Genomic DNA, 283,505 nt, shown 5'->3' on the forward strand with positions numbered 1-283,505 from the left:
GCCGGGAAACATCCCTAGGATCAGCAACCTGGATGTGGGGCAGGAAAACATCCCTGGGGTTTGGGACCTGGATATGAGGCAGGGAAACTACCCTGGGAACGGCAACCTGGATATGGGGCAGGAAAACATCCCTGGGATCAGCAATGAGGGATATGGGGCAGGACCTGGGTATGGGGCAGGACCTGGATATGGGGTAGGGAAACATCCCTGGGATCAGCCATGGGATATGGGGCAGGACCTGGGTATGGGGCAGGGAAACATCCCTGAGATTGGGGACCTGGATATGGGGCAGGAAAACACCCCTGGGATCAGGGACTGGGATATGGGGCAGGACCTGGATATGGAGCAGGGAAACATCCCCTGGGAACAGCAACCTGGATATGGGGCAGAAAAACATCTCTGGGATCATCAGTGGGGGATATGGGGCAGGACCTGGATATGAGGCAGGGAATCATCCCTGAGACTGGGGACCTGGATGTGGGGCAGGGAAACATCCCTGGGATCAACCACGGGGATATGGGGCAGGAAAACATCCCTGGGATCAGGAACAGGGAGCTGGATATGGGCAGGAGCTGGGAATGACCGTGGGCTGTGGAATCAGTGGGATCAGTGGGATCAGAGGGACCATTGGGATCATTGGGATCAATGGGATCAGTGGGATCAGTGGGACCAGGAACAGGGAGCTGGATATGGGCAGGAGCTGGGAATGGCCCTGGGCTGTGGGATCAGTGGGATCATTGGGATCATTGGGATCATTGGGATCAGTGGGATCAGTGGGATCAGTGGGATCAGCCACAGGGAGCTGGATATGGGCAGGAGCTGGGAATGGCCCTGGGCTGCCATAAACATCCCCAGGATCAGGGATTGGGAATGGGATCTGGCCTGGGCTGGGCACGTTCCCTGTGGGATTTGCTGGAATGTGGCTCCACTGGGAGCGAGGGGTTTGGGAGCTGGGATTGGCTGGGTTAGGGGTTATTGACCCAAAATATTTACCTACAACAATATTGAGAAAATACCTAAAATAACACCCACAATAATACCTAAATAAAGTATCTAAATAACATTTCTAGATAAAGCACCTAAGTAACACATCTAAAATAATACCTAAATAAAATACCAAAATAACATTCTTAGATAAAGCACCTAAGTAGCACATCTAAAATAATACCTGGATAAATTACCTAAAGTAACATGTAAATAAAGTACCTAAAATAATACCCAAATGAAATACATAAATAAAATACATAAATAACATACCTAAAATAACATTTAAATAAGTACCAAAAAAAACCCCTAAAACCTCCCTAAAATAATACCTAAATAAAATACTTAAAATAATACCTAAATAAAAACCTAAATAAAATCCCTGAATAAAAGCTAGGGCTGTTTTATGTAGAAAATACCTCCACAAAACAGCCAAAAAACACCCAAAATAGGTTTTTGCTCCTCCTCCACCCCCGAGGAACTGTGATCCCAAAAAGGGGCTGCAGGCATTCCCAAAGGCTGTCCCTGATCCCCACAAAACTTTGGGATTAATTCAGTTCAGGTGCCTGAGCCAGAGGGAAAAGGCTTTTCCCAGGGGTAGGGATTCCCACTGGGAGGGGAATGGGGATGGGAATGGGAATGGGGATGGGGATGGGAATGGGAATGGGGATGGGAATGGGGATGGGGATGGGAATGGGAATGGGAATGGGAATGGGGATGGGAATGGGAATGGGAATGGGGATGGGGATGGGAATGGGAATGGGGATGGGAATGGGAATGGGAATGGGAATGGGAATGGGAATGGGAATGGGGATGGGGATGGGAATGGGCATGGGAATGGGGATGGGAATGGGAATGGGAATGGGGATGGGGATGGGGATGGGGGTGGGAATGGGAATGGGAATGGGGATGGGGATGGGGATGGGGATGGGAATGGGGATGGGGATGGGAATGGGGATGGGAATGGGGATGGGAATGGGAATGGGAATGGGAATGGGGATGGGGATGGGGATGGGAATGGGGATGGGGATGGGAATGGGAATGGGGATGGGGATGGGAATGGGGATGGGGATGGGAATGGGGATGGGGATGGGGATGGGGATGGGAATGGGAATGGGGATGGGAATGGGGATGGGCATGGGGGTGGGAATGGGAATGGGGATGGGGATGGGAATGGGGATGGGGATGGGAATGGGGATGGGGGTGGGAATGGGAATGGGGATGGGAATGGGGATGGGGATGGGGGTGGGAATGGGAATGGGGATGGGGATGGGGATGGGGATGGGAATGGGAATGGGAATGGGAATGGGGATGGGGATGGGGATGGGAATGGGAATGGGAATGGGAATGGGGATGGGGATGGGGATGGGAATGGGGATGGGAATGGGAATGGGGATGGGAATGGGAATGGGAATGGATCCTTTCCAGCCCAGCATATTCCATGGTTTATAATCCTCCATTTCCATAATTCCATAATCCTATAATTCCATGATTCCATAACCCTTCAATTCCATGATTCCATAATCCTACAATCCTGTGATTCTGTAATTTTATAGTGCTGTGATTCTATAAACCCACAATTCCATAATTCCCTGATCCTATATTTCTGTGATTCTATTATCCTATAGTTCTGTGATTCCATAATCCTACAATTCCATGAGTCCATAACCCTGCAGTTCCATGATTCCATAGTCCTACAGTTCCATGATTCTATAGCCCTGCAATTCCATGATTCCATAATCCTACAATCCCCTATAATCCTATAGTTCTGTGATTCTATTTACCCACAATTCCATGATTCCATAATCCTACAATTCTGTGATTCCATAACCCTACAATCCCGTTATTCTGTAATTCTATCGTTCTATGATTCTATAAACCCACAATTCCATTATTCTATAAATTTATCGTTCTGTGATTCCATAATCCTACAATTTCATGATTCCCTAATCCTATATTTCTGTGATTCTATAATGCTATAGCTCTATGATTCTATTTACCCACAATTCCATGATTCCATAACCCCACAATTCCATGATTCCATAATCAGTGATTCTATAATCCTAGAGTTTTGTGATTCTATAAATCCAGAATTCCACAATTCCCTGATCCTACAATTCTGTGAGGCTATAATCCTATAGTTCTATGATTCTATAAACCCACAATTCCATAATCCTGTGTCTCTGTGATTCTATAATCCTACAATGCCATGATTCCATTACCCTGCAATGCCATGATTCCATAATCCTACAATTTCATGATTCCCTAATCCTATATTTCTGTGATTCTATAATGCTACAGCTCTATGATTCTATTTACCCACAATTCCATGATTCCATGATCCTACAGTTCCGTGATTCCATAATCCTGCAATTCCATGATTCTATAAACCCACAATTCCATGATTCCATAATCCTACAATCCCATGATTCTGTAATTCTATAGTTCTATGATTCCATAAACCCACAATTCCATGATTCCATAATCCTATATTTCTGTGATTCCATAATCCTACAATTCCATGATTTCCTGATCCTACAGTCCCGTGATTCCATAATCCTACGATTCCATGATTCTATAAACCCACAATTCCACGATTCCATAATCCTACATTTCTGGGATTCCATAGTCCTACAATTCCATGATTCTATAAACCCACAATTCCACGATTCCATAATCCTACATTTCTGGGATTCCATAGTCCTACAATTCCATGATTCCCTAATCCCACAATGAAAGGAACAGGAATCCCTCCTTGGGATGGGCACCTGCACTTCCCAAAAAACCCAGGTGCTGATGCCAAGCGGGAATTCCGGAGCCACTTCCCAAATTTTGGGGAGCAGGAGCTGAGGATGGGGAGGAGGCAGTGCTGGGCTCCTCTTTCGACAGGAATTCCAGGGAATTCTGCTTCCAGGGGCCTGGATCACCTTTTAGGATGGATTTTCTGCACCCATAAAAATCAGGATCCCAAACCTGCCCCAAAACCTTCCAGGATTCCAAAACCCACCCCAAAACCTTCCAGGATTCCCAAATCTGCCCCAAAACCTTCCAGGATTCCCAAACCCACCCCAAAACCTTCCCAGAGTCCCAAACCCACCCCCAAATTTTCCTGGATTCCCAAACCTACCCCAAAACCTTCCCAGAGTCCCAAACCTGCCCCAAACTTTTCCTGGATTCCCAAACCCACCCCAAAACCTTCCCAGAGTCCCAAACCTGCCCCAAACTTTTCCTGGATTCCCAAACCCACCCTAAAACCTTCCCGGAGCACCCGCAGCTGGCAGGGCCAGGGTTAACTGCTCCCCTTTCCCCCAAATCTTTGGGATTTTGGGATTGGTCAGGATTTGGGGACATGGACAAGGTTCAGGCCCTTAAAGGAGCATGAAATTCCAGCTGCAAAACTCCCTGGGGAATCCCCAGTGCTGGAAAAGGTGCTGGAAAAAAGGGAGAGGTGGAAACGAGTCCAAGTCCCTTCCCCTAAACCATTTCATTTGTACAACAGGAACCTCTCAAAAAAGGTTCAATTGCTTTGTTTTGAATAAAAAGGGAGGAACAATTTTAATTCTCTGTAGTCTGAGCTTCAAGGAATGTTCTGAATCAAAAATGTTTTGTTTCCTTTCCAGGTTGTTCTTCCCGTTCCTTGGGAAAGGAATGAGGTGGGAAGAGCCTCGGCATGGAAATGGGATTTGTCTGTTCCTCAAATCCCCTCTGAGAGCGGAACTGTGGAAGTGCAGGATGAAATCACAGAATCGTGGAACTGAAGGATCAGAGAACCATGGAATTGTGGGATTATGGAATCATGGAATTGAAGGATTATGGAATCATAGAATCATGGAATTGAAGGATCAGAGAGCCATGGAATTGAAGGATTATGGAATCATAGAATCATGGAATTGAAGGATCAGAGAACCATGGAATTGTGGGATTATGGAATCATGGAATCATGGAACTGCAGGATCATGGAATCACGGAACTGCAGGATTATGGAATCACGGAATTGCAGGATTATGGAATCATAGAATCATGGAATTGAAGGAACAGAGAGCCATGGAATTGTGGGATTGTGGAATCATGGAATCATGGAATTGAAGGATTATGGAATCATGGAATTGCAGGACTATGGAATCACAGAATCATGGAATTATGGGATTATGGAATCATGGAATTGAAGGATTATGGAATCATAGAATCATGGAATTGAAGGATCAGAGAGCCATGGAATTGTGGGATTATGGAATCAGAGAATCATGGAACTGCAGGATTATGGAATAATGGAATTGCAGGATTATGGAATCACAGAATCATGGAACTGCAGGATTATGGAATCATGGAACTGCAGGATTATGGAATCATAGAATCATGGAATTGAAGGATCAGAGAGCCATGGAATTATGGGATTATGGAATCATGGAATTGAAGGATTATGGAATCATAGAATCATGGAATTGAAGGATCAGAGAGCCAAGGAATTGTGGGATTATACAATCACAGAATCGTGGAATTTCAGGACTATGGAATCATGGAATTGCAGGATTATGGAATCATAGAATCATGGAATTGTGGGATTATAAAATCACAGAATCATGGAATTTCAGGACTATGGAATAATGGAATTGCAGGACTATGGAATTGTAGGATTATGGAATCATGGAATCATGGAATTGCAGGATCAGAGGGCTGTGGAACTCTGGGATTATAAAATCACAGAATCGTGTAATTGCAGGACTATAGAATCATGGAATCATGGAATTGAAGGATTATAGAATATGTGGATATGTTGGATTATATAATTGTGGAACCATGGAACTGTAGGATTATGGAACCATGGAATTGTATGATTATAGAATCATGGAATTGTAGGATTAGAGGATCAGGGAATCATGGAACTGTAGGATCAGAGAATCAGGGAATTGCAAGATTATAGAATCACAGAATTATAGGATTACAGAATCATGGAATTGCAGGATTAGACAATCATGGGACTGTAGGACTACAGAACCATGGAATTGTAGGATTCTAGAATTATGGAATCATGGAAATGTAGGATCAAAGAACCATGGATTTGCAGGATTATAAAATCACAGAATCATGGATTTGCAGGATTCTAGATTTGTGGAATTGTAGGATTATACAATTCTGGAACCACAGAACTGTAGGATTATGGAACCATGGAATTGTATGATTATGGACTCATGGAATTATGGAACTGTACAATTATAGAATCATGGAATAGCAGGATTATACAACCATGAAATCATGGAACTGTAGGATCAGGGAATCAGGGAATTGTCGGATTATAGAATCACAGAATTATAGGATTACAGAATGATGGAATTGCAGGGTGGGACAACCATGGGACTGTAGGACTACAGAGCCATGGAATTGTAGGATTCTAATAATGGAACCATGGAAATGTAGGATCAGAGAACCATGGATTTGCAGGATTATAAAATCACAGAATCATGGAATTGTAGGATTCTAGATTTGTGGAATTGTAGGATTATGGAATAATCTAATTATAGGATTATAGAATCAGGGACTCACGTAATTGTAGGATGATGGAGTCATGCAAGCGCAGGATTAAAGAGTAACAGAGTTATAGGATTGTAGGATCATGGAATTGTAGGATCAGAGGATCATGGCATTGTCGGATTATAGAATCACAGAATCATGAAATAATGGAATTGTCAGATTATAGGATCATGGAAGTGTAAAATCAGAGAACTGAGGATTTGCATGATTATAAAATCACAGAATCATGGAAAAATGGAGTTGTAAGATCAGGGAATCATGGAATTGCAGGATTAGGGAATCACAGAAATATAGGATTATAGAACCATGGAATTGTGGGGTTATGGAATCATAGAACTATAGGATTACAGAATCATGGGATCGTAGGATTATGGAATCATGGAATTGCAGAATTATAAATCACGGAATTGTAGGATTATAAATCATGGAATTGTAGGATTATAAATCATAGAATCATGGAATTGTAGGATTATAAATAATAGAATAATGGAATATATGGGGCTGGAAGGGATCCATCAGGATCATCGAGTCCAAGGGTAACTGTGAGGATATCCAGGAAAATAATGGAAATATTCAATTCTTTTTGGTTGTGAAGTTGCAAAGGGAAGTGTGAGCTGCTCCTCTGGGGGTTTCTGCCCTGCAGAGGGCAGAGCCAGGATGTCATTATTGATATTTGGGGATTTTCCCGTGCTTGGGGTCTCTGCAGGCTTGGAATACCCCTGGCCTGGGCAGCAAATAATGGGATTCCAGGGGAATATCGGAATTCCAGGGGAATATTGGGATTCCAGGGGAATATCGGAATTCCAGGGGAATATCCAGTGGGGGGGTCAGAGGAGGCTGCGAGGGCACAGAGATCCTGGGGGCCAGAGGGGAGAGCTGCGAGTCCCAGATAATAAAAACAAACAAATGTATAAATAAATAACAAAATAAAATCAAAATATGAACAAAATGATGAAAACAGTGAAACATGAAAAATATAAACAGTTAATAAATGTAATAAATGAAAATAACAGAGAAAAATAATAGAGAAAAATAAAAATAATAGAGAAAACTAAAAATAATAAAGGAATAAATAATAAATTATAAAGGGATAAATAAAAAGAATAAATAAAAATTTTAAAATTAATTAAAAAATAATTTTAAAATGGCAGAAAATGAGCAGATTTTACCCCCCCAAGACACAGGGACAGCCCTGCCTTGGCCTCGGGTCCCTCGCAGGAGCCGGGCTGTGACTGCCGCCTGTGCCAGGGCCAGCAGAGCTGTCACCAGGGCTGGGAGATGATTTAGAGGCGCCTTATCAGCGCCTTATCAGCCCTTATCAGCGCCTTATCAGCGCCTTATCAGCCCTTATCAGCGCCTTATCAGCGCCTTATCAGCGCCTTATCAGCCCTTATCAGCGCCTTATCAGCGCCTTATCAGCTCCTTATCAGCTCCTTATCAGCTCCTTATCAGCGCCTTATCAGCGCCTTATCAGCCCTTATCAGCGCCTTATCAGCGCATTGACGCCTCTGACAGCCCCGAGCCGCAGCCGCTGTCGGCCTGGCCGGGGCGGCTCCCCCGGTGCTCCCCCAGCCCCGGCGGCCTCAGAGGGCACCGGAGCCGCCCTGGCCCGGCCGGGGGTGCCCGGGGCGGGCACGGAGCGCCGGGAGCGCGGGGCCGGAGCGAAGGCTCCGGGAAGGGCCGGGATGGGGCTGGGAGCCGGGACCGGGCAGTGGGGAGGGTCTGAAAACGGGGATGGGGCCGGGAATAACGGGGCCGTGTTTGTAATGGCACCGTGGTTACAGTGTCACCGCGTTCTTAATGTCACCGTGTTCTTAATGTCGCCCCGTTTTGGTGTCACCGTGGTTACAGTGTCACCGTGTTTTTAATGTTGCCCCATTTTAGGGTCATGTGTTTATAGTGTCACTCCATTTTAGTGTCACCGTGATTTTAATGTCACCATGTTTTGGTGTCACCGTGTTAATAGAGTCACGTGTTCTTAATGCCACCCTGCTTTTGTGTCACCATAGTAATAATGTCACTGTGTTTGTAATGTGGGCCCATTTTAGTGTCACCAGGTTTACAGTGCCACCGTGATTTTAATGTCACCCCATTTTAGTGTCACCTTGTTTTTAATGTCACTGTGTTTATAGTGTCACCATGATTTTAATGTCACCCTGTTTTGGTGTCACTGTGGTTTTGGTGTCACCATGTTTATCATGTCACCATGATTTTAATGTCATTGTGTTTTGGTGTCACCATGTTTATAGGGTCACTGTGTTTTACATACCCATGTTTATAGTGCCATAACATATTTATAGTGTCACATATTTATAGTGACACCCCGTTTTATTGTCACCCTGTTTTGGTGTCACCATGTTTATAGTGTCACCCGTTTGGGTGTCACTGTGGTAATGGTGTCACCATGATTTTGATGTCACCATGTTTTGGTGTCACCATGGTTACAGTGTCACTGTGATTTTGATGTCACCCTGTTTTAGTGTCACCCAGTTTAGTGTGTCACCATGTTTATAGGGTCACCATGTTTATAGTGTCACCGTGCTTTTAATGTCACCCCCTTTAGTGTCAGCATGTTTATAGTGTCATCCTGTTTTGGTGTCACTGTGGTTATGGTGTCACCATAATTTTAATATCACCATGTTTTTGTGTCACCATGTTTATAGTGTCACCGTGATTTTGATGTCACCCTGTTTTAGTGTCAGCCCTTTTTAGTGTCACTGTGTTTATAGTGTCACTATGATTTTAATGTCACCCCGTTTTAGTCTCACCCTGTTTTGGTGTCACCATTTTTAGAGTGTCACCGTGTTTATAGTGTCACCTTGTTTTGGTGTCACTATGGTTATGGTGCCACCATGATTTTAATGTCACCATGTTTTTGTGTTACTGTGTTTATAGTGTCACCGTGATTTTGATGTCACCCTGTTTTGGTGTCACCCTCTTTAGTGTCATGATGTTTATAGGGTCACTGTGTTTTCCATAACCGTGTTTATATGGTCACCATTTTTTAATGTCACCACATTTTGGTGTCACCACGTTTTTAATGTCACTGTGTTTATAGTGTCACCATGATTTTAATGTCATCTTGTTTTGGTGTCACCATATTTATATTGTCACTGTGATTTTAATGTCACCCCGCTTTAGTGTCACCATGTTTATAGTGTCACCCTGTTTTGGTGTCACTGTGGTTATGGTGTCACCATGTCTTTGTGTTACCATGTTTATAGTTTCACTGTGATTTTGATGTCACCCTGTTTTAGAGTCACTGTGTTAATAGGGTCACGTGTTCTTAATGCCCCCCTGTTTTTGTGTCACCATGGTTATAATGTCACCATGTTTGTAATGTGGCCCCATTTTAGTGTCACCAGGTTTACAGTGTCACCATGATTTTAATGTCACCCCATTTTAGTATCACCGTGTTTTTAATGTCACTGTGTTTATAGTGTCACCGTGCTTTTAATGTCACCCCATTTTAGTGTCACCCTGTTTTGGTGTCACCGTGTTTATAGGGTCACTGTGTTTACAGGGTCAACGTGTTTTACATAACTGTGTTTATAGTGTCACAGTGTTTATAGTGTCACCATGTTTATGGTGTCACCGTGCTTTTGATGTCACCCTGCTTTAGTGTCACCATGTTTATAGTGTCACTGTGGTTATGGTGCCACCATGATTTTAATGTCACCATGTTTTTGTGTCGCCATGTTTATAGTGTCACCATGATTTTGATGTCGCCCTGTTTTGGTGTCACCCCGTTTTAGTGTCACCATGTTTATAGGGTCAACGTGTTTTACATGACCATGTTTATAGCGTCACCATATTTGTAATGTGGCACCATTTTAGTGTCACCATTTTTATAGTGTCACCATGTTTTTAATGTCACCCCATTTTAGTGTCACCCTGTTTTGGTGTCACCATCTTTATAGTGTCACTGTGTTTATAGTGTCACTGTGTTTTTAATGTCCCCCCATTTTAGTCTCACCATGTTTGGGGTTCCTGGACAAACGGGGTCCCCTCCCTGCCACCCTGGGTGTGACCCTGTGGTGCTGAGGGCTCTGAGCTGCTCTCAGTAGCAGCTCCCAATTTTCTCCCCTGGAAAAATCCAGCAGGTCCTGGTGGGATACAGCTCCTGAAAGGTGCCTGTGCTCAGGTGGGGTTGGGTTCTTGCTCCAGGCAGCACCGGCAGAACCAGAGGAAACAGTCACAACCACCAAGGGAAATATAGGTTGGATATTAGGAAAAAGTTTTTTATGGAAAGGGTGATAAAGTTCTGGAATGGCCACCTGGGGAGGTGGTGGAGTCCCCATCCCTGGGTGTGTTTAACAAAGCCTGGATGTGGCACTGGGTGCCAGGGTTTAGTTGAGGTGTTGGGAGCTGGGTTGAACTCGATGATCTTTCTTCCAACCTGGTCATTCTGTGATTCTGTGAAATTGGGAATTCTGTGAATTCTGTGTGATTCTGTGTGATTCTGTGAATTTTGTGATTCTGTGATTCTGCAAATTTTGTGAATTCTCTGTGATTCTGTGAATTCTGTGAATTCTGGGTCTGGGTGGGAAGGGGCTCCTGGCAGATCCCACATGCCATTCCCACAGGACATGGGGAGGGATCCGGGCTGAGGTTGGTGATGGTTCCTACATGGGGCTGAGCCTCTCTGGCCATAAATTCCACAATTTCAGGGTTTAGGGCAGCACGGTGCCCTCGGTGCCAGAACTGCAGTTTCCAACTCATTCCTGACAGGTTTTCCAGGGATTCCCATCAAGTTCCCCCAAACCTCCAGCCCAGGGGTTCCCCAGCCCTGCCAGGCTCCCCCCAGCCCCATCCAGGGTGGGCAGCCCTTGGCTCAGGGGCTCCCCAGTTTCCCATTTTCCTCAGAACTGTGGCTTATCCCAGCACTGGGAGCAGCTGGGGGTGCAGGGGTCTCAGAGAGGGGCTGGATAAGGAGATGCAGGTGGGGGACTGCAATCCCAAAGCCCTCGGGTGTCCCTTGAGCTGGGGGCAGACCCCAGGCTGGCAGGTCCGGCCCTTTCTGCTCCCCAAACTCAAACCCAGGCAGTGTCCATCCCACAGTTGATGTTTCCCATCCCACAGTTGGTGTTTCCCATCCCACACTTGATATTTCCAATCCCACATTTGATGTTTCTCACCCCACATTTGATGTTTCCCATCCCACAGTTGGTGTTTCTCACCCTGCACTTGGTGTTTCCAATCCCACACTTGGTACTTCCCACTTCACAATTGGTGTTTCCCACTCCACAATTGGTGTTTCCCATCCCACATCTGGTGTTTCCAATTCCACATTTGATGGTTCCCATCACACAGTTGATGTTTCCCACCCCACAATTGGTGTTTCCCATCCTGCATTTGGTGTTTCCCATCCCACATCTGGTGTTTCCAATCCCACTTTTGATGTTTCCCATCCCACAGTTGGTGTTTCCCATCCCACAGTTGATGTTTCCAATTCCACATTTGGTGTTTCCCATCCCGTATTTGATGTTTCCCACCCCACAGTTGGCATTTCCCATGCCACAGTTGGTGTTTCCCTTCCCACATCTGGTATTTCCAATCCCACACTTGATATTTCCCAACCCAGTTGATGTTCCCCACCCCACAGTTGATGTTCCCACCCCACATTTGATGTTCCCCACTCCACAATTGATGTTTCCCATCCCAGGGTGACCCTTCCGAGGTGGGACAGCCCCAAATGCCCCCAGGGCCGCTCGTGTCCGCTGCACCTGCAGCGCCCGGCTGGAGATCAGCTCCTGTTCCTGGGATCCAGAGCCTCTCAGGGCTCGCTCCTGACCCCAGGGCTTTGTTCCCAAGGTCTGTTCCCAGCCCTGTACCCCCTCTGCACTTTGGGAATATTTTTCTGCTTTTTGCCCTCGGTGTTTACCAGGAGCCAGGTGCCTGCGGTGCTCGGAATCGATGGATAAAGGCTCGGCTGTGCTGAGGGCAGGCCGGGGAATCATCCCCACCCCACGCGGAGCCACGGTGCAATTCAAGGTTTTATTTATTTGCCCGGCTTCTCCACCTTGCTGGGAACCAGAGCCGGGTTTTGCCAGGTTTTAGAGGGAAAACAGCTGGAATTTGCCTTCTTTATGCGTTAGATATCCCCGAGGCTCTCCCCCCTCTCTCTGCTATGCAAACAAGCCAAAGCCACTTGGACTCAAGTTTTTTTTTCTTTTTTTTTCCTTTTTTTTTCTTTTTTTTTAATGTATAACAGTTATGCCTGAGTTACAGAAAGACACCTACAGGCAGCAGGTAGTTAAAGCAAAACCAGTTTCTCTTCCTACTAAATCTACTCCATATAGCTGAATAAATTATGGTGCGGTTCCGTATTTACACACCCGGCGCGCGCCCACGCGCCCACGGCCCGGAGCGGGTGGGATGAGGAGAACACAGAAGCGAGGATCCCGCAGGGATGGGGACAGGGGACACCCCACAGCCTGGGGGGACACGCGGGCACCGGCAAGGGCGGGTTAGAAGCGTTAAATACACAAAGGAGCCAAAGGAGCCAAAGGAGCCAAAGGAGCCGATCTGCCACGCTGGCCAGGCCCGGTCCGGCCGTGCTGGGGCAGGACAGGGATGGTGGGGCCAAAGGAGCCCCTCGGGGTCATTGCTGTGCCCCAGGGGGGAGCAGGGGTCACCGGCAGCCCTGGGAGAGCGGTGGAGCTGGGAGAGCATCCCTGGGTGTGGCCAGCTCTGGCTGTGGCCACCTCTGCTGCGTCCATCTCTGGAATGTGTCCATCCTTGATGTGTTCATCTCTGGAATGTGTCCACCTCTGGCTTGTGTCCATCTCTGCTGTGTCCATCCTTGATGAGTCCATCTCTGCTGTGGCCATCGCTGGAGTGTGTCCATCTCTGGAATGTCTCAATCTTTGGCCGTGTCAATCTCTGGCCATGTCCATCTCTAACGTGTCCATCTCTGGCCATGTCCCTTGGTCACTGTCGCTCTGGTTTTTGGGTGAATTTTGGTCCCCCAGAGTCAGCAGCAGCTGAGGATCCACTTGGTCGCTGCTGGATGGCCCCAGGTGGCCACAGCCAGGTTCCTTCTGTCCAGCTCTCCAGGCTTGGTCCCTGTTGGTGGCCACAGGTGGCCGCAGCCAGGTTTCTGTTGTCCGGCTCTGTCCAGCTCTCCAGGTTTGGTCCCCATTGGTGGCCCCAGGTAACTACAGCCAGGTTCCTGCTGTCCAGCTCTCCAGTCTCAGTCCCTGTTGGTGGCTGCAGGTGGCCACAGCCAGGTTTCTGTTGTCTCGCTCTCCAGGCTTGGTCCCTGTTGGTGGCCGCAGCTGGCCACAGCCAGGTTCCTGCTGTTCAGCTCTCCAGGCTTGGTCCCTGTTGGTGGCCCCAGGTAACTACAGCCAGGTTCCTGCTGTCCAGTTCTCCAGTCTCAGTCCCTGTTGGTGGCCCCAGGTGGCCCCAGGTGGCCCGAGCCAGGTTCCTGCTGTCCCACTGTTCACTGTCCTGTCCCAGCTCCAGGCCCTCCCCTGCCGTGTCCCCTCCCCGTCCCTCCCACCCCCCGAGTTTGTCTCTCATCAGCAGAGCTGAGGTTGGCAATCCATGAAACAAAACTGAACCAACAGAACAAAACCAAAAGTTACTTTTGACTTTCATACATGAACAAAAGGAAGAAACAAAACAAAACAAAAAGAAAAAAAAAAAAAACAACCCCAAGCCCGAAATCAACCCCATCCCACCCCGAAGATTCTGGAATGTCTTTTGAAAACACACAATAGGCAAATTTCTACAGTTCATCCCCCCATCCCCTTTTTTCCTTATTTTTAATTTTTTTTACATTTTTCTTTTTTTTCTGTCTTTTTTTTTTTAACTAGCACGGCACTCACTGTGGGATTTTTTTTTTTCTTAGTATATAAAAAAAAAGGTCAACTTTCTATAAACATACAGCACATGACCAAATTTCCCAACTAAATGTACAAAGTGCGACCACGAGGGGAAGGTCAGAGAAGAGCTATTTCGTTCCTCTAGGAATTCTATTTACAGCAGTGCCCAGCTGCCCACGCACGTTCTGGGGAAGGGGATTGGCAGGGAGGTTTCTGCGGTGCTCCCTCTTTTGAATTTCGGGGTTTTTTTGGGGTCCTGCCCTCGGATGAGGTGGCCAGGCCCGGCTGTCCATGGGTGAGGAGACAGAGGAGGGAAGAGCAGGAGCAGCAGCCAAGGGATTCCCTGGAATGGTGGAGCCTTTCCTTGCGGCTGGGCAGGCAGCGAGGAGGGCGCTGGGCCGGGAATTCCAGCGACACGGGGGAGGGATTGGCACAGGATGGAATTGGGATTGGCACAGGATGGAATTGGGATTGGTACGGCATGGAATTCCAGTGGCACACAGCAGAGATCGGCACAGGATGGAATTCCAGCAGCAAGGAGCAGGGATTAGCAAGGGATGGAATTCCATCACTGAGGAAGAGGGATAGGCATGGGATGGAATTGGGATCAGCATGGGATGGAATTGGGATTGGCACAGGATGGAATTGCAGCAGCAAGGATGAGGGATCGGCACAGGATGGAATTGGGATCAGCATGGGATGGAATTCCAGCAGTGAGGAGGAGGGATTGGGATGGAATGGAATTGGGATTGGCACAGGACAGAATTCCAGCGGCAAAGAAGAGGGATTGGCATGGAATGGAATTGGGATTGGCACGGGATAGAATTCCAGTGCCAAAGAGGAGGAGGGATCGGCACAGGATAGAATTGGGATCAGCACAGGATAGAATTCCAGCGGCAAAGAGGAGGGGGCAGGTGGGAAGGTGCTCCCAGCTGAGGATGGTCAGAAATGTTGTTAAATATCAGGAAATCTCCTGTTTTAGCACTTGCTGTGAGTGGTGCCGAGAGAAATTCCAGCAGGTGCTTCCATCGCTGCCTGGAGTCGCCCCGATCCCTTCGGGGCTCCTGCTGGGAATGACATTTCAGCCAGGCCTGGAATTCCACAGGGGTTTTGCTTCCTCCAGAGCTCTGAAGTGCAAACACCACCAACAGCAGAGGCTTTGCTGCTCCCCGAGATCTCCGGAGCAGAGCAGGGAGAGGCCTTGGGGTCACCCGAGCAGTCCAGGGTGCGGGGGCTCCTCTGTCCCCTCTGGGAATCGTGTCCCCTCCGTGTCCCTTCGGCCTCGCTGGCTGCCCCAGGAGAGGAGGTGGGAATGGAATTGCTCCCAAACTCTGTGATCCAGGGAATGTTTGGGCTCCGTGTGTGACACGAGGATTTCTGAAGCAGTGAGCCTCTGGGTTCAGGAGTCACCTGGGCGCAGCTCCTGCATGAGAGAGGTGCAGGAAAATCCCTCTGGGAATGTGGAGCCAGCTCTGCCGGAGGCGGGAAGCAAAGCTGATGGGAGCCATGTGTGGCTGCGCTGGGACGCTGGAATCCAGGACAGGAGAGCTGGTCCAGATGGCTGCAGGGACAGTGGGACAGTGGCCTGGTGGCTTGTGGTGAATGGGGAGGGGGCCAGGCAGGGAGAGCCCAGGGAGATGTTCCAGCTGCCAGAACATTCCAGCTGCTTCAGGAAGGCCGGGAGAGGGGAGAACCAGGGAAGCCTCCTACAGCAACGTGGAGTGGCCACGGGGCCCCTCAGTGCACAAAGGCAGAAAATTGCTGTGAAAGCAGAGATCTGAGGGGTTCAGGGCATCACAAACCCCGACAGCCCACAGGGGACACCAAACTCTGCCTGGGAGGGACACAATTCTGCCCGTAGGGGACACCAGCTCTCACCATAGGGGACACAACTCTGCCCATGGGGGATGCAAATTCTGCCTGTGGGGGACACTGAACTCTGCCCATGGGGACACCAAACTCTGCCTGTGGGGTCACAACTCTGCTCGTGGGGGACACCAAACTCTGCCCATGGGGACACCAAACTCTGCCTGTGGGGTCACAACTCTGCTCATGGGGGACACCAAACTCTGCCCGTGGCCACCACACCTCTCACACCTCAGCTCCCTCATCCCGGGCCAGCTGTCCTGACCCTCTCCAGGCCAAATCTCCTGACCCTGCATGGGGAGGTGAGGGGTGACCTCTGCCTCACTGGGAATGCTCAGGGATCCCCAAGGGGCTCACCCCAGCCAAAAGGGAAATGTGGCACCCACAGGAGGGCAGCTCAGACAGGAGGAGACACAAAGGCAGGAGAGGAGAAAAGTGGGGGGAGAAATCCAAGGAACAGGATCTGGCTTAGAGTGGGGGAGAGTGAGAAAGGGGCTCCAGCAGCAGAAGAAGGGACTGTGGGACTGGGCTGGGGATGGATGGATGGATGGATGGATGGATGATGGATGGATGATGGATGGATGGATGGATGGATGGATGGATGGATGGATGGTGGATGGAGGGATGGATGGATGGATGGATGGATGATGGATGGATGGAGGGATGGATGGATGGATGATGGATGGATGGAGGGATGGATGGTGGATGGAGGGATGGATGGATGGATGGATGGTGGATGGATGGATGATGGATGGATGGATGGATGGATGGATGGATGGATGATGGATGGATGATGGATGGATGGATGGATGGATGGATGGATGATGGATGGATGGAGGGATGGATGGTGGATGGAGGGATGGATGGATGGATGGATGGTGGATGGATGGATGATGGATGGATGGATGGATGGATGGATGGATGATGGATGATGGATGGATGGATGGAGGGATGGATGGATGGATGGATGGATGGTGGATGGATGGATGATGGATGGATGGATGGATGGATGGATGGATGATGGATGATGGATGGATGGATGGATGGATGGATGGTGGATGGATGGATGATGGATGGATGGATGGATGGATGGATGGATGATGGATGATGGATGGATGGATGGATGGATGGTGGATGGATGGATGGATGGATGGATGGATGGATGATGGATGGATGGATGGATGGATGGATGGATGGATGGATGATGGATGATGGATGGATGGATGGAGGGATGGATGGAGCAAAACTTTCTCCCGGCAATGCCTCAGGAAGACGAATCCCATCCCTGCAGTGTGGAGGGGGCAGCTGGGAGCCCCTTCCTGTCCTGGCTGCTGCAGAAACCCCTCAGCTCCTCTGTCCTGGCTCCACATCCTGGGCAGGGCAGCACCTCCAGGCCCAGCTCCGTTCCCTTCCAGGCCACTCCCATGGCAGAACCCGGCTCTGCTCAGCGCGTTCCTGGCCCTGCCCTCTCGTCTTTGCTCCTGTGGCCAGCTCAGGGCCAGCAGGGACACCAGGAGCCCTGCCCCGTGTCCCCAGGGTGTGTTGGCAGCCCATCCTCGTGCCAGGCCAGCGCTGTCCCCGCTGTCACTGCTCTGCTGCTGTGGCCTGGTGGTGGCACTCGGCTCTGGATTGTCCCTCAGAGGAGCAGTGAGTGTCACCTGTGCCCTTCCTCTCCACTCCTCCTGCAGCCGTTTCTGTTTTCCAAAGGTCCCAGGCTGCCTGGAATTCCACCCCAGCCCTGCTCAGCAGTGATCTGGGAAGCCACCGGTGAGAACGGAGGGTAGGCTGGGCTGGGGAAATTTGCTGTCCCTTGAATAAATGTTTTTCTGCTTTCATTTGTCTTTGCAGTTTGTTTGTTTGTTTGTTTGTTTGTTTGTTTTTTAAACAAGTCCTTATTTTTTGGTCCATAGGTCTTCCGTGGTCCCAATTTACATCACCCTTAATGCTCAGCTGGGTTATTCCTTCCTATACAACATTCACCAAATTTACAGCAATGGAAAGAAAAGGAACCAAAATGAAAGTTTTTCTTTTCCTTTACAAAGAAAAAAAACCCCAAAGCGCTCATTTGGCTTCGACTATGCCAGCTACCTAGGGAATGGAAAGTCCTGGAGTGTGGGAATGTCGTGGCCAGGGGCTTTGGAGGGAGGGCTGGATTGAGGCTGATAAATGCACCCAGCCCGTGGTCTCTGGCCACAGGAGGAGTCAGGCCCAGAGGCTGGACCTGCCTCTGGAATGTTCCGGAGGAGCTGGATCCTGGGAGAGCTCCCCCTGTTTCCCATCTCCTCGGCAGCTGGGGTGGAACGGGCAGGGAGGATCCCTGGGGCAGCCGGCGTCTCCAGAGGTGCCTGGCCTGGGGCTCTCCAGGGCTCCCTGGCCTGGGGCTCTCAGTAGGCCTGGCCCGTCTCCACCGGCAGCAGCCCCAGCACGGCCGAGTGCTCGCCCAGCTTCATGCGGCGCTGCGTGGACAGGCTGACGTTCTTGGCCAGGTAATCCACGGCGGCTGCGGGGGAAAGGGACAGTGAGGACACGGGGGACACGCAGTGAGCCGGCTTTCAGCCCTGCAGGGCAGCACCAGGGACCTCCTGATCTTCTGGGAAGGGCTCAGAGCTGGGATGGGGCTGTCACAAAGAGCAGGGACCTCCTGCTCTCCCAGGAAGGGTCAGAACTGGGCTGGGGCTGTCACACAGAGCAGGGACCTCCTGCTCTCCCAGGAAGGGCTCAGAACTAGGATGGAGTGTCACAAACACCAGGGACTTCCTGCACTTCTGGGAAGGGCTCAGAGCTGGGATGGGGCTGTCAGGAGGAGGACAGGTCCTGCAGGGCAGCAGGGACAGCCCAGCACTGTCACACACACCAGGGACCTCCTGCTCTCCTGGGAAGGGTCAGAGCTGGGATGGGGCTGCCAGGAGCAGCAGGGCAGCAGGGACAGCCCAGCACTGTCACACACACCAGGGACCTCCTGCTCTCCCGGCAAGGGTTCAGAGCCAAGCTGCAACTGCCAGGAGCTGCTGTGGGGCTCAGCACAGCCGAGGGGAGGCCCTCGACTCTCTCCACAAACACCTGAAAGGAGCGAAAATTCCGCATGGGAAAGGGGCGTTCTGAAGGAGCTGCCCGGAGGTTTGGGATAAACCTTCCAGGCTGCCGCTCCGGGTGATGCTGCTGGATGCGATTCCAGAGGTTTCGCTGGAGGCTGCCCAGCCCTGGGCTCGCACCTGCCTCGCCCGCTGCTGCGAGCCCTGCCCGCCTCCCTCCATCCCACCGAAACCTCTTCCCTCGCTTCCATCTGGGAAGGGAGAGCAGCCCCGGCCCCGAGGGGACGGCAGGTCCCGACTGGCCCGGGGTGAGGGGACAGGGCTGGCACAGGACGGTGACACTGCTCATTAGCCGGGCTTCAGTCAAAGTCCCCCTCCGCGCCTCTAATGGCCCCAATTAGATTAATCAGGAGCTGGCAGGAGCTGCCCGATCGCTGCCAATGAGTAAACAAATCTCAGCCATCAACGTCCTGTCAGCGGCGGGCCCCAGAGGAGCCCCTTCCACGCACCAATCCTGATTAGACTTGGCAGATCCATTAGAATTCCCTTCACGCTCCCGCGTTCCATCACCGGCATCATTAACGCGGCCCCGGCCTCTGGGAGCGGCGGATCCGCCGGCCCCGCTCCCCTCCGGGAGGGATGGAGCGGTTCTGGAGCGGGACAGACCCGGGATAACCCAGTGGGAGTAATCCCGGGATAACCCAGTGGGAGCGGGACAGACCGGGGATAACCCAGCGGGAGTAATCCCGGGATAACACAGCGGGAGCGGGACAGACCCGAGATAACCCACCGGGAGCGGGAGAGACCCGGGATAATCCACCGGGAGCGATCCGGGATAACCCAGCGGGAGCGGGAGGGATCCGGGATAACCCAGCAGGAGCGATCCCGGGATAACCCACCGGGAGGGATCCGGGATAACCCAGCGGGAGAGATCCGGGATAACCCAGCGGGAGCGGGAGCGATCGGGGATAACCCAGCGGGAGAGATCCCGGGATAACCCAGCGGGAGGGATCCCGGGATAACCCAGCGGGACCGATCCGGGATAACCCAGCGGGAGCAATCCGGGATAACCCAGCGGGAGAGACCCGGGATAACCCAGCGGGAGAGACCCGGGATAACCCAGCGGGAGCGATCCCGGGATAACCCAGCGGGAGTGATCCGGGATAACCCAGCGGGAGCGATCCCGGGATAACCCAGCGGGACCGATCCGGGATAACCCAGCGGGAGCGGGACCGATCCGGGATAACCCAGCGGGACCGATCCGGGATAACCCAGCGGGAGCGGGACCGATCCGGGATAACCCAGCGGGACCGATCCGGGATAACCCAGCAGGAGTGATCCCGGGATAACCCACCGGGACCGATCCGGGATAACCCAGCGGGAGCAGCAGCACACCCGGGGGTTTGGGTGCGCCCCCTCCGCCTTCCACGGGCTCCCTCCCCCAGCTCCCATCCAGAGCTTTCGCGGATGTTTCAGGGGTTTCGCCGCTCCGGTGTGCGGTGGTGGCTCTGTCCCCGGTGTCACCCGCGCTGGGTGGCCCTGGGGGAAGGAGGGGGGCGAGCAGGTGGAGCCCACAAAATCCTGGAATGGTCAGGGAGGCTGGAAAAGCCCCCTGAGATCATCGAGTCCAGACCTCAGCCCAGCACTGCCCGTCCCCAAACGCCGTCTCCGGGCACTGGATCCATTTTTGGGGACAATCCCACGGACGGCATCTCCCTGGGCAGCCCATGCCGTGCCTGAGCCCCTTTCCGTGCAGGAATTTCCCCCAAAATCCAACCTGAGCCTCCCTCGGTGCTGTTTGAGGCCATTTCCTTTTGTCCAGCCCCGTCCCCTGCGAGCCGAGCCCGACAGGCTGGGAATTGGATGGCGATCCCAATCTCCCAAAAAACCCCAAACATTCCTTGCTGCGCCGGTGGGAAGAACCCAGAGGCACCAGGGGATGCCAGGTCAGAAATCAGGGATGGGGTTTGTTGGTTTAACGGGGCAGAAGCCAAAATAAACCCAGAAATTTATGGAAGGTGATTGTTTGTTTAAGTGAGAGGGAGAGTGAGGCTGGGTTTGTTTGTGTAAAACTGGGAATAAGGAGAAGTGGGAGGAGAGGGATTCTCCAATTCCCAAATCCTGGAGTTATCCTGTCACACAGAGCCTGCTCCAAGCCCATAACCCCCATTCCTATAATATAATTTATATTAATTGATATAATTTATATAATCTATATTATATAATATATATCCTATAATAATTTTATATAATATGTAATATATAGTATAGAATAGATAATAGATAATATACAATATACAATATATAATATATAATATATCATTTATAATTGATATTTATAATTTATAATTTATAATATATAGTATACATAACATCAATAATTTAATATAATATATTATATATTGTATTTTATATATACTATTATACTATACCATTTATATTAATTATATACAATTAATTACATAATATTATATACGCCATGACATTATATATAATCCAAATTATATTTTGTGATATGCAATTAATATATTTTAGCACCTAAAAATAGTTTTTGATGCTCTTGTGCCGCACCAGAGAAGGAAGGAGCACCTGATCTGAATAAATGACCCCGCGGGGTCACCTCACGCCGACGGGCGTTAAAACAGAATTTGAAGGGAAGTGAAGAACCTAAAAAAGGAGGAGGAATCGGAATTATCTGCAAAGCACAAGAGGCACCGGGAAAGGGAGGAAAAAATGTTATTCCAAGGTCAACTGCACGTGAGGGGCTGCTCCGGGCAGCGCTAATTACCGAGAGCTCGTCACCAACAGGGGTGACAGAAACGGGCACGGGGGGCCGGGGAACGACACAAACCGTGCGAGCAAAAATTCCTGCAGCGAAGCCACACAAACCCTCCTTTCTCCTTCCCCCTCTCGGCCGAACGCAGCTCGCCCCCTTATTTTATTTTTTACACACACGGGTGTGACTAACGCCTCGCCCAAGGGAATCTTTATTGGAAATACATGGTATCGGAATTTGTTTAAGATTTTTATCAATAGCACGTGTGTCCAGCCCCGCATCCAGAAGCGAGGGGAAGGTCGAGGGGTCACAGATCAAACTCCCGACAAACAAAAAGAGGAGGGGCGGGGGGGCCGCTATTGATCCCGTCTGCCGCCACAGCCGGTTCTCATTGAGGCCGCGCGTTAAGGACATTAAAGGGCTGTGACAGAGCGGGGCCGGAGCCGCGGCCGAGGGAGGAAAGGTCACCGAGGACACGCTGCGGGCAGCCCGCAGGAAGAGGATGCACCTTTAACCCTCGCGGCTCAGCGGCGCTGCCAGCGCCCCGCGGCCGCCACAACGCGGCAGGTGACAACGGCCCGGCCGCGGGGCTGTGCCTGTCACCCTGCCGGGGTGTGCCTGTCACCCTGCCGGGGTGTCCCTGTCACCTTGTGCCTGTCACCCTGCCGGGCTGTGCCTGTCACCCTGCCGGGGTGTCCCTGTCACCTTGTGCCCGTCACCCTGCCGGGGTGTGCCTGTCACCCGGATGGGCTGTGCCCGTCACCCTGCCGGGGTGTGCCTGTCACCCTGCCGGGGTGTCCCTGTCACCTTGTGCCTGTCACCCTGCCGGGCTGTGCCTGTCACCCTGCCGGGCTGTGCCTGTCACCTTGTGCCTGTCACCCTTCCGGGGTGTGCCTGTCACCGTGTGCCTGTCACCCGGCTGGGGTGTCCCTGTCACCTTGTGCCTGTCACCCGGCTGGGGTGTGCCTGTCACCCTGCCGGGCTGTGCCTGTCACCGTGTGCCTGTCACCCTTCCGGGGTGTGCCTGTCACCGTGTGCCTGTCACCCGGCTGGGCTGTGCCTGTCACCCTGCTGGGCTGTGCCTGTCACCGTGTGCCCGTCACCCTGCCGGGGTGTGCCCGTCACCCTGCCGGGCTGTGCCTGTCACCTTGTGCCTGTCACCCTGCCGGGGTGTGCCTGTCACCCTGCTGGGGTGTGCCTGTCACCTTGTGCCCATCACCCTGCCGGGGTGTGCCTGTCACCGTGTGCCTGTCACCCTGCCGGGGTGTGCCTGTCACCCTGCTGGGGTGTCCCTGTCACCTTGTGCCCGTCACCCTGCCAGGGTGTCCCTGTCACCTTGTGCCTGTCACCCTGCTGGGCTGTGCCTGTCACCCTGCTCAAGTGTGCCTGTCACCGTGTGCCCGTCACCTGGATGGGCTGTGCCCGTCACAGTGTGCCTGTCACCCTGCCGGGGTGTGCCCGTCACCCTCCGGGCTGTGCCTGTCACCGTGTGCTTGTCACCCTGCTGGGGTGTGCCCATCACCTTGTGCCCGTCACCCTGCCAGGGTGTGCCCGTCACCCTGCTGGGCTGTGCCTGTCACCCGGCTGGGCTGTGCCCGTCACCCGGCTGGGCTGTGCCCGTCACCCTGCCGGGGTGTGCCTGTCACCTCCTGCCAGACTGTCCTTGTCACCAAGTCAGGCTGTGCCTGTCACCCAGATGGGCTGTGCCTGTCACCCTGCCGGGGTGTGCCTGTCACCTGGCTAAGCAGTCCCTGCCACCCAACCAGGCTGTTCTTGTCACCCGGTCAGGCTGTCCCTGTCACCCTGCTGGGGTGTCCCTTTCACCTGGCTGGGGTGTCCCTGTCACCCAGCCAGACTGTGCCTGTCACCTCTTGCCAGGCTGTCCCTGTCACCCAAAAGGGACAACACCCCCCCCGACCAGGCTGTTCCTGTCACCCAGCTAGGACAGCAGCCTCTGACTGGGGTGTCCCTGTCACCTCCAGCCAGGCTGTCCCTGTCACCCAGTGGGGACAGCACCACCGTGACCAGGCTGTTCCTGTCACTCCTGACTGGGCTGTTCCTGTCACCCAGCCAGAGCAGCATCCCCTGGCCAGGCTGTTTCTGTCACCCAGCAGGGACAACACCCAGGCCACGCTGTGCCTGTCCCAGGGCAGCTCAGGGTTCCCAGCCCAGCTGTCCCACGGCCCCAGCCCTGGTGACAAACGCGTTCTGCAGGAAGAGCTCCCAGCCCCGGCCTGGGGAGGGCAGGGCAGGCTCAGCTCAGCTCAGCTCGGCTTTACAAAGCCCAGCTTTCCCCCGGCTGAGCAGGATGAGCCAGTCCCGGTGGTTTTGGGGAAGGAGAAGGCACTGGGAGCTGCCCTTTACTGACAGAAAACTTCACCTACAACATTTCCCTGCAGCTTTTGATTCACCCGCGAGGGGAGGAGCGACCCACGAGCAGATTTCACTTCCAGCAGGACAAACTTCCAGGGGTCTCTCACCCAAAAATGCAGAACTTGGGTGCGTAAATTCCAACCCCCAGTCCCTCCCCAGCTCCTGCCCTTCCCGGGAAGGGGGAATTGCTCCCAGCACTTACTCTGCCCGTACTGGCCGTACTGGTAGCCGGCCACGGGGTCCACGCTGTAGCTGGTGGTGCTGTAGGTGGGGGGACAGTAGGACTGCGAGGTCGGGAGGCTCTCCACGGACTTGATGGAGTCGCTGCGCTGGCTGCAGCTGGCCGAGATGGAGTTGGTGCTGTCCAGGCCGCCGTGGAGGGGAGAGATGGAGAAATCGGCCTGGGGCTGAGGCGGGACCCCGCTGGGGTTGCTCAGGATGCTCATCACCTGCAGAGACACCGAGGCACCGTCAGGGGCTGGCCGGAAGGGAAACGGCCCCAAAACCGGCCCCAAAAACAGCCCCAAAAACGGCCCCGAAAACGGCCCCAGAAACGGCCCCGAAAGCAGCCCTGAAAGCGGCCCTGAAAGCGGTCCCAAAAACGGCCCTAAAAGCAGCCCTAAAAGCAGCCCTGAAAGCGGCCCCGAAAGCGGCCCCGCAAATGGCCCCGAAAATAGCCCCAAAAACGGCCCCAAAAACGGCCCTGAAAGCCCCAAAAGTGGCCCCAAAAACGGCCCTAAAAGCAGCCCTGAAAGCGTCCCCGAAAGCGGCCCCGAAACCGGCCTCGCAAATGGCCCCAAAACGGCCCCAAAAACGGCCCCGAAAGCCCCAAAAGCAGCCACAAAAACGGCCCCAAAAGCGGCCCCGAAAAAAGCCCCAAAAGCGGCCCCAAAAACGGCTGCAAAAGCACCCCAAAACCAGCCCCCAAAACGGCCCCCAAAGCGGCGCTTTGGGACAGTGCCCACACGGGAGAGCCGAGCTCTGCTCCCCCAAACCCCGCCGGGGCTCCCCTTGGAGCCCTGCACGGGGAGAATGCAACAATTCCACTCAGCCCACTCGGGTTTTTGGGGATATTTTGCTGCCCTGCCAGGGATGAGCAGAGGGGTCACGGAAAACCAGGAGAAAAATCCCGATTTTCCCAAAGGGACGGTGAGGAAAAAAATCTTCCCGTTGTTGGGAAGTCAGGTTTGCAAAGGTCCCCGAGCAAAGCAGGTCAAACCCTCGCTGCCTTTGATGCAGCTCCAGGGGCTGAAACGTCCGAGGTCTCTTTGGCCCCAAAAGTTAAAGGGTAACAGGTCCTGGTCCGGCTCCTTTCAGTGTTCCAGTGGAAAATGTAATTGAATTTGCACACAAAAAATCTTCCTGCTTTGAGACCCGAACCAGATGAACTAATTGGGTTTTTGTTGGTGTTTTTTTCTTTCTTTTTTTCTTTTTTCTTTTTCTTTTTTTTTTTTTTTTTTTGCAGCAAAAATGCCAGATTTGTTCCCGGGGCTGAGCTGGGGGTGATGCTCTGCCCTTCACACGGGGACCCCGCTCCCGCCAGGGATCAGCACAATTTCCCCGGGGTAATTCCGAGTTAAGGGTGGAAAGGGCTGGCAGGGGAAGGGCCGGGGGTTCCTGAAGCCTCTCTCGGTCGTGTCGGGGGGAGCGGGGACAGGGGACGGTCACCTCGGGGGGCCCGCCCGGCGCTCAGATGCCGAGCGGCTCCAAATCTCCGAATTTAGCATAACCTTATTGACATCAATTAAAGTGGCAAATTGGAAATATTTGGAGCCTGGCAAGTGGTAAAATGAGCCCTTTATCCGCCAGCAGCGGCCTGGTGAGCTTTTGTGCCGGGGCTGCATTCTCGGCGAGGACACTGGGGGGGTTTATGGGGCCGAGGTTCCCCTTCCTGCTCACCCCGACACCTTCCCGGCCCCTCCTCCGTGCCCCAGCGGGCTCCGGGGTGAATGCCCAGCCACGAGCTGGCCTCTGCTTTCTAAAGCATCTCCTCCTCCCCCCGGAAGGGCTCGGGAGCGCTGCAAAGACGCTTTGCCTGCATGGAAAATCCCCTCCCGGCTCCGCTCCGCCAGGAGAATTTGTCCGGGAGGGGAACTGGGCAGCGGGGGGTGGAGGGGGTTGGGTAAAACCCTGGAAAATCCATCTAACCCCGAGCGCGGGGCTGGGCTGGCCCTGGGGCTGGGGCACGGAGTGAGCTTTGAGAGAGGGAAGGGCTCCTTCCCCCCATCCCTGGCTCATTCCCCCCATCCATGGCCCATTCCCCCCATCCCTGGCTCCTTCCCCCCACTCCGGGCTCCTTCCCCCCCGTCCCAGGCTCATTCCCCCATCCCTGGTTCCTTCCCCCCCGTCCCAGGCTCCTTCCCCCCATCCCTGGCTCATTCCCCCCGGTCCGGGCTCATTCCCCCCGGTCTGGGCTCATTCCCCCCATCCTGGGCTCGTTCCCCCCATCCATGGCCCATTGCCCCCCATCCATGGCTCATTTCCCCCATTCTGGGCTCCTTCCCCCCATCCCTGGCTCATTCCCCCAGGTCCAGGCTCGTTCCCCCATCCATGGCCCATTCCCCCCATCCCTGGCTCATTTCCCCCCGTCCCAGGCTCATTTCCCCCCATCCTGGGCTCATTCCCCTCCATCCTGGGTTCATTCCCCCCATCTCTGGCTCATTTCCCCCATTCCGGGCTCCTTCCCCCCCATCCCAGACTCGTCATCCCCCATCCATTGCTCATTTCCCCCCATCCTGGGCTCGTTCCCCCCATCTCTGGTTCATTTCCCCCATCCCTGACTCATTCCACCCCCATCCCTGGCTCTTTCCCACCATCCCTGCTCCTTCCTCCCATTCCCTGACTCATTCCCCCCCATCCATGCTCTTTCCTCCCATCTCTGGCTCCTTCCCCCCGAAGTCTTGGCTTGTTCCCTCCCATCCCTGCCTCATTCTCCCCATCCCGGGCTCGTTCCCCCCATCCCAGGCTCGTTCCCCCCATCCCTGCCTCGTTCCCCCCATCCCTGCCTCACTGACCCCTCCTCCTCCTCCTCCAGCCTTTCCGCCCTGCACCGAGCTCAGACTTCTCTGCTGCTCCCCCAAAGTTAAGCCCGGCTCAGCTGCCCCCACACCGAGCTTAGCAGAGCCTGGATTATTGGCTCTCCAGAGCCTCGTGGCAGGGATTAAACCCCGAGGTGCTTCCATGGGAATGTTCAGCCCTAAAAACGCCCCCGTGAGGCTCCCACGGGACTGGGGATGAAGGGAGGAAAGCGCATTTAACACTCAGGAGAGTGGCTTAATCCAGGACTGGGGTGCTGAGCAGTCCTGGGGGTGCAACACGGACCCCCAGGCTCTGCAGAGTGGGGAAATCCCAGAAGGGCAGCCTGGGGGCTCTCCCAGCTGCAGAGTTAATTGTGGGCTCCCCCTAAAGCCCAGAACCTGGGTTCAGCCCCAATCTCCTCTGGGCTGGAGGAGCTGGGGCTGTGTCCTGAGGGACACCCAGGGCCCTCACACAGAGCCCCGGGCACGCCTGGAGTGAATTCACCAGCAGAACCGGCTTTGGTTTAAAACAACAAAGGCACAGAAAACACGGACGTGGGGGCTGTGAGTTATTTCTGGAAGCTCTGCCCTCTCTCCTCGCCCTCGCTGAGCTGTCCAGGCCTGGCAGTGCTGCCTGGCCCCGCAGGTGCAGAGAGGATTTCAGGAATGGCCCAGGGAGCTGCGGGGTTTGCGCTGCTCTGCTCCCTCCCTCCCGGCCCCGCCGTACCCCAGCTGCTCCTGATTACCCCGAGAAAAGGACCCGAGGCTCCCCAAGGCGGGGAGAGCCACATTAACACTTCCTTTTAGGAAAAAAAGGGGGATGTAAAGCAAGGCTGGCAAATGAAACCCAGATTCACACTCCAAATTCAGGCAGCGGGGCAGATGGCTTCCACAAATCCCACGGAAAAAAGGGAATTGGGTTCAATTGGTGGGAATCAGGAGCGGTGCCTGAGCTCAGCTCTGCCCCCGGGGCCTCTCCGGGCCGGCCTTGGCTCCAGCAGCCCCGGCCCTGGGAGATCCCAGTCCCTGCTTCCCCTCTGGGATCCCTGCAGGGACACTGCCCCACCGAGGGACGGCTCAGGGGGACAAATTTCCTTCTGGGAATCCATCAGGACGCTGGGATTCCCCTCAGCCCCCTTCCAGTTCCTGCTCTCCCTCTGGGATCCCTGCAGGGACATTGCCCTGCCGAGGGACGGCTCAGGGGCTGAATTTCCCCCTGGGAATCCACCAGAGCACCGGGATTCTCTCCCATCCCTGTGAGTTCCCAATTCCTGCTCCCCCTCTGGAGCCTCTGCAGGGACACTGCCCTGCTGAGGGACAGCTCAGAGGGACAAATTTCCTTCTGGGATCCATCAGGACACCGGGATTCGCTCCCAGCCCCGCTGAATTCCCAATTCCTGCTCCTCCTCGGGAACCCTGCAGAGGGCCAGGAAGGGCTGAATTCCCTCTGGAATTCCACAGGGGAACATTGGGACACTGGGATCCCCTCCCAGCCCTGCGGAGCTCCCGGTCCCTGCTCCCCCTGGGGAACCCTGCAGGTTCCCCTGCTGAGGGACAGCTTAGGGGGCCGAATTTCCCCCTGGGGATCCACCAGGACACTGGGATTCCCTCCCAGCCCTGCCAGGATGGGGAATGGAGGCCTCTGGGGCAGGGGATTCATCCCAGCTGGATGTTCCTGTAGGTTTCAGGTGGCCGAGGGGACCCTGACAGCTCAGCTGAGCCCCAAAACTCTCCAGTCCCTCTCCAAGAATGCTGACCATGGGAAGCCCCTGCCATTCCTGGACAGGCTGAGGGGCATTGGGGACTGAGAATTCCCTTCCCAGACAGGCTGAGGGGGATCTGGAGCCGAGAATCCCCTTCCTGGACAGGCTGAGGGGGATTTGGGGCTGGGAAGCCCCTTCCTGGACAAGCTGAGAAGAATTTGGGGCCGAGAAGCCCCTGCCCTTCCAGGACAGGCTGAGGGGGATTTGGGACTGAGAATTCCCTTCCCAGACAGGCTGAGGGGGATTTGGGACTGAGAATTCCCTTCCCAGACAGGCTGAGGGGGATCTGGAGCCGAGAATCCCCTTCCTGGACAGGCTGAGGGGGATTTGGGGCTGGGAAGCCCCTTCCTGGACAAGCTGAGAAGAATTTGGGGCCGAGAAGGCCCTGCCCTTCCAGGACAGGCTGAGAGGGATTTGAGGCTGAGGATTCCCTTCCCACACAAGCTGAGGGGAATTTGGGGCTGAGAATTCCCTTCCCAGACAGGCTGAGGGGGATCTGGAGCCGAGAATCCCCTTCCTGGACAGGCTGAGGGGGATTTGGGGCTGAGAATTCCCTTCCCAGACAGGCTGAGAGGGATTTGGGGCCGGGAAGCCCCTGCCCTTCCCAGAGAGGCTGAGGGGGTTTTGGGGCTGAGCTCCCTGAGCTCTGCACAAGTTCAGATTTGACTTTCTCAGCCCAGGACATGAAGGGGTTTGGGATATCAAGAGGGAACCAGAGGTTCCTGTTCCCTCCTTCCACCCAGAGGGCAAACCCTGCAGAGCCCTCCTGTGCCCGTGTCCCCAGCCTTCTCCTTCCAGCTGCAGAAACTCATTTTCCAGGCCACTTTTGAACTCTGGATCCCCTCCTCAAGAATGCAAAGTCCTTCTCCCTTCCCTCTCTGACCTTGCTGCCTTCTAATTTATGACTTCTTGGTGCATTATCATCCTTGACTAAAAATCAATGCCCGCTCCACATCTGCCGGGGTTTATCTGCAGGGGGATCTGCTCGCTGTCCATCAGTGGGACTGACAGCAGGACTGGCCCTCTCCCTCCCTGCCATCCTCATCCTCTCCCTTCCCCTGGCCCAAATCCACCCTTGGGCTCGCATTTAGGGCTGAGTCTTGCCTGGGGCCTCATCCCTGCCTTTCCTGGGGTAGGGATGAGCAGGGAGAGATCCTGGGGTGTGGGGTTGGTGCACAAAGACCCTCCTGGATGAAAGCAGCAGCTCCCCCCTCACCTCCTGCTGCTGCTCCCTCCCTCCCCACCCTCCTCAGCAGCTCCCCCCGCTCCCCCCGGGACGTTTCATCGCTCTCTCCCCTGCTATAAAAGGAGGGGAGTTAAAAAAATGTAATTAATTCCCTCCATTTCTGAGCTGGCCCTCGGGGCCTGTGGCCGCGGAAGCTGCAGCGGGGGAAATGTGCACCCTTTATGATAAAGGAGCGGCTCTGGGGAGGGAAGCGCAATTAGGACCTTCCAGCTGGGCAATCAGGAGCTGCTTTTGGGGCGCAGGGGCCGGAGGGGACCCGGGTGATGGGGACAGATAACACAGGGACAAGGGCAGGGCAGCAGCCGGGTCTGGTGCCAGGCCTGGCCCTGGCAGAGCTGGGGCTGCCCCGTGGTGGCTGCTGAGAGCCATGGGACAGTGCCAGAGTGACCACGGCTCCTGCCCTAAAACAGCCCAGAGTGACCATGGCTCCTTTACTGTGGGACAGCCCCAGAGTGACCACGGCTCCTGCCCTAAAACAGCCCAGAGTGACCATGGCTCCTTTACTGTGGGATATCCTGGAGTGACCACAGCTCCTGCCCTAAAACAGCCCAGAGTGACCATGGCTCCTTCACTGTGGGACAGCCCCAGAGTGACCACGGCTCCTGCCCTAAAACATCCCCAGAGTGACCACAGCTCCTGCCCTGTGGGACAGCCCCAGAGTGACCACAGCTCCTGTCCTAAAACATCCTCAGAGTGACCACAGCTCCTGCCCTAAAACAGCCCCAGAGTGACCACAGCTCCTGCCCTGTGGGACAGCCCCAGAGTGACCACAGCTCCTTCCCTACAACATCCCTGTAGTAACCATGGCTCCTGCCCTAAAACAGCTCTGGAGTGACCACGGCTCCTCCCTATGGGATATCCTGGAGTGACCACAGCTCCTGCCCTAAAACATCCCCAGAGTGACCACAGTTCCTGCCCTACAAGGTCCCCAGAGTGACCACAGTTCCTGCCCTACAGGACAGCCCCAGAGTGACCACAGGTCCTTCCCTGTGGGTCATCCCTGGAATGACCACAGCTCCTGCCTTAAAACATCCCAGAGTGACCATGGCTCTTTCCCTGTGCGACATCCTCAGAGTGACCACAGCTCCTGCCCTAAAACAGCCCTGGAGTGACCACAGCTCCTTCCCTATGGAATATCCTGGAGTGACAACAGTTCCTGCCCCAAAACATCCCAGAGTGACCACAGCTCCTGCCCTAAAACAGCTCCAGAGTGACCACAGCTCCTGCCCTGTGGGACATCCCAGAGTGACCACAGCTCCTGCCCTAAGACAGCCCTGGAGTGACCACAGCTCCTGCCCTGTCCCTGAAGCTCCCCAGGATCCCCAGGTGACCCCTGGATACTGCGGGGACACATCCAGGGACACATCCAGGGACACACCTGGGGACATCCATGGACACACCCGGGGACATCCAGGAACACCCTGGGAAGGGCTCCTTGCACTGTGATTCCTGGGGCTGTGGTGCTGCTCTCCTGGGAACGGGAACAAACGGGGACAAATGGGGACAACCCTCCCTGGCTGGCAACGAATGGGATCTGTTGGACTTTTTGGGGCCACACCAGGCAAGAAGCCCCAGGAAATTCCCTGCAGGGCAGGCAGAAATCTCCTCAGCTTCCAGCTCCTGGGCTGTTCCCACCTCCCTTCCCCGGGCACAGCAAACCCTCCTGCTGGGAAACCCGCTGGATCCCTGGGATTTAGGGAGGACAAAGCTCTCCCAGCTCCTCCTGGGGTCACCTCCACCCCTGGCTTCTCCAGCTCCTCTCCAGGTCGTGCCCTGCCCTCCCAGGCAGTTTTGGGGGCACCCAGCTCCATCCTGCCCATCTTTCCCTCTCACCCTGCTCGTGGCAGAAGGAAAAACCCTTCCCCACATTAAAGCTTTTTGATCTCTGTGGATTCATTTCCACTTGGCGGGAAGAGGAAGAGTCGATTATTCCACACATACATTAAATGGGAACAAAATGAAGAGGGGACTGTAGGACGGCTGAAAGCCGAAGAAAGAGTTAGGAGGAGATAAATACACTTTCCCCAAAGATCTCCACTTGAAAGGAGGATAAATATATGCAAATATGCCCCTAGGTAGGACTAAAATGGCTTGTGTAGCAATCGCTAACACTGCACTCACAAAACCAAGCAATTAATTTCGAATATTTTCTAAATCACCGCAGCCAGCTGAGCTGGATCCCAGCATTCCAGACCGAGCACCCCCTAAATTTGCTTTGCAGATCCAGAGGGTGCTTCACCCTTCCTGCACCTGGAAAATCCCTGATCCTGTCACTGCAGCTCCGTGCGTGCAGCAGCACTGCCAGGCAGGGTTTGGAGCAAACTGGAGCCTGTGATGGGGTTTGGGTGCTCTGAGGTGCTCTGGGGTTTGGGTGCTCCTGAGGACCCTGCAGGTGTTTCCCAAGCCCAGCGATTCCCTCCAGGGTGACCCCGCTGACCTCGAGCTCAGCCCTGCCTCTCTCGGGTGTGATCAAAGCCTCCACTTGGATTTTGGGGGATTCAAGGTTGGCAAACCCAGGGCTGATCCCCGGCCTCGCCCCCTTGGGTGTTCATCCCCCTTCCAGGAGCGAGGGGAGCAGTGGAGGAGCCCCCACAACCCCACGGCTCCTCCTGATATGGGCCGGCTCCAGAGCTGCTGCTGGGGAGCTGCAAAATCCCAATTTCCAACCCCAAACCTCGGCTGGAAAAGGTGTGGAGAGCTGGGAACGGAACACGACGAGCCTGGATCCCACATTCCCTGCGCCCCTGGGACACCAGAGCAGCCCCAAACAGCAACCAAGCAACCTCCAGAGCCCCGAGGGACACCGTGGCACCGCGGGGACGGCTCGGGGACACAGCAGGTGACATGGAGATGAGCGCCCTACAATGGCCCTGCTCGCCGGATGGATGGGAAGCGCCACACGCCGACGATGGAGAGGTGCCGGGGGTGGGATGGAGCCGCGGATGCAATGGAGCTGCGGGGGCTGCGAGGGACAAGGAGGAGGAGGAGGAGGAGGAGCGGGGGTGGGAGGTTGTTACCTGATTGTTCAGGGCTATGGTGAGGTTCCAGCGGGAGCACTGCATCTTGTTTTGGGCACCCTGCTTCTGTAGGGATGTACAAATCACAGACAAGGTCTGAGGAAAGGCGCTGAGCTACGCGCAAAGGGCTCGGCCCGAGGGGAGAGGGGCGGTGGCTGCTCTGGGGGGAGCGGCGGGGATCCCACGAGGGAATCGGGGGAATCGGGAGCACTGCGGGGTCAAACATCTGCTGAGGGCTCCGAGAAATCCCACGGGAGACGCGGGACAGGGAGGGGAAGAGCGAGAATTGAGTTAAAAGCTGCTTGGTGTGGGGACATGACACAGTCCCTGCCTTGGGACACCAAACTCTGCTCTGGGACACTGAAATCTGTCTTGAGACACTGCAATCTGTCTTGGGACACCGAAATCTGCTCGCAAACATGAGCCACGGTCCCTGTCCTTAGGACACCAAACTCTGCTTGGGACACCAAAATCTGCTTGGAAGTATGAGCCATTATCCCTGGCTTTGGGACACCAAACTTCTCACAAACATGAGCCACAGTACTTGGCTTTGGGACACCAAACTCTGCCTTGGGACACCAAACTCTGCTCCAAAACACGAGCCACAGTCCCCGGCCTGGGACACCAGACTCAGCTCTAGGACACCAAATTCTGCTCTGGGACACCAAACTCTGCTCCAAAACGTGAGCTGTGGTCCCTGGCTTTGGGACACCAAACTCTGATTTGGGACACCAAACTCTGCTCTGAGACACAAAATTCTACTCCAAAACACGAGCAATTGTCCCCATCCTTGGGACACCAAACTGTGCTTTGGGACACCAATCTCTGCTCACAAACGTGAGCCATGGTCCCTGGCTTTGGGACACCCAACTCTGCTTTAAGACACGAGCCATTGTCTCTGGCCTGGGACACCAAACTCTGCTCTGGGACACCAATCTCTGCTCCAAAACACCAGCCACTGTCCCTGTCCTTGGGACACCAATCTCTGCTCACAAACACGAGCCACAGTCCCTGGCCTGGGACACCAAACTCTGTGGCAGGAGCTCTCTCTGGCCATAGAAACACAACTTTCCCAGGCATCGTCCTGGGAAAGGCTGTGAGAAGATCAGAGAAAAGAATTATAAATAAATCTTATCTTAACCTACTGCACCTGGTGTTGTGAACATGCGGAATGGGTTATGGAGATTTGTTTACCAAAGGGTGGTTTCTTAATTAGCCAGTGGTGATGCTGTTTTAATTAAAGGATCAATTAGGTCCACCTGCAGCAAATTAGGGTATAAAAAGCAATGGGTTTGTTAATAAAGTGAAATTAGCCTTCTGCAAATGTCTTGAGTCTATGTCACTTGTCACCTGGTCTGGACCCCATTACAATGATAAAACTCTGCTTGGGGACACCAAAATCTGCTCACAAACACAAGCCAAGGTCCCTGGCTCTGGGACACCAAACTCTGCTCCAAAAGACGAGCCATTGTCCCCATCCTTGGCACACCAAACTCTGCTTTGGGACACCAAATTCTGCTCTGGGACACCAATCTTTGCTCCTAAGTATGAGCCATGGTCCCTGGCTTTGGGACAGCAGTCTCTGCTCTGGGACACCAAACTCTGCTCTGGGATGCCAAAGTCTGCTCCAAAAGACAAGCCACTGTCTCCATTCTTGGGACACCAATCTCTGCTCTGGGACACCAAACTCTGCTCCAAAACATGAGCCATGGTCCCTGGGTTGGGACCCAAACTCAGCTCTGGGACACCAAAATCTGCTCTGAAACACAAAACTCTGCTCAAAAACATGATCCATGCTCCCTGACTTGGGACACCAGACTCAGCTTTGGGACACCAAACTCTGCTAAACATGAGCCGTGGTCCTTGGCTTTGGGACACCAGACTCAGCTTTTGGACACCAAACTCTGCTAAACATGAGCCGTGGTCCTTGGCTTTGGGACACCAGACTCGGCTTTGGGACACCAGACTCAGCTTTGGGACACCAAACTCTGCTCTGGGACACCAAACTCTGCTGTTCCCCAGAGAAAAGCAGGAAGCAAAGGCTTGGCCAGGCTGGGTCACCAGGGAGGAAACACAAAGGAGTTTTGTGGCCTGGGGGCTGGGGGAGGCCAGCGGGGTCCCAGGTTCTGGACATTGATTTCACCGACCGGGAAACACCGGGAGAGGCTCGAACCAAGAGGAGAAGGAGCCTGTCCACACCCTGAACTCCCACAGGGCTCCGATTTCCAGGGGCAGCTCCCCTCGGGGAAGGAGCAGTTTGTGCTTTACACCCATCAGCGCCGTGCTTTGTCTCGTCAGCATCAGCATTTTTCCTGATTTCATCGGGATCCTGAGACATTTGATAGAGAAAACCCAGGATGGAGCCCGGGCTGCCCCGATGTGCTGCTCATGATAGTGTAGGGATAAAATGTTTCTAAAATCATGGTATATTCAGGGGAGCTAGAAAGAAAGTTGGGCTTAGTAGGCCCTGGGAAATGTTAGGCCTTGTGATAGCTGGATCATGTGAAATTTTACCTGTGTAACCAGCGTATGATAAATGATATAATTGTTAGATGTGATGATTGTTTAGTAATTAGATGTAATTATTGTTTAATTGTAAAAAGAATCATGAAGAGAAACTATGAGAAAACTATGCTCAAGGGTTTTAGGGGGATCACAGAAACCCATGCTTGGATGAAATCAATGTATACAATAGAACGATGTAAGTTTAATCATTAAAATGTAGGTAAATAACAATATAATATAAAACATGTTCATCCTGAACCCATGGAGGGTCAGGTTTGGGTCTGTGTGCCCCTGACACCCAGAGCTCTTCAATAAAATCACCTGCATAGAATCATTCCATAATTATGTGTTCCTGAACGCTAACAAGCAAACGGAGCTGCCCCGGCCTCCTGATTTTTGAGTCACCACGAGCAAACTCCATCCTGGTGCTGCTCCCACCCTCCCCGTGTTTAACCTCACATTTCTCTGTGGATATTTCAGAAGGGAGAAATTTTCTGGGTGGGAAAATCCCCCTGGTGGAATGGGAAGCGTTTCTGGGACACTTCACCCCGAGTATCCGGGGCAGGAACACAAATCCTTGCTCGGGGAGTTTTGGGACAAAGTCACCCGGGAGAGAAAGCAGGAAGACAGAACCATGGAAAACTGGAATTCCCAAATGCTTCCAGACCAATGGAAGGACTCGGGGTAGATTCGGGATTGGGAGTGGGTCAGGTTTGTGGCTTTTGTTCTGCATTTTTGGGTAAGCTCAGACCCGCTGGGGGAAGGAGGAGCCCTGGGGGCTTGGTGAGGGGTACAAAGGGCAAAGAAAGGAACAAACACACCCAAGGTTCCCAGTAAAACGGCCCAAAACCTGCAGCACCGAGGGGTCTCAGCAAATTCCAGCTGCTTTAGGAACTTCACTTATTCCTCTGACAAAGCCAGAACCAAACAAATCCACAGCAAGGTCTCCTCTTCACCTCCTCCCTTGTCCCTCCTCTCCCTCACTCCATTCCCAATCCCAATCCCAGCAGTGCAGCCCCTGGGACCCCTGATGGAGCTTCCAAAGGAGATTTCCTGGGATGCTCTGGGCCCGGGGAGTGCGGGGGAGCCTCTGCCAGCGTCAAAGGAGCTGCACCACAAAGAATCCCCGGCGGGGCTCCCGGCCCCGGGCGAGGCTGCTCCGTGTGCTGATAGCCCCATAAGCTCATTGATAGCCCCGTGGGCTTATTAATAGTCCCAGCCCTGCCCCAGCCCTGTTCCGGGCTCCTCGCACTGATAGTGATGCCTCAGGATTTTAGTTTTTCTATTTTCCATGTATTTGTGACCCTGCAGTTCTTTAGTGTGTAACTCCAAACCCCACAGGCAGTGCCAGCTGCTGTTCTCCCGTTTGGGGCAGACACAACAATTCCTCTCCAGGCCTGGCAGTCAAGGACACCTCACTGCCTCGGGCCCCCAGAGATTCAACAAAAGGGAGCTGGGGGAGCAAACTTGGGGTGAATGGCTTCATTAGCTGAAGCTGGAATTGGAGGATGAACCCCCAACATGCAAATGAACCAAACTTACAGAAGTGTGACCCGTGGCCTCACAAAACTCACAAAACCCGTGACCCATGGTCCATTTTTGGGTGCAACCCCTGGGGGGGCTTCATCTGCCCGAGATGTACCTGAGGGCCCCTCAGTAAATACAAACGCTTTTTATTCCTTTAATTTTATTCCCTTCATTCTATTCCCTTCATTTTGTCTGGCTCTGTTTTTAGGTAGCCCCAAAAGGCATCAATAGCCCCAGCCGTGCCCGGGGCTCCTCTCTGCCCGCCCCGCTCTCTCTGATCTATCGAGGGCTGTAATCAGTTAAGCCCGGCTTAAGCGCGGTGTAAGAGACCCCGCTCGGCCCGGCCGTGCCCGGGGGGCTCGCAGAGGTCACGGCGGTGAAACGGCGCTGCTGGGCCCGGCAAGTGCAGCGGGGACCGAGCACCGAGCAGCCCGAGGAAGGGGAAAATCAGCGGCGCCGCGCTCCCTGCTCGCTCCCTCTCCCCGTTCCCGGCGGGTTTTAGGGGAGGTTTCCCTTCCCAGCCCGCCCCAAAGCCTGAGCGGGATCCCGGGAGGTCCCGGCAGAGCCTCGGCTCCGGGGGGGTTTTCTGGGGCTGCCACGGGAGGTGGATTATTAAAGTCAGGGTCTCTTTTTCCTTCACCCAAAGGAGAATCCCAGCTCCCGAATCCAAGGAAACGCCGCTCCCGGCCCTGCACGTGCTCTCCCTCCCGAGCCCTCTCGGCTGCTGGGCCTTCAGGAGCCGCTGAAACACCACCGAACATGAGCCTCCAAAGCCTCCCAGAAAAGCGGGAATCGGAGATGAAGGAGCTGCATCCAGCGCGGGATCGTTAAAATCCCTTCCAAAAATCCTGCAGGCACAAGCCCCGAGGAATACCCAGAATTTGTGGGGTTTTCTCCTTCCAAGAGCAGCCCTGACACATCCCGGCCTGGTGACCCGCTCCTAAATTCTCCTTGAAAGATCCCAAACCCCTTCCCGGCTGCCGAAGGATCCCAAATCCCCTCTCAGCTGCTGAAGAATCCCAAATCCCCTCTCGGCTGCAGATGGATCCCAAATCCCCTCTCAGCTGTTGAAGGATCCCAAATCCCCTCTCAGCTGCCGAAGGATCCCAAATCCCCTCTCAGCTGCCGAAGGATCCCAAATCCCCTCCGGGCTGCCGAAGGGTCCATCCCTGGTGGATGCAGCGGGGAGGGAAGCAGGATCGGCACTGAAATCCAGGCTAAAGGAGCGCCGATATTTCAGCTCCAACACCTCTCCTGCCCCCTGGCCGGGCTTTTCCCTTCCCTCCAGGAAGGGCCATTCCTCGGATGCTGCAGGGAACAGGAGCCCTTTGTGTGCCCCTTTTGCCGCTGCTCCCGCCCTGCCGGGTCCCAGCAGCCCCGATTCCATCCTGAGAGAGCCCGAGGGAATCTCTGGGCAGCAGCGGCACCGCCCGAGGCCATTTCTGAAATCCCAGAGCTCATTCCTGCCCCCCAGACGGGAGAAACCCGGCAGCATTCGCTGCCCTCACCCCAAATTCCACCTGGCCCCAATCCCAAACTCCGGGCTCCGAACGCCCCCGGCTGAGCGGGCACTGCCCCACAGGAATCGCCGATTTTGGGGATAAAACCCGGCAGGGTTGATTAGAACCGGCGCGGGCACACAAAGAGCAGGACAGAATCTCCCCCCGCAGCGCTGAGAAAGGCCCGGGGGAGGAGGTTTGGATCCCCCAGCTCTCCCAACGCCGCTCGGGTGGAGTTTTCCTGCCCAGCCCGAGGTGCTGACTCCAGCAGGGGATGGGATTAATCCCTCCCGGGTGTCTCGGCTCTGCCGTACCCGGGCTGGCCGCGCAAACCCCGCACAATTCCCGCTGATTTTTTATTTGTGTGCTCATCACAAACGGGGGAAGCCTCGGAACAGCGAGGGAGAAAAGCAGAAGCTCCTGGGTTAACGCCTCACTCGCCGCCCTTCCCGCTCCTTTGCGGGCACAATTTGAGTTTCTGGCCACCTCTGAAGGTGCTCCGAATTAAAATATCTTTTAGAATGACAAAGCAAAGCCACCACGGAGCGATCTGGATCATCAGAGCAAAAAAACGCCTCTTTTTAAACCGTTTTGTTTTTGTTTTTTTTTCCCTCACGGACGCCATGGATGGCCTGGAACCAGGAGATGTTTTTGAAGGGAAGATGCCCTGATGGAAGGCGGCTGGCTGCTGTGCCAGGGCTCTGCCTCACTGAAATCCAACCTTTTCCAAGGAAAACAGCCCCGCATCCACCGCGCGGGACCCGCAGCGCATCCCTCGCCCTCCCGCACCAAGGCGAGAACTTCATTCCTTAACCCCACAACTCCCGGCCGAGCCACGAGGTTTTTAATGAGAATATCTCGGTCCAAAACCTGCAAAAAGCGGCAAATCCTCGCTCTGTGCCCGTCCTGGCTGCGGTGCCAGGGGCAGGAGCGCGGCTGCCACTCGAGCGCAGTTTTGGAGCATCTCCTGCCGCAGAAGTTTAAAAGCACACAAGGCTCCGCTGATCCCGAGATAACCGCTGGAAAAGGGATTAGAGATACTTAGCGGAGGAGAGGGAAGACTCAGGAAGGGCTGATCATTTCCAAGATATGACTATTTAAAGATAATGATTGCATAAATTTAATTAATGCATTTTCATGCCGCAAATGGCCGTTTTGTAATTAATGTATCTGGCCTCGCTAAGCATGGGAGATCACATCTCCCGCCCCCTCCCCTCGCGAGCCCCCCTCCGCCTCCCGTTTAATGAAAGACAGAGAGCAGATGACAGAAACAATTTGTCAGCCCGCGCGGGTGTCAGATGCCTAATTGGTTGCGCTGAGTTAGTGGGAAGTGAAGGGGGAGAGGGTCGGGCCTGGGGGGGCTCTTTTCCCTCTTTCTGCCCAGCTCCGGGCCGGGTGTCCGCGCCGGGGGCGGGGGGAGCGAGGGGCGAGAGTGTTTGGTGTTAATTGATGGCGATTAGGACGCAGATTGGCTGTGGCAGGCGCTGGGCAGTGACAAGCGGGGGACACAGCGCACAGCTGGCACATGTCACCGCTGCCGGCAGCAGGACAGCGCTCCTGGCCCGCCCGCCCGCTCCCGCCTCGCTCCCGTCTCGATCCCATCCCGATCCTATTTCGCTTCATCCCGATCCCATCCCGATCCCAGATCCCATCCTGCTCCTATCTCTATCCTATCCGGATCCCATCTCGCTCCCATCTCGATCCTATTTCGCTTCATCCCGATCCCATCCCGATCCCAAATCCCATCCTGCTCCTATCTCTATCCTATCCCGCTCCCATCCCGATCCTATCTCGCTCCCATCCCGCTCCCATCCCGATCCTATCTCGATCTCATCCAGATCCTGTTCTGCTCCCATCCCAATCCCGATCCCATCCCTCTCTATCCCGCTCCCATCCCGTTTTCATCCTGATCCTATCTCGATCCTGTCCCGATCCCATCCCGAACCCTTCCCACTCCCATCCCGCTTTCATCCCGACCCTATCCCAATCCCACCCCTCTCTATCTCACTCCCATCCCGCTCCTGTCCCGCTCCCATCCCTCTCTATCCCAGTCCCATTCCGCTCCCATCCCGATCCTATCCCAATCCCACCCCTCTCTATCTCACTCCCATCCCGATCCCATCCCTCTCTATCCTGCTCCAATCCCGATCCCGCTCCCATCCCGCTCCCATCCCAATCCCACCCCTCTCTATCCCGCTCCCATCCCAATCCCACCCCTCTCTATCCCGCTCCCATCCCAATCCCGCTCCCAGCTCTGCTCCCACCCTCCGGCTCAGCGAGGAACCGGGACCTCGGCACGGGGTTTGGGGCTCTGGGGAAAAGCTGAACCCCCCAAAACCAGAGCCCAGCCCGGGTTTTATCCTCCCTGAGCCCTGCCAGGGAAAATCTCCGTGTCCCGTCCCTGCCTCCCTGCGAGCCGGTTTTAAAGCCGAGATTAAGGCAGGGCGGAGTTAATGCACGGCCCAGCTGCTGCCGGGGCTTTGCGGGTGCCTTTGCACAAGGTTTGGGACTGCGGGGAAGAGCTGAACCCCAAAAAGCAGAGCCCAGCTCGGGCTTTAGCTGCCCCGAGCCCTGCCAGCCTTTGCACCTGAGAGATCCTGGGAAAATCTGCGTGTCCCGTCCCCGCCTCGCTAGGAGCCGGTTTTAAAGCCGAGATTAAGGCAGAGCGGAGTTAATGTATGGACCAGCTGCTGCCGGGGCTTTGCGGGTGCCCGCGGGTCAGCGGCAGTAAAGCCTCGCCTGATTAATTCTGCCCTGGTCATTATGCGGAGGAGAAAAACCTCCTGTCCTCACAAAAACCGGGAATCTGGAGCTTCCGGGGGGGGAGCGACCCCGCACCCCGACAGGACACAGCGCACACGGCCCGAAGTCCCGCCAGGAGCAGGAATCGGCCTCGTTTCTGGAATGTTCTGCCGCTTTCCGGGGCTCTGAGCTGATCACAGCGCTCAGCAGCGGCAGCAGCAGCAGCAGGCGCGGCAGGGCTCAGCTCGGCCCTGCCCCCGGGAAAAACAGCCCAAAAAAGGCCGAAACTCGAGTCCAAAAAAGGCCGAAACTCGAGTCCAAAAAAGGCCAAAACTCGAGCCCAAAAAAGGCCAAAACTCAAACCCAGGAAGGCCAAAACTCGAGCCCAATAAAAGATAAAACTCGAGCCCAAGAAAGGCTAAAACTTGAGCCCAAGGAAGGCCAAGACCTGAACCCAAGAAAGGCTAAAATTCAAGCCAAATAAAAGCTAAATCTCGAGTAAAAAAAAAAACATAAAGCTTGAGTCCAAGAAAGGCAAAAGCTTGAGCCCAATAAAAGCTAAAACCTGAGACCAAGAAAGGCTGAAATGCCAGCCCAAGAAAGGCCAAAACTCGGGCCTTAAAAAGGTAAAACTCGGGCACAGGAAAGACCAAAACTCGAGCCCAAAAATGTAAAAACTCCAACCCAAAAACGTAAACCTCAAGCCCGAGAAAGACCAAAACTCAAACACAGGAAAAGCCAAAACTCGAGCCCAAAAATGTAAAAACCTCCAGCCCAAAAAACGTAAACCTCAAGCCCGAGAAAGACCAAAACTCGAGCCCAAAAAGGGTAGAATTTGAGCCCAAGAAAGGCTAAAACTCGGGGGTTTATTGGGGAGCAGGAATTTGAGCATCCCAAATGCCGGCAGGCTCGTTCCAGCCAGCCTTGGGATAAGCCAAGCCTAGCAAAGAGAGCTTCAGACCACGGGGTGGTTCGGGGTCTCCCTCGGCCCATCCCTGGGCGGTGTAAGGGAGGCTGATAAGGTTTGATAAGGTTTGACAAGGTTCGATAAGGTTTGATAAGGTTTTATCAGCTTTGTTTCAGTGCCACGCTCAGGAATGGGGTGGGGAGGAGGAGCTGAGAACAGAAAATGTGGGATTTCCACGCTGGGCCCTGATTTAAACCCACAAAAAGAGAAGCTCTGGCTTGAAATCCCAGCTCCTCCTGGAAAAGGTTGACAAAGGGTCAGCAGGTGAGGGATGAACGCTGTGGGAAGGATAAACAGCATTTTCATCCAGAGGAAAAAGCCTTTCCATCGGCATCCATGGAGGGAGGGATTCATGCAGACACAAACATGGAGGCAGAAGCCAAAATGAGGCGAAACGCCGCGATTTGGGGCAAAGCACGGGGAAATTAATGAATTAACGACGTACTCAGGATCATTTCTGTCCTTTTGTTTACAGAGAGGGAAAACCAAACTCTCCAGGCTGCGCTGAAGGAAACGACCCCGTTTAGGTGTCGCCATCAGCCCCGACCCTCCCGGTGATCCCTTTTCCTTTGGGATGGGGTTCACACAGCAGGACCCCTCTGCCGCTGCTTGTTTGTGTCACCTGCACACAAAGAAGAACAAACCCCCCCAAATCCCGAATATTCCACACCTGGAGCGTGCCCGTCTCCCCTGAGCCCGGCCCTGGCTGTGCCCTTCCCCAGGAAGCAAATCCAGAAGAGAAGAGGGAGAAAGCCCTGGATTCCTGAACCTTTCCCTGCAAAGCCAAGTCTGCTCCAACCCTAAGAATGACAGAAAAAGGGGCGGAAAGTTCTGTGGGTGAAACGGAGGGATCGTTAAAATCCCTCCCAAAAACCCTGCAGGCACAAGCCCCGAGGAATACCCAGAATTTGTGGGGTTTTCTCCTTCCAAGAGCAGCCCTGACACACCCTGGCCTGGTCACCCACTCCTAAATTCTCCCTGAAGGATCCCAAATCCCCTCCGGGCTGCTGAAGGATCCCAAACCCCCTCTGGGCTGCTGAAGGATCCCAAATCCCCTCTCAGCTTCCAAAGGATCCCAAATCCCCTACGGGCAGAGAGGACAAGCCGGGCCGGGCCGGGCTGGGCTGTGCCTGTCACGTCCCCCCCGCCCCGTGGCAAAGCAGCCCCGCTGCACAACCGGGATTTATTAAATGACATCAACAACTGCCTCATTAAATCAGGGCTCCGAAGTCTTAATTTAAAGTGTCACCCACAATCAGGTGGTTCGGGCAGGCAGAGAAGGGGAAAAACGGGACTCAGAAAGTCAGAACCAGAGCCCAGTTTGGGGGTGGGAGGTGATTTTTGTGTTCCTCGGGCCAGAGGTTGGGAAAATCTTTGGATTTTTGTGATTTTTGTGGGCCAGAGGTTGGGAAAATCTTTGGATTTTTGTGATTTTTGTGGGCCAGAGGTTGGGAAAATCTTTGGATTTTTTTTGGGCCAGGGGTTGGGAAAATCTTTGGATTTTTGTGATTTTTTGTGTGGCAGAGGTTGGGAAAATCCTCGTTCTGCGTTTGCTTTCGCAGGGTCCCCGCCGTGAACGCTCGAGCACCTTTGGGGTGTTTGAGATGCAGCGAAGGTTGAGGCCGAGATTGCCTCGCAATTGAAAACGCGGCCAGCGGTAAATTCGGTTTGTTCGCACCGGGAACGCTTCGGCTGCCGGGCAGGGGCGGGAGCCGCTCCCCGAGCCCCGGCCAAAATTAAATTTCAAAGTTTAATGAGTTGCGAAGGGCGCGGGATTAAAGCAGCGCGGTGCCCGCAGCGGAGCGGGGCCGGGAGGAGGGAGCGGGAGAGAAGAGGCAGCGGAAAAATCCCACCCAGCCCCGAACGTCAGGGAACAGAGCGAGTGAAAAATGTCAGGGCAAATTGCTCTTGACAGTGTTAATATCTGCACCTCATAGCAATAATTACATGTAAATAAATAGTGAAATAGCTCTCAGCTGGAGGCTGCGCTCCGCGCGCAGATGCCACTCACAGCCAGCTGGGGACCTTTCGCTCCTCCGCGGCCGCGTCCCCCCTCCCTCCTTCCCTCCCTCCTTCCCTCCCTCTCCGGTTTCAGCCGTGCCAGAGCCGCCACAGCGAGCGCTGCCGGCCGCAGCTCTGAGCTCAGCCCGCTCCCAGCGCTCCTTCCCTCCCCAAATCCCGGGAAAACGACGCCGCTCCAGCCCCTGGGATCGGCAGCGAAAAGCGGCTTTGAAACCCCGGGCGTGGCGTGGGGGAAACGCGGGGATGGGATTGGGATGGGATGGGATAGGATGGGATGGGATGGGATGGGGATGGGGATGGGATGGGAATAGGGATGGGGAAGGGATGGGATAGAGATGGGGATGGGGATGGGGTGGGATGGGATGGGGATGGGATGGAGATGGGGATGGGATGGGATGGGGATGGGGATGGGGATGGGATGGGATGAGATGGGGATGGGATGGAGATGGGGATGGGATGGGATGGGGATGGGATGGGATGGGATGGGATGGGATGGGATGGGATGGGATGGGATGGGATGGGATGGGGATGGGGATGGGGATGGGATGGGGATGGGATGGGGATGGGGATGGGATGGGGATGGGATGGGATGGGATGGGATGGGATGGGATGGGATGGGATGGGATGGGGATGGGGATGAGGAAGGGATGGGGATGGGATGGGGATGGGGATGGGGATGGGATGGGGATGGGATGGGGATGGGATGGGGATGGGATGGGATGGGACAGGGATGGGGATGGGGATGGGGATGGGATGGGGATGGTGATGGGAAGGAGTGGGGATAGGGATGGGGAGGGGGATGAGGATGACATGGCCATCCCTTCCCTCTCTGCAGGCTCCCAGGAGTGCCAGGAGGGCCGGGGCCATGCCAGCGCTGGGATTGCCCTGCTCTGGTCACCGAGCCCGGCTCTGGCTGTGAAGGACACTGGGGAATGTTGGGGTCAGCAGCGGGATCAGAGGGATCAGAGGGATCAGTGGGATCAGCAGGGTCAGAGGGAAGAGGCCTCATTTCCCTGGGAGATCCATCCCAGGGGCACCCCTGGGGATTTACTGCCCATCCTTGTGCACCCCAAAATCACCTCCACAACCCCCATCCTGCCGAGGGGTCACTGCAGAACCGCCCGGCCACGAGGGGACAGAGCCACAGCCCCGTCACCACCGGGGGCAGCCGGCCCCATTCCAGCCCCATGGCAGGCTGGAAAAACCAGGAATGACAGGGAAGGGGATTTAGGGTGGCTGCTCACTGTCCCTGCCAGGAGGAACCCGGGATGGGGGAAAGGTGACACCGGGAGCAACCAGAGCGGTGCCACCACAGCCTGAGGAGTCCCTGCCAGGACAGAGATACCCGGGACCACGGGGGGAACGGGAGTGGGATGAGAGATTGGAAAAGTGGAATGGAACAGGAGATGGGATAAAGGCTTGGAAGAGCAGGGTGGAACAGGTGATGGGATAAGAGGTTGAACAGGAGATGGGATAAGATCTTGGAGGGGCAGGATGGAAGAGGAGATGGGATGAGAGATTGGAAAAGTGGAATGGAATGGAACGGAATGGGAGATGAAATAAAGACTTGGAAGAATGGAATGGAACAGGAGATGGGATAAGAGATTGGAAAAGTGGGATGGGATGGGATGGGATGGAATGGGAGATGGGATAAGAGGTTGGAAGAGGAGATGGGACAAGGGCTTCGAAGAGGAGATGAGATTACAGCTTGGAAGAGCAGGATGGAACAGGAGATGGGATGAGAGCTTGGAAAAGTGGGATGGAATGGGAGATGGGATAAAGGCTTCGAAGAATGGAATGGGAGATGGGATAAGAACTTGGAACAGGAGATGGGATAAGAGATTGGAAAAGTGGGATGGAAGAGGAGATGGAATAAGAGGTTGGAATGGGAGATGGGATAAGAGCTTGGAAGAACAGGATGGAACAGGAGATGGGATGAGAGCTTGGAAGAGCAGCCCAGGCAGGATGAGCAGGTCAAGCTCCTTTGTTCCAGGACATCCCCTGAGCTGGACAGAGCGAGGCCAGGGCCTGGCTCCTGATCCTTGTGAGGGACAGTCCCTGTCACTGTCCCCTGGCAGCTCTGAGGGGAGAATTCCCATTATTCCCATGGGTTTGGGTAGCACGGCCCAAGGCCTGAGGGGGCAGAGGAGGAGGGAGTGCCCCAAACAAACGGCTGCAGAAACCTGGGACTGCAGAGCTCCTGCAGAGAAGGGGCCTGGGGCCAGCACAGGCCCTTGGCAAAGCCTCAGGGCTCCAGCCTGACATTTAAATGGGATAAAATCCCTGTGCCCCCATTCCTGGCCTGGGAATCACCACCTTCCCCCATGGCACTGTGAGGAGAAACATCCCAGGGGAGGAGATCCTTGGGTGGGACAGGGAAAGCTTTGGGGAAAGGCAAGATTTCATTCCAGACCCGTTCTGCTCCTTTTGGACAAAATCTCCCTCTGCACCTTCCTCAATCGCAGCCCTACAGCCCAGCTCTGACTGGGAATTGTGGGGCTCTCACTGGGAGCTGTGGGGCTCTGCTGACCCTCCTTAAAGGGGTTATTCCTAAATACATCCAGCTGTTATTCCCAAATAAACCCAAAGGTGTTCTCCACCACCAAACCCCTGCTCAGCAGCCAAACCCAAGACCCCAAACCCTGAGAGGAGGAAGAGGCTCCTGCTGCACCTTATCCCAAACTGAGAGGAGGAAGAGGCTCCTCCACCCTCATCCCAAACCCCAAGAGAAGGCAGAAGCTCCTCCACACCTCATCCCAAAGCCTGAGAGGAGGGAGAGGCTCCTCCACAGCACATCCCAAACCCCAAAAGAGGGAGAGGCTCCTGCACACCTCATCCCAAACCCTGAGAGGAGGGAGAGGCACCCCACATCCCAAACCCCAAAAGAGGGAGAGGCTCCTGCTGTACCACAAATCCAAACCCCCAACAAAGGAGAGGCTCCTGCACAGCACATCCCAAACCCTGAGAGGAGGGAGAGGCTCCTCCACACCACATCCCAAACCCCAAAAGAGGGAGAGGCTCCTGCACAGCACATCCCAAACTGTGAGCAGGGAGAGGCTCCTGCTGCACCTCATCCAAAACCCCAAAAGAGGGAGAGGCTCCTCCACAGCACAAACCCAAACCCTGAGAGGAGGGAGAGGCTCTTCCACCCTCATCCCAAATCCCAAGAGAAGGCAGAAGCTCCTCCACACCTCATCCCAAACCCTGAGAGGAGGGAGAGGCACCCCACATCCCAAACCCCAACAAGAGGAAGAGGCTCCTGCTGTACCACAAATCCAAACCCCAGAAAAAGGAGAGGCTCCTGCACAGCACATCCCAAACCCTGAGAGGAGGGAGAGGCTCCTGCACAGCACAAACCCAAAGCCTGAGAGGAGGGAGAGGCTCCAGCACCTCATCCCAAACCCCCAACAAAGGAGAGGCTCCCGCACAGCACATCCCAAACCCCAAAAGAGGGAGAAGCTCCTGCTCCACCTTATCCCAAACTCTGAGAGCAGGGAGAGGCTCCTGCACATCTCATCCCAAACCCCAAAAGAGGGAGAGGCTCCTCCACATCTCATCCCAAACCCCAAAAGAGGGAGAGGCCCCTCCACACCTCATCCCAAACCCCAAAAGAGGGAGAGGCTCCTGCACAGCACAAACCCAAAGCCTGGGAGCAGGGAGAGGCCCCTCCACACCTCACCCCCGTGCAAGGCAGGAGAGCTCGGGGGCCTCTCCTTTGGGGTAATGAAATTCCCCACACTGCACCGAGCCACAAACACAGCTCCATTCTTTGGAAAACAAATATGTTCTTTAGAGCTTCCTGCTTGTCAAACACCTTTTTGTTTAGCTCAACAACTAATCCACTTATCAGAGGATAAAGCTGCCAGTGAATCACCAGGATGATAAAAGCATGCACAAAATTAGCAAAAATTTGCCTATGGCTCCTGCACATTTAACAAACAGCAGCCAAGAGAAAAAATTATTCTTTTTTTTTTCTTTTTTCTTTTTTTTTTTTTAATAACTGAGATCCCCAGGAGAGATTCTGTCAGATAGCAGCTTTTTATTTTGCTCACAGTTTTTTTCCTCTCTCTCTCTCTCTCTTCCCACATAACCCAAGCACTGAGGCTGGGAGATGCTGGGAGCTGATATGAGATCCACGGAAATTGGCACTGTTTGAATAAGCAGGAGATGCAGCCGGGAGAAATTTTAATAAGTTGATTTTTTTTTCTTTTTTTTTTCTTTTTTTTTTTTTTTTTACATAAATGTTCAGGCATTGGCTGCTTCCCTCCAACCTCGGTGCTGCTGTGCTGCTCAGGAGGCTGCAGCACCTCGGAGGAGCCTGGGTTTGTCCTTCCCTGCTCCTCAGGGTGCCCTTTGGGGTTTTAATCTCCACATTCCTGCAGGGGGGATCCACCCTGATAACGGGATGGGGAAAATCCCCCGGGGTTTGTCAGGGTTGGAGCTGGGAGTGACCTGAGCAGGAAATCTCCTTCCCTGCCTCTCCTGAGCCCTGGAACCACCCCCAGCTCCCTGGGGCCACTGGGATTTACCTCCCCTCTGAGACCCCTCAGCACCCAAGGGTCACTGGGATTTACCTCTGAGACCCCCAGCACCCATGGGTCACTGGGATTTACCTCCCCTCTGAGACCCCTCAGCACCCATGGGTCACTGGGATTTACCTCTGAGACCCCTCAGCACCCATGGGTCACTGGGATTTACCTCCCCTCTGAGACCCCTCAGCACCCATGGGTCACTGGGATTTATCTCCTCTGAGACCCCTCAGCACCCATGGGTCACTGGGATTTACCTCTGAGACCCCTCAGCACCCATGGGTCACTGGGATTTATCTCCTCTGAGACCCCTCAGCACCCATGGGTCACTGGGATTTACCTCTGAGACCCCTCTGAGACCCCTCAGCACCCATGGGTCACTGGGATTTACCTCTGAGACCCCTCAGCACCCATGGGTCACTGGGATTCTCCTCCCCTCTGAACCCCCTCATCTTCCATGGGTAACTGGAATTTTCTTCCCTTTGAAGCCCCCCCAGTTCTCATGGGTAACTGGGATTTTCCTCCCCTCTGGAACATGCTCAGCTCTCATGGGATAATTGGGATTTACCTCTCCTCAAACACTCCTCCTCTCCCATGGGTAACTGGGATTTACCTCCCCTGGAACCCCACCAGCACCCTGGGGTAACTGGGATTTGCCTCCCCTTTGGGACGCCCCCGTTCCCATGGATAACTGGGATTTATCTCCCCTCAAACCCCCCCAGCATCCTGGGGTAACTGGGATTTTCCCTCCCTCTGGAATATCCTCATCTCCCATGGGTAACCGGGATTTTTGTCCCCTCAAATCCCCACTCAGCTCTCATGGGGTAACTGAGATTTACCTCCCTCCGAACCCCCTCATTTCCCATGGGTAACTGGGATTTACCTCCCTTTGAACGCCTTCAGCACCCATGGGTAACTGGGATTTATCTCCCCTCTGAACCCCCTCATCTCCCATGGGAAACTGGGATTTACCTCCCTTTGAACCCCACCAGTTCTCATGGGTAACTGGGATTTTCCTTCCCTCTGAGACCCCTCATCTCCCATGGGTAACTGGGATTTACGTCCCTTTGAACCCCCTCAGCACCCTGGGGTAACTGGGATTTACCCTCCTCTGCACCCCCCCAGTTCTCTGGGGTAACTGGGATTTATCTCCCCTCAAATCCCCCCAATTATCATGGGTAACTGGGATTTACCACCCTTCTGGAACACTCTCAGCTCTCTGGGGTAACTGGGATTTACCTCCCTTCAAACCCCCTCAACTCCCTGGGGTAACTGGAATTTTCTTCCCTTTGAACCCCCCCAGTTTTCATGGGTAACTGGGATTTTCCTCCCCTCTGGAACATCCTCAGCTCTCTGGTGTAACTGGAATTTCTCTCCCCTCAAACCCTCCCAGCTCCATAAACCTTGGGAATTTCCCCATCATGGATGTGCAGAGAGGTTCTGGGGTGAAACCAGCAGGTTTTGGGCACTGTTCTGGACCAGAGTGGGGATTTCTGGCATTTCTGGACACCCAGAGTGTGAAAAGGGGGTGAGAGAGAGGCACAGAGCTCCCGAGGCTCAGGCTCCACAGATGTGCCCAAGAAAGAGAAAAACCCCAAATCTCCCCATGGGCCAGGGCAGCACCAGAGGGATTCGGTGTTCCTGGGCTCTGACTCGTTCTCTGGGGGTCTCTGGGGTTGTCTGGGGGTCTCTGGGGGTGTCTGGGGGTGTCTGGGGTTTCTGGGGGTCTCAGGGGCTCTATGGAGGTCTCAGGTGGCCTCTGGGTTTTCTGGGGCTCTCTGAGGGTCTCAGGAGCTCTTAGAGATTCTCAGGGGCTCTCTGGGGATCTCTGAGGATCTCCGGGGATCTCTGGGGGTCTCTGGGGGTCTCAGGAGCTCTCTTGGTGACTCAGGGGGTCTCTGGGGGTCTCAGGAGCTCTCTGGGGGACTCATGGGCTTTCAGGGGGTCTCTGGGGGTCTCAGGACCTCTCTCGGAGACTCTGGGGGTCTCAGGGTTCTCAGGGGTCTCAGAGGCTCTCATGGGGTCTCTGGGATCTCTGGGGGTCTCAGGAGCTCTCTTGGTGACTCAGGGGGTCTCTGGGGCTCTCTGGGGGGAGAACCGGGAGAACTGGGAGAACTGAGAGAGCTGGGAAAAATGGGACCACTGGGAAAACTGGGAGAACTGGGAGAACTGGAGAACTGAGAAAACAGGAAAAACTGGGAGAACTGGGAAAACTGGGAACTGCTGGCCGTGCCTCCCACCCAAACAGCCTCACTGGGCCGTGCTGGAGGTGAAATCCCAGAGGGGCAGAACCCCCCCACCCTCCCCTGCCACATTCCCAGAGCTTCCCCCCGAATTTTGGCTGGGTTGGGGCGGGGCCGAGAGCCCGGGCGCTTTTAGGGGAGCTGGGAATTCATCAAGAGGCGCCCACCTGTCAGGCTGGTATCTGGAACTAAACGGAAACACTCGCTGGGACATGACCTCCCTGCCCCGGCGGGCCCGGGGAAAAACCTCGGCCAGCCCCGGGATGGGACGGAACGGAACGGGATGGAATGGAACGGGATGGAATGGAACGGGATGGAATGGAATGGGATGGGATGGAATGGAATGGAATGGGACGGGATGGAATGGAACGGGATGGAACAGAATGGGATGGAACGGAATGGAATGGAATGGAATGGAATGGAATGGAATGGAATGGGATGGGATGGGATGGGATGGGATGGGATGGGATGGGATGGGATGGAACGGAATGGGATGGAACGGAATGGAATGGAATGGAATGGAATGGAATGGAATGGGATGGAACAGGGTGGAATGGGATGGGATGGAATGGAAATGGGATGGAACGGAATGGGATGGAATGGAATGGAATGGGATGGGATGGAATGGAACAGAATGGGATGGGATGGAATGGAACAGGGTGGAATGGGATGGGATGGAATGGAATGGAATGGAATGGAATGGAATGGAAATGGGATGGAATGGAATGGGATGGAATGGAATGGAATGGAATGGAAATGGGATGGAATGGAATGGAATGGGATGGAATGGAATGGAATGGGATGGAACGGTATGGAATGGGACGGAACGGAACCGGACGGGACGGAATGGAATGGGATGGGGTGGGATGGAATGGAATGGGATGGAATGGAATGGAATGGAATGGGATGGAATGGAATGGGATGGAACAGGGTGGAATGGGATGGGATGGGATGGGATGGGATGGGATGGGATGGGATGGGATGGGACGGGATGGAATGGGATGGAACGGGATGGAATGGGATGGAACAGGATGGAACAGGACGGAATGGAATGGAATGGAATGGAATGCAATAGAACGGGATGGAATGGAATGGGATGGAATGGGATGGAATGGAAGGGGATGGAATAGGATGGAATGGAATGCAATAGAACGGGATGGAATGGAATGGGATGGAATGGAAGGGGATGGAATGGGATGGAATGGGATGGAATGGGATGGAATGGGATGGGATGGGATGGAATGGAGCCAGGAGCTGTGGTTAGGAGGGACTGGGAATGCTGGAAGGGCTGGGAGAGCAGCAGGGACCCCAGCGGGGATGGGCTGGGGACAGCAGGGCTGGAGCTGCCTGGGCTGGGGGCAAGGAACAGCCCTGGGGGCAAAACCAGAGGAGATTTCACAGAATTCACAGAATTCACTGAATCCACAGAATCACAGAATCCCAGAATTCACAGAATTCACAGAATCCCAGAATTCACAGAATCCCAGAATCCACAGAATTCACTGAATCCACAGAATTCACAGAATTCACTGAATCCACAGAATTCACTGAGCCAACCCCACCCAGCAGCTCCCCTGTGTGGGCTTTGGGGTGTGTTTGACCCCTCCCCAGCAGGCCAGCCCAGCCCTCAAGGGTAATTCAGCCTTTCCAACCCCAATTCATCCTTTCCAACCCCAATTCAGCCTTTCCAACCCCAATTCATCCTTTCCAACCAAAATTCATCCTTTCCAACCCCAATTCATCCTTTCCAACCCCAATTCATCCTTTCCAACCCAAATTCACCCTTTCCAACCTCAATTCAGCCTTTCCAGCCCCAATTCAGCCTTTCCAACCCCAATTCAGACTTTCCAGCCCCAGTTCAGCCTTTCCAGCCCCAATTCAGCCTTTCCAGCCCCAATTCAGCCTTTCCTGTGGGGTTTGGCTGCTGAGGGACGGGTTTGGTGTTGCAGAACACCTTGGGATTTTTTTGGGAATTACCCTTTTGCCAGCACAACTGTGATGCTTCCAAAAGCATCCGTTCCACACCTTCTTCCTCCTCCTCCTCACCCAAAATAAATCCCCTCCTTCAGAGCTCGCTCCAGCACTGGAGTTACACAGAGCCTGGGAAAACCCCAAATTTTGGGCTTCGGTTCCACCAACAGCCCCCGGATGTGCACGGAGGGACTGGGGTTACACCAGAGACGTGCCCCGGCTGGGACAGACCCTAAAATCCCCTGCCCGAAGATGCCACTGCAGAGATGGGCGCAGGAACGCGGTGGGAAGGGGTGATGGGCATTCCCGGGAGCTGAGGGTGAGGAATTCCTTTGTGCTCTGAGCTTTAAGGAGCCGGCGATGGAGCAGGAACCAAGAAAACCTTTCCTGCAGCTCGTCCCTGCTCCTTCTCCTTCCTTGCCCCAAGCAGCGCCGAGGAAAAGCCCCGGGGGGAGCCCGGAGCCTCCGGGGCGCATCCCCCGGGCAAAACCCCGCGGATTCCGGCCCCGGGAGCCGCGGATCCTGCGGGAGCGGCGCCTTTGGGGAGTCCCTGGAGCAGGGAAGGTCAGGAGACAGCGCCCCAAGGGTGCGGGGATGGCTGGGACACGGCCAAGCCGGATGCTCTGGGAATTCCTGCTCCAGCCGGCACCTGGGAACTGCTCTGGATCCACTCCGGGATGGGGGAAATTCCTGCAGGGCAGGAGGAGCCGCGTCCCTGGGCCCCGCGGGGCCACCCCCGCACTGCTGAGCCGCTCCCACCCCGCTGTGGGGTTTTTATGGTTCCCCATCCCTCTCCAGGGGCAATTCCCCCTATCCCGGGCACTGCTCCCGCACTGCTGAGCCTCTCCCACCCCGCTGCCGCTTTTAGGGTTCCCCACCCCATTCCGGAGCTGTTCCCCACTGTCCCCGGCATCTACTGAACCCCTCCCACCTCGCTGCGGGTTTTTAGGGTTCCCCATCCCCGTCCCAAAGAGGTTCCCCGCTGTCCCTGGCATCTGCTGACCTGCTCCCACCCCGCTGTCGATTTTTAGGGTTCCCCATCCCCATCCAGGAACAGTTCCCCCTATTCCCAGCATCTCTCCCGCACTGCTGAGCCGCTCCCATCCTGCCGCGGGGTTTTAGGGTTCCCCACCCCTCTCCAGGAGCGATTCCCCACTATCCCCGGCATCTGCTGAGCTGCTCGCACCCCACTGCCGGTTTTTATGGTTCCTCATCCCTCTCCAGGAGCAATTCCCCCTATCCCCGGCATCTCTCCCGCACTGCTGAGCCTCTCCCACCCCGCTGCCGCTTTTAGGGTTCCCCATCCTCATTCCGGAGCTGTTCCCCACTGTCCCCGGCATCTACTGAACCCCTCCCACCTCGCTGCGGGTTTTTAGGGTTCCCCATCCCCGTCCCAAAGAGGTTCCCCGCTGTCCCTGGCATCTGCTGACCTGCTCCCACGCCGCTGCCGAGTTTTAAGGTTCCCCGAGTTTTAGGGTTCCCCATCCCCATCCAGGAACAGTTCCCCCTATTCCCAGCATCTCTCCCGCACTGCTGAGCCGCTCCAATCCCGCCGCGGGGTTTTAGGGTTCCCCACCCCTCTCCAGGAGCGATTCCCCACTATCCCCGGCATCTACTGAGCTGCTCCCACCCCACTGCCGGTTTTTATTGTTCCTCATCCCTCTCCAGGGGCAATTCCCCCTATCCCGGGCACTGCTCCCGCACTGCTGAGCCGCTCCCACCCCACTGCCGCTTTTAGGGTTCCCCATCCTCATTCCGGAGCTGTTCCCCCTATCCCCGGCATCTATTGAACCCCTCCCACCCCGCTGCGGGTTTTTAGGGTTCCCCATCCCCGTCCCAAAGAGGTTCCCCCTATCCTCGGCATCTGTTCAGCTGCTCCCACCCCGCTGCGGGGTTTTAGGGTTCCCCGTCCCAGAGCAGTTCCCCCATCCCCGGCATCCCTCCCCCGGCAGCGCCGCTGCGGCTCCTGCCCCCTGTGCCAGGCGGGAGCGGCCGAACCCGGGCTCGGTTTGGGCTCGGGAAGGGCCCCCGTGGCTCCCAAATCGGGCTCGGGGCTGAGCTGCGCTCTCGGATCGCTCATGAAGCGCTGCCAGCACCTGCAGGCCCGGCCCAGGGCAGCCGGGGACGCCCTTTGGGACCCTCCTGGCACGGGCAGCGTCCCCAGCAGGCTCAGAGCCCTCCCCAGCCCCGTCCCCAGCAGGCTCAGAGCCCTCCCCAGCCCCGTCCCCAGCAGGCTCAGAGCCCTCCCCAGCCCCGTCCCCAGCAGGCTCAGAGCCCTCCCCAGCCTCCCCGGCACTCCCAGCTCTGTCCCCAGTACTCCCCAGCTCTCTCAGCTCTGTCCCCCGCATTCTCAGTCCTGTCCCCAGCATTCCCCAGCATTCCCAGACTCATCCCCAGCACTCCCAGTTCTGTCCCCAGCACTCCCCAACATTCCCAGTCTCATCCCCAGCATTCCCAGTCTCATTCCCAGCACTCCCAGCCCTGTCCCCAGTGCTCCCAGACTTGTCCCCAGCACTGTCAGCTCTGTCCCCAGCACTGTCAGCTCTGTCCCCAGCGCTGCCCAGCTCTCCCAGCTCTGTCCCCGCATTCTCAGCCCTGTCCCCAGCACTCCCAGCCCTGTCCCCAGCACTCCCAACTCTGTCCCCAGCGCTCCCAGCCCTGTCCCCAGCACTCCCAGCTCTGTCCCCACCGCTCCCCAGCATTCCCAGTCTCATCCCCAGCATTCCCAGTCTCATCCCCAGCACTCCCAGCCCTGTCCCCAGCACTCCCAGCTCTGTCCCCAGCACTGTCAGCTCTGTCCCCACCGCTCCGCGGCACTCCCAGCCCTGTCCCCACCGCTCCCCAGCTCTCCCAGCTCTGTCCCCGCATTCTCAGCCCTGTCCCCAGCTCTCCCAGCTCTGTCCCCAGCACTCCCCAACATTCCCAGTCTCATCCCCAGCATTCCCAGTCTCATCCCCAGCACTCCCAGCCCTGTCCCCAGCACTCCCAGCTCTGTCCCCAGCGCTCCCCAGCTCTCCCAGCTTTGTCCCCCGCATTCTCAGTCCTGTCCCCAGCTCTCCCCGGCATTCCCAGCCCCCTCCCCAGCGCTCCCGGCTGTTTCTCCCCTCAGCAGGAAGGCGCAGCAGCAGCAGCAGCCCCACACAATGCTCCTCTCCTCCTCCCTCCCCCACAGGCAGCCCCCAAAGATTTCTTGCTTCTCCCTTCTCCTTCATTCTTTTTGCTTTCTTTTCTTTTCTTCTCTTTTTTTTTTTTCCTTTTTTTTTCCTTTTCTTTTCTTTTTTTTTTTTTTTTTTAAGCAAAAATGTTATTTTGTGCCTCCTGAGCCTTTGCCGGCTGGGCTCGGCGTCTGTATCAGCTGGAGGAGCTTATGAGCTTCGTCTCCTCGGATTTAGACTGAAATTTTGATTTTCTGCCGCGCTCAGATAATGTGGAAATCCTGTTCCCCGATATTTGCTGTTTATCAGCGCGGTGCAGCGCGGTTCTGGGGGGAAGGGACCCTCGCCCCCCGCCGCCCCCCGGCCCCGCCGCTAATGGAGTTTCACTCCGGAGCGAAGCCGCCACAAAAGGCTCATTACGGGAGCCAGGGGCAGGGGAACCGCCCGGCCGAGGGGTTCTGGGGGGCTGGGAGGGGCTCGGGGCCCGCGGCCCCGGGTTTGGGGGGGCCCAGGGACGGCTCGGAGCTGCCCGGGATGGTGGGAGGGGAGAGAGAGGGGTCCGTGCCCACGAGAGGGGTCCGTGCCCACGGAAAGGGGACCTACCTATGGAAAGGGATCCATGCCCATGGAAAGGAGTCCCTGTCCCCGAGAGGGGTCCGTGCCCACGAGAGGGGTCCGTGCCCATGGAAAGGGGTCCCTGCCCCCGAGAGGGTTCTGTGCTCAAGAGAGGGGTCCGTGCCCAGAGAAAGGGATCCGTGCTCATAGAAAGTGATCCGTGCCCATGGAAAGGGATCCGTGCCCATGGAAAGGGGTCCGTGCCCATGGAAAGGGGTCCCTGCCCACGGAAAGGGATCCGTGCCCATAGAAAGGGATCCGTGCCCATGGAAAGGGATCCGTGCCCATAGAAAGGGATCCGTGCCCATGGAAAGGGATCCGTGCCCACGGAAAGGGATCCGTGCCCATGGAAAGGGGTCCGTGCCCATGGAAAGGGATCCGTGCCCATAGAAAGGGATCCGTGCCCATGGAAAGGGGTCCGTGCCCATAGAAAGGGATCCGTGCCCACGGGAGGGGTCCCTGCCCACGGAAAGGGATCCGTGCCCATAGAAAGGGATCCGTGCCCATGGAAAGGGGTCCGTGCCCATAGAAAGGGATCCGTGCCCACGGGAGGGGTCCCTGCCCACGGAAAGGGATCCGTGCCCATAGAAAGTGATCCGTGCCCATGGAAAGGGATCCGTGCCCATGGAAAGGGGTCCGTGCTCACGAGAGGGGTCCCTGCCCACGGAAAGGGGTCCGTGCCCACGGGAGGGGCTGGGACGATGAGAACTCCAAGGTCCCTTCCAGCCCAACGCTTCCATGATTCCCCAGTCCCTGTCCCCACACCCCGAGCGTGGCTCTGTCCCGTGTCCTGCCAGGGACCTCCGAGGCCGGGTTGGGTCACCCGAGGTCCCCTGCAGGGCTGGGATGGAGCAGTTTGGGATTCGGGATCCACCCTGAATGCATCCATCGGGATCCACCCTGAATGCATCCATTCGGGATCCACCCTGCACTCCCGCAGCTCCTCACGGCTGCAGTGGCCCTGTCCCCCCGTGTCCCCGTGCTCCGCGGTCTGAGCCACCTCCCTGTCCCCTCCGTGCGCTGTTTGTCCCGGAGGGATCCCTGCCTTTGGGATCCCCATCCCATTCCCTGTTCCCACACGCCCCGCACCCTCCAGTGTCGCACACCCGCCCCTGCCAGCGCCCCGGAGCCACCTGGCCAAGGCAGGGGGGACATTCCCTGCGTGACACGAGCCCGGCAAAGCGAAATTAAAGAATCCTAAAGAAAATTCCGGGGCTCAGCAGCGGGGGAGCAGCTCCGAGCGCCGCTTAAGTGGCCAGCGGTGGGTAAAGCCCGGCTCCTAATGAGGCCGCCTCCCTCTCCTGAAAGGGCTGCTCATTGTCACACCATGGCTCGCGGTGTCCCCCGCAGCCCCTCGCGGGGACAGCTGGCTCGGAATAATGTCCTGGGATCGCTCAGCGACACGGGCGGCACTGGGGGAAGGAGGGAAGGAAAAACGGGGGAAAAGAAGGGGTTTTAGGGAAAAAAAGAAATAAAAGAAAATTAAAAACAAGGAGTGGGAAAGGAGACAGGAAGCGCGATAAAGCTGGGCTCTGTGCTCGGCTCCTCTCCGCTGCTCCTCTGGTTTAAAGTGACTCCGCTTCTTATGGAAACGGAGAGGCGGTATTAGAAGAGGAGAAAAAAAAAAAAAAAAAAAACACCAAGACACAGAGAGCTTCCTTATCTCATGGAGACAGTTGTCAGGAATCACTTTGACTGAGTCGTTTTGTCTCCATGCTTTTTTTCGCTGTCAAGCAGGCCTCAGGACATGGATCAAAGGAGAGGCGCCGAGCGCTCGCTGAAACTTCTGATCCCTTCTCGGAACAGACGCGCGAGTGGCAGAGCAGACAGAGCAGGCAGAGCAGAGCCAGCTCCCCGGCACATCAATGGGGACACAGGAGAGGAGAGGAGAGGAGAGGGAGCGCGGGGACAGCGAGAGCTGCGAGAGCCGAGCCGAGGCTGCCGGGGGCTCCCGGGGCCGCTGCGGAGCGCGGGGGAGGCTGGGCAGCCTCGCTGTGTCCCCGTGGCAGCGTCCCCCGTTTGTGTCCCCGTGGGGAGCGTCCCCTCGCTGTGTCCCCGTGGGAGCGTCCCCCGTTTGTGTCCCCATGGGGAGTGTCCCCTCGCTGTGTCCCCATGGGCAGCGTCCCCCGTTTGTGTCCCCATGGGCAGCGTCCCCTCCCTGTGTCCCCATGGGGAGTGTCCCCCGTTTGTGTCCCCGTGGGGAGTGTCCCCCGTTTGTGTCCCCATGGGCAGCGTCCCCCGTCTGTGTCCCCGTGGGAGTGTCCCCCGTTTGTGTCCCCATGGGGAGTGTCCCCTCGCTGTGTCCCCGTGGGAGTGTCCCCCGTTTGTGTCCCCATGGGCAGTGTCCCCTCGCTGTGTCCCCATGGGGAGTGTCCCCCGTTTGCGTCTCCATCGGGAGTGTCCCCCGTTTGTGTCCCCATGGGCAGTGTCCCCCTTGTGTCCCCATTGCGAGTGTCCCTTTTCTGTGTCCACATGGGGGACACAGAAAAGGGACACTCTCAATGGGAGCATCCCCCCTCTGTGTCCCCATCGGGAGTGTCCCCTCGCTGTGTCTCCATGGGGAGTGTCCCCTCTCTGTGTCCCCATCGGGAGCGTCCCCTCTGTGTCCCCATAGGCAGCATCCCCTCCCTGTGTCCCCCATTGCGAGTGTCCCTTCTCTGTGTCCTCATTGCGAGCGTCCCCTCCCTGTGTCCCCCATCGGGAGTGTGTCCCCTCTGTGTCCCCATAGGCAGCATCCCCTCCCTGTGTCCCCCATCAGGAGTGTGCCCCCTCTGTGTCCCCATAGGCAGCGTCCCCTTGCTATGTCCCCATCAAGAGTATCCCCCTTTTGTGTCCCCACGGGCAGTGTCCCCTCTCTGTGTCCCCATCACGACTGTCCCCTCTCTGTGTCCCCGCCGGGAGTGTCCCCCCTGTGTCCCCATGGGCAGTGTCCCCCCCGTGTCCCTCCGAGGGTCAGCTGGAGGGGCGGGGGTGGCTCCGCAGGGCCAGGCAGCGCCCCAGGGCTGTCCCAGCGGGGCAGGAGCGCGGGGAGAGCTGCGGGGACAGCGCGGTGTCACCTCAGCGCTGGCCTGGGCCCTGAATTCCCTCCCCACACTAATCGGTTTGGCCTTTCCCCTCAATCCCGTGAACCGCTCCTTGTGATTTCCCAAAACAGCCCTTCCATCTCTGCATTCCCTCCTTCCCTCTCCCAAATTCCCCGGGATTTCCCAAAACAGCCCCTCCATCTCTGTATTCCCTCCTTCCCTCTCCCAAATTCCCCGGGATTTCCCAAAACAGCCCCTCCATCTCTGCATTCCCTCTTTCCTCTCAATCCTAAAAACCATTGATTTTCCTGTGATTTTCCTTATGACTCCTCAAAACAATCCCTCCATCTCTGCATTCCCTCTTTCCTCAAAACCCCACAGCCGGGATAATTTCCCAAATTCCCTGTAATGTCCCAGAACAACCCCTCCATTCCCTCTTTTCCCCCGACCTCACCGCCAGCCCCGTGATTCCCCTGGATGTGCCTGCCCGGGCTCCCAGCCCCGCGGGGCTCACGATCGCCTTTCATGTGCTCATTCCCTGAAATCAGATCCCCCTCCTCTCCAAACCGCGTGGGTTTAAGGGCAGCCCGGAGCTGAGAGCGGCGAGCCGGGACCCCGCGCACCTTTGATCCGCTCGCCCCCAGCCCCGCCCGGGTTTGTGATCCCCAGCCCTGCCCGGGTTTGTGATCTCCAGCTCATCTCCCGGGATTGGTGATCCCCAGCCCCAGCTCCCGGGGTTTGTGATCCCCATCCCCAGGGTTTCTGATCTCCAGCTCTGAGATTTGTGATTCCCATCCCCCGAGGTTTGTGATCCCCATCTCCTGGAATTGGTGATCCCTATTTCCCGGGGTTTGTGATCTCCATCTCCCGAGTTTTGTGATCCCCATCCCCCGGGGTTTGTGATCCCCATGTCCCAGGGTTTGTGATCCACAGCCCCGGGGTTTGTGATCTCCAACTCTGAGATTTGTGATCTCCATCTCCCGAGGTTTGTGATCCCCATCCCCGGGGTTTGTGATCCCCAACCCCGGGTTTGTGATCTCCCATCTCCCGGGGTTTGTGATCCCCATTTCCCGGGGTTTGTGATCCCATTCCCGGGGTTTGTGATCCCCATTTCCCGGGGTTTGTGATCCCCATCTCCTGGAATTGGTGATCCTCATCTCCCGAGGTTTGTGATCCCCCTTCCCGGGGTTTGTGATCCCCATATCTCGGGGTTTGTGATCCCTATCCCCCGGGGTTTGTGATCCCCATCCCCGGGGTTTGTGATCCCCATCTCCCGAGGTTTGTGATCCCCATTTCCCGGGGTTTGTGATCCCCATCCCCCAGGGTTTGTGATCCCCATTCCCGGGGTTTGTGATGCCCATTTCCCGGGGTTTGTGATCCCCATCCCCCGGGGTTTGTGATCCCCATCCCCAGGGTTTGTGATCCCCATTTCCCGGGGTTTGTGATCCCCATTTCCCGGGGTTTGTGATCCCCATCCCCGCCCTAAACTGATCCCGGGCACGGCTGGAGAAGCAGCGGCGGCTTTGGGCAGCAGAGCCCCCTCAGCACCCAGGGATGTCCCCGCACATCCCGCGCCACGCAGGGGGGACCCCGGCATGGAACGGACCCCGCACCCCGGAGTGCGTGGGGCCTCCCCTGCGGCTCCTGCATCTCCTCCCTCTGCACTTCCTGGGGCACCCGCGGCTCCTGCCCGGCCCTGGCACCCCCAACTGGCCGAGCCCACAGCACAGAGCCATTCCCTGGCACCCCAAAGTGTCTGAGCAATGAATGTCCCTGCCCCTGCCCGGCCCTGGCACCCCAAACTTTCCAAGCCCACCCTGCAGAGCCATTCCCTGGCACCCCCAACTGGCCGAGCCCACAGCATAGAGCCATTCCCTGGCACCCCAAAGTGTCTGACCAATGAATGTCCTTGCTCCTGCCCGGCCCTGGCACCCCAAACTGTCCGAACACACACACAGCAGAGCCATTCCCAGCTCCTGCCCAGCCCTGGCACCCCGAACTGTCTGAGCAATGGCCCTGCTCAGCCCTGGCACCCCAAAGTGGCCAAGCCCACCCTGCAGAGCCATTCCCTGACACCCGAAACTGGCCGAGCCCACCCTGCAGAGCAATGTCCCTGCTCCTGCCCGGCCCTGGCACCCCAAACTTTCCAAGCCCACCCTGCAGAGCCATTCCCTGGCACCCCGAACTGGCCGAGCCCACAGCACAGAGCCATTCCCTGGCACCCCAAAGTGTCTGAGCAATGTCTGTGCTCAGCCCTGGCACCACAAACTCTCCAACCCCACCCTGCAGAGCCGAAACCCGTTCCCCAGCACCCCAAACTCTCCGAGCCCACCCTGCAGAGCCGTTCCCTGTTCCTGTTCAGCCCTGGCACCCCAAACTGGCCCAGCCCACATCACAGAGCCATTCCCCAGCACCCCAAACTGGCCCAGCCCACATCACAGAGCCATTCCCCAGCACCCCAAACTCTCCAAGCCCACCCTGCAGAGCCATTCCCTGGCACCCCAAACTCTCCGAGCCCACCCTGCAGAGCCGTTCCCCGGCACCCCAAACTCTCCGAGCCCACCCTGCAGAGCCGTTCCCTGCTCCTGTTCCCCCCCTGGGGTGCTGGGAGGGTCACTCCCGATGCTCGGGAAGCTGACGCGGCCCCCAAACTCTCCCCCACCTCACACCAAAGCTCAGCTCAGCATCCCTTTGGGGTTTGTCTCATCTCATAAACCTCTCCTGAGGCTTTGGGACTGCACAGACCGATCCGCCCGAGCAGCTCCCCGGGATGCTCCAGGGGTGGACACAGCCCCAGAGTCCTGCAGCCTCTCCAGCTGGGACGGGAGGGAACGGGAGTTTCTCTTTTCCTTAGCGCACACGGACGGGAAGCAAAGGGAAACCCAACCCCGCCGAGTCCTGACCCTCTCCCACACCCCCGGCAGAGCTGCGCTCATGGAGGGGACTCGCGGTCCCCTGTCCATCCTCCCCTGGCTGGAATCCCGCCAGGAGTGATAGGAAAAGGTTTTAAAATCATAAAATTCGGGGAATTAGAAAGAAGCTAGACTTAGTGGGGCCCTGGAAAAATGTTAAAAATAGACTCTGAAAATGTTGGGCTTTGTGTTTGCCAGATCATGTGAAATTGCACCTGCGTAAGCAGTACATGATAAATGATATAATTGTCAGATGTGATGATTGTCTAGTAATTAAATATAATTATTGTTTAATGGTAAGAAGAACAATGAGAAACTGCGTTAGAAGTTTGAGGGGGACACCGAGGAGCCTATGTTTGGATTAAATCTATGTATACAACAGAACAGTATAAGTTTAATTATTAAACATGAAAGTTATATAACTTTATATAGAATATAAAAACATGTTCATCCCGAACCCATGTCGGGCTCAGATTTGGGTTTGTACCCCTGAGCTCTTCAATCAAAGCACCCGCATAGAATCATTCCCGTGGTTATGTGTTCTGAACGCTGACGGGAGAGCCCCGAGCCCGCCCGCGCTGCCCATCGCGGCTCCTCAGCCCTGGATCCACCCCAGCACCCCCGCGAGGGGCAAACAGCTCGGGGCTGGATCCCTGCCCGCGGCAGGAGGCGCCGCTGTGGGTTTTTCCCGCTCTCCCCAGGCGGGGCACAGCTGGAGCACAGCTGGAGCGCAGCTGGATGGAGCCGGAACGCGCACCCCGGGAATGCGCCGCGTGCCCCCGCCCCCAAATCCCAATTATTTCTTCCTTTCATTGCGTTCCTCGCTTTTAAGCGTCCCCTCTGCCTCGCTGCCCCCGCTCCGGGGCTGCCTCTCCCCCCATCCCCGCTCCCGGGGACATCGCGGCACGGAGGGGACGCCGGGCAGCGGCTGCGGCGTTGATTGCTAATGGCGTTGATTGCTAATGGCGTTAATTGCTAATGGCTCATTTTCCCTCCGTGCCCGGCCCCAGCTCCCTCAGTAATCAGCGCTCGGATCCTCCCGGCCGAGCCCCTGCTCCCTCCCCAGGAGCCGGAGGAAGGGAGGTAAAGGAATTCAGGAATTCAGGAATTCCCGTTCCACCCAGCCTGCTCCGCCTGGCTCTGCCTGGGGACGGAGATCTGAAGATTTTGGGGACAGATTTCTGTGTCTCAGCCCTTAAATTCGACATTTGAGGGCTTTTCAGGCACTTCCACACCTCCCCGCGCTTCTCCTTCCTGCTGCCATCGCTCTTGTTCTTCTCCTCAGGTTTTCCCCCACTTTTCTTCTCCTATTTCTTCCTTTTTCCTCCCCAATTTGTGTCCTGCTGCTCCCTGAGCTTGCAGTGCCTTGGGGGCCGATCCTGGGCCCACCAAAGGCAGCGCCAAATTCCCATGGGATTCCAGCCTCGGGAATCGACTGTTTGTTCCCAAATCCTTCCGTGTTCCCAACATTTTCTTATCGGTAAAACACGCAGGAACAACCTCCAAAGTGGGAATCCCAAATCCTCCCATTTTCCTATCTCAGCAACACACACAGGGAGAAACCTCTGGAGTGGGAATCCCAAATTCTCCCGTGTTCCAAATATTTTCCTATCAGTAACACATGCAGGGAGCACCTCTGAAATGGGAATCCCAAATCCTTCAGTTTTCCTCTCAGTAACACACAGAGGGAGAAACCTCTGGAGAGAGAATCCCAAATCCTACCCTGTTCCCAACATTTTCCTTTCAGTAACACACGCAGGGAACAACCTCGGACTGGGAATCCCAAACCTTTTCATGTTCCCAACATTTTCCTGTCCCAGTAAAACACTCAGGGAACAACCTCGAGAGTGTGAATCCCAAATCCTTCCGTGTTCCCAACATTTTCCTGTCTCAGTAACACACAGAGGGAACAACCACTGGAGGGGGAATCCCAAATTCTTCCACGTTCCCAACATTTTCCTCTTAGTAAAACATGCAGGAACAACCTCCAAAGTGGGAATCCCAAATCCTTCCGTGTTCCCAGTGTTTTCCTATCAGTAACACATGCAGGGAGCACCTCTGAAATGGGAATCCCAAATCCTTCCATTTTCCTGTCTCAGTAACAAACGCAGCAAAAACCCCTGGAGTGGGAATCCCAAATATTTCCATTTTCCTCTCTCCGTAACACACACAAGGAACAACCTCCGGAGTGGGAATCACACAGGGACTCGCACAGAACTCGGGTTATGGGAATAAAATCCTGCCTTTTTTGCTCCCCATGGGTTTCCAGCGGGATGGGAGCGCCCCAATCGATCGAGGGAGCCCAGGGAACCTCGGCAGGGAGAGCAGGGAGGCCCCTGGGCTATGAATTCCCCCCTTCCCACCCTCCTCGGAGCCGGAGTCACCGGGAATCAGGCAAAGAAGGCCGGATCTGTTTTCACACGGGAAGAATGTTCCCTTCTCCCCCGTTCCCGGTGCCGGCAGCAGAGGCGTCAAACTGACAAGAGCAGATGGGCTTTGTTCGGTGAAATATATCCCCAAAAATGCCAGAAACTTTAGTGGAAAACAGGGCATGTGCAGGTTAAAAGTTTAGGGAGACGAAACCGAGGTGGAGCCGCTTTTCCCAGAGGAGCCCGGAGTGCCGGGTCCCGTTCCCGAGCCCCGGGGAGGGAAGGAGGCGGAATTAGCAGGGAGGGAGGGAGGGTTTGGAGCTCCCTGGGACAGTGGGAGGTGTCCCTGCCCTGCCAGGGGGCCCTGGATCAGCTCTAAGGCCCCTCCAGCCCCAACCAGCCCAGAATTCTGTGACGATTTTGGGTCATTCTCTCTGAGGTGACACCACTCTTTGCCCTCCTCCTGCTGAGTGGGCCAGGGGATCACCCCCATGTGTTCCAAACCTTCCTTTGGGGTAATTCCTTACTGAAAAAAAAAAGCTTCTTTTGGGCTAAGAAACCCCAAAAAAACCTAACTAAGCTGAATTTCCAAACATCCCTTTCCCTCCTCACAGGAGGAGCAAAAGCAGCAGAAGGAAGGAAAGGAAAAGGGGGAAGGAAAAGGGGGAAGGAAAAGGGGGATGGATGGAGGGAGGGAGATGATAGGGAGGGAGGGAGGGAGGGAGGGAGGGAGGGAGGGAAGGAAGGAAGGAAGGAAGGAAGGAAGGAAGGAAGGAAGGAAGGAAGGAAGGAAGGAAGGAAGGAAGGAAGGAAGGAAGGAAGGAAGGAAGGAAGGAAGGAAGGAAGGAAGGAAGGAAGGAAGGAAGGAAGGAAGGAAGGAAGGAAGGAAGGAAGGAAGGAAGGAAGGAAGGAAGGAAGGAAGGAAGGAAGGAAGGAAGGAAGGAAGGAAGGAAGGAAGGAAGGGTGGATGTGGGGATGCTCCAGGATCCTCTGGAGGAACAGGAATGCCGGGGATGCGGAGGTGGCAAAGCCTGGAGGGAGAAGGAGAGAGGGGAAGGGAAGGCCCCGGTGTGGGGGCGTTAAGGGATGAGGAGAACACGGCCCTACACCCGGCTAAGCCGGGAAATGAATCCTGAGCCGGCCAAAACCCAGCCTGGAAAATTCGAGCGAGAGAAGGGTCTCCTTTCAGGGAAACGGGGAATCCTTAATGCTTCCTCCCTCAGCAACTGTAATGCCAGGATGTTCCCAATCTGCTTTGAGGGATGGAAAGATTAAGAATAATAAAAAAATTGCAATAAAATATGTGTGAACGAGGGGGTAATTGTGGACAAATGCAGCATTCAAATTCATTTTTCAGCTCTTTTACACACCATTTCAATCTTATTTTCTGCTTGTTAATGAGATCTTGTTGGTTGGGGTGGGCACGGCTGCCCAGTATCGCTCGGGTAATTGCACATAATTTTCTCTCTACCAGTGATTTGCATCAGATTTTTTTTTTTCTAATTCTTTGCTATTTAAAACCCCTCCTCCTTTTCCCCCTTCCCCAAATCCCCCCCCCCCACCCCCCCAAATCTCATCCTCTCCTCCCCTTCTTTCTTCCCCTCCCCTTTCTCCTGGCCCAGCAAGACTCATTTTGAATGCTTATTACAGGCACAGTGTCTCCGACAAAATAAAAAAAAAGGAAAAAAAAAGGAAAAAAAGGCACCAGACGGAGAAAGGGATTGGTGGCACTGAGAGAAGGGAGACAGAGCGGCCTCTTCAGAGCCAGGAGGATCCCTGGAAATCAGGGAAAGAATTCCCAGAGCCTGGAGGGATCCATGGAAATCAGGGAAGGAATTCCCAGAGCCAGGAGGGATCTCTGGAACTGAGGGAAAGAATTCCCAGAGCCAGGAGGATCCTTGGAAATCAGGGAAAGAATTCCCAAATTCCCAGAGCCAGGAGGATCCTTGGAAATCAGGGAAGGAATTCCCAGAGCCAGGAGGATCCATGAAACTGAGGGAAGAAATTCCCAGAGGATCCATGGAACTGAGGGAAAGAATTCCCAGAGCCAGGAGGATCCCTGGAAATCAGGGAAAGAATTCCCGAATTCCCAGAGCCAGAAGGATCCCTGGAAATCAGGGAAGGAATTCCCAGAGCCAGGAGGATCCCTGGAAATCAGGGAAGGAATTCCCAGAGCCAGGAAGGTCCAAACCTGGGATTGGGAATTCCAAGACGCTGGGAATGAATTCAGGGAGCACAAACCCAAAGGCACTGCAAGCCCTGAGGAAATGAAAGCCGCAGCTCGGGGGAGGTGACCAAGTTTCTCTTGGCTCTTTGTGCCTCTGGAATTGTCCCAATTGTCTCAATCCCCGCAGATCCCGCAGGGCTGTTGGGAGATCCTGGGCTCTCAGGAAGGACAAGGTCTGCAATTCCTGCCTTTTAACCCCGTTCTGAGCCGTTCTCCAGCCCCACCTGCTCCAAGCTGAGCGGTTTTGGCTCTGGGAAAGCCCTTGGAGACCCCGAGGTGCTGCAGGGAATGGGCACACGGATTTAGGGCCGGGTCCGGAGCTCAAAGAGCAGCAGGAATTGTAGAGGTGAAACAGTGCAACAAACCCTCCAAAACCCTCCAAAGCAAACCCTCTAAAACAAACCATCTAAAACAAACCCTCCAAAACAAATCATCCAAAACAAATCTCCAAAACAAATCATCCAAAGAAACCCTGCAACAAACCCTCCAAAACCAACTCCCTAAAACAAACCCTCAAAAACAAACCCCCCAAAACAAACCTTGAAAAACAACCCCCCCCCCAAGCAAACCCTCCAAAACAAATCCCCCAAAACAAACCCTGCAACAAACCCTCCAAAACAAGCCCTCTAAAACAAAGCCCTCAAAAACAAATCCCCAAAACAAACCCTCCAACAAACTCTGCAACAAACCCTCCAAAAACCCACAGAGACACTTGAAAAGGCAGAAGAGATGTGGCAGAGGAGGCTGGTGGTGAAAAGCAGAAGAAAATACAGAAAAAAAATCTGATTTCTTTTCTGTTTGAGGGGCTCTCCCAGCATCAGCCAAAGTGGCCCCATTTTGGTCCTCTGATACTCAGCTTAATTCCCCAGTCTCTGCCCTCAGCACCCAGTGCAGCACACACAGCTCCTGAAGGGCTGGCAGATCCTGACTGAGACAGAACTGGACTTAAAACCGAGTTTAAGGCCAGGCTGGATGGGGTTTGGAGCACCCTGGCCTATTATTATTATCATTATTATTATTATCATCACTGTATTTAGCTCATTCTCAATTATTGAACTCTTCTTATCTCAACACACAAAGTTTTACTTTGCTTCTCTTTCCATTCCGGGCTGGAAGTGAGAAACAAGGCCTGGACAAGGAGCTGGGTCAGGCTTAATTTCCAGCTGGGCTTAACCCCTCACCAGCCCAGCCCAGCCAAGCTGGTGTTTTCAGGTGAAGTGTCACAGAATCCATTGGGGTTTTTGTGACATTTCACCCGGGATGAAGTCATGGGAGCCAAAATTTCCAGCTGAGCTCTGGGATGGAGGCGGAGCAGCCTGGGAAAGCCGGGAGGATCCAGCGGCTGAGCTGGGCTTTGTGCGGCTGAAAAACCGGGACTAAACAAATCCCGTGTGAGGGTTGGGCAGAGCTCACGCAGGATCGGCCCCGGAGAGGGAGCACGGCCGGGGATGGACCCGCGGTGGGCACCCCAAATCCCTGTTTGGGAATGGGAATGGGAATGGGAATGTCACAGTGACCATCCCAAATCCCCATTTTCTGTTTGGAAATGGGAATGGGAATGGGAATGCCACAGTGACCATCCCAAATCCCCATTTTCTGTTTGGGAATGGGAATGGGAATGCCACAGTGACCATCCCAAATCCCCATTTTCTGTTTGGGAATGGGAATGGGAATGCCACAGTGACCATCCCAAATCCCTGTTTGGGAATGGGAATGCCACAGTGACCATCCCAAATCCCTGTTTGGAAATGGGAATGGGAATGTCACAGTGGCCATCCCAAATTCCTGTTTGGGAATGGGAATGTCACAGTGGCCACCCCAAATGCCCATTTTCTGTTTGGGAATGGGAATGGGAATGCCACAGTGACCATCCCAAATCCCTGTTTGGGAATGGGAATGGGGATGGGAATGGGAATAGGAATGGGAATGGGAATGGGAACGGGAATAGGAATGGGAATGGGAATGCCACAGTGACCATCCCAAATCCCCATTTGGGAATGGGAATGTCACAGTGACCATCCCAAATCCCCATTTGGGAATGGGAATGTCACAGTGGCCACCCCAAATCCTCATTTTCTGTTTGGGAATGGGAATGCCACAGTGACCATTCCAAAATCCTGTTTGAGGGTGGGAACACCACGGTGACCACTCCAAATCCCCCTTTTCTCTTTTGGGAACAGGAACGCCACAGTGGCTACACAAAACATCCTCATTTCCTGTTTGGGAATGGGAATGTCACAGTGGCCACCCCAAATCCCCATTTTCTGTTGGGATTGGGAACATCGTGGTGGCCACTCCAATCCTCATTTTCTGTTTGGGAACAGGAATGCCCAAATCCCCATTTTCTCTTTTGGAATGGAAACACTGCAGTGGCCATCCCAAATCCCCATTTTCTCTTTGGGAACGGGAACACCCAAATCCCCATTTTCTCTTTGGGAACAGGAACACCCAAATCCCCATTTTCTCTTTGGGAACAGGAACACCGTGCTTCTCCTCCCAGACTCCAGCTGCCAGCACAGCCCGTGGATTCCAGCCAGGACACCCAATCCTGGGGTAACTGGATAGGGAGCAAAAGCTGGGAGCTCCTGGGCCCCTCTCCTTGTCTGAAGTGCCAAGAAATCTCCTCCTGCTGCTGCTGCTGCTGCCATGGGGGAAATGAGAAACCCGGCCAGAGACAAATCACCATCACCCTCAGCTCCCAGTGTGGGGTTTCCAACCTTCTGAACTCCCTCTTCATCCTCTTCTGAGCCCCCTCTTTCCCACCCCTGAACGCCCTCTTTCCCCCATCCTGAGCCCCCTCTTTTCCTCCTCCTGAACTCCCTCTTTCCAAACTCCTGGACCCCCTCTTTTTCCCCTCCTGAGCTCCCTTTCCCATCTTCTGAGCCCCCTTTATTCCCCCTACTGAACCCCCTCTTTCCAACATCCTGAACTCCCTCTTTTTCCCCCTGAGTTCCCTCTTTCCCCCATCCTGAATCCCCTCTTTTCCCTCTCCTGAACCCCTTCTTTTTCCCCTCCTGAGCCCCCTCTTTCCAACCTCCTGAATCCCCTCTTTCCTCCTCCCGGGCTCCTTTTTTCCTCCCTCCTGAACCCCCTCTTTCTTTCCCCCCTCCAGAACCGCCTCTCTTCCATCTCCTGAGCTCCCTCTTTCCCCTTTCTGAACTCCCAAATTCTTTCCCCCCTCCTGAACCTCTTCTTTTCCATCTCCTGAGCTCCCTCTTTTTCCCCTCCTGAATCCCCTCTTTCCCCTCTCCTGAACCCCCTCTTTTTCCTCTCCTGAGTTCCGTCTTTCTTCCCCTCTCCTGAACCCCCTCTTTCTTCCCCCCTCCTGAACCCCCTCTTTCCCTCTGGCTGATCCTTCCCCCTGCAGAGAGGACCCTCGGGCAGCTGGGAGGGTGGAATTTTCCTGGGATTTCCCTGGAATGCCCCGGCAGAGCCGGATTGTGCTCAGCTCAACTCATAAATCCCACAGAGCACCCCATAAAGAGACCCCCCCCCCAAAACTTCCCTAATAAAGGACAAATCCAGGAGTTCTTCATCCTGCTGGGAGCATTTCTCATCTCCTTCCACTAGGAACAGCAGAGGGCTTGGAAAGGCAGGAATTTTTTGATCAGGGAATGTAAAGCAGTCGGGAAATAACCTGGGTTAGGCTCTCAGCACACAAAGGGAACAGACGAATTTCCACACCGATATCTTGGCCCTCACATGATTAAAAGCTCTGGGAAAATGGGAATCTCCTCTTCCTGGGGGTGCAAAGCTCTCTTTTCTTCAGGCCTGCCAGATAAAGGATCCTCTCTTTCCCGTACAAAGGGCTTATGGGCTCAGGGATATCTGTCCCCAGCCTGAGCCTGGGGGCAGGGGAATTTGGGATTGGGATAAGCAGAGGAAAAGCCACGGTCTGGTCCTTTCAACGAGCCCCTGATTCTGCAGGACTGGGCAGGAGAGGATGAAGGGAAATGGAAATTGCAGGATGGCCTTCTCTGCGCCTGGGGCTCATCCCAGGCATCTCATCCCCGCCTTATTCCGTGGGGATAAATTGCACTTGGGATCATCTGAGTTAATCCTGGGCCCTGGCCCAGCTAACCCAGGCCTGCCTTTCAATCCCAGCCTGTATCCTCTGAGCCTGAGCACAGTGCTCTCAGAAATCCCTTGTCAGAGGGATATCAGCCTATTCCCCCACAAATGTCCCTGTTTGGAGCAATATCCAGCCCTGTGCCAGTCACAGTTCAGTATTTTCCCATCCATCCCTGTCCCAGTCAATATTTTCATATTTTCCCATCCAGCCCCGTGCCAGTCACATTTCAATATTTTCCCATTCTGCCTTGTGCCAGTCACATTTCAGTATTTTCCCATTCTGCCTTGTGCCAGTCACATTTCAATATTTTCCCATCCAGCCCCGTGCCATTCAATACCTCAATATTTTCCCATCTAGCCCCATGCCAGTCAATATTTTCATATTTTCCCATCCAGCCCCGTGCCAGTCACATTTCAATATTTTCCCATTCTGCCTTGTGCCAGTCACATTTCAGTATTTTCCCATCCAGCCCCATACCAGTCACATTTCAATATTTTCCCATCCAATGCTGTGCCAGTCACATTTCAATATTTTCCCATTCTGCCCTGTGCCAATCACGGTTTTCCCACTCAAAGCCAAAAGTGGGGGTTTGAACCATTCCAGAGAAGTGCAGATTCCCCTCTTTCACTGACACTCCGTGTTGTTTTCACACCCAGGCTGCTGCACCTTTACCTCCACAGCCCCTGGTGTCCCTGTTTGTTGGACTCCAAACCTCTGCAGCTTTTCCATTCCAGGTGCCCACCTCGTTTCTCCTCCTCATCCCAAATTATTTTGGTTTCCCGTCCTAAATAAACTGATCCCTCTGAAACAACTGCTGCTCTCCACACAACTCCACATCCCACGAGCGACCAAGAGTGGAAAAAACGGGATTTGGTGTCCCTCAGGATAAGGACAAGTCCTGGCTGCTCGTTTTCAGTTCCACTTGATAACAAAGGTGAGCTTGGAGACTCCTTCCCCCCTCCACAGCTCGCCTATGCCTCGTGCAGGATTGTCTGCATGAATTTCCCCAAATCAAACCCCAAATCTCCATCTCTGAGCTCAGCTCCGTTTCCAGCCAGACCTGGAGGAGCTCCAGGTTGTGCCTAAATCAGCCAGCCAGGATGAGCTGTGGAGTCCACCCTCAGGTGTGCTGTCCTTGGGGTCACCCCCAGCACCACAGGGCCCCCTCTGCTCTGGGGTGGTTTTGGGGGCGCTCCAGGTGTTGGGGATCTGTCACAAACATCTTTTTATGAAAAATCCTTTTCTTAGGATTTTTCCTCTTGAGAAGCTGAGAAGCCTCAGGAACAAAATGTAACCAATGGTTATCTGCTGCTGTGGAATGCAACAGGTGCATCTGGGATTGGGCTCATGTGGTTGTTTCTAATTAATGGCCAATCACAGCCAGCTGGGTCGGAGAGAGAGTCCAAGATAGAGCTTTTGTTATCATTCTTTCTGATTCTATTCTTAGCTTAGCCAGCCTTCTGATGAAATCCTTTCTTCTATTATTTTAGTATAGTTTTAATGTAATATATATCATAAAATAATAAATCAAGCCTTCTGAAACATGGAGTCAGATCCTGGTCTCTTCCTTCCGCATGAGACCCCTGCGAACACCATCACAGGGATCCCCTCACCCCAACCTGGCTGTGGGAACAACCAGCGCTGGGCTCACGACAGAGCTGCTGCTCATTAACAAACCAACTAATTGCTCTCCCCGCAGGAATTCCTGACCACAACAACAACAACCACCACCACAACAACAGCCACACCAACACCGACCCAACCCCAACAACCGCGGTGCCGGCTCGGAGCTGCCCGCGCTCGCGGAACACGGAGAAGGCTGGAAAGGGGCACCTACCTGCGGGGAGAGGCCGTTGCTGACGGGGTTCATGTGGTTGGCGGGGGCTGCGGCATTCATGAAGCTCTCGGAGTAGCTGGAGAAGCTGTGCCGGGCACCGTAGGCAGAGCCGGAGTCAGCGGCAGCAGCGGCCAGGCCGCCCTGGTGCATGGTGGAGGGCGGCAGCGGCTGCGGCCGGTGCACGGTGCTGCCGCCGTCTGTGGGGACACAGGGACACCAACGGGCTGGGATCCCCCGGGAAACCCCGGGACACCCGCGGGAGATTCCTGGGAAACCCTTGAGAAACCCCCAGGAGACCCCTGGGACATCCCCGGGAAAGCCCCGAAAAATGCCCGGGAAACCGCTGGGAGACCCCCAGGAGACCCCCAGGAAACCCCCAGGAGATGCCCCAGGAAACCCTTGGGAGACCCCTGGGAAATCCCTGGGAGACTCCTGAGATACCCCCGGGAAACCCTTGAGAAACCCCCAGGAGATCCCTGGGACACCCCTGGGAAAGCCCCGAAAAACCCCTAGGAAACTGCTGGGAGACCCCTGAGAGACCCCCAGGAAACCCCCAGGAGACCCTTGGGAAACCCCCAGGAAACCCTTGGGAAACCCCCAGGAGACCCCTGGGAAACTCCGGAACACCCCCAGGAGACCCCTGGGAAATCCCTGGGAGACTCCTGAGATACCCCCAGGAAACCCCCAGGAGACCCCTGGGAAAGCCTCAGGAAACCCCCAGGAGACCCCCAGGAAACCCAGGAATGGCAGCTTGGCCATCCTGGGAGCCAGCAGCTCCACACTTGGTGAAGTTTCTGTTTTGATTCTGTTTTCCTCCCTCAAAAAAGCCCAGGAATCCCTTGGGAAAGGCCAAAGGCAGCTGGAATTAACAATGTTCCTTCCACTGGAATATTCCCACTGTTGAACAAGGGAATAGAGATTTACCCACAATGAGGTAAATCCCATACAATTTGAGTAAATAATAAATAATAAATTGGATAAATGCCCAATTTACAAGGTAACTCATTAATTAACAATATTCCTTCCACTGGAACATTCCTGCTGCTGAACCCCATAATAGAGATTTACCCACAATGAGGTAAATCCCATGCAATTTGGGCAAATAATAAATAAAATATTGGGTAAACGCCCAATTTACAAGGTAACTAACTAATTAACAATATTCCTTCCACTGGAATATTCCCGCTGTTGAACCCCATAACAGAGATTTACCCAGAATGAGGTAAATCCCACATAATTTAAGTAAATAGTAAATTGGGTAAATTTGGGTTTGTTTGGGTAAATGGGTAATGCCCAATTGGGTAAATTGTGTAAATGCCCAATTTACAAGGTAACTAATTAACAATATTCCTTCCACTGGAATATTCCTGCTGCTGAACCCCAGAATGGAGATTTACACAGAATGAGGTAAATTCCACCCCATTGGGTAAATCCCCAGTTTATAAGGCAGTTGGAATGAACAATGTTCCTGCCACTGGAATATTCCCACTGCTGAACCCTGGAATGGAGATTTGCCCACAGTGAGCAATCACCCACACAACCCCAATTTACTGGGATGTGCTCCATGTCCAGAACTCCAGCAATGGCACAGGGGGACACAGCAGGAGGGATGTGGGATAGAGGAGAAAATGGAAGAATTTCCATGGACTTGAGGAAAAACCCCAATTTCCCCAACTAAACAAAACCCACAGGAGGCTCCCAGCTGACCCAGGATGCCCCAGCCCAGAACGGCCCAAGGAGAGAATCGGGGGTGGTTTGGAAGGGACCCCAAAGCCCTCAGCAGAGGGGAGGTGGGAAGGGGAACGGGGCTCACCTTGGGAGATGGTGGTGCTGGGGTAGGAGGAGTCGGGCAGCTGGTACGGGGGCAGCGCCGGCATCCCCGTGGGCGGGAAGCCCCCCGGCAGCAGGTGGTTGAAGGCTGCCAGCTGGTTGGCTCCTGCCTGCTTGCGCCAGCGCGCCCGCCGGTTGCTGAACCACACCTGGGGGGACAGAGAACACCCTTGGGTGACACCTGAGCAATGTGTGTCACACCTGAGCAATGTGTGTCACACCTGGGGGGACAGAGAACACCCCATAGGTGACACCTGAGCAATGTATGTCACACCTGAGCAATGTGTGTCATACCTGGGGGGACAGAGAAAACCCCGTGGGTGACACCTGAGCAATGTGTGTCACACCTGGGGGACAGAGAACACCCCCTGGGTGACACCTGAGCAATGTATGTCACACCTGGGGGGACAGAGAACACCCCGTGGGTGACACCTGAGCAGTACCTGTCACACCTGAGCAATGTGTGTCACACCTGAGCAATGTATGTCACACCTGGGGGACAGAGAACACAGAGAACACACTGTGGGTGACACCTGAACAGCGTCTGTCACACCTGGGGGGACAGAGAACATCCCACAGGTGACACCTGAGCAATGTGTGACACACCTGGGGGGACAGAGAACATAGAGAACACCCCCTGGGTGACACCTGAGCAATGTGTTTCACACCTGAGGGACAGAGAACACCCCCTGGGTGACACCTGAGCAGTACCTGTCACACCTGAGCAATGTGTGTCACACCTGAGCAATGTATGTCACACCTGGGGGACAGAGAACACAGAGAACACACTGTGGGTGACACCTGAACAGCATCTGTCACACGTAGGGGACAGGAAACATCCCACAGGTGACATTTGAGCAATGCCAGGCACACCTGGGGGACAGAGAACATCCTGTGGGTGACACCCGAGCAATGCCTGTTACACATGGGGGGACAGAGAACATCCCACAGGTGACACCTGAGCAATGCCTGGCACACCTGGGGATACAGGAAAATCCACACCTGGGGGGACAGAGAACACCCTGTGGGTGACACCTGAGCTCTGCCTGTCACACCTGGGGGGACAGAGAACATCCCACAGGTGACCTGAGCAATGCCTGGCACATCTGGAGGACAAGAAAGGCCCCTTGGGTGACACCTGAGCAGTGCCTGTCACACCTGGGGGACAGAGAACACCCTGTGGGTCACTCCTGAGCTCTGCCTGTCACACTTTCTGGCAGCACCCTCTGGCCAAAGCCCAGCCCAGGCTCGAGCTGCTCCTGGACCATGGCAGGTCCTTCACCCACCGCCCTCCTCACTTCCCTCTCCCTGCTGACCCCAAACCCCCATCCCCGGCCCCCCAGGATTTTGGGTGGATGCTGCTCCCAGCAGCCTGTGGGGGTGGACAGGGATTCTCAGAATGACCAGGTTGGAAGAGACCTTCAAGATCATGGAGTCCAACCCAGCCCCAACACCTCAACTCAACCCTGGCACCCAGTGCCACAACCAGGCTTTGTTGAACACACCCAGGGATGGGGACTCCAGCACCTCCCTGGGCAGAACATTCCAGAACTTTATCACCCTTTCTGTGAAAAACTTTTCTTGATATCCAACCTATATTTCCCTGAGACTGTGTCCTCTGGTTCTGTCAGCTCCTGGAGAAAGAGGCCAACCCCACCTGACCACAGCCACGTTTCAGAAACTTCTAGAGAGTGATAAAGCCACCCCTGAGTCTCCTTTTCTCCAGGCTGAGCACCCCCAGCTCCCTCAGTCGCTCCTCTCAGGGTTTGTGTTCCCAGCCCCTCTCCAGCCCCGTTGCCTCCTCTGGACACACTCCAGTGTCTCAAGGTCCTTTCCACAGCGAGGTCCCACACCCACCATGGGGTTTGTGTGCTCCCCAAAAGTCCATCCCAGGGAGATGCCCCGCTGCCACCTGGCCGTCCCTGCTCTCTGCGAGGCTGGGAATTCTGCCGGAGGATTAAGCGCCATAATAGCGGCACTGTTAGGGGGGATCAATGGCCAGATTAGCATCGTGCTCGCGGTGTTAGACAAGCTCGAGAGATAAACCCGCCCCGCAGGGAGTTCGGGGCTCGGCTCCTCCCAGAGCCCTGCTGAGCCCTGCCCTGCCTGCAATGATACCTCAGGTTTAGATTTTCTATTTTTCAGGTTCTGTTCTGCTTTAGTGTGTGGGTCTGGGCTTTATTTTAGGGATGGGAAGTAAGGACAGCGGGCAAACAAACCCCCGGAGCAGCCAGGATTAGCACGGCTCCGAGCAGTGTCCTTGCAAAGCTGAGTCACAGCACAGCTCTGCTCCCTCGGAGGCTGGGACAGCAGCCACCGGCTCCCAGCAAAGAGATGGACACGGACACACCTCGGGATAACAGCCCTGAAAAGCTTCCCCAGCTCCTCCAGCCTCAGCGTCCATGGAATTGCACCAAGCTCTGTGCTGGCACCAGCCCCAAAACTTTGCCACCCATGCCTCAGGTTTAGATTTTCTGGTTTTCAGATTCTGTGCTGATATCTCAGGTTTAGCTTTTCTATTTTTCCCATTCTGGGCTGATATCTCAGGTTTAGCTTTTCTATGTTTCACATTCTGGGCTGCTTTAGTGTGTGGGTCTGGGCTTCACATCAGGGCATGGTGAGCTCTGCACAGAGCAGGGACACAAAACAATTCCTGCTCCAGCTGGGACCAAGGACAAATGATCCAAATCTCAGCCCAGGAGCACAAACACCGTGGGCTGGAGAGAGAAAAACAAGGATGGGACTGCATGGGCTAAAGCTGGAATGGGACAATGAACTGCAAAATGCAAATGGAGCAGAATTTATAAAAGTGAGAGACCCCATGACTGGTCGTGCATTTTGTGACCATTTTGGGTTCATTTTGTGCCATTTTGGCTCATCTTGGGTTCATTTTGGGACCATTTTGGGTTCATTTTGTGCCATTTTGGGTTCATTTTGGGCTCATTTTGGGTTCATTTTCGTGACCATTTTTGTTCACCTTGGGTTCACTTTGTGCCATTTTGGTTCATCTTGGATTCGTTTTGTGACCATTTTGGTTCATCTTGGGTTTGTTTTGTGACCATTTTGGGTTCATTTTGTGCCATTTTGGGTTCATCTTGGGCTCATTTTGTGACCATTTTGGGTTCATTTTGTGACCATTTTCGTTCATCTTGGGTTCATTTTGTGACCATTTTGGTTCATCCTGGGTTCGTTTTGTGACTATTTTGGTTTCATTTTGTGACCATTTTCGTTCATCTTGGGTTCATTTTGTGACCATTTTGGTTCATCTTGGGTTTGTTTTGTGACCATTTTGGGTTCATTTTGTGCCATTTTGGGTTCATTTGGGGCTCATTTTGGGTTCATTTTGTGACCATTTTGGTTCATCCTGGGTTCATTCTGTGACCATTTTGGGTTCATTTTGTGAGCATTTATGTTTGTCTTGGGTTCATTTTGTGACCATTTTGGTTCATCTTGGGTGCAGCCCTGGCTGGGCTCTTGTGCTGCCCAAGGTGGATCCCTTGAGGAGATCCTTTCAATAAATCCCTATTTTATTCTTTAACTCTGTCCAGTTTCTGTTCTAGCTCAGCCTTGCCAAGGCATCAGCAAGAGCTCTGCAGCCAGCCCAGAACGGTGCTGCAGCCTCTGCATTAAAATAAACCCAGCCTAAACACCGGGGCAAAGCTGAGCTCAGCTCTGCTGCTTCACCTGCGAGGCTCCAGAGGAGCTTTTGTAATTCTGCTGCTGAACCCCAGAATGGAGATTTACCCAGAATTTGGGGTCACCCACACAACTCCCGATTTATGGGATGTGCTCTTAGGGGTTTGGCATTCCTGGTGGGTTTTACTGGGGGAAATCTGCATTTCTGCAGGGTAAAAAAAGGGTTTCCTAAATGTTTTATAGGGAGCAATCCCATTTCTGCCAGGTAAAAAGGGCTGCCCAAGTGTTTTATTGGGACAAATCTCCTTCTGCGGGGTAAAAAGGATTTCCCAAATGTTTTATCAGGGGAAATCCCTATTCTGCAGAGCAAAAAGGGTTTCCCATGTATTTCATTGGGGAAATCTCCTTTCTGTAGGGTAAAACGAGATTCCCAAGTGCTTTACCAAGGGAAATCCCTTTTCTACAGGGTAAAAAGGGCTGCCCAAGTATTTTATCAGGGGAAATCTCCTTCTGCAGGGTAAAAAGGGTTTCCCCAGTGTTTCACTGGGGAAATCTCCTTTCTGCAGGATAAAAAGAGATTCCCGAATGTTTTACCAGGGGAAATCCCTTTTCTGCAGGGAAAAAAAGGGTTTCCCCAGTATTTCATTGGGCAAATATTTCTGCAGGGTAAAAAGAGTTTCCCAAGTGTTTTATTGGGAGCAATCCCATTTCTGTAGGGTAAAAAGAGATTCCCAAGTGTTTTATCAGGGGAAATAATTTTTCTGCAAGACAAAAAGGGTTTCCTGAGTGTTTTATCAGGGGAAATCTCCTTTCTGCAGAGCAAAAAGAGCTGCCCAAGCTGCCTCGTGGGCTGGGTTTGCTCCATTTCAGCACAGAGGGCTCTCAGGCCAGGTTCTCTTTGGGGTTCACGAGGATAAGCTTTCAGGCCAGATGAGAACACAGCTGCTGGGCTTTGGGAGGCCTCAAGAGCTGCAAAACACGATTGAATTTCACAGCAACAGGAAAAAACTGAGCAAAAATCAGGAGTGGGGGAAAACCCCTCCCCTTCCATCAGGTTCCCAAGCTGCTCAGCCTCAGAGCAGGAGCTGGGTTTGCAAAAGGGTTCCCACACCTCAGGGGCCAACCTCAAACTCCCTTCCCAAATCCTGCAGAATCAACCCCAAGCTCCCCCAAATCTGCAGAACCAACCCCAAATTCCCTCCCCAAATCCTGCAGAGCCAACTCCAAACTCCCTTCTGCAAATGCTGCAGAGCCAACCCCAAACTCCCCCAAATCTGCAGAACCAACCCCAATCTCCCTTCCCCAGACACTGCAGAACAAACCCCAAACTCCTTTCCTTAAATTCTGCAGAATCAACCCCAAACTCCCCCAAATCTGCAGAACCAACCCCAAACTCCTTTCACCAAATCCTGCAGAACCAACCCCAAACTCCTTTCCTCAAATCCTGCAGAACCAACCCCAAACTCCCTTCTCCAAATGGTGCAGAGCCAACCCCAAACTCCCCCAAATCTGCAGAACCAACCCCAAACTCCCTTCTCCAAATGGTGCAGAGCCAACCCCAAACTCCCTTCCCCATTCTTCAAAATCAACCCCAAACTCCCTTCCCCAAATTCTGCAGAACCAACCCCAAATTCCTTCCCTAATCCTGCAGAGCTAACCCCAAACTCCCTTCTCCAAATCTTGCAGAACCAACCCCAAACTCCTTTCTTCAAATCCTGCTGAAAAAACCCCAAACTCTCTTCACCAAATCCTGCAGAACTAACCCCAAACTCCCTTCTCCAAATCTTGCAGAACCAACCCCAAAGTCCCTTCCCAAATCCTACTGAAAAACCCCAAACTCCCTTCCCAAATTCTGCAGGGCCAACCCCAAACTCCCTTCTCCAAACACTGCACAGACACCCCCAAATGGTGCAGAACCAACCCCAAATTCCCTCCAAATCCCACAGAGCTAACCTTTAACTCTTTCCCCAAATCCTGCAGAACCAGCTCCAAACTGCCTTCCCAAATCCTACTGAAAAAACCCCAAACTTCCTTCCCCAAATCCTGAAGAGCCAACCCCAAACTCCCTTCTTCAAATCCTGCTGAAAAACCCCAAACTCCCTTCCCAGACCCCACAGAACCATGGTGCCACAAGCCCCAAACAGGATCCCAGTCTCAAAGTGGGCACTTTTCTATCAAGTTCCCTACAAACAATTCCCCATTCCTGGGCCTTGTTCTTACAGGAAAAGGCAATTTGCACTCAAGGGGTTCTGCCTCCCCTTCCTGCCTGCTGGGAAGGGTCCCCTGAGCTTCCCCTCAGGCTTGGTTTGGGGTTCCTGGATCTGTTCCCTATTCCTGGGGTGCTGTGGGGGCTGTTTGATCAAACCCTATTTGTGGGGTTGCTCTGGGGTTCCCTGTGGGGCTGCTCTGGGGTTCCTGGATCTGTTCCCTGTTTGTGGGGTCACTCTAGGGTTCCTGGATCTGTTCCCTATTCCTGGGGTGCTGTGAGGGCCGTTTGATCAAACCCCATTTGTGGGGTTGCTGTGGGGTTCCCTGGACCTGTTCCCCATTTCTGAGCTGCTCTGGGGCTGCCCTGGGGTTCCCTGTGGGGTTACCGTGGGGTTCCTGGATCTGTTCCCCATTTCTAGGGTGCTGTGGGGGCTGTTTGATCAAACCCCATTTCTGGGGTTGTTCTGGGGTCACTCTAGGGTTCCCTGTGGGGCTGCTCTGGGGTTTCTGGATCTGTTCCCCATTCCTGGGGTTGCTCTGGGGTTACTCGGGGGTTCCCTGTGTGGTTCCATGTGGGGTTCCATGTGGGGTTTCTGGATCTGTTCCCCATTTCTGGGGTTGCTCTGAGATTGTTCTGGGGTTGCTCTGAGGTTGCTCTGGGGTTGCTCTGGGGTTGTTCTGGGGTTGTTCTGGGGTTGTTCTGGGTTGTTCTGGGGTCCCTCTGGGATTGTTCTGGGGTCACTCTGGGGTTCTCTGGATCTGTTCCCATTTCTGGGGTTGCTCTAGGGTTGCTCTGGGGTTGCTCTGGGGTCGCTCTGGGGTCACTCTGGGGTCACTCTGGGGTTGTTCTGGGGTCACTCTGGGGTTCCTGGGCTGCTCTGGGGTCACTCTGGGATTGTTCTGGGATCACTCTGGGGTTGCTCTGGGTTGTTCTGGGGTTGCCCTGGAGTTGCTCTGGGATCACTCTGGGGTTCCTGGGCTGCTCTGGCCCCGTTTTACCAAACCCCTCTCTGGGCTCACGGTGGCTCAGGCAGGGCCCAGGCCTGGCCAGGCCCCGTTTCCTGCTGCTTTTCACACCACGAACACCAGAAACCCTCGGCTCCCTTCATGGTGCCAGTGAGCTCTGGGAGGTTTGTGGGGCCCTGGCAGGTCCTTGGCACCCAGCCCTGCTTGCCCAGAGCCCTCAGCAGGGTGACAGAAATGGGTCACTGCCGTCCCTGAGCTCCGGGCCAGCGGGGCCAGCGGGGCCAGCGGGGCCGCGGCTCCTGGCACCCAAACACCCCAAATCTGGGACAGGGCTGAGGGGAGAGCCCTGAATGGACCCTGAGCACTTTGCATTCATCCAGCCCTGTCCATGGAAGGTTCTGGGAGCGGGGAGCAGCACAAAGGAATAAAGAAATAACCTAAATAACCTTTTGTGTGCCCTGGTCATGCAAAGAGGATCCCTCAGGCCTTTTTTGGTCCTGCACGGGTGCAAATTGCAGTGTGGAACCGGGGCTGTGGGACTGCTCTGCTCCTGAACTGTCACTCCCTTCCACTGCCACAGCTTGGGGATTTCTGGTGCTTAGGGACAGAAATAAACCTTGTCTTTGCAGAGGAAAAGGAGAGACATAAAGCTTATATTTGGAGAGGAAAAGGAGAGACGTAAACCTTGTCTTTGCAGAGGAAAAAAGAGAAACATAAACCTTGTATTTGGAGAGGAAAAGGAGAGACATAAAGCTTGTATTTGGAGAGGAAAAGGAGAGGAATAAACCTTGTCTTTGCAGAGAAGAAGGAGAGAAAGAAACCTCTTTGAAGAGGAAAAGGAGAGAAAGAAATCTTTTCTTTGCAGAGGAAAAGGAGAGAAAGAAACCTCGTTGCAGAGGAAAAGAGAGGAATAAACTTCCTTGAAGAGGAAAAGGAGAGAAAGAAATGTTCTCCTTGCAGAGAAAAAGAGAGAAATAAACCTCTTTGAAGAGAAAAAGGAGAGAAACAAACTTTGTCTTGGCAGAGAAGAAGGAAAGAAAGGAAACTCCTTGAAGAGGAAAAGGAGAGAAAGGAACCTCTTTGAAGAGGAAAAGAGGAGAAATAAATTTTGTCTTTGCAGAGGAAAAGAAGAGAAAGAAACCTCCTTGTAGAGGAAAAGGAGAGAAAGAAATCTTGTCTTTGCAAAGGAAAAGGAGAGAAAGGAACCTCCCTGAAGAGGAAAAGGGAGGAATAAACCTTGTCTTTGCAGAGAAGGAGGAGAGAAAGAAACTTCTTTGTAGAGGAAAAGGAGAGAAAGAAACCTCATTGAAGGGGAAAAGAGAGGACTAAACCTCCTTGAAGAGGAAAAGGAGAGAAAGAAATGTTCTCCTTGCAGAGAAAAAGAGAGGAATTAACCTCTTTGAAGAGAAAAAGGAGAGAAACAAACTTTGTCTTGGCAGAGAAGAAGGAAAGAAAGGAAACTCCTTGAAGAGGAAAAGGAGAGAAAGAAACCTCTTTGAAGAGGAAAAGAAGAGAAATAAACTTTCTTGCAGAGGAAAAGGAGAGAAAGGAACCTCCATGAAGAGGAAAAGGGAGGAATAAACCTTGTCTTTGCAGAGAAGGAGGAGAGAAAGAAACCTCTTTGTAGAGGAAAAGGAGAGAAACAAATCTTGCAGAGGAGAAGGAGAGAAATGTTATCTTTGTAGAGGAAAAGGAGAGAAAGAAACCTCTTTGAAGAGGAAAAGAGGAGAAATAAATTTTGTCTTTGCAGAGGAAAAGAAGAGAAAGAAACCTCCTTGTAGAGGAAAAGGAGAGAAAGAAATCTTGTCTTTGCAAAGGAAAAAGAGAGAAAGGAACCTCCTTGAGGAGGAAAAGAGAGGAATAAACCTCCTTGCAGAAGAAAATGAGAGAAAGAAACCTCTTTGAAGAGGAAAAGAAGAGCAATAAACTTTGTAGAGGAAAAGGAGAGAAACAAATCTTGCAGAGGAAAAGGAGAGAAATGTTATATTTGCAGAGGAAAAGGGGAGGAATAAACCTTGTCTTTGCAGAGGAGAATGAGAGAAAGAAACCTCTCTGAAGAGGAAAATAGGAAAAATAAACATTGTACTTGGAGAGGAAAAGAGAAAAACATCTTGCAGAGGAGAAGGAGAAAAATCTTCTCTTTGCAGAGGAAAAGGAGAGAAAGAAATCTTGTCTTTGGAGAGCAAAAGAGGAGAAAGAAACCTCTTTGAAGGGGAAAAGAGAGGAATAAACCTCCTTGCAGAAGAAAAGGAGAGAAAGAAATGTTCTTCTTGCAGAGAAAAAGAGAGAAAGAAATGTTCTCCTTGCAAAGGAAATGGAGAGAAAGAAATGTTCTCCTTGCAGAGAAAAAGAGAGGAACAAACCTTTCTTTGCAGAGGAAAAGGAGAGGAATAAACCTTTCTTTGCAGAGGAAAAGGAGAGGAATAAACCTTTCTTTGCAGAGGAAAAGGAGAGGAATAAACCTTTCTTTGCAGAGGAAAAGAAGAGGAATAAACCTTTCTTTGCAGAGGAAAAGGAGAGGAATAAACCTTTCTTTGCAGAGGGAAAGGAGAGGAATAAACCTTTCTTTGCAGAGGAAAGGGCTGGGGCTGGAAGAGCCACCCCACAAAAATCAAGATCCCAGTGCAGAGATCAGCGCATCAAAGTCCAGCACCTGCAGCAAAACCAGGGCCAAGATCTGAATCCAGGCACAGAGAGAGGATGGAAAAGGGAACCTCAGCCATTCCTGACCTTCCCAAGGGTGGGAAAGTTCTTTTCCTATCCCAACCAAGAGCCAGAGGCTGCAAATCCAGCTGGGATGAGGTGGAAGAAGATGTGGAGTGAGATGTTCTAGGGTGGGACAGGAGGATTTGGCCGCCCTGGGGTCTGACTTGTGTGATCAAAACAGAGCTGGGAACAGATTTGTGCCGTTTCATGCCCCGTGTGAGGGGATTTTTGTCTCATTTACACTTTCAATCTGTTCAGGATTAAAATCCACCTGTGTGAGCGCGGCGCCTCCCATCCTGCCTCCCCCACCCGGTGTCATTCCTTTGTTTTATCGGAGATAAAAGGATCCTCGGGATCCTTTTACAGCCAGGTAGAGCCACCCTGGGGATGAGCCTTTTTGCTCTGCAGTGTTGGAGAAGAAAGGGAAGATAAACTCCAAGGGAGAGGATTATCAACCAGGAAATCCAGTTCCTAATTACGCTCCTCCTGTGACTCCAGGAAAACTGTTGCTTTTGGGATTGAAATCAACCAATTTGAGTCCTTACACAGGTTAAACTGAGGATAAACCCCCTATTTCTCACATTTTGGGCCATTTCCATACTCAGCCAGCTGAAATTGAGCCTCTTTCGCTCTGGAAGGTGCTGGAGCCAGCGTGAGACCTTGGTGTTTGGCTCCAGCAAAATTATAACATTAAAAAATCCACCTGCACCAAAAGAGGTTCCCAGGAGTTGAAAACAGCTCTTCCCACTGAGCCTGGCTGGAGGCTGCAGCCCCACGAGTATGTGCCATATTGCTCATAAATTAATATATCATTCTATTCGATACTATTATATCATATTATATCTTATTATATCTTATAAATAGATTTTTTTACTATTTTATTTCTTGTCAAGAAAGTAATTTAATATTATTATATATAATCTATATTATATATTATAAATATTTTATTATTTAATTTATTTTTAATAAAGTAGTTTAATATTATTGTAGGTCATCTATACCATTATATATTATAAAATATTTTATTATTTAATTTATAGTCAACAAAGTATTTTAATATTGTTATCTATAAGATATATGATTATATATAATAAGTATTTTAATATTTAATTTATTGTTAATAAATTAAATTTTAATTTTTCATTTCATGGCCCAAACAGGTCCATTCTGCCCCTCATTTCTAACCCTGAGAAGAAAAAGCAGAGCCTCTGCAGCTAATGACGTTTGCAATTCCTCCCCTTCCCCCAGCTCAAAGGTGGCTGGGGCCTTTTATGCTCATAAATCATTTTATTGGTGGTTGAAATCCCGAGGCTGGAGCAGCTCGCTGTAATGCGAGGTGCACTTCAAAGGGAACCTGCCTTCAGTTCCCGCCTGCTCGGGGTTTATCAGCCCCGAAAGATTCCCTGCCACGGGATCCTGTTACACCATGGCGAGCCTGGCGTGGAGCCTGGCCCGCTGCAACTGCACGGAGGAGGGAGAGGAGGGAGAGGAGGAAGCTTGGGAGCTGCCGGGGAGGTTTCTTTGAGGCTGCGCTTACAAAAGGGTTCCCACACCTTGGGGGCCAACTCCAAACTCCCTTCCCAAATCCTGCAGAGCCAATAGCAAAATCTCTCCCCCAAATCCTGCAGAGCTAACCCCAAACACCTTTCCTCAAATCCTGCAGAACCAAACCCAAAATCCCTTCCAAAATCCTGCTGAAAATACCCCAAACTCTCTTCCCCAAATCCTGCAGAACCAGCCCCAAACTCCCTTCCCCAGACACTGCAGAACCAGCCCTAAATTCCCTTCCCAAATCCTGCAGAACCAACCCCAAACTTCCTCCCCAGACTCTACAGAACCAACCCAGAATTTGGGGCCTGCGCTTGGGGAAAGGGCTGGGGGAAGAATCAGCAGCAGGAAAATCAGCAGCTGCTGGTTCTTCCCAAGAGCAGAGGAGGTGTACCTGCTGCTTTTGGGGTTTTCCCCGTGGATCAGTTCCCAAACGATGCCTTAAATAAAGAAATGTGTCCTAGAAACCACCTGGCATTGCTAAGGGGGAGCAGAGACGTGATGGAAAAATCTGGGATGGAGATACCCAAGGAGTCCTTGTGCCACTGCACCTTGCTCAGCCATGCTCCTGAATATCCTGAATATCCTGGATATCCTGGGTATCCCTCAGGCCTCCCATCCCTGTGTCTAAGGCTGGAAATGGGGCTGTGTGTTCCATTCCTATCTGTGGGGCAGTTATCTCTGCTCACTGGGCAGTTTTCTTTATCTCTCCCCCAGCCAATCCTCCCTGCAGGAGATCTCTGCTGTCCATGGCCACTGAGTGTCCCTGCAGGGCTGATCCAATTCCATCATCCCATGGGGAGATGCTGCATTGCCCAGGGCAGGAGCCAAGCATTCCTACCTGGGTACAATCTGAGATTTGGGACACCAGGGCAGCCTTTGCCCACTGCATTCCCAGAGGAGCAGCTTCTGCTGCCCTGCATGGCCAGAGGGAGCCCAGGCCCATCTCCAGCAGCCCTGGAGCTGCAGAGGAAAATCCCCCCTTGTGCAGGATCCCTGCTCCAGCAGAGCCACAGCTGGCACTGCAGGAGGGCTGAGCCATCATGGGATGGGGCTGTGCCACCCCCCTGACCCACAGCTCCCATTCTGACTCTGTCAGTGTTCTTTTGTATTACTGCACTGGGTTTTTGGTTTGTTTGTTTGTTTGTTTTAAAATTTTTCTTCCCCAGTAAAGAACTGTTATTCCTGCTCCCATATCTTTGCCTGAGAGCCCCTTAATTTCAAATTTATAACAATTCAGAGGGGGAGAGGGTTTACATTTTCCATTTCAGGGGAGGCTCCTGCCTTCCTCAGCAGACACCTGTCTTTTCAAACCCAGACACCCTGCTGGAGCAGCTGCCTGCCAGGATGGGGCTGGAGCGAATTATCCCAGCTCTGGGTCAGCTCCCACAATTTGTCAGACAAGGAGAGGAAAGGAAGGTCAAAAAGAGCCTCCTGTGGGAGGGGAAAAAAAAACCCTGTTGTGCTCCTGCTCAGCCTAATCAGGACTTGATGTGGGAGAAAGATGGATGGGGTGGATGAGGAAATAAATGGAAACAGGGCTGGGAAAGCCAAGGGGCTGCAGCACCTGTTTGTGCTCAGGGGCTGCAGGAACCAGGTGGGAAAGGCTCTTTTATGGCTTCAGCACACCCAGAATGTTCCACGGGGTCAGCTGAGGGCTCTTCCCAGCTGGGAAAGGGGATTCTGCTGGGTCAGGGGATCAGGACACCCCAAATATTCCAAAAGGTCAGCTGAGGGCCTTTCCCAGCTGGAGAAAAGGGATTCTGCTGGGTCAGGGCATCAGGACACCCCAAATATTTCATAGAGTGGGCTGAGGGCCCTCCCCAGCTGGAGAAAGGGGATTTTGCCTCAGAACACCCCAAATATTCCACAGGGTCAGCTGATGGCCTTTCCCAGCTGGAGAAAGGGGATTCTGCCTCAGAACACCCCAAATATTCCAGAGGGTCAGCTGAGAGCCCTTCCCAGGTGGAACAAGGGAATTCTGCTGGGTCAAGAGATCAGGACACCCCAAATATTCTGTGGGATCAGTTGAGGGCCCTGCCCAGCTGGAGGAAGGGGATTCTGCCTCAGAACACCCCAAATATTCCAGAGGGTCAGCTGAGGGCCTTTCCCAGCTGGAGCAAAGGGATTCTCCCAGTCCAGGGCCTCAGGACACCCCAAATATTCCACAGAGTCAGCTGAGAGCCCTTCCCAGGTGGAACAAGGGAATTCTGCTGGGTATGGGGATCAGGACACCCCAAATATTCCACAGGGTCAGCTGAGGGCCTTTCCCAGCTGGAACAAGGGGATTCTGCTGGGTCAGAATGCCCCAAATATTCCATGGGGGGTTCTAAGGGGATTTTGCCAGGTCAGGGCCTCTCCCAAAACAGAGCAGGGCCTTGTCCATCCTACCAAAAACTGGAATTCAGGGGGTGCAGAGGAGGTTTAGGGAGGAGCTGGGGAGACCCCAAGGATATTCCCTGCTCCACCCTTCCAGGTGGGATCCCCAAATCCACACCACAGTGGGGACATTTCCTGTGCTGGCTGTGACACCAGGGATGTGGCAGCATCACCGAGGCCACCGAGAGGATTCCTGAGAAAACAGGGAAAAAATTCCCAGCAGGACACACAGATCTGGGGCCCCTTTGGGTTTTTTTCTGCTCTTCCTGCTCTGGTTCAGTGCTGAGCCTCTTCCTCTGGTGGGTGATGTGGTGGAGATAAATATGAAATATTAAATATTCCATTTTAAACCAGGTTAGTGGAGCAGAACAAATGGCTCCTCACAAATGAGATTATCCAGGGAATTCAGCCTGAATTTCTGCCGGCACATCCCAGCTCCTGGAGGTGGCAGCTGTTTGTAGGATTTCAGCGAACAGGTGAGTGGGGTTTTTTTGGGAAACCACCTGGTTTTGGTGAAACAAGCCCCTCTGAGCAGGGAAATATTTCATTGGGATGTTGGTTCCTCCAGGGCTGCAGTTTTCCTTAAAAACTTCCTCAAGGGAATGGGATAGAGGGAATAGGATAGGGGGGAATGGGGTAGAGGGGAGTGGGATAACAGAGAGTGGGATAGAGGGGAGTGGGATGGGGGAAATGGGATAGAGGGGGGTGGGATAAAGGGGAATGGGATAGGGGGGAATGGGATAGAGGAAAATGAGGTAAGGGGGAAAGGGACAGGGGGACTGGGGTAGGGGATAGTGGGATTAGAGGGAATGGGATAAAAGGGAATGGGATTAGAGGGAATGGGATAGACAGGAATAGGATAGAGGGAAAATGGGATAGAGGGTAATGGGATAGGGAGGAGTGGGATGGGGGAAGGGGATGAGGGAGTGGGATTAGAGGGAATGGGATAGAATGGAATGGGATTGTAGGGGAATGGGATTTTAGGGGAGTGGGATAGAGGGGAATGGAGTAGAGGGAATGGGATAGAGGAGACTGGGATTGCAGGGGAATGGGATAGGGGGAGTGGGATTAGAGGGAATGGGATTAGAGGGAATGGGATAGAGGGTGATGGATAGAGGGGAATGGGAGAGAGGTTCCACTTCCACATGAGCCATCCTAAAGCCAGGCTGAAGCTCCCAGCTCCAAGCCCTGCCCTGCCCAGTGCTGCAGCTTTACCCCTCAGAATTAATAATATTTATAAATAAAATAATATTCCCAGGGAACAAAGCAGCTTTTGGCCACTGTTTGCCATCAGTGTTTTCCAGCTCCACATTTTACAGGTTCTGTTTGCCAGGGGTGATTTCAGCTGGCAGAGAAGATGCTGCTAAACTCAAATATAAACTTTATATAAATTATTCTAATTTATATTAAATATAATTAAATATAAACTTTAAACCCATCCCTATGTTTTGCTTCCCTGATTATCCCTGTCTAACCCTGTAAAGAAACAAAAAGTGTTCTAAAAATTGTCCTCTAATTCTTATTACTCTTCCTTTTAATTACTGTTAATAAATTTTTCTAGATACCCTTTTAAAACCTACTTTACCTTTCTCCTAATCCTACCTCACAACAACAAAATAAATACATTAGAAATCACTCCCTTGGCAGGGGTGATTTCAGCTGGCAGAGGAGATGCTGCTAAAATCAAATACAAATGTTATATAAATTATTATAATTTTTATATATATAATATAAATAAAATGCTATATTAAATATAAATCAAATCGAAACATTATATAAATTATTATAATTTATGTTAAATATAATTAAATATAAACTTTAAACCCATCCCTGTGTTTTGCTTCCCTGATTATCCCTGGGTCTGAGCTGGCACCTGGGGAAGGTGACAAAGACCAGGAAGGGCTGGGTGCTGTGAGAAAGTTGCAACATTTTACAAATATTATTAAGTAGATAAAAATATATTTCTATCAATATAATATATAATATATAATATATAATATATAATATATAATATATAATATATAATATATAATATATAATATGTAAATAGAATATAATTTATCACATATTTTTATTTATATATAAATACTATTAAATGTATAAAAATATATTCCTATTAAATAAATATGTTTTAAATATTTTTCTCTTGGCAGCCAAACCTGGTTGCTTTAAGAGCTGCACTGGAACATTTTGGGGCCAGCTTTGATGTTGGCACCCCTGGGAGCTGCAGGAGGTGTCAGGGGCGGATTCTGCTGCTGCCTGGCTCAGCCAGGCTGGGTTTAGCAGCACCTCCAGCCCTGCCACCGAGCTCTCCTCGGCCAGGAAAAGCTCTGGGCAAAAGCTTCAGTGGCTCCAGGATTAAAGCCTGGCCCAGCAAAGCCTGGTCCTAATCGTGGGAAACCTTCCCCAGTGCTGAGCCCATGAACCAAACTGGGGAGGCTGGGGAGGGTGAAGCCTTGGCCACCGCACCCTAACTGGGCTTTACTGGGCTGGAACTGGAGCTTTGGGGTGGGGAGCGCTGAGATTTTGGTCCCTGCCCTGGTTGGGGAGGAAGTTTTGGGGTAGAAGTTCTGGGGAGGGCAAAGCCTTGGCCACTGGACCCTTATTGGTTTGGAACCAGAGCTTTGGAATGGGGAGCATGAAGAGTTTGGTCTCTGCCCTGGCTGGGGAGGAAGTTTTGGGGTAGAAGTTCTGCTGCTGAAAGGCCCAGGAGGCCCTGTTTGGTTTGGGGTGGATGGGACAGACCCTGCTGCAGCCTGGTGGGCTTGGGGTGCTGTGGCATTCACATTCCCTGAATTTCACATTCCCTGAAAAATCCCTTTGCCCAGGATTTTTCTCCTGGGAAGCTGAGGAGCATCAGAGAAAAGGGAAAACAATTCTTATCTCATTTGCTTCTCCTGTGTTTTGCTGCTTTGGAATGTGTTTGGAGATTGTTTCATGGGTTTCTGCTGTGAATTATTTTGACTCTTTGGCCAATCAGGGCCAAGCTGTGCTGGGACTCTGAGTCACCAGTTTTCATTATTATCTTTTTAGCATTTATCAAGTTTTCATTATTATCTTTTTAGCCTTCTCTAAGTGTCCTTTCTGTATTCTTTAGTATAGTTTAGTGTGGTATTGTTTGATATATAATATAGTATCATAAAGTAATAAATTGGCCTTCTGAGAACATGGAGCCAGATTCATCATCCCCGCCTGCCACGGGGGTCCCTGCAAGTACAACAGCGTGGGGCAGCCAAGAAACACAAACTGGGGCTCCTCCAGGGCTTTGGCTCTGGAGAACCCAACCATTCCCACCCCTGCAGGACACCAGGGCTCAAGGACTCAACCAGGGGCTCCCCCAGGCTCAAGGAAAGGCAGGGAGCTCCAAGGTTCCCATCCCAGACAAAATCTGGGATTTGATCTAAAATCTGGTTTTACTGACCCCAGAGGATCCCATTCTGTGGGTGGAAGGCTCCTCTGGGATCAGTAAAATGATCCCCCATGACTCAAAGGAGGATCCTCCATCCCTCAAAGGATGGGAATCAGGCTCCAGGGAGCGTTTTCTGCTGTGGAATTCTCCCTTTGGGTCACGGGTTCCCTGCCCCACACATCCTAAATAGGCTGGCCCTGCAGACCCTCAGGATGATCCCATTCCCATTTCCACACCTCCCACCATCCCAGGGTGCTCCGAGCTGGCCTTGGGCCCTTCCAGGGATCTCCAGCTGCTCTCCCAGGGCCTCCCCAGCTCACAGCCAGGAACTTGCTCCTAAAATCCCACCTAAACCTTCCCTGCTCCAGGGAATTCCCATTCCCATTCCCCATTCCCATTCCCCATTCCTCATTCCCATTCCCCATTCCCCATTCCCATTCCCCATTCCCATTCCCCATTCCCCATTCCCATTCCCCATTCCTCATTCCCATTCCCCATTCCCCATTCCCATTCCCCATTCCCCATTCCTATTCCCATTTCCATTCCCCATTCCTATTCCCATTCCCCATTCCCATTCCCCATTCCCATTCCCATTTCCCATTCCTATTCCCAATCCCATTCCCATTCCCCATTCCCATTCCTATTCCCATTCCTATTCCCCATTCCTATTCCCATTCCCCATTCCCCATTCCCCATTCCCATTCCCATTTCCCATTCCTATTCCCATTCCCCATTCCTATTCCCCATTCCCATTCCCCATTCCCATTCCCATTCCCCATTCCCCATTCCCCATTCCTATTCCCCATTCCCATTCCCCATTCCCATTCCCATTCCCCATTCCCCATTCCCATTCCCATTCCTATTCCCCATTCCTATTCCCATTCCCCATTCCCCATTCCCCATTCCCCATTCCCATTCCCCATTCCTATTCCCATTCCCCATTCCTATTCCCATTCCCCATTCCCCATTCCCCATTCCCCATTCCCATTCCCCATTCCCCATTCCCCATTCCTATTCCCATTTCCATTCCCCATTCCTATTCCCATTCCCCATTCCCCATTCCCATTCCCCATTCCCATTCCCCATTCCCATTTCCCATTCCCATTCCCCATTCCTATTCCCATTCCCCATTCCCATTCCCATTTCCCATTCCTATTCCCATTCCCCATTCCCATTCCCCATTCCCATTCCCATTACCCATTCCTATTCCCATTCCCATTCCCTTTCCCCATTCCCATTCCCCTTCCCCTGTCCTCACACCCCCAGGCCCTTCACAAAAGAATTCAAATTCAGGCAATTCATCCTTGCCTGAAGCTCAGGTGGGGAAAGATTTTCTGCTGGATCTTGCAGCTCCTTCCCATGGAAAAGGGAATTTCTCAGTGTGGCAAATGTAAATGCAAATGGAATGTTAAGAAACAAAAAGGTGTTCTAAAAATTTCACCCTAATTCTTATTGCTTTTTCTTTTAATTGCTAAATAATAAATGTATTAATTTATTAAATTTGAAATAATTTATTAATTTATTAATAAATTATTTTATAATTTATTAATTTAAAAATTTTAAACCTATTTTACCTTTCTCCTAATCCTACCTCACAGCAAAAAATAACTACATTAGTAATTAACCAACACTGAAGCCACCCATGGAATTCCTTTTGTGGGGCCGAGGTGCTGCTGAATGAAATATCCCCAAAAATCCACATTTCTGTGGAATGCTCCCAGATCCCAGAACTGCTCCAAGGCTTTTTATCACCCCAGGAGATGCTGAGGACCCAAAAACTCTCTCTGGGGTTTTTTGGGGGAGAAATCGAGGCTGATTTTTTGGATGTAAAATTTCAGAGCCTTCAATCCCTGGCTGAATCACAGCACCGGGAGAAGAAGGAGAATGTTTGGGAATATTCCCTCTGCACCAGGGAATATTTGTGGGAAAATATTGGAGAAATCTCCAAGTTGGGAAGTGAATAATTTGGACAGTTTTGTTTTACTTCCCATTTCTTCCTGCAATAAGCAGCGAGGGTTGTTGGTAACCCACCCTAAAAATGGAACAGCTTTGGGAAAACCACTCCACAACTGGGATTGTCCAGGACAGGGATTAATTCCAGCTCCCCAGCCCCATGGCTGCTGGCCCTGGTGGCTTTTGTGACACCGACATCGCTTGGAGAGGTCATTCCTACACCTCCAGAAGAATCTCCTGCCAAAAGGATTTTCCTGCTGAAATCCACCCCACAAACAAATTCCCCGTTGTTTATGGGAAATGGATTGTTCTGGGAAAAAGTCCCTCCAGGAATGCCAGGGAGAAAAGCTTCAAAGTTGTCACAAAATCCCTTTTAAGAGTTTTGGGTTTTTTTCCCTCACATCAAAACTTTGACATCATCCGTGAGATAATCACAAAAACGGGTGAAAAATCCCAGAAAACATCCAAGATCAAAATCAAAGCTCCCACTAAATGAACGGAGAGAATTCCTGTTGATTCCCTAATGCCCGGGACATTCGCGGATTGTTTTCTGGCAGGGAGGGAGGGAAGGGGAGCTCACAGATGGGTGAGAATTCCTCCAGGACATTCCCTGAGTCAGGACATTGCCTCGCACAGGGACAAATCCCTGGAATTCCCACGGAAATCCGCGCGGGCTCATCCCTGGCTCGGCTCAGCCCGGGATTAACCCGTTCACACTCATCCCCCGGGAAGCCGGAGCTGGAATGCGCGTCCCGAGCACCCAAACAACGCCGTGACCCGGCCAGAACCCCGCGGGAAACCGGAGCCGCCGCGGCTGCCCCGGCCCCGTCCGCCTCGGGCGTTTATGAGCGCGTCGGGGCTCCGGTTATCCCGACAGCTCCGGTTATCCCGACAGCTCCGGATATCCCGACAGCTCCAGATATCCCGACAGCTCCGGTTAACCCGACAGCTCCGGATATCGCGACAGCTCCGGTTAACCCGACAGCTCCGGATATCGCGACAGCTCCGGTTAACCCGACAGCTCCGGTTAACCCGACAGCTCTGGTTAACCCGACAGCTCCGGATGTCGCGACAGCTCCGGTTAACCCGACAGCTCCGGTTATCCCGACAGCTCTGGTTAACTCGACAGCTCCGGATATCCCGACAGCTCCGGTTATCCCGACAGCTCCGGTTATCCCGACAGCTCCGGATATCCCGACACCGGCCGGGACGGGCGGACACAGCCCGCGGCTCCCCGCGGCCGGCAGGGAACGGAACGGAACAGAACGGGAGCGGGAATGGGAACGGGAGCGCGAGCGGGAATGGGAACGGGAACAGGAATGGAAATGGAAATGGAAATGGAAATGGAAATGGAAATGGGAACGGGAAATGGGAACGGGAAAGGGAACGGGAGTGGGAATGGGAATGGAAATGGAAATGGGAACGGGAATGGAAATGGAAATGGGAACGGGAAATGGAAATGGGAACGGGAATGGAAATGGAAATGGGAACGGGAAAGGGAAAGGGAACGGGAATGGGAGTGGGAATGGGAATGGGAATGGGAATGGGGAATGGGAATGGGAATGGGAGCGGGAATGGGAATGGAAACGGAGCGCCTGGATGGGCACAGTGAGCGGCCCCTGCCAGAGAGGGGCAGAGAGAGAGGGAAAAATAAATCCCCCTGGAATTGTCCAGGGAGTGTCAAAGGGGGATTGCAGCACGGGAATGAGAGTGGGAATGGGAATAGGAATGGGAATGGAAACAGGAATAGGAATAGGAATAGGAATAGGAATAGGAATGGGAATGGGAATGGGAACGGGAATGGGAACAGGAACAGGAATAGGAATAGGAATAGGAATAGGTTGCAGGAATAGGATGCAGGAATAGGAATTGGATATAGGAATAGCAATAGGAATAGGAACAGGAACAGGGATAGGAATAGGAATTTGATGCAGGAGGAAAGCCACAGCCTCAGCTGTGATCCAGGGGACGGGTGGAACAAGGACCAGATGTGAGGCAGCTGCTCTCCTGTCCCTCTTTGGGGTCACAAACCCCTCTGTGCCTCTGCCCCACCCCACACATGGAGCTCAGGGATGAGGAGGATGGGCAGACATTGGCGAGACCCTTCATGGAACCATGGAATGAATCATGGAATGAGTCATGGAATGAATAATGGAATGAATCCTGGGGTGGTTTGGGTTGAGGGACCCCAAAGCCCCTCCAGTGCCACCCCTGCCATGGCAGGGACACCTTCCACTGTCCCAGGCTGCTCCAGCCCCTTCCAGCCTGGCCTTGGGCACTGCCAGGGATCCAGGGGCAGCCACAGCTGCTCTGGGAATGCTGTGCCAGGGCCTGCCCACCCTCATAGGAAGGAATTTCTCCCAGATATCCCATCTGAATTATTCCTATTTCAGTTTAGAGCCATTCCCCCTTGTCCTGTCCCTTCATGCCTCATAAACACCCCCAGAACCCCCGCTCTGAGCTGACCCTGCTGCCTTGGAGCCATTTTTAACCCAAAACTCAACTCTTGGCTTAAAAACTCAGTCAAGACAGCAGAGAGCCCCCGAGGTGGGGGAAGATTCCCTGCTGGATGTGCCCATGTGGGTTTATCTGTGTGTGGAGCTATATATTTTTTAAGTTTTTTGCACAAGATCTTGGCTGAGCGATGTTTGCAGATCCCAAGAGCCGGTGGAAGATCAGCCCTGATATCCAGAAAATCAGGTGGTGGGAAGGAGCTGCCCGTGCCAGGCTGCTGGAATGAGCAAGGCAGCAGGAATGTGCTTCTGAGAGCAGCTGCTGCTCAGCCCTGGCAGGAGCCTCCTCACCCAGGGCCTGGGAGATCCCAGCTTGGGACAGGGAAAAAGGGCATTTTAAAATTAATTAATGGGGTTTTGTCGGTTTTTGGTTTTTTTTTTTTTTGGTTGTCCTTCTTCCCTCCGTTCTCCCAGATCCTTGGGAAAGGTTTGTGCTCTCCCTGGTGCTTTGGGGCTCTTCCCTTCCTTCTCAGCGTCCCTCATGCTCCATCCCACAGTGTTCCCTAAACTCAGCTCTCCCTCAAAATCCCATTTTTTCCATTATTTACCATAGGAACATCCATTTTCTATCCCATGCTCAACAGCTTGTGCCCACCTACACAATTAGGGCAAAAACACGCAAAACAAAACAGGGGAATTCACACATTTCAACCCTGGGTGGCTTCATTCCCTTAATGAGCCACTTTCCCAGGCTCCAAACATCCCCAATCTTACACGGCCACCAAATCCACACTTCTGAACTCCCTGGGCCGAGATCAAAGTCGGGCCAGCCTAAGTTGTGCTGGATTTCCTTCTCCAGTCTCCACAGCCAAGTCTAGAGGGATGACGGCTCCAGGACAATCCAGGATTTCCCAGGAGGAAGCTGCAGGGAGGTGACAGCACCTCCCACAGTGCAGGGAGTGCTGGACAATTCTTTGGGAAAAATCCTTAAGCAGGAGTGGGGGACACCCCCATACCCAGGAGGGGAAAACCCAACACCCAAAACATCGGAGGGGAAAACCCCAAAACTCTAAGGCAGTTCCTGGGTGAGTGCATCCTTATCCTGACACCCCCAGGAAAACCCAGCCCAGTTTCTTTGGAAAAGGCCTTTTTCCTTTGGAAATGCTCATTTTCCTTTGGAAAACCCCATTTTCCTTTGGAAAAGGCCATTTTCCTTTGGAAATGCTCATTTTGTTTTGGAAAAGGCCATTTTCCTTTGGAAATGCTCATTTTGTTTTGGAAGTGTTCATTTTCCATTGGAAAAGCCCATTTTCCTTTGGAAATGCTCATTTTCCTTTGGAAATGTTCATTTTCCATTGGAAAAGCCCATTTTCCTTTGGAAATGCTCATTTTCCTTTGGAAATGTTCATTTTCCATTGGAAAAGCCCATTTTCTTTTGGAAAAGCTCATTTTTCTTTGGAAATGTTCATTTTGCATTGCAAAAACCGATTTTCCTTTGGAAAAGCCCATTTTTCTTTGGAAAAGCTCATTTTCCTTTGGAAATGTTCATTTTCCATTGGAAAAGCCCATTTTCCATTGGAAAAGCCCATTTTCCTTTGGAAATGCTCATTTTCCTTTGGAAAAACTCATTCCAGGAGCATTTCTTGGGCAGGAGAGAGCTCGAAGAGCCCTTTCCCTGCTCCCACAGCACCCGGGATTCCTGCCGGGAGCACAGACTGCGGGGGTCCCCATGTCACTGCTGTAACCCTCCTTGTCCCCAATCCCCGATCCCCAATCCCTCCCCCTTCCCGAGGGATCCCATTATCCCCGATCCCGGTGCTGTTTGCACACGCCGCTGACCCAGCCTTTATGTGGGACACATAAGGGGCTCTGTGTGCCGCTCCCGCCAGGGCCATTCATCGTGTCCATGTCAGAATTCCCGGCTCCAAACCCTCCCTTCCCGCTCCTCCCCTCTCCTGCTCTCCCTCCCCCCCAGCCTTGTTGTGCTCCCCGGAGATCCGAGAAGGGGGGAAAAGAAAAAAAATCCCCCAAACTTGTCTGAAAATTCACACGCGGAACTTGCAAACGTCGCAGAATCCGATCTGCTCCGCGGGGCCAGGCTGGGAAATGTGGGATTGCTCCAGCCGGGAATAACCCCCCCGGGCCTCTGAGGGATGGCCTCCAAGAGAAAATGCCAAACTTTTGCTGCCAGTCCCAACGGGGATGCAAACCCTGCAGCTGGTACCGCTGCAGGGGCCAAATCCAGAGGGCCTCCCTGAATCCGTGGGAATGCAGAGGAGTTGGACGGGACCCGAGAGGCAGAGCTGGGTTTGACCTCGGCTCCCACCTTGGAGCCGCCTCATTCCCAGCTCCTCTCCAAGGGGAGGTGAAGCCTAAAGAGCTTTGGGTTTTCCCCATAGCTTTCCCTTTAGGTTTTTGGGTTTTCCCCATGATCCGTAACTCTGTGGGGTGCCATCCCAGAGTTATGTAGCTCCTGGTGGTTTTCCTACCTTTCCCCAAGATTTTAGGACAATGATTAACCTGCTAATGCATCCCTAAAACGCTGCTGAGCCATATTTCCAAGAAGAACATTTTGTTTTCCAACCACAATCTAAGAAGAAAACAGGGCCAAGAAGCCCTTGGGGCTGACATGAGGTGAACTCCTGGGACAACTGAACACCCCATTGTACCAGTCAGAAATCCTAATTAATCACCCTCATCAAATTGCAGGAATCCCATAACTGGGTGTGTCCATGCCCGGCTGGAAGCCTCCAGTACGGATCTGCTTTAATTTGATTGTTTGAACCCTGTTCAAGCAAAGGTTTTGCTCTGTTAAGACGAGGCAGAGAAGGAGCAGCCACATTCTGGGTGGGGAGGGCGGGGTTAGGCTGGGCAGCACAGGGTTAGGCCAGGGAGAGCAGGGTTAGGCTGGGTTGAGCAGGGTCAGGCCAGGGAGAGCAGGATCAGGCTGGGCTGCACAGGGTTAGGCTGGGCTGTGCAGGGTTAGGCATGGGAGAGCGGGGTTAGGCTGGGCTGCACATGGTTAAGCCAGGGAGAGCGGGGTTAGGCTGGGGTGTGCGGTGTTAGGCCAGGGAAAGTGGGGTTAGGCTGGGCTGTGTGGGGTTAGGCCAGGGAGAGTGGGGTTAGGTTGGGTTGAGCAGGGTTAGGCCAGGAAGAGTGGGGTTAGGCCAGGGAGAGCAGGGTTAGGCTGGGCTGCACAGGGTTAGGCCAGGGAGAGCAGGCTTAGGCTGAGTTGAGCAGGGTTAGGCCGGGGAGTGCAGGATTAGGCTGGGGTGCACAGGGTTAGGCTGGGCTGCACAGGGTAAGCCAGAACGTGCAGGATTAAGCTGGGGGTGCACAGGGTTAGGCTGGGCTGCACAGAGTAAGCCAGAATGTGCAGGGTTAAGCCAGGGGTGCACAGGATTAGACTGGGCTGTGCAGGGTTAGGCTGGGCTGCACAGGATTAGGCTGGGCTGCACAGAGTAAGCCAGAACGTGCAGGGTTAAGCCAGGGGTGCACAGGGTTACTCCGGGGAGCGTGTGGGCTTAGACCTTAGACCGGGCCGCGCGCGGTTAGGCCGGGCCTTACCTGCACGCGGGCCTCGGTGAGCTTGGTGCGCTGGGCCAGCTCCTCGCGGGTGTAGATGTCGGGGTAGTGGGTCCTCTCGAAGGCCTTCTCCAGCTCCTCCAGCTGCTCCGCCGTGAACGTGGTGCGGCTGCGGCGCTGCTTCCGCTTCAGCGGCAGGTCCGGCTCCGACTCCACGTCCGAGCCCTCGTCCAGGCGGTTCCCTGAGGAGAGGGAGGAAGAGGAAATCAGGAGAGGGGGCTCAGTCCCACGGGGAAAAATATTGGAACACAAACCCTGTGAGGAACCACTGAGGGAGCTGGGGGTGCTCAGCCTGGAGAAAAGGAGACTCAGGGGTGCCCTCATCACTCCCCACAGCTCCTGAAAGGTGCCTGGGCTCAGCTGGGGCTGGGCTCTTTCTCCAGCAGCACTGACACAACCAGAGCACACAGCCTCGAGCTGCACCAAGGGAAATACAGGTTGGATATTAGGAAAAAGTTTTTTTATGGAAACAGTGATAAAGTTCTGTGACTGTGTCACAGGGGTTTGAGGATGAGGGAAGAGACGAGGATCTGACTCCGTGTTTCAGAAGGCTTGATTTATTATTTTATTATATATATAATATTAAAACTATACTAAAGGAATAGAAGAAAGGATTTCATCAGAAGGCTGGCTAAGAATAGAAAAAGAAAGAATGAATAACAAAAGTTTCTGTCTCGGACAGAGAGTCTGAGCCAGCTGACTGTGATTGGCCATTAATTAGAAACAACCCCATGAGCCCAATCCCAGATGCTCCTGTTGCATTCCACAGCAGCAGATAACCATTGGTTACATTTTGTTCCTGAGGCCTCTCAGCTTCTCAGGAGGGAAAACCCTAAGGAAAGGATTTTTCATAAAAGATGTGTGTGACAAAGTTCTGGAATGTTCTGCCCAGGGAGGTGGCAGAGTCCCCATCCCTGGGTGTGTTTAACAAAGCCTGGATGTGGCACTGGGTGCCAGGGTTTAGTTGAGGTGTTGGGGCTGGGTTGGACTGGATGGTTTTGAAGGTCTCTTCCCATCCAGTGATTCTGGGAATTCTGTAAAGAGCCCAGCAAAGTCAGCAAAATAAAGCTTGGAATTATGTTCTGATGTTGGAATCTTCTGATGTGGGAATCGGAAAACCAGAAAATTCCACAAACGCTGAAGGGTTTGATCTGCAGCCTTAGAAAAAGGCTGTACACTAGATTAATGTAAAAATAGATTAATTAGATTAATGTAAAAATAGATTAATTAGATTAATGCAAATTAGATTAATGTGAAAAGGCTGTGTATTATATTAATGTAAAAAATATACACAGACATTAAGTAGAAAAATCATAAACTTCTGTTTCTAGAGTTGTAAGAATATGCCTTAAGTAAGTGAGAAATTGTAGTGCTAAAATGATGAGTTTATTATGTAGGAGTGTAGTTATATAGAGTAAGCTAAGAGTTTAGAACTTTTAATAGAATATTATAACTATAAAACTATATTCTATATATTAGAATATAGTTTTACATATTCTATATATTCTATATATTAGAATATAATATAATATATTCTATATATTAGAATGTGTGTATACATGTGACAACAGCCTACTGGGCAAAAGTACCCACAGCAAAATTCAATAAAAGGGATAAATTGGAAAAAGAAGAGAAACTTTGTGACATCTGTCCATTAGATTAAAAAGTTACAGATTGTCTTGTAACAAAGGACTTGTGGCCACTCTTGAGCTATAGCTGGCTACTTGCTCTCATAAATCTCACAGCCTCTAATGCTTATCTGAGTAATAAATCATTCTTAGCCCAAAAGTGGTCCCATTCCTTCATTAACAGCAGGGATAATAACCTAATTTGGGTTGGAAAAGCCTCAAAATCCACCCAGTGCCACCCCTGCCGTGGGCATGGACACTTCCCACCATCCCAGGGCACCTCCAGGGATCTGGGGCAGCCACAGCTTCTCTGGGAAATCCATTCCAGGGAAGAATTTCTGCTCAGTGTCTAAGAAAAGGAGTCCCTCAATGCCACATCCATGGGAATCCTGGAATCCCAGTCCCTCAATTCCACATCCATGGGAATCCTGGAATCCCAGTACCTCAATGCCACAGCCATGGCAATCCTGGGATCCCAGTCCCTCAATTCCACAGCCATGGGAATCCTGGAATCCCAGTCCCTCAATGCCACAGCCATGGGAATCCTGGGATCCCAGTCCCTCAATGCCACAGCCATGGCAATCCTGGAATCCCAGTCCCTCAATGCCACAGCCATGGGAATCCTGGAATCCCAGTCCCTCAATTCCACAGCCATAGGAATTCTGGGATCCCAGTCCCTGTCCTCACAGCCATGGGAATCCTGGAATCCCAGTCCTTCAATTCCACATCCATGGCAATCCTGGGATCCCAGTCCCTGTCCCCACAGCCATGGGAAACCTGGAATCCCAGTACCTCAATTCCACAGCCATGGGAATCCTGGGATCCCAGTACCTCAATTCCACACCCATGGAAGTCCTGGAATCCCAGTCCCTCAATTCCACATCCATGGCAATCCTGGGATCCCAGTCCCTCAATTCCACATCCATGGGAATCCTGGGATCCCAGTCCCTGTCCCCACAGCCATGGGAATCCTGGGATCCCAGTCCCTGTCCCCACAGCCATGGCAATCCTGGGATCCCAGTCCCTCAATGCCACATCCATGGGAATCCTGGAATCCCAGTCCCTCAATGCCACAACCATGGAAATCCTGGAATCCTAATCCCTCAATTCCACACCCATGGAAGGCCTGGAATCCCAGTCCCTCAATTCCACATCCATGGGAATCCTGGAATCCCAGACTGGTTTGGGCTGGGAGGGACCTTAAATCTCATCCCATTCCACCCCTCCACAGGGACACCTTCCATTGTCCCAGGGTGCTCCAAGCCCTGTCCAGCCTGGCCTTGGACACTTCCAGGGATGAGGAATTTCCAGTTTCTCTGTCCCATGGACAGAACATCCACTCTTTTTATGCTGTTTATGGCATTTGCTACATTTATTTCCCCCCACATTGCAAACGAAACCTTGGGAAATCAAAACTTCTCACAAGAAAAGGGGAGCCCATAGCCCCTGATTCAAACTGATACAGAGAAAAGAACTGCCAGTGTTTGGCTTATTTCAAGGAATTTCCACTTCTCCTAGGAAATTCCTGTTTCAGAGTTGCCCATTTTGGCCCAAAAAAGGCAAGAATTGAAATGTTGTCAACAAATGATGCTTTGACTTGTGCTGCCCAATTTCCTCCCATGTTTTGTCAAGGGTTGGGCTTGAAGATTTCAGTTTTTAAAACTTAGGAAGGAAAAGAAAGAGGAACAATTGGGAATTTTTACAGATGGGAAAAACCCTTCCAGCTCAGCATTGCTGGAGGTTGAGCTGCCCACAGGAGGCAACTCAGCTCTTCAATTCCCAAATTTCCTACGGAATTCAGGCACCATCCAGTCCTTTCCCAATGTTTAATCAGTCACTTATTCCTCCACCTTGACTTTTCCCTTTCTCTTCTCCCTGCCTTGATCCCAGCACCAGGCACGGCCTCCTGAGGCTCTGGTGAACCCAGCTGGAATAAATAAACCCAGTTTTGCCCCACATTTTTGGCTGGAGATCAAGCAGAAAGCCCCCCATGGATATCCCCCAGGTCCTCAGCAGCTTTTGCAGGAGCTGGAACTCCAATGTTGTCTCTCCTGGAGCAATCCCAGGCTCCAGAGATGTTCCATGTGGGGGTTATGGGTTCCCTGTGGGGTGCAGATGTTGATTTTGGAGGGTCTCAAAAATGTGAGAGGCCACAAAATGTGCCCCCAGTCCAGGGCAGCAGAGAAGGGACAAGGTGACACAGGAAACCTCCGAGCTGGGGACAGCTCTGGCCCTGCCACCTCTTCCTTCTTTCCCAGGAAAACAGGGATTCACTGCATCAATTGATTTTTTCCCTTCCCGAGCCTGGCTGTTGTTTTCCACAGGAACCACCCAGCCTCGCTGAGAGCCAGAACCAAATCGTGCTCACAGCAAAGTCCTTTTTCTTTCAGGCGAACCTTTGCTAATTTAGGATTAAAGCAGGGCTTACATAAACTCTGCTTGACCATAAAGTTCCCTGAAGTCTCTAACCGTGTTTTCCAGCCTATTTTCCCCCCCTTTTTTGTTCAGCTCCTATATTATCATCACCCAAAAATCTGCTTTTCTTCTTGGCAGCGCTGGGAGCTGCAGCTGTGGCTCCCGACAGCTGCTGGGGGGTTTGGGAGGCACAGATCCCCCCGGGGCCGCCTCGTTTGTACTGAGATCACCACAAAAAGCCTCTGCATTCCTGACAAAATTCCTTTTATGTCCCGGGGCTTGTGGGACCTCGGAGAAGGTGCTGGATCCAGGGGAGCTCTGCTCCAGGGGTTGTTTCTGGAGGAGAAACATCCCTTGGAGAGGTTTTCCCTCCTTCAGGCTCTGGCATCCCGTCAAATGCCTTAAATATGTTCAGCTTTTAGATCCAAACCCTTCAATTTCTGTATTACTTCCCCCAAAATCAGTGAGAAATTCCCTGATGGCTTCAGAGGGGCAGCAACTGCCCCATGTTTTAAAGATCCTAAAGAAAAAATCCTAAAAAATTTCCAAGTTCTTCCAGGCATCGCCAAAATTTGTTACTAAACAAGATTTTTGGGATTTGTTCACTTCCAGGGGTCTCCAGGAGAAGGAACATCTGTGCTTGAGGACAGCAGGGCTGCACATCTGGGCCCCAGATGATGCGGGGCAGGTAGGAGCCCGCACATCTGGGCCTTGGAGGAGCCAAGGCACATCTGGAAAGCTCCAGCACATTCCCTGAAGCTCCTCAGTGGAGCTGCTCCATCATGAATGAGCTCGGCTGCTCCTCCCATCCCTTTCCAGGGATCCAGAGCTCCCAGGGGCAGCAAAAACCACCCGGGAAAGGATCCGTGCCAAATTCCACCTGGGAAGGGAAACCTCATTGTTGCCACATTTCTCTTCTCAGAGAAAAGCAAGGCACGATTCTTCCCAAGAATATTTCTGGGTTTCACATTCTCTGAACCTCAGAGAAAGGAAAAACAATTCTCATCTCATTTAGTGCTCCTGTGTTTGTTCACAATCATGGGAGATTGTTTACCTGGAGGGAATTGATAATTGGATTCTGGTGTGAATATTTTGATTCACTGACCAATTGAATCCAGGTGTGTGTGTCAGGAGTGTCACTGACAGTCAGAGATTCAGAGCAGTTGGGTGCAGAGTTGAGTGCTTGGCAGATTCAGTTTAGATGTAATGTAATATAGTGTAATATAATATAGAATAACATAGTATAATAAAGTAATTAATTGTCATTTCCTCCTTTGTCAGGGGTGAAAATATCCTCTATACCCCCCCCAGTTCCCGCTAAAGGATCCCTGATTTGTCCATGAGGTTTTGGGAGAGGACGAGGGATTGTCACCCTGTGTCCCCACTGTGGTGCTGATTCTGGGGTGAAAAGGGCTGAGATAACTGATACCAAGATCAGGATAAGCCTCTCCATCCACCCCCCAGCTTCCTGACGGCTCCTGCCAGGCGTTATCCCCATTTTCCAGCCGTGCCAGAGCCAGCGGGAGCCACCCCCCCACCCTGGTGACCCCGGGGGCCGGGAAGGGCTGGGAACAGCAGCCACAGCTCCCGGTGCCAAGTGCCCGGCTCCAAGAGCCCGACCTCAAAGCTGGAACCGAGGAAAACTCCCAGGGAATGGCTGGGAACAGCTGCTCCCAGCCCCAGCAGCTGCTGCTGTCAGGCAGGGATGTGGGGAAGGACAGGGAATGTTTTCCAGCTGGGATGGGCTCCTGGCACATCCAGCACGCCCCACGAGCAGCTCCCTCAGCTCCCAGCCCCACAGGTCGTTCCCGTTCCCAACCAGCTGCAATATCCAGGACAATCCATTCCCACGTTCTCCCCAAAGCTCCCGTGTTGTGTTTGCAGGGAATGCCCTGATGAAGGCAGGAATGATGCATCTGACTCCACGCTCTCAGAAGGCTGATTTATTACTTTATGATGCTATGTTATATTAAAGAATACTACACTAACTATACTGACTAAAGAATACGGAAAGGACACTTACAGAATGCTAAAAAGATAATAATGAAAACTCAGAGTCTCGACACAGCTTGGCCCTGATTGGCCAAAGAGTCAAAACAACTCACAGCAGAATGCAGTGAAACAGGAATATTTCATTGGATTCAGAATCCAATGAAACAGGAATCACCTTTGGGTAAACAATCTCCAAACACATTCCACACATGAGCACAACACAGGAGAAGCAAATGAGATAAGAATTGTTTTCCTTTTCTCTGAGGCTCCTCAGCTTCCCAGGAGAAAAATCCTGGGCCAAGGAATTTTTTCAGAGAATGTGGATTCTTTTTTGGATTCTCCAAAGCTGTGGAGAATCCCAGGCTGGGGATCCACCCCAAACTCAAAACCTTCATTTCTTCCAGCCCATCCCTGTGTGAGCAGTGGCTGCCAGCAGCAGGAGCAGGGGGACACGCAAATTTTTCACCCAAATTTCCAGAGATTTTTCCTTCAGGAACCACTGGTGGTGTTTTAGCCTTGCTCAGCCTGCAAAGGGGAAGGTACAGAAATTTCCAGCAGCTCCTCCCTGGGTGGGAAGGATGAAGGATGGGAAGCAGCGGGCTGGCCGGCAGCAGCTCCACTGGGAGCTCATCCTGGGAAAGATTAACGGGAAAAGCGGAGCCGGGAGTGAGCAGAGGGGAAAACCTCCCAGGACAAGGCAGGGAACAGGGAAAACTAAAGGGAAAGGGAAAAATGAAAAGGGAAAAGTGAAAAGGGAAAACTGAAGGGAAAAGGGAAATCTGAAAAGGGAAAACTGAAGGGAAAAGGGAAAAACGAAGGGAAAAGGGAGAAGGGAAAAGGGAAAACTGAAAAGGGAAAACTGAAGGAAAAAGGGAAAAACAAAGGGAAAAGGGAAAACCAGAAGAGAAGGGAAAACAAGAGAGAAGGAAAAGCCAGGAGAGCAGGAAAAGCCAGGAGAAAAACATGTGGGTTACAGGACTCATGCTCATCCCATTGTGTTTGGGTTTTTTAGAAACAATTCCATTGTTTCTTCATCTCTTTTTCAGAGTAACTGCTCTGCAGCACGGAATGAAAAACTCAAACTGCCCAACTCTCTTTGCTTTTAGAAAGAAATGGTAATTTCAGGAATAAAAGGCGGGCAGAGGCTTCATCCTGGGAGTGGCAGCAGGGATGCAGTGGGAAGCTCTTCCCGCTGCTCCGAGGGGGATATTCCAATGTCTGGGCAATTTTTGGGAGGCAAGGGGAGCAGTGGCCCTGTGGAGGGACCTGCTGAGGGTTTGTGTGGGGCACTGCCGAGTCCTGCACCTTCAGGAAGAGCTGGGAAAGGGAATAAAACCCCCTGGAGCAGCTGGAGCAGTGCGGGGAAAGACGACAAAGGGAAGCCTGGCCTTGTCCCAGGGCTCATTCCAGCGTGAGGAAATGTGGGAATTACAGCCCCGAACTCCATTCCTGAGGAAAGCTGCGGGTTCAGCTTGGGGAGCAATGAGCAGGAGCCCTTTGGAGGGGTTTGGAAGGAACAGGAGGAGGCTGGAACTGGAGGAGGGCACCAGGAAAAGCCGTCTGCAGTCAGGGCCTGCCCGTGTCCCCATCCCCATTCCCGTCTCCTCCGCCTCCCTCCTCTCCAGCCGCAGCTTCTGGGCTCCTCTTGGCCCTGGAGTTAAATTAATCAACAGGATTAGGAGGAGCCGGCCCCAGCGAGGCCCTCCAGGCTCAGCCTGAGCCCGGGATGCTCCACAAGGAGCCGCAGCCGGTGCTGGGAGCGGGATGGCAGCGCCGGGCGTGGGGGTGCATTCATTACGGGGATGGGGCGAGGGCAGCGGGGGCTGCACGCCAGCCTCGGCCCTGCCCTCCCCTCCCCTTCCCTTCCCTCTCCCTGCCAGCTGCACCGCCCTGAAAACCAACCAGGAGAGGTGGGGAGGGAGCGGGATTGGGGACGAAGTGGGTCTGAGGACAAAATGGGATTGGGGACAAAATGGGATTGGGGACAGAGTGGGACTGGGGATGAAGTGGGATTGGGGAAGGAGTGGGATTTGGGATGAAATGGGATTGGGGAGGGAGCAGGACTGGGAATAGAGTGGGAGTGGGGACAGAGCAGGATTGGGGAGGGAGTAGGATAGAGTAGGGAATGGGATTGGGGAGGGAATGGGATTAAGGGCAAAGTGGGACTGGGGACAAAGCAGGATTGGGGACAAAATGGGATTGGGGAGGGAGTGGGATTGGGGATGGAGTGGGATTAGGGATGGAGCGGGATTGGGGATGGTGTGGGACTGCGAATGGTCTGAGATTGGGGTCAGCTGGGCCATGGCTGCAACTCTTGTGCTGCATTTGGCTGCAGCAAATTCCCCTGAAGCTGCTGCAGCCATGGGGATGCTCCATAAATCCCACCTGGAGGTGGCTGCCTGGGATTTAATGGGATGATGGAGGGAGGGAGGGAGGGAGGGAAGGAAGGAAGGAAGGAAGGAAGGAAGGAAGGAAGGAAGGAAGGAAGGAAGGAAGGAAGGAAGGAAGGAAGGAAGGAAGGAAGGAAGGAAGGAAGGAAACCCCCTGGAAGGTGCCAGCACAATCTGAGCAGCCCCAGGTGAGAGCCCCCCTGTTCCAGAGCTCTCCACCCAGCCCAGCCCGGGTGCACAGGGATCAATGGGACGGAGCAGCTCTCCTGGAGGGAAAGGCTGAGGGAATTGGGAATGTTCAGCCTGGAGAGGAGGCTGAACTGTCCCAAAGCTCTGGAGTGGCCTCATTGTGGCCTTCCCCAGCCTGAAGGAGCCACGGGAAAGATGGAGAGAGACAATTGCCAAGGGATGGAGGGACAGGACACAGGGAACGGCTTCCCACTGCCACAGGGGGGTTTAGGTGGGATATTGGGAAGGAATTCCTGGCTGTGAGGGTGGGCAGGCCCTGGCACAGGTGCCCAGAGCAGCTGTGGCTGCCCCTGGATCTCTGGAAGTGTCCAAGGCCAGGCTGGACAGGGCTGGGAGCAGCCTGGGATGGTGGAAGGTGTCCCTGCCATGGCAGGAGGATGGACTTGGATCCATTTTAAGCTGGTCCCAAGCCAACCCAACTCAAGCCAAGCCAACGCAACCCAGCCCAACCCTACCCAACTCAATTCAACACAACCCGGCCCAGCCCAACCCAACTCAACTCAACCCAACAAAACTCAGCTCAACCAGACTCAACCCAACCAAACCCAACCCAACTCAACTCAACTCAACCCAACAAAACTCAGCTCAACCAGACTCAACCCAACCAAACCCAACCCAACTCAACCCAGCCCAACCCAACCCAACTCAACCCAAGCCAATCCAACTAAACCCAACCCAACCCAAGTCAACCCAGCCCAGCCCAGCCCATCCCATGATTACAGCTGAGATCCTGCCCTGGGCATCGCCTGTGGGACAGAAGGAGAAATCTTTGGGATTCAGGCATGGAGGAATCCCTGGATCCACCATCCCAAGCTGTGCCTGTGGGGCAGGAGAGGTGGGATGGCACAGCCCGAGCTTCAGGCTGCCCCAGGAGAACACGGAACGAGCCGGGATCAGGGGGACATTGGGATTTATCCTCTCCTGAGCTGGGCCTGCCACCAGCAGCTCTGGAAGCTGGAATTGGAACTCTCCCAGCCTTCCCAGCTCCTTTTTCCCAGGCAGGAGCAAACCAACCCCATCCAGGTGCAAACGGGGCCTTGAGGAGCCCAAAAAGGCGGTGCAGAATTGTCCTGCCATGATTTTGTTGCTCCCAGCACTGTTATTATAATATTGGCTTTTCACAAATATTAAAATAGATTTTATTTGTGTAGTGTTGAAGTGACTTTGTTATATAGTTTTTATTTCTGTTGTTAATTAAGCTTAATTAAATAGCTGATATAAGTATACTTATATTAAAATACCTGCTTAGATAAAGTAATAACCCAATAAACATATAAAAATATTCCAGATAGAGCTTTCCTTTGGTTAAAGACTCAGTTTGGGATCCACAGGGATCTGATCCCAGATGGGATCCCAGATGGGATCCTGTGGGAACAGCGGGATCCACGGGACTGATCTGATCCCAGAGGATCCCTATGGGAACAGCGGGATCCACAGGGCTGATCTGATCCAGATGGGATCCTGTGGGAATAGCCGGATCCGTGGGTCTGATCTGATCCAGATGGGATCCCAGAGGATCCCTGTGGACACAGCGGGATCCACGGGGCTGATCTGATCCCAGAGGATCCCTGTGGGAACAGTGGAATCCACAGGACTGATCTGATCCCAGAGGATACCTGTGAGGACAGCGGGATCCACGGGGCTGGTCTGACCCAGATGGGATCCCAGAGGATCCCTGTGGGAACAGCAGGATCCGTGGGGCTGATCTGATCCTAAATGGGATCCTGTGGGAATAGCCGGATCCGTGGGGCTGATCTGATCCAGATGGGATCCCAGAGGATCCCTGTGGACACAGTGGGATCCACAGGGCTGATCTGATCCCAGGTAGGATCCTGTGGGATTCCTGTGGGGACAGCAGGATCCATGGGACTGATCCGATCCCAGATGGGATCCTGTGGGAACAGTGGGATGCATGGGGCTGATCTGATCCCAGAAACTCCCTGTGGGGACAGCGGGATCCACGGGGCTGATCTGATCCAGATGGGATCCCAGAGGATCCCTGTGGGGACAGCAGGATCCATGAGGCTGATCTGATCCAGATGAGATCCCAGAGAACAGTGGGATCCACCGGGCTGATCCTGAGGATCTGCCCCACTGCCCTGTCCTCACACCCATCACAACCCCCAAAACTTTCTGCCCCTTCCGGAGGGGAACAAACCCGACCCATCCCGACCGTTCGGCGGCAGCCCGGGAGGGAGGGAGGGAGGGAGGGAGGGCAGACAGGGAGCCGCGTCCTTTGTGAATGCCCTGGCCACAAACAGATGGAATATCCATCAACTCCGGCCCTCTTTTCTTCGCTTTCAACTTTTTCCTGCTCCTCGCCTCCCTGCCCCCTCCGCCCCTCGCCCTCTCTCTCCGCGCTTTTGTTCGGCCTTTTCAAGCGGCCCGAGGTGATGGGGCCGGCCCCGAGTCCCGGCACATCTGTGGGCTCCATAAAAGGCCCCTCTGGCACTTCAATATTCATGGCCTCGTGCCTGTGGCAGGCGCAGGATCCAGCCCGGACAGAGGGAGGTGTTATAGATATCATATTTTATAATACAATACATATTATACAATAGATATTATATATATATAATTTATAATTCTATTATTAATATATTCTATAAATAGATCTATATTATTATAATATAATTATAATATATCACAATACATTTTAGTGTTTCTATATTATAAATAAAAATTATATAATATATTATTATATTATATTATGTTGTTCATATGTAGTATTTATGATTCTATCATTTTTATAATATGAAATTATATAATATATTATATATTATATCATATATGATTTATATAATTATATAAAATTATATGTTATAATATATGATAATATATTAATATATGAATATATACTATATGCATATATTATATATTATAATATATTAATATATTAGATCATATGATAATATTGGCTTTTCACAAATATTAAAATCGATTTTATATGCATAGTGTTAAAGTAACTTTGTTATAAAGATATCGTTTTTATTTCTGTTGTTAATTAAGCTTAGACATAGTAGTTAAATAGCTATATTTGTTTTTAAATGCCTGCTTGGATGGGATAACATCCAATGAACACAGGATGAGGACACCTGCTACAGATCTGCCAACTACCAGCACTCACCATCCAAAAACAGGGTGGACCAAGGCCAAAAACTGGAGGTGATAAAAAATTACTAAAACCACAGCCAAGGAATCCACATGCTCTAAAAACCAAGCCCAAGGAGGAGCCAGGTTAAACAATCCTTAAAACATATAAACTGGTTTAGAGAAAATGTTTACTATCCATAGAAGTCTATGAATATACAACAGACTGATGCAATAGAAAAAATATTTAAAGAGTATCCCCAAAGATAACAGTGTAGTTGTAATAACCTTTGCTCTATGGTCCTTGTCTCCTATTGTCCTTTATTAAACTTTTTACATTTTCACAGGAGAGTCAACATGTTTTTCACAGAGGGAAGGAGAGCAATGCCTTAGGATTTCAGCTTTTCTATTTTTCAGATCCTGTGCTGCATTAGTGCCCAACTCTAAACTCCACAGCCTGTTCTCTCAGCTGCTGTTCTCCTGTTTTATTCAGACACAACAATTCCTCTGGGCCTGAAACTCAAGGACACCCTCCACCTTCAGGCCCCAAAAAGTACAAACAAAATGAGCTGGGGGGCAGCAAACTGGGGGTAAATGACTTCATCACCTGAAGCTGTAATTGGAGCATGAACCCCTGATATGCAAATGGGGTTAAAAATTTATAATTGTCTGAAAAACTCGTGCCCATTGTCCATTGTGGGTGTAGCCTCAGAGGTTTCTGACTGCCCAAGGTGTATCTGGATTTACAGGGATCAGATCTGATCTGATCCTGGATAATCCCTGGATTTACAGGGATCCAACCCCAGATAACCCCTGGATTTACAGGGATCCAACTTACAGGGTAAGGCAGCAGGGATGGGAGATCTGATCCCAGATAACCCCTGGATTTACAGGGATCTGATCCCAGAGAATCCCTGGATTTACAGGGTAGGGCAGCAGAGGTAGGAGATCTGATCCTGAATAACCCCCTGGGATTTACAGGGATCCCATCCCAGACAATCCCTGGATTTACAGGGATGTGATCCTGGATAACCCCTGGATTTACAGGGTAAGGCAGCAGGGGTGGGACAACTGATCCCAGATAACCCCTGGATTTACAGGGATATGATCCCAGGGAATTCCTGGATTTACAGGGATATGATCCCAGATAACCCCTGGATTTACAAGGATCTGATCCCAGCCTGCAGGGGACACTGCCAGGCCTGAGGGACGAGCGTGGCTGTGTCACCGGGGCTTGGGACATCAGGGGGAAGGAGCAGAGGGGACATTCCCTGTCCATGTCTGTCCCCACGGCTCCTCTGGGCCCTGGGGCAGCTCCGTGGGCTGGGCCTGGCTGCTCCTCCTCATCCTCAGCCCCAGTTTGGGGCTGGGATTCACCAATCAGTGCCACTCCTGAGCAGGGACAGGACAGGGACAGGAACAGGGACAGGGACAGGGACAAGGACAGGGACAGGAACAGGGACAGGGACAGGGACAGGGACAGGGACAGGGACAAGGACAGGGACAGGGACAGGAACAGGGACAGGGACAGGGACAGGGACAGGGACGGGGACACCCTGGGGATGCTCAGCCCCAGTTTGGGGCTGGGATCCACCAATCTGTGCCACTCCTGGCAGGGACAGAACAGGGACAGGAACAGGGACAGGGACAGGGACAGGGACAGGGACAGGGACAGAAACAGGGACAGGAACAGGGACAGGGACAAGGACAGGGACAGGGACAGGAACGGGGACAGGGATAGGAACAGGGACAGGGACAGGGACAGAGACAGGGGCAGGGACAGGGACAGGGACGGGGACACCCTGGGGATGCTCAGCCCCAGTTTGGGGCTGGGATTCACCAATCTGTGCCACTCCTGGCAGGGACAGGGACAGGGACAAGGACAGGAACAGAGACTGGGACACCCTGGAGATGCCCCAGTTTGGGGCTGGGATCCATCAATCTGTGCCACTCCTGGGCAGGGACAGGGACAGGAACAGAGACAGGGATAGGAACAGGGACAGGACAGGGACGGGGACACCGTGGGGATGCTCAGCCCCAGTTTGGGGCTGGGATCCACCAATCCGTGCCACTCCTGGCAGGGACAGGAACAGGGACAGGAACAGGGACAGGACAAGGACAGGGACAGGGACAGGGACAAGGACAGGGGCAGGGACAAGGACAGGGACAGGAACAGGGACAGGGACACCCTGGGGATGCTCAGCCCCAGTTTGGGGCTGGGATCCATCAATCCGTTCCACTCCTGGGCAGGGACAGGGACAGGGACAGGGACAGGAACAGGGACAGGGACAGGGTGACCCTGGGGGTGCCCAGCTGGCTGGGATCCCACCCTGAGCTCCAGCCTGTTGGAACCCTGGTTTCTGAGAATTTCAGACTTTCTGTGCTGACCCTCAAGAGAACACCACATTTAACCTGGAGCCATAGAGAAAACTTCCAAGATGAAATAATAAAACTGAGGTTATTAGTGCATAGTTTAAATAAAAGTGTATAATATCACATAATAGAAAACTTAGAGTTTCAGGTTATAGAATATAGTAATATATATAAAACAAAATAGAAGTTTTAGGACAGAAACTAATCCTTCTTCTTCATAAGTTTAAGTAATATTGTGTAATTAGATAAAAAAATCCACATTACAAGCCACAAATAGTTAGTTCCTAAGTTAAATTTTAAAAAAATTAAGGGCCATTTGTTAATTAAACAGTTTATCCTTACAAAGCCTTGTAAAGAGAAAGACACAGCTCCATTTTTAGTTTGTTAAAGTACTGTTAAACTCACAGTTTGTGAGCCTGTAACACAGATAAAAACTGATAAACACCTGAATCCAAGCAAGAAATGCCGAATCACACATTTCACCCCGGCCCCAGCAAAAAAGGAGAGAAAAACTCAACACCAGCCCTGCCTGTTTTCCCTGTTTTCCCAGATCCCTAATCCAGGGAGAGATCCCTAATCCAGGGACAGATCCCAATGCCAGAGACAGATCCCAATGCCAGAGACAGATCCCAATGCCAGGGACAGATCCCAGTGCCAGGGACAGATCCCTGATCCAGGGACAGATCCCAGTGCCAGGGACAGATCCCAGATCCAGGGACAGATCCCAGTTCCAGGGACAAATCCCAGTGCCAAGGACAGATCCCAGTGCCAGAGACAGATCCCAGTTCCAGGGACAGATCCCAGTTCCAGGGACAGATCCCAGTTCCAGGGACAGGTCCCAATGCCAGGGGGAGATCCCAGTGCCAGGGACAGATCCCTGATCCAGGGACAGATCCCAATGCCAGGGACAGATCCCCGATCCAGGGACAGATCCCAGTGCCAGGGACAGATCCCAGATCCAGGGACAGATCCCAATGCCAGGGACAGATCCCAGTGCCAGGGACAGATCCCAATGCCAGAGACAGATCCCAATGGCAGGGACAGATCCCAGGGACAGATCCCAGATCCAGGGACAGATCCCAATTCCAAGGACAGATCCCAGTGCCAGGGACAGATCCCAGTGCCAAGGACAGATCCCAGTTCCAGGGACAGATCCCTGATCCAGGGACAGATTCTGATTCCAGGGACAGATCCCAGTGCCAAGGACAGATCCCAGATCCAGGGACAGATTCTGATTCCAGGGACAGATCCCAGTGCCAGGGACAGATCCCAGATCCAGGGACAGATCCCAATGCCAGGGACAGATACCAGTGCCAGGGACAGATCCCAGATCCAGGGACAGATCCCAGTGCCAGGGACAGATCCCTGATTCAGGGACAGATCCCAGTGGCCCCGAGCCACCTCTTCCCTTCCCTCTCCTCGTGCTCCAGCTGGGAAATCAGGGATGCAGCAAAATTCATGAAGGATTTTTGGAATATCTGATTTTTTTATCCCGTGCCCACTTGCTGCTCCCCTGTGAGCTTTGATTTGGGTATTAATTTTCTATACCATTAATGTTCTATACACATTCTATATACCTATATATTTATAAATAGATTTCTATATGGAAATACATTTATATGTGGATATCCACACCCTCCTGCCTCACCACAAACTCCACTTTCCCTCCTGCGTTTCTCCCACCTCCTCTCTCTTTCTCTCCACGTTTTCCCCCCTCCCCTGCCCGTTTTTCCCCCCAAAAATCGCTCCCAGCTCTCCATTCATGTCAGGAACCCCCGGGACGCCTTGGGCAGCCCCGGGATGCGCCGGGAGCGGGGCTGTGACATTCGCCCGCGATTGAACCCCCGGGCCCAGCCCTGCCGCGGCCGCCAGAAGAAAGAGAAGAAAGGGAAACGCAGGGAGGAGAGAATGCGAGTGACAGAAAGAAGGATTGAATGAAGGAGCGCGAAGAAAGGAAGATATCCCTGCGCCGCGCTCCTTTATCAGCGCTGTCATCTGGAGCAGGGCCCTGCCCGCATTGTCTCACCTTGGGCCGAACAAAAAAAGGGATTTTTTTTTTTGTGCGGATTCCTTTAGAGCTGCCAGGACCCGCACCTTAGGGGGTCGCGGGAGGCTGAATGTGCAGCTGACAGCCCCGAGCGGCCCCGGGTGATATCAATAAACCCCGACACCCGGCTCTTCAGCACTGCTCATGTGGAAGGTACGGCCTGAATATTAAAACCCCCGGGAAGGAGCCCGGGATGCCGCGGGGGGAGGGAGGGAGGGAGGGAAGGAGGGGTCGGGCCGGGGGATGCGGCGGCGCCGGCCCGGGCAGGGCAGCGGAACGAGGGGAGGGACGGAGCGGCTCCTGCCGCGCTCCCCGAGCTGCTCGGGGCCACCAGCCGGTGCCTCAGGGGTTTAATTTTTATATTTTTTGTGTTTTTGTGACCCTGCAGTTCTTTAGTGTAGAACCCCAAACCCCACACGCAGTGCCAGCTGCTGTTCTCCCACACAGCAATTCCTCTCCAGGCCTGGCAGCAAGGACACCTCACTGCCTCATATATTCATTTAATATATTTTTTATTATTTGTTTTTGTAACTTGTAATATAACCCTGCAGTTCTTCAGTGCAAAACCCCAAACCCCACACGCAGTGCCAGCTGCTGTTCTCCCACACAGCAATTCCTCCCCAGGCCTGGCAGGCAAGGATGTGACCGTGTCACAGGGGTTTGAGGATGAGGGGAGAGATGAGGATCTGACTCCGTGTTTCAGAAGGCTTGATTTATTATTTTATGATATATATATTATATCATAAAATAATAAATCAAGCCTTCTGAACTATATATATATTATAATAAAACTATACTAAAAAAACTATCTATATTATATTTAAACTATACTAAAAGAACAGAAGAAAGGATTTCGTCAGAAGGCCAGCTAAGAATAAAAAAAGAAAGAATGATAACAAAAGTTTCTGTCTCAGACAGAGAGTCTGAGCCAGCTGACTGTGATTGGCCATTAATTAGAAACAACCCCATGAGCCCAATCCCAGATGCTCCTGTTGCACTCCACAGCAGCAGATAACCATTGGTTACATTTTGTTCCTGAGGCCTCTCAGCTTCTCAGGAGGAAAAATCCTAAGGAAAGGGTTTTTCATAAAAGATGTCTGTGACACAAGGACACCTCACTGCCTCAGCATTTCACAGATTCATTTAATACATTTTTTATTATTTGTATTTGCAATTTGTAATTTGTAATATAATCCTGGGTTCTTTAGTGTGTAACTCCAAACCCCACAGGCAGTGCCAGCTGCTGTTCTCCCGTTTGGGGCAGACACAACAATTCCTCTCCAGGCCTGGCAGTCAAGGACACCTCACTGCCTCAGGCCCCCAGAGATTCAACAAAAGGGAGCTGGGGGAGCAAACTTGGGGTGAATGGCTTCATTAGCTGAAGCTGGAATTGGAGGATGAACCCCCAACATGCAAATGGACCAAAGTTATCAAAGTGTGAAACCCGTGAGCCGTGGTCCAGTTTTGGGTGCAGCCCCTGCCCGAGATGCACCTGAGGGCCCTTCAATAAATAAATTCACCTGCTTTTTATTTCCTCAATTTTGTCCAGCCTCTGTTTTTAGGCAGCCCCAAAAGGCACCACAGCCAGGGCAGAAGGAATAAAGGATGGGGTGGCAGCTTCTCCCACAGCTGCTGAAATTGGAATTCTCCTCCGGGAGCCCAACAACAACCCTGGAATCACATCCTGCTCCCATGGAACCGCTCCCACCCTGCTCTGCTCAAAAATCATCTCTGTCAGGTGATGAAAAATCAGATTTTTTTATCCAAAAATGGGTTTCCATCCATGGAAAAGGCCTGGTTTCCTCATGGGATGGAGTTCCCATTTCTCATGGGATGGAGTTCCCATTCCTCATGGGATGGAGCTCCCATTCCTTATAGGATGGAGCTCCCATTCCTCATGGATGGAGTTCCCATTCCTCATGGGATGGAGCTCCCATTCCTCATGGATGGAGTTCCCATTCCTTATAGGATGGAGCTCCCATTCCTTATAGGATGGAGTTCCCATTCCTTATAGGATGGAGCTCCCATTCCTTATAGGATGGAGCTCCCATTCCTTATAGGATGGAGCTCCCATTCCTCATGGGATGGAGCTCCCATTCCTCATGGGATGGAGCTCCCATTCCTCATGGATGGAGCTCCCATTCCTCATGGGATGGAGCTCCCATTCCTCATGGATGGAGTTCCCATTCCTTATAGGATGGAGCTCCCATTCCTTATAGGATGGAGTTCCCATTCCTTATAGGATGGAGCTCCCATTCCTCATGGGATGGAGCTCCCATTCCTCATGGGATGGAGCTCCCATTCCTCATGGATGGAGCTCCCATTCCTCATGGGATGGAGCTCCCATTCCTTATAGGATGGAGCTCCCATTCCTCATGGGATGGAGCTCCCATTCCTTATAGGATGGAGCTCCCATTCCTCATGGATGGAGCTCCCATTCCTCATGGGATGGAGCTCCCATTCCTTATAGGATGGAGTTCCCATTCCTTATAGGATGGAGTTCCCATTCCTCATGGATGGAGCTCCCATTCCTCATGGGATGGAGCTCCCATTCCTTATAGGATGGAGCTCCCATTCCTCATGGGATGGAGTTCCTGGCCCCCAGCAGGGACAGAGCTCAGCTGTGCCACCTCCCAGGCTGGGGACAAGGCAGGAATCCCAAATCCCTCCTGCTCCGGGGTTCCTGAGGCCCAGCAGGAAATTCCCAGCCACCACACGGAGGTGCTTGGGCACGGAGCGGGCACAGCACCACCAGGGAAGAACCTGGGATTTTTCCTGGTTTTTGGCACAAAATATTCCCTTTCCAGCTCGGATCTCATAGGAACAATGGCAGGAGGGGCTCATCCCATGGGAACCCTGAGCCCCTTCTCACACCAGGGCCAGCCCTGCAGCCCCATTTCTGCAGGAAATTGCCCCAGTTTATCCCTTGGGGTCTCAGACACCAATTCCACTGAAGGATGGGGGGGCAAATCCCACCCCAGGCTGTCCTGGGCGAGGGAAGGACATGGATGTCCCCAAGGCCACCAGCCAGGAGGAGTTTCCAGGACACAGGACATGGATGTCCCCAAGACTGGAGCTCCCAAGGAGTTTCCCAGGACACAGATGTCCCCAAGGCCACCACCCAGGAGGAATCTCCCAAGCTTCCAGTCCCACAGGAGTTGGGACTTTGCTGTCCAGGGATTGCCTCTGACATCAAATTTTTGGTTCCCCTGGGATCACAACGGCACCAAGGGGATGGGAATTTTGTGCTTGGATCCAGGTGGGATCTCTGGGATCCCTGTGGACGCTCAGCCTCCTGGGCAGGAGCTGGTTCTGGCACTCAGCATCTCCTGACCCACGCGTGGGACGGCACCAAACCTGTTCTGAGCTAAGCCACCAACAGAGCAGATCCTAAAGGCTGGAAAAAGGGCCAGAAACCCCAAGGAAACTCTTGGAAAACCAAGCAGGGAAGAGCTGCAAGGAGGAAATCCCCACCCTCAGCTCGAGAAATGAAATATCCCAGGAAAAATGGAAAGGAAAAACCTTTCCCTGAGGGCTCCTGAGGAGCCCACGTGAGATTCCCTCACCCATCCAGGTTTCCAGGAATCCAGGACTGAATACGGGAAATATCCCAAGAAAAGCCTTTCCCAGCTGCTGAGGAACCCACATGAGATTCCCTCACCTTTCCAGGCTCCCGGGAATCCGGGATTTTGGCTCCAGGCTCGGAAAGCTGAGCCCTGACCCTGCCAGAGCTGAACCCCTCTCTCCACCCCTGCTCCCCAGTTTCCAGAGCAGAACAAATTCCCTGGAATTCTTAAGGAAGTTTTGATGTTCCTGCCTGGGAATGTAGGGAAATTATTGCATCCTGGACACTCCAAGAGCTTCCCCTCCTGGGAGAAGGGAACTGGATTAAGGAATTGCTTCCCCCTGGAATGTGAGACACTCCCAGATTTCAGCAGTTGGAATTGTCCAGATTCCCGGTGTTGGGGGGGCTGAAACAATACTGGGGTTTTTTTCTCTATTTTCCATTTTTCCAGGGTTTCTGCAGCCCAGGATTGGGACTGGAGGGGTTTTGGGGAGGGAAAATGGGACAAGGGAGAAGCTGAGGGCGGGAATTCCTTTTCACTGGGAATAAAACCCGGATGTGCCGACTCCCAGCTGGGCCCTCCAGAGATTGTGGTTCCAGAAGGAACAGGTGGGGATTCCTGGCATTCCCACCACTGATTCCCAACAGGTCATTCCTTTGGAATCCCAAATTCCTGCTCCAATGGAAGTGAAACATTCCCTGAACATCCCCTGGAGTCATGGAATTTCCTGGCCTGTCCCTCTTCCCTCCATGCCCAAAGATTCTCAAAGATTCCAATCCCAGAGCTCCTGGAGCTGCTGGACAATTCCAGAGCCGTGGCAGCCATGGAGAGATCCCAGTGCCAGGGACAGATCCCAGTGCCAGGCAGGGAAACACTCAGGACCCACTTGGCCAATCCAGCTTGGAAACCCCAGGTGCCCTTGGAAAAACCTGGAATTCCTTTGTTTTCATGGATGTTTTCTAAACGAGTCAACGGAGGCAGGACTTTCTCAAAAAAAATTAGGATTTGGGAAAAGCCATTGCTCTGGAAAATGGGAGGGCTGGGATGCTCTCCTGGGATATTCATTTAAATCCTGGGGAGCTCCACTGGGATATTCAACCTGGGAATGAGTGGGAATGGCTGGGAATGGTTGGGATTTGTTGGGAATGACTGGGAATGAGTCAGAATGGCTGGGAGTGGCTGGGGATGGTTGAGAGTGACTGGAAGTGTCTGGGAATGGTTGGGAATGGCTGGGAATGTTTGGAAATGGGATGGAAACAGGCTGGGAATGGCTGGGTATGGTTGGGCATTACTGGGAATTACTGGGAATGAGTGGGAATGGCTGGGAATGGTTGGGAATGGTTGGGAATGACTGGGAATGAGTCAGAATGGCTGGGAGTGGCCGGGGATGGTTGAGAGTGACTGGAAGTGGCTGGGAATGGTTGGGAATAACTGGGAATGGCTGGGAATGGTTGGGCATTACTGGGAATGGCTGGGAATGACAGAATTCCCTGCCATTCCATCCCCAGCCATTCCAGAGCCATGGAAACCCCTGGAAGTTCCCAATCCACAGGCAAAGAACCTGAAATCCACCAAAATTCCAACACCCGGCTCCGAACCCTCCCCACTCGGGCTCAGTCCAGTTCACCACAGCCACAAATCCATAAATCATCCTCATCGTGATAAATCCATGAACTATCCCAAAATTCCCATGGGAATTCCCTTCAAGAAGCCAAATTCCACCTTTCTATCCTTTCCCATTCCCACGGAACAGCTCTTGGATCCATTTCATTCCCACAGCAGCAAAGTTCCCCTTCGGAACCCTCAAAATTCCGTCAGAACCATGGAAAAGTACAGATTGGGTGCCTCATTTTATGCACTTAAAAAATTCCTAAAATCTGGAATTTTTAGCACAGGACTGAGGCTTAGATCTAAAACATTCCCACAGCAAACTCATAAAAGGAATTCCTTATTATCCCAAATGCCTCTTCCCAGAACCCAACGCTCTTCCTTGGAATTTCAGGCCATTCCTCAGGATTTTTAGGCCCCTTTGGACTTTCCCAAGTTTTCCTGGGGCATTCCGGGTATTCCCCAATATTCCCCAATCCTGCACAATGTCACCCTCTGCTGACGCCTTCCCAGAGGAGTTTCCTCACCAAAAAGGGCCAATTTTATCCCAAATCCTGCCCCAGGCAGCTCCCAGGGCTGGGCAATTCCCGATGGAAACTTGGGATACTCCGGGATGGCCCAAGGGGATCTTCCGGGGCTGGGAATTCCTGGCTGCTGCTGCTGCTGCTGCCAAAATCTGGGAGGGATTTTTTCCCATAAAAAATCTGATATTTGATCCCTGGGATCAAATTCTGCAGGGGCTGGAAAAGCATCCAAGAAAACACCAGGATCGGGATTGGAATGATGTTTGTGCACAGAAGGAGGAGGGAAAAGCCCCAAAATTGCTTTTTTTTTTTTGCCAGCAAAATTCTGCTCTGGGATCTGCAAGTCTGGGAGGCGGCAAAAATCATCTCAGTCAGGTTATGAAAAATCAGATTTTTTATCCAAAAATGGGGTTTAATCCATGGAAAATCCTGATCTCCTCGTGACCTCCATCACTTCATGGAATTGTTTCTCCTTAAAAAGCCTGGATTTGGCCCTTTTTGAGCCTTTCCTTGAGTTTTATGGGGGGAAACAACTCCAGCTGGGATTTATTGTGTCCCAAAGAAATGGGAAATGGAAATAAATTGGAATAAATGGAAATCCAGGTGAATTCCTGGCAAGGTTCACACCTGGATGTAGGTGGGGAGAATCCCAGGAAACACAAATATCCCTATAAAAATAATATCTGGGATTTATGGGTTTATAAAAATCCATGCGATGCCAAAATCATGGAGGGGGTGGAGAACAGATCGGGGAAAAATGAGATAAAGATCAATGAATTAATTAATAATTAATTAATCCGTTATTAAATAGAAATGTGCATTATTGGATCTAAATGCGAGTTATTAAATATGAATGTGAATTGTTAAATAGAAATGGGAATTATTAAATCTGAATTACAGCCCTGGGAATGGTGGGGTTGGGAGCAGGGGAGGGGAATTTTATCTGGATCAATAAATATTGATCTGGATCAATAAAGGGGGAAAAAGTGGGGAGGGAGGAGGAAAAGGGGAAAAAAGGGGGAAAAGGGGAAGAAAAGGGGGGAAAAAAGAGGGGAGAAAGGGGGAAAATGGGAAAAAGAGGGGGGAAAGGGGGAAAATGGGGGAAAAGAGGGGAAAAGTGGTGAAAGGGGGAAAATGGGGGGAAAATAGGTGAAAAGTGGGGGGGAAAGGGGGAAAAGGGAGGAAAAATGGGAAAAAAGGGGGAAAGGGGGGGGGAAAGGGCAAAAAGGAGGGGAAAAGGTGGGGAAAAGGGTGAAGGGGAAAAAGGGGGGAAGGGAAGGTTTGGGAAGGTTTGGGAAGGTTTGGGAAGGTTTGGGAAGGTTTGGGAAGGGAAGGGAAGGGAAGGGAAGGGAAGGGAAGGGAAGGGAAGGGAAGGGAAGGGAAGGGAAGGGAAGGGAAGGGAAGGGAAGGGAAGGGAAGGGAAGGGAAGGGAAGGGAAGGGAAGGCCCTGAGTGACCAAGGCTGCCCCTTTGATTAATTAATGGCCCTAATTGGGGCTGGTTGAGCCTGGCCTGGCCCTGCAGAAGGACAGACAGAGGGATAGAGGGATGGACAGAGGGACACTGGAGATTTTCACACCTTCCTTCTGTTTCATCCCCCAAACCCACAGAGGATATTCCAGGAGAGGGGCTGGGAATGCCCTGGCAGGGAGGGATAAACTCCAGCAGGAAGGGTTTTTAGGGAAAGGCGTTTTCCAGCATTATAAACTCCAGCAGGAAGGGTTTTTAGGGAAAGGTGTGGGGAATGAGGGGTGAGAGAGGGAATGACAGGATTAGAGACGAAATTGGGGAGGTTTGGATGGGATATTTGGGATCAATCCCACCCTGTGGAGGTGGAGAGGCCCTGGATGGAATTCCCAGAGAAGCTGTGGATTCTCCATCCCTGGCTGTGCCCAAGGCTGGGCAGGGCTTGGAGCCGCCTGGGGTCCCTGGGGTGGAGCAGGATGAGCTCCAAGGTCCCTGCAGCCCATCCCACGATCCCAGGAAAAATCAGGACAGGGAGAGGACACAGGGTGACAGCAGGGGCAGATCCCACAGGGAGAGCCGGGTTTGGATGGCTTGGGAAGGGTGGAGCTCACACAGGGACAGAGAGGAGGGATTTGAGTGGAACAACTCCCGATATCCCCGCGGAGTGGGGAATAAAAACCCCTCAGGAATAAAAACACCTTAGGAATAAAAATCCCTAAGGAATAAAAACCCTCGTGGAATTAAAAACCCTAAAGGAATAAAACCCCCTTAGGAATAAAAACCCCTGAGGAATAAAAACCCCTGAGGGATAAAAAACCCTGAGGAATAAAAAACCCTAAAGGAATAAAACCCCCTTAGGAATAAAAACCCTAAGGAATAAAACCCCCTTAGGAATAAAAACCCGTAAGGAATAAAAACCCCTAAGGAATTAAAAAACCCTAAGAAATAAAAAACCCTAAGGAATAAAAACCCCTTAGGAATAAAAACCCCTAAGGAATAAAAACCCCTTAGGAATAAAAACCCCTAAGGAATAAAAACCCCTAAGGAATAAAACCCCTAAGGAATAAAACCCCCTTAGGAATAAAACCCCCTTAGGAATAAAAACCCCTTAGGATGAGCCCTTAGGAGGTCACCCCTGCCCCCGCAGCCACACCAGGCTGCTCCTGCCAGCAGGAATTTTCCTCTTTAAATCCCAGCCATTTCTTTCTCCAGTGTCCAAATGCCAGAGAGGGAAATCCGGGCAGGCCGCAGCTAAGTCCTAAAAATCTCCTTTTTTTTTTTTTTTTTTTTTTTCCTCTTCTCCCTGCTCTTATTTCTTTGGATTCCAACAAAGCTCCCTGGGAAGGGCACGGAGCACGAGGCCGTGCTCAGAGCTGGACTCAGAGGTCACTGGGGGTGGCTGTCCCTGCGCCAGCTGGCCCCAGGTCAGGGACACACCAGGATGGCCCTGTGGGACCGGCTCAGGGATGAGCCTGGTGAGGGAAGTGGGGCTGGGGTTAAATTTGGGATGAGCTGCTCGGCCCCGAGGCCCTGGAAGGGCTCTTGGTGCCCCAGAACAGCTTGGCCCCAAAATCGCCCCCACAGGGACAGCCCAGGCGGTGTCACATGAACTGGGAGCTGCCCCAGCTCTGCAGAGTGCCTGGAGCTGATTTAGGGGCTGATCCCCGAAATTGTCCCCACAGGGACAGCCCAGGCGGTGTCACAGCACTGGGACATGAGCTGGGAGCTCTGCAGAGAGCCTGGGCCCAGCTTTGTGGGGCTGATCCCTGAATCCATCCCCAGCTTGGACATCTCAGGCAGTGTCACAGCACTGGGACATGAACTGGGAGCTGTCCCCAGCTCTGCAGAGAGCCTGGGCCCAGATTTGTGGGGCTGATCCCTGATATTGTCCCCACAGGACAGCCCGGGTGGTGTCACAGTGAGGGGACACGGCCTGGGAGCTGTCCCCAGCTCTGCAGAGAGCCTGGAGCTGATTTCAGGGCTGATCCCCAAAATTGTCCCCACAAGGACAGCCCAGGTGGTGTCACAGCACTGGGACATGAACTAGGAGCTGCCCCCAGCTTTGCAGAGAGCCCAGGCCCAGATTTTTTCCCCAGATCTGGGAAAGCAGCGCTCAACTGCCAAAACCCCAAAACCCCAAAACCCAAAACCCCAAAACTGAAAACCCCAAAACTCAAAACCCCAAACCCAAAACCCCAAACCCAAAATCTCAAAACCCCTCTCAGGCCACGAGGGACAGAACAAAACCTCCTCAGATCTTCTCCTCACTCCACAGCGAGTTCTTTCTCCCAGCGGTTCTTTCTCCCAGTTTAACCAGTACAGGCCACCTTAAACTCAAAAAAAACCCCAAATCCAAACCCTCAGAAAATTCAGGAAAACTCCCTGAAGGCTCCACGTTTTCCCCAGGAGCTCCTGCCACCACGAGCTGCCTTTCCAGGGCAGAATTCCCGCTGCTCCCCCTCTCCCTGCCCCGATCCCGGCGACTTCCAAGGGCCCCGATCAATCTCGGCCCCTTCCCCCGCCCGCTCCCGGCCGTTCCCAGGGAAAAAGGCGCCTTCGCCCGGGAAGGTGGTGGAAAAAATGTGGACAAATTTCTGATTTGCAACACTCTGGGCACGGGCTGATTGCCATTGTTGGAGTGCAAATGTAGAAATAAAGCAAAACGAAGATTCCGGGGTGAGGCCGATGAAAAGCAGAAAACGAGGAATTTTATGGCCATAAGTGGCGTGGGCTAATGGGGATTTTTGAGGCACTGGACCATGGTGGTTCCTTAGCTCCGGGATTGCTGGGAGAGGCGCTCGGTTCTTAATTGCTGCCACGTCTGGTGGTGGCTGTCACTGCCAGGGGAGTGCGGGCACAGGGAGTGGCCCCAGAAACACCAAACCAGCCCTGAAAATCCCAAACCAGCCCTGAAAATCCCAATACAGCTATGAAAATCCCAATCCAGCTATGAAAAAGCCAAACCAGCCCAAAAATTCCCAAACTGGCCTCAAAAATCTCAAACCAGCTCTAAAAATCCCAATCCAGCCACAAAAATCCTAAACCAGCCCTGCATAATCCCAAACCAGCCCTGAAAAATCCCAAACCAGCCCCGAAAAACCCAGTCCAGCCACAAAAACCCAAACCAGCCCTGAAAATCCCAAACCAGTCCCAAAAAATCCCCAAACCAGCCCTGCATAATCCAAACCAGCCCTGAAAATCCCAAACCACCCTGAAAATATCAATCCAGCCCTGAAAAGCCATAACGAACCCTGAAAATCCCAAACCACCGCCAAAAATCCCAAACCAGCCCTGAAAATCCCAAACCAGCCCTGAAAATATCAATCCAACCCTAAAAAATCCAAACCAACCCCTCAAAAACCCAAATCAGCCCTGCATAATCCAAACCAGCCCTGAAAATCCCAATCCAGCTCTGAAAATCACAAATCAGCCCCCAAAACCCCAAACCAGCCTCAAAAATCCCAAACCAGCCTTTGAAAGCCCCAAACCAGCCCCAAAAATCCCAATCCACCCCTAAAAAATCCAAACCAGCCCCAAAAAACCCAATGCGGCCCTGAAAATCCCAATCCAGCCCAGTTTCCCCAGTGCCAGGGGCTGGGATTGAAGGATTTTCCTTGGAGGGGGGGGGACTCTGGGAAAAGGCAAAGCTGATCCCAAAGGATGTGAATTCCCTCCTTCTGGGCAGATCCAGGAAATCCAACCCCTCCTTCCCTGGCACATCCCAATATTTCAGCTCCACACCCCAGAACAGCTCCTGGTGTTCCCCAGTCCGTTTGTCCATCCCCAGTTCCCTGAGCCCAGAATTCCCTTGGATGCGTCCCCATGTGGGAACAGCCCCACAGGCTGCACTTCCACAGCAGAAATCCCTATAAAATCCCCCAAATATCAACCTCTCCCTTCCCAGGAAATTCAGGAATCCTAAAAGGATTCCCTGTGCTAAAATCCCAATCCTGAGCTCGGAGTTTTGTCAGGAATTTTCTTCCCGGTGGAGCTCAGGAAAGGGGAATGACACATTTTTAAACTGATGCCATAATCAGCTTGATAAAAATTCCCAAACTTTTGGGAATCTTGGGCTGAGCGACCCCACAACATCCCAAGAATCCCTGGGTTTAATTTGATTTAATCAACACCTCCCTCTCCATGGGACCCTTCCCGTTTTGGCAGGAAAAACCCAAATTCTGGATGTGCAGCCAGGTCACTTCTGCTCCATGGAAGCTGATTATTCCCCACATTCCAAGAAAACCCAATCCCAAACCTCCCTGTGTAGGGATTCTCCCGGCAAAATCCCTTCCCAGTTTATTTTCTAAATTAAATTGCAATGAGGGAGCTCCTCCTGATATTTTTGGGAGTGGAAAATTCCCCCTTCACTGCATGGAAAATCAAAAATCCCTCACCGAGGAGCTGGGAAATTTCATTCCCTGGGAATGGGTTTGCCCTCCGGACTGCTGGGAATTGGGAAATTCCAAACTCCAGCCTGGCCCCACTCCCAAAAGTGCTGGAGAACAACTCAGGGCGCGCTTTCCAAACTTTGGGAAAAGTGAAAAAACCAACAACAAAACAACAAAAAGAACACGAAACCCAGGCTCCTTTCTTTTCCTGTGTCCTTTGAACCCTTTGGGATAATTTTCTTTCCAGGGGCCTGGATTTGTTCCAGGGTTTGGAAGTGGGAAGCGCTTGGGGGATCTGCTCCGGGGGATCAAATCCCAACCAAATCCCAACCAAATCCCAACCAAATGGCCCCAAAGGGTTTCCAGGTGGCTGCACCCCCATGAGCCCCCGTTCCCAAAATTCCGGCCCATCTCTCCCATCCCAGCCGGAATCCCGAGCTGGGCCCCGAACGTGGAGCTCGGGGACACCCGGGGGGGATTTGGGGTCCCAAGGAGGATCCAGGAAAAGGAATGGGACCGGGATTTGGGGATTTGTCCCTCCTGTCCTGGTTCAGCTCTCTGAGTGCCTTGGCAGCTTTGGGGACACTGAGTCACAACAGCTTTGGGGACACTGAGAGCCCTCTGGGGACACTGAGAGCACTTTGGGGACACTGAGCCCTTTGGGGACACTGAGCACTATGGGGACACTGAGCCCCAACACCTTTGGGGACACTGAGAGCACTCTGGGGACACTGAGCCCTTTGGGGACACCAAACCCTTTGGGGACACTGAGCACTTTGGGGACATTGAGATCCACAGCAGCTTTAGGGACACTTGAGAGCACTTTGGGGACACAGAGCACTTTGAGGACACTGAGAACACTGTGGGGACACTGAGCCCTTTGGAGACACTGAGAATTTTGGGGATACAGAGACCTTTGGGGACACTGAGAGCCCTTTGGGGACACCAAGTCACAACAGCTCCGGGGACACTGAGCACTTTGGGGACACTGAGCCCCAACAGCTCTGGGGACATCGACCCCTATGGGGACACTGAGCCCTTTGGTTTCGCCAAGCACTTTGGGGACACTGAGAGCCTTTTGGGGACACCGAGTGCTTTGGGAACACCCAGTCCCGTGGCCACAGCCCAGGCAGGGGTTGGGGTTGGGGTCTCCTCCCCTGGGGACAGGAGCTGCCACCACCAGCCCTGGTGTCACACTGGGACTGGGAAGGGAAGGAAGGGGAATTGCCCAGGTCGCGGAATCACAGGTTTGGGATGGATCACACAAATCCCAAAGATTTGGGGTGGATCACACAAATCCCAAAGGTTTGGGATGGATCACAGAAATTCCACAGGTTTGGGGCGGATCACACAAATCCCAAAGGTTTCAGATGGATTGTGCAAATTCCACAGGTTTGGGATGGATTGTGCAAATTCCCTAGGTTTGGGATAGATAACACAAATTCCATAGGCTTGGATCAAAGGTTAGGAATGGATGGTGAAAATCCCAAAGGTTTGGGATGGATCACACAAATCCCAAAGGTTTGGGGTGGGTCACACAAATTCCATAGGTTTGGATCACAGAACTTCCATAGGTTTGGAATGGATTGTGCAAATCCCAAAGGTTTGGATCCTACAACTTCTCCAGGTCTGGACTGGACCCACAACTCCCATTGGGATTCCCGGGAGGAACCTCCCTGGGGTCCATGCATCCCATGGGGCCAATCCTGCCCCTTTCCCCATTCCCAAAACGCACCAGTGAATGGGGAATTCTGGGATCACAGCCAGGGAATCCCCCAAATCTGAGTTTTCCCTGGATATCCCATTTGGGATGAGCTTTGACCCCATTCCACGAGGCCCTTTCCCAATTAACACCCAAATTCCAGCTCTCCAACACAGGCCCTGGAAGCGGATTTGGGATATGGGACCTGGCAGATAAAATATGGGATAAATCATGGCAATTTGGGATGTGAAACCACTCAGATGAAATATGGGATAAATCATGGCAGATTTGGGATATGGGACCAGTCAGAAGACGAAATATGGGATAAATCATGGCGGATTTGGGATATGGGATGACTCAGATGAAATATGGGATAAATCACGGCAATTTGGGATGTGAAACCACTCAGATGAAATACGGGATAAATCATGGGGGATTTGGGATTTGAGACCACAAGGACCAAAGGCTACGAATCAGATTTTAAGGGTGATAATTAACGGGGATCTCCAACCCGGCCCCGTTTCTAGGCCATGGTGAAGAATTCCCAATTCCACCTTTAAGGCTCCTTCCAGCCCAAAGCATTCCCTGATTTTCCAGTGCCACCCCCAGAACATTCCCACTATCCCGAGCTGCTCCAAGCCCTGTCCAGCCCAGTCTTGGACTCAGGAACGGTAGAACGTTCCAGGTTTTCAGCCCTCAAAGCCATGACTCAGTTCCGTATTTTTCAGGGAAAATAGAGGGAATGCATGGAGCAGGGTGGGGTTCGGAGTTAGGGATTGGATTTGGGATGAAATAACCTGGAAATGGGGAAAAATCAGGGATTTTTAAATCCATATCTGGAGCTAAGAGATGAAATTCCATAAATTCCATAAATCCTCCTACTTATGGCAAAATCCCTCCTGCGTGAGCTCTGCTCCGGGAATATCCAAGGAGATCCCAAATCCAGGGAAAGGCTGATTCCCACTGAGACAAGGATCCCAAATCCAGGGAAAGGCTGATTCCCACTGTGCCAGAGATCCCAAATCCAGGGAAAGGCTGATTCCCACTGAGGCAACAATCCCAAATCCAGGGAAAGGCCGATTCCCACTGAGACAAGGATCTCAAATCCAGGGAAAGGCTGATTCCCACTGAGACAAGGATCCCAAACCCAGGGAAAGGCCGATTCCCACTCCCCTTTCCCAGCTGTTCCCAGTTTTCCAGGAGGTGGGAGTGGAAGGATCTCCTGGTTCTCCCAGCGTGGGGCCTCTCAGATGGAGGGAATTAAGCCAGGCCTAAGCGGTTGCAGGTTTGGGAGCCGAGACAATCGGGAGCGAATTTCCAGTGGGGAATTCCCGGCCCCCAGGAGCGCACGGATTAATCGGGAGATGCGGTTGTGAGCGCCGGCCTTTTCCTGTGCCCCAGGAAAACACAAACCCATTTTCCATGGATCAGCCCCAATGAATCCCAGACCAGAAAGGCGGAGATGTGGGAAAGGGGGGGGCAGGAACCGATCCCTGCTCTGATCAATGGAAATCTCCCATGGAATATCTCGCATTCCCTGCAGGGAATTCAGAGATTTCTCCACCATCCATGAGAGATTAGAGATGGGAAAGGAAGGGAATCACTTCCCAAATAAAATCCCATACACAGGAGAGTGGGAAAACCCAGGAGGCGCAGAACTTGTGGATCCCCAGATCCCAAATCCCTCCAGCTCCTCCTCAAATTCCCCCTCAGCTTCCAGAACTCCCCAGAGCGAATCCGAACCTGTTTCTCGCCCTTTGATCCCTGAGACTCCACTCAAAGTTGGGTTGGGAATGTGGAGGAATTCCAAAAGACACAAAATTCCTTCAGGGGGACACAGAATTCCTTCCAGGAGACTCAGAATTCCTTCCAGGAGCCACAATTCCTTCTGGAACTGGGAGCTCCCAGTGGGACATGAGGTGGAACCTCCAGGTTTTCATTCCCTCCCGTACAAAAATCCCAATTATTTTTCCCTTTTTCTGGGGTGCAGAGCCCCAGACCCCACTGAGGATGTGCTGCTGACACTCCCAGATTTTCCAGCTGCCCCCATTTCCCTGGAACACTTCCCAAAGTCTTTCCTTTCTGCCCCAAACCACAAATTGCCCAATCCCAGGTGGAATAAACCTGGGAACATCTGCCCCAGGGATTCCCAGTGGTGCCAGCAGCCTTTAATCCCGTTTTTTTGGGTTAACTGGGATGTGGCCTGGAGCTCTTTGGGGCCCTTTTCCAGCATCAAAGCTCACGTTTGTGATGCTGAACCTGGAAATCTTCAAAACGTTTTTCTAAGTTAAAATTTTTGGGGGAGAAAAAAAAAGAGAAAAAAGGAGATACCAAAAGCTCTGAAGTTTTTGAGGCTTTTTCTTTGGGAATGTGCTTTGATTTCGGGGTTTAATGGGAATAAAATTCCCTCCTCCTCCTCCTCCTCTCTGCACCCCCGATGGAATTTTTGCTGCCAACAGGAGCTGGGAGAAGCAAACTTGGCATAAATTGTCCCAGAAAACAAGTAAATAATGGCCCTTTGCTCTTCCCACTGGGAATGCTGGCTGGAGCTGGGAATGGCTTCATGGCAGGGCCCCGTCCCCTCCCCGGGAGCAGAGGTGAGCCCTCAATTGTGTCTTTAATTAATTAATTAAGGGCAGAGCGAGCTGAGCTTTGCTCGGAGCGCTGGAACCCAGCTGGGGGCAGCAGCCTCTTGTTTGATGCCAGGAATATTCAGGAATGAGCTCCAGGCCCTGCTTGAATACCCCCAAATCATCCCGAAAAAATCCCAATTTTGGGGAGTTCGGTGCCTTCCAACAACTCCAGGGGGGTCCCTCGGCCTTTCCCGGGATTTTGGCTCTTCCTGGCAACACAGGAGGAGGTTTTGGGAGCTGATTCCTGGAATTCTTCTTAGCAGGCTGCCCCAATCCCTAAAATGCTGCTTACACCGGGAATCCTCTCAGGGACGGGATGGGATGGGGTTCCTTGGGATAAAGCTGCCCACAGAGCTAAGCCTTGGCAGGCTGAGCTTTATTCCCAGGCTTTTCCTGTGAGCTGATTTTCCTCCCAATCTCCAGGCCTGTGTCCCACCTTTGGGTAAAATCCTGTGGGTGCCGCGGGAATTTGGGAATTTGGGGATTTGGGAATTTGGGAATTTGCCACCCTAAATGTGCCAGGTTTTGGAAGGGAATGAAAAGCTGGGGATGGGGTCCCGCTTCAGGGATTCGTGCATGAGGTTCTGGCCATGGCTTTGCTGCTGGAATTCCAGGAAAACCTTGGGAAAGCAGGGAAAGCAGCTTCCCTTGGGTTATCCCCAGCTCTTCCCTGCTCTGGGGCATCCCATAAATGCAGGGAATTTCAGCCCCAAAACCCAGGGAAATTCCATCCATCCATGGATCCACCATCCATCCATCCATCCATCCATCCATCCATCCATCCATCCATCCATCATCCATCCATCCATCCATCAATCGATCCATGGATTCCATCCATCCATCCATCATCCATCCATCCATCCATCCATCCATCCATGGATTCCATCCATCATCCATCCATCCATCCATGGATTCCTTCCATCCATCCATGGATCCATCCATGGATTCCATCCATCCATCATCCATCCATCCATCCATCATCCATCCATGGATTCCATCCATCCCTCCTCTCCCAGCACAAGACCACAGATTTATTCCCTCTGCTTTTTGTCTAAAATGGGAATTTCCGAGCTGAAGGCAGTGGGATTTAATGCCTGGAGATTCCATAACTTTTTGTGGATTGGAACCTCTCTTTTCCCCCTCATTCCCAGGATTTTTCCACAGCCGGGATTTTTCCATATCCAGGGAATTTAATGGATCTACTTTAGCTTGGGCTGAATAAGGAATTCCATCTGCTAACTCCAGATACTGATTTTTTTCATTAAAAATCCTGATTTTTTTTTCCCTGTCCCCGGGTTATTTAATCCCTAATTTAGTCTGGGTTCTTCTGGCCTGGCTGGGATTCCAGGCCAGGAATGTGGCCCTGGCCCTGTGTGGTGGCCCTGGACCAATCCCAGCCATCAGGAAGAGCTGACAGCACCTGCTGGGCTGGGATTGGCAACAAGTGATAACCTCTGGAGCACCAAAATGGGATCCAGGATCGGGGAATCAGCCTGGAAAACGCTCCTCGGCTTTGTGGGAGTTCCTGTTTCCTTTTTTAGGATTACTTCCCCTCTGAGAGTGAGAACAACCCCAAATCTGGGGATTTTTCATCACCTCAGCCCAGCAAAATGGGATCCAGGATCAGGGAATCAACCTGGAAAACACCCCTTGGGTTTGTGGGAGTTCCTGTTTCTTTTTTTTTTTTAGGATTATTTCCCCTCTGAGAGCGAGAACGACCCCAAATCTGGGGATTTTCTGTCACTTTGGCCCAGCAAAATGGGATCTGGGGTCAGGGAACTGGCCTGGAAAACACTCCTTGGCTTTGTGGGGAGTTCCTGTTTCCTTTTTTTTGGGGTTATTTCCCCTCTGAGAGCGAGAACGACCCCAAATCTGGGGATTTTCTGTCACTTCAGCCCAGCAAAATGGGATCCAGGACTGGGAATCGGCCTGAAAAATGCTCCTCGGCTTTGTAGGAATTCCTGTTTCCTTTTTTGGGGGGTTATTTCCCCTCTGAGAGTGAGAACGACCCCAGATCTGGGGCTTTTTCATCGCCTCAAAAATGGGATCTTGGATCACGGGATCAGCCTGGGTAAGAGTTCTCGGCTTTGTGGGAATTCCTGTTTATTTTTTTTGGGGATTTTTCTCCCTCTGAGAGCGAGAACGACCCCAAATCTGGGGCTTTTTTGTCCCCTCAGCCCTGCAGCTGTTTCTGCTTCCCCCCCTTATTTGTGACACTCTCAGGCAAAGGCACCCCCTGAAAACCCCAGAAGGAAATAACCCAAATATTCCTGCTCTGGGAGGGCTGGAAATGATCCCATGTCCTGCCAAAACCTGGGAAAATCGGGGCAGTAAAGTCAGTGGGATCTCACAGAAAATCCAGGATGTGTTTGCTCAAAGGGTTATTAATTAATTAATTACTTAATTAATTAGGTTTTCCCATTCCTCCCCAAACGAGGGGTTGGGAATGTGCTCAGCTTTATCCCAGAGCAATCCAACCTTGGCATTGTCCCTTCTGGGGAGGTGGCACCGCTTCCAGAGCCCCGCTGAGGGTGGGAATTCCATCCCAAAGCTCACCTTGGGATAGGGATTGGGATGGCAGGGCTGGCCCCAAACCCAGCTCCCTGCATTCCCTACAGAGAGGATCCCCCAGGGATTCCCCAGTCCCCAACATTTCCCTTTGCCCACCACTTTTCCCCCCTTGGGTTGGGATTTTTCCCTTTGGTTGGTGTTTTCCCAATCTTCTGTGTGTTTTCCTCCTTTTCCAGGTGTTTTTCCCCCTTTTCCAGGTGATTTTCTCCTCCCTGTTGCCATTTTGGGGTATTTTTTGGGGTTGTGAATTCCATCAGTTCTGCCCCTGTGGCTCCGGCCCCACTCCTGGCCCCTCTCCAGGAAAGATTGGGAAGCTCCAAGTCTGGATTTGGGGTCAGGAATGGGATCAGCCCCTCAAGGGAGCCCTGGGACAGTGGCTCCAGGTCCGGTGGGGCTGGAAAAGGGAATTTGGGGATTTTTTTGGCATTCCTTGGGGCTGGAAAAGGGAATTTGGTGGGTTTTGCCATTCCTTGACCCCCCGGTGCAGCACTCGGAGCCATCTCTGGTTAAGGACTCTGAGGAGCCATCTCTGCGAAATGATCCCAAAAAATCCCTCCCCATGGGGAGGTGTTCCAAAAAATTATCCCAAAAATCCCTCCCTGGGGGGAGGTCACACCCCCGAGTGCCAGCAGGGTCCCCTGGGATGGGATCCATGGGATTGGATGGGATCCATGGGATGGGATTGGATGGGATCCATGGGATGGGATTGGATGGGGTGGGATGAGCGGGATGGGGTCAATGGGATGGGATGGGATTCATGGGATGGGATCAATGGGATGGGATCAATGGGATCAATGGGATGGGATCAATGGGATGGGATGGGATGGGGTCAATGGGATCCATTGGATGGAATTAATGAGATCAGTGGGATGAGATTAATGGGATGGGATGGGATCTATGGGATCCATGGGATGGGATTGGATCCATGTGATGGGATCCATGGGCTCTATGGGATCCATGGAATGGGATCCATGGATGGGATGGGATCCATTGAACGGGACCCATGGGATGGGACGGGATCCATGGGATGGGATCAATGGGATGGGATGGGATGGGATGGGATCCATTGGATGGGATCAATGGGATGGGATGAGATGGGATGGGATCCATGGGATGGGATCAATGGGATCTATGGGATCCACGGGATGGAATGGGAACATGGGGACTGTGGGGCTTGGCTGTGGGAATTGCACTGGGAATTCTCTGCCCTCAACCTCACAATTCCCTCCCTGCCCGGGTTTTTTTTGGGATCTGCACCCCTGGAAGTTGTTCCAAGGGCCAAGGAGGTGACAAAGTCACCCTTTCCCTGCTTTTCCCCCTCTTCAGACAGCAAAACCCCCCCAAATCCCGAGTCTGAGCCCCTCCACTGCAAACACTCATAGAACACCTCTCCTCTCCCAAAGCTTGGTCATTTTTGTCTGAATCAAATCAAATTAATTAAATTTTGTCTGAAGTGCTCACACAGCTCCTGGAAGTTTTCTGGGAGAAGCCAAAACTGCTCAGTTCCACCCAAATTTGTTCCCTCCATCTGGGCCAGGGTCCGGAGGGGCAAAATGAGGGGAACCAAACAGGATCTGGGGACTTTTCCAGGTTTTCCATCCCCTGCCCCTCTCCATGGGATGCTCAGGAATTTTTTCCCTCTCATCCCCGCATCCTGGCAGCGCAGGGCTGAGATCCAGGGAAAGGAAAGGGAAAAGTAAAATAAAATAAAGCCTAAAATAAAATAAACCCTAAAATCAAATAAATCTATCAAAGCCTATTAAGGGGAATTGCTCTGTGCAAACCTAATTGACCACGAGGGATCTCCAGGACAGGCAGGGCCATAAATTGTGAAATGGGAAAAGGGAAAGGGGAGAAGGGAAAGGGAGAGAGGGGAAAAAGGGATGGAGGGGAAGGAAAAAGGGGAGGAAAATGGTCAGGGGGAAAAGAAAAGGGAAAAGGGGGAAGGAAATGGAGAGAGGGAAGGAAAAGGGACGGGGGGATGGAAAAAGGGAAGAAAAATGAAAGGGGAAAGGGGGAAGGAAATGGAGAGAGGGAAGGAAAAAGGAAAAGGGGGAAGGAAAAGGGGAAGGGGAATGAAAACGGAGAGAGGGAAGGAAAAAAGGGGGAATGAAAATGGTCAGGAGAGGAGGAAAAGGAAAAAGGGATGGGAGGAAGGAAAAGGGAGAGGGGGAAAGAAAAAAGAAAAGGGAGAAGGAAAGGGGAGAGGGGGAAGGGAAAGGGACAGGGCAAGAAAAAAGGGAAAAGGGGGAAGGCAAAGGAGAATGAGAGAGAGGAAGGAAAAGCAGGGAGGAAAAGGAAAGAAGGGAAAGAAAATGAGAGAAGGGAAGGAAAAGGAGAGAGGGAAAGGACAGGGACAGGAGGGAAGGAAAAGGGAGAGGGGGAAAGGAAAGGGATGGGAGGGAAGGAAAAGGAGAAAAGGAAGGAAGGGAAGGGAAGGGAAGGGAAGGGAAGGGAAAGGAAAGGAAAGGAAAGGAAAGGAAAGGAAAGGAAAGGAAAGGAAAGGAAAGGAAAGGAAAGGAAAGGAAAGGAAAGGAAAGGAAAGGAAAGGAAAGGAAAGGAAAGGAAAGGAAAGGAAAGGAAAGGAAAGGAAAGGAAAAAGGAAAAGGAAGGAAAAGGAGAGAAGAGAAGGAAAATGAGAGAGGGAAGGGAAAAGGGACAGGAGGGAAGGAAAAGGAAAGAAGGGAAGGCAAAGGAGAAAAGGAAGGAAGGGAAAGGAGAAGGAAAAGGAAAGGGAAGGAAAAGGGACAGGAGGGAAGGAAAAGGAGAGAAGGGAAGGAAAAGGAGAAAAGGAAGGAAGGGAAAGGAGAAGGAAAAGGAAAGGGAAGGAAAATGAGAGAGGGAAGGGAAAGGGGACAGGAGGGAAGGAAAAGGAAAGAAGGGAAGGAAAAGGAGAAAAGGAAGGAAGGGGAAGGGAAAGGGAAGGAAAAGGAGAGAAGGGAAGGAAAATGAGAGAGGGAAGGCAAAGGGACAGGAGGGAAGGAAAAGGAAAGAAGGGAAGGAAAAGGAAAGGGAAGGAAAATGAGAGAAGGGAAGGAAAATGAGAGAGGGAAGGAAAATGAGAGAGGGAAGGCAAAGGGAGAGGAGGGAAGGCAAAGGAAAGGGAAGGAAAAGGAGAGAAGGGAAGGCAAAGGGACAGGAGGGAAGGCACAGGAGAGGAGGAAGGGAAGCTGGGGGTTTGTGGGGCACGCCCGCTGCCCAGAAGGAGCCGAGCGCAGCATATGGCGCAGAGAGCCGGGCCGGGGGGCACTGCAGCCCCCCCGGGCGCCGGGGCTGTAAGGAGCTATTTATTCCTCCCCCTGCAGATGTCCGTGAATGCGGCAGGAGCAGGGGGAGCAGATCTTTGGGCTCGGGGAGGGAGAAGCAGCGCTCCTTCCTTTTACCATGCTGTTGTCTGGCTTGATCTTGTCACTCCAAAGGGCCCCATTCAGAGGTATTCATGCATCTGCCTCGGGGGGACAATGGCAGCTCAGTTTATAAACTGTCTGTCCAGTTGCCTGCGGCCTTTAGTCCTTTTGTTTTCGCCCCTCTTAATAAACTTTTTGGGGGAGTTCATCAATACGCTTGAATAGCTGATGTTCTCATTCTCAGGGAGGGGAAGAACAGAAGGGCTCGAAGGTTTTTTTTTTGGGGTTTTTTTTTTTTATTTTTAACAGAGGTGGGGGGTGGCGGTTTTTTTGCCCCTTAAAGGAGAAGCGAGGCTTGAAAAGCATCAGAATAAACCCGTTAAAATAAAAACAAAAAAACAAGACACAAACCCACCAAAAAAAGAAGAAAAATTCGGAGTCCGCCCCAAACAAAACCGCTATTGAAAAGGGACGGGGAAAGTGCGCAACATTTAATTGCCCCCCAAACCCCACCCCAAAGCAATTTTCGTCCTGCCGGCAGAATTGAGACGATCCCCGACTAATTTTACAGCTCTGCCAATATCGCGGGCAGGGGGATTGGGAAGGAATTTCGGAGAGCAGCCTCATTTCCAGGGGATTTAGGGCCGGGAGCCGCCTCTGCCCTTTCCCCCTCCCGTCCCCCCTTCCCCGGCGCTCGCAGGAATCGCAGCCCGGCGGATCCATCCCCCCCTCCAAATCTCCGGGAAGATCCCAAACCCCGAGTCCCCTCCGGAGCCCTCCCCTCGCCCGGCGCCTCCTTTGTAGCCGAGCCCGGGGCAGGGGGGGCGCGGGGCCGCCCCCATTTCCAAGGCACGGCCCTCTCCCCGTGCCGGCTCGCTCTGTCCTCCCTTGATTTCTCTTTTAAGGGGTTGATTTTCCTGGCAGCGCCGTCTCTCTCCCCGCGGAGGCCGCTCGGAGCGGGGCCGAGCCGCCCCCTCCCCAGCGCTGCCTCCCCGGGCAGCCCCCGGCGGCTCCCGCTCAGCGCTTCAAGGCCCTAATGAGTGTTGACAAGTTTAATGAGTTTGTTTTAAAGAGGAAAAAACTGGTCAAGTCGAGATTTCCGAGTCAAATCCATTAGGGGGATCCCATTGAAACCTCTCCCGGCGGCCCGGCCAGCGCGGGGGCAGCGCCCCAAAACGGGGAGGGGAGGGAGAAAAATCATCCCAATAAAACCCCAAAGCCAGCCCGGCCGCCGAAGGGGAGCATCCAGCGCCGCCAGAACCTGGCGGAACCTCCTCCTTTTTCTGGAGGAAATTTCATTAAAGCCCCCGCTGCGCCCCCCGCCCCCTTTTTCCCCCCTTTCCCCCCGGTTCCCCGTGCGCGATCAGCCCCGCGGAGGTCACGGCGAGTCAGGCAGTCTGACTCGGTGAACTCTGAGCCGGGCGAGCAGGGGAGGGAGAGAGGAGGGGAGGGGGGGGTTCTCCTTTTTCAATTTCGCCACTTCCTAGGTCTCTCCATTGTTCCAATTCCAAACAGCTGCTGGTGCTAATCTTGCGCTTATTTGCAATCGGGGAGGAAGAAATACCCGCGCCCCCGGAGCGCGCCGAGATTGGCGCTGCCCGCAGAGCCCCGGGCCCGGGGGGGGGACAAAGGGGAGCCGGGTGTTGAACTCGCTTTGACTCGGAGCCCTTCGGCTCCCCCAAAGCCCCAAAAATCCAAAAACGGGGCTCGCAGGTAGCGCCGCGCCCCTCAAAGCCCGAGCCGAGGGGGTTTTTTATTCTTCCCAAAGGTTAAACTCCTCCGTGCGCTCCAAGGCCGGGGGAAACAGAGCGGGGGCGAGCCGGGAGCCAAAGGAGCGGCCACAAAAGCCCGGTTGGAGGCGAACCCGGGGAGCTGCGCCCGCCAGGGCTTGGCTCGAGCTGGCTCCGGAGGATTTTATTATTTTTAAGCCGTTATTAAGAGGGGATGGAGAAATTAAAGGGCTGCAGGAACCTCGTGCCAGAGGAACCATCCCGCTGGCACGTGTGGAGGTGGGGGAGCCCTGCCCCGCTCGGGCGGCGGGAGATCCTCTTTAACTCATTTATTGCCCTAATTAACAGGGCCAGGGGTGCCGGGAAACCATTCCAGGCCCCTGGGCACCCCGAGGGAGGGCAGGGAATCACCCCTGAGCAGCAGAACCCCCCGGGAACCCAAAGCTCTGCCAAGCCGGACTCCCCAAATTGCCGGGGGCGGTCCCACGCGTGTCGGGGCCGCTTTTTGGGGGGGTTCCTGGCGTGCCGGGGGGAGCCCATCAGCCGCGGCTGGTCCTGCCCGGCCCGCAGCCTCTCGGGGCCTTTATTGGTTTACCGAGGTGTTAATCCGCTCACAATCGAGTTGTCTGACCACGGAGCCCCGTCTCTATTCTTGTTTACATCTAATTACGACGCTGGAACGCCACTTCCCTTCCCACCCTCCCTCTCCCGCAGATGCCAGCTCCCATCCCAGCCCTTTCCAGCAGGTAAAACCCCCTCGGAGGATGATTCCGGCCGCCTGGAATTTCCCAGCGCTGGGAAAAGGGACTTGGGCAGAGCACGAAGGGGTTTGGGCACCCAAAAAATTCTCAGCACCCCCCAGCGGAGCCGCGTTTGGGGGCACCTCGTGGCTCCCGGTGGCAGCGGCATCCCCGAGCTCTGCTTAATTCAATTAATTCAATTAAAGGCCCTCACCCCAGGAAGCGGCCGGAGCCGCGGCCGGGCGGGCCGGAGCCGCGCTAACAAAGAGCTTTTGAGCGCGGAGGGCGCGGGGACCCCGCGTGTCCCCCGCACCGGCGGCTCCGGGGTTAAACCCGCAGCGAGCTCCGCGCCTTGGCTGCGATAGCGTCTCAGCCCTGGGGCCATTCCTCTAAATCAATTTTCAAAACAATCAGTTTAGGGGCTTTTAATTAAGCTTTAAACCGGCGGTTAAAAATAGCAGTTTACTTCTTTGGGATGCAAACGAGGCGAGCGTAAAAATAAATCAGAGAGACGGGGCCCGCTGCCTTTTGGGATTCGGGGAGACGCAGATTAAACACGTCCCAAGATTACAAGGATTTTTTTTTTTTTTCCCCCCTTTCTTTTAACACTTATTCTCTCTCGCAGCAGCTGCTCTTTCCCTGCCAGGCACCGAACTGTCCACGGCACCGGGAACGCGGCGCCTTTTCCCAAAGCAAAGGTGGAAAACCCAAAGCTCCGCAGCCCCATCCCAGCTCAGCCTCCTGCTGAGGTTCAGCACCTTTCCCTCCGCACCATCAAACGCAAATAATAATAAAATTTAATTTTTTACATTTTAAAAATAATTAAACTCCTGCTCTCCGGCCGTGTTGATGGCAAGGAGGAAAATCCTCCGAGCGCCGCGAACCCAACCCGCTCCCCGCCAGGATGAATTTCGCTTAAAAAGCTGAATTTAGGCTCCTTTGTAGCTTTCGAACGGGTGATGCTGGTTCTGCCCTCCCTGCCGGCCTCTCCCTTTGTCTCGGAGCCGCCCAGCCCGGCCCCAGCACCTTTAAACCCCTTAAACCGGAGCGGTTTTGGGGCAGCTGGGCCGGGCGCGGCTGAACCGCGGCTCCTCCAGGCCCCGCTGCGCCGCCTTGATTAAAGATTAATTAAGAGCGGCGGGATTCCTCCGGTGCGGATTTCTCCGCAGGTGACCCCGGGATCGCTCGGGCCGGGCTGAGCGGGCCCTGTTGGGTCTGGAAACGGCGCTGGGGGCGGCTTCTCCTCCCCGCCGGCCCCACTGAGGGTCTCACCCCTTCCCCTCGCTCCAAAACCCCAATTCCCATCCCGAATTCCCCGGCTCCGCCGCCGAGACCTTGACCCGGTTTGGGGACAAAACCGGGGTCCGGGCGTGCTCCAGCAGCGAGGCTGGGGCGGGGATTTCCCCCGGCCCCCCCAAACTTTGGGGCGAGGCTCTCGTGGGGTCCCAGCGGGCGGGGTGGGGGCTCCCGCACCATCCCCGCGCCCCCAAGGAGCGGTTTGGGGTTTTTTGGGGGAGGTTTTCCTTTTCCCCCCCTCTCCCAACAGGAGGAAAGCGCCGAATTCCTCGTGGCGACGGATAGAGAAGATCTTTTAAAAAATTCAAATGGCACCATCAGGGAGAAAAAAAAATTAAATTAAAAAATAAATATGAACAGGGGGTGAGAGAGAGAGAGCGGGACGGGAAGGGAGAAAAACCTTTCCCAGATGGATCCGACCCTCCCCAACCTCTCCGCCGTCCCTTCCGCGCTACTTTCAGGCACTTTCCGCCGCTTTTTTCCGCCGCCGCTTCCCCGAGCATCCCCCCCCTGCTCCCGGAGCGCCTTCCCCCCCTTCAGATCTCAGCGTGTTTGCTCTTGACTTCATCCACTAAGTCAATAGTTTGGAGATGCCCTCATCCTCAGAGGCCCGAGCCCCCCGTGTCCCCTCCCTGTTTTCTGCGGCGGATAATGGCAGCCTTTTGTCGTGTAATCAAGCTCCCGAGGGGTTGGGAGACAGATATAGATTCTTGGCATTTGTCGGTGAAAATGAAAGCTGGATTAGGCAGAGGCGGCTGCACACTCCATGGTAAAGGACAACAACTATTCCCCCATTGAAAGTCCCATTCTGGTTTGGTTATTTTATCTCTAAAAGTTGTTTGTATTTCTAAAGTGGCCATTGAGGCACTTAGAAAGTGTAGCAAGCTGTAAAGCCGCGCTCGCCATGAAAGGCGGGCGCACAAAAAGGAGCGGGGTTAAGGGGAGAAAACAGAGCGGGGAGAGAAAAAAAAAAATAAAATAAAATAGCGGGGAGAGAGAGGAGGGGGGGCGGCAAAAAGAGTTTAAAAAGATCAAATTCCACCTGGGGAAAGTTTAAAATCGCCCAGAAAACACGCGGGGCTCCGGCAGCCCCAGAGGAGCGAGGCTGCGGCGCCGCTTTTCCCTTCCCGGCCGGGCAGAGGGGGAAATCACCCCAATATTTGGGGTTCCCGGCGGATTTTGGGGTGCGGGGATGGTTTTGGCTCTCGTGGTTGAGCCCCGATCCCTGCGCTGGGGTTTTTTATCCCTTGGGGATGATCCCAAACGAGGAATTCCCACTTTAGTCCCTGGCAGGGCTCGGCCTAGCCGGGCAAAAGTTGGGAAATTTCTCCCTCTCCGCTCCGTGAACTGGGAACGTTTTCCCTCCAGAATGGCGGAGATTCAGGAGTTCTTTTTTGAGTTATTTTTAAATCATTTCACCCAAAAAAAAACCCCACATCCCTTGGGTTTTACCACCCGAGGTTGCGCCGGCTCTTCCTCTTTCCAAACCCCTCCCGCTGTGAATTTGGGACGGCAAAAAACCGCCCGGTTGGGTTTGTTTATTTAAACAACCCCCAAAAAAATCAACAAACCGGCAAAACAAACCGTCTGTCAAAGCCCGCAAACTTTCCTCCTCCTTTTGCCGAAGTTTTCGGGCGTGGAAATCGCCGCGATCCCGCTGCGAGCCCCGCGCGGGGGAGGGTTTGAGGCTGGAAGGAGATTAAGGGGAAAAAACTCCGGGAAAATAAAGCAGCGGAGCAGCCAGGTACAGCCCAAATATCCGCATTCCCGGGGAAGGGAAGGAAAGGGGGGAGTGGGAGGGGAAAAAAAAAAGCTTCAAATAGCTCAATTTGCTGCTTTTCAGCATCAAACGGCATCTTCTGCGGGAGTGGGGACGGAATTTCAAAATAATTAAGTCGCCGCACGGGGAAAAAAAGAAAAAAAAAAAGAAAAAAATAAATCACGAATCCCTCTGGAAAACACCGGCGAGATAAAAATGTATAAATAAATAGAAATATTCCTAAAATCAGCACGGCCGCCGCTCCCCGGATGGTTTAGAGCCCTGCAGAGGCTCTGGTCATGAATTGAGGCTCCCCAGGGCACTTCAGGGCAGCGGAGTTTGCTTTGCCCCATCCCATGTGCGGGGCCCGATTTTAAACATCGCTGTCCCCTGGGTGTCCCCCGACACTGAGGTGTCCTTTGCACCCTCACCCTCTGTTTCCTGCCTTTAAAAACGCCAAAAAAACCCCAAATTAATCGCGATTAAAGCGCCCACGAGGCTCCGCGCGGGTGGATTTTTCTCCTGGAAAAACCCCAATCCTGCAGAGCTCTGGGAGTTCCCCGGGTGGTTTCGGGAGCTTTCTCCCAACTCCGAGCCAGCCCAAAACCACCCGGGTGCTTCCAGCTCCTCTCCGAAAGGAGCCGCTCCAAAAGCGGCTGCTGGAATCAACTTTCGCCCCTTAATTCCCAATAAAAATGCAAATCGGCGCGTCCCGGCCGCGGGAATAAAAATAAATGAAATAAATTCAATAAAGGACGGGGTGGCCCGGCGCGGCCGAGCTGGGGAGGGCAGCGGGGCAGGGGCGGTTTGGAAAATCGGGAAATCGCTTTTTATTCCCCCCCCCTCGGGTTTGGGCACGGCGGTTCCACCCCCGCCCCCTCTCCCGGAGATGTCCCCGGGTCGCTTTGATCCGGGGCTGGGGACAAAGGCGGCTCTGAGGGTCGGGGCCGGGGCTCCCTCGGGGCCGGGCAGCGCTGCCCGGGGTCAGCCGGGGGCTCCTTCCAATTTTAGCACCAAAAAACCCCCGAGGGGAGCGCGGGCAAAACCGAGAAGGGATTTTCCTTTTCCTTTTCCTTTTCCTTTTCCTTTTCCTTTTCCTTTCCCTCCCTCGGGCAGGGCCGGGCCCGGGGCAGGGGGCAGCGGGAAGGGGGAGAGGAAGGGAATGGGGGTAAAAATAGCGCTGAGCCCCCCAGAAACATCCCCGGGGTGAGGGATCGTCCTTTGGGATCAGGGAGCGTCCTTTGGTATCAATGAATGTCCTACGGTATCAGGGAGTGTCCTTTGATATCAATGAGTGTCCTTTGGGATCAGAGAGTGTCCTATGGGATCAATGAGTGCCCTATGGGATCAGGGAGGGGGTCTTTGAGATCAAGGATCATTCTTTGGGATCAAGGAGCACCCTATAGGATCAGGGAGTGCCCTTTGGGATCAGAGAGCGTCCTCTGGGATCAATAAGTGTCCTTTGGGATCAGGGAATGTCCTTTGGTATCAAGGAGCACCCTATAGTATCAGGGACCGTCCTTTGGGATCCGGGAGCATCCTTTGGTATCCGGGAGTGTCCTCTGGGATCAGGGAGTGTCCTTCGGTATCAGGGAGCACCCTTGGAGGGGCAGAGCAGAATCCCTCGGTGGGGCACAGGAGGATCCTTTTGGGGCAGAGGATGAGCCCTCAGTGGGGCAAGGGAACCTCAGCTTGTGGGGCAGTGAGACATCCCCCAGTGGGGCAGGGGACACCCCATATGGGGCAGAGGGCACAGCTTTACGGGACAGGGGACACCCCATATGGGGCAGGGACACTCTTCTGTCCATAGGACTGGGGACATTCCCTATGGGGCAGGGGACAGCCCTCTATAGGGCAGCAGACACCCCAATATGGGGCGGAGGCCATCTCTCTGTCTATGGGGCAGGGGACGCCTCTCTGTGGGGCAGGGGGCACTCCGAGTGGGGCAGGACAGAGGCAGGGGACGCCTCTCTCTATGGGACAAGGGACACCTCTATGGGGCAGGGGACAGCCCCAGTGGGGCAGGACAGGGACAGGGGACGCCCCTCTCTGCGGGGCAGGGAACAGCCCCTATGGGGCAGGGGACACTCCCTGTGGGGCAGGGGACACTCCCTGTGGGGCAGGGACACTCTGTGGGAGGGGGGACACCTGTCTGTGGGGCAGGGGACAGCCCCTATGGGGCAGGGGGGACACAATCCCATTCCGCCCCTGTGGAGCCCCAGTTTTCCCTCGGTTCCCCGAATCCCCCTGGGATCACTCCCATGCAGGGGGAGGCAGAGGAGCATCCCTGGGCAGGGACATTCCCACCCCTGCCCCGTCCCTCCCCATCCTGAGGAAAACCTGGCTGGGCTTTTTGGGAATTCTTTCCCAGCATTTCCCTGGGAAAAGCCAAAACCCAACGCTCCCAAAACCTCCGCGAGCCCAAAAGCTCTGGGCGGCCGCGGATTTCATCCACCAGGGAGCCCCGCCCTGACCCGCCCTGCCCCGCCCCGCAGAAGCAGAGGTACAGAAATTCCAAATGATATCCCAAATTACATCCCAAATGATATCTCAATGCTATTCCCAATGCTATTCCTAATGCTATCCCAGTGATATCCCAGTGCTATCCCAGTTCTATTCCCAAAGATATCCCAATGCTACTCCAATTATATCCCAATTCTACCCCAGTGCTATCCCATGCTATTCCCAATCCTATGCCAAATGATATCCCAATGCTGTCGCAGTGCTGTCCCAATGCTATTCCCAATCCTATTCCCAGTGATATCCCAACGCTATTCCCAGCACTATTCCCAGTGCTATCCCAGTGCTATCCCAACGCCATCCCCAATGATATCCCAGTGCTATCCCAGTGCTATCCCAATGTTATCCCAACACTATCCCCAGTGATATCCCAGTGCTATCCCAGTGCTATCCCAACATCATCCCCAATGATATCCCAGTGCTATCCCAGTGCTATCCCAATACTATTATTCCCAGCACTGTTCCCAGTTATATCCCAGTGCTATCCCAACACTATTCCCAATGCTATCCCAGCGCTATTCCCAGTGCTATTTCCAATGCTGCTCCCAATCCTCTTCCCAGTGCTATCCCAATGATATCTGAATGCTGTTCCCAATCCTATTCCCAATGCTATTCCCAGTGCTGTCCCAATGCTATTTATTCCCAACGCTGTTCCCAGTTATGTCCCAATGCTATCCCAACACTATTCCCAATGCTATCCCAACACTATTCCCAATGCTATTCCCAATGCTATCCCAATGCTATCCCAATGCTAATCCCAATGCTATTCCCAGCACTATCTCAGTGCTATTCCCAGTGATGTTCCCAGTGCTATCCCAGTGCTATCCCAATGCTATTTATTCTCAACACCATTCCCAGTGCTATTCCCAATGCTATCCCAATGATAGTGCTAGCCTAACGCTATTCCCAGTGCTATCCCAATGATATCCCAGTGTTATCCCAATGATATCCCAGTGTTATCCCAATGCTATTCCCAACACTATTCCCAGTGCTATCCCAAGCACTATTCCCAATCCTATTCCCAGTGCTATCCCAATGCTATCCCAGTGCTATCACAATGATATCCCAGTGTTATCCCAGTGATATCCCAGTGTTATCCCAATGCTATCCCAATGATATCCCAGTGATATCCCAGTGTTATCCCAATGATATCCCAGCGCTATTCCCAGTGCTATTCCCAACACTATTCCCAGTGCTAGCCCCATGCTATCCCAGTGCTATCCCCAGCACTATTCCCAATCCTATTCCAGTGCTATCCCAATGATATCCCAGTGTTATCCCAGTGCTATCCCCAGCACTATTCCCAATCCTATTCCAGTGCTATCCCAATGATATCCCAGTGTTATCCCAGTGCTATCCCAATGATATCCCAGTGTTATCCCAGTGATATCCCAGTGTTATCCCAATGCTATCCCAGTGTTATCCCAGCGCAATTCCCGAGGGAGGAGCCGGCCCCCAGCCCGCGGTCGCTCTGTCGCTCCCGTTCCCGTTCCCATTCCCACTCCCATTCCCATTCCCATTCCCGTTCATTCCCGCAGCCAGCCAAGCACGAAACGCGGCCTCAGATCGCGCGGTGCCGCCAGAGCCGCGGCCGCTAATTAACGGCGCGAGCCGCTGTAATGTGATGAACTTCCCTTTGTGGGGGAGCGCTCCCGATAAGGGAGAGCAGCCGCGATCAAAGGCTCGCAGCGGCTCCATTTCCTGCAGCCGCCGCCGCCGCTCTCCCTCGCCCGCCTCGCCTTTCCCTCGCCCTCGCGTTTCGCTCCCAGCCCCTGCTCGCTCTCCCCTCGCCAGAGCGTCCCGAGGGGCTGCGGCTCCCCCGAGAGCTCCAGACCCTCCCTGGGGAGCTCCAGACCCTCCCTGAGGAGTCCCAAACTACCCCGAGATGTTCCAGCACCTTCCCGAGGAGCTCCAGACCCTCCCCGGGGAGTTCCAAACTACCCCAAGGAGCTCCAAACCCTCCCTGAGGAGCTCCAAACCCTCCCCGGGGAGTTCCAAACTACCCCGAGGAGCTCCAAACCCTCCCCGGGGAGTTCCAAACTACCCCGAGGAGCTCCAAACCCTCCCCGGGGAGCTCCAAACTACCCCGAGGAGCTCCAAACCCTCCCTGAGGAGCTCCAAACCCTCCCCGGGGAGTTCCAAACTACCCCGAGGAGCTCCAAACCCTCCCTGAGGAGCTCCAAACTACCCCGAGGAGCTCCAAACCCTCCCTGAGGAGCTCCAAACCCTCCCTGAGGAGCTCCAAACTACCTCAAGGAGCTCCAAACTACCTCGAGGAGCTCCAAACCGCGTCCGAGGAGTCCCAAGGGAATGCAGCTCCCCACGAGGAGTTCCAATCATCCCCAAAGAGCTCCAAACCCTTCCCGAAGAGTTCCGAACCCTCCCTGAGGAGCTCCAAACCCCCTCTGAAGAGCTCCAAGCCCCTTCCGAGGAGCTCCAAGCCCCCCCTGAGGAACTCCAAGCCCCCTCCAAGGGGATGCAGCTCCCCCCTTCCAAACCCCTTTCGAGGAGCTCCGAGCCCTCTCCGAGGAGCTCCAAGCCCCCCCTGTTCCTCCCCACAGCCCCGAGGGCCGTTCAAGTGCACGGACCAGTCCCAGGCGGTGCCCCCGAGCTCTCGCCACCATCATCATCATCATCATCATCATCATCATCACATCCCCATCCCCATCATCCCCTGCCCCTCTCAAACCCGGCTCCGCTGGCGGCTCCCGCCCTCCCCGCGCGCCCCCGGCCCTTCCTTCCCCCCCTTGTCCCCAACTGCGGGTGACAAATGTCTTTATAAAGTGGCATTAGTGACATCCAACTCCTTTTGTGGCGCGGCCCCGCCGACCGCCAGCCTCGGGATGAGCCGGGAATGAGGAGGAGGAGGAGGAGGAGGAGGAGCAGGAGGGGTTCTGGGGAGGGGGATACCCCGAGCCTCCCTCTGCCCTGCAAAGCCGCAGCCCCATCCCAAGCTCTGCTCCCTCCCGGAGCTGCACCTGCGCCTCCCAACTCCTCCATCCCTGATTTTTCCTGGGATGAGGGGGAAGGAAGGGAGGAGGAGCCCCCCAGAATCCCAAATCTGGGGTTCTGCCTCCCTCCCTGCCCCCTCGGGGCTCCCCTTGCCCCGCTCGGATCCCTCCTTTCCTGACCCTCTCAGCATCTCCTCGACCCCCCAGAAACCCCAGAGCCCAAACCAGGCTGAAGTTCCGATTTAATACGAAATAAAATCAAATCCATTTCAAAGGCGACTAAAACCGCGTGAGGAAAGGGAGAGAAAAGTGGCAGCAGATTGAAACGGGCTTTTTTCCCCCACTTCTTTTTAAGAATAATGCCCATAAATACAGAATATCCGCAAAGCCAGGTCTGCAGAGGGGCCCTGATTCGCTTTATTTCTTTTTTTTTTTCTTTTCCTCTTTTATGGCAAACGCAATTTTCCCAAAGATCCTTCACCCTAATGCCGGAGTCCCTCCCCGCTGTTCTGCGCGCTTTAAAACCCCGCCGCGGAAATTCCCCGGAAAAATTTGGAAAAAGCTTCTCGTGGGGGTGGAATTTGGGGAGTTCGGAGAGGGGGGGGTGTGAAACGGCGGCGGAGGAGGGGGAGGAAGGGGAGGTTAATCCGGGTTTAACGCCGTGATGCAGTCGCAGGACCAGGGCTCGGCTGATTGTGTTATCTCTCCCCAACATTTGGGTCTCCCATATTTCACCCAGCCAAATAGCTGCGAGGGAAAAGTGCGTATGGAGGCACTCCTGACGCCTCAGGAAAATATGTTATTAATATCTAAATAACTTCCCAATACTGTCTCTAAATCTCCCCTTCGCCACTCCAGATGATGAATTCGTTTGAAGTGTTCTCCCGTCTCATCTTCGCTCTCTCTCTCTCCCCCTGCTTATTTTTTTTTCCCTTTTTTTTATTTTTTTTTTTCCCCATACCCAGGCTTATTTCAAACTGGTAAATATCTAATTCCTTTAACCACGCTGCAGACACGTCTGTCCCCTCTCCCGCGCGCAAAATTCCCGCTTGGAAAAATCCTCCACGGGAGAGCGAGACCCCAGCGCGGCCTGCGGCTGCTCCTGGAGATGATTTCGGGTTAAAAGCGGGGGTTTTTGGGGGAGATCTGTTTGTTTGCAGCAAGCCCTGGATCACGCGTTCCCCTCTCAGCCTCTCCTGCCTTAATTCCGGCTCTGCCCCCTCCCTCCCGGCCCAATTAGGGCCCAAACCTGGGATTAGGACGAGACCTCGCCTCTTCCTTCCTGCGCTGCTCTATGGCGGCTCCATCTCCCCCCTTCGCCCCAAATCTGCTTCCTACCCACCCTGGGTGATGGACTCACCCCCAAATTCTGCATTCAAACCTCTCCTACCCTGGATAATGGAATCACCCCCAAATCCCGCATTCAAACCTCTCCTGCCCGCCCCGGGTAATGGAATCACCCCCAAATTCTGCATCAAAACCTCTCCTACTTATCCTGGGTAATGGAATCACCCCCAAATTCCGCATTAAAACCTCTCCTGCCCGCCCTGGGTAATGGAATCACCCCCAAATTCTGCATCAAAACCTCTCCTACTTATCCTGGGTAATGGAATCACCCCCAAATTCTGCATTAAAACCTCTCCTACCCGCCCTGGGTAATGCATTCACCCCCAAATTCTGCATCAAAACCTCTCCTGCCCGCCCTGGGTAATGGAATCACCCCCAAATCCCACATTAAAACCTCTCCTACCCGCCCTGGGTAATGGAATCACCCCCAAATTCCGCATTCAAACCTCTCCTACCCGCTTTGGGTAATGGACTCACCCCTAAATTCCCCATTAAAAGGTCTCCTACACGCCCTGGGTAATGGAATCACCCCCAAATTCTGCATTCAAACCTCTCCTACCCACCCAGGGCAATGGAATCACCCCCAAATTCTGCATTAAAACCTCTCCTACCTATCCTGGGTGATGGAATCACCCCCAAATTCTGCATCAAAACCTCTCCTACCCACCCTGGGTAATGGAATCACCCCCAAATTCCGCATTAAAACCTCTCCTACCTATCCTACCTAATGGAATCACCCCCAAATCCCACATTAAAACGCCTCCAACGCGTTTCCTCTCTCCCGGCCGGGGTTCCCCACCTGTCTCTGACCCCGAGATTTCCCTCCTCATTCCCCCCGCTCCAGGACGGATCCTTTCCTTCTCCCCCAAAAAGGGGGGCAAAGAGGGAAAAGCCCCCAGCCCCAGCCGAGCCCCGGCTCTCCAACACCTCCCCGACATTCCCCCGTACAGCCGAGCCCCGCTCGCCGCATCCTTGTCTCAAGTTTGTTTTTTCAAGCGCCTCGTGTTCGATTATTCCCGTTTATTCCCCTCTCCAGCCTTATCTCTCCTCCTCTCTTCTCTCCTCCCCGTCACACTCGATTTAGGCAGGAGTTTATCTTGCGAACATTTGCCGACTTTGTTTATGTAGCCCAGGTTCCCGTTCCCAAAAGCCACTGTTTGCCTTTGTAATTGTTATCTGTGTTTATTGTTGTACCTCATTTGTCTCAGCTTTTTTTGTGACATGTAAGCTCCGTGTGCGCCCGCATCCAGCCCCCCTTCCTCCCTCTCCCTCTCCCTTCTCCCTGCATTTTTATTTATTTTTTTTTTATTCCTCTTCCCCTCTCTTCCCTCTCCTCTCGGCCTGAAATATGCACAGAATAACTCAGCCTAAAGCCAATGAATTGCTTGACACCTCCCTATCTCTTCTCCTGCCCCCCATTATTAGAGCTGATCCCGCTCGCAACACTCACAAATCCCGCCTGGGCTCTGTTTGATTAGATTGCCAACCTTTGGTAATCCCTTGATTTGATGAAGTGTCTGCTCGCGGCCCCCCCCGCGCTTCTAAACACACATTTACCGAGGAGCCGCGTGTTGGTTTTTAAACCCGCGCCGATTGTTCGCCGATAAATCGGCCCCGCAGCCCCGCTCCGCTCCCCCGGCTCGGGGAACAAAGCCCGGCCCAGCTCTGGGGGTTCCCCCTTCTCTTTCCGCCCCTCCCGAGCTCCCTCAAATGGGCCGGGATCCCCCAAATCCTCCCCTCTCCTCTCGCTGCCCCCAAAAACCCGGCGGGAGCAGCTCCCGGCTGGAATTGTCCCTGTCCCCCCTCCCGCACTGTTCCCCCCAAAATCAGAACCCCGACCCCGCCGCTGTTCCCCCAAAATCGGGACCCCAATCCAGCTGTTCCCCCAAAATCGGAACCCCGATCCCACCTCTTTTCCCCCCAAAATTGGAACCCCGATCTCGCTTCTTTTCCCCCAAATCGGAAACCCCCATCCCGCCGCTGTTCCCCCAAATCGGAGCCCCCGATTCTGCCTCTTTTCCCCCAAAATTGGACCCCAGATCTCAACTCTTTTCCCCTCAAAATAGGAGCCCCGATCCCGCCGCTTTTCCCCCAAAATCGGAGCCCAAATCCAGCTGTTCCCTCAAAATCGGAACCGAGATCCCGCCACTGTTACCCCAAAATCGGAACCCCCATCCTGCGCCTCTCCAGCTGCTCCCCCAAAATCGGAGCCCCGATCCTGAAGATCTGCCCCTTTTCCCCCAAAATCCGAGCCCCGATCCCGCTGTTCCCCCAAAATCAGAACCCCAATCCCGCCCCTTTTCCCCCCAAATCGGAGCCCCGATCCTGCTGTTCCCCCAGAATCGGCCGAGGGCACAAACTTGGGGGGCACAGTGAGGAGGGGAGAGGAAGATGCCCTAAAAATCCGCATTTGCACCCCAAAACCAACACTTGGGGGTCCCTGCGAGCATCGCCCGCACCCCGCGGGGCTCCGGGGGGGAACAGGTCCGGAATGGGGGAGGACAGGTCCGGAATGGGGAGGGGACAGGTCCGGAATGGGGGGGACACACCAGAGACCCCCCCCCGGGTCTGGCCTCCATTAATTCCCTCCCCCCCCTTTTCTGAGCGGTGCCCCCCGAAATTTGGGGGTGCCCAAATTCCCCCCCCCCCCAAGCGAGGGAGAGAGCGGCGCATCCCCTCCCTAATAAATAACAACCCCGAATCGTAATTATAATTATAACAATAATAAACAGCAACAACAACTCCCTCTTAACAAGGAGATATATATATATATATAAATATAAAAATAAACATATATTAAAAAAAAATTAAAAAAAAAAACCCAAAGTGAAGCCTCATGAATATCCGCCCAGGGCTAGCTGGAGTGAGCCGTTTAAAGATGAAAGTGCAAAGAAATAAAGGCTCAATTTAATCTGCCTTAAAACCCTTCAACTTAACGTTTGTGCTGGGAACTCAGAGAGTGAGTACTGATTGGGGATAAATACATTTCTTAGCATGCCTTGGAGCTATTACACCCTTCTCCAACACAGCTCCCTATTCAACAGCCACAGTTTTCATTACCAGCTCTAATAAGTCTTAACATTATTAAATGCCAAGCAGACGATAGAAAGAAACAGGCGCAGGGTGGAAGCTTTCTTTCCCACTTAAAAAGAGAGAGCATTTAGGGCTGTCTTCCCCCGGCTCCCCGCGAGGAGAACCCGCCACGGAGCGCTTGGAAAAGAAAAAAAAAAAAGATTAAAAATAATATTAAAAAAAAAAAAGAAGAAAAAAAGCAAAACCAAAGTTTTTTCGCCCCTTTCCCCCCGCAGCTCTCGGAGGGAGAAGTCGCGTTGGGCGCAGAAATTGAGAAAAAAAGAAAAAAAAATTCCCCCTCCCTCCCTCCTTCCATCCCTCCCTCGAGGCGTGCGAGGTTGGGTTGGTTTCAGTGGGAGCCACCTGGAAATGAGAATTGGGTGGAGGGAGAAACAGCTCTGAAGGGGTTTTAATTGCGGGGATGCGAAATCGCGGTGTTTGCCGGCAGAAATTGCGGGATTTTGGTGCAAAAATTGCGGTTTTTTCGAGCAGAAATCGCGGCTTTTTCGAGCAGAGATTGCGGGGTTTGCGTGCGGAAATTGAGTATTTTTCGGGCAGAAACTGAGGTTTTTTCGTGCGGATATTGGGGTTTTTTCGAGCAGAAATTGAGGTTTTTTCAGGCAGAAACTGAGGTTTTTTCGAGCAGAAACTGAGGTTTTTTCGGGCAGAAATTGAGGGTTTTTCCCCCCAGCAGAAATCGCGGCGTTTCCCAGCGCGCAGCCGCCGCCCGCCAGTGCTTTACAAGCGGCCTCATCAATTATCTTAATTGGGGCCATTAAAACTTTCCCAGGCGTTAAAATCCGCCGGGGCAGCGGCAAATTCAGAATTTCGGACGCTCCTTTTGGAGATGCGCAAGATCCCCCAAAAAAACCCTTCAAATTCACGCCGTTTTTAGGGGGAATTTCCGCTCTGCGCGGCCATAAAAACCCCAGGAATTGCGGAAAAATTGGGATTTCTGCGCGGGGCCGGGGGATTCTGCGCGCTCGGAGGGAGCGCGGCGCTCCACAGGCTCCGGCCGCGGGAATTTGCCCAAATTAGCCCCCTTTCATCCAGGAACGGGGGCTCGTGTTTGATTTGTCCGCGGCCTCACCCATGAAGGCAGAAGGGAGCGTTTTGTTTTGCCTCTTGACACGCACTTCTTGCGTGCTAATCAGGGATAAAAAGCTCCCCGCTCCTTCATTCTTATATTTTTTTTTAATTTTTTTGTTGTTGTTGTTTTGGGGGTGGCGACCTACGGCAAAAAAAAAACAAACCGAAAAAACTCAACCCGCGCTTTCAAAAATAAAGATATTTTTCCCCAGCGGCGAGCCTGGATGAAAACACAACTTAAACCCCCTCCAAATCTCCTTTCCCCCCCCGTAATAAAATTAAAAACACCCCGAAAATGAGCGGGGGGAGCTTCTGGCGGACACAATGGCCCCGATTTGCAAATGAGCATCGCCCCTCTCCCAAATCACAGCAACATTTTGCAGCGTCCAACGGCTCTGCCTTTCTGCAGCAGCCGCTCCGATAATATTACAAAACTATCTAACAGCAGGGAGTTTTGAATAATTTATCTCCCTTTCTTCCCGTCCTCGGCCCTTTGTCCAAAAGTTTTTCTCCTCCTCGCGGAATTTTGAATGAGAATGGACGCGCCCTCCCTCCCCCATCCCTTTACTCCATTTTTAAGGCAGCCTCGGGTTTTTCCCCCTTTTCCCCCCCTTTCTTTTTTTTTTTTTTTCTTTTTTTCTTTCTTTCTTTTTTTCTTTTCTTTTTTTTTTTTTTTCTTTTCTTTTTTTTTTCTCCGCTGTTTGCTTTTGTGGTCAGGAATCTTTTCCTTATAAAGCTTCAATAGACCCCAAGGTCTTTGTAAGTGAAGTTCATCTTCAAGGTTGGGAAAAGAGGAGGAAAAAAAAAAAAAAAAAGGGGGATCGGATCCTTTAAAAAAAAATAAAACAAAATCCCTTTTGTCACCTTCATTTCCAACTCCACTGATGGGGGCTCGGGCCAGCGTTTTCTACCCCAAAATTCCCCCCACGTGTCCCAAACTGGGGGAAATTCGGCTCTGGGGGAGAATCCCGCTCACCCCGACAGCGGCGATGCCACAAATCCCCCAAAATCCCAACTCCGGTTCAAGCCCAGCCCCGTCCTCGCTTTGCACCAATTCGGGAGAAAACTGGAAAATCCCAACTCCCCTCGGCCGGGGATTCCCTAAATCGCCGTTTCCTCCCAAAAATCACCGTTTTCCCCCCAAAAATCACCGGTTTCCCCCAAAAATCACCGGTTTCCTCCCCAAAACCGCGCTCGTTTTATGCCCGACCGCAGCTGCTCCAAGCCCCGCTTTTTCCCTGCCGGCTCTCACGGATGCTCCCCCAAAATTCCACCTTTTTTTGTTGTTGTTGTTAGGTTGTTTTTTTAGCACCACGGCGCTGCCCGCACTCCAGTTCCCACCCCCAACCTCGCATTCCCAGCTGGGAAAAGTTGGAATTTTCCTGGCAGCGGGAGAGAAAACGCCGCGTTTGGGAGGCGATAACAGAGCCCCGCCACCGGCCTGGCTCGGAGCCTTCCCCCGCCTGCGCCGGGAGGATTTCCCTGGATCATTTTTCCCTGGATGGTTTCCCCTGGATCATTTGGATCGTTTTCCCTGGATGGTTTCCCCTGGATGGTTTTCCCTGGATGGTTTTCCCTGGATGGTTTTTCCCAGGATAATTGGGGGGTGCGGCGCCGCTCCGGGGACCCCCCCCGTGTCCCCTCGGAGCTGGCGGCTCCCGTCCTTAATTGATATTGATCGGCGCCATCGGTCACCTGTCAGCCCCGGTTCCAGGGGACCACTTAGGCGAAATCTGTTTAACAAATTCATTTACGAGGTGCCTCTCCCCCCCTCCGGCCATTCCCGGCCCTTTTTTTATGGATAATTGATCCCGAGCAAAGCACCGACAGCTCTTCCTCCTCCTGCCAGCCCCGCTCCCCGCAGGGATTTTTTTGGGAAGAGCCAAACCCGGCGGCTCCGGAGCCACCCCCGGCGGGCAGGGCCGTGTCCCCGCTGTCCCCCCCCGGCGCAGCGGTACCTTTGTCGCCCAGGATGCCGTCGATGCTGTGCTTGGCCTTCTTGTCGCCGTCCTCCTCCTTCTTGTCGCAGTCCTCGTCCTCCTCCTTCTTGCCGAATTTGATGCGGAGCACGCGGCTAATCGAACTCACTAAACCTCGGACAGTCAAAGGCAGAAAGGCGAGTATAAGCTGCCTGCGAGGAGTGGGAACGGCCGGGAATGCCGCTCTTCTTCCCGTGGGAATGCACCTGCCACCATCGCCGAGCCCCCGCGATTCCCAAATTCCCCAATTCGAGCATTCCCAAATTGACGTCCCGACCCGAGCGCCACCGAGATGTCCCAAAGTCACCCCGCAATTCCCAAATTCCCCCCAGTTCCCAAGCCGGGATGGAGCTCCGGGCCTGCTCTGGCCCCACAGAGCGGCCCCAAAACCCACAGGGACCCCAGAGCCGAGCCCCCGGACCCCAAACACGGCCCTGCAGGCAGAGCTTTGGGCTCCAGCCTGGCTGCCCGTGGATCTCGGGGTCTTTTGGGATATCCTGGATCTCAGGATCTAACGGATCTCTGGGTCTCTCAGATTATCCTGGATCTCGGGATCTAACGGATCTCTGGGTCTCTCAGATTATCCTGGATCTCAGGATCTAACGGATCTCTGGGTCTCTCAGATTATCCTGGATCTCAGGATCTAACGGATCTCTGGGTCTCTCAGATTATCCTGGATCTCGGGATCTAACGGATCTCTGGGTCTCTCAGGATATCCTGGATCTCGGGATCTAACGGATCTCTGGGTCTCTCAGATTATCCTGGATCTCGGGATCTAACGGATCTCTGGGTCTCTCAGGATATCCTGGATCTCTGGATCTCAGGCCCGCATGGATCTCTGGACCCATGGATCTAATGGATGCCTGGGGATTTCAGGGATCTCTAAATCTCACGGATCTCTCTCTAAATGTCTTGGGATCTCCTGGATCTCAGGATCTCCTGGATCCATAGATGTCACAGATCTCTAAATGTCTTGGGATCTCCTGGATCTCAGGATCTCCTGCAATCTCTGCCCCATGGGGACGTTGCTGTGCAGCCCCCACTGCACAAATCCCAGCGGGACCAACAGGGCTCCCCTTTCCCCCCCTGGATTTGGGGGCACCTCTGGGGGTCTCCCCCTGCCCCAGCATCCCCCCGCTTTCCAGGGAGCTGGAAAAACCCGGGAATAGGCCTTGGTTTGGGCTCGGTTTTGCAGCAGCCGGGGCACGAATCCCCCCCAATCCCGGGCTTTGCTCGGGGTGATTTTTCCCTCCTCCATCCAAGCAGAGCCGGGAGGGTGTTTGGATGCTCTGGGAAACCTTTCCCGCGGGATAACTTTTCCCGTGGAGCCGGGGGAGTGTGGCCAAGCTGCCTTCTCACCTGAGGGCACCGTGCTGCGGTCACAGTGGCCGTCCTTGAGCAGCCGGTCCCGGATCTCCCAGCTGAACATCCCGGGGTTCTCCCGCTTGTATTCCTCGATTTTCTTCTCCACGTCGGGAGTCGCGACCTGCTTTTGTGCCCAAGGGGCGCCGGGGTGTCCCCACGGGGAGGAAGGGAGGGAGGGAGAGCAGGGGAAAAGCGCTTTTAATTCAAAAGAAGCAGCGCAGCTCAGCCCTGCCCGGCCGGGCTGCGGGGTTTGGGGTGAAAAATGGGGATTGGGAGCGGGGAAAGGACGGAAATAAAGCCGGGAAAAGGCCCGGCTCCCCCGAATCCTAACAGCGGGGAAAGGAGGGAAATAAAGCTGGGAAAGGCCCTGCTCCCCCAAATCTTAAAAGCGGGATCAGGAGGGAAATAAAGCAGGAAAAGGCCCTGCTCCCCCAAATCCTAAAAGCGGGATCAGGAGGGAAATAGAGCTGGGAAAGGCCCGGCTCCCCCAAATCCTCAAAGCGGGGTCTCTGAGGGCCGGGAGAGCCGGCAGGCTGGGATTGCCCTGAGCTCGGGGGAGGCGGTGCAGGGGACACTTTTTGGGGTGTTTATGGGATTTCCTATTGCCAAAGAATCGCGGATTCCCTGCTCCCCACGCCCCGCCGGGATCGCTCCAGCGCGCACCACTTGTTGCACGTGGAAGCCACAAAAAAGAAAAACACTGGAATCCATCAGCACCTCCAGCTCGGGCCTCGCTTTCTCCCCGTTAGAAACCAAAACCGCAACTTATTAAAACCTTTTCTCCCCTAAAAAAAAAAAAAACACAAAAAAACCCCCCAAAACCGCTGGGAAAACTCGCGCTGCCCCCCAAAACAAGGCGGAATTTTGGGGCGCGGTGCCCGCAGCGCACTCACCCTGGGCTTGCTGCCGCCGATGGCCCCGGGCCGAATGGATCCGGTCTCCTGGTAGCGGCAGAGGATTTTGGAGACGCAGCCGTGGGAGACGCGGAGCTGCCGGGAGATCACGCAGGGCCGGATGCCGTGATGCGCCATCTCCACGATCTTGTGGCGGATGTGGTTGGGCAGCGGGCGCCCGTTGATGAAAACCCCTCCGAGCTGGTTCACCCTGCCCTGGCCCAGCGGGGTGGACACTGCGAGGGACAAGGGGGGGAAAAAACCCGACCCAAAAACACCGGGGAAAAGTGAAATTAGAGGGGGAAAATCCGGCGTGTCTTTGCCCGCACATGCCGCTTCTCTCCCGGGCTTTGGAGGTTTTAAAGGAGGGGGAAAGTCTCGCCCGTGCCCTGCGCTCCGTGCTTATCCCGGGGTTTATCCCGTGTTTATCCCGGTGTTTGTTTATCCCCGTGTTTGTTTATCCCGGCACCACCGGCCTGAGATTCTCCCATGGAAAGTGGGGAACTAAAAATTCCCCCCGAGCCGCGCTCCCATCCCCGAGACACCCCCCGTGCGTCCATCCCTGGAAATTTCTCCGGATTTGGGATTTCACACCTTGGTTTGAAACCATTCCCGGCGTTTGAAACGCGAGGAGATCCAAACCCACTCAACAAAACGCGCCCAAAACTTCCCCTTTCTCCCCCAAAAAAACCTCGCCTCGATTTACGGAGCTCCGCTTTCCAACAAACTTTTGGACATCACCTCTGGAACACCCTCGGGGAGCTTTTTTGGGGGTTTTTTTGGGGGGCTTTTGGGGTGGATTTTACCCCGCGGGCGCTTCGCCGCCGCCTCTCCGGGCGCGGGGGCTCCTTCGCCCCCTCCCCAATTTATCGAACACCTCGCGCCGCAGATCTCGCAGATTAATACGATTTCACAGGCTGGAAATTAAAGCGAAAAGGAGGGGAGGGGGCAGAACTCAGCTGGGTAATTTGCGCGAGGCTGGAGGGGGCGAGCGCCAGGCGAGGCGAGGGGGGCGGATTTTTATTTCTTTTTTTATTTTTTTTTATATATAACTTTTTTTTCCCCTCCCTTCTCTCGCTACAAAGAAAAGTCGATTCCAGAAATTGCCTGGCGATTTAGCGAGAATCATGCACCGCTAATTCCGAGTCACTTTGGCCGGCGCTCCCTGGATGTATCATTATCGACAGATAACACTCGAGTGGCCAATTTTACATTCAAGAGCCGCTAAAAGCGCCGGCCGCTCTCTCCTTTCATTATTCCCAGTCATGTTGTGCAAATATTGTTGTAATCCTTTGATCCTTTCCCTTGCCGTCTGTTTTACTTCATTTGCTACAGAAAAGCACTTCAGCAAATCCCCGCGCCCTGTGTGTTTTGCAGCCTGCGTGGTTTTCCGCGGGTTTGCGATTCGCCACTTGAGCACGGGCGGGATGAAATTTTCTCCGCTTTTAATAAATGCGGCCAGAGGGGTCCCGGATAGAAAATTTGCCTTTTTTTTTTTTTTCTTTTCTTCTCCTTTTTTCCTTTTTTTTTTTAATTTTTTTTTTTTTTTTTTTGGGAACGTGTGTGCCTGGAAATAATCGCCCCCCGCGTGACAAAGGCACGGCCGAGGGAGGATGGGTGACACTCGGCGAGGTGACAGCTCCCGAGTCCCCGCTTCGCCAGCCCCGGCCAAGGACATCATCCCGGCTTCCCGCTGCTCCCCGGATCAAGGTTTTTATTCCTATTTTCCCCTCCGAAAAGTTAAATCCCATCAGTTTGCTTGTTTCCCTCCCGTTTTGACACGGGGACATTAAAAAAAAAATCAACCCGCCAGAAAAAAAAAAAACCAAAAAAAACCCAAAAAAATCAACCGCCCCCAAAAAATAAAACCCCAAAGCGGGAGAAGCTGCCCCAAAAATCCTGCGGGATGCCCGGGAATACTCGAAACACGGGAAAAGAGCAAAGCGGATCCCGGGAATTCGCGGGGAGCGCGGCGGGAAGGGGCTGGGTAAGGGGTGAGAAGTTGGGAGAATTTCGGGAACCCCCCAGGAGCGGAGCTCAGCCGCACCCCCTGCACCAAGGGTGATTCCAGAGGGACGGAGCGGCGCTTTTAGGGATGGAGCGGCGCTTTCGCAGAGAGCTAAGAGCCCCCCCAGGTTATTCCAGAGGGATGGAGCGGAGATTTTCCACACCCTAAGAGCCCCCCCAGGTTATTCCAGAGGGATGGAACGGCGCCTTTCCAGACCTAAGAGTCCCCCTCCGCAGTTCCAGAGGGATGAAGCAGCGCTTTTCCAGAGCTAAAAGCCCCCCAGGTTATTCCAAAGGGATGGAGCAGCGCTTTTCCAGAGCTAAAAGCCCCCCAGGTTATTCCAGAGAGATGGAGTGGAAATTTTCCAGACCTAGGCCCCCCCCAGGGTTATTCCAGAGGGATGGAGCAGCGCTTTTCCAGAGCTAAGAGCCCCCCCGATTATTCCAAAGGGATGGAGCATCGCTTTTCCAGACCTAGGGCCCCCCCAGGTTATTCCAGAGGGATGGAGCAGCGCTTTTCCAGACCTAGAGCCCCCCCGGTAATTCCAAAGGGATGGAGCAGCGATTTTCCAGAGCTAGAGCCCCCCCAGGTTATTCCAGAGGGATGGAGCGGCGTTTTTCCAGACCTAGAGCCCCCCCCAGGTTATTCCAAAGGGATGGAGCGGCGTTTTTCCAGACCTAGAGCCCCCCCGATAATTCCAGAGGGATGGAGCGGCGTTTTCCCAGACCTAGCCCCCTCCCCGGGTGATTCCAGAGCGCTTTTCCAGGTTTTCCAGACCTACCTTCCAGCGGGAAGCCGGTGCGGGGGTAGTTCTGCCCCGGCGCCGGGCGCATCATCCGCGGCACCGTCCCGGGCAGCGCTGCCATGGTCGGGGGGCGGCGGCGGCCGAGGGGCTCCGGTGCGGACCGGGGCTGGACCGGGGGGGACACCGGGCACAACCGGGGGGGCTGCGGGGCCGCCTCCTCCGACCTTCCCAGCCCTTCCAGCGGCTGCAAAAGAAGGGAGAAATCTGGGCTCCGAGCGAGGGGAAAACAAACAAAACAAAACAAAAAAAAAACCCCCAAAAAATTATTAAAAAAAAAAAAAAAAACAAACAGCAAAACGAGAATGATTTAAAAAAATCAGCGGAAAAATCAAAATGCTGCAACGCTCGGGATGAAAGGGGTGGGGGTAGAGGGGGGGATCACCCACCAGAAATTGCCGGGAAAGTTTGGGGGCTGTGTCCCGAGCGGCCGCTCCGCTGGAATGTCACCCGGGAAGAGCAGGCACGGCCAAAGTTGCCAAAGGGAGCTGGGCTGGGCTTAGGGCTGGCTTAGGGCTGGCTCGGGGGGCAGAGCGGGGGGAGCCGCGGCCCCCCGGATTCGCTCCGTGCGCTGCGGTTCTTCCTCCTCGCGGCGCGGCTGTGGCAGCGCTGGAGGAGGAGGAGGAGGAGGAGGAGGGGGCTGGAAGTTGCTCCGGCGGGGAAGTTGGGGCGGTGGGAAGGACGGGCGGGCTCTGATAGGCTCCGGCTCCTTTCTTTTATGGGAAGGGGGATCCGCGCCCGGCCCCGGCACCAATGGGAGCGGAGCCCCGCGCTCCTTCCCAGAGCGTTTTTTTTGGGGATGTTTTTGGTCATTCTCAGGCTGCTCATGGAAAGCTGGGGTGTCCCTCGAGCGGCTGGGAAAGATTTGGGGTGCAACAGAGCAGGGAAAATCAGGAATTGCGGGAGTTTGGGGTTTTTTTGGTGGGTTTTGGGGGATTTTTTAGGGTTTTTCCCCCTAAGCGGATTCCAGGAGGGGAAAGGCGGGAGGGGCATGGGCTTAGGGTGGGGGAATTGCGGCGTGGATTGAAAAATAAAAAAAAATTTAAAATGCAAATTAAAGAAAAAAAAATTGAGATAAAGCAGGATTGTAATAAATCAATAAAAAATTAAAAATGAATGAAAATTAAAGTGAATGGCAATTAAGTAGAAGAGAAATTAAAGCAAATAACAACTAAAATAAGTTGAAGTTAAAAACTTAAAATTAAATTTTTTTAAAAAGTACTGTGAGAAATTCAAAAAACCCCACAAATTAAATAAGAAAAAAATTTTGAATAATAATAATAAGTGCCATGAATAAATAAATAAATAAATTAATTAATTAAATGCTCCCCACCTCCAAGGTTTGGAGCCGCTTTTCCCACCCATCCATCCCTGGGGGTGTCAAAGGCTCACCCTGAACCCGCCCCCACCCCTTCCCCATCCCAGGTGCCGCCCTCATTAATTAACAGCCGCGTTAATTACGGGGCGGGCTGGGGGCCGGCCCGGCCCGGCCGGAGAATTCCCGATTTTCCCCCAAAAGCTGCGGGAGCTTTGGGAATGAGCGCGCAGCGGGACGTGACGCCGGCGCCGGCGCTGCCTTTTGTTCGCAGCTGTAAAAGGGACTCGGCCCCGCCGCCCCCTCCCCAAAACCGCCCCGGAGCGGCCGCGCCGCCCCCGGCCCCAGAGCGGACCCCAAAGCCCGGCCTGACCCCCCCAGCCCGGCCCGCTCCTCCCTCGCCTTTGCTCTGGGCTTAAACCCGGCCTGGAGCCCAATCTCGGCCCAAGCCGCGCCTAAACCTAAACCCCAAGCCGCACTTTGGGGTTTTCTGCTTTTTCACCCTCAAATCCACCCCAATCCCCCTCCGAAATCGGGATAGTTGTGGGGAGGAGGGGGGAAAAGCGATTTTAAAATTCTTCCCGAGGTGTCAAATTGCGCCCGGACTCTGAGCCCGGCTCAGGCGCGGCTTTGGCGAACGAAAATAAACCTCGCTCCTTCCCCGCTTCCCAAAAAACGCCAATTCCCGGAGTTTTCGGGGGGAAAAAGCCCCGGCTCCGTCCCCGCCGCATTCCTGCCGCCGTAATTCAATTATTTGCCGGGATAAGGGGGCAGGAGCCTGGGAATAAAGTTGAAAATTAAATATTTCTGCTCTCGCGGCGCTGGGGGAAGGTGAAACCCCGGGAGCCGAGCCCGAGCCCTCCTTCCCCGCCGCTCCGGGGTCACCTCGCCCGCAGGAAAATCCCGCACTTCAAACGCAGCGTTTGTTTTCTCTCCTTCCCCCGCCCCGTTCTGCTGGAATTGGGGGAAGATTCGGCAATTTCAGGCAAAAAAAAAAAAAAAAAAGAAAAAAAAATTCACTTTCTCCTGCAGCCCCGGGCAGTGGCCACGCAAAGAGCTCCAATTGTTGTTGTTATATATTTATTATTATTATTATTATTATTATTATTATTATTATTATTATTATTATTATTATTTATTATTCTGAGGGGGGCCAGGCTGCTGCCGCACTCCGGGGTTTGTCCAGAGGGGGTCAGGGGGTGCCAGGGACTGTCCCCACCCATCACCCCAAAAATCCGCTCCAGGAGGGGTCACCTGCGCCAAATCCTTTTTGGGGTTAAATTTGAATTTTTTTTCTTTTTTCTATTTTTTTTTTCTTTTTTTTTTTTTTTTTTTTCCCAGTTTTCCCATCTTCTCCCGGCTCTGCCTCGTGGACAAAAGCCGAGCCCGGTTCTCTGGATTAGAGGCGGCATCCATCGGGATGCGGAGCGCGGAATTCCCGGAGCTTTCCCGGTGGGAATTTCTCTCCCCACCTTCCCGGCGCATCTCCATGGTTTCCTAAGGTATGTTCCTGCTCGATAAATGCCGCGATTCCCGCGGGAACGCGCGCTGGGAGCGGGCTGGGATTATTTGGGATTTTTTTAGGAGCATCCCGTTATCCCCCGCATCCCTCGCGGGTGCGTTTCCAACTCGGATGCGCGCTTGGAAATGCGGATTTTTTGGGATAAAAGGGCTCCACATCCCTTTTTCTCCATGGAAAAGACGCTCTCAGGTTGATTAAACCCGTCTGGAAAATCTCCCCAATCAGCGATTTTATTTATTGCAATTCTCCTCAAAAAGCCCTTTTTTAAAATGATTTTTATGAATTAGGATTCCCCTCAAAAAGCGCTTCTCTTATTTTTAAATTTTTATTATTTTTTAGGGATGTCAGCCCATTTCTGGAGCGGGGCGCACCCAGGAAGGAGAAATTCCCTTGGGAAATCGCTCAGAGGCTGCTCAGGAGGAAAACCCCAAGGATTCGATCCCGATTTTCAACACAAGGACGGAAAAAGCAAAACCAAACCCAAAAGCGCCCGAGGATGAATTCCTTGATGGAAAGTTGGTTCCTCGCACAGCTCCAGGAGGGTGATGGATGTGGGAAGGTTTCCCGTGGGAGATCCCAGCGTTATTTTCCCAAGCGATTATCCCAGGAATCTCCCTCTAAAGGGAGAGAAATCCACCTTGAAAAACGGGGATTGAAAGGAAATGATTTCTGCGGGATTTCCGCGTTTTCCCGGAGTTTTTCAGCGCCGGGAGAAGCCGGGACGGGCGCGGGGCCGGGAGGGACCCGGGTAAGGAGCGAGGGAACCGCAGGAAAAGCGGTGGAAAAGGGGCTGGGAGGTGGGGAAAGAGCAATTAATGGATTAATGAATTAATTAATGCAATGAATTCTCCTTTTCCAGGAACGGGGAATCCAGGAGTGTCCTCAGGAGTGTCCCAGGAATGTCCTCCAGCAGATTCCCAGGATGATCCCAAGTGTCCCCAGGAGATCCTGGCAATGTCCCCAGGAGATCCCAGGAGTGTTCCCAAGATGTCCCAGCAGATTCCAGGTGTCCCCAGGGGTGTCCCCATGAGTATCCCAGGAGTGTCCCCAGGTGATCCTAAGTGTCCCCAGGGGATTCTGAGTGTCCTCATCAGACCCTGGTTATCCCCAGCAGATCCCAGGTGTCCCCCAGAGTGTCCCAGCAGATCCTGGGTGTCCCCAAGAGTATTCCAGGAGTGTCCCCAGGAGATCCTGGCAATGTCCTCAGGTGATCCCAAGCATGCCCAGGAGATCCTAAGTGTCCCCAGCAGTGTCCCTAGGAGTGTCCCCAGGAGATCCCGAGGGTCCTCAGGTGATCCCAAGTGTCTCCAGAAGCGTCCCCAGGAGATTCTGGGTGTCCCCAGGAGTGTCCTAGGAGTGTCCCCAGCAGACCCCGAGTGTCCCCAGCAGTGTCCTCAGGTGGTCCCGAGTGTCCCCAGGAGATCCTGGCAATGTCCCCAGGTGATCCCAAGTGTCCCCATCAGATCCTGGTTATCCCCAGCAGTGTCCCCAGCAGATCCCAGGTGTCCCCCAGAGTGTCCCAGCAGATCCTGCGTGTCCCCAGGAGTGTCCCAGGAGTGTCCCCAGGAGATCCTGGCAATGTCCCCAGGTGATCCCAAGTGTCCCCAGTGGATTCTGGGTTCCCCCAGCAGTGTTCCCAGGTGTCCCCAGGTCATCCCAAGTGTCCCCAGCAGTGTCCCTAGGAGTGTCCCCAGGAGATCCTGAGGGTCCTCAGGTGATCCCAAGTGTCTCCAGAAGTGTCCCCAGGAGATTCTGGGTGTCCCCAGGAGTGTCCTAAGAGTGTCCCCAGCAGATCCAGGGTGTCCCTAGGACATCCCGCGTGTCCCCGCCAGTGTCCCCAGGACTGTCCTGAGGAGCGTCCCCAGCAGACCCCGAGTGTCCCCAGCAGTGTCCTCAGGTGATCCCGAGTGTCCCCAGGAGATTCTAGATGCTTCCAGGGGTGTCCCCAGGAGATCTCGCCGGTGTCCCCGGTCGGTCTCAGGTGTCCCCAGGGGTGTCCCCAGGCGGTCTCAGGTGTCCCCAGGGGTGTTCCCGGTTTGTTTTTCCCAGACTCCAAACCCGAGGATCAAAGTCCCGGGCGGGGCTCAAAGGGCGGAGCGGCCCCGCCCTGGGCCGGGTTTAACTCGGCCTGGAGCCGTTCCCTGATCCAAGCCCGACATCTCTGGGATGAGCCGGGAATTTTCACGGGATAAATCCCAACCGCGAGGCTGCAGCGGCCCCGTTCCCGCTGTGGACCCCGGCATTCCCGATCCCACAGAATTCCCGTCCCTCCGGCGCGCCCCGCCCGCTTTTCCCGGCTCAGATTCCCGGAGCGGGATTAAATCCCTTTTCCCGAGGCTCGGCCCCGCTCCGGGCGCCGCCGGGGTTTTCCCGGATTTCCCGGGATCCCGGGGCTCGTCCCGCCCGGATCTGCCTCTGGAATAACACCTGGAATCCCGAGGCAGCGGGGAGAGGGGATTGTCCCGGGCTGTGCCCCCCGAGGAATCCCAAGGGAATCAGAGATTCCCGAGAGATCCCAAAGGGCTCTGGAGAAGAGACAGGGCTGGGAAAAACCGGGATGGGGGAAATTGGGATTGGGATTTCCAGGGAGTTTTCTCCTGGAGATCTCCAGCCCCCTGAGATGGGATGGGATCCATAAAAATCCCCAATTCCCTAAATTCCCATTCCAGCTGCATCCGTGTGGGATTCCCACCCCAATCCCATTCCCACTTGGGATCATTCCCAAACTGTTCCAGCTGCATCCATGTGGGATTCCCACCCCAATCCCATTCCCACTTGGGATCATTCCCAAACTGTTCCAGCTGCATCCGTGTGGGATTCCCATCCCAATCATGTCCATGGGATTGGGGCCTCTCCTGCTTTTTGGGAGCATCTCCATGGGTTTTTGAGGAGCATTTCCATGGGTTTGGGGTCTGTCCTCCTTTTCTGGGAGACATCTCCATGGGTTTTGGGATCTGTCCTGCTTTTTGAGGAGAATTTCCATGGGATTGGGTCCCATTCTGCTTTTTAAGAGCACTTCCATGGATTTGGGGTCTGCCCCACTTTTTGGGAACATCTCCATGGGTTTGGGGTCTGTCCTGAATTTTGGGAGACATCTCCATGGGATTTTGGGGGAAGCATTTCAATGGGTTTTAGGATCTGTGCTGCTTTTTGAGGAGAAATTCCATAGGGTTGTGATCTGTCCTGCTTTTTGGGGAGCACTTCCATGGGTTTGGGGTCTGCCCTGCTTTTTTTGGGGACGTTTCCATGGGTTTTAGGATCTGTGCTGCTTTTTGAGGAGAAATTCCATAGGATTGGGATCTGTCCTGCTTTTTGGGCAGCATCTCCATGGGACTGGGGCCTGTTCTCGTTTTTGGGAGCATCTCCATGGGTTTTTGGGAAGCATTTCCATGGGTTTGGGGTCTGTCCTCCTTTTCTGGGAGACATCTCCATGGGGTTTTGGATCTGTCCTGCTTTTTAGGAGTATTTCCATGGGTTTGTGGTCTGTTCTGCTTTTTGAGGAGAATTTCCATGGGATTGGGTCCTATTCTGCTTTTTAAGAGCACTTCCATGAGTTTGGGGTCTGTCCTGCTTTTTTGGAGGACTTCTCCATGGGTTTTAGGACCTGTCCTGCTTTTTGAGGAGAAATTCCATGGGACTGGGGTCTGTCCTGATTTTTGGGAGCCTCTCTGTGGATTTTTGGGCAGCATTTCAATGGGTTTTAGGATCCGTGCTGCTTTTTGAGGAGAATTTCCTTGGGATTGGTGCCTGTCCTGATTTTGGGGGAGCATGTCCCAAAAAGCGGGACAGGGATTAATGAGGATAATTATTGATAATGATGGATAATTATTGATGCCAGGTCTAACAAAGCCTCACCTGTCGCAGCAGGTGAGGTAAAGCCAGGCCTAAATCCCATTGGGAATCCGAGGAATTCCAGCAGGAGGAGCATGAAGGTTAAAAACCTCAGCAGGACCAAGTCAGTGATCCCAAATATTGATGGAAATCAGAAATTACAGTCAGAAACTCATCCAAATTGATAAAAATCAGGAATTAACAATAGAGTCATGAAATGTTGATGGAAATCAGGAATTATCAATGAGAAACTCATCAAATATAGATCAAAATAAGGGATTATAAATGATAAACTCACCAAATATTGATGGAAATCAATATCAATTATGGAAATCAATTATCAATAATAAACTCACAAATATTGATTAAATCAGGGATTATCAATAATAAACTCGTCTAAATATGGATGGAAATCAGGGATTATCAATAATAAATCCACACAATATTGATAAAAATCAGGAAATATCAGTAATAAACTCATACAAATATTGATTAAATCAGGGATTATCAATAATGAACTCACCAAATATTGATTAAAATATTATTATTAGTAGCTCTGCTACTACTAATAAAAATATTGTCAACTCTAAATCACACAAATAAATTGATAAAAACAATCAAAAAAAAGAAAAAATAAAATAATTTGGGAAGCCTTTAACTGTAGGACTGAGACTTCAATCACAATATTCACACTGAATTAGTATTGTTTATTTATATTATTATTTATATTAATTATTGATTTTTATAGTCACACTAAAGTATTTGTTAGTATTTTATTATTTATCTACATTAATTATTGATTTTTATAGTCACACTAAAGTATTTGTTAGTATTTTATTAATGTTTGAATAAAGCCCCCAAACCTTTGGGGGTCATACAGAATTAAATGGGAAAATAAAGGGATTTTTCCATGGGGAAAAAAAAAAAAGGACATTCCAGGGTTTTAGACCAGGAATAGGAATTTAGGGAATTTTTATGGGATTTTTGTGGATCCCATCCCTCTCTCCCATCTTCATCCCAACATTCCCAGCCCAAAATCCATGTCCCAGGTGCATTCCAAGGAACAAAGGCAGCAGGGAAGGGAAGGGAAGGGATGGGATCGGATCTCTCCTGGGATCCCACCTGGAATTCTCTGCTCCAACACGGAACTGTTGGAGAAGGTCCAGAGGAGGCCACGGAGATGCTGAAGGAATTGGAGCAGCTTGGATGGATGGAATCCATGGATGGATTGGATGGATGGATGGATGGACGGATGGATGATGGATTATGGATGGAATCCATGGATGGATGGATGGAATCCATGGATGGATGGACGTTTGATGGATTATGATTGGAATCCATGGATGGATTGGATGGATGGATGGATGATGGATTATGGATGGAATCCATGGATGGATGGATGGAATCCATGGATGGATGGACGGATGATGGATTATGATTGGAATCCATGGATGGATGGAATCCATGGATGGATGGATGGATGGATGGATTATGGATGGAATCCATGGATGGATGGATGGATGGATGGAATCCATGGATGGATGGATGATGGATGGATGGAATCCATGGATGGATGGATGGATGGATGGATGGATTATGGATGGAATCCATGGATGGATGGATGGATGGAATCCATGGATGGATGGATGATGGATGGATGGAATCCATGGATGGATGGATGGATGGATGATGGATGATGGATGGAATCCATGGATGGATGGATGATGGATGGATGGAATCCGTGGATGGATGGATGGATGGAATCCATGGATGGATGGATGGATGATGGATGGATGATGGATGGATGGATGGATGATGGATGGATGGATTATGGATGGAATCCATGGATGGATGGATGGAAGGAGGGACGTGGAGAACTTGGAGCGACTTCCAGTGTCTGGAGGGAAGCTGGAGAGGGAATGATCCTTGGGAAGTGGACTTCCAGGACGAGCAGGAATGGGTCAGACTGAAATAGGGTAATTTGGGTGGAATTTGGGAAGAAATTCCTGCCCAGGAAGGAGGTGAGGCCCTGACACATCTTCCCAGGAAAGCTGTGGCTGCCCCTGGATCCCCGGAATGTCCCAGGCTGGGCTGGATGGGGCTGGAGGCACCCGGGACCAGGGAAGGTGTCCGGACATGGACTGGGATGGGCGCGAAGGTCCCACCAACCCAGCCTGAACCATTCCGGATCCTTTTCCCTGTCCCACAGTGCCACCTGAGGGGGAATTCCCAGAGTTCCTGCAGGAATCCCCAGCTCCGGAGGGGTCAGCGTGTCCTGGGCCCGATGTGCTCGGACACAGCTCGGACACAGCTCGGACACAGGTCAGGGACCTTTCCCTCCCTCTCTCCCTGTGAGCGGGATTCCCTTGGGATCTCTCCGGGGATCTCTGAGCCCCTTCCATGGAGCGGTTCCTCGGCTCTCATCCCTGGGGTTTTTTGGGATAAGCAGCGCAGCGTCTCTCGGCGTTCCATCGGCAGAGCCCTGCTGCCACCGTGTGGATCCGGCCGGGAAGGTTCGGGAAAAGATTCCCTGCTTTTCCCCCGTTATCCCTCCATCCGTGGGTCCATCCATCCATCCATGGATCCATCCACCCATCCATCCATGGATTCATGGATCCATTGATCTATCCATCCATCCATCCATGGATCCATCCATCCATCCATCCATGGATTCATGGATCCATGGATCCATCCATCCATGGATCCATCTATCCATGGATCCATCCATCCATGGATCCATCCATCATCCATCCGTCCGTCCATCCATCCATCCATCCATCCATGGATTCACGGATCCAACCGATCCATCCATCCATCCATGGATCCCTCCATCCATCCATCATCCATCCGTCCGTCCATCCATCCATCCATCCATCCATCCATGGATCCATCCATCCATCCATCCATGGATTCATGGATCCATCCATCCATCCATCCATCCATCCATGGATCCCTCCATCCATCCATCATTCATCCCTCCATCCATCATCCATCCGTCCGTCCATCCATCCATCCATGGATCCATCCATCCATGGATTCACGGATCCATTGATCCGTCCATCCATCCATCCATCCATCCATCCATCCATGGATTCATGGATCCATTGATCCATCCGTCCATCCATCCGTCCATCCATCCATGGATTCATGGATCCATTGATCCATCCGTCCATCCATCCATCCATCCATCCCTCCCTCCCTCCCTCCCCAGGATAACGGATGGGGGATCCATGGATGGACGGATTTGAGGTTTTTATATATAAAATTATATTTTCTCTATAAAAGGTTATTCTCTTTAAATTATATTTCCTATAAAACGATATTTTCTATTAAAATGACACCTCCAAAACTCCGAGGAGGAGGTTCCAGTGGCCCTGGACACTTGGGAATGCTGGACTGGATGGAACGAGCTGCATTGGAACCTCGGATCCTCCTTCCCAGAGCCCTGGATCAGACAGGGAGAATTCCATGGAATTCTGAGCCTTTCCACCAGGTCCATCTGAGGACCTGGATGAGCCCCCAGCTCCTTCCAGCTCCTGGTGAGGATAAAAATCCTGGATGTCAAGGATGGGGAATTCCAGGGAGCTCCAAGCTTGACCTGAGCATCCAGCAGGGTCCCAGGAGCCTGGAGCAGGGGGAGCTGGATTGGGAAGGAGCCGCTGGAGGTGCCCCCTCTGCCAAGAAGGAATTGTCCCGGGACAGGGAAGGACCCAGCGTCCGCAGGGCTGGGATGGGAGGAACTGTGGGATGAGCTCCCTCAGCCTTCCCGGGGTTTGATCCCCACCTTGGGAAAAGGCGCTGGAGATCCTGGAGTCCATGGGAATCTGTCCCAGGAGGTGGGGCTGGATCTGGCTGCGGAGAGCAGTGGGACCATCCCACACCTCCATTCCAGGTGATCCCAAACCTCCACCTGTACCAGGATCTGGGGCTGGATCTGGTGTAGAGGACACTGGGACAATGCCTTCATTCCAGGTGATCCCAAACCTCCACCTGTACCAGGATCTGGGGCTGGATCTGGTGTAGAGGACACTGGGACAATGCCTTCATTCCAGGTGATCCCAAACCTCCACCTGTACCGGGATCTGGGGCTGGATCTGGCTTTGGAGGACACCGGGACCATCCCACGCCTCCATTCCAGGCGATCCCAAATCTCCATCTGCACCGGGATGTGGGACTGGATTCATCTTTGAAGGACACCAAGACAACCCCACACCTTCATCCTGGACAATCCCAGGCCTTCATTCCAGGTGATCCCAAATCTCCACCTGTACTGGGATGTGGGACTGGATCTGGTGTAGAGGACACTGGGACAATCCCTTCATTCCAGGTGATCCCAAATCCCTGCCTGCACCAGGATGTGGGGGTGGATCTGGCTGTGGAGGACACCAGGATCATCCCATCCTTCGTTCCATGTGATCCTAAATCCCTCTCTGGACAAGGATCTGGGGCTGGATCGGGCTTTGGAGGAGACCAGGACAACCCTGCACCTTCATCCTGGACAATCCCATGTGTCCATTCCAGCTGATCCCAAATCTCCACCTGCACCAGGATTTGGGACTGGATTCATCTTTGAAGGACACCAGGATCATCCCACACCTTCATCCTGGACAATCCCATCTGTTCGTTCCAGGTGATCCCAAATCTCCACCTGCCCTGAAATGTGGGCCTGGATCAGTCTTTGGAGGAGACCAGGACAATCCCTTCGTTCCAGGTGATCCCAAATCCCTGCCTGCACCAGGATCTGGCTTTGGAGGACACTGGAACCATCCCACACCTCCATTCCAGGTGACCCCAAATCTCCACCTGTACAGGATTTGGGATTGGATTCATCTTTGAAGGACACCAGGACAACCCCACACCTGCATCCTGGACAATCCCAGGCCTTCATTCCAGGTGATCCCACATCCCTGCCTGCACCAGGATCTGGAAATTCAGGGCTGGAAAAACGGAATCTGAGTTAATTGGGTTAATTCCCATTGGAATTGGGATCATTTCCATTGGAACTGGGATATTTCCTATTGGAATTCAGGGGTGGAAATGACTGGGGGGGTGGATGTTCCTGGAACGGATATGGAATATCCTTTCCTGGAATCCCCCCATGGAATGAGAGTGGGATTTAAAGCCTTTCCAGTCCAAATAATTCCAAGATTGTGCTGAAGGATATCCCAGATGAGCATCCAGGCCAGGAGCTGGGAAGATCAGGGCTGGGAAAAACAGGGAATCTGAGTTAATCGGGATCGTTTCCGTTGGAATTGGGATAATTTCCCTTGGAACTGGGATAACTTCATTGAAATTGGGATAATTTCATTGGAACTGGAATAATTTCATTGGCATTGGGATAATTTCCATTGGAACTGGGACCAGTTCATTGGAGTTGGGATAATTTCCATTGAAAATGGGATTATTCTCATCAGGACTTGGATCGTTTCCATTGGAAGTGGGAAATTATCCAAATTTCCATTGGAATTGGGACCAGTTCATTGGAGTTGGGATCATTTCCATTGAAATTGGGATTATTCTCATCAGGACTTGGATCGTTTTCATTGGAAGTGGGAAAATTTCCATGGGAATTGGGATAATTTCATTGGAATTGAGGGATGGGAAGGGTTGGGGATGGATGTCCCAGGTTTTTTAGGGATCATCCTCCCCCTGGAAACCCATGGAATGCCTGGGGCTGGGAATTTGGGATTCTCTGATGCTCTGGGGTTTTCCAGGGGGTCAGAGCTGGGTATGGATCCCAAGGGAACCCCATGGGGTGAAGAGAAATGGGAGAAATGATCCCATGGGAAAAGATTCCTTTGGTTTCTCCGGGCTGTAAAAACTGCCCTGATCCCAGATTTCTGCAATTCCCAGAAATCCAGAATTTGCTGGAATTCCCACTTTCCCCTCTTGCCTTCCTTTCCCTGTCCTGCAGGAATTTGGGATAAAACCTGGACCGAGCCCTTCCCATGGAGAAAAAACCCGGCACAGCCTGGATAAATCCCTAAAATTCCAATATCCCCCAAATGTGGCCTCAGGGGAATTCAGGAATCCCAGTTTTCTTCTTTCGGAGGTGATTTTTCCTAAGGCTGCTGGAATTCCCACTTTTCCTTCCCCCTTTGGCATTCCCTGGGCACGGAGCTGGATCCAGCAGGATCCTCATGCGTGGATTCCTCGGGATGAGCCCAGATGGATCCAGGGGAAGTTCAATGGAAAACCTCCAGGAAAACCTGGGAAAATCAGGAATAAATCCCATTTTTCCTTAAAAATTCCAGGAATTCCTTTGAATTTCTTTGAATTCCCATTTCTTTGGCTGCTCCTTCTTCATTCCCTAAGCTCCCTTTTCCTTGGGAATTCCTATTCCTTGATTTCAACTTATTTCAAAATAATGGAATTTTTTCCATGCCTGCTTTGCCCCCTTAGGATGAGGAGAACCAGGAATTAAAGGATTCCAGCATTCCTGGGAATAAAAATATTTTGGGGAAAATGGCATCTGGGTGGATCCCAAGGAGGAGCAGGAGGAGAATTCCCACTTTTCCCTGGATGTTCCCTCATTCCCAAAACGCTTTTGGGCAGCTGAGAGGGAGAAGGAGCAGAAATTGGGAAAAAACTCCAAAATTACGGAATTTCCAACCTTTTCCCTATGGGAATGGGGCAAGAAATGAGCAGAATGAGGATCCTGCTCCGTGTCCATGTGGGAATGGGGGATTTGCTGGGATGAGGAGCTGGGAATTCCCACATTCCTGCCATTTTTGGGAATTTTACATCCCAGCTGAGCCCCAAAGATGTTTTGTGCCTTCCAAGTTTTTTTTTTCTGGGAAGCATCCAAGTCTTTGCCAGAATTTTTTCCAGGGATAAATCATGATCTTTGCTGGGATGAAAAGTCTTGGAAAAACCCTGGGTGTAATCTAGGAACAAAAATTCCGGGAAGATCCAAGCTGCAAATAAAGCAGGCAAAAACCGCTGGAAAAGCCAAAGGAAAAAAAAAAAGTTGGGAATAATGCTGGGAAACCGGGAATAAATTCCTTTTTTCCATGTTTTCAACCGGGAGCCCCTAGATGGCAGCAACGCCCCGGGAAAAAGCTCGGGAAAAAGGAATTTTGAGGATTTCGGAAGTTTGAGGAAAGGGAATTTTGCGGCTCCGTTGGGCTCAGCTTCCATCGAAAATTCCCGAATTTTAAAATTCCTGCGGATTCCGGTGCTCCTGGATTTTTCCTCCTCTCCTTATTCCTGGATTTTTCCCACTTTAGGGAAAATCCTCCATTGGAATCCCAAAATTCAGGATCGAGATAATCCCAAATTCTGTTTTAGGGTCCCTGTGATCTTCAGGAAATTCCTGGGATTCTTCATCCCCTTCTCCAGCCCGTTTGGAAAATCTGGATCCACCAGGAAAGGAAAATCCCAGAATTCCATCCTCATTCTCCAGCTCCAAAATTCCCAGTGTGCGAAAAAAACCTGGAATTCGGTTAGAACACCTGGGCCTGGGCGGATTTCTATGGAATTTCTCCAGGATTGGGATTTCCAGCGCCGCTGCTTTAGGGAAGCAAAACCCTGGAAGTCACATCCCGGTGCAGGAAATTCCTCAAAAAGCAGGACAGACCCTAAAACCCATGGAGATATCCCAAAAAAGGAGGACAGACCCTAAAACCCATGGAGATATCCCAAAAAAGCAGGAGAGGTCCCAATCCCATGGAGATGATTGGGATGGGAATCCCACATGGATAGGGCTGGAACGGTCTGGGAATGATGTGGGAATGGGGATTGGGGTGGGAATCCCACACAGATCAGCTGGAATTCCAAAGGAAATTATCCCAATTCCAGTGGAAATTATCCCAATGCCAATGGAAATTATCCCCAATTCCAATTTTCCAATTCCAGTGGAAATTATCCCAATTCCAATGGAAATTATCCCAATTCCAATTTTCCAATTCCAATGGAAATTATCCCAATTCCAATGGAAATTATCCCAATGTCAATGGAAATTATTCCAGTTCCAATGAAATTATCCCAATTTCAATGAAGTGGGTGTGGGAATGGGATTGGGATGGGAATCCCACACGGATGCAGCTGGAATTCCAATGGAAATTATCCTAATTCCAGTGGAAATTATCCCAATTCCAATGGAAGTTATCCCCATTCCAATTTTCCAATTCCAATGGAAATTATCCCAATGCCAATGGAAATTATTCCAGTTCCAATGAAATTATCCAAATTTCAATGAAGCGGGTGTGGGAATGGGATTGGGATGGGAATCCCACATGGATGTGGCTGGAACGGTTTGGGAATGATGTGGGAATGGGGATTGGGGTGGGAATCCCACACAGATCAGCTGGAATTCCAATGGAAATTATCCCAATTCCAATTTTCCAATTCCAATGGAAATTATCCCAATGCCAATGGAAATTATCCCAATTCCAATTTTCCAGTTCCAATGGAAATTATCCCAATGCCAATGGAAATTATTCCAGTTCCAATTTTCCAATTCCAGTGGAAATTATCCCAATTCCAATGGAAATTATCCCCAATTCCAATTTTCCAGTTCCAATGGAAATTATCCCAATTCCAATGGAAATTATCCCAATTCCAATTTTCCAATTCCAATGGAAATTATCCCAATTCCAATGGAAATTATCCCAATTCCAATTTTCCAATTCCAATGGAAATTATCCCAATGCAAATTATCCCAATTCCAATGGAAATTATCCCAATGTCAATGGAAATTATTCCAGTTCCAATGAAATTATCCCAATTTCAATGAAGTGGGTGTGGGAATGGGATTGGGATGGGAATCCCACACGGATGCAGCTGGAATTCCAATGGAAATTATCCTAATTCCAGTGGAAATTATCCCAATTCCAATGGAAATTATCCCAATTCCAATTTTCCAATTCCAGTGGAAATTATCCCAATTCCAAAGGAAATTATCCCCAATTCCAATTTTCCAATTCCAATGGAAATTATCCCAATTCCAATGGAAATTATCCCCATTCCAATTTTCCAGTTCCAATGGAAATTATCCCAATTCCAATGGAAATTATCCCAATTCCAATTTTCCAATTCCAGTGGAAATTATCCCAATTCCAATGGAAATTATCCCAATTCCAATTTTCCAATTCCAATGGAAATTATCCCAATGCCAATGGAAATTATTCCAGTTCCAATGAAATTATCCCAATTTCAATGAAATGGGTGTGGGAATGGGATTGGGATGGGAATCCCACATGGATAGGGCTGGAACGGTTTGGGAATGATGTGGGAATGGGGATTGGGGTGGGAATCCCACACAGATCAACTGGAATTCCAATGGAAATTATCCCAATTCCAATTTTCCAATTCCAATGGAAATTATCCCAATGCCAATGGAAATTATTCCAGTTCCAATGAAATTATCCCAATTTCAATGAAGTGGGTGTGGGAATGGGATTGGGATGGGAATCCCACACGGATGCAGCTGGAATTCCAATGGAAATTATCCTAATTCCAGTGGAAATTATCCCAATTCCAATGGAAGTTATCCCCATTCCAATTTTCCAATTCCAATGGAAATTATCCCAATGCCAATGGAAATTATTCCAGTTCCAATTTTCCAATTCCAGTGGAAATTATCCCAATTCCAATGGAAATTATCCCAATTCCAATTTTCCAGTTCCAGTGGAAATTATCCCAATGCCAATGGAAATTATCCCAATGCCAATGGAAATTATTCCGGTTCCAATGAAATGATCCTAATTTCAATGAGGTGGGTGTGGGAATGGGATTGGGATGGGAATCCCACATGGATGCAGCTGGAATGGTGTGGGAATTTAGGGAATTGTGGATTTTTATGGATCCCATCCCAGGGGGCTGGAGGTCTCCAGGCGAAAACTCCTTGGAAATCCCAATCCCGATTTCCCCCTCCAGGCAGGGCCTGCTGTGGGTTTCAGATTCCAAGGGAATCTCAGATTCCCTCGGGATCCCTCAGGGACAATCCCCTCTCCTTACTGGCTCCCAATTCCCAAGGATTCCAGGCATTATTCCAGGAATTTCTCTGGACTGGACCATTCCCGGTCCCTGTTCGGTTCTGGAATTCCTGGAGGATGGAGATAGGAATTCCTGGATTCCCTGGATTCTGGCGTCACCTGCAGATTCCGGTTGGATTTTGGGAAAAGTTTCTCCTTCCAGAGGGTTCAGGGCTGACATGGCTGCCCATGGAATGGGAACATTCCCAAGGCTCCTGGAGCCCCGGGAGCGTTTGGAAATGTGGAATTTTGGGATCTCTGAGCAGGGCCTGGAGCTGGATTGGATCCCTGGGGGTCAAATATTGGCTATTCCAGGATCCTTTGGGATACTCCTCGATCCTTTGGGAACACCTCATCCCATTCCCATCCCGCTGCCGTTCCAGTGGGATTTGGGATCAGGGATAACAATCCCAGGGGTGGCTCCGGCTCTGGGATTGGGATGAAGCTCCAGGAGTGGGATGAAGGGACTCCAGCAGTGCCTGGGGATCCCTGACCTTTCCCAGCCCTTTTCCAGAGCCCCAGCTCCCCCTGGAATTCCGACGGAGCTCCCGGAGCCAGCTCAGCTTTTCTTCCGCTCCCCGGGCCCGGCTCTGCTGACGCTTCCCGGGAGCAAATCCAGGGAAAACAGAGCGGAAGGGAAGGAGCTGAGGAAGCAGGACTGGGGAAAAGCTGGGAAGCAGAAATGGTCGGAATGCCGAGGTGGCTCTGGATGCCCGGCGTGTGCTGGGAATTCTGCTGGAGCTGAGAAAATGATCCCAGAATGAACTTCAGTCCCTGGATCTGGGGGTGGGAACAGGGAGAGATCCCTGAATTCCAGCGATTCCCAGAATTTCTGGAGTCCCAGCTGCTGGAGAGTCCCTGCAACTCCAAGGATTCCTCGATTTTCAGGAGTCTCTGCTACTGGAGAGTCCCTGCAATTCCTGGGATTTCCAAAGTCTCAGGAGCCCCAGCTGCAATTCCAGGGATTCCCAGATTTTCAGGAGCCCCAGCTGCAATTCCAGGGATTCATGGATTTTTCAGGAGTCCCAGCTGCTGTCCCTGGTGGATCCAGGAGCTCTCCCTGTTCCCATCCATGGATCCAGGGATTCCAGGGAAAATCCCACAGGATCCATGGTGACCTCTGGTTGTTCATCCTTGGATACTTCCAGAAAGATCCATGGGGAAGGTGTGGAGTTTATTGGGATGCACCACGTGCATTCCCAACCCTTTTCCCTGGAAATTGTGGCAGATTTTCCAACCTTTCCATGAAAATCCAGGACATCCCAATGAAAAGGAAGGACCAAACCTTTGGGATTTGGGAGCAGGGAATGAACCAAATCCTTTGGGATCTGGGAGAGGAAGAACCAAACCTTTGGGATTGGGGAACAGTGAACTAATCAAACCTCCTGGATTTGGGATCAGGGAACGATCCAAACCTTTGGGATTTGGAAGAGAAGGAGCCAAACCCTTGGGATCTGGGAGCAGGGAAAGAACCAAACCTTCAGGATTTGGGAGATTTCCAGAGACTCCTCCCTGCGCTGGGTTTGGGAACACGGAATGATCCAAACCTTCGGGATTTGGGAGCAGGGAACGAACCAAATCTTTGGGATTTGGCAGGAGAAAACAAATCAAACCTCCTGGATTTAGGATCAGGGATGGATCCAAACCTTTGGGATTTGGGAGAGAAGGAACCAAACCTTTGGGATTTGGGAACAGTGAACTAATCAAACCTCCTGGATTTGGGATCAGGGCACAATCCAAACCTTTGGGATTTGGGAGCAGGGAAAGAACCAAACCCTTGGGATTTGGGAGTAGGGAACCAACCAAACTTTTGGGATTTGGGATCAGGGAGTGAAACAAGTCTTCAGGATTGGGGAGCATGGAATGAACCAAATCTTCGGGATTTGGGAGCAGGGAACTAATCAAACCTTTGGGATTTGGGATCAGGGCACAATCCAAACCTTCAGGATTTGGGAGCATGTCACAATCCAAACTTTTGGTATTTGGGAGAGAAGGAACTAAACCTTTGGAATCTGGGAGCAGGGAATGAACCAAACCTTTGGGATTTGGGAGGAGAAAATGAATCAAATCTCCTGGATTTGGGATCAGGGATCGATCCTTTGGGGTTTGGGAGTAGGTCACGATCCAAACCTTTGGTATTTGGGGTCGGGGAGTGAACCAAATCTTTGGGATTGCGGAGCAGGGAATGAACCAAACCTTTGGGATTTGGGAGCAGGGAATGATCCAAACGTTTGGGATCTGGGAGAGAAGGAACCAAACCATTGGGATCTGGGAGAGAAGGAACCAAACCTTTGGGATCTGGGAGCAGGGAATGAATCAAACCTTTGGGATTTGGGAGCAGGGAAGGAACCAAACCTTTGGGATGTGGGAGAGAAGGAACCAAACCTTTGGGATCTGGGAGCAGGGAATGAATCAAACCTTTGGGATTTGGGAGCAGGGAAGGAACCAAACCTTTGGGATTTGGGAGCAGGGAATGAAACCTCCCGGTGTAAGCCTGAGTTTGGATTTGTCCTTTTCCCTTTGTTTTCCCTTTCCCTCATCCCAAAGTCATTCCCACACACTCCCGGCCTGCGTGTCCTTCCCGGCAGGACAAGGCCGGGATGTCCCAGGCATTTTTAATCTCCCAAATGCTTCCCAAAATTAATCTTGGAGAGTGCAGGAGCGGGGGAGGCAGCGCTGCCCGCGCCCCGTCCTTGGCGCTCATCCCTGGGGAACGCGGGCTCGGCGGGCAGGAAGGGGTTAAGGGGAAGGTGAAACACGAAACGGCGCCGGCAGCGAGGCGGGATCTGGGAAAGCTTTCCTGGGATGGAAAACAATCCAATGTCCTCTGGAAGGGCTCCAGGGCCGCGCTCCCACCCACCGGGAGCTCTCCTCTGCAGCGGTCACGGGGAAAGGGCAAAAATCGGGATTTGGGATGGGCACGGGAAGGGTCCGCGCGTTCCAAGGGGCTGGAAAGCTCCAACACCGGGAATTCGCCGTGGGAAAAGCAGAAATGTGGGGGGAGCACGAGCGAGAGGAGCAAGGAGTTAAATAATGATGGGGAAAATAAGGAGGATTTGGGATTCACGGAATTTCTGGGTTGAAACATCCCAAAAAATAAAAAAAAAAAAAAATTCTGGGATGAGCGAGGTGGGAATTCCAGCCCGGCAGCAGCGGGATGATCCCTCTGGAATGGCCCCGGGGTGGGAGAAGGAACCTGGAGTTGGACAAGGGATCAAACCTTCGGGATTTGGGAGCTAGGAACCAACCAAACCTTTGGGATTTGGGAGAGAATGAACCAAACCTTTGGGATTTGGGAGCGGGGAAAGGACCAAACCTTCAGGATTTGGGAGAGAATGAACCAAACTTTCAGGATTTGGGAGCATGGAATGAACCAAACCTTCGGGATTTGGGAGAGAAGGAACCAAACTTTCAGGGTTTGGGAGCATGGAATGAACCAAACCTTCGGGATTTGGGAGAGAAGGAACCAAACTTTCAGGGTTTGGGAGCAGGGAAAGGACAAAACCTCTGGGATTTTGGAGCAGGGAGTGAAACCTCCAGGTCTGAGTCTGGGTTTGGATTTGTCCTTTTCCCTTTATTTTCCCCCTCCCTGCCCCGGGGCCATCCCAGAGGGATCATCCCGCCTGGAATTGCCGCCTCCCATCTCCCAGAGTCTCTTTTTTGGGATGTTTCAGCTGGGAAATTCCGTGAATCCCAAAAAATCCTCGTGCTCCGACATATTCCTGCATTTCCCATGGCAGGGAGGGGTCCCTCACCCGCCCCCACCCGCAGAAGCAGCCTGGGCAGGTTTGTTAATTAACGCAGCCCTGGGTTAATTAATTACCGCGGCCCCAGGCTCATTAATTAACGCAGCCTCCCAAGGTTCCCTGCCCTCCGTCCGGAGGCTCCAGGCAGTGCCAGGAATCCTTCCGGGAGCGCTTTGGGAGAGAATCTTAACCCAGCCTCTCCTAAACCGCCCCGAGCAGCCGCGAAATTCCCTAAAAAACCTGGAATTCCCATCCCTGGGAGTGTCCCAGGCCAGGCTGGAGCAGCCTGGGGTAGCGGGAGGTGGAACTGGGAGGGATTTAAGCTCCTTTCCCCCAGCCCCTCTGGAATTGTGGGATAAGCAGTGATTTCCTGGGAAAGCTGGGAAAAGGGGATGAAGGAGTGTCTGAGCTGGGAAATGCTGGAAAAAGGGGATGAGGGAGTGTCTGAGCCGGGAAAACCTGGGAAAAGCTGGCGGGGAAATGGGAATGAGAGAGCACCTGCTCCTGGAAAAGGTGGGAAAAGGGGATGAGGGAATGTCTGAGCTGGGAAATGCTGGGAAAATGGGATGAGAGAGTGTCTGCTCCCAGAAAAACTGGGAAAAGGGGATGAAGGAGCGTTTGAGCTGGGAAAGCTGGGAAAAGGGAGTGAGAGAGCATCTGCTCCTGGAAAACCTGGGAAAAGGGGATGAGGGAGTGTCTGAGCCGGGAAATGCTGGGAAAGGGGGATGAGGGAATGTCTGAGCTGGGAAAAACTGGGAAAAAGGGATGAGGGAATGTCTGAGCTGGGAAATGCTGGGAAAATGGGATGAGAGAGGGTCTGCTCCCAGAAAAACTGGGGGAAAGGGATGAGGGAGTGTCTGAGGTGGGAAAAGCTGGGAAAAGGGAGTGAGAGAGCACCTGCTCCTGGAAAAACTGGGAAGAAGGGATGAGGGAGTGTCTGAGGTGGGAAAACCTAGGAAAAGCTGGGGGAAAAATGGGAATGAGAGAGCATCTGCTCCTGGGAAAGCTGGGAAAAGGGGATGAGGGAATGTCTGAGCTGGGAAAAACTGGGAAAAGGGGATGAGGGAATGTCTGAGCTGGGAAATGCTGGGAAAATGGGATGAGAGTGGGTCTGCTCCCAGAAAAACTGGGGGCAAGGGATGAGGGAGTGTCTGAGGTGGGAAAAACTGGGAAAATGGGATGAGAGAGTGTCTGCTCCCAGAAAAACTGGGAAAAGGGGATGAAGGAGCGTTTGAGCTGGGAAAGCTGGGAAAAGGGAGTGAGAGAGCACCTGCTCCTGGAAAAACTGGGAAAAGGGGATGAGGGAGTCTCTGAGCTGGGAAATGCTGGGAAAGGGGGATGAGGGAATGTCTGAGCCAGGAAAAACTGGGAAAAGTGGATGGGGGAATGTCTGAGCTGGGAAATGCTGGGAAAGGGGGATGAGGGAATGTCTGAGCCAGGAAAAACTGGGAAAAGTGGATGGGGGAATGTCTGAGCTGGGAAATGCTGGGAAAGGGGGATGAGGGAATGTCTGAGCCAGGAAAAACTGGGAAAAGTGGATGGGGGAATGTCTGAGCTGGGAAATGCTGGGAAAATGGGATGAGAGAGGGTCTGCTCCCAGAAAAACTGGGGGAAAGGGATGAGGGAGTGTCTGAGGTGGGAAAAGCTGGGAAAAGGGAGTGAGAGAGCATCTGCTCCTGGAAAAACTGGGAAGAAGGGATGAGGGAGTGACTGAGACGGGAAAACCTAGGAAAAGCTGGGGGGGAAATGGGAATGAGAGAGCATCTGCTCCTGGGAAAGCTGGGAAAAGGGGATGAGGGAATGTCTGAGCCAGGAAAAACTGGGAAAAAGGGATGGGGGAGTGTCTGATCCGGGAGAATCTGGGAAAAGGGGATGAGGGAGCGCTGCTCCCTGCTCGCCTCCCCGGAGCTGCCGGCCGTGCCTAATTAGCGATGTCGAACAAGCAGCGCGCTCCTGCCTCCAATTAGGCTCGGCTTAAAACGAGGCGCGGGGTTCATTTCACCGAATGTTCGCTTTAATTTAGGCCCAGCTGTGCCTAAACCCCCGGCGCCGCTTTACACAGAGATTAAACACAGACAACTGCGCTCTCAGGAGGAGGAGGAGGAGGAGGTGAGAAATAACGAGATAAGAGATAACGAGGCCAGCCCCGAACTCTTCCCAGCGTGAGCGAGGTGTCCCAGTGATGCTGGCGGAGCTTCCGCGACCGCCACCCTAAACCGCTCCCCATCCGTGTCCGGGTCAATGTTCCCCACCTGGAGCCTAAATCGGGTCTAAATCAGGTCCAAATCGGGTCCCGAAGGGCGCCCGGACAGCTGGAGCCCGCGGAGATCCGGGATTTGCTGCCGCCCAAACAAACACGGCCCTGTTTGACCTCCCCTGAGCAAACGAGTCCGCCCAGCTCCTCCCGGCTCTTCCTGGAGCCTCCTCCGGGCTGCGATTCCCGGCAGGGCCCGAGGGTTTGATCCCTTCCTCCAGCCTGGGGTGTGGGAACAGGTCAGATTCAAGGATCTGATCCCTTTCTCCATCCCAGAGAGTGGGAACAGGTCGGATCCAAGGGTTTGATCCCTTCCTGCATCCTGGGCAGTGGGAAGAGACCAGATTCAAGGATCTGATCCCTTTTTCCATCCCAGGAAGTGGGAAGAGGCTGGATCCAAGGGTTTGATCCCTTCCTCCATCCCAGGGAGCAGGAAGAGGTCAGATCCAAGGGTTTGATCCCTTCCTGCATCCCAGAGAGTGGGAAGAGGCCGCATCCAAGGATCTGATCCCTTCCTGCATGCTGGGCAGTGTGAAGAGTGGGATCCAAGGATCTGATCCCTTTCTCCATCCCAGAGAGTGGGAAGAGGCCGCATCCAAGGATCTGATCCCTTCCTGCATCCCGGAGTGTTGGGAAGTAGTCGGCTCCATGGAGGGCCTGGATTGCACAGCCTGGGGGCTCCTTCTCCAGCTGCCACCGCTCCTTGGGGACCCCTCAGGGCCGGGGTGGCTCCGTGCCCCCCTCGGGCAGCACCAGGACCGCGGGCAGGAGGCTCCCATGGGGCTCCGGGAAGGGCCGCAGCTCCTTGGCCCCGAAGCGCGGCGAGACGGGGTCAGCCAGGAAGCGGAGATGGAAACCGCGGCCGAGGCAGTGGACGAGGCCGCCCAGGGCGGCGCAGCGCAGCCCGGCCGGCTCGGGCAGGGGGCGGCTGCCGCAGCGGTACCACAGCCTGGCGCTGGCGCTGCACCGCGACACGGCCACCTGGGTGCCACCGGCGCCGCGCCGCAGCTGGAAGCGGTACAGGAACCCGTGGGCGCTCACCAGCTCGGCCGTCCTGTCCTTGTCACCCACGGCCGGGCTGGCGGCCCAGCTGTCCCCGCGGGGGTCGTAGCGCAGCAGGAGCGAGCGCAGGGTGCCCCCGGTGACATAAATGTCCCCGTCGCACGCGGCGGCCGCGTGGGCCACGGCGAAGGCGTCCCTGGGCAGGGCGGCGGCGAAGGCCCAGCGGTCGCGCCGGGGGTCGTAGCGCTCCACGGTGGCCAAGCACTCGCCCCCGATGGCGTAGAGGTGGCCGTCCAGGGCCACCAGCTGGCAGTGCGGCCGCGCCTGGCGCAGGGGACAGATGTCGCGCCAGCTGTCGCTCAGGGGGTCGTAGCAGAGCACGCGGCACGAGGGGCTCCGCGCCCGGCCTGTCCCCTCCCAGCCGGGCACCAGGAACAGGTAATTGAACATGGAGCACACGGCGCAGCCCCGCCCGGCCACCTCGGCCGGCAGCTGGCACAGCTGGCACCAGCGGTCCCCGTCCTCGTCGTAGTAGCAGAGGCGGCCGCGGCGGTGGCCGGGCTCGGCCGGGGGGACATCGGCCACCACCAGGCGCGGCCGCCCGCGGCTGCGGAGCGCCGGGAGCAGCTCCCGCTCGCCGGCGTTGAGGCGGCCGTAGATGGACGGGGAGCGCAGCACCTGCAGGAGGTGGTTGCTCATCACCTGGAGGGCAGCATCCTGCAGGGCCCGCAGCTGCCGCGCCTTGGCTGCGCGCAGAACCTCGGAGCAGTTCCCCAGGTGCACCTGGCTGGGCAGTGACACCTGGGATGGCTCGGGAGCCGCAGCTGGAACCGCACCGGGCAGCGGGAGCTCGGGGCTGATCCCCAGGGTGCTGCTGGGAGAAGGTGGCTCTGGAGGGCTCTCGGTGCCCTCATGTGGAGCTGAGGCGGTGTCGGGATCAGGGATTTCCAAATCTGGATTCTCCCCCTGGGTTCCGGAGCTCTGTGGCTCCGCCTGGCCCCGCTCCCCGTGACACCGGGGTGTCCCCGCAGGGACGAAGGGCAGGGATGTCCGCCTGGACACCGACTCGGAGGTGGACTGCACGAAGTAGTCGTAGACTTTGCCCCGCAGGCCAGGCCTGGGCAGGCTGTCCCTGTCCCGGTCCCGGCGCTCCGGGATGAAGTTCTCCTCCACCTGGATCTTGGCCACCGAGGAGAAGCAGTGGGAGGTGTCCGAGCCCGCCTCTCTCGCCGTCAGCAGCAGCCCCAGGCTGGAGGTGACGCTGAGGGTCCGGACTGTCCCTGCGCTGCCCTCCCTGCTCCTCCCCGCTCCTCCAGCCGGATCCCGCTCCGTGCTCTGGGCGCATCCATCCCCCTCTGTCCGGGCGTCGGGAATCCCTGGGGAATGCCCGGAGCCCGGAGCAGCTGCGTCCCTCCCTGCGGGGCTGCCCCGGCCTCCGGCCACGGCCCCGGGGTCGTGAGAGCCCCGCTCGCTTCCCAGCGACATTCCCGGCTCACTTCCCACCTCCACTCCTGCCTTGCTTCCAAGGTCTCTTCCCAGCAAAATTCCCGGCTCACTTCCCAGCAAAATTTCTGCCTTGCTTCCCGGCTCATTTCCCAGCTCTCTTCCCACCTCAATTCCTGTCTTACTTTCCAACTTGCTTCCCGGTTCGCTTCCCAGCTCGATTTCTGACTCAATTCTCAATTTCTTTCCCAGCTCGTTTGTCTGCTCACTTCCCAACTCATTTACTGGCTTCATTATCAATTTGCTTCCTGGCTTTCTTCCTGGATTGTTTCCCGGCTTGATTCCCAGCCTGCTTCCCGACTTCCTTCCTGGCTGACTTCCCAGCTCTTTTCCCAGCTCGCTTCCCGTCCTGCTCCCGGGATCACTCCCCAGCTCAACCCCTGCTTCACTTTCTGATTTAATTCCCAACTTCCATCCCAGTTTCCTTCCCCACTCCCTTTCCATCCCGGCCGGACCGAGCGGGGCTTTCCTGAGAATCAGCTCCGAACCCACCTCCTCTCCTTCCTCCTCCTCCTCATTCCTTGGAAAGCTCTGCTCCCCCCGGAGAGCCGCGGGCTGCATCCCGGGGCCATTCCCACATTTGTCCCCCCCATCCCTCCTCAGAGCCCCATCCCCATCCCGGTTTTCCCGCTGCTCTCCCGGTGGGATTTTTCCCGGGGGAGGCGAGCGGTTCCTATAAAACCTGAAGGCCAGGGACAGGAGCAGCAGCGCGGCCGCCGACAGGAGCAGCTTCCCGGGCAGCGGCATCTCCGAGTGCCAGGCCGGGGGCACCCGCTGGGGCATTTTTCCATGCGGGAATGCCGAGGAGCCGATTAATGATTTGCCGGGAGAGGCCGGAGCGCGGCGGGCCGGGACAAGGTGACTTTGAGCGGGCAGAGCTGGCAGGAGGCTTCCGGAGGAGCCGCGAATGTTTGGGATGGGCTGGGCTCCAGGGAAAGGTGCAGCCCAGGGCCGGCTCTGTTGGCCTGGGAAACGGAGAGAGAGGCTCGGGGAAGGGCACCAAGGCAGGAAAAACATCCCCGGGGAGCTGCTGCTCCTCTGCGGAGCTTTAAAAAGGGTCGCGCAATGAAAAAAGAGGAAAAAGAAAAAAAGTTGTTGTGCCCAGCGAAGGCTCCTCATCCCTCGGTGCTCCCGGAAAAGGGAGGGAGCGGCAGCCGGGAGCCCTTTGGGCTGATGCCGAGCAGCTGCTCCGCGGCACGGCCGGGTGACGAATTCAGCAGCTGATTCAGTGATTAATTAATTCAGTGATTAATTAATTCAGCGGCCCTCGTTTGCCGCGCGCTGCCTAACGAGGGCTGACGGGAAAGAGCCCCGGAGCTTGTGGGGTCTCTCGGAGGCCGCCGTGGAAGAAGGAGGAGCTGGTGGAAAAGGAGCTGGGGGCGTCGGGAAGGGGGAAAATCCGGGAGCTGGGCAGGAAAGCGGGGCTGGAGTTCAGCTGTGGGCACGAGGAGAGGAGTGAAGGGAGGAGTAAAAACAGGGGGAAATTCGGGATGGGAAGGGATGGGAGTCGTCGTTCCTGAGGGACGCTGCAGGAATCGGAGTCACCGTGGGGAAACTGAGGCACGGCAGGGGAAGGTGCTGGTGGTGGATCTACTCCTGGCCTGAATTCCGAAGATTTTGGGGAGTTTTGTCCCCAAGATGATAAAAGTGGGAGCACGGTGGGGTGGGGGGAAAGGCGGGAGCCTGGGGAACGGCATCGCTGCCACCGCTGCCGGGGGAGCGGAACCCAAGGGGATCGGACCCAGGGGAGCTTCAGGGAGAGGCGGAAAAGAGCGAGGGAAGGAAGAGCCAAACTGGGCGTGGGTGGGAGCTCCTGTTTGCACTCAGGGACTGCTCCCTGCTGGCTCCATCCCAGCCCGCTGGGATTTTCCTCAGGGATGAACCCAGGGGACGTGGAGGGTGTGCGAGTCCCTGCCCGTGGGTGGCTGCGGTGCGAGGGGGCCCTGCCAGGGGTCTCCAGTGGGAGGTGGGAGCTCAGGAATTCACTCCCGGCGTCCTCAGCTTCCCAAACCTCATCCCACCAGCCGCTTCCCCAGATTTTGGGATGGGGAGGGGCCTCTGAACCCCCTCGGGCCAGGTTCTCCACCATCCCTGGCATTCCTGAGTGTTGAGGTGTCCCCCGGCCCAGGCTGGGATGCTGAAATTCCCGGGAAGGCTGAAATTCCCGTGGTGGAGGGGATGGGGCTGGGTCCCCCGACCCTCCAGCTGGAGGATCCTGTCCTAAGCACCGAAAAAGGTTTTGTATCCCTAAAAAGGATGGAAAGGGAGCACAGGAATGACGCCCCCAGGCTGGTTCAGCACTCAGGGATCCCTGTGCTCGGCCTTGCTGGGAACAGGGATCCACCAAGAGAGGATATTTAGGATATTTTATTTAGGATTAATTTAGGATATTTAGGGGAATATTTGGGGTGCTGTCCCCTCGTGTGGGGAAATGCAGCACAGGGGGAATTGAGATATTTCACTTAAAAGCTGGGTTTTGGAGCACGGGTGGTGTCAGGCATCCAAAACAGCCCCAGCCAAGCCCACCCGGCCTCTCCTCCATCCTGCTGGGGACAGAACCCCAAAATCCACCCCTGGGGGGCTCGGTTTGGCCAAAACCTTGGGAAAAGGAGAATTTCTCCTGCCTGGAGGCCCGGGCGGTGCCGGAGCTGAGGGAGGAGGGCCGCGTGTGGAGTCTGGGCACGCGTTCCAGGGCTCGGCTAATTGGGAAAGGGTCTGGCAGCCGCGACCTCCCGGGCCCTTCACCGCCCCTGCCGGGGCTTTCATCCCGCGGCTGGATCTGCAAAGACCCCGGCGCTTGAGAGCCGAGGAGGAGGAGGAGGAGGATGATGATGAATAATTCATGCGCTCGGCAGCCCCGTGAACGCAGCCGGCAGTGAGGGGGGAGGCGGGGGAGGCGCCGAGCGAAGCTCCCGCTGACTTTCCTGCAGGGCCGGAGCACCCCTGGTTCCTGCTATCCCAAAGAATCCACGGATTCCGCTGGATAAATCCCCGTTTATCCCTGCCTGCGGTGTGAGGGGAGCGGGAGAAGCGGCGCTGACGTCTCGGCGCTTGTGACTCTAATTGAGCGTAATTACCTCTTCCAAACCTGCTAGAACCTTTTTTGAAAGTCCCCTGGAATTCGGGAGCGTCGATAACGCCGCTCCTTTGGGGTTTTCAGCCGCCGTCAGCCCCTCGCGAAGGCGCTGCGGTTTCGGTGTTGTTTTTTTCCGAGCTAATCAGATCTCCTCGGAAGGTTGTCAGCAGCGGATCTGTCAGCTCTCATCAATAATGGAACAACCTGAGCCGCTCCTTTCCCCTCCAGCCTCCTCCTGCATTATTCACTGCCGGCGCCTCCAACAACGGGATCGGGAATGGGGGGAAAAGGGGGGGAAATTGGGGTCCTTTGCGAGCACCTGCAGGGAGAGGGCGGGGAGGGGAAGGGAGGGTCCGGCAGAGCGTGGATGGATCCCTTTGGTGGGATGGTGGGATGGAATCCCTTTGTGCGCCTCGTTTTGGCAGGAATTCAGGAACATTCTCCCAAAATGGGGAGAAGCTCCCAAATCCCCTCATTCATCTGCCTGCGCTGGCGCTCGGAAGGTCCCAGCATCTGGTCGAGCCATCCACGCCAGGAGATCCATCCCTTTTCCCAGGGATTCTTCCCAGAGCATCCCGAATTGGGGTGGGTTTGGGATGCAGCCCCACCCAGGCCGGCGTTCCTGTCCCAGCGCTCCCGGGGTGGCACCGAGCGGAGCCGGTGGAGGCCCCGCCGCTGGAATTGCTCCTCGTTTCCACGGGAATGCTCCTCATTTCCACGGTTCTGGGCTAAACCCGCCACATTTGCATTTAAATGGAGCTTCGGGCGGCTGGAAATGCTCGCTTTTCCAAGCGGAGAGGCCTAATGGCTGTTTAATCCTGGTGGTTGTTTAATTAGGGCGGGATGAGGCCGCTGGAGCGGCTCCGATCCATGAGGAAGGCCAGAAGGATCCATGGGAGGGGCTCTCCAGGGCGTGGGGGGAAACTGAGGCAGGGAGAATTCCTGAAGAAACGACGCTTCCTCTGAAAAAATGAAGATTTTCCTCTCGTCCGTGGAGTGGAAGCGCGGATCCGATGGGATTGGGATGTTTGGATGCCATTCCTTGGGGGTGGAAGCGGAGCTGCTGATCCTCCCACACGTCCCGGCCAGTCCTGATCCCACTGCTCCCAATCCGAAGGGTAAAACTCTGGGATTCCGTATGGGAAGGAGCTCTGGAGCTGCCATGGGCTCGTTCAGCTCCTCCGAGGCTGGGGAAGCAGCGAGGTTGGCAACGGAGCGGGGAAGGGCTGGGATCTGCTTAATAATAATTAATCATCACGGTGATAATGATGCTTAGCGCTCGTGCGGGGCTTGGGGAAGATGAGGCACAACACGGCTGCCAAATAATCCCCCAGGATTGCCAGTTCCCAGAGGAAAAGGCTTGGGAGTGCCCCAACCTCGGGATCCTTTCCCCCCAGGACATCCCGGCCCACAGCCAGGTGCTCCACAGTGAGGAAAAGGCTGGAAAACCTCCAGGACTGGGGCAAAACCACCTGGATTTTGCCAGGGGCCGTCGTGCAGCGGGATTGACGCCGTGCCGGGATGGGCACGGCGGGAATGGCCGGATCCAGCCCGTTTCCATGGGGACAGCTGGCCACGAGGGGACGGGACACGCTGCCCGCTCAAGTGTGAGCGCTGACATTTGGGGTCGGGAGCCGCCTGTCACTTGTCATTCCTCAGCCAGCCCGGGACGAGCGGCGCGCACGGGCCCTGGCTCCCAGCACAGCCAGAATCCCATCGGATAAACCCAGTGATCCACGACTTTGGGCTCCAGGCGCCGCCTCCGCGGCCTCGGGAGGGCTGGGGACGTGTGCGGGTCCTCACCCCGGGGATACAGGGCCTGGAGCATCTCGGGGCAGTGGGAATGCTGCACGCGGGTTTCTCCAGGGAAAATTTGGTCTTTGAATCCTTGAATTCTCCTGCTCCCCCTTCCAAGACCTTGCAAAGCCCCCAAGACAAAGCTGGGAACCCCGAGACGGACCTGGGAAGCACAAGATGGTGCTGGGAACCCCAAGAATGGAGCTGGGAATCCCAACATAGAGCTGGGAACCCCAAGAAAAAGCTGGAAACCTAGACATGGAGCTGGGAGCCCCAAGACGGAGCTGGGAACCTCGAGATGGAGCTGGGAGCCCCAACATGGAGCTGAGAACCCCAAGATGCAACTGAGAATCCTGAGACAGAGATGGAAACCCCAAGACAGCACTGGGAACCCCAATATGGAGCTGGGAACCCCAATATGGGACTGGGAACCCCGAGATGGAGCTGGGAATCCCAGCACAGGTAAAACATGAATTACGACCTTCTCCCAGAAGAGGTTTTCCTTTTTCCCTTTAATTCAATCGTCTGAGGAAGCCAAGACACGGAAAGAGACCGAGACTGTCGAGAGTATAGAAAAAAAAAAGAGCGGGAGACCCGATGGCTGGAGGCAGGAATGCCAGGAGGAGCCGGACACGGAGGAGGAAAAGGAGGAGGAGGAGGCGGTGAAGCTTCACGTGAGCTCCAGGATCACTGTCAGGGTGAGCGCCAAAATGAATCTGAAGCCACAGTGGCCGGGAAGTGAACCTGGAGAGGAGGAAAAAGGGATCAGGAGTTCATGGAGCCCCATCCCAACGCTGGGTTTAGAGCAGGATGGGGGCACCACTGGTTAGGAGGGGACCCCCCCACGCCCCAAAACTTGGCCTGGGGGTCGGGTGGAGATGAGGGATGGGGTGGGAGCAGCTGTGGGGTCCTTTTTGTTGTGAGGATGTTCCCGAGGACACCGGAGAGAGCTGGGAATGAGGAGAGATGGGAAAGGACATGGAATGAAGCAAGGAGATGGGAAAGGGCTTGGGATGAGGCAGGGAGAGATGGGAAAGGGCTTGGAATGAGGCAAGGAGAGATGGGAAAGGGTTTGGAATGAGGCAAGGAGAGATGGGAAAGGACATGGAATGAGGTGAGGAGAGATGGGAAAGGGCTGGGAATGAGGTGAGGAGAGGTGGGAAAGGACATGGAATGAGGCAAGGAGAGATGGGAAAGGGCTGGGAATGAGGTGAGGAGAGGTGGGAAAGGACATGGGATGAGGCAAGGAGAGATGGGAAAGGGCTGGGAATGAGGCTAGGAGATCAGAAAGGGCTTGGAATGAGGTGAGGAGAGATGGGAAAGGGCTTGGAGTGAGGCAAAGACAGATCAGAAAGGGCTTGGGATGGGTCAAGGAAGGATGGGCAAGAGCCTGGGACAAGGCAAGGAGAGATGAGTGAGTGCTTGGGGTGAGACAAGGAGAGGTGCCCCAGGGCCAGGGCCAAGGCAGGGCGAGGCCCTCTCCGCATGGCCCTTCCCTCCCTGAGCATCTCCATGGAAATCCCAGTGCCGCCAGCACCGCTCACCGTTGGAGTCTTCTGGCCCTCTGGGAATATTCGGATTTTCTAGCGGGAAGCAAAGAGCAGAGAGACAATTTTAGGGGGGAGGCACCACGCAGGGGCCCGCGGAGAGCGCGGCGGGGCCGCGGCGGGGCCGTACCGAAGACGATGAGGCGGGTGTGGGTGTCGGTGGAGCCCAGCGGGTTCTGGGCCGTGCAGCGGTACATGGAGCCGTTGAGCTCGGCCGGGACCCGCTCCAGCACCAGCTCCTTCCCGTCGTGCTCCGCGCTGCCGTCCAGGAGCCGGCTCCCCACGCGCGTCCACGTGAACAGCGGCTCCGGGAACACCTCGTTCTGCAGGGAGAGGGGCAGGGGCAGAGGGGAGCAGGATCAGCAAAGCTGGAGATGAAACCATCACATCTGCCTTGGGGCTGGGGTTGGGTTTGAGTCTGAGCTTGAGTTTGGGTCTGGGTTTGGGTTTAGGTTTGAGTCTGAGCTTGAGTTTGGGTTTGGGTCTGGATTTGGGTCTGAGTTTGGGTCTGGGTCTGGATTTGGGTCTGGGTCTAGGTTTGAGTCTGGGTCTGAGTCTAAGTCTGGGTTTGAGTTTGGGTTTAGATTTAGGTTTGGGTCTGGGTTTGAGTTTGGGTTTGGGTCTGGGTCTAAGCCTGGTTTTGAGTTTGGGTTTGGCTTTGGCTTTGGGTCTGGGTCTGAATCTAAGTCTGAGTTTGGGTTAGGGTTTGGGTGTGAATATATCTGGGTCTGAGTCTAGGTTTGAGTTGGGGTTAGAAAGAACCTTTAAGCTCCTCCCATCCCATCCCAAGAGCAGGGACACCTTCCACTGTCCCAGATTGCTCCAAGCCCCACCCACCCTGTCCCTGGACACTTCCAGGGTGGAACAGCCACAACTTTGGCCAACCCATCCCAACATAGGCACCGTGATGCCACCAAGGCAAGCCCACATCCACATCCTTGGATCAAGGCTGTCCGTTGGCCTCCGTGGCCGTGGGAATGCTGACCTGGAAGCCCTGCACCAGGATCCGCACGGTGTCCCCCACGCGCGCCCTCGTCGGGGTCATCGTGATCTTCGGACCCTTGGGAGCAACTGCACGGGAAGGGGACAGGAGGGGCCGTCAGCGCCGCGCGACTTTCCCGGTGCTGGGGCTGCCCTTGGAGGGGTTAACGAGGCTGTGATGGATGATCCCGGTGAGGGGTGGCAGCCCAGGGGTGGCAGCTCCGCGATTGATGGCCGGGCTGAGTGACACCGGAATGACGGATGGACAGGGAGGGAAGGACCCCCCGGGCGGGAGAACGGGAGAAGTGTGTGGCTGATGGATGGCTGGGAAGGAGTTATTTCCCAACCAAGCCCGTCTCCACTCGGATAAAAAAGGCCAAGAAGGATCAGGTTGGTTTGAAGCCAGGGAGATGGACACCTCAGAGGAACATTCCCAAAAAATGCGGCCTTGGTGACTCTCACCCAGGTGCTGTTAGCACAGGAGCCAACCCCAAAGCCTGGCTGGCACAAAATCCCAAGGACAGTGTGGAAAAAACTGGGAATGCCTTTTCTCATGCCAGACTAGGGATGCTCCTCTGCTGGGATGGAGGGACACCACACAGGATCTGCTGCTGCTTCCAGCTGGGGCCATGTGGATGTCCCTGCTGCGCCAGAAGTGGGATGGGACATCCCAGGAGCTCCCTGGACTTCCATGGAGTGAGAAGGGGAAATGGGCAGGAGCGAGGTTGAGCTTTGGAGGTGTCACCTTTTTCCATCCAAGCTTTGTCATGGATGGGACAAAATGGACCTGGATGTGACCCCAGCAGGACACAGAGGGACAAAGAGCCACCAGAGAGCGGTGGTGGAGGACACTGGAAGCCCTTGGAATGGCCATCCCTGCCCTGGGATGCTCTGCCTGGACACCCTGAGACCATGGGCTGCTCTTTCCATGTGGGATGTGGCCCTCTGGAGCAGGACCAGGTGGGATGCACTGAAGGTCATCCCACCACACCCTGATTGGGACCAAAATGCAGCTTTTGGGTTGGTGTTGGGTTTAATGCAGCTTTTATTTGGAATGTCTTCTCTTTTATTTGGAATCTATATTTTATATGTACCCACAGTGTGTATTTATACTATGGATGTAGGGAAAGGGTTAAGGGGATCTGCTGGGATGGTTCCCAAAAAACTGGAGTGGATGGGCACCCAAGGAGCTGCAGGGACGCCCCCAGGGATGAGGAGAGCCCTGGATTTGGGGACTGGGGACAATGTGGGCTGAGCTTTGCCAATCCAGGTCTTGGACCCCCTGGGCAAGAGCAGCAAAGCCACAAGGTCTTGATCTTGGATCTAAACCCAAAGAGCTACAGGAAGTGGGAAAATGCAGGATTTCCGTACGTTTTGGATGCTGGGGAAGAGATTTAATGCGAAGATGTCGGGAAGCCAAGGAGAAGCTCTCCAGGAGATGATGAGGAGCCAAGTGCTCCACTTGGCCTGGAGCAAAGCCCGGGCTGCTCCACCTGGCTGCAGGCTGGGAGAGCCTTTCCAGAGGATGTCCTGAGGCTGGAAAACCCTGTGGAGAGCTCAGCCTCTTCCAGCAGGAGCAAGAGAGGGGAGGGGAGCCTCAGGCAGGGTGAGAGATGGTGATGGACCCGTGGATCCCACGGTCACCTGAGGAGCTTCTGCTCTTCCAGGAGCCTGGGAATGTGGGGAGCCAAATTCCCTGGCTTCAATCCCATCAGCCTGTCACAGCTCCATGGGCAGGAGCCAGCTCGGGAATTCCCTCCCTGGCAATTCCCACTGGGATGAGCTTTGTGGCAGCCAATAAGGGTCATGGGATGTCCTTGGATCTCCTGGGATTGGGATGGAGGTGACAGCTCCGTCTGCAGCTCCAACCTCCACCTCTTCCTGCTCACCACGACACAGATTCCCCAAAAATCCCAGCAAACCCCACCCTAAACACTGCCCATGGCCGGAGGACCATAAACACCTGGAAAATCTCTTCTCCTGCCTGGTGGACATCCCAGATTCCCTCCTCTCATCCCAAGTTTTGTGGAGCCTTGGCATCACCACCTCTATCCCAGTGCAGCCCCATGGGATCCCCACGCGTGCCTAAAAGCCCCCAGAAGAAAAGGAAAAGGACAAAAAGAGAGAGAAAATGTGTGCAAGGAAAGAAAAACACGTGGAATTAAAACAAAAAACAAAATCCTGTGGAAAATTCCAGAAAAAATGGGGGGAAAAGTGCCAAAAAAAAAAAGAAAAAAAGAAGTCAAGAATAAAAAATAAAAAGGTGCCAAAAATTAAAATAAAAAGAAAAAGTGGAGAAAAAAGAAAAAAAATTAAAAACCCCAAAATTGAGAGGAAAGTAAAGAAACAAAAAGGAAAAAGCAAGGGGAAAAAAGGAAAACAGGCCAAAAATAGCGAAGGGAAAAATAAAAAGACAAAACTGGGTGGAAAAGGCAAAAAATGGGAGAGAAAGGCCAAAAAATGGAGAGAAAAGGCAAAAAATTGAGAGAAATGCCAAAACCTGTAGAGAAAGTCCAAAAAATGAAAACAGAAAAACCAAAAAAAACCCAAAAAAGACGAAAATCCCGCAAAATGGACAAAAGTGCCTAAAACCCAGGAAAAGCCCCAAACCCATTGGTTTACCTAGCGTGACCTCAGACTGCATGGGCATGGAGAGCGCCGGGTGCTTGACCTCGCAGCTGAAGAGGGCCTCGTTGTCGATTTGGGGGTTCAGGGTCCACGTGAGGGTGGCCCGGGCCTCGACGGTGCCGTCGCTGACGGGCGCGTGTGTGTGCCGGAAGTAATAGATGGGCTCGGCCATGTGCACCCAGCGCGGGAATTCCCGGCTTACAACCGTCTCGGGAATGCTTTCCGTCACCGCATCCCGCTCGGCCGCCAGCCCCCGTGGCGCATCCGCCGTGGGAAAGGGGTTCCCCATTCCCAGCTCGCCATCGGCCGCCAGCGATTTCGGCACCTTGGTGTCATCCAGGTCGCGGTGCAGGAGGCTCCGGGGGGCCCAGCTGCTGGCGCCGGCCGGCGGCTCCGGCAGTGGGGTGGCCTCGATGGGCTCCCCGTCCCGCTTGAAGTACACCTGGAGGGGACAAAGGGGACCGTGAGTGCGGCGGGGGTGTCCTCAGCACCCCTTTGGATGGAACCCACGGTCCTTTGCCCACTCCCAAATCCCAAAGATTTGGTTCATTCTCCACTCCCAAATCCTGAAGGTTTGGTTCATTCTCTCCCTAATCCCAAAAGTTTGATTCATTCTCTCCCAAATCTCAAAGGTTTGATCCTTTCCCCACTCCCAAGACCTGAAGGTTTGGTTCATTCTCTCCCCAATCCTAAAGGTTTGGTTCATTCTCTCCCAAATCCTGAAGGTTTGGTCCTTTCTCCACTCCCAGATCCTGAAGGTTTGGTTCATTCTGTGCTCCCCAGTCCCAAAGATTTGGTTTGTTCCCTGCTCCCAAATCCCAAAGGCCCGGTTGGTTCCCTGCTCCTGAATCCTGAAGATTTGCTCCTTTCCCCACTCCCAAATCCCACAGTCTCCATGGAAAGATGGGATTTGGGGAGCGGGTTTGGCCTGATGGAAGAGCACAAGGATCTGGTGGATTTTACAGAGGAGGTGTTGGGTTATCCCATGTGCCGGGGGAGGGATGGTCCCGCCAGGAGCTCACCAGTGGCGCGGGCTTCCCGCCGGACACCACGCACACCAGGGTGAAGTTCTGCGCCTGGTAGCGGCTGAAGGGCGCTGGGGTGTCTGCGGCCAGCACCGAGATGGACGTCGGGGGAGCTGCAGGGGCAGAGCCAGGAGGTCAGCATGGAGTCCTCAACAACCCCCATCCCATCCTCATCCTTCATCTTCACCCCCGTCCTCATCCTTGTTCCCATTCCCATGCCCATCTTTGCTCCCATCCCTGTCCCCACCCTCAATCTATTCCCTGTCCTAATCCCTGTCCCTGTCCTTATCCATGTCCCATCCCCATCTTCATATCCATTCCCATCCCCATGGGCATCCTCATCCCTCTCCCCACACCATCCTCACCCTCATCCCCATCCCTGTCCTTGTTCCTGTCCTATTCCCTATCACTGTCCTTGTCCCCGTCCCTGTCCTTGTCCCCATCCCCATTCCATCCTCATCCCTATTCCTGTCCCCATTCCCATCCCATCCCATCCCATCCCATCCCTGTCCTTGTCCCCATACCTATCCTGATCCCCATCCCATCCCATTTCATCCCATCCCCATCCCATCCCATTCCATCCCATCCCATCCCAATCCCATTACCCCATCCCCATTCCCACACCCATTCCTACCCCCAAGTAAGGCAGGACAATCCCAATCCCTGCTGTTCCCACACCCTGAGACCCCACAGTGGTTTTCCCTTGATCCCGATCCCAGCATTCACCCATCACATTCAGGAACACATTCCCGGAGGCCAGGACCACCTTCTCCCGCGTGGCTCGGTCGTAGATCCCCACGTGGCACTCGTAGGGACCGTTGTCCGAGATCCGGACCTCGGGAAGGCTGTGGAGGAGGGACAGTGCTCACCACTCCATCCCCACCCCGTTTTCCCCTGGGATTCATCGATCGGCACCCGGACAGTGCAGCGTTGGACAGGGATCAATAAACTCTTAATAACTCCAAAGGCTGTGGGAGGAGCTCGGGAATGCTTTAGCAGCCGGAGTTCCCTGGCACTGACAGCTCCTCCGAGGGGAAGGAATTGCGTTATTGGAAGGAGACGTGGATGGAGCACAAATCCATGGCCACAGACGTTGCCTGCCCGCAGATGCCAATGGGAAACCTTGGCACCGGCCCTGCCAGGCCACCCCAGCACAGCAAATCCCAAACTCCCAGTGAACCCAGAGCGCTCATCGATCCACCTTTTATCTGGAGGCTTTAGATAGGCTTGGGGAAAACAGGAGAGGAGCAGTTGTGCCAAAGGATCCGTGCTGCTGGAGCTGGGAATGCTTGGGAGGCTGCACAGGGGCCACTTGGCTGATGGGCAGCATCCCAGCTCCCTGGCCAGCAACATTCCACCTTTCTGCTCCCCAGAATCCCACCTTTCTGCTCCCCAGAATCCCACCTTTCTGCTCCCCAGAATTCCACCTTTCTAGTCCTCACCATCCCACCTTTCTGCTCCTCAGAATCCCACTTTTCTTATCCACAGAATCTCACATTCCTGCTCTCCAGTATCCCAAAATTCTGATCTCCAGAATACCACCTTGTTGATCCTCAGCATCCCACTTTTCTGGTCCTCACCACTCCCCCCTTTCTGCTCCCCAGAATCCCACCTTTCTAATCCTCACCATCCCACCTTTGTGCTCCTCAGCATCCCACAGTTCTGATCCCCAGAATCCCACTTTTCCGGTCCTCACTATCCCACCTTTCTTATCTTCACCGTTCCCCTTTTCTGCTCTTCAGAATCCCACTGTTTTGGTCCTCAGCATCCTCAGCATCCCACCTTGTTGATCCTCAGCATCCCACTTTTCTGGCTGGCAGCATCCCACTTTTCCGTTCAGCAGCACCATCCCGCCTCACCAGCCGGCACCATCCCATCCCATCCCACCCCACAGTGCCAGCTGGCACCATCCCTCCCTCCCAGATGGCAGCACCATCCCGCCTCTCCAGCTGGGACCATCCTGCCTTTCCAGCCAATATCCCATCCCGCCTCTCCAGCTGGGACCATCCTGCCTTTCCAGCCAATATCCCATCCCGCCTCTCCAGCTGGGACCATCCTGTCTTTCCAGCCAATATCCCATCCCGCCTCTCCAGCTGGGACCATCCTGCCTTTCCAGCCAATATCCCATCCCGCCTCTCCAGCTGGGACCATCCCACATTTCCAGGCATCATCATCCCACCTCTCCAGCTGGTCCCATCCCTCCTTGCTGGTCTGTGACTTCCTACCTCCCCGGCTGGAAGCATCATCCCAACTTCTCCCAGCTGGAAACATCCCACATTTCCAGTTGGCAGCATTATCCCACCTTTCTGGTTGGAAACGTTATCCCACCTCACTGGATGGCGGCATCCTGCCTTTCCAGCAGGAAGCATCCCACATTTCCAGTTGGCATCATCCCACCTCACCGCCTGGGAACATCCGGCCTTTCCAGTCAGAAGCATCATCCCACTTCTCCAGCTGGAAACACCCCACATTTCCAGTTGGAAGCATCCCATCTTTCCAGTCAGAAGCGTTATCCCACCTCACTGGATGGTGGCATCCCGCCTTTCCAGTTGGCATCATCCCACCTCACTGCCTGGGAACATCCTGCCTTTCCGGTCAGAAAGCATCATCCCGCTTCTCCAGCTGGAAACATCCCACCTTTCCAGTTGTCATTATCCCATTTCTCCTGCTGGAAACATCCCACCTTTCCAGTTGTCATTATCCCACTTCTCCAGCTGGAAACATCCCACCTTTCCAGTTGTCATTATCCCACTTCTCCTGCTGGAAGCATCCTGCATTTCCAGTCAGGACCATTATCCCATCCCACCATCCAGAAGCCTCATCCAGCTTTTCCAGCAACTTTCCACCTTTCCAGCTGGCACAGCCATTCCTCTGTGGTGGAGAAGAGCATCCCAGCACCATCCCACCTCCCGGCTGGCAGCATTCCCTCTTCCAGGAGATCCATCCCACCTTCCACCTGGCAGCATTTCCTATTCCAGGAGATCCATCCCATCTTCTGGATGGCAGCATTCCCTATTCCAGGAGATCCATCCCATCTTCTGGATGGCAGCATTCCCTATTCCAGGAGATCCATCCCTCCTCTCCAGCAGCCTCATCCCACCTCACCCATCCCATGTGGACAGGAGTGATTCCCTCATGGAGCGCCCCAGTTAAAAATCCCATCCAGGGGAATTTTCCCTGCCGGGGGGATTCCAGCTCCGCTTTTCCCTTCTCCCAGCCCCTGGCCGCCTTCCCACTCCAAGGATCCTCCTGGAAGTGAACATTCCCTCCTTTCCATGGATACAACACTTCCAACCGAGCCTCCACCATCTGTTCCAGGCTCCGATTATCCATGCACGGATCGGGAATCTCCCGTTAGCAGCATTTCGGAGCGGCTCTGATCCCCCTCCAGCCCTTTTGGAAGGATTCCTTTGGATTTGCACACGGATTTTGGGGCCTGGCAGGCTCAGTTTGGAATTCCCAAGGATGGGAGATAGGGAACAACTGGCCCTGGAAAGGCAAATGCTCCCTGGTGTGTCCTGGAGTTGGAAATACAGGGAAAAAGGGATTTGGGAATTCCTGATGAGAGTGGGATTTTAATCAAGGAAAAGGGAAAAAAAAAAAGGGATTGGAGGGATTGGATCTCTCCCAGCTTTGCTCTTCACGGCACAGAGCCAGGCTGGAAAGAGGCGGCGCTGGAGCCCCTGGGCTGCGCTGATAAGGCCGGGAAAACACTGATAAGGAGCGGGAAAAGGCTGATAAGGAACCGGGAAAACGCAGATGTGGCCGGCTTCTCCCGGGATAACGTTCTCTGGGACGGGAAAACGCTGATAAAAGCTGGCACCACCTGAGTAAAATGCTGATAAGAAACGGGGAAAATGCAGATGTGGCTGGATTCTCCCGGGACAATTCTGCCCGGGAAAATGCTGATAAGGATGGGGATAATGCTGATAAGGACCGGGATAACGCTGATAAGGACGGCTCCTCCTGGGATAAAACTCCTTGGGATGGCTCCAGCTGTGCCTGAACCGCAGCAAAGATTCCCAAAGCAAGAGAGAACAAATAGATGGAAAAAGAAAGGGAGAATGAAGAGGAGCAAAAACCTGGACGGGGAAATGCTTCCTCCATCCCCAAACCCTTCCCGGGTTTGCCCCACTTCTTTGGGAGAGCCCAAAATCCAGCAGGACCTTCCCAAAAAATTCCAGTGACTGGGAAAACAGGCTCTGGGAATGATCTCCTCAGGCTGGCTCCTGTTTTCCTTGGAAAAAAAAGGCCATGCCATGAAAACCCTTTTCCTGCCGGCATCTCCCGGCTCCACGCCCAATTTCCTGGACATTCCCGAGGCCTTCAAGTGCCTGGTGCTGGGGTGGGGGAATTTTCTGCTCCCAAATTCCATTCGTTCTACAACGTGTGAAGAAAGGGAGGAAAACAGAGAGCTGGAGCCAGGAAAAGTGGGAGCTTTTCCTTGTCGGGTCTGGGAAATATTCCATGATCAGGGAATGGGTGATTCCTTGTTCTCCTTCTCCAGGGATGCTTCTGATCCCCCATTCCAAGAGCAGGGAATGTTTGATCCTTGCTCCTGCTCCAGGGATTCTCCCAATCCCTCATTCCATGAGCAGGGAATGTTTGATCCTTGTTCCTGCTCCAGGGATTATCCAATCCCTCATTCCATAAGCAGGGAATGTTTGATCCTTTTTCCTGCTCCAGGGATTATCCAATCCCTCATTCCACACACAGGGAATGTTTGATCCTTGTTTCTGCTCCAGGGATTATCCCAATCCCTCATTCCATGAGCATGGAATGTTTGATCCTTGCTTCTGCTCCAGGGATTATCCAATCCCTCATTCCACACACAGGGAATGTTTGATCCTTGCTCCTGCTCCAGGGATGTTCCTGATCCTTCATTCCGCACACAGGGAATGTTTTAATCCACTTTAATTCCCTGATTTTCCCATCTGGAGGCAAGTGATGGCCAAATCCCAAGGGAAGCGCTGGATTTGCAGCCCTGGAGTCGGGGATGTGAAATTCCTGCCTGGAGCTGCCAAAACCTTCTCCACACAGGAGTCAGGAATGTGTTCAGCATCCGAGGAGCAGCTCTGTGGATCCAGGGAAACAAAACAGGGATGGAGCATCCCTGGAGCATCTCCAGAGCATCCCCGGAGCATCCTCTGAGTAACCCTTGAGTATCCCAAGCATCATCTGGCTCCTCTGAGTAACCCTGGAGTACCTCCTGACCTACCTGAACATCCACGTGAGCATCCCAAGCTTCTGGAGTATCCTCTGAGTAACCTCTGAGTGTCCTGAGTGTCCCCTGACTCTCCTGAGTATCCTCTGAGTAACCCTGCAGTAACTCCTGCTCTTCATGAGCATCCCAAGCTTCTCCTGAACATCCCTGGAGTATCCTCTGAGTAACCCTGGAGTACCTCCTGACCTACCTGAACATCCACGTGAGCATTCTGAACTTCCTGGAGTATCCTCTGAGTAACCTTGGAGCATCCTCTGAGTGACCCCTGAGTGGCCCCCGGGCACCCTGAGCATCTCCAGAGCATTCCTGGAGCATTCCTGGAGTAATCCCTGAGCATCTCCTGGCCCCCCCTGAGCGTCTCAAACTCCTCCTGAGCCTTTCCTGAGCAGGGCCCGAGCATCCTCCTGACCCATCCCATAATATTCCCTCCCCAGCCCCCTTTTCCCACTCTGAATCCACATTCATTCCCACACTTTTCTTTAAGGAGAAAAACCAACTCCAAACGCAGCAGGGAAAAACAGCAAAAAAAAAAAAAAAAACAAAAATTCCCAAATTAATTCCAAAGGATTGGGAAGGATTTCCTGCTTCCCACCAGCTCATCCCATGGGATGAGCCAGGCCCAGCCCTTCCCAGGCCATTCCGGATATTTCCAGGTGGGAAAACCTCCCGTGACTGGAGGGAATCCCAGCTTTTCTTACTCCCCGTGCCGGAAAAAACGAGCTGGGAAAATCCGATCAGGAAATTCTCATTTCCTGCAGAAACGAGACTGGAAAGAAACCGGGAGGAAGGGAAATTTCATCCCATTTTTTTTCCCCCTTGGATGAAGCCTCTCCTGACCTTTTTTCCAAACTCCAGAGCTGGTTTTAGAGCAGCGGGAATGGAGCAGGTGAATCAGGAATAAACCTGGAATTCTGGAAGTTATTCCCACTTGGAATAAAAGCAAGGAGACGCTCCCATGCCTGTTTTATAAATAAATATGGACCTGTTTTCCCCAATTTTCCCAAGCTTTGGAATTCTCTGCCCATTCCCACCTCTAAAAATCCCCGTTTTTCCCACCTTTTCCCTGAGAATCATCAGGAAAACGGGAACAACGCTTGGACGGGCGCGGGTTCTCCTGGAATGCTTTGAACGGGGCCAATAATAGGGAAAAAAAATCCCTAAAAATTTGCATTAATAGGGAGAAAGAACTCACCGCACGGTGGATTGGTAAACGAGGTCTTCCCGCTTCCGGTAGTTTTCCATCTGGGAAAAGTTGGTGGAAAACATGGCATCGAAGGTGAAGATCTTCTGCTTGATGGTGCCACCATCAGTGACCTGTGGGAAACAGCCCCGGTGTCCCAAATCTGGGAATTTTCAGCCCTTTTTGAAATATTTCAAAGGGTTTTCACTCCAAGATTTTGAATAAATTGATTTATATTTAAATAGATTTGTTTAAATTTGAATGTATTTATTTAGATTTTAATAGATTTATTTGCATTTTGATATAATTTTTTTATATTTCGGTACTTATTTAGATTTGAATAAATTTATTTGAATTTTAATCTGTATTAAATGCGGTAAATACATTTATTTTAATATTCTATGTGGTGCATTTAAATACATTAGAATTTTATTTTTATTTTTGCTTTTATTTTAATTTTTGCTTTTATTTTAATTTTTGTGTTTATTATATCACGATTTCCACATTTATCCATAGAATCCCAGCGTCTTTCATCTTGGAATTTATGGATTTATGATGCCTCTGCCGAGATGAAACTGAAATCCATGTTTTCCATGCAATTATTCCATTTTCCAGCTGGGAATTGTAATTTTTTAATGGAAAATGGCTTTTTTTACTATTCTGTTCCCTGTGCCTCCCAACACCTCTGGATTTATCTTCCCTGCTTTTGAGGAGTTTTAGAGGAAAAATATGGAGGGAAATGGGAATTTTGAGGCTAAACCAGCTTCCAGAGAGTGAAAATTCCCATTTTTTAAATTAAACCAGGAACAACAGAAGAAGATTTTGGGATTTAATCCTCAAATTCAACATTTCCCAAGGACAAAGCCCCAGATCCCCACCCAACGCTTGGCCAAAATTCTGCTATTATTCCCCCTTTCCTCTTTTCCCTCTTTTTTTATGGCAAAAAGTGGCGGAAAAGGAGGAAAAAAAAAAATCCATCACTAAAAAAACTCTTCCAGTTTATTATCCCAGGCTGAGGCTTTTATGGGAAAGAAATTCCACCCTGGCACGGATGTGGGATGAAGAAAAGCGGGAAAAATGACGGGAGTTGTAAATCTCCAGCCTTGGGAAGTTTCCAGGGAAGTTTCCAAGGATTTTTCCTGACTTTTCTTTGGGTTTGAAGAGAAACTTGGGAGCTGCTCCTGAGAAGGAGAGGGGATCCAAATCCAAAGGGATTTTAGGGATTCTTTTAGGGTGGGAAGTGCTGGGAATGGTGGAGGCGGCGCCTTTGGATTGGGAATTTGCAGCCTTGGGATTTTCTCAGCACATCTGGACAGATGTGGGCCCAAATCCTGCCCCATCCAAGGGGAGCTGGAATCACCCTCTGGGGATCCTCACATTCCCTGAGCTTCCACTCCTAAGGGAATTCCAGGAAAAGGCCCATCAGGAATTCTCTGTCTCCAGGGATCAGCCCTAATTCCAGCCTTTTATCCAGGCCTGGGGAGATTTTTTTGGGAAGAGAAACTCCATAGCAATTTGCAGCCCAACTCTTCCTGCTGGGAATCAAAAAAGGAGGATAATTGGGCAGCATCCCATGGTTCCCATCCCAATGGATGTCTCCACATCCAGGAATTTTGGGAAAAGGGGCACAGGAACATAAAATGGCTGCTGCTTCCTGCATTATTCATAAATCCCAGGAAAAATTCCATTCCCACCCAAATTCCCGCCTGCTGCCCTCCCCTCCACAATGACCTGAACAAATCCCAAAATCCATTAAAATGGACATTTGCTGTTCCCAAAATCTATTAAAATCTCCGGAGCGTCCCGTCAGGATGCCCAAAGGACCCAAAATCATCAGAAAGTGATGGATGTGGGACGAAAGGGGCAGAATTGGGATCTGATCCAGGCTCCGTGTCCCGAGGACGGATCGATGGATTCCCTTTCTCCAAGCAAATGGAAATGGCTCTGGAAAGAGGGAAAATTCCCTGGAGCGGCTGCAGCACTCCGGGTGTTTGGTGGGGAAAAGGAAGGGGGGCAGCATCCATGACAGACACCAAGAAGAACTGGTTATCCTGGAAAACTCCAGATTTAGGATATTCCTGCCCACTCCCGGGAAAATCAACTGGGAAAAATTTGTTATCCTGGAAAACTCCAGATTTAGATTTTTTTCCTGGTCATTCCCTGGAGAATCAACTGGGCAAAATTTGTTATCCTGGAAAATTCCGAATTTTTTTTCCTGTCCATTCCCAGGAGAATCACAACAATGGGAAGAACTTGTTATTCTGGAAAACTCTGGATTTAGGTTTTTCCTTCCCATTCCCTAGAGAATCAACCAGGAAAACACTTCATCCTGGAAAACTCCAGATTTAGGATTTTCCTGCCCATTCCCTAGAGAATCAACTGGAAAAAACTCAATATCTGGGAAAATTCCTGGTTTCACTTTTTCCTGCTCATTCCCAGGAGAATCAACCGGGAAAACTCTATCCTGGAAAACTCCAGATTTAGGATTTTCCTGCCCATTCCCAGGAGAAGCAAACAGGAAAAACTTGTTATCCTGGAGAACTCCTGGTTTAGGTTTTTTCCTGCTTCCCTCACCCATTCCCCAGAGAATCACAACCAATGGGAAAAACTCCTGGGATGCTCTGGATTTAGGTTTTTCCCATACTCCAAGGTTACTACCAGGAGCAATGCCAGGGCCCTGCTCCCAGCAATCCCAGCTCCAGTTCGTTCCCTTCCCGCTAATTACCCTGAGCACCAAACTCTAATTAATGGAGGCAGAGCCCTGTGGGCTCCCCTCCATTCCCGCCCTTCATTCCCGGACATCCCAGGAATCCCACGCAGCACCAGGGAATGGTGTCCGGCCCTGCTTGGACACCCCAGATCCACCAAACCCCATTTGCAATTCCCAAATTCCCATGCTCCGAGCCCAGCCCAATCCAGCTCCGCTTCCCTTCCTGCTGCACGGGGCTGGATTGGAGCCTCCAAGGATTTCCCCTCCCATTCCTGCTTCCCTGTTTTTTTTCCCGAGCTTCACTGGGAAAAGAAGGAATTTTCCCAGTTCCCATCCTGGAACCAACCACACAAATCTGGGGCAACCCCGGGGACGCTGGCAGCGGGACCCAAGGAACAGCTCTGGGTGTTCCCAGCCTCATTCCGGGCGGATTCTGCCACCCCCATCTCCCGCCAAGGCTTTCTCAGGAGCTCTCCAGGTGCAGATCCGTGTTCGCACCTGTTCCCGGGAACATCACACCTTGTGGAGGTGTTGGGATTTTGGGATGTTAATTAACGCCTCCGCCTGCGGGATGTGTTCCTGTTTATTCTGGGAAAAATTCCCTTTGCTCGTCCCAGGAATGCTGAAACCGGCGGCATTCCAGCAGCTGAGGGGTTTCCCAGCAGGAAGAAAGGGTTGTCCCTGTCCGTCCCTCATCCCCAGGGAATCCAGGGGAATTGCTGGAATTGTGGGTGCTGCTTCCAGTGTGGGGTTTCTCCATGGAGATTCACCCATGGGATGAGGCTCCTCAGCCTTGGAGCACACAGATCCCAATGGGATCATCCACTCGGGAGTTATGGATCCATCCCAAGGGTTACAGATCCATCCCACAGGTTATGGATCCATCCCAGGGGTTATGGATCCATCCCAAGGGTTATGGATCCATCGCAAGGGTTACGGATCCATCCCACAGGTTATGGATGTACCATGTGGGTTAGGGATCCATCCCAGGGGTTACAGATCCATCCCACAGGTTATGGATCCATCCCAGAGGTTATGGATTCATCCCATGGGTTATGGATCCATCCCAGGGGTTATGGATCTGTCCCATGGATTATGGATCCATCCCAAGGGTTATGGATCTGTCCCATGGATTATGGATCCATCGCAAGGGTTACGGATCCATCCCAGGGGTTATGGATGTACCATGTGGGTTACGGATCCATCCTACGGGATCCATCCTGGGCGTTATTCCCAACTCCAATCCCCACCAAAGCGCTGCCATTGACTTTTCCTCCTCTCTCCCCCTTTTCCCTGCCCCTTCCCGCCCCTGGAGCAGCTCAGATCCCTCAGACTCCAGGAGCTCCCTCTGCTCCCTGTCCAATAAATCACGGGAACGAGGAGCCGGGCGTGACCCCAATCCAGCGCTCCGGAGCCACATTCCCGTGATTTACGGGTGGAATGAACGGAACCCACAGCTCCAGAGGCTCCGCCCCGGCTCTCCCAGATCCATCCATCACCTCCAACACCCTGGAGCTGCCACGGGAGCTTTGGGAAGCTGCAAAAGTCCGGGAGTGAGGCAAGACAGGGAGAAAAACGGGGAAAAAAAACCCCTTAAAATCATGAAGGAATTGGGCAAATCCTGAGCTGCTCCACCAAAAACCCAACTTCCCAAACCTGGGAAACTTCCTGGGAAAGGAGCAAGAGGGAAGGAGGGGTAAAAACCCCTGGAAGAAAGGGGGGATTTGTGGGGATGAAAATCCAAGCTGGGATATTTCTGCCCTTCCCTTTGCCTCCGAGGTTTCTCGGAGCATCGTTTGCTCCGGAGCAGCAGCCGCTCCCACATCCCTGCTCGCAGGGGGGATTATGCAAATCCCGCTCCCGGGAAAGTGGGTTAATCCAATATTACCCAGTGGAAAAGGGAAGGAAAAACCTGGTGGAGACGGCGGAGCCAGCAGAAAAAAAAAATTCCTCCCTAAAAAAAGGAGGGAGGTGAAACCAATTCCAAGCTGGGATTTTGGATTCGGGGCAGGTTTGGGGTTCTGTTCCCTGCCTGTCCAACATTTAGGGGTCCAGCCATAAATAATTATAGGAAAATCCATCTCGGATTCCATGGAGATGTTCCTGTGCACACACCACATTCCAACAGATGGATTTGCACCGATCCTTTCCCTGCTCATAAACCTGGAAATGGAGGCGAGCGTTAGGGAAGGGCAGCTCCTTGGGCAGGGAGCAGGAACAGGATGGGAAATCCAAGGAAAAATATTCCCAGCTGCTCCATCTGATGCCACTGGCAGCACTCGCCCTCTCTTTGCCTCCTCCAGGAATTTTCCCTGGAAAACCTCAGGTTTTCTTGGATAAAACCATTTGTGGTTGGCAGCTTATCCCAAATTTCCCTGGAGAAAGCTCAGGACTGGTGAACCTGAGGCTGGATCAAGGCTCAGGAATGATGATCCAGAAGCAGCTCCAGCCTCCAAATCCTTCCTTTCCCAAATAAAACAAGCTCCAAATCTTTCCTTTCCCAAATAAAACCAGGCTCCAAATCCTTCCTTTCCCAAAGAAAATTGGTCTCAAAATTCCCCTTTCCCAAAGAAAATCAACATTCAAATGCCCCTTTCCAAATAAAACTGGCCCCCAAATTTACCTCTCCCAAATAAAACTGGCCTCCAAATCCTCCCTTTCCCAAATTAATACAACATCCAAATCCTTCCTTTCCCAAATAAAACTGGCCTCCAAATTCCCCTTTCCCAAATAAAACCAGGCTCCAAATTCCCCCCTTTCACAAATATGGCCAGGTTCCTAATTCCTCCCTTTCCCAAATAAAACCAGGCTCCAAATCCTTCCTTTCCCAAATAAAACTGGCCCTCAAAATCCCCATTCCCAAATAAAACCAGACTCCAAATTCCCCTTTCCCAAATAAAACCAGGAGCTTCCCTCCCATTCAACGTCCCAAATTCCCAAATATTTTGGGAACAGGGAAAGTTTGGGGTTTTTTTAAAAGGTCTACATGAAGAACCCCAAACTTCCCCCCCAACCCTGGATATCCCAGATTTTCCCCATTCCTCCCTTTTCCCCATCATTTTCCACCCTCCAAGCTCTTGGCAGAGCGGTGCCAACCTCAGCTCCAGCTCCAAATCCCAACCCAATCCTGAGCCTTCCCTAAACCCACCTGGCAGCCACTCCAAAAAAAAAATAAATAAAAAAAGGATGGGGACTCCACGTGAAGCCCAAATCCAACGATGATCCCAAGTCCCGATGATCCCAAATCCCCATGATCCCAAATCCCGATGACCCCAAGTCCCGATGATCCCAAATCCATCCTGCATCCCTCCCAGCCTCATTTCCCGAGTCCAGCCCAGCTGCCTCCCTCCTCCTCCTCCTCCCAGGAATTGATATTCCCATCAGCCCAAGCTCCGTCTGCTTTTCCTGCCTCATCCAGCCCTGACCTTCTGTTCCCGGCCGGCTCCGCATTCCCATTCCCGAGGCGTCGGAGCTCACCCGGTACCAGACGATCTCCCGCATTTTCCCGTCGGTTTTGAAGTTGCATTTCAGGGTCACGGCGTCTCCCACCACCACCGGGGGCAGGGGCTCGATGCTGACGGTCAGATATCCTGGAAAAGTGGGGGGAAAAAAGGCAGGGAAAGAGAGCTGAGCCCCAGGGAAGTTTGGAATTGGTGGTGACCAGGAATTTTATGGGTTAATTGGATGCCAGGGAAAGCCCTGACCCCTCACAGGGCCGCCCCCAATGATGCCAAAAAAGCCAAAATTAAGGAAATCCTTCCTGAATTTGGGAAAATCCCAGTGGCCACCATTCCCACTGCAAATTCCCGTCCTTCCTACGGGTTTGCTTTGGGCTCCATTGTCTCTCCCCATTCCCTGCCCTGTGCTTGCACAAAACTTCCCAAATTCATCATTCCCAGTGGGAATTCCCCAACAGCTTCCCTCGAGGATGCACAACCCCCATCCAGCTCCTTTTTCAGCTCCTTCCCCATCTCCCCATGGCCGGATTCTGAATCCGTCCTCGATCCAGAGGGAAAATCAAAGCCCAGGCAGCTCCATCCGTTCCTTTTCTCCCTCTTTCCCCTTGATTTGTTGGGAAATTGGGAGCAGGGAGCAGCCGGGGGTGCAGCAAGGACAGGAATTGCATTCCTGGTTTGTTTTCCTGCCTTTCCTGCAGCTGTTGGGAATTGATGGATTGACAGCCTGGCAAATCCCAGGCATCCTTCCCTGTTTGACACCGGGACATCCCAAAAAAAACAACAAAAAAAAAAAACCCTCACCCAATCCAAATTCCTTTTTGTTTTTAATCTCTCCTCGCACCAGGTGGGAAAAGAGCCGAGCAAAAGTCAGGGAAACAGGAGCAGGTTTGGAAATGGGGCTGGAAATCAGAGATTCCTTTGAGGAAGATGCCCTGGGAGGGCAGAAGGTGAATTCCCAGGATTTTTTGTGCCTCCCAGGCAGCGATCCTGAGGCTCAGCATTCCTTGTAAAACAACTTGGAGGTGTTTGTGCCATAAATCCCAGGCACGACCTGCGGGAGAACACGCTCCGGGAACACGTGCGGGCTGCGGCAGCCGGGCAGCGTGGCCTGGAATATTGAACACCGGGAAAAAGCCGGAAAATCCCGTTTTGTGCTGCTTTTGGGGGCTGCGGGAACAGCTCTGCACAAGGAAACACAGGGGGAAAAGTGGATTTTGGGGACTGTTTGGGGGTAGGGCTGAGGGTTAAATCTCTTTTCAGCTCCAAATGATGCTTGGAACGAGGGAATTTTTGCTGTTGCATCCCAGAATCCTGGTTTTCCCAGCTGGGAGCGACCCAAATCCTGGTCAGCATTCCCAGCCTGCCTGGGGCCGGCTCCTTTCCAGCCTCTCCCTGCCTGTCCAGGGTTTATTTTTGTTCCTAAAGCGGGGATTAAATCCCTGCGATTGCCAAGGCTGCACGAGGGCCCCTTGGATTCGGGACCGTGCGGATGGAAAAGGCAGGAACGGGAGGAGGAGGAGGAGGAGGAGGAGGGAGGGAGGAAGGGCAGCCGAGGTCTCTCCGGCTGCCCCGGTTCCCCTCGCTCGGCTCCTGACATTTCCGAACGCCGGGATGAGCAACAGGCACGGGAAAGCGGCGGGGAAGGAGGGGGATGAGCAAATCCTTGGCAGCGCGGCAGGATCCGCCCCGAGGAATTCGGGATGGAGCCTCCGTGCGTGCGGAAGAGCTCCCGCCTTTCCATGGATCCGGCCGGGATCGCAGCTCCCGCCTTTCCATGGAGCCCCCGGCCGGGATCGCAGCTCCCGCCTTCCCCCGGATCAGCCGGAGATTAAAGGGAGCCGGGGAGGAACTGGCAAAGCTGGAGCAAAGATTGGATTTTCACTCCTGTCCGTGGGATGCGGAGATCCAGGAGTTCCCAGCTCAGCGTTTCTGGGTGGTTTCCATCCCTTTTCCCACGTTATTCCCTTCCAGACCCGTGCACTTCCATGCAAAACCATCCCCACCGCAGTCCAGAGCAGAGATTGGATTTTCTCCCTGTCCGTGGGATCCAGGAGTTCCCAGCTCAGCATTTCCACATGTTTTCCATCCCTCTTCCTACATTATTCCCTTCCAGACCCCTGCACTTCCATGGGAAAGGGATCCATCCCCATCCCAGTCCATCCAAGGCTTTTGGTGGTGTTTGGACCTTTCCCTGATTTTTGGTGGATTTTTAAAGTGAAAAAGAACCAAGTTTGGGATGGCCCCAGCCACTCCCATGCAGCAAATCCACACATCCAGGCATTTTTGCCAAGGAAATCCCCCTCCAAACCCATCCCTGACCTGCATCTTCTGGGTGGCCAAGAAAAACCCCCAAAATTGGAATTTTTCCTCTCTCTGCTTCCTCCATGTGCTGGAAAACCACTCAGAGCTGGCATTGGGAGCAGCTTCCACTCCTATTCCTGGGAACTGTGGCTTGGCTGGGCCTTAAATCCAGACATTTGATCCCTAAAAACACCAGCGTGGAACCACAGGATGCTCCCGAGCTTCTCCTGCATGGAAGCTCTGGAGTTCCAGGATTTATTGCTGTGGTGCTGTGGGATCAGGATCCCACGGACAGTGATCCAGAGCCCTGACTGGGCCTGGAAAAGGCAGGAAGGGGAAAACTCAAACGCTCCAAGAGCACCCCTGCCCAAATCCAGTGCAAAACCAGCCCAGAAGCTGCGGAAAAGAAGGAGAGAAGAGGGAGAGGGAAACAGATGCCGAGTGCCCACAGGAGCCGGCCAAGGATGCGTGGAGGGGAGGGGGAAAAGCGGGAAAACAAAGGAAAATAAAGCAGGAATCCAGATGGAGCCGTCCAGACCCCGCTGCTTGGCTGCGCCTGACGTGCGAATCCCATCCCTCATCCTCCGCTTCCCTTCGCCTCCCGACAGGGAACAACTGCCAGGTGCCAGCGCTGCTCCAGAGCCTCCCTCGGCTCCCTTTTTTTTTGGGATTTACTGAGGAGAACAAAGCGGCCGTGACGGGAATGGCTGGGTGGGAAGAACTCTTCCAAAAGGAAGAGCCCATCCCGAATTTCTGTCATCCCTCGCGTTATCAGCGTCCCTTTATCAGCGTCCCCTTCTCAGCCTCGCTCCGCTTCCCCTTTGCTCTTTTCAATCCGAGATTTTCCAGAGAATGCCGGGCCCGGCCTCCCCCGGATCGGCTTCGGCCCTCTGGAAATTCATCCCTCTGATTAGATGGCAGCCCTGGGGAGGAGAGGATATTTTTGCTGGCAATCGCTGGGAATTCTGGCACCATCCAGTTTAAGGGGGATTTTAAAAAAAAGGGAAAAGGGAAGGAGGGGGAGGAGAGGGGGAAGGGAGGGATAAAGGAAATGTCCTTTGAAATCGGGAGTGACGCGTTCATAAAGGAGAGCATCGGAACAAGCTCGGTGCTTCCAATTACAGAAGAGCTCCCAGGGATAAGGCAGGAATTGCTCCAGCCCTGGAAGTGTGAGATGCTGGATGAAAACCCCATTTCCAGCCCTTTCCAGCATTCTGTGGGGATTTCTGCCCACAAATGCAGCTGGACACTCCATGGGAATGGCCGGGGCGGCTGGAATCCCTCAGAGGCTCCTGGGGAGGATGGGATGGGATGGAATGGGATGGGATGGGAATGTCCTAAGGAGAGGCCTTGGAGTAATGGAGCCTTCCAAGGAATCCCGGCACCACATGGAGCCCCTTCCACATCTCCCCCGGGCACCTGATTCCTTCCATCCCACATGGAAATCCAAGATTTATTTATGGAGATCACCCAGTGCTCCCATTCCCAGATTTCTCACCTCCCAGTGCTTCCCAAAAATCTCAAACCAATGGAATTCTGGAACTGGATTGGAAGGGACCTGAGCAGGGACTCCTCCCACTATCCCAGGTTGCTCCAAGCCCCCTCCAAGATTGGACAAATCCTGGGATGGGGCAGCTCCAGCTGAGGATGGATTTTCCCCCTTTCCGTGTCCCCAGAGTCCAACCTGTCCCCATCCTTTTAGGAAAGGTCCTTGGAAGCAGCAGCGGATCTGAGCAGAGTGGGAGCTCGGGATGGAGCCAGAGGAGGGGATTCTTGGGATCCAGTGGCTCCATCCCCCTCTGGAATGTCCCCAGCCTCCTCGAGGAGCCGCTGACAACACAAACACTTCATCATTTTAATTAGCCAGCGATTAACGGGGCTTATCCATAATTCCCTCCTATTCCTCCACCTCCCTTTTTCCAAGGGCTGGGATGGGATGGGAAAACCAGGAGGGAACAGGAAAACAGACACCAGCACTCCCTTAACCGGTCAATATCCCAAAATTCCCAGGATTTAAGGAGAGCAGGAGACATTTCACTCCTTTCAGCGGGATCCAAAGGGATGCAAACCCCCCTGGAAAAATCTGGGAGCACTCCTGCAAATTCCCGACCATGGAACGTCCACGGCCGTGGCAGATCCAGGGATCGAAGCCCCGGATCCTCAGGAACCAAACGTGCTCTGACTGGCGGCGCTTTGCAACATCTTGTCCATGAAAAATTCAGCAGCTCCAGTTGTTCCTGGGAACGCAGCAAATTCCTTCCCGCTCCCTTCCCGGCTCCGGCCATGCTTTATTTATGACATTCCAGGACAATTTACAGTCGGAATATGATGCTGCCTCCCGTTGTTAACCCAGGAGGGCTCCAAGGGCAAAGAATTCCCAGCTGGCCCCATCCAGGGAGGTGGAATTTTGCTGAATCCGGAGCTTTTCCTCCTGGAAAGCTGCGGCGGGATTTTATTTCTTGTTTAAACAGGAATAAGCGTCTGGCATGGGTTTAACACCAGCCAGGGAATGGGACATGACAGCCAGAGTCGGCGCCACGCTTCCAAGGAAAATGGGCCTTTGGGAAGTGGCGGAAATGGATTGGGGGAGCCTTGTGCTGAGTTTTCCTTGGATATTCAGCTTTGCTTCCCAAAAATCCACCAGCTCTGTTAACGGGGTTAAACCTCCCCAACCCTTCCACCGCCCTCCCAAAAGTCATCCTGGCTTTTGGAAAACGGGCGCATTCCCTAAAATAAACCCGGGAAAGTTGGCGTCACCCCCAGGAGAGGAGGAGCCCGGCTGGCAGGGAGCGAATGGCATTAATCCCGGGAAAATGGGATATTAACGGGCCGAGCAGACAATTAAGAGCCAGTAATTAAAATTCCTCTTCCCTCACAAACATCTCATTAGGCGCCGCTTCCCTCTCTCATTTCCATAAGTGGGAGGGAACGATTCCGCAGCTGGATCTGGAATTATTCCTTAGGCGGGGCTGCTGGACCAAACCAGCTCCTAAATTTTTAGGGATCAGGAGGAAATGTTTGGAATGAGCAGGGGGACGTCCAGCCCATGCTTTGGGTCCATTTTTCTCCAATTAGTGGGATGCAGGATCTGCCGGATCCTACGGATGTGTCCCGAGCCTCTTTGTGATGGGAATCAATGGTTTGGATCAATCCTTTGGATCAATCCATGGATTGAGCACGGCCCCTTCGGCCTCCCAGCCCCTTTCAAATGAAGATGAAGTGAGGGAACCCCTTCAAGCCAGGCTCCGGGGGCTGTTCCCTGTCCATTCCGTGAGCAAACCTTGTGGGAATTATGGAATGATGGAATTTTATGGATCAATTCATCCTGGAGAAGCCAAGGCTGCTCCATCCCTTGAAGTGTCCGAGGCCTGGTTGGACTTGGAGCAGCCTGGGATAGGGGAAGGTGTCCCTGTCCATGGCAGGGACTGGGATGGGATTTAAGGTCCCTCCAATCCAACCCATTCCATGATTCCCCATTTTTATAAAATACGGACAAAACAAACCCACAGATCCCAGCTCCCAAGGATTTCAACACCTAAATCCCATCAAGATGGAATTTTTAACCACTGTCCAGCTTCCCTTTTTTCCTTAAATCCCAGATTCCTCCTAAGCAAACTATCCTGAAGAAAAGATATCCCAAAATATCCCAGTCCAAAGAAAAAGGATGAATTCCCGATTTGCTCCGTGCCCATGATTCCCAATGTCCTTGTGTCCATGGGGAGCATCTCCAGCACCACCTGAGGGCTTCCCGAGGATTGATGCTGATGGATCTTCAGGAAAAATCCATTTTGGGGCTGGTTTTCTCCTCATGATGAGCTCCAGAGTCACTTTTATGTTCTGGAGGGGTGGGATTGGCTCTCATCAGCTCCGAGACTCCAGCGGCTCCAGAGGCAGCAGAAAAATGAGGAATGAGATCCAAATGGATCCTGCTGGGCCAAAAACATTCCAAACATTCCAGCTCTGCGGGACTTTCATCCCCATCAGCACAACCTCAGCACAGCAAAGGATTTCAGATGGAAGGGGAGAGTTTGGGCACCTTGGGAGCAGAAAGGCCACAGGAAATCTGGGATCTGGGAGCCTCCCGGTGGTGCTGTGTCCCATCTCTCCAATTCCAATCTCCGTCCTCTTTCCATCTCCTCCTTCCCACATTTCCACTTTTCCCCATCCAGCTTCCTTCCCACAACGACTCAAGTCCAGGTCTCTCCCTGCCCAGTAAATCCTAAGAAAACTCCAGCGTTTTCCACCTTTGCGCCTCCCGACAGACAAATCCGGGTGGGATTGAGCCGTCGGAATCAGCCCCGTGGCCTGGGCACGGGCTGGAATAAATCCTCGAATGTCTTCATCCAGCTTTTCCCAAGCTCCTCGGAGCTGTTCCGGCTCATTGGAGCACGGGATGAGGGAGCCCGTTCCCAGCTTGGCTTCAGCTCACGGCGTCGATTTCGTGCTTGTTCGACATCTCCGGCACAAATCCACAGGGAATGCGGCGTTCCAGGAAAAAGATGGATGTTTGGAGGGAAAACCGTGACGGCTTTGGCTGGAGGGAGACCAGGCCCTGCTACAAACCCTTGGAATGGCTTTGGAATTTTTGGATGTTAAGGGGGTCTCTCATCCCAAAAGTCCAGGGATTTCCTGGATGCTCAGAGATGAAATTCCATGGTGGATCTAAGGGCTGCATCCCTCCCATCCCGGGAGATAAATCCAGTGGCTACAAAAGCAGGGATGCTGGAAAAGTGAGGATTTCAGGATGAACACAAGAAAAGCACGGTTGGGGGAAAGCGACAGCCACCAGAAAATCAGGATCAGTTGGATTTGGGAAGTATGTCCCTGGGATAGATGGAACAAAACCAGGGATGCTGGAAAAGTGAGGATTTGGGGGTGAACATAAGAAAAACAGGACCGGAGGGAAGCAACATCCATCGGAAAGCCAGGATCTGTCAGATTTGGGAAGTATTTCCCTGGGATGGATGGGAATTATCTTGTGTGGAACAAAATCCCAACACCCCCAAAACTGAACCCCCCCGGAAGAGAATTCCTTTCCACGAAAACACACAAAGAAGGATCCAAGACCCTCCCAAGGCTTGGGAAACCCCTCCCAATCCCAAAACTCCTTAAATCAACTCCGTCAAGGCGCAGCTGGCGCAGAAAAGATGGATTTTCCTGGCCCACGCTGCTTATCAGCAAGAATGTGGTGGCTGCATTGATATTCCCGGTGATTTATGGGATTTTATCCCGCTGCCCGCACAGCCTGGGAATGCAGGGCCGTAAATCACACATGGAATATTTATCTCCGCATGGGAAGGATGTTTAGGAGCATTTACTGAAACGCTGGGAAGTTTTATTTATAACTTTCCCCCCCCCTTTTCCACTTCCAATGTTTCCATAAAATCCCTTGGCCTCCCAGCGGTGCTGGAGGGGGGAATATTTTATCTCCACAACTTCATCCCACTGATATTCCCATAACATAAAACGCTGGACATCCCACTGGAGCTCCCACAGCTGCTCAGAGTGGTGGCTTGGGATGGGTCATTGGGATTTTGGGAAGAGCACAAGATGAGTGATTGACTTTGGATTTCGGGAAGAGCTTGGAATTTCAGGAAGAGCTCGGGATGGGTTGTTGGGTTGGGATCATGGAAAGAGCTCCTGGTGGATCTTTGGGTTGGGGTTTTTGGAAGAGCCTGTGATGGGTCAATGGGTTTGGATTTTGGGAAGAGCTCCTGGGTTGGTGGATCAGGATTTTGGGAAGAGACGGATGTTTGTCATCATTCCGCTGTTGTTTCTCCTGTTCCATTAACCCCTTTTCCTCATTATCCAAGGATTTTTCCAGATTATTTGTTTTGTTTGGATCATTTTGGGCGCTTTCAGAATCCAAAATGATGCCTCATCCTGGGAAAGGTGGGAAGGTGAATCCAGCAGAGCCAAATTCCCTCAAAAACCTGGCACCATCCCTAATTTGGAGAGATGGCTCCACCAGCACCTCGTGGCCTCTTCCCAGATGTTGGAACAGCTGCCGGAGCCAAAACGGAGCCAAAAATTCCGCAGGGCCAGGATGGGTCTGAGACGCCTCGTTTGATAAATGGAGATCATGGCCCTCATTTGCATCTATGCAAATATGCAAATCAGGGTTGATTCCCAGCTCCCAGCTCCCCCCAAGTTAATTAAGGCACAATTCCCCAGATCGGTCACTCCCCAATTTTATTGCCATTCCATGGGGTGAAGCCAATGCATTTTGGGCACACAAGGCCCAGCAGGTGGGAGGTGCCACCTCTCATCCCAAATTTTCCCTTTTCCCTATAAATGAACCCCGTTCCTGCAGGATTTCCTCCACATCAACTGGATTTTCCCGTTTTCCACCCGGAAGTGCTTCCACCCCCAGTCTGGGCTGCAGGGCAGGAATTTCCTCCTGCTGATAAATCCCAGGAGGGAGTTCCTTCCTCCTTTTTCCAGCAGATCCCAATGACACTCGGGAATTGTTAAAAAAATCCCAATTTTTCCTTCTTTCCCCCCATTTTTTCCATCTCCCCCCAGCTGTCCCATGGATCACTCTCCAATCCATTTCCATGGAATTTTTGTCTATTTCCAGCAAATCCCAATCTCACCAGACCGGCATTTTTCCTACAATCCCAACTTTGCCGAGCGGGAGCGATCACTGACCACCAAATCCAATGGAATGCCTCCAGAATGGCTGAACATTCCCTAAAACCCTTCCATCAGAGCATGGTGCCTCCTCAACACCTGGATTAACCGGGATTAATGCTCCAAACCGGAATGTCCAGGTGTCCCGGGGCTAAAAATTCCCCCTGTTCTGCTTTTCCCTGGTTTTTAATCAAGCAGCTCCACGGAAAACACAGCAGGATCTGATCTCCATGTGCAGATGTGGAATTAATCCTGAATTAAGTGTGGCAGGACGAAGGAGAGGCTGTATCCTAATCCCACACTGAAAAAGATTGGAAATGGGATTTTTTCCTCACATCAGCAAATTCCCAGCCCTCCTCTTCCAGCGGCTCAGCTCTGCATCCTGACAAGGAAGAGATTCCCGCCAGCTGGATGCTCCTGGAATTCCCTGGGAAGCTGCACCCTCTGAATGCCACCCCTGGGCACTGGGATTATGGAGAACCTCACCTGGGATAAAGGATTTTATCCCCAGATGGTGTTGCCCTACAAAATCCAACCCAGGAATGCAATTCCAGAGTGAAAAAGGAGAATTGCTGCACCCAGCGCTCGTTTTTAGAGTCCCAAACCAGAGCTGAGGGATTGGAAAACTGGGGAAAAAATCCCAAACCCCTGGCAGAGCTCAATCAGTGGCTTGGGAGGGATTTGCTGACAGCAGCTGAGGATTTTCCTGCTGTTCCAGCTCCGTTGGGATGGGGATTATGGCACCAGCAGCCAATTCTGGGAAGCTGCGGCTCGGGGTGTTAATCCCTGCTGGAGTTAATCCCAGCAGGAATAATTAACAGAGCAGGCACGAGCTGGGAGCTGCTCCCTGTTCCTGGAAGTGCTCAAATCCACGTTGGAACAACAGCCTATGGGAAATGTCCCTGTCCATCCCAACCCAAAGCATTCCAGGGTTCCAGGGCTTTCCATGCCTCAGTTTCCCCACTTGGGAAGGGGAAAGCAAGGTCCTTTCCAGCTCATCTGGGATCCAGGAAAATCCCATCCCAGAGTAACTGCAAGGGGTTATTAGAGATCCCAATAAATCCCATCCTGGATTAACAGTAGGGGTTTATTAGAGATCCCTAGAAAATTATGGACTATTTTATTCCAGATATAAGGGGGTTTTAGAGATCCCAGAAAATCCCATCCCAGAGTAACAGCAAGGGGTTATTAAATACCCCAAAAAATCCGGGAGTAACAACAAGGGGTTTTTTGAGATCCTCCCCAAAAATTCCGGAATAACAGCAAGGGGTTTTTAGAGATCCTAGAAAAATCCCATCCCAAAGTAACAGCAAGGGGTTATTTGAGATCCCAAAAAATCCTGGAATTACAGCAAGGGGATAATTTGAGATCTCAGAAAGTCCTGGAATTACAGCAAGGGGATAATTTGAGATCCCGAAAAATCCCATCCTGGAAGAACAGCAGGGGCTTATCAGAGGTGCTCCTGCTCCCAAAAATAACAGCAGGAAAGAATTTTCCCACCCAAAACTCCTCAGTCCTCCCTGAAACTCCTCTTTTTCCAGCTTTATGGGAGACCCACAGGCTTGGGATGGGGAAAAGAGGGAAAACCATTAATTCCATTCAGGAAAGTCAGCAGGTTTCAGTTTGGGAGACCCCGCCGGGTTTCCCACCAGTTCCAAGCAGGTTTTCCCAAGCCCCGGTGGCCCTGGAGCAGGGGTGACCCTGACCCGGATAATGAATTCCCTGATTTATTTCTCCACTTGCGGGAAATCCAATTATCCCAGATTTTTGATTGGTGACAAACGAGGAGCCATCGATCCCCCCCTCCCTCCCAGCTGTCGGCTCCGGGCAATCTCCACTCCTTCCATCGATTCCTGCCCGGAGGAGCTGGGAAGGGATCATTGTTACTGATATTTTGGGATTTTTCCTTCTGAACTCTTTCTCCGGAGGCACAACCTCAGGCAGAGGAAGCACAAAAATAAACCCAGTCCCTGCAGGAATCCCAGGAGCTCCAAAATCCACTTTGTTTTTGGAATTCGGGGTGTGATGTGCAGCTTTTTCCCAAAAAAAATGACCTGGAGGGTGCCTGGGGCACCTGGATCAGCCCCAAATGGTCCCGGCTCAGCTGGAAAACCCTCGGTATTCCTGGAGGAATGTTCTGGAGGGGGAAGGGAAGGGAAGGGAAGGGAAGGGAAGGGAAGGGAAGGGAAGGGAAGGGAAGGGAAGGGAAGGGAAGGGAAGGATTGGATTTTTGGGACAGACTCCTCCAGACCTTCCATGGAAACAGCCAAAATTCCCACCAGGATTCCCAGCTCCAAAATTTGACCCTGGCCTGGAGATGCTTTTCCCAGGCACAGGGATGCAGCTGCATCCCAAACTCTCCCTCATCCCTTGGGAACACCGTGATCCCATCCCCCAGGATCTCCCTGGCCCAACCTCATCCAGCCCCATCTTTCCAGCCCCTCTCCAGCCCCATTCCCTGGACAAAGCACGATTGTGATCGCTGCTCTCTCTCCTCCAGATTCACACTCCATGGCCGATAATCCCTCTGCTCTCCCGGTAATTCCGCATCCCTAATGGGATTAATGGATATCTCCCTCTTCCAGCCTTGATTCCAGGCACTGATTCCCGACACTTCCCTCTCCCACAGAGAGGATGTGCCGGGCTCTTCCCTTAATCCCGATCCATCTCCATGGGGCTCTTCCCTTAATCCCGATCCATCTCCATGGGGCTCTTCCCTTAATCCCGATCCATCTCCATGGGGCTCTTCCTTTAATCCCGATCCATCTCCTTGGGGCAGTTTCCTTCATCCTGATCCATCTCCTTGGGGCTCTTCCCTTCATCCCGATCCATCCACTAGGAAATCACTGCTAATTAACACCTTTCCCTCTCCCAGCACTTCCAGAGCTGTCCCATTATCCATGTTTGGCTTTTCCCGCTGATCCCAAAGGCTGAGGGAGCAAAATCCCAGCCCCGATCCCTCCTTTAGCTCTTCTTGTGGAATGCTGGCGTTTTTTGGGGATCTTCTCCCTCAAATCCGACATTCTGGGGGTTCTCCCACCCCTGAGATGGAGCAAAGCTGGAAAATCAGGAGGAGATTTTTCCATGGCTCCACATTGTGTCCATGACTCTGCTTTCCCAAATCCATCACTATTCCTGCATCCATCCCTATTCCTGCTGCGAAACTCCCATCCCAAAGCCTGCCAGGACACAGAGAATCCTCAGACAAACCACACGTTCCCATTTTTTATCTTTTTTATCCCAAATTCTCCTCCTTTTCCTGAATAACCCGACGCCCCAGCCAAGCCAAGGACTGGAATTGGGAATATCAGCGGCAGCCAGACCTTGGAAAAGAGGGACAAACGCCCGGCAGAGCCTCGGATCCTCTGGATGTGCCGGGGGGCCGAGGCTCTGCGTTAATAAAACATAACCAAGCGTGGGATCATCCAATATTCCTTTAATTCAGTGCTCCCGGGAGGGCAGGAAGAGAGGCCGGGAATGCGGGAGGTTTTCCTGCTCAGCGGGGCGGAGAGGAGTGCCCGGGATGTTAAACAGCTGGAAAAGCCCCCCATTCCCAGTCCCATTCCCATTCCCAGTCCCATTCCCAGTCCCAGTCCCAGTCCCATTTTCCAGGCTGGAAGTGCCCTCCATTCCCTTTCTCCAGGCAGGAAGTGCTCTCTGTTCCCAATCCCATTCCCATTCCCATTCTCCAGGCTGGAAGTTCTTTCCCTTCTCATTCCCATTCCCATTTTCCAAGCTGAAAGTGCTCTCTATTCCCATTCCCATTCTCTAGGCCAGAAGTGCTCTCTATTCTCATTCCCATTCCCATTCCCATTCCCATTCCCATTCCCATTCTCCAGGCCGGAAGTGCTCTCCTTTCCCATTCCCATTTCCATTCCCATTCCCATTCCCTCCCTCCCCCCGAGATAAAATCATTCCAATCAAATCCTTTCTGCCCAAAAACTCGGATTTTTTTCACCCTTTTTTTTTGGGAATCATGGAGCAGGTCTGGAGCGTGATCCATGCAAACCAAGAACGGCAGGAGCATCCTGACCATCCCATTGCCCAAACCCTCTCTCTCCCACCATGGAATCTCCCGGATTTTCCTGCCCTAAATAAAAACAACCCCGCAAATTCCAAGGAATGGGAAGATTTAATTTGGGAAATGCTTCCCTAAGCTCCTCTCGCCTTCCCATCCCTGCACTAATTACAGCGGAAATTCGGGAGGAATCCAAACAATCTCCACTCCTCACAAAGCGCTTCCCTACAGAAAAAAAGCTGGAATAGCGCAGGGAGATGCAAACAGAACTTCAAAAGGGTCACCGGGAGCTGGCGTTAATGGAAAACATCTCATTATCCAATTCCAAAGGGAAGGACTCTGAGTGGAGCCGGAGCGCTGGAGGCTTTTCCATACAGGATGGGCTCTCTGGGACCCTTGTTCCTGGTGGGAATTGCATCCTTTGGATCTTTTCTGGAACAGGATCTGCCCATTGCCCGGTGCTGTTCCAGCAGCAGATCCAGCCTTGTATCCCCCATGGAAAATCCCATTCCCCAGCAGATCCAGCCTTGTATCCCCCATGGAAAATCCCACTCCCCAGCAGATCCAGCCTGTTATCCCACATGGAAAATCCCACACAGTGGATCTATTTTTTTTTCATCCATCCATCCATCCATCCATCCATCCATCCATCCATCCATCCATCCATCCCCTATGGAAAATCCCACTCCCCAGCAGCTCCCTGGGCATATTTCAGGCTCATTGGCCTTTCCCACCCCTCTCAGAGTCACGGGGTCCTCCCGCAATCCAACATTCCCTGCTTTATTTTTAGGAGGAAAGCCAGGAAAGCAGCCAAATTCCACCCCCGGTTCTCGGGATGCTCCCAGAGCTGCCGAGGGTGGAATGGCAGAGCCCGTGTTCCCACGTGGATCCCGTGTTCCCACGTGGATCCCGTGTTCCCACACTTTGTGTGACTCCATCCGCAGGGAACGGGGGCGGCAGGGCCTAAAAAAAGGAGGAAGATTCTCCATGGAGCGGCGGGAGAATCCCAAATCCTGGTCCAGGAATCCAGGCTTGGAATCTCCCAAAGCCTTGGAGCCGGAGCTTTGGAATGTTCTCTCCAGAGGGGCAAAGCTGGGCCGGGAATTTCCATCCCATCAAAATCCCTTCCCAGGCAATTCCCATCCAATCCATGGGGTTTTTCCAAAGGAAAGATGCAGCCACGGAGAACTCAGGATGAGGAAGGGGAACATCTCCACAAGAGGCTCACAGGGACCCCATCCGCTTCTCCCTTATCCCAAAATTGGGATGATCCCGAGGATTTTGCTGGAATTTGCTGAGCTGGATTCTCTGTGCCCCTCTTCTGCTGGCCCAGTCCCGCCAGGAAGAGCCGGAGATTCCCGAATCCACGCCAGGACATCCCATGGTGACCATCACTGGCCAAAATTGTCCCTTCCGTCACTTCCCTCTTTTCCAGGCCCCAGCTCCAGGAGCAATTCCCACCTTGGGCCCAGCCTGGCACGAGCGGCCTCCAAAGCAACGTTCTACCCATAAATCCAGGCTTATCCATGGAATTCATCCCAAAAAATAAAAGAATTTCCATGGACTGGAGGCCACGGGGATGCAGATCCCTCCTCACCCTTCCTCCCACCCATCCCTCGGATCCCAAACTCCCCTCATGAAGCCTCTCCCTGGATCCAGCCCTTCCCTGGGGCTCCAGATCCTTGGAAAAGGAGCAAGGAGGTGGAAAAGCAGGAGGTGCATCCCAAAGGAAGATTCCCAGCTCCCATTTTCCCTGTCCTGGCTGGATGGGAAGCGGCTCCTGGATTTATCCCTGAGCACAAGGAGATGGAGAGGGGTTTTTAATCCCCTCTGCCTGGAGAATACAGACCAAGGAATTATAGGAATGGGAAATTATTCCAGAGTTTTGGGCAGGAGATGAACAAATTCCCTGCCTCCCCTGCTCCAGGTGGGATTTTCCAGACGGAGAAGTTCTCCCAGCACTGGAGGAGCCAAAATGTGTGGTCTGGAGGCCAGGACGGGCCCAGTGGAGCCACATTCCCATCTCCATTCCCTTTTCCAGGAATTATGGGGTTTCCTGGCATTTCCCCAACCTCCCCAGAGCTGAATCCCAGCTGGGAATGGGAACGAGGCACCTTCCCTGATCCAAAGGCTTTGGAGAGCCCCCAGTCCCTAATTTGATAAAACCAACAACTCCAAAGAGGGAGCAACAGCCGTGGGTTGTTATCCCTGCCTCTGGAATCCGCCCGCCCTTGGCGCTCCCGCCGGATCCGGGCCCCAGCGCGCTGAAAACAAGCCCGTGATTGACGGGTTATTTTGGGAAAAAATAAAAAGAGGGGAAAAGTGGGAAGCAGAGAATGGAACGGGAGCGCCAGCCACGAGCTCGGAACGAGCCCGGCAGCGCCGCGCAAGCAAACAAAAGGGCACAGAGAGCAGCTGGATCGGGAAGGATTCCAGCCCCGTCCGTCAGCTGCATCCCTCCCGCCGGGATTCGCCAGCCGGGAATTCACACGGCCGGAGCTGCCTCCCAAAATTAAGGATCTGGGGGCCCCTTCCCTCGCTTTGCCTCTCTGTGGGGTCTGAGCGCAGAGCTGGATGTGGTGGGGCTGAATCGAGGATTTGACTTGGAAAACTGGGGAAAATCCCGAAAAATCCCATCCCTGGGAGCTGCGAGGGGGTGATGCTGCTTCACCCCCCCCCCCCCCCCCACCTGTTCCAGGTAGGAATTTGTGCCCATTCCCAGTCATCCAGGGCGAGCTCTCAGCTCCATTCCCAGCTCCCTGTGGAGCTTTTCCCTCAGCAAGCGCTGCCAGAGCCTCAGGGTCTGCTCAGCTGGATTCCCACTAAAATCCCACTCTTATCCCCAGAGCTTTTCCTTGTTAGATCCTGGAGCAAGAGGTGAGAGCTGGTCAAGCATTCCCAAGCCAAGGAATTCCCCGCAGGAAAGAGCATTTTGGTGGGAAAAAGCCATCACAGGAAACATCTCCATGGGAAGGGGCGGCTGGTGGGATCATCTGGATGCTCCAGGACCACCCATGGATTTGGGATGCAAGGTCCAGGCAAGACCTGGAGGTGTTTGGAGGAGCCTCCAGGCTTCCAGACCTGGAAAAGTCCTGGAGTGGCCCACGGGAATCTCCTGAAGTTTAACAAGAGCAGGGCAAACTCGGGATGGATCCAGGCTGGGAGAAGGACCTGGAGCAGGAGAATCCCAGGATGGATCCAGGCTGGGGAGAAGGACCTGGAATGAGACAATCCCAGGATGGATCCAGGCTGGGATGAGCACACAGAGCAGCCCTGGGAGAAGGATCTGGAGCGGGGCATGGAAACCTCACAGGTCTAGGGCTGATCCCAGAGCAGGAAAATGGGGAATTCTGCCCTCTGGAGCAAGTCCAGAGGAGGCTCCAGGATGATCCAAGGAAAGGCTGGGAGAGTTGGGAATGTTCAGCCTGGAGAGAAGAGAAGCTTTGGGTTGACCCAATTTTGGCCTTCCAGGACCTGAAGGAGCCGACAGAAAAAAATGGAAAAGATCCCTTCAGAAGGGCCTGGAGTGACAGGACACAGGGAATGGCTCCACAATTCCGGAGGGAAAACTGAAATTAGTTTTTGGGAAGGAATTCCTGGCTGTGAGGGAGGTGAGGCCCTGGCACAGTTTTCCCAGAGCAGCTGTGGCTGCCCCTGGATTCCTGGGAATGTCCAAGGCCAGGCTGGATGGGGCTTGGAGCCACCTGGGACAGCAGGATCTGTCCCTGGCCGTGGAATTCCCGCCCAAAGCATGCCAGGATTCCAAGGCTGAGCCCATGGACAGAGTTGGGAATGTCTGACAGCCTGCACAGGGCAGGGGCTGCTCAGCTCCAGGCTCCCAGCACCTGGATCAGAATTCCTCATCCCAGGCCAAAGGGCACCAACATTCCCAAGCCAAACTCTGCAACATTCCCAGGATTTGGTTTTGGGGGATGCCAATAATCCCAAGGGAATTTGGGCTTGGGGGACTTTGGAACCACTCTGGGAGAAGCCACAGGAGCTTTTCCAGGGAGAAATAAAGCTGGGAATGTCTCCCCTTCCCAAAGATTATCCTGGGAAGGCACAAGGAGAGGGAAGATCCTCGCTGGAGCCGCGGTTTTTTCCCGAGCTCTGGATTGGAAGTGGCGGCTCCGAAACGCAGCCGGTGGGAGGAGGGAAATTGGGCTAATTGGGAAAGGGCAATTAGCACAGCGAGGGGGATTTTCCAAAGGGGCTGCACGGCCTGGATTTACCTGGAGAGGCTCCGTGGGAACGCGGGATTCGTGGAAATGGGAGGGGAAACTTCCCAGAAAGAGCTGAAGGCAGGATTTGATGGGAAAAGCGCGAACAGGAAAGGATGGTGGGAATGTGGGGCGGATTTTTGGCACCTGCAGGTGAATTTAAAGCTGGATTTCACCCCCGCTCCTCCTTTTCCCCCATTCCCCCAGGACACAATTCCTGCAATATTCCTCCTTCCATTAAAAAGAAACACGAGCAGGTGCCTCCCACCACCCTGGGGAAAGCCCCACGCTGGATTTTCCCTCCAAAAACGAGGGAAAATCGTCTTTTCCAGGCTGGAAAAGGATCCACCCGAGGGGCTCCCTGTCAGCTGGGAAAACCCCTGCCAGAAAAACCGCCGGGGGGAATGCAGAGGGGAGAGAATTCCAGGTAAATCCCCAACTGCAAAGGGCTGTTCCCAAGCTGGGTTTTTCAGGAATATCCCCAAGGACAGCTCCCTGCAAAGCCCAGGAGCTTCAAACACTTGAATTTTCCTTTTTTTTTTTTTTTTCTTTTTTTTTTTTCCAACCCACTGGGGCTGAGAAGCAGAGGCCGAAGCAAATCCCACCGGGATAAAGCCGCTGGAAATCTCCAGGAACTCGACACTTTGATCCCTCCCAGGGCGCTGAGCCCTTTATGGGGCCGTATTTCAGACAGGGCTGAGCGAGCCAGCCCTGATCCCAGAACCCACGGATTTCAGGGGAAAAGGGAGCTTTTCCAGCTTTTCCAGTCCCTTTTCCAGGCACTCCTCTCCTTTTCCATGGTCCAGCGCTGCCTCCTCCGCGTGGCCTCGTTTTTCCCTCCTGACGGCTCCTTAACCCACTTAGCCCCGGCCCCGGCGGCTTTTTTTGGCAAAAGGAAGAGGTTGAGCCGGGGACAAAGGGGGGGAAAAAAAGCTGGAATAGCAGGGGTGATGCTCCCCGAGGGCTGGAAAACACCTCGGGAATGATCCCGGCTGTGCTCGGGGTCACAAAAGGGCTTTTCCTGAGCGGGGCAGGGATGTAGAGCAGGGCTGGAAATCCCCCCCTCAAAAAAGCTCCCCAGGGATGATCTGTGGGGTGGGAAACGATTCCAGCGGATTCCTGGGGGATGCTCCGGGATGCGGATGAGGAGGTGGATGAGGGGACAATGAAAGCAGGGAAAATTCCCCCCTCTCCCCAAAAATAAAAAGGGGTTTTGGGGCCACAGGGCAGATGTGGGGACGGAGAGCGGGGAGTGGGGCCGGGCCCACCTGGGTCTCCCCGGGGTCTGCATCCCTGGGGTCGCTCTCCAGCCGGGATGGGGAGGGCACGGCGGCAGCTCCAGCCAAGGATGCCGTCAGCCAGGAAAAAGCCATCTGCCCTCGGAAATTCGGGAATGGCGAGCGCTCTGCCCCCCAAATTCGGGAACAACGCTCTGCACCCCCCAAATCCGGGAACAACGCTCTGCACCCCCCAAATAATTCGGGAGCAGCTCAGCCCCCGCTGCCCCGAGCAAAGGGAGGCGCCCCCGGCCCGGGATTTGGCCGGGATTTGTGGCTGCCTCATGGGAAAACAGAGCTCGGGATGGGATTTTTGGGACAGCCGAGGGGGGGATCACAGAATTGCGGGGTGGTTTGGGTTGGGAACCCCAAAATGAGCACAGGGACGGCTTCCATAGGGAAGGAGATGCCGAACACGGCGGATCCTCGGGATGCAGCCAAGTTCCAGTGGGGTTTAGGAGCCCAAATCCAGCTCGAGGATGCCCAAACCCAAACAATTCCCGACGCCGGATCCATCACTTCCTAACCCCCAACCCCTCCGGGCTCCCCGAGCTCCTCCAACCCCTTCACAAACCAACTTTGATCCCATTTTTCCCCCCTCACAAACAGAGATTCCCCCGCAGCCGCTCTCAGGAAATCAACAGCACGAGAGCAACCGCCCGATCTGCGGCGAGAAAAAAAAGCAGGAGAGAGGCAGGAAAAATGATCCCTGCGCCAGTGACAGACAGCTGGAGCTCCGGGAAAGCCGGGGGGATGCGTTGTTCCTTGGAAATTGTCTATCCATGACCTTAAAACGGCGGCGGAGGAGAGCGGGGAGGGGAGGGGAGGGTTTGGCACAAGTTCCCCCCTTTTCCCGAGCAGGTTTTATTAATCCCGGCGCTGGGATGCTCGGGATGCTCGGGATGCTGGGGAAGGGGGCTCGGAGGAGCAGCCGCAGCCCGGCAGGACCCGAACCCCAGGGCCAAGGGAAGGAAATGAGGGGTTCAGGGAATTCTCTTCCCGATCCCAAAGCCCGGCTGGGCTGGGGCTGCGCGGTGCCCGAGGGATGGAGCGGGAGCAGGAGGGGAAGAATCGGCTCCTTTGTGTGGAGCTGGCCCCGCAGAGCCGCGGCTCCCCCGCCCCGCGCCCTGCAGCGCCCGCCGGCGCTTCCCGGAGAGCACAAAGTCCATTAAAATCCAAAAAAAAAACCCAAAAAAAAGAGCCAAAAATCAGAGAGATGCGGAGCAGGCTGCGCTCGCCCCTCCATCTCCCGGCGCCTGGAAGAGCTCCCGCTTCCCGGGGCTCGGGAAGGAGCGGCCACCTGAGAGCCCCCCGAGCGGGAATTGGGGGAAAAAAAGAGGGAATTCGCCTCAAATGGAGACGGAATGAAATGCCACGGGTGGCCCTGTGGGGTGCGAGGAGGGCAAAGTTTCCTTCCCCGGGCGGTTTCCCCTCCCCGGAGCCCCGGCTTTGGGGCTGGCGTGGGGAGTCCCGGGGTTTTTGGGAGCTCGGGAGCTGCAATCCCCCAGGACAGCGGGAATTTGGGGGATGCTGCTCCTTGCTGGGGATTTGGGCATCCCAAAGGGGCAGGAGGGGCTGCGACCCCCCCAGAATCTGAGCTGGTGGGGGTCCCCAAGCACAGCCCCCCCTCGGTGGCTGGAGCGGGGCTGGGATGCGCAGCCGGAGCGGGGAAAGGGGACTCGGGGTGGCCCCATGGATGGGAGCCCCGGGCCCTCGCACCCCAAAAACGGCGCCCCATGAACGGCTCCACCCCAGTGCCCGGGTAGGGGGTGCCCCATTAAAAACCCCCTCTGTAGGGTGTGCCCCATTAATGCCTCCCACACCAGTACCGGGTTATGGGGTGCCCCATTAACAGATCTCACACCAGTTCCCGTTTATGGGGTGCCCCATTAACGGCTCCCACACCAGTACCGCGATATTGGGTGCCCCCATTAATGCCTCCCACACCAATACCGGGTTTTGGGGTGCCCCATTAACAGATCCCACAGCAGTACCGCGATGTGGGGTGCCCCATTATCAGACTCCACACCATTACCGGGTTATGGGTTGCCCTATTAACAGATCTCACACCAGTTCCCGGTTATTGGGTGCCCCATTAATGCCTCCCACACCAATACCGCGTTTTGGGGTGCCCCACTAACGCCTCCCGACCCCATCCCCCAGTACCAATCCCCAACTCCCCACTCCAAACCCGTTCTTCTCTCCGTGGGTGCCCCCCCAGCCCCCAATCACCCCAAACCCCAGGGCGGGGGCGCCGAGCCCCGAGCTCGCCCCGTGACCGGCGGGGTGCGGGGGTCGCCCCATCCCTCCCGCAGCCCCGGGGGTGTCCCTGGGGGTCACCCCCTCCCTCCCGCGGCCCCGGGGGTGTCCCTGTCCCCTCGAGGAGGGGGGGGGTGACACTCACCCAGCGCCAGGTGCCGCAGGTGCCACAGCAGCAGCCACAGGGGCAGGGGGCTCATGGCGCGCATGGTGCCCGCGGGGGCGGCTCAGCGGGGCCCCCGCGCCGGGCGCCGGGCGGGCATCGCGCCGGGCACCGCCAGGGGCTCGGCCCGGTCCGGTCCCGTTCGGGAGGGGGCTCGGCCCGCTTCGGTCCGGTCCCGTTCGGTTCGGGAGGGGGCTCGGTCCGGTCCGGTCCGGTCCGGTCCAGTTGGGGAGGGGGCTCGGCTCGGCGCTGCCCCCCCGGAGCAGCAGCTCCCCCGCCGCCGCCGCTGCCGCCCTTAAGCCGATTTGGAGCAGCCGGAGCCGAGCGGGGCTGGAGCGGCCGCCCCCGGCCCCCCCCGGGCTGAGCCCGCCCCCGGCCCGGCCCCCGGGAGGGGCTGAGGGGGGCGGGGAGGAGAGCGGGGGGCGGGGAGGGACCGGGAGGGACCGGGAGGGGATTGGGGGGGATGGAGCGGGGGGGGAGTCACGGAGGGATGCGGGGGGATGGATCCAGGCGGGAATGAGGGGGGAGAATCCGGGGGGGATCGGGGGGGGCGTTCCGGGATGCGGGGGGGGATTCACGGAGGGATCGGGGGATGGATCCGGGGGGGGAAATCGGGGGGGATGGATTGAGGGGGGAATTCGGGGGCGGGGTGGATTGGGGGGGGATGCAGGGGAAGATTCACGGAGGGATGGCGGGGATGGATTTGGGGGGGGGGGGGATGCAGGGATGGATTTGGGGGCCGGGGGATGCAGGGATGGATTTGGGGGGTGGAGGATGCAGGGATGGGTTTGGGGGGTTTGGGGATGCAGGGATGGATTTGGGGGCCCGGGGGATGCAGGGATGGATTTGGGGGGGTCACGGAGGTGCCGGGGGGGGGGGGAGGGGCACAGGACGGGATGGGGGAGGGGCGGTGACAGGAGGGGGGACACGGATGGGGGAGGGGTTGGATGCAGGCAGGGATGCGGGATGGGATCTGGGATGCAGGGCTGGGATCTGGGATGTGGGATGGGGTTGGGATGCAGGGTTGGGACACAGGCAAAGATTTGGGATGCAGGGTTGGGCTGCATGGTTGGAATGCAGGCAGGAATGTGGGATACAGGCTGGGATGTGGGATGCAGGATGGGGATGGGATGCGGGGTCGGGATGCAGGCAGGGATGTGGAGTCCAGGATGAGATTGGGATGCAGGCAGGGATATGGGATACGAGCAGGAATTTGGGGTGCAGGATGGGATTGGGACGCGGGGTCGGGATGCAGGGTTGGGATATTGTCAGGGATGTGGGATACAGGACAGGGAGCAGGATCCAGACAGGGATGTGGGATACAGGATAGGCTGGGATGCAGGATGGGGCTGGGATTCAGGATGGGGTTGGGATTCAGAATAAGGAGCAGGATGCAGGCAGGGATATGGGATGCAGGATCCTGGAGCAGGGACCCGCAGGGACCCACAGGGACCCACAGGGATCCACAGGGATCCACTGGGATCCACTGGGATCCACTGGGATCCACTGGGAGCAGCACTTCCCCCCCTGCCCCCTCTTCCCTCAGCAATTCCTGCCTCCCTGAACCCCTGGATCCAGCCTGGAGGGATCCCAGACTCCCCAAAATCCCACCCTGGCCGGGATCCCAACCTTCCAGGGCCCTGCCCCACAGCTTTTCCTGGTTTCCCTTCACTCTCAGACTTCCAGGATTCCTTGGGAAGAGGTATTGGGATGCCCGGGGCTTCCTGAGAGCAGAAGAGCTGGAGATCCACATCCCTTTTCTTACAAAAATCCATATTTTTATCCCTTATTCCCACTTCCAGGTGCTCTCCCTGTCTTCCCAAATCCTCTCCTCCCAGCCCTCCACCCCCACCTATTCCCGAAATCCCAGGGGAGCGTTCCCTGATTTCCAGCTGGACAAAGCCAATTCCATGGAAAAACCCCCCAAACCTGCTCAGAATCCTCTTTGGGGGCTAAAATTTGGGGGAAAACACCAGGACAAAAGTGTTCCCTGGGATGGGGATGGGAACTACCCATAATCCTGGCCCAGCAACACCGAGGGAAAAAATAATGGATTGGGTCAGGTCATGGCAATGGATTTGGGCTTTTTCGGCTCCTGGTGGTTCCTGTCAGGGAGGGTTTTTGGGAATTGAGTCCCACCAGTTTGGATCAGATACGTGTTACTGGTTGGGCTGGAATTTCAGCTGTTCCAAATCCCCCTGAAAGGCAATTCCATGGAAAACGCCTCCGTTTTCCCTCCCAGGATTGTCTTTTGGGGCTCTGATTGGGAAAAAACACCAGGACAGAATTTTGGGGTCACCCATCCCTCAGTGCCCGGAAATCTGGGATAAAACCAAATCCAATCCCAGATTCTCACGTTCAGATCCTTCATTTCCCCCCTCATGAGGAGTTTTCCATGAGAAACGGAACCACCAGGAGTCAAAAATTCCCAAATCCATCGCCACGGGATGACCCAATCCAGGACTTTTTCCCCCAAAGTCTGGCTCTTCCTGTCCATTTTTCCATGGAAAATGGCAAAATTCCCAACATTCTGCTCTCCCAGCATTCCCGCTTTCCTCAGCCACGGCTGTTTCCATGGTTGGAACATTCCTCTGGATGGGAGCCACCCTGAATGAGGCGAGTGGAGATTTTCGGGAAGCTGGGAATTGCTTCCCAAAGATCCAACAGCTCCAATACCTCCTTGGACAACAAAAATAAACCCGGATTTGAAAATTTCCCACAATTCCAGAGCTTCCCAATGGGAATTTCAGCCCCTTTCAGCACAGCCTCGCCCCAGAGCCAAACCCATGATCCGGTGGGAGAAGGATAAAGGGGAATAACCCGGAATGTTGGGAGCAGGATTCGTTTTCCGAAGGCAAAGCTTCCTTGGCAGCCCTCAGATTCCAGAGGGAATTCCCAGGAGTGGAATTCCAGGCCATCAGGAGGCTCCCAGGGCATCCGAGCAGACAGGAATCCTGGAAATCGTGGGATGTGAACCCTGCCATGTCCGGATCGCTCCCATTTCTCCCAGCTTTTAATTCCCCGCGAATCCAGCGGCTGGCGGGAGCTCCCTTGGAATGCCCTGGGGGATTCCCAGCCTTGGGAAGGGAGGGAACGACTGGGGAATGCGGCTCCTGCCTCATCCAAATGATTATTCCCAGTTTTTTCCTGTAAATACGGATTTTCCCGCGTTCCCTTCCAAAGCTGGATCCCTTCACTCCCCAAAACCACCAATCCTTGTTTTCCAACGGAGCTGGCACCCTCCTGTCCTTCCCAGATTCCCAAGGGATCGATCCAGCCTGGAAAACCAGGCCTGAGCCTCATTCCATGCATCCCTTGGGAACAACCGGAATCCAGGGCAGCACATTCCAGGTGAGGCTCCTCCGTCTGCCCTCGGAGATGGGAATTTGGGACAAAAAAAGCTCCCAAGGGGAAAATTTTCCAGTTTCTCCTTTTTTCCCGACCTTTCCAGAACAAATCCAGGGGCTAAGTCTCAAATTAGAGAAGAGAATCCCAAATTTAGCAAGAATGTCCCACGTTTTGGGGACAAAATTCCAAACTCTGGGGAGAAACTCCCAAACTGGAAGAGAAAACCCCCAAATTTGGGGAGAAAGTCCCAAATTTTGGGAAGAAAGTTCCAAATTTAGGGAAAAAAAAATTCCCAGATTGAAAGACAAAGTTCCAAATTTCGGGGAGAAAGTCCCAGATTTGGAATAACCAGGAATTTATTCCGGAGCGTCATCCTGGGGAGCAAATCCGAGGGAGGAGGTTTTGATGGAACATCACCTCGGAAAAATCCCAGGAATTTTGGAGCAGGAAATCCCTCCTGGAATGGGGTTTGGAAAGGAGGAGCAAATGAAAAAATGGGAGGATTGGGATGAAAAATTCCCTGGTGAAAAAATCTGGGAAGGGCAGCAGGAAAATCCAAGAGTGGGAGCGAGGAAAGGCCGGGAATATCCAGCGCTCCCAGGGCTGAGCCGGTCACCAGCTCAACCACCGGAAAAAATCCATCTTCCCGTTTTCCCATCTTCCATCTTCCCACGTTCCCATATTTACGTCTTCCCATCACTGTGGGAAGATGGAAATGTGGGAACACGGGAAGATGGAAGATGGGAAAACGGGAAGAATCTCCAGGAGAATCCCAGCGCCTCCTTCTCCATGAACTCCATGGAAAGCAGCGTTTGGATCCCAGCACGGAGCTGGAAATCCCACCAGGAATTTACCATTCTGGCAGCTCCCATGGGAGCAGGGATGGTTGGGCTGCTCCAGGCTGAGGAGGAAGCAGGAATAAGGCAGGAAAACCAGGATCCTGAATCCCATTGGTTTTCTCTTCCATCTCTTCCCAATCCTCCCATCCCTGCTCCACCACCCGGCACCAGGAGCGGGATGAGCCAGGGATTGTCGATCATGGGAAAGGAATTTAATAAATATGGAAATGGCTGCTCCTCGGGTGGGAGAGGGATGGGAATGAGGGATTGGATCCATCCAAACACCTGGAAAAGAGGTGGAGGAAGCAGAGCTGGGAAAAACAGGAAAAAAGGGATCTGAGGGCGACAGGGAAGATTTTCTTGGAAAATGAATCCAAACCATTGCACAGAGGAAGGGAAATAATCCTGAAAAGAGATCCAAAATCTAGAAAATATACCCCAAATCTGGAAAATAGATCCCAAATCCACAAAATAAATCCCCAATCCACAAAATGCATCCTAAATCCAGAAAATAGATCCCAAATCCGGAAAATAGACTCCAAATCCAGTAAATAAATCCCAAATCCATAAAATATATCCCAAATACACAACATACATCCTAAATCCACAAAATAGATCCAAAATCCAGGAAGTCTATCCCAAGTCTGAAAAATAAATCCCAAATCCACAAAATGCGGTCGCATCCCAGCCTTTTACCAAGTTTCCCCCAGGGAATTTTGCAGCGTTTCCCACTCCTCCTCCAGGAGCTCCTGATTCTCCCCCTTTCCCCTGTCCCACATTTCCCAAGTTCCGAATTCCCGAGCTCCAGGCCCTGCTCCTGGATCAATCAATCCAATCTCGGCCATGGCCCTTTGGAGAGGAGTTCCTGCAGGACAAGGAGCTTTGGGAACATTTCCCCCATGGAATAAATCCCAATTTTTCCCTCCAGAGCAGCCAGGAAAATTCCTTGGGAATTTACCTGCAGCCAACAGTTTCCCAGATTTTTCCTGCAGCCAACATTCCAAAGAATTCCTGGAACGTGCCACCACCACCACCGCATGGCGTTGGCAAATTCCATGAGCGGCTCCCAGGTCCAGGCACTCCACATCCCATGGGATCATCTTTTCCAAAAGATGGGAAGGAGCTGAGGAGATCCTGGATTTCAATCCTGGGAAATACCTGGAAGCTCCAAAAGGATGGAAAAGAGGGGAGGAAGAGGAGGAATTTCCATTTTTAGGTGGAAAACAGCCTGGAATTTCCAACTTTGGAGCTCCACCGGAGGACAGGGCCTGCCTTGGATGGGTTTTAGGAGGAATTTCTCCATCCTGGGAATGTTCGGCTGTTGGGAAGCTCTGGAGTCGTTATCTCCACACAATTTAATTAAAGTCTGGCGTTAATGACACGATGGCCACTAATTAATTTAATCCATTTAATTAATTTAATTATTTTTTAATTAATTTAATTAATTCTCGCTTCTGCACAGTGGATTTGGGGTGGTGGGGGGGGGGGGATTTTTTTGGTTGGGAAGCAAAATTGAATCCCAGCCCTGGGAGGGCGGGGGATCATCGGGAAGCAAAGGGATTTGGGAATACGTGGGGAGCATCCAGGACTGGGAACTGGGAATGTTTCTGGGAATATTGACTGGGAATATTGTCTGGAAACTGGGAATATTGGCTTGGAACTGGGAATATTGACTGGAAATATTGACTGGGAACTGGGAATATTGACTGGGAACTGGGAGTATTTCTGGGAACCAGGAAAATCAACTGGGAACTGGGAAAATTGGTTGACAATTGGGAATATTGGCTTGGAACTGGGAATATTGAATGGAAATAATGACTGGGAACTGGGAATATTGACTGGGAACTGGGAATTTTTCTGGGAATATTGTCTGGAAACTGGGAATATTTCTGGGACCTGGGAATATTGGCTTGGAACTGGGAATATTGACTGGGAATACTGACTGGGACCTGGGAATATTGACTGGGAACTGGGAAAATTGACTGGGAACTGGGAATCTTGGCTTGGAAATGGGAATATTGACTGGAAACTGGGAGTATTTCTGGGAACCAGGAAAATCGACTGGGAACTGGGAATATTGGTTGGGAATTGGAAATATTGATTTAGAACTGGGAATATTGGCTGGAAGCTGGAAATACTGGCTGGGAACCCGGAATGTTGGTGGGACAAAGCAGCACCAGGCAGGGACGAGAAACGGGGACATCTCCAGCTGGTTCCATTCCCACCCGGTCATGGAAAGATGGGAACAGGCTGTGACCAATCTGGAATTCTTTAGGACGGGTTGGGAAGGACCTGGAAGCTGATCCCCTTCCAATGCACTTCCCACCATCCCAGGCTGCTCTAATTCCCAGTGTCCAGCCTGGCCTTGGGCACTTCCAGGGATCCAGGGGCAGCCACAGCCGCTCTGGAATTCCATCCCAGGGCCTCGCCACCCTCCCAGGGAAGGATTTATCCCAATTATCCCACCTAACCCAGCACATGGAATCCTGGAATGCTTTGGGTAGGGAAAAAATCAATCCCAGGGTGCTCCAAGCCCTGGCCTTGGACACCCCAGGGACTGAGCAGCCCCAGATTCCCTGGATAAGCTGTGCCAGGGCTTCCCCATCCTGCTTATTCCTACAGCATCAAGCAGGAATTTCGGGATGAAGCAGAACTTCGGGAATGCCAACAATTCCAGCCACTCCAATCGCGGCACAAAAATCCAGGGATGGAGTTTGCTGACAGAAGATGAAACTCCTTGGAATGACACCGAAATCTGCTTTTCCTCCCAAAATAACTTCCCACGCCTCAGCCCAGCTCCGAGCTGTCACTTCTTTGGGAAAAATCCCTCTCCGCCTCAATCCGGCTCTTTCAAGCGGAATTATTCCCGCTCGGCGCCGCCGTGGCTCCGAACGCTCCGTGGCGATTTCAGCTCCGCGCTTCCACCTCGTCAGCAGAGCAGGGATTTGGGAATTCTGCCCTCCCTCCCTCCCTCCTGCCCAGCTTTCGGCTGCTGGGAGATTTCCCGGCTTTCAGCCTCAGCTTCCCTGGAATTTGGAGATAATGAGGCCCAAATTCCTTTGATCTCCTGAATTCCGGCACCCCCGGTTCTGCTGCTCCTCCTAAATCCACGTGGGGGGAATTAAACATGGAATTTTCTCACCCCAGGGTGGAGTCTGGAAGTTTTCCGGGGGTCCGGGGAAGTTCTGCAGCTTTGAGAGAACCCCCGGAATTTTTGGGCCCATTTTTTATGGGATTCCCCCCCTGGTATTCCAAATAAATCCCCACATTCCAAAGGGTTTCTTGTGGGGAACCTTCAGAAGATCCCATTTTCCCACAAGGAAACCAGACTTGGGAAATCTGGGAATGGTTATTTTGTGGAGATGTCAGAAACCCCCGGAAATTCCAGCTGCTCCAAGCCTGGAATTGCCATCCCAGGATCCTGGACATCCCTAAAAATCCAGGTTTGTCCCAGCTGATGGATGAGGAATCCTCACTTGAAGGCCTCCAATATCCATGAAATATCCCAGAGTTTGAGGGACTGGGGGAAAATCCTGCAGGACGCTTCTCCCAGAGGCTCAACCTTGACTGGGAATGTTGCAAAGACATCCCGGAGAATTTGCATCCATGATTTTCCTCCTCCTCCTCCTCCTCCTCCTCAGCCATCTGCTCCCCTGGAATGGCTCCTGCTCCTCAGGGAGAAGTTTTCCAAGGCTGGAAGGAGCTGGAAAAGCTGGGATGGGAGGAAGAAGAGCCCTGGGAGGGGTTGGGAAGGGAGAGATGGAGCCACCGCAAGGCCTTTTCCGGAGGGATTGTCCCAGATTGGACACGGAGAAAAGGCAAAGGAAAAAATGAGGGGAAAAGGAAGGGAAAATGAGGAAAAAAAGGAGGAAAAAAAGAAAAAAAGGAGGAGGGAAAAAAGCAGCAGGGAAAAAGGAGTGGGAAAAAAAAGGAGACAAAAGGAGGGAAGAAAGAACAAAAAAAAAAGAGGAAAAAGTAGGGAAGAAAGATTAAAAAAGGAGGGGAAAGGGGGAAGAATAGGAGGGAGGAAAATAAGGAGGAAAAAGGAGGAAAATGAAAAAAAAAAAGGAGGAGAAAAAGAGGAATGTGGTCATTGCACATTCCAGAGTTTTTTTTCCAGCTATGGGAAGCTCCATAAAAAATTGAAATCCTCAGGAATAAATTAAAATAACAAGGAAAAAATCCCAATGGGAGTGGCCCAGCTGGAGCTTCCCCAGGGTTGGAAGAGGAGCCATCCCAAATCCATCCCTCTGAGGCCTCTGGAGCTTCCCTTCTCCTCCGGAGCTTTGGGAATTCAGGAGAAGGGACCTGGGGGTGGCTGAGCCAATCCCTCGTGCTCTGAGTCATTCCCAGCCGGATTTAGGAGCTCTCCCACGCGTGTTCCGGGTGTCCCGGCCCACCTGGAACTGCTGACTCAGGATCACTCCCAGTCCCACGTGGCCGATTCTGGGGCATCGGGAACAGCCCTGGATTCCCTGGAAAAGTGGGGGTCCAAGGACGTTCCCACTCCGCTCTGGCCGCATCCCATGGGATGAGAATCCCATGGGATTTTCCCAACCCTTCCCACCAGCCCAACCCCAAATTCCCAGGAGTACGGATGCCGTTGTCCTCCCAGCACAGCTTCACTGCTTTGCTCCTGCAAAATCCCAAAAAAACCCCAAAATTCCAAGAAACGTGAATCCCATTTTTATACCAGCACAGCTTCACTGCTTTGCTCCTGCAAATCCCAAAACTCTCCAAATTCCCAGGAACACAAATCCCATTGTCCTCCCAGCACAGCTTCACTGCTTTGCTCCTGTAAATCCTAAAAAAACCCAAAATTCCGAGAAACGTGAATCCCATTGTTGTCCCAGCACAACTTTTGATGGTTTGCTCCTGCAAATCCCCAAAAAACCCCCAAATTCCCACCAAAACCTCTCCTGGCCACTCCCAAAGTTGCATCCCAGGCATAGAAATCCCATGGGATTTTCCCACCACTTCCCACCAGCCCAACCCCAAATTCTCAGGAACACAAATCCCATTGTCCTCCCAGCACAACTGTGTTGCTTTGCTCCTGCAAATCCCAAAAAAACCCCAAAATTCCCAGGAATACGAATCCCATTGTCCTCCCAGCACAATTTTTGATGATTTTCTCCCGCAAAATTCCCCCAAAAAACACCAAATTCCCACCAAAACCTGCCCTGACCGCTCCCAAAGCTCCATCCCAGGCAGAGAAATCCTGAGGGGTTTTCCCACCACTTCCCAACTCCGACCTTGTCTTTCCCAACATCACCATTCCCTTTCCAATTCCAGCTTTGTTCCCTCATTCCCATCTTTCCCAGCCCGTTCCCAGCTCCCTGTGGGTGCAATCCCCCAATCCCAATTAAATCCAGTTTGCACTGGGATCCCAAAATCCTGGGACCCAGAGGTTTTTCCTTCAGATCCCTCCAAGTTTCCACAGCTCCACTCGCTCTGGAAATGTTTCCATACAAGATTTGGGAATCCCAGCTCCTCCTGCTCCTTTGTTGCCTTCCTTTCCCAGAATCCTTGATGCGGCACCAGCACAACTTCCAAGCTCCTGCAAAATCCCAAAAATCCCCAAATTCCCAGGAACACAAATCCTGTCATCCTCCCAGCACAATTTTTGATGCTTTGCTCCTGCAAATCCCAAATAAACCCCAAATTCCCAGGAACACAAATCCTGTTGTCATCCCAGCATCCCAGCTTCACTTCTTTCCTCCTGCAAACCCCAAAAACCCCCAAATTCCCACCAAAACCTCTCCTCTCCTGCTTTTCCAGCAGTTCCTTCCTTTGGCTTGTCCGGGAACAGATCTGATGGGATCATCCCACACTGGGAAAACCAACCCGACCCCACAACAGGCCTGGAATGGGCAGGAATTCCCCCAAATCCTGCTCACCACATTCCAGCTGCTCCCTGCATTCCCAGGATCTTCCCACTCCCACCGCAACTCCGGCACCAGCGGATGCAGCTGCTCCCACCTTCCCAAAAAACCCTGGAATTACATAATCCCACAAAAGAGAGCTTTTTTCCCAGCCTCAGTAGGGTTCCTAGAAATAAAAAAAATAAAAAGGTGGAAAATATTCCCAGTGTGAGGTGGTGATGGAAAAATCCACCCCCGGCTCCCGTTCCCGGGGGAAGAGCGGGAGGCTCCTCCTTCAGCTGGAAGGATCCCACCAGGAATTCTCACCCCTGGATTGGGAAAGGAGCAGCTCCAGAAATTCCAGGGGATCGGGGGGAGCTGCTGCTCTGCTTCCCAAGGTGAGGAACTCCTCCTGATCCCAAAAATCCGTGGGGAGAGGTCAGGGAGGTTTCCCTAAAAATCCAATTTTTTCACTGCTGGTGCGTCCGAGGCTGCGTTTTTCCTGGGAAAAGGGAGTTCAAGAAAAAGGGGGGGAAAAGGAAAAAAGGGGGAAAAGGGGGGAAAAGGGAGTAAGGGGGGAAAAGGGGGAAAAAGGGAATAAGGGGGGGAAAGGGGAAAAGGGAATAAGGGGGGGAAAGGGGAAAAGGGAATAAGGGGGGAAAGGGGAAAAGGGAATAAGGGGGGGAAAGGGAAAACGGGAATAAGGGGGGAAAGGGGAAAAGGTTGTGTGCAGGTTTTGCGTTAGAGGTCCCAATAAAAATAAATTTTTCTGAGAGGAAAAAAAAAGGGGGAGAAGGGAGAAAGGGGGCGGGAAAAGACAAAAAGGGGGGAAAAGGGGAATAAAAGGAAAAAAGGTGAGGAAAAAGGGGAAAATCTCCATCCATGAGCCCAGATCGACAGGCAGTGGAAAATTCCCAGTGAAGGCAGAAAATCCAGGCTGGAAAACAAAAGGAAAGGGGGGGAAATGCTTCAGTTTTCCCCAAAATGCTACAGAGGAGGAGAAAAACCAGGAAAACCCCTCTGGAAATATTCCAACCCTCATTCTCCAAGGACATCCAGCTGAAGTGGGATGGGGAAGGGCTGGGAGATCAAAGCTGGATCCAAGTTGGAAGGGCCTGAGCAGGGAGCAAAGCCCCAATTCCAGGGATTTGTCTTTGCCCGAGGTCATTCCAGAGAAGAAAACGGGATTTCCATGGAATTGAACCAAAAATCGGCTCGGATGTGACACAAATCGACTTCCTGGGAATTTCTCCCTCTTCAGGACGAGCAGATGAACTCCCATAAGAACTCCTTAAATCCAGGAATTTATTCCAGCTCTTTCCCACCTTCTCCAACCTCAAAACTGGCTGGAATACAGAAACCAGGGCTTGGGAATGGCTGGAAAAATCCCGGATTTAATTCCGACTTCAGGATGATGAAGGTGGGATCCAGCGGGACCACGCCCCTTTGCCATCCTCCCTAATTCCAAAAATCATCCATGATTCCCTCAGATTTTGGGATGGGATCCAATGGGACCACGAGCCTACATTGGCATCATTATCACTCATCCACAATTCCCTGAAATCTTGGGAATTCCCCCTCACTTCCAGGCACCCGTTGCTGACTCCGACAGGGATAACGGAACGCACAGGATCCATCCACGATGTGGGAATAGAATGAGAATAGGAAGGGCTGAGACCCAAAAACCTGGAAATGGCTCCCTCTGGGCATTCCCTTCCCAAAAAAGGGCGGATTTCGGACATGGATTGAGGGATCGTTTTCTCCTTGGGAATGAGAAACCCTCGGAGCTGCTTTTATTTCCGAATAAAAACCAGGAAAACATCCCAAAAGTGTTTGGGATTTGGGATTTGATGCCATGGTCAATCCCCTTCCTCGGCCTTTGGATCATGGAATTGTTCAGGTGGGAAAAGGCCACTGAGGTCATGGATTCCAACCATCCCCACAGGAATTCCATGTCCCAAGGGACTTTTCAACAATTCCAGGGATAGGAAGCTCATCCCATGGCTTCTCCGCCTTTTCCAAAGGGAATTTTCCTGATATCCAACCTAAACCCCTCCTGCTGCACCCGGGGGCCGTTTCCTTTTTTCCTGCCCTTTATTCCCTGGGAAAAGGGATGGATCTGGTAACGGTGGAGAGGCTCCAAGGGTGAGGAAAAGCCTCTTTCCAACATCTCCTCAGTCCCTCAATCCCTGGTTTTCAACCCCAGAAACCTCCAACCTCAAAAACTTGTGGTTATCCATGAAAAAGCTGGGAAATCCCATCCAAGAAACAATTGGGAATAATTTTGACGATCCCTGTGGAGCAGCTTTGGGATTCATCCTCTCCAGCCTGTCCAAACCTGGGAATTCAGACATTTTTATCCCATATTCGGATAATTCCCACATCTGGACCTCCATGCTCTTCTCCAACCCGGATGATGCTCCCGTGGATTGGCCTTTCCTTAAATCCCAAGAAAAGCCAATCCTGAAGAAAACTGAGCCTCCAAATCCCAGATTTTATCCCTTCCCACCCTCCAAGCTCGGCCTTAGAGGTCCCAAAGGCCTTTCCCTCACTTGGAAACTCACAGCCAACATTTCCAGCATGGAAAAGCCAGAAAATTCTGGATCCTTCCCAGGAAAACCACAAGACCCCTGGAATTAGGGGCTGCCCTGTGGATCTTATTGTAGAGATTTTGCATCTGGATAAATTGGGAATTCCGGCTCCATGCGAAGCTTGGGAAAGTTTTTCTTTCGCCCAAAAAAAACAGGGAATGGGTGAACTTTAAAAATCCAGGATCCTTCCCACCCCTTCCTGCCTTTTCCCTCCTCCAGCCGTGGCTCCTTGCTTCAGAGCAAGCTCAGCACTGGAAAATCTCATTTTTCCAGCTTTTTTCTCTCCCCTCCTCCTTTCTCCCCCCAATTCCTGATGCAAATTTATGGAAATCAGGCAGCGCCTGCTCCCAGCCAGGGATAATAAAGGAGAGGGATGAAAAGAGGGAGGAATCCCGGCACGGGGAGGGCTGGAAAAATCCATTGTTCCATGGAAAAGGGCGGATTTATTTTCCTGGTAAAGGCAAGGTTGGCTTTAATTAAATTTGTGTTTTCCACGCTCTTAATGAGCTCCGTTGTTGGGTGGTGCCCTCCTGAGGGATCCTGTGGGAATGGGAAAAGGGGGACCCAGCAGCCGGATCCGGCTCATCCCAATCCCAGCAGCGCTTGGCTGAGGATGGGAAAGGGCCAAACTGGGGGGGAATCCATTGGAAACTCATTTTATTCCAGGGAAATTTGAGCATGAGCCCTGCTTAAACCTCATATTCCCAAAAATACCACATTTGGAGGATGAGAACATTCCCATTTCCCTCACATTCCCAAAACACCATTTTGGAGGAGGCAAACGTTCCCGTTTCCCTCCTAATCCCCAAAAATGCCACATTTGGAGGATTCCAACATTCCCATATCGCCTCCATATTCCCAAATTTGTCGTGTTTGGAGGATGCAAACACATCTAAGGAATTCTTGGAAAGGAGCATTGAGCCAAATCCAGCTGGGAATTGTGGCTGGAAGGGAAAAGGGGGACCTGGCAGCCGGATCCAGCTCATCCCATTCCCAGCAGTGCTTGGCTGAGGATGGGAAAGGCCCAAATTAGGGGAAAATCCATTGGAAATGGGTTTTCTTCTGAGAAATTTGACCATGATCCCAACCTGAGCCTCGTATTCACAAACGTTCCATTTTGGAGGATGCAAACATTCCCATATCTCTTACATTCCCAAAAATGCCACTTTGGGAGGACAAACATTCCCATATCCCCCACATTCCCAAAAACCCTGCGTTTGGAAGATTCCAACATTCCCATATCCCCCACATTCCCAAATGTGCTGCATTTGGAGGTTGCACACATCCAAGGAAAGGAGCGTGGAGCCAAATCCAGTTGGGAACTGGAGGAAAATCTCCTTTTGCAAGGGAGCCAGATCCAGCCAGGAATGGGAACAAAAGCAAATCTGGGGAGAGGCAGCCCATGGAAAACTGGGGACGCTCCGGATGGAGAACCCCATTCCCACATCCCATTCCCGCTCCAGCTGGCATTGCCACTGGAGAGGCCGATCCCTTCCCTCCCCTCCTGCCCTGATCCAGGTTTTGGGAGGGGTTCCCATCCTTCCTCCCCTTCCAGCCCTCCCCGCCCGCTCCGATACCATCTCGGATCCTTCCATTCTCACTGCTCCAATAATCCCGATCTAATTTGCCGGGAGCCGGCGCCGACTTCCTTCGGCACTTCATTAGGGAGCGTGAGCAGCATCTCATTATCCCAATGCCGCCACCATTCCCGGCAAATTCCCTGCTGGAAAAACCCAAAGTCCAAGGTGGATTTGCCATTCCCACCATCCCCTGGGATGGGGGATCCCAAATCCACCCTTGGTGGCACACAGAGCGGTTTCCGTTCTCCAGACCCGGATTTATCCTTCGGGATCTCCCGGGTTGAGCTCAGTTTTAGCTTTTCCCAAAAATTTAGGTGCTTTCATTGGGATAATTTTGACTTTTTGGAGCTTTGTGCTCATACCAACCCTGTAATTATTTCTGGAATTCCCCATTCCCATGGACCAAGGGACTCTGCTCCTAAACCATGTGAAGCCATTCCCTCCCAATCCATTCCAAACCCATCATGCCCAAAAAAGCCTGGAAAACATCATCACCATTCGGGAAATGCGCAGATTTTGGAATATTTTTGGGGTGGAAACCCAGTGGCGCCCTTGGGGGGAATTTTTAGGGAGCGGATGCCTGGATTTGGGACCATCGGGAAGGATAAAAGGAAAATCAGGAATTAATTATGGGGGGACTGGGAAGGAAATTGAGCAGGGGGGAGGTTTGCATAAATCCAATTAAAAATTCCCCCGCGTGCTTTGGATGCAGCCGATTCCAGGGATGGGGGGGACATGGATGAGCTCAACCCCCACTCCTGGATTTTCTGGCGGCTCCTCCCGGCAGGAGAAAGGGACAGACAAGGAGAAAGGAAGACGGATCCGAGGGAAGGAGGGAGGGGGAGCGAGCACGAGCCGTGGTTATTTATAGGAGCTGCGTTTGTGCCGGAGGAGGGAGCGCTGCCAAAAAGGGATGGGAAAAATAATCCCGGAGCCAGGTGCCGCCGCCTCGGGAAGAGCCGGGGGGGAGCTCAAGGTGAGACAGAAAGGGAGGAAAGAAGGAAATAATAAAAATTGGGATTTGTCCGTGTTTCTCTGCCAGCTCTCACCTGGCTGAGAGCAGCTCCGGCCTCTATGACCCCCACGTGCCACAGGATCGGAGGCTGGACATGAAGGATTTTCCTTCGGGCTGGGAATTTGGGATGTGGCCGCACCTCTGGATCGCGGTTTGGGGAGAGGAGATCCCCAAAATCTAAAGGAAGGGCCTGGGATGGGATTAGAGCCAAGGCACAGCTGACAACCGATTCCTAAGGGAAGCATAGGGAAAACAACCCCTGGATCCCGCCGTGAATCCCAGCCCACTTTGCCCCCATGGATGGAAACCCTCATCCCAAAAATCTGCATCCCAAAAAACCCTTCTCCACAGCTGGGTTCCAGCCCAAACTGCACATGAATTAAAAATCAATGAACTCAGCCTGCAAGGTTGGGGGGAAAAAGAGGAAAACTCCACATTATTTTAGAGAAAAGACCCATTTTGCCTTAATTTTGGAACCACCCTGGAGCTCTTTGTGCTCCAGGTGGAACGTGGGAAGGGACAATCCCATATCCACGTGGATGGATCCTTCCACGTCCTCACACCACACAGCGCTGGGATGGCTCCTGATTTATTTATGGCAAAGTATAAATATAAAAAATACAAAATCTATAAAAATAACCCTGGGAAAAGCCAGGAGAAGCGGGGGAGGACACACGAGTCCCATCTCCCAGGGAAGGGGGAGGCGGATCCGGCTCCGAGGAGCCGGGATGGGATAATCACGGTGAGTGCGAGCAGCGAAGTGGCATCTCCACGTCTCCTCCCTCCCTGCCTCCCCCCCTCCTCTTCCCTGCTTTTCTCCCCCCCTGCACAAATCCATCGCCTCCCCCTCTTTTCGGAGCCGCTGTCATCACGTTGTCACCCGGCGATGCCGTGTTGGGCTCTGAGTGAGATGGAAAAAAATCCGGAGGAAAAAGAAGAGAAAAAAACATCAGAATGTTCCAACCCCACCCCAAACTCGATTTGCCATCCCGAGAACACAAAACCTGGGAATTTATTCCTGAACCGGAGGCGATTTCGGCAGGAGGAGCTGACAGCAGAGGGAAGAGGGATTGTGGAACTGGCGAGGTTGGGAAGGATCTCCAAGGTCATGGGGTCCAACTGTGGAGCCAGCACTGAACACGGCCCCAAGGGCCGTGTCCACGGGGTGTGAACGCTTCCAGGGATGGGAATTCCATCATTTCCTTGGGAGATGAAGGACAAGGAAGCACGGAGATGGGCCAAGCCTTGCTGGGGGCTTCGGGAAGGAAAGGGCAAGTGAGGCTCTGGAAAGAAAAGGCCAAGTTGAGCTTTAGGAAGACAAGGCCAAGTCAGGCTTGAGGAAAGAAGAGGCCAAGTTGGGCTTTAGGAAAGAAAGAGCTGAGTTGGGTTTGGGAAAGAAAGACCCAAGCGGGGCTTTAGAAAGACATGGCCAAGTTGGGCTTTAGGGAGCAAAGGCTAAATCAGGCTCTGGAAAGAAAAGGCCAAGCTGGGCCCTGGAAAGGAAGAGCCAAGTGGGAATTTAGAAAGGGAGAAACAGCCCAGGCTGGGCTTTAGGAAGGAAAGGTCAAGTCAGGCTCTGGAAAGAAAAGGCCAAGTCGGGCTTTGGAAAGGAAGAACCAAGCGGGAATTTAGAAAGGAAGGAGTCAAGACAGGCTTTAGGGAGAAAGGGCCAAGCTGGGCTCTAGAAGGAGGAGTCGGGCTTTAGGAAGGAGAAGGCCAAGTTGGGCTTTAGGAAGGAGAAGGCCAAGTTAGGCTCGGGAAAGGAAGAGGCAAATGGGGATTTAGAAAGGAAGAAAGAGCCAAGTTGGACTTTGAGAAGGAAAGGCCAAATTGGGCTCTGGGAAAAAAGGCCAAGTCGGGCTTAGGAAGAAAGAGCCAAGCAAGGCTCAGGAAACAAAAAGGCCAAGCCAGGCTCTAGGAATGAAGAGGCGAGCCAGGCCTTACCCCGTGCCGGGCTTTGGCCCGCGCTGGGCTGGGGTTAAATCTCCCTGCAAGCAGGAACGAAAGCCCCTCGGGTTTATGGCTTTTCTGGCCTTCCCTCCCCTTTCCCGCTCCAGCCTGTGGAATGCGGAGGAGGCCGAGCGGGATCTCCCCGGGCCGGGCTGACAAGGGCAGGACAAATGAGAGCGTTTAGGCGCTAATTAGGCACTAATGACCCGCTCGGAGGTCTCGGGAAGGCAGCGCAGCCGGGCGGCAGCTCAGCAATTTGTCAGGTTCTTGCCAAGCCCGGGGGAAGCGCGGCCGAGTCATTGACCCCATTACGGACTCGGCCTCTTCCAGACAGCCGGCTGGAATAAAAACCCGCTTTATTCCCGGGCTTTTTCCAAACAGAGCTCCTTGAGCAGAGCTAAGAGGCTTTTCTGGGGTGCTCGAGGGTGCGGCGCTGCCTTTGCTGATCCAATGTGGGGGAAAAAAGGGGTTTAGCCCCAATATTCCAGCTTTTCTTTCCCCAGAAGAGCCTTTGGAAATATTAAAACCTCTTCCCATCGCTATTTATAGAGGATATTTATAGACGAAAGGAATTGATTGTACTTTGAGGGGGAGAAAACCGCGGTTCTGTCCAAGTTTCAGATTTAAACTCTGCCAAGCTCGTTCAATTTTAACGAGAGCTTTGGCGCTCGGCTCGGCTGGAGCGAAACCTCATTGTCCCTCTCTGCTCCGAGAGACCCCAAATCCGACCGGCAGGGCCTGGATGGGATCCCAGCCTCCCAGGAAGGAGCTGGATCCAAGCGGAGCCGCCCCGGGGTGGTTTTGGCAGGGAACGCTGCAAAGATGAGCCCCCACCGTGACGGGAGCAGACAGCTCCAGGCCTGGCACCAGCAGGGCTTGGTTTCTGCTTCGGATCCAAGTCCAAGCTTTTCCTCCCTTCCGGTTGACTTCCTCCCTGCAAGACGCCAGCGGGATCCAGGCATTTCACAGGAAAAGGATGGAAAAAAAGGCAGGAATTGGCTTTTTGGGCAGTCCTGGCACCCAACCAAAGGAGAAACCCAAGGTGGGTTCACCTTCACCTGCCAAGGCGGGGTTTGGATAATCCCAACTCATCCGTGACTGTCACGCTCGGAAGGAGGAGAGGGAGAGGTTTGAGCAGGAAGGGGGAGGAAGAGGACGTTGATTTGAGATAACAGCGCCCCAAAGGCTCGGATCTCGCGGTGGGAACGCACAGAACCTGCTCCAGCACCAGGATCATCCCCACAGGCACCAAACTCTGGGAAAACTCATCCCTCTGCTGCCTTATCCCGCCCTGGGAGCTCCAGGGATAGCCTGGATTCGGCCATCAGGGATCATCAAAGCCTCATTAATTATCCTTTGGCTCTGCGGGCCGGGATCATCTGTGGGCTGGGATCATCGGCAGGCTGGGATCATCTGCGGGCTGGGATCATCTGCGGGTCGGGATCATCTCCCAGCTGGGATCATCTGCGGGGATCATCTCCAGGCCGGGATCATCTCCCGGTGCCACCACGGGGCCTCCTCACACCCTTAATGCGCTGTGACTTCCGCGGCTCTGGCGGCGGCTCCTCCACCGCAATCCCAGGATCAACGCCACCGATCCAGTCCCTGACTTGTCACGGAGCCTTAAAATCAAGCAGGGAAGGCTTGGGGACACGGCGGCACCCGCGAAGGGTGGGAAGGATTCATGGAAGCGACAGCGCGGGAGCAGATCCCGGGGGAATGGGATGAGCTGGGTGGGGAGCACGCGGCAGATCCGTTGGGAAAGGGGAAGGGTGGGGAAGGCTCGATGCTGATAAATTAATTAATTAAGAGAAGAACCAGGGGTTTGGTGTTGCTGTGGTTCAGTATGTCCTTGTCTCCAGCCTTTGCTTCCCATAAGGAAAATTCCCATGGTTTTTTTAGGATTATGAGCATTATGTGCAACAAATCCCCCCCAAGAAATCCCAAAAAAAGGGAGAAGTGGCCCAGCCCTGAACCAGGGATGCAACATTTCACCCCAAATCAATCTACATCCAGGAAAAGCCATGAAAATCCCACTTGGAACAGGAGGAAAACGGCCTTGATTTAGGCTTTACTTCTACTCAACAGCTTCCCAAGCTCACAGGAATTTATTTTTCCTGTTTTCCCAGCAAATACAACCAGGAATGGCACAAAACCCATTCCAATCCCAGTTTGGGAGATGGAGATGGAACAGAACCCATCCCAGCCAGGAAAATTCCCAGGATGTTGTCCAGGAAGTGTCATTGACGATCTCAGGTTGGGATGGGGCCTGCATCACATTCCAGGAGCATCCCACGGGATAATTGGCTCCTCCTGATGCTTCAATCTCATTTGTTGGTTTATTTCCAAATTATTTTTCCCTTTTTTCCCTTCCCATAAACAAAATCCGAGGCTGAGCAGGAGAGGGAGACACCCAAGGTCATCCCGGAGCTTTTCCAAGGGCTGAACATGGAATTCACGCTCCGGAGCTTTTTTGGGATAAACGCGAGCTGGGGGATGAACTCATCATTTCTGGGACCTGAAGCATCCCAAACAAGGCCATTCCAAGGTCATTCCCAGCGGGAATCCACCAGGAGCCGCTGATCCATGCTCAGGGATCTGCTCCAGCTCTGGAAAGGGATTTTTAAGGTTAAAACCAAAATATTCCTCCTCACTCCGAGCATCAAATCCAAAAGTTTTGGGGCTCATTCCTTGGGGTCAAATCCCACTTCCAGAGCTCCGGATCCTGATTTTTCCATCCACGTGGACAGAGGCCCAAGGAGGGGTGTGCAGCACTGGGGGCCAACTGCTCCATCCCATGAATTCATTATTCCCTCTGCAAAATTCCTTACCCCTTTCCAAAATTCCTTTTCCCTTTGCAAATTTCCTTATTCCCTCAACAAAAATTCCTTTTTCCCTTTGCAAATTTCCTTATTCCCTCCACAAAATTCCTTTTTCCCTTTGCAAAATTCATTATTCCCTCCATGAAATTCTTTATTCCCTCAGCAAAAATTCCATATTCCCTGCATAAAATTCATTTTTCCCTCCACAAAAATTTCTTTTTGCCTTGTAAAATTCTTTATTCCTTCTGCAAAATTTCTTTTTCCTTTACAAAATTCCTTATTCCCTCTGCAAACCCCTAGGATAACACCCTGGAGGGGGTCCGGCACTAAAAATATTCCCATCTTTTCCCAAACTTGATGGTTTTGGAGGCCTTTTCCAAGCTTGGTGGCTCCAGTAGGGAGCAATTCCCAGTTCCCACTAATTCCCGATTCCCAGTGCCTGGCACATGTGGAATTGCAGATAAGGATGTTTCCCTATTCCCAAGGCTCCTTGGCCACACTTTTCCTGCTGATAATGGAACAGAAACTTAATTTAATGGAACAACTCCCAATCCCTGTGTTTATTCCCTGCCAGCGCCTGGAAACACCTGGAATGAGCAATTCCTTGAGGGAGAGAGGGGGGAAAATAGATGGAAAATAAGAGAGGATTGTGAGAGAGGATGGAGCAAGGGATGCTCCAAGTCAAGGAAAATTGGGAATTTCTGGACAGAAATTGGCTCCACCTGGATCTAAATTTCCCTGCGCTGATCCAGCAGCCAGAAGGGAACACGACATTCCCGGGAAATCCAGGAGGATGGAGGAGGGAAAAGCACAGAGGGGATAAATGGGATGGGAACGGGGCTGGAAGCGATTCCGGCGTCTTTTCCCAGCGTCTCCCAGGGGTTGGTGGAAAAATAGGAAATGAGGAAAAATATGGAAAAATTCCGTTCTGGGGTGTGGGTTTGTGGATTGAGTGGGAAAATGCTCTGGGAACAAGAGGGAGGAAGATTCCCAAAGTAACAAAATTCCATCCATCCCGGGGGGAGAATCCACGATTTCCCTGCAGAGGCAGGATTTGGGGAGGCAAAATTCAGTCTTGGAAGTGGGAAGCTCAAGGATCCTCATCCCATTCCCTGCTGGCATTGGAAAACTGGAGCCAAGGCCAAGCTGGGACACTCTGGAATGCCAGGGAAAGGACAATGCCAAAACTGATGATTATCCTTCAAAAAACGGGAATTTATCCCAAAATATCCCAAAAACCAGGCTGGAATGGGAGACCAGGGAAGGATAATGCCAAAACTGATGATTCTTCTTCAAAAAATGGGGATTTATCCCAAAGCATCTCAAAATATCCCAAAACATCCCAAAATATCCCAAAAACCAGGCTGGAATTGGAGGGCAGTGAAGAACAATGTCAGAAATTGTGGTTGCCTTTCAAAAAACAGGGATTTATCCTGAAATATCCCAAAATATTCCAAAACTAGGCTGGAATGGGAGAGCAGGGAAGGACAATGCCAAAAATTATGATTTTCCTTCCAAAACCAGGGATTTATCCCAAAAATATCCCCCCTATGCCAAGACCTGGAGTTCAGGTGGATCCAATCCCAGCTTTCCCAGTTCCTCCTGCTGTTCTCTGCACCAACTCCGTCGTTTTTTTGGGAAAAACGAGCTGGATTTCCCTCCAATCCCAAGGGAGCCGTAAGGCCTCCATTATCCAGCTCCCAAATCCCTCAAACGATCCCATTAATTGCTCTTCCCTCCCTTTTCACAGGAGCTTTTCCACTCCGAGTTCATCCCATTACGGCTCCCAGCTCATCCCATTTATGTCACTTCCCATTTTCCTCCCGGCCCATTAAAAGCTGGAATTGGGCTTTTAGTCCCGGTTCCAAATGGAACAACTCCATCGATTCCCTGGAATGTTCTGCCCCTAAAAGGTTCCCAAACGTGCCGGGAATGCAGCGTTTTCCTCCTTTCTCAGCCCCACCCGAGCCTTATTCCCCATTCCTCGTGCAAAATTCCCTTTTTCCTTTACAAAATTCCTTATTCCTTTACAGAGTTATTTATTCCCACTGCAGAATTCCCTATTTACTCTACAAAATCCATTATTCCCTCTGCAAACCCCCAGGAAAACCCCATGGAAGGGGTCCAGAATTCCTTATTCCCTCCACAAAAATTCCTTTTCCCTCTGCAAATTTCCTTTTTCCTTTCCAAAATCCCTTTTCACTTTGCAAAATTCATTATTCCCTCCATAAAATTCCGTATTCCCTCAGCAAAAATTCCGTATTCCCTCAGCAAAAATTCCGTATTCCCTCCACAAAAATTCCTTTTTCCCTCTGCAAATTTCCTTATTCCTTTCCAAAATTCCTTTTTCCTTTACAAAACTCTTTATTTCCTCTGCAAACCCCCAGGATAACCCCACAGAGGGGCTCCAGCACTACAGAAATTCCCATCTTTTCCCAAACTTGATGGTTTTGGAGGCCTTTTTCAAGCTTGGTGGCTCCAGCAGGGAGCAATTCCAAATTCCCAATCCTAAAATGTTCCCAAATGTGCCGGGACTGTGACATTTTCCTCCTTTCCTGCTCCATCCAAGCTGGAATTTCAGTCAGTGCCAGATTCCACAGAATTTTTGTTCCCTTTCCTCAGGAAAAGCTCGGCCGGGCCTCCCCCACCTTTGGGGTTTCCACCACAGTGGGAAAAAAATGAAGGAAAAAGGGCAAATTTTGGGGTTTTTCCCCCCAGAATTCCCAAATTCCGGGTGTTTTGCAGCCGTTGTTGGTGCAATGCGGCACAAGGGACACAGAGCAATTCCTGCTTCCCAAATTAATGCCCTAATTCCAGGCCCTGCTAATTAAAGTCCTTCCCTGGCCAGAGGACGGAGGAAATGGAGCAGATCCCAAAATCCAGGACGCTGCTGGCACCGGGGCGACCCCAAAAAAGGAGGCTGGGACGTCAAAGGTGCCCTCAGGGAGGCGTCCCCCATTCCAGAGGCTTGGAAAAGCTCCAGGGCCAGCTGGGATTTATGGAACAGCTCAAGGAGAGGACGAAATCCCAGTGTGGAGGACGAGGAGGGCAGAAAACCCATCCCAATCCCAGCCTGGGAAACAGGGATACCACAAATCCCATCCCAATCCCAACCTGGGGAACAGGGATACCACAAATCCCATCCCAATCCCAGCCTGGGAAACAGGGATACCACAAATCCCATCCCAATCCCAGCCTGGAAAACAGGGATACCACAAATCCCATCCCAATCCCAACCTGGGAAACAGGGGTAACACAAATCCCATCCCAATCCCAGCCTGGGATACCACAAATCCCATCCCAATCCCAGCCTGGAAAACAGGGATAACACAAATCCCATCCCAATCCCAGTTTGGGACACTGGGATGGCATAAATCCCATCCCAGCCAGGAAATCTCAAGAAAGAGGGAATCTGGGAATAAAAAAAGGGAAATTCCAAAAATAACGGGGAAATTTTCAAAAAAAAAAAGGAATAAAAAAGGGGGCAGGGTGGGGGGGAATTAGGGAAGGGAAAAAAGGGGGAATTCCTTAAATAATGGGGAAATTTTTTTTCTAAAAAAGGGAGAATAATTGGAAAGATATAAAGGGAAATTCAAAAATGGTTGGAAATTTTTAAAAATGAGGGGGCAAAAGGAGGGGAATTGGGAAAATAAGGAGAAATACCAAAAATAATGGGGAAATTTTAAAAAACAGGGAGAAAGGGGGGGAATGGGAAAAAATAAAGGGAAAATCCATAAAGAATGAGAAAATGTGAAAACAAAAATAGGGAAAAAGTGGGGAGAAATCAGAAAAAAAAAATAAAGGGAAATTCCAGAAGTAATGGGGAAGGTGCAGAATTTAAGGAAAAACTTGAAAATTTAAATGGAAACTGCCCAAAGCAGCTGCTTCCTGCAGGAAAAAAAACAACTTCTTTTTTGTCTCCCTGGGGAAGGGTTTGCAGCTCCTGCTGAGGTCAAAGCTGGGCTTAAACCCAGCCTAGGCCGAGCTTGACTCCCTGTCCCCAGTTCCCGCTTCCAAACTCTTCTCCTTTGTTTTCTTTGGAAAAGGTTTGGGTTGAAAGGGTTTGAGGGCAGCTCCAAACATGAGCATCCTAAAAACCTCTGGATTATAAAAATCTCCCAATGGTGCAAACTTTGGCATCCCAAAAACCCCTTGGGATGAAGAGAAGCATGAAAACACAGAATTCCCGGGGGATAAATGGGTTTCTCTCATTTTCCTGCCTCTTGCAGAGCAGAGCTTGCCATATTTTCCTGGAATTAAGGGAAGGGGCTCGGCAGAGCCTGGATTTTCCTGGACACATCCAGAGGGAATTTTTTCCCCTTTTTCCCAGACTGGCTCTGACTCCTGGGTGCAAATGGGAGAAAAATGGGAACAAATCGGTGGCGGTGTAAAACAAGGAGTGGGATTTCCTCCCACGGCCCTTCCCTCCTCCCAACGCAGCTCCAAAATCCCAGATCCATCCCAAATCCAGGCATTTATTCCTTATTAATCACCGTGGAGATGTTTAAGTGCTTCTCTGGCTGGGATTCAGGGGGAATTTTTAGCTTTTGTGGGGCTTTTGGGAATCTGCGGGAGGGGTTTTTTATCCTTGGATGAGGAACAGGAGCATCGAGGATGGGGGAAAGCCAGGGAGGGTCTCAAGGGAGTCCTGGAGAAGGAAAGTCCTTGGAATGAGGAAATCCAGGGCAGGAATATTTGAATTATACATCGAGATTTAAATATGGATGGGAATAAATCCAGCGGGAAATGGGAGGGGAAGGAAAGGGGGATAAAACCAAAATTTTTTGGGAGGGGAGACCCCCCCCCCAGGTACCCAACACATCCCAAAATTCCTTCCTTTATCCCAATCCATTGGGATTTTAGCTCCATCTTGGAGCCTTCAAAAAAGAGAAATTCCTTTTTTGCCATCATTTCCTCATATTCCTTTTTCCCATTATTTGCAGCTTTTCCTTTTCTCCCTTTCCCTGTCAGGTCCTGGTTCCCAAATTTTTCCAGAAAAGGTGTGGGAAAAGTCCCAGAAGCTGTTCCCAAATGAGGGGACAACGCGGAGCGGAAAATCTCACCGTTCCCTCTTTTTCTCCTTCCACAGAAGGGTTAATCCAGCTAAGAAAGGGAGAAGGGAATAAAAACCCACTCGAGCCATTCCATCCCATCCCTCCTGGTGGATAAATGCGGGAAAATTACCCGGAGCAGCTCCATGACCCCGAGTTATTTCCAGGCAATTTCGGGGGATAGCGGTGATTTATGGACAAGAACAAGGAAGGGCAAACGATCCCGGATCCTGGATTCTGGATCTTGGCTCCTGGATCTTGGATTTTAGATCTTGGAATTTCGAATCTTGGATCCCGGATCGTGGATTTTGGATCCTGGAACCTGGCAGGACATGGAGGAGCTGCCGGGCCTGGAGAAAAGCCACTCCTTCCACAGGGAATTCCAAACCTCTGGAATTATTCCTTCTGTTTAGAAACCTGGTGGAAAAACCAAGCCTGGGCCGTGGAAGGGGGAATTGCCAGAATTTGGGGGGTTTGTAGTGCTGGGAATGTGTTCCCATGGATTGATGCTCTGCTCAGCATTCCCTGAGCGTTCCTTGGCCTCCGCTCCAGACACAATTCCCCCTTTCCATAAAAATCACCATTTATTTCAAATCCCTTTTCCTGGAGAATTGAAGATATCAGGGATTTTAATTTTTTCCCGTGGAAAACCCCACTGTATCCACACCCAAGGGAATGGGACAGGGAATATGGGAAGCCAAGAAAAACCTGGAATTTTGGAGCACTGCCCCCTCCCTTCTCCTGCTTCCTCCAAGTCCCCCATGAGGCCTCTCCTTTGGATGCTGGAATTCCCTCATCTCCCTATCCGAAGAATAATTTAATTAACTTGGAGAAACGTAATTAATTTTAATTGTGGGCGATAATTCATTGTTTCATGGGATATTAATAATTATATTTGGGAAATCCAAGTGCCTGGGAAGTGCCCTGGAACATCCTAATTAATGGCTCGGATGGGAAGCGTTTAATTGGAAACACTGGGAAATTGGTTCTGCTCCCCAGGGCCGGAATCCGTGACCCGAGGACATGGAAAAGGAGGAAGGGAGGCAGATTGAGATTCTCCCGCTGCTTCCCAAACCCCAAATCCACCTGGGCTGGGTAATGACACACCTGGATATTCATTTTTCCTGGGATTTTTGGCTCCCAGCCCGCTGCCCCTGGGAATTTTGCCGGTGGGAAATGCTCTTTTTCCATGTTTTCCGCTGTTCTCGTAGCCTTCTCAAGTACCTGAATACCCCAATTCCATCAAGGAATTACAGGCTCGGAATTTCCAGCAGCCTCAGAAAGCCAGGAAAGGACCCCCCCATGGAAGTGTTTGCGTTCCTGGAGTGGGATCAGCCCCAGGAAGGATTTGTCCTCTAATTGCTCCATCTGTGCCTCGGGAAGACGCGATCCCAGCCCAGCCTTGGCTCTGGTTTTCCCGTTTCTCCTTCATTTTTCACCGGCCGGGGAGGAAAACTTGGCAATTCCAGGTGCTGATGTCCCCCTGATCCAGGCCTGGGATGCTCAGACCCCCCCAAACCCTGATGTCCTTTAATCCAGGACTTGGATACTGGGACAACTCCAGGTCCCAGTATTCCCCCAGGCCAGGATTGGGATGCTCGGAGCCCCCTGATCCAATGTCCTCCCTAAATCCCACTGTCCCCACAATCCAGGACCTGGATGTTTGGACAACCCAGATCTCAGAATCCCCCCCCACCCCAGGCCAGGATTTCAATGCTTGGAGACTCCTGATCCAATGTTCCCCTAAATCCCAATGTTCCCGCAAATCCCAATGTCCCCCCAGTCCAGGATCTGGATGTTCAGATCCCTCAATCCCAATGTTCCCCCCCAATTCCAAGACAAGGATGCTCAGACCCCCATGTCCCAATATCCCCCCTAAATCCAATGTCCCCACAATTCAGGACCTGGATTTTTTGACAACCCAGATCCCAGGGTGCTCCCTACCCCACGTGATGCAACAAACCAAATCCCCAAACCAAATTTTGATGCTCAGACTCCCCCCCAGGTCCCAATGTTCCCCCAAATCCCAATGTCCCCCTAAATCCCAGTGTCCCCCCATCCCAGGAAATGGAAGCTCTGACTCCCCAATCCCAATTTTCCCCCCATCCCAGGACATGGATGCTCAGACCTAAATGTCTGAATTTTGGTGGCTCCACCTGCTGGAAGAGACTCATGGACAGCTCCCAAATCCTCATGCCTGAACAGGAGGGGTGGGAATGGTCCAAATCCTTGGAATACTGCATGGATGGGGTTAAGGAAGGGGGAAAACCCCTTAAAATCCAGTGACTCTGAAAGAATGAGGGGGATTTTTTCCCTTAGGGAGTGGGAAGACACTGGGAGCAGCCAGACACCAAAGGGACTCGAGCCTTGTCCTCAAGCTCCTTGAGGAATTCCAGTGTCCGTGGTGGGGATTGATGGATCCGCTGGAATCCAGACGGGCTGAGTGATGCAGGACCAGCCAGTGGCTCCCAACCCTTGGGAATTCATCAAGGAAATCTGGGAATTGCTCCACAAACTCTTGGAGCCTGCAATAAAAAAATTAAACACTGACGGCTCTGCTGTGTAAACACAGCCAAGAAAACTGGGATTGGGAATGGGGAGAGGGAAATGATCCCACAATGCTTTTGTTTCCCTGGTTTTTCCCAGAAAACAGCACCAAGAAACCCAGGAAAGGAGCGACGCCTTCCAGCCACATTCCAGACTCATCCAAGGACCGGTGGCTCCGTCTCCCGCAGGAGAAGGGTGAGGGGGGTTTATTTTAAATCCCTTTCCTGCCCTAATCCATGTGACGCTAATCAGGGATCCGGCCCCTCGGGAATCAATGATTAATGGAGTTAAATTTAGCGGGAGCTTGCCGGAGTAAAATTAGGCACCATGCATAAAACATCACAGCTCCTCGTTAGCACGGCTAATTACGCTAATGGGGGGCGCTCACGCGGGCCTGGAATTAGGAATGGACCTCCCGACCTCCTCCCAGCTGCCCAAATCCGTGGTGGAGCTGGGAAAGAGCCTGGCCTGGAGCCTTAATGAGAAGGTAATTAGCATACAATTAATGCTCAGGGGTGGGGGTGACGGGGGGCTCGGACATCCCGGAGGTCCGGGGGGGTTTGTCCCACCCCCAGCGCTTGGGGGGCTGAGGGTCCCCATGGTCCAACATTCCCAAGGGTTGGGAGGAGGGGCTGGTGCAGCGCACGGCCCCGCATCCCAATGGGGCGGTTGGGATCGACATCGTTGGGGGTTTCCTCCACTGTGGGTTTGCCATGGGGTCAGGCACCATGCTGGGCTGGGGTCTGGTCACGGATCCAGCATTCCCAAGGATTGGGATGAGGGTTTGTTGCAGCACGTGGCTCCTTATCCCAGTGGGATACTTGGGATCAGCATCGCTATGGGCTTGCCATGGGGCCTCTGGGTTGGCTTTGGCCAGTGGCACGGCCATGATTCCAACATCTCCTTCCACCATGGCTGTAATTCCAACATCCCCTTCCAGAGTGGCCATCATTCCAACATCCGTCATTCCACCATGGCCATCGTTCCAACACCCATGGCTCCAACATCCCATTCCACTGTGTCCATCATTCCAACATGTTTGTCATTACAACATGGCCACCATTCCAACATCTGTCATTCCAACACCCATCATTCCAACATGGCCATCATTCCAACATGGCCACCATTCCAACATGGCCACCATTCCAACATCCACCATTCCCAACATGGCCACCATTCCAACATGGCCACCATTCCACCATGGCCACCATTCCAACATCCCCTTCCAGAGTGGCCATCATTCCAACATCCGCCATTCCACCATGGCCACCATTCCAATACCCATCATCCCAACATCCACCATTCCAATATTCATCATTCCAACATCCGCCATTCCACCATGGCCATCATTCCACCATGGCCATCATCCCAACATTCATCATTCCAACATCCACCATTCCACCATGGCCATCGTTCCAATATCCACCATTCCAACATCCCCTTCCAGCGCCGCCATCGCTGTTTCCTCAGCCCAGCTTCCCAAAATTCCTGGAATCCCGCAGCTCTCGGCCTTGCTGCTTCCCCATCATCTCCCAGCCTCCTGGTCACTCACCAGCTCCAAGGGAGGAGATTCCAGAGCCCAAATCCAGCGGGAGAAGGAGGGGGAAGGCGAAGCCGTCAGCGTTTCCAAGTGGTTCCTTCAAACCCAGCGCAGGGAACACAAATCCGGCTGTAATTAATCCCATTATCTTGGGAAGAGGGAGTCGCAGAGCGCTGAGAGGGTTGTCAAAAACCAGGAATCCAGCCGGGATAAGCCTCTGGGGGAGTTTAAGCTTGGACAGGCACCAGCTCTAAGCTGGTTTTGGGGGAGACGGGAGTGACAGGGAAATAAAGACAAGAGGACTCCAGCCTGGAGCAGGAAAATCCAGGAATGATTAATCCATCTCCCTTTTCCTTAAGGAATGAGACGAAAATAACCCAAAAAAGGCCTCAGCAGCAGCAGCTCTGTTGAATTCCCTGCAAAGCCCAAGCCAGCGGGCAGGAGTGGGATGAAATGTGGGATTGCCAATGGAATGTGGGTTTGCCAATGGAATGTGGGATGTCCGATGGAATGTGGGATGTCCGATGGAATTAGAGATGTTCAATAGAATGTGGGATGTCCAATGGAATGCAGAACGTCCGTGTGTCTCCCACCCAAGGATCCGCATCCTGCCCCGCGGAGCTGCTCCACATCCAAAAGATCCTTCAGGAGAGAAATTTCGGGGCAGGAAAGGCTTTTCCAGCGAGCCCAGGAGATGAGGTTGGATTCCAGAGCCGGAGCAGGATCTGGAATGTTCCCAGCTCCCTCAGCTTCTCCCCTTGGCACCCTTTGCTGGCAGAGCCCAATTCCCAGGAAGAGCAGGGAACAATGATCCCTGATTGAGGCAGCTGCCTCGGATCCGGAAACTTGGAAAACTCTTCCCAGCAGCTCCAGATCCCAGGAACAAAACCCGGAGCATTCCATGTCCATCTTTTCCATCCCCAGTTCCCACCACACCTGGAATGTTCCATGTCCATCTTTTCCATCCCCAGTTCCCACCAGCACACAGATGGAGCCAGAGAGGCGTTCACATGGAAGTGCTTCCTTGGGAAGAGCAGCCAGGAGGAAAACCCTTGGAATTTCCTCTGCATCCCAGGAGAGCACGGACAGCTGGGGTGAGTTGGGATGAGTGGGACAGGGTCCTCCTCAGCAGGGACTGGAAAACTTGGGAAGGGCAAATCCTGCTCAAGGAAGGGGAAAAACTCACCTGAGGGCAAAATACTCCTGGATTTCTCCCCTGAAATTGCCTCTGCTCCCTAGGAACCCATACTGGAAATCCTGGGAATGTTTTCCAAATGGGATGAGCCCCCACAAGCCTCAGACACTCCGGTTTCCAACCTCTCCTTGTATGGAAGCTACACAAGTTCTTCCATAGCCCATTCTGGGGGTGAAATATTCCCAGATTTCTCCCCTGAAATTGCCTCTGCTCCCTAGGAACTCATACTGGAAATCCAGGGAAGGTTTTCCAAATGGATGAGCCCCCACGAGTCGCAGATTCCAGCCCCTCCTTGCATGGAAGGCAGGGAAGCTCTGCCCACCGTGGGGGTGAAATATTTCTGGATTTCTCCTCTCAAATTGGCTTTGCTTCCTGTAAACCCACACTGGAAATCCGGGGAAGGTTTTCCAAAGGGGATGAGCCCACACAAGTCATGGACACTCCAACCTCTCCGTGCGTGGGAAGTATGGAATTACTCCTTGCATGGAATACCTAGAAGCTCTGCCCACCTTAGGGGTGAAATATTCCTGGATTTCTCCCCTAGAATTTGCTCTCCTCTCTATCTACCCACACTGAAATCCTGGGAAGTTTTTCCAGAGGGGATGAGCCCTCACGAGTGCCACTTCCAAGCTCTCATCCCATGGAATTCCCAGGAGCCGCTGCTGCCTGCAGAGCTCGTCAATCAGCCCCGAATGCAGCCAACGTTGATTATTTTTAGCCGGGGCCGCTGCGGTGTTTGTGCGCAGGAATCAGACCATGAAATCCCTGGATCCGGAGCATTCCCAGCTCTCCGGCGCCCGGAGCAGCTGAGCCGTGCCGGGGTGAGGCATCGAAAGCCTCCGAGTGTCACTCGATGCCACCTGATGTCCCCAAGGCGGGCGGCGCAGCCGGTGTCGAACGCGGGAGCCCCGGGGCAGGCAGGAGCGGGGCCTGCCCTGGAACCAACCCCCTGACCCCAGTTCCCACCTGGAATGGGAAATGTGGGAAAAGCAGCGCTGGCCTCGGACAGTCCGGCTCGGTGCCCGGCTCAGAGGGAGTGGGAGCAGCAAATCCCCTTTTCTTTGGGATCGTTTCAGCCCCTGGAGCTGGATCGGCCACACGGGGACTGAGGCTGCTCTGTGGATTCCAAGGATGCAGCAAGGGTTGGGACAAGGAGAGGGGAATATCCCTGAGGGGGTTGGGATGAGGAGGGAATATCCCCGAGAGGGTTGGGATGAGGAGGAAATATCCCTGAGAAGGTTGGGATGAGGTTGGATGGAATATCCCCGAAAGGGTTGGGATGAAGATGGAATATCCATCAGCAGCTCCCATTCCAGGGCTCAGGAATATCCATCCCATCACTGGGATGCTCCCCATGGAATTCCTGTTACAGGCAGGAATGGATGCAGTCCCAGGATGAGTTCCCGACTCCCTGGGCTGGGATTTTTCCGGTACCAATGGAGAGGGCTGAAGTAGAGGAATGAGGGATAGGTTTTCCCTCCATCCCACCCCATTCCTAGTGGGAAAAGAGGAAATTTTGGGGGCTTTTACCTGATTTTTAGGATGTGCAGCTCCAGGAGGGTGCATCAGAATTCCAGAATTCCAGGATGGTTTGGAATCATCCGGAGGCTCATGCCCTTCCATTGGAAACCTGCATTCCCAGACTGCTCCAAGCCCCATCCTGGAGCATTCCCAGGGAAGCAGAACCCTTGGAATGCTGCTCCCAAATCCCAGAAAAGCCCCGAAGCCACAAACCAAGGAAACCACGGCCATTCCTATGGGATTTATTTCCACGCTCCCCCTGTTTTCCTTTCCTTGGGAAGCCGAGCGGGCTCGGCTCCCAAATCCAGGGGATTTCAGTACGGAAGATCCTCAAATTCCCAGTCGGGAACAGGAGTGGATATTGCAGCCGGAGCCGCTTTTTCGGGAGCTGCTCCTGCTCTTCCCGGCATTCCCAATATATACAGATTCCTTCTTTTTACAGGTAATAATTTACATCCTATTTATAACCCAGGGATTTCTATCTCTAGGGATTACCCACACACACACACACACACACACACGCAGGGAAACCAGGAAAACCCCGCCGCTCCCAACTCCAGATCCGCTGGATCTGGTGGAGAATCCCGCGTTTTTCCCAGTTTTTGTTTTTCCTCGCAGCGGCCCAAGCGCCCAGGGCGGCGCCGCTCCCGGGAATTCGGGGGACTCCTGAGGTAGGAAATTGGGGAATTCCGGGCGGGCTCAGAGCGCCAGCGGGAGCTGCCAGATGAGCAGGGAGCTGTCGGCAGCTCCGGAGCGGCGCGCGGATTCCGCCCGGAAATCCCGGTACCCGCGGCCTCCGGAGACGATGGCCACGGAGGAGATTTCCTTGCGGGAAGAATCCCGGGAGCAGGGCCGGCTGCGCACCCACACGTCGGGATCGTCGGCCAGCTCGTAGATGGATCCGTCCTCCTCGGCGTGTCCCGGCGTTCCCGGCGTTCCCGGTGCCGCTTCCCGCACGGAGAGCAGCTGGCCGGGCAGGTGCGCCGTGGAGCGCAGCCGGTATTGTAACAAAATCCCTTTTTTCCGCATTTCCCGCGGCTGGAGCCCCTCCGGATCCGGGGATTTCTCCTCCTCGGCCTCGTCGGGCTCGTCCTGCTCGGCCCGGAGGGCGTCGGGGGCCAAAGTGCTCAGAGCCAGCGCCAGGAACTGCACAGGGCCGGCGTGGCCGTTCAGGGACACCATCCCCTTCCCTGGAAAACAGCGGGATCGGCTTGGAACGGGAACTGAAACAGCAGGATCGGGATGGGAGTGAGTCTGGGAATGGGCTGGGAATGGGCCTGAAATAGGCTGAGAACAGAAACAGCGGGATGAGAACAGAAACAGCGGGATTGGGATGGGAATGAGTCTGGGAATGGGCCAGAAATGGGCTGGGAACAAAAACAGTGGGATGGGAAGAGAAACAGTGGGATCGGGATGGGAACGGGAATGGAAAGACCAGGATGGGAACAGAAACAGCAGGATTGGGATGGGAATGAGTCTGGGAATGGGCTGGGAATGGGCCTGAAATGGACTGGGAACAGAAACAGCGGGATTAGGATGGGAATGTGCTGGGAATGGGCCAGGAATGGGCTGGGAACAGAAACAGTGGGATGGGAACAGAAACAGTGGGATTGGGATGGGAATGAGACAGGGAATGGGAATAGAAACAGCAGGATGGAAACAGAAACAGCCTAGGAATGGGCTGGGAATAGGAACAGCGAGATTGGGATGGGAATGAGACTGGGAATGGGCCAGGAACAGAAAACAGAGGAATCAGGGTGGGAATGAGCCCAGGAATAGGCTGGGAATAGGAACAGTGGAATTTGGATGGGAATGAGCTGAGAATAAAATGGGAATGAGCTGGGAATGGGATGGGAATGGAAACAATGGGATTGGGATGGGAACAAACTGGGAACAAGCTGGAAATGGGCTGGGATAAGGCTGGGAATGGCACTGTTTTTTGGGAATGGGTGCTGTTTTTTGCTAACAAAGCCATTTTTTGGGAACAACGCTGTTTTTTGGGAATGGTGCTGGTTTTTGGGAATGCCACCGTTTTTTGGGAACAACGCCAGTTTTTGGAACAATGCTGGTTTTTAGGAACGGCACTGCTTTTTGGGAATAGGCACTGTTTTTTGAGAACAAGGCCATTTTTTGGGAATGGTGCCGTTTTTTGGGAACGCCGCTGGTTTTTGGGAACAGGCGCTGTTTTTTGGGAACAGCGCCGTTTCTCCGGGACTGGTGCTGTTTCTCCAGGAATGTCGCCGCCTTCCCGGGAAGCTCACCGGTGATTTTGGGGATGCCCTCCAGGCGCGGCACGGGCAGCAGGACGATGATTCCCAGATCCGTGCCCACCCAGAGCGAGCCCTGGCACAGCAGGAGGCTGGTGACGCGCACGAGCTTCTGCCCTGCAGCGGGAAAAGCCGGGAAAAGCCGGGATCAGGGAAAACCCCACGGCCCAACTCCCGGCCGGCCACGGGGTTTCCGTAGGGATCAGCCTCGGGAAGATCCCGGCAGATCCGCGCCCAGAGGGGAGCGCTGGGAATGGAAAGGAATTAAGAGAGGGAAAAGAAGAAGTGGGAGAAAAGCGAGACTCCAACAGGAAATGGGGATTTTATGGGAAGGAGTCAGCGGGAGTTGGGAAAGCAATAGATCCAGGGAAAGAGGTAAATCCAGGGAAAGGTTATCTCAGGGAAAGAGAGAAATCCACGGAAAGATGAGTCCAAGGAAAGTGATTGATCCGGAGAAATCGATAAATCCACACTGCTGTGGCTCAGGGAGGAGCTGCCACATTCCAAAGGGCTTGGGAGCAGGAGTTCAAGTGGATCTAATCCCAACATTCCTGCCCAGGAATGCAGGGGTGGGAGGGGTATCAGGAGATCGGGATATCAGGACATGCCCAAAAAAAGAGGGAAAAGGGGAAAAACTAAGGAATTACACAAGTCTGGTGCTCAGAACTAATGAAGGGATTATGGAGCTGTGGAGTGGGAATGAGGCTGGGATAACCCGGAGTGGGACAGGGATGGGGGACGTGGATGGGATCATGGAACAAATCTGGGATCCAGGGACAAGATCATGGGACAAAGTCAGGATCCAGGGCTGGGATCATGGGACACAATTCCTGCCCAGCTCCATCCCTGCCCTGTTCCTTGGGAAAGCTGTGGATCCTGGTGGGATCTCCTGGGGTGCCCCATTCCTTGATTCCCCTTGGATCCTTTAATTAATCCCCCTCATTAGCTGTTAATTAGGATCCCACTGGGCAGCAGGAAGGTCCCATTCCCTAATTCCCTATGGATTCATAAATTAATTCCCACCCCTCATTAGCGCCAATTTGGCTCTCACTGGGAAGCAGGGTGGCCCCATTTCCTGATTCCTCATGGATCCATTAATTAATTGCCCTAATCAATTGTCAATTGCTCACCGGGCAGCAGCAGGGTGGCCCCATTCCCTCAGTCCCATGGATCCATTAATTAATTGCCCTAATCAATGGTTAATTGCTCACCAGGCAGCAGCAGGGTGGTCCTGGTGGCCACGTTGATCTCCTGCAGGTGCTCCTGGGTCTCGGTGTGGAACAGGCGGATGGAGGAGCCCTCGGCAAAGGCCATCCAGACCCCGCTGCCCGCCCGCACCATCAGCGTCACCGCGGCCGCGGGGTCGGGGTGCGCCTCGAAACAGTGCTGGGGGATTCCCGACATTCCCGGGGTTACCGACATTCCCAGAACTCTCAGCATTCCCAGCATTCCCACAATCCCCAGGAAGAGGCAGATGGAGGCCATCCAGACCCCATCACCAGCGTGACGGCCGCCATGGAGTTGGGGTGTGCCTCAAAATGGTGCTGGGGGATTCCCAACATTCCCGGGATTACCAATATTCCCAGAATTCCCAGAATTCCCAGAATTCCCAGAATTCCCAGAATTCCTGCTCTGGGAGCACAGAGCTCCACCGGGAATTCAGCTCCCAGCCCTCCCAGCCAGAATCCAGCCCCACTCCAAGCTCCTTCCAGGGCATTTTCCCATTCCTCTTCCCACTCCCGTTTCCCTTCCCATTCCTGTTCCTGTTCCCATTCCCACTCCCATTCTTCTTCCTGTTCCAATTCCCATAACCATTGCTGATCCCATTCCTGTTGCCACTCCCATTCCCCTTCCCGTTCCCACTGTTCCCCTGTTCCTATTCCCATTCCCAATCCCATTCCTGCACCCGTTCCCATTCCTGTTTCCATCCCCATTCCCATTCTTCTTCCTCTTCCTGTTCCTGTTCTCATTCCCATTGCCCTTCGCGTTCCCACTGTTCCCCTGTTCCTGTTCCCATTCCCATTCCCACTCCCATTCCCGATCCCATTCCTGTTTCCATCCCCATTCCCACTCTTCTTCCTCTTCCTGTTCTCATTCCCGTTCCCATTTCCATTCCCATTCCCATTCCTGATCCTGTTCTCGCTCCCACCCCTATCCCCGTTCCCGATCCCGTTCCCGCTGTTCCCACTCCCATCCCTATCCCAATTCCCGATCCCATTCCCACTGTTCCTGCTCCCATTCCTGCTGTTCCTGCTCCCATCCCTATCCCCATTCCCGATCCCATTCCCACTGTTCCCGCTCCCAACCCTATCCCCATTCCTGATCCCATTCCCACTGTTCCCTATCCCCACCCCTATCCCCGTTCCCGCTCCCGTTCCCGCTGTTCCCGTACCTGGCTCTGCAGCTCGGGTGTCCCCAGGACGCTGACGAGGTTCTGGGAGCTGGCCCAGAGCGACTCCTCCAGCACCAGCAGCGCCCGCACGGGGCCCGGCCCCACCCGGAGCGTCCGCACCGAGCCCGCGTCCCATAAACCCTCTGGGAACGGGATCACCGGGAATGGGGTCAGAGGGAATGGGATCAGGAATGGGATCAGGAATGGGCCCCAACCCCACCTGGAGCATCCGCAACAAGCCTGTGTCCCTTAAACCTCTGGGAATGGGATCAGTGGGAATGGGGTCAGGAATGGGGTCAGGAATGGGCCCGGCCCCACCCGGAGCATCTGCAACAAGCCTGAGTCCCATAAACCCTCTGGGAATGGGATCACCGGGAATGGGGTCAGGAATGGGGTAACAGGGAACGGGAAAACATGGAATGGGAAAACATGGAACAGGAAAATGGCAACAGAATAGAGGGAATGGGATAACGGGGAATGGGATAACAGGGAATGGGATAATGGAATGGGGTACCAGGGAATGGGGAACTGGATAACAACAGGGCAGGGGATAACGGGGATTGGGATAAGAGGGAACGGGATAACAGGAAAAACACAGAACGCTCAGCACACATGGAACAGAAACCAGGGAATGCTGAGCACACATGGAATGGGATAACAGGGAACAGGGAAAACAGGGAACTCGGCACAGCCGGGAAGCTCCAGGTGCGGCTGAGCTCCCCCAGGAGTCACCAGGAGGGTCATTCCCACCTCCCAGCATTCCCAAAATTCCCTTTTCCCACCACACATGGCACTGGAGCAGGGAAGGAGCAGCCACCTCCACCCTGAGGGCTCCTTGGAAAAGCCCAAATTCCATTTTTTTAAACAGATTTGCTCTGGAAGGGCCACTCCAGGCCCAATCCCGAGGATCCGGGAGCAGCTGGATCAGGATGAATCCAAGGCCAGAGGCTCTGATCCATTGTCACTTTCCTTCTTTTTATTCCCAATCCATGTTTTTGTATCCAAACCCTCAGATCCCAGGAATCTGGAGCCTTTGGATGCTCCAAGCCCTGCTCCCAGCATATCCCAATTTCCAGGGAAAAGGAGTGATTCCAGGGAAGCTCATTCCTCCCAAAAAAATCGGGATGAGGTTAAGAACTGCCCCCCGTGGCTGCTGTTTAATCAATTAAAATTAATTAGATCCCTTTAATTGGCTCCCAGCATTGCCACCATTTGGGAGAGGGGATTGGCACAATCCCAAAAATCTGAGTTTAGGGGGATTGGGTGGCTCAGGATTGAGCCAGGTGCTGCTTCCTGCAGCTTTTCCTGGAGAAAACCCGGAACTGTGTCCGAAAATTCCGCCGGATTCCCGGCTCTCCCCAACCCCCTAGTGATGAAAACAGGGAATTTCCCAACCCAGGAATTCCTGCAGAAGAGGGATCACAGCAGGATGGGACCTCAGCCTGAGCCAAATCCTGGGAAAGTTACCCCAAAATCCAGGGAATAAAGGGAATTTTCCACCCGGGGGGGTTGGGGGGGACCAATGCCATTTCCAGCCCTAACACTGGGAATTTTGGGAAGGCAAAAATTCCCATTCCTTGTGATCCCACCCTGGATCTGCAGCAGCCCCTCCCCAGGACCATTTCCCCAAGGTTTTCCCCCAAAATGAGTTTGTTTGGATCCAGCATGGGAAAATGGGATTTTCCTGCTCTGGGGCTGCCAAGGGAAGGGGAAAATATTGGGAAAACAAAGGAAAAATGGGGCTTTATCCAAAATGGGAAATCCTAAATCAGGTTTATACAGAGGAGACATCCTAAATGGGAATTTATCCCAATCCCAACAGGATATCCTAAATATTGATCCTAAATATGGATTCATCCCCATGGGATATCCTAAACAGAGATTTATCCTAAACAGGGATTTATCCTGATGGGATATCCTAAATATGGATCCTAAATAGGAATTTATCCTGATGGAATATCCTAAATGGGGATTTATCCTAAACAGGGATTCATCCCAATCCCAATGGGCTTACATGGGGATTTATCCTAAATGGGGATTTATCTTGATGGGATATCCTAAATATGGATATTAAATAGGAATTTATCCCAGTGGGACCCCCTAAATTGGGATTTATCCTGATGGGATATCATAAGTGGGGATTTACCCCAATCCCAACAGGATATCCTAAATATCAATCCTAAATATGGATTCATCCCCATGGGATGTCCTAAAGGGGGATTTATCCTAAACAGGGATTTATCCCAATCCCGACAGGATATCCTACAGGGGAATTTATCCTAAAGAGGGATTCATTCATCCCAATCCCGATGGGAAATCCCAAACATGGATCCATCCCAATCCCAATGGGATATCCCAAACATGGATCCATCCCAATCCCAATGGGAAATCCCAAACATGGATCCATCCCAATCCTGATGGGATATCCCAAACATGGATCCATCCCAATCCCGATGGGAAATCCCAAACATGGATCCATCCCAATCCCAATGGGATATCCCAAACATGGATCCATCCCAATCCTGATGGGATATCCCAAACAGGGATCCATCCCAATCCCAATGGGATATCCCAAACACGGATCCATCCCAATCCTGATGGGATATCCCAAACAGGGATTCATCCCAATCCCAATACGATATCTTAAAGAGGGATTGATCCTAAAGGGGGATTTATCCTAAAGGGGGACTTATCCTAAAGGGGGATTGAACCCAATCCCGACAGGCTATCCCAAATGGGGATTCATCCCAATCCCAATGGGATATCCTAAACAGGGATTCATCCCAATCCATGTGTCATATCCTAAAGGAAGATTTATCCTAAAGGGGGATTTATCCCAATCCCAATAGGATATCCAAAAGGGGGATTTATCCTAAAGGGGGATTGATCCCCATCCCAACAGGATATCCTAAAGGAGGATTTATTCTAAAGGGGGATTTAGCCCAATCCCGACAGGCTATCCCAAACGGGGATCTATCCCAATCCCAAGGGGATATCCTAAACGGGGGTTCATCCTACAGGGGGATCCATCCCAATCCGGATGGGATTTCCTGAGCAGGACCCACCCCGTTCCCGTGGGGCGTTCCCAGCGCTCACCGTGGTTGCGGGGGAAGGCGGCGACGCTGCCGTCCTGCAGCCCGGCCAGCAGGAACGCGGGGCTGTTCCGCAGGCACAGCACGGGCACCGCGCCCGGCACGCGGCAGCGCTGCAGCACCGGCGTCCCCGCCGCCACCGCGCCGAACACCAGCAGGCTGCGCGACAGCGGCAGCATCCGCATCAGCATCATCATCATCAGCAACATCATCATCATCATCAGCATCAGCATCCGCATCAGCATCATCATCACCCGCATCATCAGCATCATCAGCATCATCAGCATCATCAGCAGCATCGGCATCATCATCATCATCATCAGCAACATCATCATCAGCATCATCATCGGCATCATCAGCATCCACATCATCATCAGCAGCAGCAGCATCATCATCATTTGCATCATCATCATCCACATCATCATCATCAGCATCATCATCACCCGCATCATCATCATCATCAGCATCATCATCATCATTGGCATCATCAGCAACAGCATCATCATCATCAGCAGCACCATCAGCATCATCAGCATCAGCATCATCACCCGCATCACCCACATCATCAGCATCATCATCATCGGCATCATCATCAGCATCATCATCACTGGCATCATCATCATCCACATCATCGGCATCATCATCATCATCATTGGCATCATCATCATTGGCATCATCATCATCAGCACCATCAGCATCGGCATCAGCATCATCAGCAGCATCTGCATCATCGGCATCATCATCATCCACATCATCATCAGCATCATCATCATCCGCATCATCATTGGCATCATCATCATCATCAACATTATCATCCACATCATCAGCATCATCAGCATCATCATCATCATCATCGGCATCATCGGGACCATTGGCATGACTGGGATCATTGGGATTGGCCCCAGAGCGCGGGCAGGGACAGCGGGGTTGGGATAACTGGGATCAGGATCAACCCCGCAGAGCAGGGAGAGAATGGGATCAGGATCATCGGGATTGGCCCCAGAGTATGGGGAGAGAACAGATCAGGATCGGCCCCGCAGCATGGGGAGAGAATGGGATCATAGGGATCATAGGGATCATGAGGATCGGGACTGGCCCCGGAGTACGGGGAGAGAAGGGGATTGGGATCGGCCCCGCATCGCCAGGAGAGAACGGGATCAGGATCATCAGGATCGGGATTGGCCCCAGAGTATGGGGAGAGAAGGGGATCGGGATCGGCCCCACAGCGCTGGGAGACAGTGGGATCAGGGCTGGGATTCGGGATCAACCCTGGAGCGTGGGCAGGGATCGGGATCAGCCTTGGAGCACAGGGAGAGAGCGGGGTCAGGGCTGGGATTTGGGATCAGGATTGGTCCTGCAGCGCCAGCAGAGAGTGGGAACGGGATCGGGAATAGCCCCAGAGCACAAGGGAGAGAATGGGATCAGGATCGGGATCAGCCCCAGAGTGCAGGGAGGGAGCAGGGTGGGAGCTGGGATCTGGAATCTGGGATCAGGCCTGGGATTTGGGATGGGAGCCAGGACCCGGGATGGAAACTGGGACCTGGGATCGGGCCTGGGATTTGGGATGGGAGCTGGGATTTGGGATGAGGGCTGGGGTTCGGGATCTCACCTCCCGTCCTGCAGCCCCAGGCACACTGCGGGGTGGGGGGCGTTGGGGGTCGGGTCCGGGGCCATTCCCTGCTCTGTGGGATCCTCGGGATGCGGCTCCGGGATGAATTCCATGCACAGCACCGGGGCCGGCACCGGGAAGGATTTGACGGTTCGGGGCACGGAGCGGTTCAGGGAGAAGATCTCCACCTGCCCCCCCGCCCCCTCCTGCCCCCCTCCCACCTGGGGAAAAGTGGGAAAAGTGGGAATGAGCATCCCGGGATTCCAACAGAGCCATCCCAAATCCCAGTCCCAGATCCAAAACCCCAAATAATCCCAAATCCCGGGATCCATTGGTGTTGTGCTCAGCCAGAGATCTCCACCTTCCCTCCTGCCCCCCTCCCACCTGTGGGGCAGGAAAACCAGGAATGAGCATCCCAGGATTCTGAGAGCCATCCCAAATCCCAAACAACCCCAAATCCCAAATACTGGGATCTGTTTGGGGTTGTGCTCACCCAGAGATCCCCACCTGTCCCCCCACCTCCTCCTGCCCCTCTCCCACCATCAGGAAAAACAGGAATGAGCATCCCTGGGAAGAGGATTCCAGGCCAGAGCCAGCCCCAAATTTGGGATTTTCCAAATCCCAAACCCCAAATCCCCAAATAACCCCAAACCCCAACTAACACCAAACCCCAAATCCTGAACCCCAAATAACCCCAAACCCCAAATCACAAATAACCCCAAATCCCAAACCTCAAATAACCCCAAATCCTGAACCCCAAATAAACCCCAAACCCCAAACGACCCCAAATCCCAACCCCGGTATTCCGGGCTGTGCTCACCCACAGGAAGCCCTGGGGCAGGGAGGTGCTGACGGCCGAGAACCCCAGGAGCGAGGAATGGACGGGATTGTGGACGGCAGCTCCGAGCTGTGGGAACCAAAATATTGGGATTGGGACCCGGCCTGGCCACAATTCCCCAATTTCTCCCTTGGAATGGATGCTCCAATTCCTGCCTTTTCCAGCCCCTCCAGTGTGGGGGTTCCAGCCCCTCCAGGATTTGTGCTTTTCTGCCCCAAAATCATGGATAGGAAGGGAAAGGGGATGGAGAACCCCAATCACCCCAAGCAGGCAGGGGATCAGTCAGAACCCCAAAATTCAGGATCCGGCTGCCATTCCCAATTTCCCCCCTTAGATTCCATCAATTCCTTCATTTTCCAGCCACTCCAGTGTGGGATTTGTGCTCTTCCACCCCAAAATCATGAATATGAAAGGAAAGGGGATGGAGAACCCAAATCATCCCAAACTTGCAGGGGATCAGTGGGAACCCCAAAACTTGGGATCCAACTGCCATTCCCAACTTTGCCCCTTGGAATGCCCCCATTCCTGCCTTTTCCAGCCCCTCCACTGTGGGATTTATGGGATTTGTGCTTTTCTGCCCCAAAATCACGGATATGAAGGGACAGGGGATGGAGAACCCAAATTATCCCAAGGAGGCAGAGTGTCAGTACATTCCCCAAAATTTGGGATCCGGCTGCCATTCCCAGTTTTCCCCCTTAGATTCCATCAATTCCTTCCTTTTCCAGCCCCTCCAGTGTGGGATTTGTGCTTTTCTGCTCCAAAATCACGGATATGAAGGGGCAGGGGATGGAGAACCCAAATTATCCCAAGCAGGCAGCATGTCAGTGCAGATCCCTAAATCTGGGATCCCACTGCTATTCCCAACTTTCCAGGCTGGATTGCCCCAATTCCTGCCTTTTCCAGCCTCTCCAGACTGGGATTTGTGCCTTTCCCAGCTGGATTTGGGGTTTTCCATCCCCTCCAGGGTGGGATTTGTGCCTTTCCCAGCTGGATTTGGGGTTTTCCATCCTCTCCAGGGTGGGATTTGTGCCCTTCCCAGCCAGATCCGGGGTTTTTCCGGCTCTCACCTGCAGATCCAAGGCTTTGGAGGAGAAGGCTGGAATGTGGCAGGACAGGATGGGGCACCAGAAGGGCGCTCGGCTCTTCCTGTCCTCGTCGGGGCAGAGCCAGCCCGGCTGGTTCTCATCCCCTGTGGAAAACCGGGAGCGCCGGGATCACCCCCACCCCAAACTCCCCCTCTGGGATCCATCCCCACCCCAACCCACCACTTTCCATGGATTTGGGGTATGCCTCATCCCCTTCTCAGAATCATTGCAGTGTGGAGGGGGAAAAAATCCCAAAAAAACAAATTTACGGGAAAAAGTTTCATTGTAAGGCATTCCCTGACATCAGGTTGGGATGGGGGTTCTGGCTCATGGATATGGGATTATCCAACATCAAAAAACTTCCAAAAACCTTCTCCAGAACTTCCCCCAAAACCTTCTCCCAAACCTCCTTCAAAACCTCCCAGATCTCCCAAATCTCCCCAACCTTTTCCAAAACCTCCCAGACCTTCTCCAGAAGCTCCCAAATGTCCTCCAAAACCTCCCAAACCTTCTCCAAAAACTTCCAAAAACCTTCTCCCAAACCTCCCCAACCTCCTTCAGAACCTCCCCAACCTTCTCAAAAAGTTCCCAAACCTTCCCCAGAACCTCCCAAACCTCCTCCAGAAGTTGCCCAAAACCTCCCCAACATTGTCCAAAGCCTCCCAAAACTTCCCCAGAACACCCAAGCCTTCCCCAAACCTCACAAACTTCTCCCAAAAACCTCCCCAACCTTCTCAGAACCTCCCCACAACCTTCTCCAGAACTTCCCCCAAAGCCTTCTCCAGAACCTCCCCAAAACCTCCCAAACCTCCAGAACCTCCCCAACCCCAAACCTCAGAACCTCCCTAAAACCTTCACCACAAGCTTCCCCAAAGCCTCCCAAGCCCTCTCCAGAACCTCCCCAAACCTCCAGAACCTCCCCAACATCCCCCAAACTTCTCCAAACTTTCTCCAGAACCTCCCCAACCCTCCAGAACCTCCCCAACATCCCCCAAACTTTTCCAAACTTTCTCCAGAACCTCCCCAAGTCTCTGGAACCTCCCCAACATCCCCCAAACTTTTCCAAGCCTTCTCCAGAACCTCCCCAACATTCCCCAAACTTCTCCAAACTTTCTCCAGAACCTCCCCAAGTCTCTGGAACCTCCCCAACATCCCCCAAACTTCTCCAAACTTTCTCCAGAACCTCCCCAAGTCTCTGGAACCTCCCCAACATCCCCCAAACTTTTCCAAACCTTCTCCAGAACCTCCCCAACACTCCCCAAACTTTTCCAAGCCTTCTCCAAAAACCTTCCAAACCTTTTCCAGAACCCCCCCAGCCTTCCCAGAAAATTCCCAAACCTTCTCCCCAAGCTTCCCCAAAGCCTCCCAAACCTCCTCCAGGCCCTCCCCGTTCTCCTCCCTCCCCTGGCTCCCGGTTCCCCCCGGGTTTCGGGCAGAGCGGGACTCACGCAGGCCGATCTTGGCCAGGTGCAGCCGGTTCACCCAGGAGATCTTGCTCAGGGGGCTGGGGGTGATGAACACCACCATGACACTGATGGGGCGCCCCGACCTGCGGGCACGGCAGCCTTCAGCCTCATCTTCATCCCCACCCCCATCCATCATCCTCATCATCGTTATCCTGATCCCCATCAGCCCCAGCCCCATCATCCTCATCCCCATCATCCTCCTCCTCATCTTCATCCTCCTCCTCACCATCACTATCTTCATCCCCATCATCCTCCTCACCCCCATCAGCCCCATCATTGTTATCCTCATCCCCACCATCCTCCTCATCATCATCATCATCTTCATCCTCCTCCTCACCATCGTTATCCTCATTCCCATCCTCCTCCTCATCTTCATCCTCCCCATTATCCTCATCCCCATCACCTTCCTCCTCCTCATCTTCATTCTCCTCCTCACCATCATTTGTCCTCATCCCCATCTTCCTCTTCCTCATCTTCATCCTCATCCCCATTGTCTTCCTCTTCCTCATCTTCATCCTCCTCCCTCCTCACCATCATTCTCATCCCCATCATCCTCCTCATCTTCATTCCTCATCCCCATCATCCTCCTCCTTCTCATCATCTTCATCCTCATTCCTATTATTCTCCTCTTCATCCTCCTCCTCTTCTTCTTTCTCCTCATCCTCTTCACCTTCATCCTGCTCTTCTTTCTCCTCATCCTTTCTCCTCTTCCTCCTCATCTTCCTCATCCCCATCATCCTCCTCCTCACCATCATTATCCTCATCATCTTCACCCTCATCCCCATCATCCTCCTCCCCATCATCTTCCTCATCCTCCTCATCATCTTCATCCTGCTCTTTTTCCTCCTCCACCTCCTCCTTTCTCCTCTCCCTCATCCCTATCTTCCTCATCCTCTTCTTCCTCATCATCTTCATCCTGCTCTTCATCCTCCCCATCCTCCTCTCTCTCTTCTTCTTCCTCACCCTCACCCTCATCCTCCCCATCTTCCTCCTCCTCCTCCTCCATATCCCACATTCCCGCCTCACTTGTCGGGTTTCCCGGGCAGCAGCAGCCGCAGCCGGCACTTGTTGGCCGAGTGGATCTCTTCCTCCTTGACCTTCATCATCCTCTGCAGGGCCAGGCACCAGTCCTGCGCCACCGTCATGTTCAGGTTCTGGAGAACACCGGGAACGGTTCCTCAGAGCCGGGACCAGCCCGGATCCCGCCCGGAGGAGCTGCGGCGGTTCCCAGGAATGCGGCGATTCCCGGGAATGCAGCGGTTCCCAGAAATGCAACAGTTCCCGGAAATGCAGCGGTTTCTGGGAATGCAGCAGTTCCCAGAAATGCGGGCGGTTCCCAGAAATGCAGCAGCTCCCGGGAATGCGGCGGTTCCTGGGAATGTGGCAGTTCCCGGGAATGTGGCAGTTCCCAGGAATGCGGCAGTTCCTGGAAGTGCAGCGGTTCCTGGGAATGCAGCAGTTCCCAGGAGCACAGCGGTTCCCAGGAATGCAGTGGTTCCCAGAAATGCAGCAGCTCCTGGGAAGGCGGCGGTTCCTGGGAATGCGGCAGTTCCCGGGAATGTGGCAGTTCCCAGGAATGCGGCAGTTCCTGGAAGCGCAGCAGTTCCCAGGAATGCGGCAGTTCCCAGGACATGCGGCAGCTCCCAGGAATGTGGCAGTTCCTGGGAATGCAACAGTTCCTGGAAGTGAAGCAGTTCCCAGGAGCGCAGTGGCTCCCAGAAATGCAAAATGCAGCGGTTCCCAGGAGCACAGCGGTTCCCGGGAATGCAGCAGTTCCCAGGAATGCGGCGGTTCCCAGGAATGCGGGCAGTTCCCAGGAATGGGGGCAGTTCCCAGGAGCGCAGCGGTTCCCGGGAATGCGGCAGTTCCCAGGAATGCGGGCGGTTGCCGGGAATGCGGCGGTTCCCGGGAATGCGGCGGTTCCCGGGAATGCGGCAGTACCTGGTAGGTGCCGTGCAGGGTGCTGACGAGCAGCGTGATCTGCTCCACCACCGCCAGGTCCTTCTGTAGGTCCTGCAGCTCCTGGAAGAGCCGCGGGGGGCCCAGGTAGACCTTATCTTTGGGGAGAAAAACCGGGATTTCAGCGCACGGAGCGCCACGAGATCCACCAGGCTGGAGAAGATCCGAGATGGAGCCCAGCCCATGACCCAACACCACCAGGGACGGCCCCGAGCGGGGCCGCGGGGTCAAACATCTCCATGGATGGGGACTCCCGGAGTGGTGAAATCCCCCAGATCCAGCCCAGGGAGGTTCTCCTGCCAGGAATGAGGCTGGAGTGCCACATCCGTGGCTGCATCACCTCCCAGAGTGGTGAAATCTGCCTAAAATCCCCCAGATCCCAGCCCAGGGAGGCTCTCCTACTGGGAATGAGACTGGAGCTCCACATCTGTGACTCCACCACCTCCCAGAGCAGTGGAATCCCCTAAAACCCCCTAAAACCCCCCAAATCACATCCCACCAAGGTCATCCCACCAGGAATGAGGCCCGGACCATCTCCCAGAATGGTGAAATCCCCTAAAACCCCCTCAAATCCCCTAAAACCCCCCAGATCCCAGCCCAGGGAGGTTCTCCTGCCAGCAATTCACCTGGAGTTCCACATGTCCAACTCCACCACCTCCCAGAGGGGTGAAATCCCCTAACACCCCCCCAAATCCCCTACAATGCCCCCAAATCCCTGCCCAGGGAGGTTCTCCCACCAGGAATGAGACCCTGAGTGCTGCATTGGTGACTCCACCACTCCTCAGAGGGGTGCAATCCCCTAAAACCTCCTAAATCCCATAAAACGCCCCCAAATCCCCTACAACACCCCAAAACTCTGCCCAGGGAGGTTCTACCACCAGGAATGAGGCTCCGAGTGCTGCATTGGTGACTCCAGCACCCCTCAGAGGGGTGCAATCCCCTTAAACCTCCTAAATCCCCTAAAACCCATCAAATTCCCCAGAACACCCCCAAATCCCCTAGAATACCCCCAAATCCCCTAGAACCCATCAAATCCCAGCCCAGGGAGGTTCTCCCACCAGGAACGAGGCCCTGAGTGCTGCACTGGTGACTCCACCACCCCTCAGATGGGTAAAATGCCCTAGAACACCCCCAAATCCCCTAAACCCCCCCCAAATCCCCTAAAACACCCCCAAATCCCCTAAAACCCATCAAATTCCCCAGAACACCCCCAAATCCCTAGAATACCCCCAAATCCCCTAAAACCCCCCAAATCCCCACCGAGGGAGGTTCTCCCACCAGGAATGAGGCCCCAAGTGCTGCACTGGTGACTCCACCACCCCTCAGAGGGGTGCAATCCCCTAAAACCCCCCCAAATGCCCTAAAACCCCCCCAAATCCCCTACAACGCCCCCAGATCCCCTAGAACGCCCCCAGATCCCTGCCCAGGCAGGCTGTCCCACCAGGGGCGAGGCCCCTGGCGCTGCACTGGTGACTCCAGCGCCCCTCAGAGGGGCGAGAGCCCCCGCGCCCCCCAGGTGCCCCCGGGAGCTCACTGTGGGCAGCCTGGCCGGCGGGCGCGTGCCGGCGCTGGCCGGCGTTGGCCGCGGCCGCGGCGCTGTCCTTGTCACCGGCGCCGCTCTCCTGGCCCACCTCCACCACCTGCACCTGCGGGAGGGCCGTGCTCCACTTCAGCACGTACTTGGGGCCCAGCGGCACCAGGCTGCTGATTTCCAGCTGGCCTCTGCCAAGGCAAGAATTCCAGGTCAAGGAAATCCCGGATTTTCCCAAAATCCATGGGTTTTCCCAAGAAACCACCCCCCCCGGTTTATTCTCCCCCACAAAAATACGCGTCCTGCAAGCCGAGCACCCCGCGCCATGCAGGAACCCCAGAATGTGGGGCCACTGATTTCCAGCTGGCCTCTGCCAAGGCAAGAATTCCAAGTCAAAACCCCCCCGGATTTTCCCAAAAACCATGGATTTCCCCCCAGAAAAGGCATCCCGCAGAACGAGCACCCCACACCGTGCAGGAACCCCCAAAGGTGGGGCACACAACACAGCACAGCACACCTGGCACCTACCCTGCAGGCACTGGTCTGGAGAGGGGAAAAAGGGGGGATTCAGTGGGATTTTGGGAATTTCATGAGGTTTTCCCAGTTGGCAGCATCAAATCCCACCAGCTCCACCCCATTCCCAAATCCCACAGCAGCTCTGAGACCCCACAGCAGCAGGGAGGGAGACAGGCCAAAGGTGGGTAGGCAAACCCCAAACTTGATGGGATCTCCCAAAAAAACCCAAACTCAATGGGGATCCCCCCCAGAAACCCCAAACTCAATGGGAATTCTCCCAAAAACCCTAAACATAATGGGATTTCCCCCAAAAACCTCAGACTGGGTAGGATCCCCCCTTAAAACTCAATGGGATTCCTCTAAAAACCCCAAATTTGATGGGATTCCCCCCAAAACCCCCAACTCAATGGGGATCCCCCCCAGACACCCCAAACTCGATGGGATTCCCCCCAAAAATGAGGAGGAAGACGTGGAGGAGGAGGACAAGGAGAAGGAGAAGGAGAAGGAGAAGGAGAAGGAGAAGGAGAAGGAGAAGGAGAAGGAGAAGGAGGAGAAGGAGAAAGAGGAAGAGGAAGAGGAGAAAGAGGAGAACGAGGAGGATGAGAACGAGGAGGACGAGGAGGAAAACAAGGATGAGGAGGAGGAAGGTGAGGACGACAAGGAGGAGGAAGAGGAGGATGGGGATGTGCTGAGATCTCCCGAGGGTTCTGGGGTCGGGAGGTGCCCCGCACGTACTTGAAGTTGACGTTGGCGCAGACCAGGAGGTCGCTGAGCAGGAACACCTTCCTCTCCTTGGACTTGAGCAGCTGCCCGCGGTCCCCGTACACCGTCTCGGTCAGCGTCTCGCACAGCAGCAGCTGCCGCTGCCCCGAGCTCAGCAGCTGCAGGACCACCCCCAGATGGTGACTCCAGGCTGGAGATGCCACCCCAGAGTGGCCAATCCCACCACGGAGTCGGAATCGTCAATTCCCAGCATTGTCAAAAAATGAAGCGGCTCCAAGAGGTCCCCAGCTTCCCGCAGAACCTCCCACAACCTCCTCCAGAACCTCACGGAAAACATCTCCAGAACCTCTGCAAAACTTTCTCAAGAACGTCTCTAAACCTTCTCCACCACTCCCCAGAACGTCTCCAGAAGGTCCCCAACCTTCTCTAGAACCTCCCAAAATGTTCTCCAAAAGCTCCCATAACGTTCTCCAAAAGCTCCCAAAACATTCTCCAAAAGCTCCCCATCTCCTCCAGAATCTCCCCAATCCTTCTCCATATCCTCCCAAAAACCTTCTCCAGATCCTCCCAAGAACCTCCTCCAAAAGCTCCCAAACCTCCTTCAGAACCTCCCAGAAACCTTCTCTAGAACCTGAAGACTCCACACATGGAGTGGGGCCTCCAAATCCAAACCCAGCAGATCCTCGGGGAGGAATTCCCAAATTCCACCCTCAAGGCTTGGTTTGGATCAAGATCCTCTGGGAGCAAACAGGGATCCTGCTTCCCAAAAAAAACCCAGTGTGGGCAGGGAGCCACAAATCCCACCCAGCAGCTCCAAACCCTGCTGAGGATCAGGATGAGGAGGAGGAGGAAGAAGAGGAGGAAGAGGAGGAGGAGGAAGATGAGGAAGAAGAGGAGGAAGAGGAGGAAGAGGAAGAAGATGAGGAGGAGGAGGAGAAGGAGGAGGAGAAGGAGGAGGAGGAGGAGGAAGAAAAAGAAGATGAGGAAGACGAGGTGAGGACAAGGAGGATGAGGAGAATGAGGATGTGGGTGAGGAGGAGGATGAGGAGGATGAAGAAAAGGAGGATGAGGGAAATGAGGTGAGGACAAGGAGGACGAGGACCATAAGGCTGAGGATGAAGACGAGCCGGAGGATGAGGATGAGGACGAGCAGGAGGATGAGGATGAGGATGAAGGTGATGAGGAGCCCCCACCTTGTTGAAGCTGCTGCGGTCGCTGATGCTCTTGCTGAGCTGCTGCATCTCGGCCACCTGGTCGGCCAAGCGCTTCTGCTCGTTGAGCTTCTCGGCCAGCGTCTCCAGCTCGGTCAGCGCCAGCTGCAGCGACAGGCGGTCGGCGTGGCCACGCGGGGTGTTCTTCAGCATGTCCTGGGACACGGAAACACCGGGAATGGCCCTGAGGAACCACCACGGCAACGCTTACGGAGCCTCCCACACCGAGGTCTGGAGGATGATCCTTGGGTGGATACAAAAAATCCAACGAGGGCGCCCACTCCAAAGTGTGTCTCTGTCATGCAGCCTCCAAAAAGGTGCTTCTCCAGAACCTCCCAAAAACCTTCTCCAGAACCTCCTCAAAACCTTCTCCAGAACCTCCCCAGTCCTTGTCCAGAACCTCCTCAAAACCTTCTCTGGAGCCTCCCCAGTCCTTGTCCAGAACCTCCAAAAACCTTCTCCAGAACCTCTTCAAAACCTTTTCTAGAATCTCTGCAACCTTGCCCAAAACCTCTCCGAAACCTTCTCCAGAACCTCCCCAAAACCTCCTCCAAAAGCTCCCCAAAACCTTTTCCAGAACCTCCAAAAACCTTCTCCAAGAGCTCCCCAAAATCTTCTCCTAAAGTTCCCCAAGACCTTCTCCAGAGCCTCCCCAAAGTCCTCCAGAACCTCCCTTCTCTCACCTGCAGAAAGATGGACTGAGGGAATTGGGAGCACTTTGGGCACCTCCAAAGTCAAAGCTTAGGAGATGATCCTTGGGATGGATCCAAAAATAAAAAAAAATCCAAAAAATCCACAAAAACTGGCATTGTCCTGCAGCACCCAAACACCTGCATCTCCAGAACCTCCCTGAAACCTTCTCCAAAAGCTCCCTGATGTCCTCCAGAACCTCCCTGATGTCCTCCAGCACCTCTCCCTCGTCTCACCTGCAGGAGGAGGATGAACTGAGGGAACCTCTGGATGGGCTTCACCATCAGCCCGTAGAGCGTGACGCGGTCGGCGCTGGCCATCTGCCGCTTCTGCCAGGGGAAAATGCCACAAAAACGGGCGTTTGTTGGGAAAATGCCATAAAAAGGGGATTTTTGGGAAAAGCGGAGCCGCGGAGGGGCGGCGCTGACCTTGAGGAAGTCCAGGAAGGCAGGTTTGGTCAGACAGGCCTTCTTGATCAGGGACATGGCCGTGGTGAAGTTGTTGACGTAGTCGCTGTAGACGTCCAGCACCATGGACTTGGAGAACTGGGAGAGGATGGGAGAGCGGGAATGGCGTGGGGCTTCCCAAAAATGGCATGGGGCTTCCCAAAAAAAAGGGTGGGGCTTCCCAAAAAAAAGGGTGGGGCTTCCCAAAAAACAGGGTGGGCAAGCTGCTGGGGCTGTCCCACCACTCCAATCCTCCACCCATCCCTGGTGGGATCCCAAGGGGTGTTTGGGGCTGATTCCTGGTTTTTCTTCC

At 53.2% G+C, this 283,505-nt stretch overlaps 5 protein-coding genes and 1 long non-coding RNA gene across 13 annotated transcripts in view; 2 read left to right on the forward strand and 4 right to left on the reverse strand.

Annotated features, from left to right (window-relative positions):
• Nucleotides 1–18,595: 18,595 nt before the first annotated feature.
• On the reverse strand, nt 18,596–161,924 carry PAX7 (paired box 7). 3 transcript variants are annotated; one of them, XM_071449070.1, is made up of 10 exons: nt 161,840–161,924; nt 159,051–159,286; nt 158,152–158,281; nt 156,772–156,900; nt 100,306–100,505; nt 75,464–75,629; nt 73,651–73,847; nt 33,436–33,501; nt 24,595–24,841; nt 18,596–18,711 (listed from the first exon to the last, which is right to left on the reverse strand). In XM_071449070.1, the coding sequence occupies exons 1-10, from the start codon at nt 161,922–161,924 to the stop codon at nt 18,596–18,598; spliced, it is 1,572 nt and encodes a 523-aa protein (XP_071305171.1). The 3 variants fall into 3 exon arrangements, with proteins under 3 accessions (XP_071305171.1, XP_071305173.1, XP_071305172.1); XM_071449072.1 differs by lacking the exon at nt 33,436–33,501; XM_071449071.1 differs by lacking the exon at nt 33,436–33,501 and having other exon boundaries at nt 156,772–156,906.
• A 22,345-nt stretch (nt 161,925–184,269) lies between these two features.
• Nucleotides 184,270–187,793, reverse strand: KLHDC7A (kelch domain containing 7A). The gene has a single exon (XM_071448921.1). The coding sequence runs from the start codon at nt 187,791–187,793 to the stop codon at nt 185,220–185,222; it is 2,574 nt and encodes an 857-aa protein (XP_071305022.1). The 3' UTR covers nt 184,270–185,219.
• A 4,583-nt stretch (nt 187,794–192,376) lies between these two features.
• Nucleotides 192,377–231,903, reverse strand: IGSF21 (immunoglobin superfamily member 21). 2 transcript variants are annotated; one of them, XM_071448796.1, is made up of 10 exons: nt 231,490–231,903; nt 210,656–210,768; nt 204,481–204,602; nt 198,791–198,909; nt 198,062–198,177; nt 197,034–197,481; nt 194,416–194,501; nt 193,561–193,753; nt 193,428–193,466; nt 192,377–192,627 (listed from the first exon to the last, which is right to left on the reverse strand). In XM_071448796.1, exons 1-10 carry the CDS (start codon nt 231,551–231,553, stop codon nt 192,554–192,556), a joined length of 1,374 nt encoding a protein of 457 aa, XP_071304897.1. In that variant the 5' UTR covers nt 231,554–231,903; the 3' UTR covers nt 192,377–192,553. The 2 variants fall into 2 exon arrangements, with proteins under 2 accessions (XP_071304897.1, XP_071304898.1); XM_071448797.1 differs by lacking the exon at nt 231,490–231,903 and having other exon boundaries at nt 210,604–210,740.
• Nucleotides 231,904–232,506: 603 nt separating this feature from the next.
• LOC139600676 (uncharacterized) lies at nt 232,507–237,088 on the forward strand. The gene is made up of 2 exons (XR_011682637.1): nt 232,507–234,858; nt 236,623–237,088. It is a non-coding gene; the product is annotated as an uncharacterized lncRNA (long non-coding RNA).
• Nucleotides 237,089–263,593: 26,505 nt separating this feature from the next.
• Nucleotides 263,594–283,505, reverse strand: part of ARHGEF10L (Rho guanine nucleotide exchange factor 10 like) — a 41,952-nt gene continuing 22,040 nt past the window's right edge. For 4 of the 5 annotated variants that reach the window (XM_071449168.1, XM_071449169.1, XM_071449170.1 and 1 more), the window contains 16 exons: nt 283,175–283,291; nt 282,983–283,075; nt 282,039–282,212; nt 280,858–281,003; nt 279,610–279,797; nt 278,058–278,173; nt 277,143–277,270; nt 276,099–276,199; nt 274,633–274,754; nt 273,548–273,634; nt 272,728–272,948; nt 271,123–271,277; nt 268,027–268,169; nt 266,846–267,020; nt 265,629–265,751; nt 263,594–264,557 (listed from right to left, as the gene is read on the reverse strand). In XM_071449168.1, the coding sequence (XP_071305269.1) occupies nt 264,067–264,557; nt 265,629–265,751; nt 266,846–267,020; nt 268,027–268,169; nt 271,123–271,277; nt 272,728–272,948; nt 273,548–273,634; nt 274,633–274,754; nt 276,099–276,199; nt 277,143–277,270; nt 278,058–278,173; nt 279,610–279,797; nt 280,858–281,003; nt 282,039–282,212; nt 282,983–283,075; nt 283,175–283,291 (2,580 nt within the window). In that variant the 3' untranslated portion in view covers nt 263,594–264,066. Of the gene's footprint in view, nt 264,558–265,628; nt 265,752–266,845; nt 267,021–268,026; nt 268,170–268,241; nt 268,383–271,122; nt 271,278–272,727; nt 272,949–273,547; nt 273,635–274,632; nt 274,755–276,098; nt 276,200–277,142; nt 277,271–278,057; nt 278,174–279,609; nt 279,798–280,857; nt 281,004–282,038; nt 282,213–282,982; nt 283,076–283,174; nt 283,292–283,505 lie in introns of those variants that run through there. The other variant, XM_071449172.1, reaches the window with a different exon arrangement.
• Nucleotides 281,108–282,025, forward strand: LOC139600788 (uncharacterized). The gene is made up of 2 exons (XM_071449235.1): nt 281,108–281,257; nt 281,680–282,025. Exons 1-2 carry the CDS (start codon nt 281,108–281,110, stop codon nt 281,926–281,928), a joined length of 399 nt encoding a protein of 132 aa, XP_071305336.1. The 3' UTR covers nt 281,929–282,025.

This window comes from Agelaius tricolor, unplaced genomic scaffold (assembly GCF_023055355.1).
Source record: "Agelaius tricolor isolate 1412-34295 unplaced genomic scaffold, bAgeTri1.0.p SCAF_28, whole genome shotgun sequence".
In the NCBI taxonomy this organism is placed as follows: domain Eukaryota; kingdom Metazoa; phylum Chordata; class Aves; order Passeriformes; family Icteridae; genus Agelaius; species Agelaius tricolor.

Bases quoted from the DNA above. Each gene is read 5' to 3' on its own strand.
- KLHDC7A (XM_071448921.1), bottom strand. From the start codon at position 187,793: ATGCCCCAGCGGGTGCCCCCGGCCTGGCACTCGGAGATGCCGCTGCCC.
- PAX7 (XM_071449070.1), bottom strand. From the start codon at position 161,924: ATGGCAGCGCTGCCCGGGACGGTGCCGCGGATGATGCGCCCGGCGCCG. The intron at 75,630-100,305 runs GTAAGGCCCGGC...CTGTCCCCCCAG, and splicing joins TCACCGAGGCCCGCGTGCAG to GTGTGGTTCAGCAACCGGCG. The intron at 24,842-33,435 runs GTAACAACCTCC...GTGTCTCTGCAG, and splicing joins CCATAGCCCTGAACAATCAG to GTGATGAGCATCCTGAGCAA.
- IGSF21 (XM_071448796.1), bottom strand. From the start codon at position 231,553: ATGCGCGCCATGAGCCCCCTGCCCCTGTGGCTGCTGCTGTGGCACCTG. The intron at 198,910-204,480 runs GTGAGTTCTTTC...CCTCCTCCACAG, and splicing joins GTTTACCAATCCACCGTGCG to CCTTCCCGAGGTCCGGATCT. The intron at 192,628-193,427 runs GTGAGCGGTGCT...CCTCCTCTCCAG, and splicing joins AGGGCCAGAAGACTCCAACG to GTTCACTTCCCGGCCACTGT.
- LOC139600788 (XM_071449235.1), top strand. From the start codon at position 281,108: ATGAAGCGGCTCCAAGAGGTCCCCAGCTTCCCGCAGAACCTCCCACAA. The intron at 281,258-281,679 runs GTCCCCAACCTT...GCTGAGGATCAG, and splicing joins CCCCAGAACGTCTCCAGAAG to GATGAGGAGGAGGAGGAAGA.